Source organism: Tachypleus tridentatus, chromosome 8 (genome assembly GCF_004210375.1).
Source record: "Tachypleus tridentatus isolate NWPU-2018 chromosome 8, ASM421037v1, whole genome shotgun sequence".
Taxonomy (NCBI): domain Eukaryota; kingdom Metazoa; phylum Arthropoda; class Merostomata; order Xiphosura; family Limulidae; genus Tachypleus; species Tachypleus tridentatus.
Genome location: NC_134832.1, coordinates 11724895 through 11957567, shown reverse-complemented (window position 1 = coordinate 11957567; position 232673 = coordinate 11724895). Strand labels below are relative to the sequence as shown.

Here is a 232673-nt window from a genome sequence, read left to right as displayed (position 1 = left end):
GCCTCAAACTAGACCTGCCACTTGCATAAAAATGAACACAACTTTCAACAAACCATACTGAAGAAACAATTCAATTCATTACTGGTATGTGTGCAAAATATAGTATTATCTTCCCTATATAATTTTAGAAACCTGCCTAGAGATAAAACAGAATAAAATAATGCACATCATGATCCAGAATATTTATTCATGCTTGCTTTATAAAGTAAGATTAGATACTTTTTACTTTTGTCCTTTTGTTGACATGTTTTTTTTAAAAATCATCTGGTGAGATTGATTCAACGTCCATTCCACATAACAACAAATTAGTTTACTTTCTTCTTTAACATTTCTACAAGCTTAAATACTGTTGTACCTGTAGGTTATGTTTGTAAATGATGCTAAGTGCACTACACTGATTAAAAACTCAACTTACTAGTACAAAGTAACTCAATATGTTCCAATGTTAACACAGATCAAACACTTTAAGGAAAACACTGTCTAATTCATTTTATTGTCTAGAACAGTGGTTCTTAACCTGGGTTCAGTCAAACCCCAGGGGTTCGATAAGTCAGTTTCAGGAGTTCGACGAAGATCAAGACACACACTGTGTGTGTGTCCGTTTCGTTCACCCCACTCGTATGATTCGTGACGTCATGCTCCACTTGGTCATCATTGGTTGCGGCTAATCACGTCACATCACTTGGCCTTAATATCTGTGCTGAAGAGAACTTCGAGCGCTTAGCAGTCGACTTGTGACTGTAGTAATCGTGCGTTATTTGTGATTTTTTTCCTAATCTTTCAATCCCTTCATACTAACTATGTCGAGCAAAAACAGAAAGTGGTCGCACGAATACGTACAATATGGATTCACATGTATAACGGAACATGATGGGAGTCAGCGTCCTTAATGCGTGATTTGCAATGCCAATTTGAGCAATTCTACTCTAGCACCAGAAAAAACTAAAAGAACACTCCCTAAAGCTGCATGAAGATGGGATATACAAGGACACTATACTTGCTGAATTCAAAGTAAAGATGTTCCATCATGAAACAACAATTTATGTTGCTAAATACTTTGCACATACCGTAACTTTCCAGTTCTTGATAATAAATGTATTATCATTTCTCACAAACAGAGAGTCAATATGATTCCCACCTTACCACTGAATTCTGGCTAGCTTTAGCATGTTATGCTCTTCTGTGGCCTTATGATGATAACATCTCTCTATGTATTTGGTGAGTGATATAAATTAGTTTTAGCCTATGTGCCTGATCCAAAGGGATTAGAAAATAATATGCAAGCAAGACAAACAGAAAATTCTGTCCAGTGGTTTGTTGTATGGAAGCTATTTACACTGCGATTTTGATTTGTCTGGCATAGATTGATAGCACAGTTTCTAATTAAAGCATCTGCCATTAGTTTCAGGATAATCAAAATCATATTCAATTAGCAAACACAACTTTAAAAATACTATTAATTTTCTTAGATCCATGCATTTTTTCCATAGAACAATGTTGGATCATCATGATAAATAATTATCCTGTGATGAAAGTTAAGAATTATCTTGTTTCATTTCAACCAGACTGTGTCTCTAGTATTTTATCTCAACATTTCCAACAGTTTTGCGAGTTGATAATTTTCTTGATTAATTTGGGCAGGGCTATCATCGTGCTGTGCATCCAACATTTCATCCTGAAAATTTGCAACATTATTATTTAGACCTTTAACTTTGTTTTCACTAGAATCTGCTGAGTAATTGCTGCTAGAGTTATAATGTTCAGTGTGCAGGTCTCTGACTACAATGTTGCCACTTGCTATTATTCTCTTCATAAAAACTGTCTCCTTGGAATTTTCTTGACACCTTAGAATTTGTATATTGATATTTTAATATTGGCTTAACCTAGTTATTGTTATTGATCATATCACTCCCAAGTTTGAACTTGAAAACCACTATTGGCCCCTGTTATTAAAAAATCGTTAATTTAAAATGGCTCTTCAAAAATTGCAGAAACAATATAGTAGCTTAAAGTAAAAATGCAATCGCAAAAAAGTAAAGAAAAACAAAATTAAGATTTGAAACATAGTGTTGAAATTATTTCCAATAGCTACAAATCCTCATTTTGACTCCATGTCCAAAAGCTGTGATAAAGAACAAATGGGCAATCCTTATCATGAACCAATGCCGTAGTTCTTGATGGTAATTCTATATTTAAGAAAGTTAAAAGTTATAATACAGTCACAAAATTAACACATTATAAGATATGTGTTACGAGTATCAAAATACTGTAACAGAAAGTTGCATTTTAAAAGTAGTGCCATTGAAAAATTAGATACATTTATAAAGTATTAAATAGATTTAGTAAAAACATATGGAATTGACAAAAAATGAAATTGATGTGTGAAAAAAAGCAGAAGAGCTTGAGAATTTATAATTTCTGAAAGTGAAAAAGCAAATATTTAGAAAAAAAATTGTATAAAACACCAAAAGTTTATAACGATATTCAAAATAAAATAATATTAATATATATTGGTAATTATATATTAACTTGCCATTGTAGAAATTGATAACTAATACTGATAAGTCTGAAAACCTGTTTATAGTGTACGATCGAACTTAAAATATTATGAGATTTTATTTTTAAATATCCCGAATGATTAAAATATAAACTACTAGGTAGTAAATATTCTTAATGCGTAGTTGAAATTTTCTGAAATGAATATTATTATTCATTTATTATTTATTTATTTATCATATTGTTATGGGCTATATTTTTACTGTTCTAATTTATATGTCAGCTAGAGAAAGCTCCGGGTTGGTTGTTTGGTTTGAATTTTGCGTAAAGCTACTTGAAGTCTGTGCTAGAGATCCCTGATTTATAGAGGTAGCAACTACAACCTTAGGACTACACTTCTACCCAGGAGCAGTGGGAATAGGGGTTCGACTCGCAATTTATGAGTCGAATGCCTTAACTTCCAAGCCATGTCAGGCTGTTCTGAGGGTTATGGGTTCGAATCCCCGTCACACCAAACATGCTCGTTCTTTCAGTCATGGGGGAGTTAAAATGTTACGATGAATCCCATTATTCGTTGTTAAAAGAGTTGGCGATGGGTGGTAATGACTAGCTGCCTTCTCTCTAGTCTTACACTGCATATAATTATCGTATAGCTCTGCGCGAAATTCAAAAACAAACAAAATTATATATACGATTATATATGTATATATAAGGCGTTCAACTCGTAATCCGAGGGTCGCGAGTTCGAATCTCGGTCGCAGCAAACATGCTCGCCCTCCCAGCCGTGAGGGCGTTATGATGTAATGGTCAATCCCACTATTCGTTGATAAAAGAGTAGCCCAAGAGTTGGCGGTGAGTGGTGATGACTAGCTGCCTTCCCTCTAGTCTTACACTACTAAATTACGGACGGCTAGCGCAGATAGCCCTCGAGTAGCTTTGCGCGAAATTCAAAAAAAAAAAAAAACAAACAAACAGGATTTAATGAACTATAGAAATAAAGTTAAAAAAAAATGTGGTTTTTGAATGTTATAGTGCATCAGTTAATGTGTTTTCTTAATATATTAGGACTTGTGTACAGTTTTGTGCATTTTGAATTACTTTATACAAGTAAGTTGATTATTTATACATTAGTGTAATGTAGTTAGCGTCATTTATAAATGTGGTCAATATTTATCTCAGTTTAAGCTTTTAGAAACGTTAAAGGAGGAAATACAGCAGTTTATCACTTCAAGGAGTGGATTTTGATTTTTTGCCAAATAATTTGAAAAAGCTTATCAATGAAATAATAATCCGTGATGACAAGAAAACCCACTTGTAGAGAAATTATATATTTAAGAAGAAGGTCGAATCGTTGTTCGCTCCTCTACTAGTGTGTTCTCTATCCATACCAGCCGTTTTTAAATATATAATCTTATCAGTGAAAGAACAATGTTAAAATAGTTGTGTCAGAAGTGGGATTATTTTGGTGAAAATAAACCAGAACTTTGTGTATATTCGAAGTTGAACTTAATTGTTTAAGATGACAGTTACACATACAAAAAAGTGAAATTTAAGTGTTACTACACTTGATGAAATATTAAAAGAAAATGAAGAAAAAAAGAGGCTGAATATTATGACAAGACAGAAATCTGAAAGACTAGTAAGAAAGAGACAAAAAGTAAGAAGAACGAGAAAATAAATTAAGAAGTATGTTAAAAGGACGAAATTTTTAAAGAACTAAAATCGAAAATAAATATAATTGCAAATAAGATTATTAAAACTATTGAAGATGTACAGAGAAGTTACAAAAGATTATTGATGGAGATGAAAGTGAACTACAAAAGTACATTACAAATTCCAGAAAAATATAGAAATATAAATGAAGTAGAAAAGATCAACAGTAATAGAGCAAAGCATATGGAAAACAAATAGTAAATAAAAAGATTACAACAGCAATGCCTCTTTCTGCATCAGTTCAAGAGTTTCAAAGTTTCAACTTCAAACACCATTTACTAGAAAATATAGAACAGTAGTATCTGATTCTTATGTACTTATTACTAATATTATTGTGCCATCCGTGAACGCTGTCCATTTCAACATCAGCCAATCAAAAACTAATTGACTGATGAGAATGTATCATGGTAGACATACTTGGCTCAGTTCAAAATAATTTCAAAAGCAAACAGATGGAATAACAAACAATAAGCTATTCATATTGCTGTCCATTAGAAACGATTTTCTTTGGAAACATTTAGTAACCTTCCATCTGACAGCTATAACAACTATTAAGCACTACTGGTTGCCTTATTCAACAGGCTTATAGTTCAACATGCAGAAGATTTTAAAATGCTTGTTCATTTATTTTTACCTGGATGCTTCTCATAAAATAGTGAATTCATTGGCATAAGACTAATTTATAAATGCCTTAGCGTAAAAGGATATAAGACTCAGGCTGAAGTAAAGTAAATGTACATCTTTAAAAGAAGCTTTACCATTGGAACTGGAAATAAACAACTAAAGATACTATCTCAAAGTTATGAAATCATTTAACAGATAGCATAGAACCACCAACTTCCTTATGGATAGTCTAAAACTGAAAGAATTAACCAGACAGATAATTACACAGAATTGGGGAAGTAGATCACAAAAAGAAGTTTCAAGTACAACTTGAAAGAACATATTATAGGAAATTGAGATTAAAGACAGTATAAAATAAAAAATGTTTTTGGGATGATAGCAACATGAAACTGACATAATTCTGAGAAATATGGCCATTACATCATGTCTGTAAAAAATCAACAGTTGTTATTTAGTCAAGGGGATATTACTCTGCAGATGTATCTTTTATTCCAACCTGATAAAAGGAATAACAAAGAGCTAACCTGACAGCAAAAAGACAAAAGTCATCTGCAGTTAATAGAAAAAAATTCAGCTGTGAATATTCCATCTACTCCAAATGAGAAAATAAGTTATTTTCTGAAAGAAATTGTTTACAAGTGCATTGATGAAAATATTGTAGTATGCTGATTGACACTACTTCTACAGCAATGACTGTCTCACATTGTTTATTAATAAAATACAGTAACTCACCAAAAGCGATGAAGAAAGAAAAGAAATTAATGTAAACAGTAGGTGAACATAAAGTTCTCGTAAAATAGAAGTTCAAACTTACTTTTATTGTGACAAATGATTCTTTAATAATGTTTGAGTGATTGGCATTAAGGAAGAGTGCGTATTGGAAAAATAGTTCATGCAAATAGATGCTTGCAAGGTTAGGCTAGCTTCAAATAGTTTCAGAGTGTATGATCAGGAAACCCTTATGTACTACATGCCAATTATTACATCAAGGTGAAATTTTCATGGACAAGAAGTTGGCTGAAGTGAACTAGGAACAGAAAACCTTTGCTAGTTCTGAGGGATTAGTGGTTGGTGAAGTTTTCATAGATATGAATGACAAACATGTAATCCTTACTTTTACCCAAGAATGACTTAAATCAAAATGTGATAAAATGAAAATCCATATTGATTTTTAATGGTGACATGGGATGGCTGTATAACTGCCATCACAACAAAAGATGAGAAGTGGCAATATGCTATACTGAAAATAAACAATAATGTGGTTTACTGAATCCAGAAAGAAAGGCTGCCTAAGGTACAGGCCATACACTGTGATCATTTTTGAAAGTACACTAGTGAGAAAACGACAATCTTGGTAACTTAAGAGGAGAACTTGTCAATGGAAACTCAACCTGCAGAAGACTCTAGAGATCAGCAGGGGTTGGAGCCTTTTGCCTTTATACTATAGACCTGAGAAGAGAGAACCACTAAAAGACTTTGTGAATGACCAATTTAGTCTAATATTTTATTTTTGTATTAGAATTGCTCAAGGTTTATTAAAGTAGACCTAGAAAGTTCTAAAAGATTGGATACCAGATTTGCTAACCAATTTGAGGGTATATTACAGGATTCAGTAAAGTGTGAAGAAAGAGAGTTACTTCTAAACCAGTGGTTCTTAACCTTGTTGGAGGTACTGAACCCCGGAAGTTTCGTACTTGCATTCACTGAACCCTTCGTAATTGGAAAAAAATAATAATTTTTTCAAATTCAAAACATAAGTAGATATTTTATTAGTGAGCAAAATGAACCATGCATCAGTTGTTCAAAGAAAAATCCAACAAAACATGAATTTCACACAAGAACAAATACATAACTCAATGAATATTTACTGCAAATCAATGTGACCTTTGTTGTTGCCTTTCAGAGACAAGTACAGAAATGCGCGGCTTTACCTTAGCAAGTGCCACTCTCATATCATTTTCGCAACAAAGTCTGTTCCTTTTCTTCGTTTTTATATCTACCATCCTCGAAAAGGATTGCTCGCAAAGATACGTTGTAACAAACGGTATGAGTATCTCAAGGGCTCTCTTAGCAATAAGAGGGTATGCTACGATTTGGTGACACCAAAACGTTGAGAGCGTTGTTGTTCTGAAAAGTTGCTGTTGAACCTGGCTCTGCTGAAGTTCAATTATTTCGTCGAGGTATTCATCATTGACATCTGTTGTCGGAACACTAAACGTAAACGGCTGTCTCACCCATGCTGGACATGACTCTCTGGTGGGGAAGTATCCGTCGAGAGACTGCGAGCTCATCTAAGTGCATGGAAATTGCTTGCTTCAGTTCCCCGGGTACATTAATGTCTCCGATTTCAGACACATATTCGATCTTACTTACACAGTCGTCCAGCAGGGGAAAGTTTGCGAAGTTATCATTCTCTGTTTGTCGTTTCCATAATGGTAGCTTTTTTTGAAAAGCCTTCAGGTTTTCTTCCGTTTCGATGATGTTGACTCCACCGCCCTGCATCTGTTGATTGAGATGATTAAGAGCATTGAAGATATCAGCCATGTACGCCAAAATGAGAATGAACTCAGATTTTTTGAAGCAATCTGCATGACAATGTTGGTGCTCTCGCAAAAACAGGGCTAATTCCACACGCAAGGCAACAACACAATTCAGCACCTTTCCCCGGGATAACCACCGAACGTTAGAATGGTACAGAAGTACCTCGAATTCAGAGCCCATTTCATTACACAGCTTTTTGAAGATGTGGTGCTTCAGGGCACTATTTCGCACAAAGTTCACACATTCCACTACAATTTTTAATACTTCTGCCAGTTTTGAAGGCAAGGTTTTTGTTGCCAATACATGCCTGTGCAGAACATAGTGCTTTACAATGATGTGTGGTGCATCGGCTTTCGCCAGCGCACCAAAACCAGAGTTTCGTCCCAGCATGACTGGAGCTCCGTCCGAACAAACTGCAGAAACCATATTCAACGAAAGATCGTTGTCTCTGAAGAAGTCATCCACAAGTTTTTTCACGTCGGCTGTCTTAGTTGTTGTTGTAAGAGGCTTACAAAATAAAAAAAATACTCTTTTATCTTGTTGTTTTTCACATAGCACACGAATACAACAAGCTGGCTTAGACTGAAAACGTCGGTGGCTAAATTTTGCTGGGCTTGAAATCAGATATGCAACTACTTGAGCCAGGATGTCATCGCTCATGTCATCTATTCTGCTGCTGACATTTGAAAAGACATTTGAAAGAGGAATTTGGGATAACTTATTTTCAGCAGCTTTTCCCAGCATGATATTCGCCATCTTCAACGCAGCTGGTTTTACGAGTGCTTCACCAATGGTGTGAGGTTTGCCCTGCTTTGCAATCAAGTGCACAACTTTGTATGATGCTGTAAGGATTGGTTTGTCGATCATTAAAGTTTCTGAATATATTTAGGCTGTTAGCCAAATGTGACCAAATTACTGCAGCATACTTGAAAAAAAAACAAAAAAAACTTGATAAATTCAGGGCTAGTAAGACAACCAAAATATCAGTAAACTTGATCAGCCCAGGGAATTTGGAAACCATTATTGTACCATGAAATAAAAGATAGTCCAGCAAATAATTAAAGGCATAAAGGAAACGAGAAAGTCCCATATCCTATTTGATGACATTGTCGACTACAACAAAAAAGGTATTGGCATATCTGGAAAAAGATGAATAGGGTTACCCTAAGCCTGTGGAAAGACTTGAAGTTTCCACCAGTGGTGCTGTGTTGAATAAAATGTTTTTGAAATATCTTGGATTGTAGACTAATGCTGTGATGGAAGTGGAAACATACATGGCAAATATAGAGGTCTAATGACATTTATTCAGCAAGAATGTAGCCAAGCAATGTACATTAGGTATGCCTACAGGCTAAATATTGTGCTTAATTCTATAGTAAGCTACTGCTTAGATGTGCAAAATATGTTTGAAAGAAGAAGTTGTATGTCTTTGTGAATAGTCATAAGCAAGACAATGTTTTCCAAAGGTCACAATAAAAGGTGAAACACAAACAACTGAAACGTGCGTCCACAACGCATTGGAACAGCTACGAAGCATCAGTGGAGAGGATGCTTTCAAAATGCGAGAATATGATGAATAACTTACAAGAACTGAAAACTGTAAATAATAGTGATACAATACTGGTGTAGTTGAACTTTTCTTCAGGATGAGGTACTACAGAATAGTTTTGTTAATGTTTATACTGATGGCAGTATATGAAATGATAGGATCAGGATACCACATTCTGAAAAACAAATGAAACAGCATTTCTGATAAAAGATTGCAAGTTCAAGTTCACCGAGGTGCATGCAGATATAGAAAACACATGGTACACTGTTGTCAATGCTGCAAAACAGTTTGCAGTCCTTCACAATATTCCAAGATATATTACTGATCAGCAGCTCAGGAAAAAGAAGTCATTATGGTGAAATAGCTAGGGATGAACTATTAATGTAGAAATGATTCAAAACAAAAGGTTTCATAAAGGTACTTAAGTAATTCAGCAGCTCCAAAGCAAATTCGATAATTTGTGATAGCAAAGCATATTCAAGGAATATGTCAGCACAATGGTGTGGATACAATGGAAGTGGCAAAGGACTGCAAGATTTCTTAAAAGCATACAAAGCCTGCCAAGAAGTTGTCAGAAAAACTTGGTGTGTTGATTTTTGCGAAGTTCCTAGGGTATACAGTGAAGATGAGTTTCAAAACTTTGAAGATTCAGCATAACAAGAAAGGCAATGGTACAACAAAAGCAGTTATCCAACTTTCTTCTAATTCTACAACACTCTTGCATGCTTAGCAGTATCAAATGCATTCGCACAGACAGCACTGAACAGACTTGGAATTGTAAAAGACTACAATCAACCATGACTGATGATCTGTTGTCATCACTGCTTGTTTTGGTAGCAGGAAAAAAAAAAGATATTTTGTTAAAACTTAGAACAGTTGAGATAACACTATGTAACACAAATTTTATTCCTGGAGAGCATGTGTTATTTCTTAAGTGCTTAAGTAAAAGTACAGAAAATGGCCATTATTCCCTTCAAACTTTGCTTTTGTGACCTGAATAATGAAATTTAAAAATTAACCTATTTTCTATGTAAAAACGGGCAAATTTGCACATTTTCATTTACATAAGATCTGAATAAAACAACGTATGAAACAAGATTTACATATATTTATACTAAAGTTATACAAAAAGTTTAGAAGTAAGTAGTTTTTCAAGATTTGCGATTGTGATGTAAATTAATTTCACGTATCAGCCCCCAAATATAGTCTCCCATCATGTTTTTGTTATACGCTCCCAGGTCACAAAAGCAAAGTCTGAAGAGAAAAATAGGTCTTTTCCATTTATTTTAGGCATAAGCAATTGGGAAATAACGCTTTCTACTCAGGAACGAGAAAAAGTAGAAATTTTGTTATATAGTGTAATCAACAAGTTATCTAATGCATCACCACCTCCATGAACATGTTAATTTATATTTGATCCAAAAGAGTTAATACAAATTGTACCACTAATTCTAGGCCTATTAGTTTTACAACAAAGTTATTTTGTAAATTTACTTTAAAAACATTTAGAATTTTATTGGATAGTCAAGATGGTTTTACTAAGGAAAAACTTGACCTTACAAATCTTTTCATATTCTTTGTAAATGCTAGTGCTTATGTAAATAAGACTAAAGATGTTGATTTAGTGTACCTGGATTTTCAGAAGGCATTTGACAAGGTTCCATATGAAAGGCTTATATAAAAAATTATATCCATAGGTGTGGGGTTTAAGTCTCAAAATCTTTTCTCTTCTTGATTTCCATCAATAACATAGATGAAGGAATGTTTAATAAATTACCTAATTTTAATGTAACTTTCAAGTGTATGGAATAGGGAGAACTATTTTTTAAGTGACTAAAGGTTATTTCAGTTTGCCCATACTTCCTAATTTTTTTTTTTATGTTTTAAATATTTGTTTGTTTGTTTTGGAATTTCGCACAAAGCTACTCGAGGGCTATCTGTGCTAGCCGTCCCTAATTTAGCAGTGTAAGACTAGAGGGAAGGCAGCTAGTCATCACCACCCACCGCCAACTCTTGGGCTACTCTTTTACCAACGAATAGTGGGATGTTTTAAATAAGCTACATTACACCCTTTCTTATCTTTTCACACTAAAGGAAGAAACATTAGGTAATAATGACCTTAGTTTTTAATATCTTTCTTCAGAATGTAAGCAAATAATGTTACATTTTTGTAGTTTGTGGCAACAAAATAGCTTATTTTCCTACAATTAATACAAAACTATTTTCTAAATTCGCCAAAGTTTTATTTCTTCTACTTGTTTTTAACTTGCACTTTGAAAGCTGGTCTTGATTTGTAGCCTTAGCAAGAGTTTCATGCCCACACGAACGTACGTTGCTTATTCCATGTCTTTATAATTTGACCAGTGCCAAACTTCCTCAATATTAAGGTTAGGTGTTGCTAGCTGCAAGGATACTGCTGTCTTATACAAGGATTTAGATCATTTAATGAGTTGGACAAATAAATGGCAGATGGGTTTTAATTATAATAATTACAAGACAATACATGTGAATTATTATAATTTGTAAATGAATACCTATAACAGTGTAACTGAGGTAATGGTTGACCAGTATCTTAAGCTATCCAAGTAGTTTGCTGTTGCTAGTGATAGAGCAAATATAATTTTATCTTGTATCTAGGGGTATACTGAATACAAGTCTACAGAGTTTATAGTTTCCTTATATAGGCCACATTTAAAGTATTATGTTGTCTTGAGCTTTTTACCGTGAGGACATTGAATTGTTGAAAAGCTATTAGAATGATGTCTGGGATGAAAAGGTTGTCATATTATGAGAGGTTAAGATCTCTGTAATTTTCTATTGAATAAATAAGAATTAGAGGGTATCTGACTGAGGTGTTTAAGATTGTTAAGGGAATTGATTGTGTTGATCCAACACATCTTTTCATATTTAAAGGCAAGAATAGCAAGACTAGGGAATACAAATATAAATTTTGGTAAAGTAGGAGTAATTTGCAGCTATGACAGTTTTATTTTTCTAATAGAGTTGCTGGTCTATGGAATGGGTTGCCTTTAGATGTTGTGGAGGTAGCAAATTTAAGAGAAAGCTTGATAACTATATGAATGATAATGGCTGACTAACATTTTTATTTCAGTTAATTTGTTTCATTGCAGTTTAGAGAATGAGATAGCCTAAATTGACAGTAATAGGTCTCTTGTTTTCCTTATAACAAAACATGATTATTAAAGTGATAAACTGTTAAACTACACCTATTGATTTATGCCAGGATATGTACACACCTTTAAATCTTGATTGTAAAATATACTAAGCCACTTGAAAGCAATGCACAATATTGTATACTGTTGAGTGCAAGTTACAACTTATAACAAAGACGTTTCACCAAATTGTAAAAACAAAAACATTAAAAGAATAATACAAAAAAAACAACAAACTGCACTTATATTTTTCCCAAGTCATGAAACTTAGGCCTACAATTACACTGACGGGTTACGGTGGCCTTCAGCTTTTATTATAAGGTAGTGCAAATAAAGTTACACTATTGTTAGTCTGTGATGTGGGGGGAGTTACACCCACACCTTGAGAAGTGGTTAGACACCCCTCAAGCTAATCTTTAATATTTCTCTACAGTGAAAAAAATTTATGAATTCTTTAAGTTTGGAAATATTATTCCTGATGCAAGTTCTGCAATCATTTGCAACACCTATGTGTGTGAGGAATGTCCACCAGTTCAAAAGTTAGGAACAATATATTTAGTTTTTATTTTAAACTGTGCTTTTGTCTACAGCAGGTAAGACAGGCAAAAGTTGACCACCCAAATTATTTTCAATGGTCATAAATAACTGAAACCATATGTGTATTTTGTTTGTTCTTAAGCACAAAGTTTCAACAATGGGCTATTTCTGCTGTGCCTATCATGGATACTGATGCCAAGTTTTCAGTGCTATAAGCCATTTGACTTACCAACAAGCCACTGGGGAGCATGTCCATGTATCGAGCACTTTTTATTTTACTTTTTGTGTGGTGCTACCACTTGAAGACTTAGAATGCAATTTTTATATCTTTAATCATGATTTTAAAAGCAGCTTTTATTTAAGTTTCTCTGATGGTATATGGAGTTTCTGTACAACTCTTAACTGATAATTTGGGTTACTTTACAACCCTTTGGAACTGTTTAATTAATTTGTCAGTAACGTGGAAAATAAACTCACAACAAGAGTTATGTGGTATTTCAAATTTTCTGTTTCCCCATCTGAATGTATGTTCTAACTTAAGAATATTTTCCTTTCATTCTTTACATACATGGTTTTTTATAGGTGGGTGGCAATTATTTACCAGTATTGCAAGTTTAGTTGCTTTTATCTTTTCTATGCCTTTTAGTATTCCCACTGAATTCTAATTAACCCATTGCAACTTCTCTTTAAAACAGAAGGATGGTGTAACCTATAATGTACAATTTAGTTTCTTGATTTGTGTGTACATAAAATTTTATATTTCTGACCTTCAGGTTAGTAAAATGTATGAAAAAAAAATGCTGTGGATAACTTCCAAAATTCCTTGAATGACTTTTGTTATTGAATGTAGAGAGTTGTGACATTTAAGTAAGTTATCACTAGTGTAATTAAAAGTACCAAATAAACATACACCAGGACCAAAATTAGTCATGTTGTACCAAATGAATAGAATCTTTCTTTCCAGAAGGCACAAACTGTTTGGAATCAGTGAACCTGAGAATACTACATTTTTTCAGGGAGTACTGAAAAATATAGCAATATTAAATCAAAGATGAACACCATGATGTCAAGGTTGTGTGAAAAGATATCAGGATTAAGTAGTTGTGGAAAAGTTTTTTTCCATTAATCAAGGCATGTTGTCTGTGAATGACCACAAGAAACTAATGGGGAGTGAAGACAGATTAAACTTATGCATCTTAAAGTAAGCAATAAAATTTCCATGTTTAAATGTTGTATATAAAAAAAAAAAGAAAAAAAAGTCATGTTTAACTATTCCAAATGTTTACATGAAGTCTTACTCAAGCATGAAATAGTCAGTAGTAATCAGTGTTTTCCTACCAATTAATGCTGAAGACACACTGCTTTTAACAGAAAATTTGGCACATCTCCAACATCTTAAGAAACCCCACCCAATACACAACTCCTATTGCCACATGAAGTACACAGTCATTAAAGCATATTGTTATGTAATGTCTTACACCTGCACACCAAAAAAACAAGATGAAATATACTCTAGTTTCATCCATAAAACTAATTTATATGAACAATACTCTTCACTTGTTTATTTGTCACATGTGACTTTCTCCAAATTTCACAATGCATACCCGACAACAGACCAGTGTCACAATACACCAGTTGAGAAAGACTACTCTAGATGTTTTTTTATTTTTTCTTTCTTGGTAAGAAGGCTCTCTTTTTATAATTGGAAAGCCAAGTGAACAAAAACTTCTCCATGACTTGTTGACTCTGATGTCGGTTACATAGCATTAATGATTTTTTACATAAATTACAACATACTCTCAAAACATAACCTGATAATTCCTATTCAACTTCTATTTATTTTCACTTTATTCTTCAATACCATAGAAGAAAGTACCAAGACAATGGCTGAGCTTTTGATGTACAACCTCCTCCTCCTTTCTTGGAGTATCCAAAGACTGGGTGAAGTAGGAGAGTTATTTCACATTCAAAAATAATTTTTACTGACAAATCCAAGGTATTTCAATGGTCAGTACAACTGCAGCATTGATTTAAGTAATTTCTATGCACATTCTGGACTTAAAGGATTTTTGCACTCATTTGATACCTTATGATTATTCTAGATATAGGATCATGTTTTAGATCCTAATTTAGATCATGTCTTAGAATCATGTTTTTGAAAACTTTAAGCTTCATAAGTATTTCAACTTAAAGACATCCAGCAATAAACATAACTCTTAAAAAATCCACAATATTACTTTTCAGGATGTAATGTTAACTTGGACAGACAGATATACAATTATTTACACACTAAAGAAAATACATAAAAAAATCAATAATTTTACATTACAAATCACACTACCCTTTGTAATAAGAGAAAGTACTGGTCAACTGTACAGAATTCAGTGTTTGTTCTCTTATAAAATTATGGTAAACACAATAAAAAAACTGAACTCAGGTAGTTTCTGGTAAACAAAAGTTATCTAAACACATACAAGTATTTATGAAGAATGTGAGAAACATTAAAATAAATAACTTAAAATGCATTCACCATATCACAAAAACAAAAAAATTTGGAATGCAACATCACTCTCATAACATTGAATATGGATTATTCTGTTTGTTAGTCATAAACAGTTATAAAAGATTGTGAAACAATACAATCTATCAAAAAGAACTACAGAGAAACCAAGCATAAGATTTAAATAAAGCTCTTATTATTAGTTATACGTTTAAAATCAAAAACCACTGCCAAATAAAACTTATCTTACTAATTATTCTGATATGCAAAGAGGGTGTTTTATCAATAATGTTATCTATCAGCTTCAATCATTGAAAATATTAGAAAATCTGGTCAACTATTTCATGAACAACTTTGAAATACATTTGGGACAAAATTATATAGAGCATGAGCATTTAGATAAAATCTAATTACTTAAATTGTGAGTAAAAATTTAGTAGTATTTTGATGATTGCTTTGTTTTAGTTACTTTTAAAGAATTAAATCTACATCCATGGTGTTTTCTCATGTTTACATTAACTGGTAAACATGAAAAACAAGAGTCTTTTTCACTCTTAACACAGTTTTCTGCTTAAAAGTTTGACAACTGAATTACATTTGATATCTTCAAAGGCTGATAGAAAGGGATGCAGTTGAAAATCACTGTGCATTAAATGTGGGATATCAAACTCGGATTATCCTCTAATTCTTATTCCTGCTTGTAACTGCAAAATCTTAAGTTCATAATTTTATACTAACAAGTAAACTTATTTAACTTTGTTATGCTCTGTTTTTCAGTAGTACTTAATTATATTGACACTTGTTATAGACCTGTTTGATATATTTTTTCACAACAATGTATTTTTCATTTGTAGAAGTTTACGAATAAACATTTTGTTATGTATATTGTCACAATTGTGTTGTACAGTTTCCCGGTAAAATTTTGTTTACAGACAGACAATTTTAAGAAGCAGACACATATCCCTCTGTAATGTTCTCTGGTTACAGACTGTCTGAAATAACTTGGAGATTAAATTTTGTAACTGACACTATACAAACATGTTTATAAGTAACTTGAAGTTTCATCTTATTGATACTATACAACTTTAACTTTATATAATATGTACAATGAGAAAACAGACAATATAATAACACATCGAATTAAAATAATTAAACCATTTATTATTCTTATTTCGTACAAACAACAAAAATAGGGTTTGTAACAAGTAGTTTTCTTAAAATTTTAACTAACAACAATGGGTATAACAGCTTTCTAGCAATAGCTCAAACAATCTGCATGAAAAAGAACTAAGTAACTATATGAGGATCTGAAAAAATAAATTTTTAAGACCCTTCTTCCTTGTGAAGTGGTTTTATGAATATGAAACAGTACCTTCAAAAAATGTGTACAAGAAAATGAACAAATAATCTACATATTGATGTCAGTAAACAGCTAATACTTTCATTTCTTTTTCATAGGATGAGTCTGTGCAGATGACTTCTTTTGGTGATTAACAATTGCTCTCCAAACTCGCAACTCCATTCCACCTCTGTTATAATGACGAGAGAATAGATGTTTCTTAATGTTATAAAAATAAAACAACTTAAATTATAAAGACTAAAGTTTTTTGTATTTTTATGTAGGTAATTCTTTGCTTTCATATAATGTGAACAGAAGCTTTTACTATTTTATAATGAGAAGTTTCAAACCTGAGTCCAAGTCGTCTTAAATCCTCTCTGGTGAGAAACGTTAGCACATCATCCAAAGTATAAGCTTCTGCAACAAACTATTGAGAAAAAAAAAGTAACATTGATTTAGTGTGGAATTGGCAAAATAAAAAATACACACTTTTTCACATTTAACAAAACACATAATAACTCACTGAAAACTAGTTTAAAGTATTACACAACTCTTCACACTTCAGCTAAACCACTGTGATGAAACATTCTTGAAATAAACAAAATAACAGTTCCATAAAAGAACTACGCTGGAATCCTTTTTTAGTATAGTTGTTAAACAAGACAGAAAACTACTATGCATTCATTTCCTAAATCAACAACTTTCACATAATTTAAAGATATATGCCATATAACAAACTTTTACCAGGAAATGCTGTCTAGCTTATAGTCTTGAAGTGCAGTTAAAATGATCATTATTATATGTTATATAGATGTTACTAAATAAGACTAGAAACTTGTAGCCTTTCCATATACTTTCTTACACATAAACACAAAATTTGTAATATTTTCATTGACTGTACTATCAGAAGTAAAGTACAAGCTCTCAGATACTTGGATGTTTCAAGTTGATACAACTGTCACATATCTTGTATTATTGCAGTAAATATATCAGTTGCCTAATGAAATTGTTTGAAACTTGAGATGAATTAGTGTAGATTATGTACCTTCTCCAAAATAAAATATCTATATATCTAATATCTGTACAAATCCACATATTTGAAAAATGAAAGATTTCATAGAATAATGTAATACATATTCAAGAAACAATTAAGAATGCATAATTTTATTACAGATTATTACATCAGCATATAGTATGTTGTAAAACTTTCCATTAATTTTATTCTACAAATCCACAATACACAAAAGTACATTTAAAGAAATATAAAAAAGTATTATATAACTAATTATTTAATCCTTTTTCCCCTGTCTTACACTAACCACATGATCCCAAAGTGACCATAAGTTTCCACACTATATCTATTAAAGAAAATGGTGACTGCTTCCAACACAAAGTAATTTTCATGTTACAATTAAAAATACTTTTCTTCATCTATAAAAATCTCAGATTTGATTTGTATATACTCTAAAACCATCTAAATAAATGTCAATTTTTTTACTAAAATTTATATTTTATCTTTTTTTTACCAACTCTATACACATTCAGTCAATTTAAAAAAAAAACTCAATCACCATAAAAAAAAGAAAAATGAACAATACTGTTCCATCCTTTTTAATACTGACAACAGAGTTTCAAAGTACATCTCAAAGTTTGTACTTCTAACATTTTCACATTCATTTCCTATGTTTATTTAGCTATTAGCAATCAGAATAGAAATTTGCCAAAGATAAAGTAATGAATTACCATTCCTGCTTTTTGTGTTTATGTGACACTGCCAATTGCAAACAAGCACATGTAGAAGAATAATCCAAATTTTCCACAGAGTTTATCTTACTCAAAAGACACAATGGAAGAGAATTGATCAACTTATTTACAGTAGAGTGGTTACATGGAGAATTGTCTAAAGTGATAAAAGTGTAAGGAAATATTTATGATATGCTCTGCAAAAAGTTTGATTCAATGTAATAAACTTGGTAGACATTTGGGTATTAGTTATTATGGTGGCCAGAATTTAGTGATATAGGTGTACAAAATATGTAAGTGCTTATGAACATGTTTATACATTATTACTATTTACTCATAAATGCTTAATTTTTAACTTATTTTCTTAAACACAGAACAATAAATAAAAAAACCATTGACAAATAATGATCTCTGGTAGTTATAATTTTATGAAATTGATTCGTACTCACACAATGTACTTGCTAAGCCTTACAATAAACTACATTTATTCTCTAAAGTGAAGACAGAATACAAATTAATTTTTATAAGTTTCAAAATTGCACTGGGGGGGAAGGGGAGAAGGAGAAGAGAAAAATCAAATTGCTATATCTGTACACAAAAACACCAATATATGTGAATTACTGGATTATGTGCAGTTAAAAATATTTCTGTTTAGAGCATTGATTTAGTCAACAGATTTCAACATTCCTAGTGAAAGTATGGTTTTTCCTTTAAATCAAATATAAATGACTGTCAGATATTTGTATTCTTCAATGTGCTCTTTCTATTAAATGTAACAGAAATAGATATGAGTAGACAAAAGGTTTGCTGAATATATTGGTGCCTCTGCAAATCAAAAAGGTGGAAAATTCTTATTTTATATTCCAGCTTGTAAATACCTGAAATTTGAGTTTCTAATTCATTAACCACTACAGACATTGTATGGTAGACATAATACAACATAAACTGACCAATAAAACAAGAGAAAATGTCATGTGACACACACACACACACACACATATATATATATATATAAATAAAAGGTTAATTAGCATATTGCTTTTAATATTTACTTTTAAACTATAAAAGTAAAATACATATTAAAACTTAAATTGTAAACTACATTTTGATGTCAATTTTTTTTTTACCTACGTTGATGATAAAGTTGTATAATTAAATTTTAAAAATAACCAAAAGATGGTGGCATGTGCTTTTTGAACTGTTCACAATGAGAGAGTTAATATAGAATATGTAGAAATTAGACAAAATATTTTAAGATAACCTTTTTTTTTTTTTTAATAAAGTTACATAAAAATATATAAAATTGATATACTAATGTATCAGTCTGATATACTTTACAGTTATTGTTTTGGGGTATCCAGAGAATGTGTAGTTTTGTGTGTTTTAAAATAATACAAAAAAATTCCTTCAGAAAAAGAATAATGCACTGTTACATTTTTCAGTATTCAGTCTAGCTTTAAAATGTGTATTTCTATACTATAATTAAGAATATTTTAACATATTAGAAAAACAGTACTCTTTAGTGATTTTGTTCTACATTAAAACTTAAACAAAAGAGAGCAGAAACTATGTTTGTTACCTTTCCAATACTCTCTTTATCAAGTCCCAAATTCTGTAACCACTCAATCAATTCTGGATCTTCATGAGGGCCATACACAGATACTGCAACTAAAAATAAAGCAACATTACTTGCCAACACTCCACAAACTCATTGCAAACAAATACATTATCATCTGTTAACAAACAAGTTACTGGTGTGAGGGTTTCCTAACTTAACTGGCTTTGTTATAAATCTTCATTAACAAGAAAACATCACTGCAAAATGTATTACTGCAAAAGAAAACACAATAAGTGGCACTGAAGTTACAATTACTTATTGCAGTAACAATACATAAAAATGTATCTCACTGATACAGAACAGTGAAAATATATATTGTAGATACAGTATGCTAAAACACATCTTAATATTATAAAACAGTACACCAATGTTACAGTTACCATACACAAAAATTTAATCTCACTAATTTTAACAGTGAATAAGATGCACATTACAGTTTACAAATACTGAAACACACATCACTCGCGTTGTAAAAGAAAAACAATGTATTTATTATATGTTAAAACATATCTTTATGATGTTGTAAAAGTACTGCATTGTAATTCATATAAGTTTTTATTGGTTGTACATAGTAAAAACTTATTTTGTTCACAATGTTTCACTAAGTATACCTGACATCATCAGGTGAAATACAATAACAGAGGCTAACAAATAAACAAAAAAAATTATGTAAGTTTTAAATAACATAGTTTTCTATTATCTAAAACATTATAATTATTGTAAATTAAAACCTTTTTCAGATGAGTAACAAACTAAGTGGTAACAATGCTCAAGCTGTAATTTGTGCCAATTTTAAAACTTTAAATGACTGCCGCATATCATGAAACAAAGAAAAACAAAGTAACCTGCATGTTTACAGGTATTGCCAAAGGTGTAATACATACTACTTTTATAACCACAACTTAAAGATACACAAATACAAGTAAGCACATAATGAATGCCTGACACTGCAATACAGTGTGTTCAAATGTAATACTTCAGTAAGTACTACACACGTACAACCTTGTGCATGTAGGTTGTGATATGTGTCATTATTATAAATATGTGGTACTTAAAAGAGGCAATCTTGATTAATATTCCTGTGAATAGCATTAGCATGTTTGGTATTCGAATATGAAACAAAAGGACATCTTGATTTAAACATGACAAAAGTGTCATCAAAATGCTTCCTCCAAATGAAATATATTAAATGTGAGGGCATTAATTCAATTAATGATTTATATCAAAACAAGAATACATTGGCTACTGTTAGTGCTAACTTTGAAGCCACACTAACACCTGATAAAAGATTTCATCAATGAAAGTAAAATGTTTCTTTTATAACAAAATAAGTAAATTTATAAGAAAAGTACATTTTGTTAAGCTCTTAAAAACACCAGAACCAAAAACTAACATACTAAAAAAATCTATTTTTTGTAAATTTAAGTTAATATGTAATGTTTCAATATTACAATTAGCTACAGAGATGTACTGATAAAATCTAAAATATTTAAATCCTTTGACTATTTAAGCTATCTTTCACTGTATAATCAATTTTTATAAATGGTTTAAGAAACTGTACTTGAATAATTACATACCCTATGACCATAAATTACCAATGGTGGCAAAGCAAGCAAACTACTCTGTAGATTTATAATTAATAACAAACAAGGTACCTAGATTAGGCTGTTGGTCTTACTGGACAACCTTCTGTGTGTGTTTTTGATTATTCATATAAAATTCCTGCAGGTAATCAAAGAGATCTAATCCATTTATATTTGCTATCACCCCATATTTGCTTTTAAGTAAATACCCCTGTAATTTAATCTCTCTTGTACTAGTTGGGGAATTTATTTAGCTTAATGAATGTGATATTATCTTCTAAAACTCTATAAAGTTAATATTTTCCTGAACTGACAATGTACTTCCATACAGAAATCTACTTCTTCTCACAAAAAACTAGAATCCTACACTGAACTGGTGAAAACCCAGTGAGAAAATGATCCTCCTTTAGAAAGCACCAAAGAAAGAAGTTGTAGCATAAAAAAGGGATTAGAAACACCACACTAGTGGGAGTCCTGAGCCAGGTATACTCTTTGCTGTTGAGTAAAGTGCCGCTAAAACTAAAGGGCAGAAATATGGCTAGACAAAAATGAATATTCATCATTAACTAGACCATGAGGTGGCAGGTGGTTAACACTCAACAAATCATAACAGGAGTTTGACTTCAACCAATACTTGGCAGCATCTGGAATTGGACATCAAGTCTGCAGTAGGAAGAGAGCCCTTTACTTTTCATCTCAAGAATGGGTACTGGGAAGGAAAATGAGCTTCTGTACCAAAAACCCATTTCCAGCAGGTGGTAGGAAGTAAAGAAAGCTCAGAAAGTATTAATATCTGGTCACAAATCTAGCATCACTGGGAATATATAATTTAGTCTGTGGTAGGAACAGGGAACCAAGTTTTATGCATGCATGAATTCATGTTTTGCCCAGTTTAAACTAATACCAGATAAACTGGATGGCAGAAAGATGAAAAGAGACCTGAATATGGGGTTGCATCTCTGGTCCAAAATGAGGTGGCATTAGGAATTTATCATCCAGTCTTTGGTACAAGAATGGTACTAGTCAAACACCTGCAAAGACTTACATGGCTGGATAATTTCAAACCAACACCTGATCCAACTGGAAACTGATATCTGGATGATGGCAGGAATGTCTTAGCTGATGGGACAAACTGCAATATGCAGAAATATGGCAGAGAGCTACAAGCAACATAGTAAAAAGGACATCACACCATCAACATCAGCAGAATGTCACCACCCTATTCTGAACTGAATGGACTTGTGTTTTACACAGGAAGATTGGTCCAAGAAAGTCCACCACCTCAGTGGTTAGGAACTTATAAGTTACAAGAGCCTCAATACCTCACTAGACAAAATGGCAGACAAAATGCATTTGAGAGTCTGGAGGCCAGCAGCTCCAGAGAGGCATAACAGGCAACCATTATACCCAATTTTGAAAAACAGATGTGTGAACAGAGTTGATCAACCAACTCCTGGTAGCATTTGGATTTGTACATCAGGTCTGTGGTAGAAACACACTCAATGCTATGAAGCATCACAGATGTGCAGTAATCCCTTTCTACTTTACCCATTAACATGGGTGTAAGATCCAGGATGAACATACTTAAAAAACAAAACACCACACGAAATATCTACAACTGGTCTAGTGGAGCACCCCATTTCAGCAGTGTACATAATATGATTCTGTGACATGTTATACTGTTTCAAGCATAATATGTCATACAGATGTATAGTTGATAATCAAAGTTATCCAATACCTGACAGCATCTGGAATTGTTCATCAGGTCTGCTGTACAAAATGCCTCAACATTACAGTCATCTAGCAGGGTCACAGAAATTACAGTGCAGATTTGGTTGGTTGGTTGATTTAGTGTTTTATGGCACAAAGCAGCTACACTATCTACACCAAACATCTGATAAAAAGGTAAGAGCAAATGTAGTAAAATTCGTAAAAAAAATGAAGGTAACACAAAATAGAGTTTAAAAACATAAATAGCATAAAACCAATGTTGACATCTAGTCTACAATGTTAAGAGCGAAATTACAGTAAGAGAAGTTGTAAAGGACTTTCTGTAGCATAATGGTAATTATCATAACCCGCCAGGAAAACTAACAGGTATCTACAAGAACCACCGTCAGTCACCTGAAGTTGGCATTTCCATTCCCGGTTCCGATTTATTTGTCATTATGGCCATTTTCAAAAAGTAAAGTAATAAAAGTTTTAAGACATGAAGCAAAATTTAATTATAACACACCAGGATGACTAATGGGTAGTTCAAACAGCAGTGTGAGTCACCTAAAGTTGGCCTTTCCAGTCATGGTTTTCAGTTATTTGACGTTATGGCCATTTTTTAATTTCAAATCGAACTAGAGATACTGTGATTCTTAAAAGAGAACCACATTAAAAAAAATTAATGGCCATTAAAAAACTGAAAACTTTAACAAGGTGGACAGTATCACCATCATCAATAACACTGTTTAACGTTACGAACAAACCTTGGGACAGAACATGTTTAAAATGGTGCCATCATTGAGAGAGTCGTAACGATGGCAACAAAGTAAAATGTGGCTTATTATGATCTGAGTGTTACACAGACTACACACCATTGCATCAGTTCCAGATAAAAGAAAACAATGAGTTAAAAACTGTGACTAATGCACAGTCTAGTTAGAACAGCTTCCTCCTTCCAATCCTTATGGAAACAAGACAGCCAAAGTCCAATATAATGTTTTATTTGGAAAAGCTTGTTTTCACATTGCTAACTCCAAGTTGACTGCCAGCTGGCACAGAGCTGAGCCTTGAATACAGGACCACAGTCAATATGTGGAACAAGCACAGCAGTGATCGTGCCAGAGCAGATAGATTTAGCTGCCATGTGTGCGAGCTCATTCCCTCAAATACTAACGTGGCCCGGTATCCAGAAAAACTGGATAGAAGTAGATGTTGAAGAGAAATGGGCCAGTCGGTTTTGAATATCAGCGAGAACATGGTGTGAACCAACGTAAAGCGATTCCAGGGCCAGTAGAGAACTAAGAGAGTCAGAATAAATAGTGCACTTTGAGTACTGCTTAGCTTCCATGTCATCCAGGGCAAGAGAAATGACGTACAGTTCAGCAGTGAACACAGAAGTTGTAGAGGGGATTCTGCACGCAACCACAGAACCACAACAAATCATGGCACAGCCCACAGAGTCATCTGATTTTGAACCATCTGTATTAATAGGAATGGAAAAATTGTTCAAAAGATGTTCAGCAAATAAAAAACGGTACTTCCAATCGAAGTATCTGCTTTTCTCAGATGACTTAAAAAAAGGTCACATTTGGGGACTGTAATAAGCCATGGTGGGATGCAGTGGATACTGCAATGTTATCCAAGGACAGACCCTATTCATCCAACTGTGCCTGAATACAAAGGCCAAAAAAAGCAATGGCAGATCATCTATTCTGAAAAAGTATGGCCCACTGAGGAAGGAAAACACAATTTCAGGTGGGATGCTTTGGTAAGAAATTGAGTTTTAAAGCATATGGAAAAGACAGTTGCAAACTGCAAAGGTGGAAAGAAGGTTCATGAGACTATTTATTAGCTCTGAACTGGGGAGATGCGGAAAGCCCCAGTGCAGAGCCGAAGTCCTTTGATGATGAACACAGTCTAGCATCTTTATGGCCGAGGGTTTGGCAGAGTCATAGACCAGGATCCATAGTCGAGTTTCAATTGAATAAGAGCATGATATATCTTCAGCATAGAACATTGATCCACTCCCAAAGTGGGGTAGAGAGGACACAGAGGATGTTCAGTGCTCTTGTACATTTGACCCATAGCTGCTTAGTGTGTGGTATAAAGGTCAGCTTATGGTCAAAGTTGAGCCCCAAGAGCTTAGTCTCAGGGACCACAGGCAGTACCAACTTCATCGATACAGAGTTCAGGATCAAAGTAAATACCCCGCTGGTGGCAAAAGTGCATGCAAACAGTTTTAGAGGAGAGATATTAAAGCTGTTTGCTGTGGTCCACTTAAGTACACGATTGAGGGCAGTTTGTAGCTGCCGCTCAATATATCTCATGTTTGACGACTGACATGAGATGTGAAAGTCGTCGACATACAGCCCATTCGCAACAGTGAGAGGGAGTTGTTCAGTGATGGCATTTATCTTTATACTGAAGAGTGTAACATTCAATACACAGCCTTGAGGGACTCCAAGTTCCTGAAGAAAAGAACGGGAAAGTGTCGAACCCACACAAACTTGGAATCGTCTGTCCATTAAAAAATTCTTAATAAAAATGGGCAAATGGCCACGTAACCCATATATGAGGTCCCACAAAATGCCATACCTCTATGTTGTATTATAAGCCTTCTCAATGTCAAAGAATATTGATTGAAGATGTTGTCTGAGAGAATATTCTCTGATTTCAAATCGAATCAGGTGGCATATGTTGGAGCGCTGTCATCGGAACCCACACTGGCTGGGCAAGAGGAAGTTAATTTGAGAAACCAAACAAGATGAGCATTTGCCATCCTCTTCAAGGTTTTACAGAGACAGCTCAAAGAAACCAAACAGTAATTTGAAGGAAGACTGGGATCCTTCCAAGGCTTAGAGAAAGGTGGGACAATGCCTGGTGAAATGCATCAGGAAAAATATTTTCCTGCCAGATAACAGTTAAAAACAACCACAAGAATATCAAGAGAGCAGGAGAGAAATGGCACAGCATCTCATATCATTAGGTTTGACCAATGTACTGTCAGACCGATGAAGAGCCGGCTTGAGCTCCAACAGCGTAAAGGGATGATTATAGTCATATAAATGATCAGCCTGAAAAGAAAGAGGCAATCGCTTTGCCCAAGTCTTGATAGCTAAGAAGGTGAAGAGTGAAGAATGAAGCAGAAGTACTAGATACCAAGCAAAAGCTTCCACTGAGAGTATTGGAGAGTATTTGGGCATCAACAACTTCCTGGCCAGAGAGCAAATTTGAAAAGGGACAGAATTACACTGACCACTTACCTTCCAAATCTTTTTCCATATCACTTTGAAACTGGTGGTAGAAGAGATGCCAGTTGTGAATTTAATTCCAAATTCCTTCTGGCTTTGATGTCCTACCTGAAAAGTAATGTAGTTCAAAAGTGTAGGATACTTACAAAAGGTATCCCAGGCCTGTTTTTCAGCTTTTCATGCCATGTGAAAGACAGGACTCCATCACAGATGAAAATACTGTGGAAAATGTGTTAAGATTTTAGGATACACCGAGCATCTGCTTAGATGATACAGTCAATTACTGTTGCCACGAAGCCATGTATCAATGACTTACAGACGGCAGTAGGATCAACTTCTGCAAGAGCAGAGAAAGAGGGCCAGTTGGCTTGGTCCAGCTTCCACCAGACCATGCAGTTTGGATTGCATAAACCATGGCCAGTCTCTCACAAAATGATAGAAAAATAATCACTGCCCTGTGGGTTATTGTCAACTGTCCATGAAAAGTGGGAGAATAGTGAATGGGAGCAAAATGAGAGATCAATAGCAGTAAAAGGCTGACTAGGTGCATGAAAATAAGTATAAGAACTTGTATTGAAGAATGAAACATTGTGATCTGAGAGTATACACTCTAACAAACAACTCCTCTCATCAGTATCAGTACCTCCCCAGAGGGAATTATATCCATTAAATACCCCAGGATTAAAAAGGAGACTGCAACTGTTCAAAGACAATATTAAGGTCTGATTGATCATAGGTCTCTCCAGGAAGTAGATAGAGAGAACAAACAGTAATAGTACAACCCAATGAAATACAGATGGCTACAGTCTGGGTGTGTCAAGTGGTAAAAACACAGTGGGTGCATGTTGATTGACCACCAGTGCCACCCCTCCATTACACAACCTGTCACTTCTGTACTGCCAAAAGATTACTGTATCAGCAGGTCTCAGAAACGTTTCCTATATGGTAAGAATCAATCAATACTTTTGTGCCATCCAGATTAGAACATAAATCTCGACAGTTCCACTCTAGCAAAGTAACCACTTTCACTTATGTACAGGCGAATTGGGTAAAGAGCCCTTCTGTTTTTGACCATGTCTATTTTCTTTATTTGAAGAAGGTCTATTGACATCCATGGATCCTGCCCTGGGTCGATTGGGCAGGTCTTTGTCATTAAAAAAAGATCCCAGCAAGTGAGGGCATGAATGAATGATGATTCTACATCTTGATGCTGGACTCAAGGAAATGCCTGAGCCTGGAACGAAAGGAAGTGAATCTGGGGATCTGCTGCAAGGAATGGTTGGGACAGAGATAGGTGTTGATGTAGATTCATTAACTTTCTTAACCATGGAGGGTAAAACACTTTTCACATGGTTTGAGAATGATTCTTTTGGAGGCATAGAGAGATCTGTCTGCACTCCCACTGTAGCAGTGGAACGAAGTGCAGCAGCATATGTCTGAGGTGGAGTGTTGGATAGTAACTTTATAGCATCAGGGTAAAAAATTTTGAGAACTGTTTTTAAATGCTGTATCTCTTTTTTTCTTCCACCAACCTGGGACATGAATGAAAGTAGATGGGTGAGAGCCACTACAATTAACACAATGAGGGTCTATTCATACTCATAGGCATTGTGGTCCTTGCCAAAGCAATGAATACACGTCATGGAACCACGACATGACGTATTTGAGTGACCGAACTGCTGGTATTGGAAACATCTGAGAGGATTTAATATATGGCTATACCTTGCAATTCAGATAATCTGCCTTGATGGTGGCAGGTGGATGTGGTAATATAAACATCAAAATTAGGACACTGGTCAGCATCATAATTCCATCTTTGGGAGTAGAGATACACCTCACTGCAAAAAATCCTTGGGCAGAGAAACCAACAAGGATCTCTGACTCGAGGATGTTCTTCAAATCCCTCTCAACAACAACTCTTCATGAGGAATTCAAATTTGCATGGGGAGTAACCTCAATGGGTATATCCCCAATGGCCTTTGAATGTAAGGAGAGTTCACTGTGTTTAAGAGTAGATGTCTCCATCAATATTTCACAGGAATAAAGCTTTCTGACTGACTTAGGAAAGTCAGCAAGCACTTTTAGTCCCTTCTAAATAAAAAAAAAAAGAAAAAAAAAAGAAGACATTTGCCCTAAAGATTTGTCTGAGAGAGAATGTAATATAAGAAAATGAGGTACAGGTGTCACAGATGTTGAAGATTGCTGCTCAAAATCAAGTCGTGGTCGTCTACCTATGAACTGTTTTTTTTTTTTTTTCACTATTTTATTTAAGTTTTAATTTGGGGGATCCACAATAAAGAAAGAATATTTCAGTGCCCACTGACCCCATCCACCATGGAGCCCTAGTAGGGTATGCACTACAATGCCATTGCATCAATGCCAGGGTTTCATGAGCATTATACCCAAGCACCAGAATCAGACACAATGTCCACAACACCCATTGAGAACAAGTGGACCAGCCAACTGACCCTAGGGGGAGCACCCAAAGGCCACCCATCTATAGGAATTCAAGACCAAAGTGGTGTGTTATGGTTGGACCCCTCAACCACCAGGATCCTCTCCTCCCCTTCATGGGTCACCACAAATGGCAAACATGTGGTGGATGTTTAAATCCCACATGAAGTAAACTGAAAGAACAGAACCTTCTCTGGGAGGTCCCCTCACCATATACAAGAATCCATACCAAAGTGCCAAAAGGGTCTGAGCAAAACTCTCATTCTTTAGACATCAATTGTATTATTCCATTTGTTTAACCCAGTAATGGTCAATGTTCCAATTTTAGGAAGCAAAACTAGTATAAATTAAAAGTTTGAGTGAAATGTTTTAAACTTTTCAGCTTATGCTTGTATCACATTGTTCCATGTGTAAATGTAGGCAAACTAAGATTTAAAATATTGTGAACTGTACATTTCGATTTTGTTGATACCTGCAAAAATGACGTGGCATCATTGTTTGATGCTAAGTTCCCTATTTTAGATGCATTACAGAAAAATAAGTTCGTTTATTATATACTGCTTTCGTGTTTATATGACATTATAAAGTTAAACACAACAGAATTTTTTTTTTTAATTTTCAAAAAATATTCTGGCCCTTAATGTAACCGGTTAATTAAAGCTGCATCTAATTTATCTTTGTTTTGTTTCATACCATGGATTTTTTTTAGCTTTAAGTAGTATTTAGTGAAGATTACCAAGACAATTTTATCATTTTCTAGTTACAACTTTAGCAACAGAAACATTTCTCAAAAATCTGTGACACATTAGAACTTTAAAATTCCACAAGATAATGGTAAACATCAAATACATTAAACAAAAAATTCACACTGAAATATTAATGTGTGTGTGTAAATTTAATTGTTTATTTATTGTTAAGTACAAAACTACATAGTAAATAATCTGCTCTGTACCCACATGTACTGAAACCCAGTTTTAAGCACTGTGAGCCCTCAAACTTGCAGCTGAGCCACTGGGGAGGGGATGTAATAGCAGAAGAACAGAGTGCAACAGCCAAGGGAATGGGCTTTGTGAAGAGGTTACAGTTTTGTCTTAAATTTTAGATTTAAGAAATTTCAATCTTAGTGCAAGAAAAGTACAGAAGTGACACCTCTGTTATACATTTGTGTGTGTGTGTGTGTGGGGGTAATGTCAATTTCTTTTATGAGTCCCCAAAATTAGTAAGTTATAAGTTAAATCAAACAAGAAACTAGAAATAAACACCACTGAAATTACTGATGCATCATAAGAATTTTATCAAAATCAAATTATAATTGCATAACTCTTTCAGCATGGGCTCAGTCCCTGGGACTGGCCTTGTAATCATTTTGTACTTTTTATAGTGTTCATGCTATAAACTTTCAATTAGTAAGTGCAAGTTCATAAAATCTGGCAGATTATAAGTAAACATTACAATGCTTTCAAACAAAAAATATTGAATTTTTTGTTAAGGCTTAAAGTTTGTTAAGCAATGATTTTTTATGCCTTTTTTCTTTTTGCACATTGCCTATCCAATATGCAAAGTAATTATCACTTTAAGATTACAAATGCTTTTATGCATCAGAAAATGAAAGCAAACAATTATCTCTTCTTATTATGACCTTTGTACTTAGCTGCTTGTCATAGGTTGCTAAGCCTTAAGAAATTTTTTCATGTTGAAGATATTAAACAATGTAAAATTTTATGCATACAGTTGAATAACCAAAAAATCATAAATTATTATACTGATAACACAACATTCCACTATCATTTATCAAGCTTAATAACAAAGCTGTACTTCAATCTAAAAAAACTTTGTTTGGAAAGATAGCATCATAATATTGCAAAATGACTGAGAAAGCCACTAGGGGGACATTCTGTGCTTTTCACTGGTTATTTACATGCCAAATACAGAAGTGTATATAAGAGACCATCTCCAAAATTGTAAATAGATGAGTGGGGCCACTGTGTTTAACACTCCTACGAAAAGTGGGACATAATAGGCCCCAGAGCAACTTGAAAGGTTATTAATATTAGGCTAATAATTTTGTATTTAAATAAAATTGCCATTTAAATCCATTACTGAATGGATTAACGAGATTCCCACTGTCCCTATCTACTATCTAGCGAAACCACAGACAGGGGAACGGGCTTGGAGAAATCAGGACTAGAAACATCTTTTCGTAGGAGTGTTAATTCATTACACAAGCAATATATCAGCAAACAGAAAAGATAGGAGGTTGTTATTTTATATTCTAACTTGTGATTTAATATTGGTAATTTGAGTTCCTAATTTATACAAAATTTCAGACTCTGTATTTTCACATTACAAACATCCAATTTGAACCAGTGCTACATTCAATATACCACGCCACATAAAAAAAAAATTGACGTTTAAGTTTTTGATGTTTAATTTTAAGTTAAAAACTGAATAATTTATAAGTCAAAAATTTTAATTATCATCTCCAGTTAAGTACCAAACTCATCAACATAAATTCATAAAATAGCAGTTCAATAAAATCTTGATTGCAACTTCACAAGTGCAATGTCATGGCCTTTGCCCTGTGATTTGTCTGGAAAGTTTTAAACCTACAATCAACCTCAGAACCTTCTTAAAATTAACCACAGGATGAATCTCCTCCTAAATTATGCAATAGTTCAAGCCTATAATAAACCATTTCCAGGTAATGAGGAAAAAAAGAAAAGAAAAAGGACTAGTAGGTGCATACTGCTACTTGGTTATGGTATGTGATCACAGCCATAATAATAGCTACCATTAGGCTGAGAGCTCATGCTCATGAGGGAAAGTTTTCTTGCATACTAAACTAAAATGACAAATACAACTGGTTGAAAATACAAGTAGTTGAAAGTTCTCAGAACCTATGAGGTTAAAGCAAACCATTCAAATGATATCTCTTACAGAACAGGCCCATTGTAGTGGATTTTCCAAGATCACCTGGCTCCGTTAATCACTGATCAAATTTCATACAACTTTTAGTAAGGAAGATAATGTTGTACACAAGTTATTTCTTATAACTACATATGAATAAATTAAATAAATTATGTCTCTATAGTTCAAAAACTTGAGAAGATCAAATATAAAGCATATACTTATTTTTCACTCCCAGTCTTTTTTTTTCAGGTATTTATTACTTTTTAGCTATAATAACTAGAAACAAGAAAACAGAATAACATCACAAAGCAGTATCATAATTAATGGCAAATAACTTTCCTTCTTTTATTCAACACGTTTTGTTTACTGACAGAAATTATCTAAACTTAGAAGTTCTTATTCTGTGTAAAAGTCTTATTTAGAGGTAGGACTTTATAAATTATCAGTTTTTCTGATCACTTGCAATAGGTTTTTAGTGTAAATTTGAAATTTACACATTTTTATTATGATTATGGCTTAAGGGAAGAAAATGTAGATATTTTAAAAATATAATGTCAAGTCTGTCCTCAAACAGCTTAGAAAACCATTAGACAGGAAATGTTTAATAACAAAAAACAAAAATAGCTTCATATATATTAACTTCATTAGAACAAGCAAATCTGTACAGAATGTTTGGAATTTCAATTCCCCTAGGTGACAGGCAGATTCAAAAATATTTCTGTCATCTTAGTATGTATCCATGTTGGAATATGTGGAGTCCATTATATATATTAAACTATACTATTAAAATTTTGAGAATATATCCAAGTACTACACATTACATTACAACACTCACTCAATCACGCAATCACTCAAGATTTTAGATACATTTTTGATAACTCACTTAAATCCCAATGCGATAAGAAATTATCAGTTATTTTCCAAGTTATTATTACAGTGGTAATACATAGAATATGTACTGCACAGAGAAATACAACCTACATAGTTAGAGTTGTAAGTAAACAGGTGATTTGTAGTTAATTAATTTGGTAATGCAAAATAAGATACATACCTTGCACTGGTGCATTCGAACTGTCCCCACTAGCTGGGTTAAGGCCGATAGAGCTGCCACTTGCTGTGAATTCACTTTCACTTCCAGATGCAATATGCACACTGACAGAAAAAAAATATAAAAATTCCATGCATCTTTAAAATCAAATTTTAATTCAGTCTCTCCACACTTTGATACCCTTAAGTGATAGGATTTATGCTCATAATAAAATGTACATTACTTTATTTCAATACCCACATTTCAAGTTTGTGCTTAATGAACTTGCACATAAAACAGTTTTAATGAGAAAGTAATCCAATGGCAAACTAACAAAGTTAGAACTATAAACAAGCCTATATACAATGTTAATTTAAAGATTCTGATTATTTCACTTGAATTTGTTGTAAAGTTAATATGTTAGTACCATGTTGAAACAAAACATCAACAGCAGTTTCAACCACAGTAAAAAGCTTTTAAAACAATGAGACAGATTTTTTGAGAGAAGAAGCATTCAACATACCTTTTGTTTTGAGCTTGTGAATTGCTTCTATCAGGTACATTATTTTCTTTCCATGAGTGTAAAAACTGCTGCATTAAATTAATCATCTCTTCTAGCAATCTAAGCCAAAATGCAATATTCTATTGATATATCTGTAACTATTACTAGTTCAACAAAACATTTACAGGTATCTAACTTTCATCCATATTATACATATGAATTCATTAAACTACAGTGTATACACAACAACAATTTATAAACACAGCTAAAATTGTTTTGAATTTTGTAAACTTTACAGTTATCTAAACATCCTGTTTGAGAATTTAGAATGACACTTGTCAGTTGAACTCTAGATGTAAATAACTGTCTTACAAAAAAGTATCAATATAGTGTGAATACATGTATGTACATAATTTTGAAGATTAAAAACATCTCCATAAGTAAAGACATTATTGTATATACTATAAAAAATCTTAATTAAATGACCAAGCCAATAATGGCCAGCTTTTTCTGGACCTAGGGGATATGTCACTGATATACTTAGTTTTAACTAATCAAATCCCATGAAACTTTATATAAACATAGTAAATAGTGACTACTTCATGTTTAAAAGTATAATGTTTAATATGTGTATTATTTTTTTTAGAAAATGTGAAATTTCCCAACATGTTTTGGTGAAGCACTGACGTGAAAAAAATTAAAAATACTTCATTTTAGTATTTCAAAACATTTTACTACTGGTCTGAACATTCCAGCTTATTGATATTCATTAATACATCTTTAATATTTAAGTTTGCCAATTTATGCAGGAATCATTTCTGCCTCTAAACCTTATAAAAATCATAAAGCAATCAACGTTTATCATTGATTCAGTACCCTACTTTTGAAAATTGCATCACAATTACCTTTACCATTTATTGTGCTGTGATGTTTGCCAACAATATTTATGGTTCAGAACAACTTACATCTAACAAATAAAGGTTGTTTTCAATCAATATGTTATTTTTTGAAAGTGCTATTTGAATGCAATAAACTTTACAAGAATATTTACTAATAAAGAATTCTGTCATCTCAACAGTTTGCTATTACTTACAGTATTTACTAAACTTAAATACCTAATATCCTGACCTAAATATTTCTGTAACTTTCAAACGGGAATAATTTAACACACACACGCACAAAACAACATCAAGAGAAACAATAAAACTTCTAGCTCTCTTGTATATTCCTAAGTATTGTAAGCTCTTCATTATGATCCTTTGTTTATCCGTGGAGTTGCTCCAGGTGTTTTACACATTGAAAAACCACAAACAACTGCTACAATCAATTTACTTATTCTACAATGTCATAAATAAATTATAAAATTTCTTGTATCAATTTTAACCATTGGTTTCTAGCTAGTTTCAAAGCTGAGCTTGCTTTTAAAAATAATTGGTAAGACCATCTGTAATAGCATCATAAAAGGGGGGTAAATAAAGAGCTATACCAATAAAATCATTGACAGAGAAGAAAAATGATTTCAAAATAAAAAATGTATTACTATATTTGTAAGGAAATGCGTCTTTCAGCAAATATAAACCTAACCTTTCAGATAAACAGGAAACTGCTATAAAAAATACTGATAAATAAATTGTTTAATAGTTAGACCAAATTAGTGTTATAAAATGTGACAATATCAATTCTAAAACACTTTCAAGTTAAAAGTTTTTATTTATGATACTCAAATAAATTAACATAATTTAATTCATATTCCAAAATTGCAAAATGATTTCTCTTCATAAAATATGCAAGAAAAAAACATATCTGAGCATTTAATTAATACGTAATCCTTGTAAATCCTTAAGTTTAATAAATACTTTATGATGTCAAACATTTACACACAATACAGAACCTATATGAGGAAGCAAGTGATTTTAACCTGATTCCTTTTTCCTGTAACTTCTGACCATGATATTTTTTAAAACTGTTTGACTGCTTCATAGAATTGATGGTTGAGACACCAGATGTTGATCCTTCCTCCAAGTCATCATCTCCATCCTCACGGTGATTCTGAGCTGCTAGATTGGCTCCAAGTTCTGGGATTAGGAATAATGAACAAAAATAAATCATTTCATGTTCAATTTTTTAAAGTATATATATTCAATTACAAAATTTCGTTTAACAATATTACTGTAAAATTACTAATAGCAAAAACCACAATTACTAGTGTTTAGTATTTCCTTACAAATAGTGGGAATACATATATTTCTTCTACTTATGCTACCTTTCACACATTAATTTTCAAATACTGTAAACATGTACTGTACTTCTAAGATGGAATGGCATTTTAATTTTTTTCCATGCCTGAACAATAATTATAATTTGAAGTAAACAAGGGTAACTAATAATGTTTCTACAAATGAAATTGAAGTTATGTCAAATATAGCAGGCTTATCTACTCACCTGGTGAAAGCACCGTTAAGGCTGCTTGAACAGAACTTCTAACTAAATTGTCTAATGCAAACATCCAATGAGGTTTTATATTGTGGCTTCTAAGAATTGACTGGACCTACATTTAATCAAAACAAAAATTTCACAAGAAAAATATCAGACTTCTATTAAAGTTAGAAGTTCAAACATTTTTATTGACAATGCTGTACCTTAAATTAAATATTATCCACAAAACCCCATTATCAGAACATGTTCCTTTATTCTAAAAGTTTAGAAAGAAGTAAGATATTTCTAAACATTAAATTTTGAGTTAACCAGGCCGAGATGGGCGACATATCTACACTATGTAATAAATTTACTACAGCTGTGGATTAAAATATTCATTCTCTATGATTACATTCAATTAGTATCACTTTACTTGTTTGTGTGCTTCTTATTGCAGCATTTATTTTGAATACTTCTCATAGCAATTCTATGAATAACTAACGTGCCTTACATTTTATATTTTTTTCTCTCTCCCTATTCATTATTTCAGTTTTTATATGTCCATGGAATGGACACAACATCTACAAGCTTTCAGTATGGCTACATTCTTGATACATATAATTCTTACAAAAATTACACCACAATCTCAAATTTATAAAATCTAATCTTTACTTTGGCCTTCAGATAAATGTATAAAACTGCCAGGGATTAAATTTTATAAATCTGTGATTGCAGTTTTAATTACTTTTTTGTAGCAGGATTACTATGTCATTTTAAAATTAATAATCTTTTACTCTCTTATTTAATTTTTGTGTTACACCTTTATAAAGCATACATTTCACCTTTAGAACCTGTTGCATATCAATACATTAATATATAGTACTATCCCTTGGGTTGAAAAGATTTTATGTTTGATATATTTACTATTTATATTATACCTATATATATATTTAGATTTCTATCAGAATATCAAGAGCAGATACCCACAAACCAGTGAAGTGAACTAGAGAAATCGTGTAGTAACAGTCCGAGCTATCTAGGCACTAGCCCCACTGAAGTGATCAGACAGGTTGAATATACAAACACATTCATAGTTTGACAAACCATAGTAACAAGCTATTGTAGCATCTTAACTCATTACTGTGTGACAATCAAAGAGCAGAATTCAAATCATTGAGGTACAACACAAATCTGAAAAAGCTGGTTTTTGTTGAAGATAAGGGAATGGTAATAAGGAGAAGAAAATGTGAATTTTATGATTTTTAAGTGGTGAGAGACAAAATCGAAAAGTTATACTATTCATTACAGTTGTAATAATTGCATAGTTACAACATTCAGGATTTTAAGCAACAGATCATAAACAATAGCAGCAAGATTATACAATGCTTGTAGTTTTAAAAAGTTGAATAGTGCCATTAGGGGAAAAAAATATAACTTAGTCTTGGCAGCTATTTTGTAAGATCAACTTGTGATGAAGTACTTAGGTAGATATAAATTATCATGGCGGGTTTGAAATCTGATAAAAAAAAGTAGCATAACTGTTGAATCTATAATAGGGAAAGAACCTAAAAACTCAAACCACTATGAAGAGAAGGAAAAAAACTGATTTCTAAATTCAAGCAAGTAGATTTTAGTATACTTGATAACATCTTCACAGATGATTGATTCATTAAATGAGGCTTTAGGCACTTAATTAACAAAGTTTCAGTTATATGAAAATTGCTTTGTAAATATGCATATGCTCTTCTACTCTTGATTTGTTATTACTGAGCAGGTTTGTAAATTCTTGCACTCTAATTTATAGCTATGTAATGGTACATCACACATACCAAGGATCGCAATTAGGACAAGTGAATTTCTGAACAATGTTAGATGTTCTATACAGAAATTTTAAATTCAAAATCTAAAACACACACACACACACACACACACAAAAACACTATTCTGAGGACAGACTCTACAAAAAAAAAATTGTTTTCTTACTGAAAAAAAATACCAGTGAAAGGTAGTACCATTGATAATGTTCAGTATGATGCATTTATGATTTCTTGCTTCAATATTTGAACTCATTTTAAATACATTTTTATGGTCTTCCGTATCTTACAAACAAGAAAATCATTCTTTAACAAGAAACATTTTATACTTTTCACTTCTTTATGACAATATTAGAAATTACTTGTGATTTTGTTATACACTCAACTAACTTACATTTTCACAAGATTACACTATGTAACACAAATTTTGTTCCTGGATAGTATGCATTATTTCTCAATTGCTTATGTTGTATAAGTACAGAAAACAGCCATTATTCCCTTCAAACTTTGCTTTTGTGACCTGGATAATGAAATTTAGAAATTAATCTATTTTCTATGTAAAAATGGGCAAATTTGCACATTTTCCTTTACATAAATTCTGAATAAAACAACATATAAATCAAGATTTACATGTATTTATACTAAAGTTATAAAAAATGTTAAGAAGTGAGTAGTTTTTCTATATTTGCAACTGTAATGTAAATCACTTTCACGTATCAGCCCCCCAAAATACTTTCCCATCATGCTTTCGTTATACACTCCTTGGTAGCGGCATACATAGTCCAGTATATCTTGGTGGAAGTGCTTGTCTTGCTCCTCTGAGTGTGCTCCCATATTCTCCTTGAATTTATCAACATAAGCATCAAGGATATGGACTTTCAGGGACATCCTGCCATAGTTTTTCTCCAGAGCCTCAACCAGTTCCACAAAATTTTCAGCCTTGTAATTGTCCAAGAAGTCCCAAACCACTGTGACAAAGCTGTCTCAAGCTTTTTTATCTTCCTACTGAGCTTCTTGGGGAATTCTGTGTACTTCAGGATCTTCTTTGCTTGTGGTCCAACAACGACACCAGCTTTGACCTTTGCCTCAGACAGCTTAGGGAAGAAGTCTCAAAGGTACTTGAAGGCTGCAGACTCCTTATCAAGAGCTGTGACAAATTGTTTCATAAGACCCAATTTTATGTGCAATGGTGGGAACAACACCTTCTGGAGGTCCACTAGTGGTTCACACTAGACATTGTGCCTCCCCATACAGAACTCTTTTTGTTGTGGCCAGTGCTTCCTGTTGTAGTGCGTTGCAGTGTCCCTGCTATCTCAAAGGCAGAGACAACAGGGAAACTTAGTAAAGCCTCCTTTGAGGCCCATCATTTTGAAGTCTACGATAACCTCCCAGTCATACTCATCATACTTCAAGGTTTCTAGCAAGGTCTTGATGCTGTTGTATTCCTCTTTAAGGTGCACCGAATAAGCCAGGGGAAGAGATGGATACTTATTCCTGTTATGGAGCAGCACAGCTTTGAGGCTTCTGGATAAGCTATCAATCATTTGTTTGGGTTACAGGCAATTCCAATTGCCTTGCACAGACTGGATACATTGTAGCAGAAGCAGAGCCCATCTTGACAAGTGAATAAGCTTGAAAAATGTCAGTGATGCTTCCTCTGACTTGCAACTTGTACACTTTCATCTAACAAATCCTACTCCTTGAGCCTAGATGTCAAAAGCTCGGCATTCGACTTTGTTAGACCAAGATCTCTGATCAAGTCATTGAAGTCTCTTTGGATGGGGAATATGAGTCTCTCAGCAGCTGCACCTCTGAAATTGTAATCTGAATCTTCAATGTCTAATCTCCTCTTCTGATTTGCTGCTCTCTTCTGAGAATGGCTGCTTTCTGTATGGCAGAGTGGGTATAGGGAGTGCAGGGCAGTGTGATACTCGGGCATTGGATGATGGAAGGTTCGGGTACATGATACTGCTATCATGTCAGCCCAACATTTGGAAGGGTCCACTATGCAGAAGTAGCAATTGCTTGAGTTGTTAGTGGGTTCACGCTAAATTCTTGAAATAGCGAGCTTCATGGCTCTCTTTTCCCCTCTGTACCATCCTGCAAAAGAGCAAAATAAAATTGTTATTATGAAGAAAACACTTATTTCATCCACAACTAATAAGGCTCATGGCAAAATATTTTATACACAATATTTTTTCTATACTATTGGAACTTAAAAAAAGATTTTTATATTTTAAAAGGTCTAAAATTTGTATAATATAAAACCTTACTATTCAAGCAAGCAAAAATTGTCTGTCTTACCTTCTAGAGTTGTTTTTGCAGTGCTTGCAGGTAAAATGAGATACCAAGGGTTTGTCTTGATCCCCAAAAGGCATGCCAAAATATACTTTGTAGGCTTCACATGTTTTAGATGTTGTCACAGAGTACTTTTTCGCTCGTCTTGATAAATTGTCCACATACATAGCAGAATGTGTGAGGAGATTGCTTGCAGCTTCTTGATGCCATCACTGATAAAATCAGATAGGTCTATTGGTCTATGTGTTCACTTAAGCAGCTAGAACTAAACTGAAGTGGTTAGTGGTGAGCCCTTATATATATACAAATTGCTATGGAAAGTTCTGAAAAGTTCTACAACATTCTAGAAAGTTCTTGAAAATTCTCTATCAGCTACTCAGCACTGAATCCACCTGGAATGTTCTGGAAAATGGGTAAATTTGAAAATTTCATTACCCAGGTCACAAAAGCAGAGTTTCAAGAGAAAAATAGGTTTTTTTCCATTGACTTTAGGCATAAACAATTGGGAAATAATACTTTCTGCCTAGGAACAAGAAAAATTAAAAATTCTGTTACATAGTGTTTTATGTAAAATATAGACTTGCATAACTCTTTCTTGAAAAACTTCACAGTCCAATGCTTCCTTGTTCTTATCAATTAAAACATCAAAGACATCAAGTCTGATATGTAATAGTATAAAGTTTACAGGAAAGCATCTATTCTTAAAAATTTCAGATAGTAGGCAGGTTGTAAACAGTTTGAATACTCTTGCAACCACTTTTTCCTCAATGTAGCACACACACACACACACACACACACACACAAATCAGCTGGAACCCACTGTACCTCTTTTGCTTTGGCCACAACTGATGCCATTAAAATGAAAATGTGATGCTTTGGCGGGAGGTTTCAATAACTGTTGAAAACCAGCCTTAGAAGACTTCAACATATTTTCATAAATTAAATCTGGCATAAGCTGTAATGCTGCATTTTGCAGGATAACATTAAATTAATGCTTATGGTATAGTGATTATGAGTAAACAAATCCAAAAACTGCACTAAAAAAAACTGCTAATTTATGATTACAAGTTCCTATGTTTGGCACAGTAAGTACAAGTAGACAACAAACCTTACAAATATTTGGACTGCAATATATCAGGATGACATCCAGAAGGTCTTAAGATATTTATTTCTTGTCAGTAGATTATTTTTTTTTTCATTTCAATACACACAAATTTCTAAGGTTTTTGTGAAAATTGACTTTTATCAAACAGAATACCATTATGTATCTATCACTAGACAGGTAGAAACTACAGTGCAGGAACATACAAGTCTATCTAATAATAACAACAAATAAAGTAAAAATGGAGCATACTAAGTGTAGAATCAACATGGAAGTAAAAATTTCACATTTCAAGAGTGTGGCTGAAGTAGTCTTCATATGAATGACACTTGCTTAGTTAAGTAGCTAAAACACTCCAAATTAACCTATGTAACTATAATGAACTTGTTGATAAGCATATTTCATAAGTGCATTTATTGGTGAACGAAAATTGCAACCTTGGTTAGTCTAACAGAAATTCAGAGAAAATTTCAATGACACAATAGTATGTTTGTTTGTTTGTTTGTTTTTTTAATTTCACGCAAAGCTACATGAGGGCTATCTGCACTAGTCGTCCCTAATTTAGCAGCGTAAGACTAGAAAGAAGGCAGCTAGTCATCACCATCCACCACCATCACAATATAACACTTCTGCAGCTGAAAGAGTGAGCATGTTTGGTTTGATGGGAATTCGAACCAGTGACCCTTGGATTACGAGTCGAATGCCATAAGATACAATAGTAATTGAATTGCCAACTAACTTGCAAATTGAAACTACAAAGTAATTTGAATACAACCAGAAAAAGGTTACATTTGATTTATAACTGTGCTTAAAATATAAGAGATAATCAATATCATTATAATTATTAATTCAATAAGTAGCTAAAACATTTTGTAAAAGTCATCTTGCAGTGAAATATCTAAATATTTGATTAAATTGTACAGAAAAATAACAATTAATTCTCAAAACTACAAGTCAACTTTGAGAACTAGTTTGAAGTTGTATCAAAATCACTTTCAGTTTTGGGTTATGAAAACCAAATGATATAAGTCAATACTAAAAAATCAATACAACTAGATCAGATGGTGCAAGCATTTATCACCACATTTTGAAAATTTTGGTCTGGTTAAATTACCAGTTGAAATAAAAAAAAAAACCCACTAAGAGCAGTGATGTAAAAGACAAAAAGGAATATTTTGTCATGCTAGATCTATGAAAAATACTACTTGACATAAATTTGTATTAAAATGCAAAGTAATAGCTGATAAACACTAAGAGCAATAAATCTTTACTCACTGCTTCTTGAAACAGACATAAGGACACCTGTATCTGGTGGATAGTATTACCATCAAAGTCAATTTCTTCTTTAATGAGAGCTGAATAGAAAAACAAGGAAAACTTAAGACAGCACAAAGACACCAGTATCTGATTGTTGAGTACTGCAGATCTTGTTACATGCAAAGTAGTCCAACGCTCAAACAAAAATACCAGCATGGGTGAAAAACATATCCAATAAAAATCTAAATATACTGTATGTAATGATTAAGGTAAATGAAATAATAATTCCAAGACAGCAAATAAAACTAATATGAACACCAATGCAAATAAAAATCAATTTCACTCACTTACAGTAAAATCTGTAATGTATGCAAAAATTAATGGTCAATAAAACATTTGAGTTGGTGAAGGCTAAGTTCACCAGCAAATATGAACATCAAGATGGATCAAGCTGAATGGGTAACATGAAACTTAAATGCCAGCACAGTCTACTCGCAAAGTATAGTGTAATAAAAATCAATTCAAATATTAAAAATAGGTAAATTTCAACACTTGATGACTTATTCATCTCACAAAAGTTTTGGTCAAAGTGAGTTTGTATATCCAAAGTAACTATATGTTTTCATACTAAAACTTTCAATATGGTATATGTATGTTCGAAAATTTGACACACTTTACAGTAAAATATAATCCCTTATACACACAAAAAATCATTCAGATTTTTAAATTACTTTAAAAATTTTTTACTTTAATATATGTAGTCAAAGTATTTATTGCACCAAGTTAAAAGTACATTTCTTTAACTAAAAACTCTGAAATTTCATTTTTGTAATCTGTAAAACTACTAAGCATATATCAGTTTCTTCAGTAAAATTTTATATTTTACCTGTTACTTTTCTCTACCCAACTCTAAACCCATTGGTCAATTTGACTGAATTTGTAACTACCATAAAAATATACAAAAGTTAATCAAAATTATCCTTTTTTTCCTTTCCAAAATGAGTGCAAAACATAAAACAAGATTACAATTAAGTTTGTAACAGTATAAACCTGTTTCTATTTCATTGTTTGATTGCCCTTTGAACTGTCTATAACTAATGATCTTAACATACAACTTGTAACTCATGATATTGCATCAAGTTATGTAATGCATGAATTGCTTGTGAATAATTTTCATTATTATTTTCCATTACTTTCTAATTTAATTCATGATGACAAGAAACCCATTTAAAGTAAAAATGGGTCCTAATGATGGTTGGTATGGTTATTAAAATTTTAGTTAAAATAAAGTACAGAACATTTCAACCTTTTTAGGTCATCTTCAAGTTAACAAAGAGTTAGCAACTGCCCATTGCTGGGCACATCTAAGGGAAAAAAGTGTAAGTGTATGAGACTGTAGTGGGTGTTGCAATTAGTTGTTAGGTTATTAATTAATATAGGTATAAAGGCATTCCTTGGATTTTGTGTTTGTTTCCCTACTTAGTATGTTTGTGTTTTCTATGGTTATATTGTGTTTAATTTTCTGTGTTCAAAAACATGCAAAGGCATTTTTTAAATCTGTTTTTCATTTTTCTGCTTGTTTCACCAATATAGAAGTTGTGGCAATTGTTGCATTGCATTTTATGAATAATGTTGGTGTTGTGTTGTCAGTGTAGGTTTTACATAGTATGGACTTAAATTTTGAATAAATTTAGTGTTTACTGGAATGTTGTGTTTTGTTAAAAGTTTTTCCAGAAATAAAGAACACACAAAAATACAAGATATAGTATTACCTGGGTCCTCTGGGTTTTTGTTGCCAACTGTAAATTAAACTTAAGTCAACTTTCTTATACTAATGGTAATACTACACTAAATTTTATTTAATTAAATAATGTACCTTAAAATACACATATGTACAATTCAAATAATGTCCTATAAGTATCAATTTTTCTGGTTTTCCAACTCTGTGATAAGAGCCTTTAAAAATTCAGTAAAGCTTATCAAATTGAAAACCATGAGAAAAAGTTTCAAACAGAAGACAAAAACAATTCTCTCTAGAGAAAACAACATAACATCATTTGATGGACTAAAACTTTGGCCTTTTAGTTGGTTATAAGTAATATAGTATATACTGTTAGAAGGTATTGGTTATTCATGAAAGACAAAATGTGACAAGTGGGCGTGGTTGGTCTGATTTTTTTGTTTATGGGACTATAAAAAAACAAGATAGAAGGCTATAAAAATTATACTTTACCAGAGTAATATCTATAATATGATGGTTAAGTTATGTTAAATTCTGTACTTCTTAGAACACTGGGAAATAAATTAGAGAAATGGGAATATCTAGAGAATAAATGTCACAATTCACATACTAGGGAGACTGACGGTTCTGTAGAACATTTCCTTATAAAATTAAAAGCTTAAAACTTACACAAAAATAAAATTTGATTCACTAACTATGTTTGATGCCAATTTTATTCACATACATTGATAATAAAATATTCCAATTACGTATTGAATGTAACTCTCTAAAAAGTCATGATGTATTAAACCACATTTAAGATTATGGGTTATTGTAAAAACTCTCAAATGTTTAAAATATTAACTAAAGAAGAGATTAAATTCAACAGCCAATATAAACTGTAATAAAAAATCCATCTCATAATATGTATTAAAATGGTTTGAAAGTCAAAATTAATGCAAATTTATGGAAAAATCATGCAGGTTATTGCAAATTGAATATTTTAATTCACTAAAAAGGCTAATACTGAAATATGCAAGTTATACTACCTAATAAAAAATAAAAAAAGGTTAAATTCAGTAGTCAATACAAATTTGGTACAGAAAAATCACAATGTACAGTGTGAACTGAAAAGGAAGTCCATGAGCAACTAACAACCTTAATTTTGTAATTGTAATAGCTAATGTGATTTGAATGAAAGTTTACAGAATATAAATTTTGATATAGGTAAATCCCTCAGGTTGATTTAAACAGAGGAAAAGTTGTTTTCACTAGCCATTACAAAATATAGAGTTCAAAACATTAAAATATTTTAGTGATACGATATGCCATTATAGTGCATGTCATATGTCTAGTCATGTTCTATTTAAATGGCTGTGCATCTCGAGAGTATTCCTGCAGCATTGAAAAAGTCTTCATCATTTTAACACTCCGATCTACAAATATTTATGATTTGAGTGTAAGAATATTTTATACTGGAAAAAACTGTAACATACACTTCCTAAAAAGAGATCAGTTTTCAGTGGCATCATATCCTACTACAAATTGTCAAAAATCTAAGTTAATTGTCCAATATCAACTCTTAAGTTAGATTCATCATACTGTCTAATGCAAATTTAATAAATGCTAAAAACTGAAGATAATCGACTATTGTCAACCTTATCTGGCTAATATGAATTAACTGGAAGTTTATTTCACCATGCAATGAAACTCTCACTTAGATAGATCACATTGATTAAGATGAATTGAAGAAATATTCTCTAGCCAATATGAACTTTCTTTATAGATTCATAATATTGGCAAAGATGAACTTTTGAAAAGTTACATATAATGGTTATTATAAAGTCTGATTTGGGTACATCATACTAGTTAATAAGAATTAAATAACAGTTAAGTTCACTTGTCAATATGAAATAAGATATAACTAAGTATTACTAAACAGTTAAGTTCATTTGTCAATAGAAATTTAAATAAACATAGAATTCACCTTTACAGTGAACATACCAAATGCATACATTCTGCTGATGTAAAAAAAGAAAATTGACTGGTTAAGATAAATGGTCGAGTATGAAATATGAAAAAAATTCTTAAGCCAACATTAATTTTAAGAGGTAAAATATCAAAGCAAATAGGTAATACTTACTATATGCTGATTCTAAGCTACTTTTGTTTTGTTCTTGAATATATTTACACAGACCTTGAAGTAGAATATGAAGATGTTTCTGTAATTTCAAAGAAAGTAATTAATTGAGAGAAAACTGACTTCAATGAATGTAGTTAAATATGTACCTTTGTCAAGTTCTCATTTTGCAGTATGGGGGGAAGCACATCCTTAGAGTGTAAATCTAATGAGCCAAATATAATAAACACTTATTTTAAAATGGACTATAGAGAAAAATGTTTTCAATTTTTTTCTTGTGCACACAAGTCTATTTGTTAAGTTCGACACATGGGCTGAGGCAAATACTTGCAACTTGGATTTTTTTTCCAAATAAAAAAATTGTACTGAAAATATTTGAGTTAAATTATACATATGTTCATTTTTAGTAAAACTTGATATTTTGCTTGTTATTTTCTCTATCCTAATAAATAAAACTATGGGTTTTTTAACTTCATAGATCAGTTTGGATGATTGAAACCATATCTGTAATAAAACAAAAACAGACAAACAATTACTTACACTCCAGAAACGTTTTATTAAAACTACATTTCAGCATGTTCCTTTCTAAAGAGTTAGGCATCATATATAAATACAAACTGATAACTCAACAGCACCCATAACAATTACAAATTAATGTAACAACAATAATGCCAAGTACTACTGACTACACATTGTCCCTTTTCAGACCAACCTTGTAACCATTTTGTGCTGGTTATAGTTTACATGCTATAACTTTTAAATTAGTAAGCATATTTTCATGAAATTTTGATGTTTTTGTCATGTCTTTTTCTTTTGGAACGTTGACAGTCCAATACGCAAAGTAATTTTGATTTTAAGATTAAAAATACTTTTATAAATCACAAAAGTTTCAAAATTCACATGCAAAATCTTTATCTTTCAGATAATTATCAAACATTTGTTAAGAAAAACTTATATTATATCTCTTATTTTTACCATTCCATCTGTATGCATTTGACTGACCACGCAACCACAATAAAAGATTAGGAAATATAAATTATGCATTTTTCACTCTAGAATGACTATAAATTATAATATGAACACAAATGTTAGTCTAAATAGCTTAAATATCATAAAATCATACATTTATATATATTTATTATACTGAACTTCCAGTCATGCATGGCTAACAGTATAGAAGTAACAATGGTGCAGTGCATGTGCATTCATGTTATCATATACAATAATGTAAAACTGATCTTCAGTCTTTACAAAGCCATCTGTCTTGGTTGTGTTTTAGTGAAGTAGTAATTTGCCACATTTCAATTATATATTAATGTGTGTGTGTGTAAACAAGTTCTTAAAAGTTATTTTTCTTAATGGATAGGGTTCCGAGGAAGATAACCAAAATAATACCCATGGTAGAAAGGTTATTGAACATTATACGAACAGTTAAGAACTCTGAGCTTATTTTCTCTTGATAAATGTAGAGTTACAGAAGACCTGATTGAGATGTTTAAGGATTTAACAGAACTGATGGATCATATTTTCTCACATTTATTGGAGAGAATGGTAAGATGTCTTCTCTTCTGCTTTTTTATCTCACACCTTCAGCTAAGACAGCTTTATTTCTCTAACAAGATGGTTGACTCACAGAACAGAATGTCTTCAAATAGTGAGTTTAAGGGAAAACTTTATAAATATTCAAGTGATAAGAACTGGTTTAGAGGCTTAGTTTTATTTAGAGGATAGGACAGCCTGGATGGACCAGAAAAGTTCCTTGCTATTATTTATTATTATTATATTATATAATAATTATTATCAAAATATTAGTATAACTGTAGACACTGTGACCAAACAGGATATACTGACAGTGGATGACTACATATAAACAAACAAACATCAATGAACAAGCTATATACCATTTACCATCAAATAAGTTCAAATTCATCACTCAGTACTTTGATGCATACACTGAAAATCACCGAGTACATATAAAAACAGGCAACCAACATTGTGATGGATATTATGCAAATCAATAATTACATAAAAATCAAGCAGTAAACATAATAAGTATATAGTCATACAATGAATTATGAATCAATGATCAAGCAATCATTGCTTGCTCTTTTTTTTTTTCTATCCAGAATGACTTGCAGTATAACCAAAAGAATATTAATACGAAGTACATGCTAGTAACAAAGACTGAGTTGAAGAAAACTTTTCTACTAAAGGTCTTGATGAATTATGACATCAAAATGTCTTTAAATAGATGGATGAAATGATTTATAATTTTTAATACAAACATGTATTTATTAAAATGATTTTTGATGTGCAGAACCAGCACACCATTGATACATTTATAGTATGGCAAAACTTACCGAGGTAATTAGTAGATTTTTGAGACGATCCTGTAGCTGTGTCATCCAAAATTCACAGATCTGTTATCATATATTAAGAAATATTCAAGTTTAAGTTAGCTTCCCCTCAATAAATAATATAAATGTTTTGACAAAATATCAGTAAAGTTAGGAACTACAGAATTTTAAATATTAAAATACATAGTCTTTACAATTTAATTTTTTTTTATATTAAGGACATGTAAAATAAATATAAGAATGTGAAAGATTAAAAAGCTATCATTTACTGTCATGCTTCCCATGCAAAATGACTAGGTAATAAATTACAAATATGAATCCATTAATTAGATAACTTCAGTAAAGCATATGGACCATATGATTAACTTTTAGCAATAGAAATTAAAGGAGTTAAAATTTAACACATCCCTCAGAAGCCAAGGAGTATTTTTACATTACAGTTTATTGAATATTAAAAATTCAATCTAGAAACTCACAAAGGGGTTGATTTTGGATGCATCTTTTCAAGACAAGTTTTCATTTGTTAGTGGATAAATGTTTAAGTCAAATACAGCATGCTCAAGTCTCCATACTAACTAGTATTAAGGTTTACTAGCTGAAAAAAATTCAGCATATTTACTAATAAAGCTACATTCTCAGCATCATTAATTAAGCAACTGCCAACCTTTTATGCTTCTTCTATCACTTTATGTTTATCTCTCAATTAAGATAAGAACAATTTCACATGCAATTCTGTAGGGAAGGTCAAAGCATCATGATAGTTCGCAGTAGAAGGATCAAATATGAACACTTTGAAAGAAGTTACAGACGTAATATTGTACTTGCTTTCTTCACAATATCTCACAAGGTAGTTCCATATGGTCCTTGAATACCTCCGAGTGTCATTTGGAGACTTCTATGTTAATTGTGTTTGGCTGTTAAACTGGTAAATATGTAGACAAATTTTAGTCACCCCACCATTTAAAATCAATTTTTGCTAAACAAGTGTGGAAAATGCATTATTTGTAGCCAATAAAAATGTCCAAAAATTGCAGTTCAAATTATGAAATTGGTTTGGGTAGTTTTTTTTTTTTTTGTTTCAACAAAAAATATCCCCTACTGGCTTGTGAGAGAATTGTTAAACTGTTTTTTTTTGTTCAATACAAACTATTATTATTAGTGTGTAAATTTGAACACAAACTTTATTATTCAAGACAGAAATAGAGAACACCACACTTCGGTGGTTATCATAGCAAGTTAGCATGGATAGTAATAATAAAAAATAGCATATGTTACTAAGTTACTTTTTCTTCATCTTCAGTTAACACATGAACGATTGTTGTTCTGCGCTGAGAATCTTTCTTAAGCATAAAGAATTCTCCCTCCTGAATAGTGTGAAATCCATCAACAGGTGGACTCAGCATTCCTGAACTAGATCTTCTTGTCATTACAGTACCATCAGCTGAGTCAGAGCTGTCAAGTAAACAAAACAGTTTATTTCAAACTTTGTTTAAGAAACAATAATGATAATCATCATGGTAAAATACAATGATACTAAAAACATCAAAAATTGTAGTATCCCAACAAGGTTATGTTAAAACATTTATCTTGTTTTTAGGTTTTAACAAACTTTACTTTTTCATTATCTAATCTACAACAATAACTTTTAATACTTTAGTAGTTTCCACATCCACAATTCCATATTTGTTATTAATGGCATAAAGCAGTGTATTATACATGGAAGTCCAGAAATATTATACACAAAATAGGGTAATTACAAATCTTAAGAGGAGTATTTCAGTAACTTACTGTTTGCACACATAGTATAAAAAATAAAACTGCAAAAATTTAATTTCCAATCTAATACCAGATAGTAGCTGTAGTCTCTTAGCAAAATCATTAAATTAAAATACATTTAAAATATCCTAAACTTTTAAAAATGTTGTTAACAATTACTTCATCTCAGAATCATATATACAATTCACTTTATGAATGTTTTTAGCACTTATCAATAATTTATATTTTTAAATTACTAACATACAAAATAACACTTCAAAACTACTAAAATGGAGCAATTATCCTTAATTTCATCTTATAAATATACTTTTCTTCAACAGACAACATATAATTTTAAATGCAATTTTTTTGCATAGTTATACTATAACTAAAGTAAAACTACATAGCGTAGGCAGGACAAGGACAACCACAGAAACTGAGCTTATAATTTTTATAATCAAATTACCAGGTGAAGTGTTATTTGCAGAGAGTCAAGTATGATTAAGTCAAGAATTTGGCATTTATACCTAACTTTTAATAACTTATGAATGAAAGTGGAGAAAAATGTAAACCAATACAACAGCCATAGTATATCTGCTATATTCAGTGCCAATAAGCATATTTCATTATGGTGCAACAATCAATACTCAATTTGTTCACCAAACCTTTCTGTATTTCACTGATGTTTAAAATAATGTCCCTTACTTTCTTTGATTTATTTTGTTGAATTTTAGATTACGTATCACTTCCAGGACTTAGGCTACTCTAAATGAAGACAACTCCACAATTCCAAAGTTTCAACTGTCACTTGCAGCAGAGACAGAGGACTCTTACAACTACAGTTCTTAAGTAATTTATAGAATATCAACACAGTTTGAAATACAAAAGGCGATTAATGCATTTAAAGCAATTTTTCTTAAAAAGTTTTATTGTTCCACAAATACAGATTCTTACAGAAGAGACAGAAGACACTTAAAAATGCTGGTCTTATAGTTTCTATGATACATAGTTTCACATAAAAGACAGAACTCACTTTTCAAATTTGTTCTCAGGGATTAAATAGTATTTCTTGGGTTTTTAACAGCTACTATTAAAAGAAATTTTGACAATATGTATGTTCTTACAACAAAGACAATGAACATATTTAAGGCTACTAATCCTATACAGGTTTTATTATTTACAGCAAAACAGTAAACCCTTATAAAGATATACTATTTCTTAGAATACATATTTCTATAGCAAAGACAATGAAAATTTTATAAGTTACTGTCTTTAGGTAACTACAGTTACTGTTTCTTTAACAAGTTTGTTACAACAGGAGAAGTGGACATTTAAAGAGATAGATTTACATTGTTTTTTAAATAAAAGCAGTGGCAGTGAACACTTCTGAAACTGTTGTTCTTAAGCAATTATTCTTTTTAATTCAAAATTTCTGATAAAAGAGATAAAGAAAAATAAAATTCTCAAGATATTTGATTTTATTCCATACACTACTTGTGGGGTCAATACTGCATCATATAAAATAATCTGATGTTAAAAACAAAATACAAAGTAAATCCCAGCAGCACTTAGTGGAATTAATTGTAACATTATAGTATTTTTATTAACATTTCTTATATGATGATTTACATTAGCAGACTCTGCAATCAATAGTCATTAACCCATAAGCATTATGGTATATATTTACTAAAAAAAGTTTACAAAGCTCACTGAATCTAACTGGTAAGTCTAGGGTCAAAATATAGAATTCTAAGGAAATTAATAATGTTCCTAAATGTAAATTCATAAAGTAGAAACAATGACTTTCAAATTGCCTCTCTTGTTTCTAGAACCTTTAAAAGCAAAAACGTGAACACTTTTAGAGCTACTTAGGTAATTTCAACTGCTAATAAAGTACAACTTTTTAGTTAAAAGACAATACTTTTAAAGTTGCTGGTGTTTCTAGAACAGAGACTGTTACAAAGGACATTTTAAAATTAATATTCCAAAACAGTTTCTAGTGTTTATAGGATATATCTTTTATAGAAGATAAAGCAGACACTTAAAGTACTTATGTTAAGCAGTTTACAGTATTTCTTGAACAAAGCCTCTTGTTGCTAAGACAGTGGACACTTTTCCATACCACTGTTCATAAACATTTCTTTATTTGATGTTAAACGTAACATCTAGAATTCCTGAATGAATAACAACCCTTTTTCTTTTAACTAAACTTTATTTTTTTCTGGAATAATTGTATATTCATGCATATGTGCAGGAATGGTTCAAGGGAGTTTGGCTAAACCCTCAATTTTTGCAATTCTAAAATATTGTGCTTATATAGTTCTAGTAGAGCTGCTTACATTAATTACTGTTTTGGACATTTGTGTGAACAGCCATACAATTGTTTGAGCTATATTTCATATAAAATTGCTTCCAAATTTAATCTCATAGCACCTTTTTTTTTTTTTTTATTATGCTGATTATGCTTTGAACAGTATGTGTTGGCTTTTATTTTGCAAATTAAAATTCCTCTTTTCAAACATTCTGCATACAGGCCTGCTGCTGCATCAGACAATTACATGCTAGTTATTTTTTACCTTTCAACAGATAATAGACTATTCAAATCTAGGTTCACTTAGTTTTACTGCTTTACAGCTTCAACTGGATAATCTCAGAGTATGCTAAAACCTATTTCTCCCAATTTGACAGCTTAGTGAAAATAAACACAGTCCACTTAACAAGCAAATGCATGTCATGGTTGAATTACAACTTGATTCTAACTTTAAGATTTTAATTGTTTTTACAACAATAAATAAACAAATGTGCATAAAAATGAGAAATTTAGCACTTACATCTAAAATCTTCTCTTCCATCAGACGTTAAAGAATTGTAGGCCTACTTTATTTTTTTTGTAATGATGCTGGTTGCTCAAGTTATTATAAATTTTACATATCCCATAAAAACACAAAACATTTTCATGCAAAAAGTACAGGATGCCCTAAAACAACTATCATTAACTGGTTTTCCAACTATGCTGTAAAAAGTTACAAAATTCTGTTACTATGAAAGTGCAACAGATACTAGATATTGCTAAACCTAGTGCTTGATTTTGTATAATAGAAGCTTCTCTTTCTATTGGTTATAAATAATCCAAAAACAAATGAAAGACAAATAAATAACCGGTAGTTTTTGAAAAACAATTTGGTGTGGGAGTGCCATAGCACATTGGTTTAACTTTCTTGCAAAAAGTGTGGAAGACATTTTAAATCACAGTATGACTTTGTAATATCTATAAGTGTGTAACAGGTGTCAAACTCAGAATATCATATAGGAGTGGAAAGAAATACGTAAAATGGGCAATTCTGAATGAAGAACTGAAAATGTATTTTCATATTTCCTTTTGAAATTAAACATTAAAATTATATAATATTGAAACTTGTTATCATACATGTCAATAAACTTCACATTAAAATGCTTCATAATTCAAAGTTCAATCAAATTTAGAATGTAGCCGTGTAACAAAGGTTGTGACATACATTTTGACACACCAGAATCTAGAGAGTTAATGTATTCATGTGTAAAAGTGTTAACTGCTGACATCCTACCTACACTCAAGAAGTGTATTCAGTTGTTTCAAATCTAATATTTAAGGTATTCATCTCATGAGACACCTTTCACCTTCAGAAAAAGTAATATTTCTGTTGAAGTTTCTCCTAAATGTAGTCAAAACCATACCAAATAGTGGGAAATTCTTGAATTTCAGCTGCAATCTCAAATACAAATGCTTTCATACTTAGATAAAAAGTAATTACCTAAATTCTGTCTGTTAAGCTAAAACAATTTTGTTAAAAATTCCAGTTAGGATATTTTAGCTCTTGTTAGTGCAACAACTGGTTAAATCTATTTCTAAAGTAATCTTTTATAAAACTAACAAGGAAACAATACAGGTTAAGTTAAAATTCTATGTTTCAAATTTGTGCGTCTTGGCATCACCATTTGCCAAATAAAAAAGTGTTGAAAAGAGTAATTTGATAATACTTAGTATTTTCTTTTTATTTACAGGAATGAAGTAATATGAACCATGACTAAAACAATTCTGACATTCTAAACTGTCTATCACGTTATGATATACAGTTTGTTCTTTTTCATACAAAGAACAAAGATGTGAGAAGATTACATTTTTCTGCTACTTGCTCCAGAAATAATAATTTTATAACAACTTTGAATTTATAGGCTAAAAACTTTAAACTACAGAAATAAAATTATTCAAAATTTATGATCACTGAAAAACTCTCTCTCTTCTAATCTTCATTAAATAAAGTGAAAACTTAAACTTCTATTTAGAAGTGACCGAGAGAAATAAACTCATGGGAAAAAAAAACAACAACAACAACAAAAACTTGAAATACGAGTTCCCAAAACTTAAAATGTTGGTTTGACCCAGACAAAATAAAACTTTTATAAAAACAAACTGATATTTAATCAAGAAAATTATTGGTTTTAAAATAAAACAACAAAAAGAAGAATAGCTGAACAGAATGAAATATAAATGTAGAACAGTTTCACGTGCGACATCTTTATTACAGAACTGTGTTTTACAGTATTTCTTTACTTGCAATATTTCATTTTATTCAATGTCCTTTGTTTTTCTCCTGTTTGAAGTTCTTAGTTATGTAGCCCTTTAATATTTCTTACTTCAAATTTATTAAATTCATTTAACTAATCCAATTACACAAACAAAACTTTACTGGTTGCCTCTTTTTTAGCATTCAACTTAAAAAAGAAAAAAAGATTGCTTTGTTTGGAAGACTTCTTCCCTACCTGTATGAATATGTTGGTGAGCGAGGGAGAAGAAATTCTGTGTTGCCTGTTTTACCACCAAAAGCTGCCAATGCGATGCTTCATGCCAAAGAAGGGAAAAAATAGCTGTTATACCTTTTTTTTTTTTAAAGTAATTCCTTACACTTTCAGCAGTTTTAAAATACTGTTAATGAAGTAAAGAAAGAAGTTATTATCATGCACACCAATGATGGATATGTAGGACACAGGACATTATTAAATATTAGTTTAGCACAACACATTATGCACATATAAACAAACAAAGATATTTCCAGGCTAAAATAAAATTACACAAAGGAAATGCACTAGGATAAGATTACAGTCATTCTTTATATTATAGCACATAGGTACCAAGAGATCAAAATCAATGTTGCCATAAGAAAAAATCCTTAATGTTCACTATATATGTTATTTTACTGACAAAAAGATACGTTAGGGAAAGACATGTTAAGCAAATAATCCAGACAATCATGAAAACTATGCAGTTAATGGATACATAGAACTGAAATATCATAGCTGTGCTATCAGAACATATATTTCTGTTTGGAAAAATAAAAATCTTCTAAGAATGGGAAGTATACAGTTTCAACTAGAATGTACATTAAAAAAATCTAAAGTTTTTTAAGACAAATATATTCTGAATATAAAAAATATATAAATTTATTGATTCTGCAAGTTCTCAGCTGAGCATACATCATTCACAAATGATGTTGGTGCAGAGGAGTAATTACAGAAAATTTATAATCTGTATAAAGATATAATAATGTTTTGTTGCAATCCTCTACAATGAAAAACTTTTCAAATTTGTATGGCAGTGGCAGTGAAGATGAAAAATAAGGAGTATTGTCATTGCTAGAACAATCTCCTTGAAATGATCAAATGTGTAGCACTAATAAATACAAAAAATAAAATATCTAATAACACTTCTGGATTAGAAATTTTAATGTCCACTAATATTCTCTTCATAAATTTGTACAATGAGATGACAATTATGAGAAATTAAATGGCTAATTAGCCACAAATTAACAGCAGAAATGGATGTCAGCAATAAGCTTTAACAATATTTTTGTTTTGTATATGTAAATAAATTACAGAATTTCAATTTGTATAAGACTTATGTTTTCTGACACTGTAAGAACATTAAGTTGGAGAATGTATAGAAACATCCAAGTATTGGACACACCAGGAGAATATTCATAAAAAAAGAAAACAACAAACTACAAGAGAGGAGTTCTTCCATATATGGATAAAAAGTGTGAAGTCAAAGGCATATATAACTTACAAAGTTACACTTAGAATTTATTGATTTTTTTTTAGCACAATGGTAAACATGGGCCAGCTGTGCTGAGCCAACTACCAGTATTGAAATCCACTTTCTAATAGTGTTAACCCTCAGATTTACCAGTGAGCTACTATGGGGAGGGGAGTAATAGCATTAAACAATTTCAAATAAATCACTTGATAATTCTTCAGAAATGAGATAAGAAATAAACAAAACAATTACCTCTTCATTACAAAGGATGAAAATGTTTTATGAGGAAAATGATAAACAACCAGTAAGCAGTATATAAGGAGTTATTTGTTGCAGATAGAGAAAACTATTATAAACAGGTTTAACAGATAGTTTTGTAACTTTCACTTGAGTTGAATCTTTATTTTTACAGTTATCTGCTGTTTTCCTACATATGACCTATCTAACACAGCCACTTTTATTCAAAATTACTGTCTTAGTTCCTTTGTATGATTGTATAATACTTAAGTCAGTGTTTTCCACATTCAAAAAACCACTTTAGTCTTTCACTCAAAAGTTAAGTTTTTTTTTAAATGTATAGTAATAAAGAGAAAATAATGAAAAAAAATGCTTAAATGAGTTCTTACTGTTCTGAAGTCTCATAACTGAAATGTGCAACAGACTGAAAGGAGGAAAACATTATCACACTTTTTTGTTTTTATAAAAAAAGGCCAAAAATAAAATGGTATATTATCTTTTTCTAAATATGGTTCAGTTCACAAAAGAAATTAGTAATAACATTATGTGGTTTGTTTAAAAAATAATTCCAATGTTTGAAACAAAAATGATACTTAATAATACCCACGTTTGGAGAATACATTACAATTTATCAATGACTATTTTTCTCGATAAACAAAAAAAAGTTTCCTAAAGCTGTTGAAGAATCATTTGCTTTCATTTTTAAAGATTTGGATAACTTGTATTCAAAATAAAAGTTATTTTTCAAAAACTTTTCTTTTTCTTTTCTTTACAAACCTAAATGACAAAATCTGCAATTACCCAAAAAAAACATGGAAAACCAATTAGTTTGGATTGTTTCAAAATTTCTTATTAGTACATAAATAGCATAATTCTTCAGCCATTTTGGAGATAATCTTCTCTAACTCTGAGCAAAATTTAATAAGAATGCAAACATTAAGTTAATTTTTTAATTTATTCTAGACTCAATATTAGACAAAATATCATGAGCATACTTTGTGAAAATTATTTTTCATTATCTTACCATATTTAACTAAACAAGTTTCTAAATTTTGCATTTTTATTATTTTTATAATAATAACTACAATACATATGGAATAATACGAAATATAGTACTTGTCTGTGTCTACATTTTTTGCTGTCAGCTGTTAAAATTTAAGTACTCTTTAAAAATATTAATGGATACTACTACCCTAAATAATTTTAGTTACTTAAGTAATGTATTTAAGAATACAGAATAACAGCATACACAAAGCAACTGATGTCCTATAGGTAACATGATTTATCTTTTGAACAACAGCATAATAGCCTTAAAATTTAATTAAACTTTTCTACCCAAAGAAATTTTCAAACTGAAGATGAAATAGACAAGCAGCTTTTCAGTAAATAATGTAATACATCATTTGATAGATTAAAACACTGGCTTTTTGCTGGTTGTAAATAATACAGTACAAGGTATCAGAAGAAACTACTGACAATTTGTGAAAAATAGGATGCGAAAGGTAGGCTGGTCAAATTTTCTATCTTAAGAATCTATGAATGAATGAGATTGAAGGCTGTAAAAATTATGCTTTGTCTTAGTGATATTTTTCATAATGATTAATTTATATTAAACTCTGTACTTCAGAGATGGATAATAAGTACATTAAAGAAGGGACAAGACCTAGAAAACAAATGTCAGTTCTTTGATGGATTGTTTAGGCAGAGTATTTATGATGAAACTGTCCATTCTACAAAGTTTCATGTCACAATTCTCATACAAGTGGAGAATTAACAAAAAATTTCCTCACAAAATTATGAATACAAAACCTAAAAACTTGATTTATGACAACTTCATCTGTAAACAAAGATAATAAAGTAATTAAATTTAAAATGTAATTATAAAAAATTGTGAAATGCACACTTTAACCAAGTGAGACGGTTAATTTTCTTCTCTATAGTAAAAGTGTGATGGTGTATTTATCTTTGCCTATGGTTAAAATGTCATTCCCTTTGTCTACTAGTAAAATCATTATGGTACTATCTTCAAGTTTCTCAGAGTGGTGTTATAGTAGGATATGCATTTCCGAATTTTCTGAAGTAAAAAATATGGACTATTTTTTATTTTGAATTTTCCCCTTCTTTTGATATGCTATAAATTGTCTTCTATGATTCTAACTAGAGGTGTGGTGATGCAATGACAAGCATGTTATTGTGAAACTAAAGCATGATTATTTAAAAACATTGTACAATACAAGGTACAATTTATGTATCCTCACAAAATTTGGCAAGCATTCAGTAAACATCAAAAGTCTTTTGTACAAATAAAATCAGAATTGCTAACAAAATATTTTTGCTAAAATTTAATGATTCAATTAAAAAAGATGTGTATGGAATACTACATGTTATCTTCACTTCTTTCAAAGGCATTACAAGCAAATTGACATAACAAAACAGACAGATAAAACTTATTTTACTTCTCTTGCAGTTGCCATTTAGTTGAGCAAACCTGAGAATTTGGAAAAGCACTATAAAGTGCAAAGTACTTAAATAATGTTAGTTTAAAACATGGGAGCTAAAGCATAATCAATAATTTGACAGCAAGAAGAATGAAAGCTGTGGAGGCAAGTTATTTCTTTTTTCATGTTTACTTTTACTTATTATAAAAGTAATTAAAATCTAAAAATTGGGAATCTTTTTAGGTTAGTTAAGATTAGATTAGATTGGTATTAATATAATAAAAATCCTTCATGAGACATGCATGTGATTACCATGCAGACATTGCAATTTGATACAGCAATGCAAGTTGCAGGTGCCCCAAGTGACTTACAACTTATAATGATGTGGATAGTAGTTATACAGTTCAAAGGGCAATAAAACAAAATTTAATTATAAATAGATGTATACTGTTACATGCTTAAAGCTACTTAAAATAAACTAATGTAGTTTCACATTACAAATTAAGTCATTCCTGAAAGAAAAGAGGGTAATAGATTTATTTTTTGTTGTTGTTGGTCATGACATCTATCAAACTGGCTGATACTCTTTCAAGTTAATTAAGGGAAAATAGCATAAAATATAAAGTTAAAATTTTGACAACTGGCTACAGATTTGTGTACACCATTCAGCACAAGACTCTTATCTATTGTTCTAAAACCAAAGAGATTTGTTTATCTTTGAATTTCGTGTAAAGCTATTCAAGGGCTATCTGCGCTAGCCATCTCTAATTTAGCAGTGAAGGCAGCTAGTCATTACCACCCACCACTAACTCTTGGGCTACTCTTTTACCAACAAATAGTGGAATTTACCATCACATTATAATGCCCCCCATGGCTGAAAGGGCAAGCACGTTTGGTGCGATGGGGATTTGAATCTGCAACCATTGGATTATGAGTCGAATGCCTTAACTCACCTGGCCATGCCGGGTGAACCCAAGAGAGACATATCACTAGTATATAAATATTTAACAGGATACATGACTTGCCATAGCTGGATAGTGTTTGTTTTTGAGTGCATTTTTATATTATTTTCTTTTTCTTTTCAATTTTATTCATTCATTGGTAACAAGAGGTAGCATAAATGATTCAAACATATTTTGTTATAGTTGCAATAAATCTGTTGTAAAGAAACAAATGTAAAACATTACAGAATTCATCAAAAAACGTATTAGGCATATTTTTTACCGTTTATGTCAAACAGTTATGACAAGGTACTAACAGTAAAAAGAAATATTTGCCTTTTGTAATTACAGTTTCCTCCGATTCTGAACCTGATGTGAATAAAAATTATGGTAAGAATTTTTTCCAATCTGAAACGTCTGGTGAACTACAACTTTTCACACAACATGAACATAATAACTTAGTGGGAATTTAGTCTTCCAAAGAATTCTTCAGAGACATTTGAGTTAAAACTTAGTTTCTTCAGGGGCATGATATACTGGTATGGAAATTATGAGAAAGAGTTTATACCATACTTTTCACATGAAAGTTCAATGGTTTATTGTGACAATATTGCTGAATCAGTACCAACATTAGGAGCTGTAGTTTATTAACCGAATGATTCCTCCAAAAGAAGCATAAAAGGTGTTCTCCTTCACAATGGTAACATATATGAATCTGTATCACTCATTTGGTTCATTTGAAGGAAATGTATAAAAATCTCAAACTTCTTAATATGGTCAAATAAACAAGCATGGTTGGCTACTTTGTGGAGACTTAAAAGTCCTTTGTATGTTGCTGGGTCCACAACCTGGTTAAACAAGGCTTCCATATTTTTTGTGCAAATGGGTCAGCAGAGCACGAAATAAGCACTGGATAAATAAGCAACGGCAACGCAGAGCCAGCCTGATACCAGCCCCAAAAAACTTTAATGGAAAAATTTGGTTAATAAAGCCATTATTTCCACTTCACATAAAACTGGGCTTGATAAACAGTTTGTAAAAGTGTTAGAGAAAATGTTTCAAGTATCTATGTAAGTAATTCCCAGCTCTTTAAGAACTAAAAATTAAAAAAGATTTTTGTTGGGCCTCAAATTAGGTAAGTTGATTGATTGATTGATTTAGTGTTTTATGGCACAAAGCAGCGAGGCTATCTGCGCCAGACATTTGGTAAAAATGTAAAAAATAAAATAAATGTAGTAATAGACATAAATGGAAATGAAGGTAAAACAAAAAAGTATAAAACCAATGTTGACACCTAGTCTATAATGTTAAGATAGAAGGCAGAGTATAAGAAGTTGTAAGGTATTTACTCTAGCAAAAAGGTAATGATCATAACCCGCCAGGAAAACTAACAGGTAAGTTCAAGAGCCACCGTCAATCACCTGAAGTTGGCCTTTCCAGTCCTGGTTCCAGGTTATGTGTCATAGCAGCTATTATCAAAATGTAAAAGAATAAAAGTTCTAAAAGACACTCCGCAAAATCGTAATAATGAGTAGCCAAATGTCCAGTAAAAAGATAAAAGTCAAGTAAATGGAGTAAAATTTGTAAAAGTAATTGAAGATAAAAGCAAAACGGCAATTTAAACAGAAAATGGCGTAAAAACCAATGTTGACATCCAGTCTGCAAAGTTGTAAAGGACTTCCTGTAGCAGAATGGTAATGATCATAACCCGCCAGGAAGACTAACAGGTATGTTCAAGAAATACCGTCAGTCACCTGAAGTTAGTCTTTCCAGTCCTGGTTCCGGGTTATGAGTCAATATGGCCAGTACTAAAAAGTTAAGTAGTAAAAGTGTGAAATGATATTCAGCAAAAGTATAATAACAACTCACCAGGACGACTAACGAGTAGTTCAAACGGATAGTTCAAACAGTAGCGTTAGTCACCTGAAGTTGGCCTTTCCAGTCCTGGTGTCGAGTTATTTAATGTTCTGGCCATTGTCCAATGTCAAATTGAAGGAGAGAGATTAAAACTGTAAAAGAGGAACCACAATTAAAAAGGTGTAATGAATAAATATGCAACACTTAAATGAGATTAAAAAGATTAATGGCCATTAAAAAATTAAAAACATTATCAAGGTGGACAGAGTCACCATCACCAATAACTCTGTCCAATGTTACAGACTGACCCTGGGAAAAAATATGTTAAAAATATTGCCGTCGTTGAGAATTGTAACGATGGCAAGAAAGTAAAACGTGGCTGATAGTGATTTGAGTGTTACACAAACTACACATTGGTGCATCAGTTTCAGATAAAAGAAAATGATGAGTTAAAAAACTGTGACCAATGCGTAGCCTAGTGAGAACAAATTCCTCCTTCCGAACTTTACGGAAGATAGATGGCCAAAGTCCAATTTTGGGTTTGATTTGAAAAAGTTTGTTGTCACGTTGCTCACTCCAAGTGGACTGCCAGCTGGCATGGAGCCGAGCCTTGAAGACAACACCATAGTCCATGTACGGAATAGGCATAGGAGTGATAGTGTTGAAGCAGACATATTTAGCTGCCATGTCTGCAAGCTCATTCCCTCGAATACCAACATGGCCTGGTATCCAGAAAAACTGGATTGAAGTAGCTGCTAATGAGAAATGGCCCAGTCGGTTTCGAATATCAGCGAGAATAGGATGTGAGCTAACGTGTAGCGATTCCAAGGCCTGTATAGAACTAAGTGAGTCAGTATAAATAGTGCAGTTGGAATACTTCTCAGCTGCAATATGATCCAGGGCAAGAGATATGGCATACAGTTCAGCAGTGAACACAGAACCTGTAGAGGGGTTTCTACATGCAACTACCAAACCGCAGCAAACCATAGCAGAGCCCACTGAATTACCTGATTTGGAACCATCTGTATAAATGCGAACGGAATGATTGTTTGAAAGATGTTCATTAAATAAAAGACGGTACTTGCAGTCTGGAGTATCTGCCTTTTTTCAGATGACTGAAAGAAAGGTCACATTTGAGGGCTGTAATAAGCCATGGTGGGATGGGCTGACCTGTGGAATCTACAATGTTATCCAAGGACAGACCCAATTCATCCAATTGTGCCCGGATGCGAAGGCCAAACGGAGCAATGGCAGATCGTCTGTTCTGAAAAAGTAAGGTCCACCGAGGAAGGAAAACACATCCTGAACATGCTTTGTTAAGGAACGAAGTTTCGAAGAATATAGTAAAGATAGTTGCAAACGGCAAAGGTGCAGAGAAGGTTCATGAGATTCAATGTATATACTTTGAACTGGAGAGGTACGGAAAGCCCCAGTACAGAGTCGAAGTCCTTAGTGATGAATGGGATCCAGCATCTTTAAGGCCGAGGGTCTGGCAGAGCCATAGACCATTGATCCATAATCGAGTTTCGATCTAATAAGAGCACGATATACCTTTAACATTGAACATCGATCTGTTCCCCCAACTGGTAGAAGAGAGAACACGGAGGATGTTCAGTGCTCTAGTGCATTTGACCCGAAGCTGCTTTAAGTGTGGTATAAAGGTCAGTTTACGATCAAAGATAAGCCCCAAGAACTTGGTCTCCGGGACCACTGGCAGCAAAACTTCACCGATATGAAGTTCAGGATCAGGGTGAATACCCTGTCGACGGCAAAAGTGCATGCATACAGTTTTGGAGAGAGAGAAATCAAAGCCGTTCGCCAGAGTCCACTTCCGTACACAATTGAGGGCAGTTTGTAGTTGCTGCTCAATATATCTCATGTTTGACGACTGACATGAGATGTGAAAGTCGTCGACATACAGCCCATTCGCAACAGTGAGAGGGAGTTGTTCAGTGATGGCATTTATCTTTATACTGAAGAGTGTAACACTCAATACACAGCCTTGAGGGACTCCAAGTTCCTGTACAAAAGAACGGGAAAGTGTCGAACCCACACGAACTTGGAATCTCTTGTCCATTAAAAATTTTTTAATAAACATGGGTAGATGGCCACGTAACCCATATGTATGGAGGTCTCGCAAAACACCATACTTCCATGTTGTGTCATAAGCCTTTTCAATGTCAGAGAATATTGATACAAGATGTTGGCGGTTGAGAAAGGCTTCTCTGATAGATGTTTCAAGACGAATTAGGTGGTCTGTGGTGGAGTGCTGTCGACGGAACCCACACTGGGTGGGCGATAGGAGGTTGTTTGATTCAAGGAACCAAACAAGATGAGCATTAACCATCCTTTCTAATGTCTTACAGAGACAGCTCGTCAAAGCAATTGGACGGTAGTTTGAAGAAATCTTGGGATCTTTCTCTGGCTTAGAGAAAGGTAAAATAATAGCCTGGTGCCAGGCATCAGGAAAAACATTCTCCTGCCAGATCCGGTTGAAAAAAATCAGAAGGACATCAAGAGAAGCAGGAGATAGATGGTGCAGCATGTCATAATGAATATCATCAAATCCAACAGACGTACTGGCAGACCGATGAAGGGCCATTTTTAGTTCCACCAGGGTAAAGGGACAATTATAGTCAAAGAAACAGTCAGTTCGAAAGGAAAGAGGTGATCGCTCTGCCCGAGTCTTGATGGCCAGGAAGGTGGAGGAACAAGCAGAAGTGCTAGATACCTGGCAAAAGCTTTCACCTAGAGTGTTAGCGATGTTCCAAACATCAGTCACCTCCTGACCATCAGAGAGTAAGATCGAGAGAGGGATAGAATTGTAGTGTCCATTAACCTTTCGAATCCTGTCCCATATGATCTTGGAACTGGTGGTAGAAGATATGCTGGTTGTGAACTTAATCCAAGATTGCTTCTGGCTTTGACGCCTTACCCACCATCATGTGCACGGGCCCTTTGGAAAGCAACCCGGTTTGAAAGTGTGGGATATCTACGACAAGTATCCCAGGCCCGCTTTTGAGCCTTCCGTGCTAAGTGGCAAGCAGGATTCCACCACGGACGAAAATATCGAGGTTTTAGGAATACACTGAGCAGCTGCATGTGTAATACAGTCAGTTACCGCTGCTACACAGTCGTCTATTGATGGCTGATTTACGATGGCAGGATCACGTTCTGCGAGAGCAGTGAAAGTGGACCAGTCTGCCTGATCCAGCTTCCACCGGGGCATGCGGGTAGGGTGGCATTGACCACGGCCAGTCTCTCTCAAAAGGATTGGAAAATGATCATTGCATAGTGGATTACTGTCAACCCTCCATGAAAAATGGGAGAATAATGAAGGGGAGCAAACTGAGAGATCAATAGCGGTAAAGGACTGACTAGGTGCATGAAAGTAAGTGGAAGAACCAGTATTGAAAAGAGAAAGATTGTGATCAGAGAGCATCTGCTCTACAGATTGGCCCCTCCCATCAATAATAGCACTTCCCCAGAGGGGATGATGTCCATTAAAATCCCCTAGGATTAGAAATGGAGACGGCAATTGTTCAACGAGAGCATCAAGATCTGATTGATCATATGTCTCTCCAGGGGACAGGTACAGAGAACAAAGAGTGATGGTATGACCCAAGGAAACACGGATGGCTACAACCTCCAAGGGTGTGTTGAGTGACAAAGACAGGGTGGGCACGTGTTGATCAACCAACAGTGCCACCCCCTCCAGGTACTCGACCATCACACAACCTGTCATTTCTGTACAGAGAAAACTGCTGAATGGAGACAGTATCAACAGTTTCGAGAAATGTTTCTTGTAAAGAAAGACAAACAGGATGGTAGGAAGCAATCAGCGTTTTGATATCATCCAGATTAGAATGTAAACCTCGACAGTTCCATTGTATCAAGGTGGCCATTTTTAAGAACGGGTAGGTGAAGTGGCTGGAGAACCCTTCGGTTTACGACCATGTCTTTTTTCTTTACTGTCTTTAGTCGGAGGAGGTCTATCAACCTCCATGAATCCTGCTCTGGGTCGGGTGGGCAGGTTTTTGTTATTGGAAGGGGAATCCAGTGACTGAGGACGTGAACGAATAATTGTTTTGTCTCTTGTGGTGGGAGAAAAAGATGTATCAGAAGAAATGCCTGTATTTGAAACTGAAGGACGTGGATCTTGAGGTTTGTTGGAAGATATGGGAGGAACAGAGATGGGTGTGGAAGTCAATTCATCAACCTTTTTAACCACGGAGGTCAAAAGGCTTTTCATTTGTTTTGAAAACGATTCTCTTGGAGGCACAGAGAGATCTGTCTGCACTCCCACTGCAGCAGCATATGTCCGAGATGGAGTTGTGGACAGCAATTTCCGAGCCTCAGGATAACTAATGTTATGTGTAATTTTCAAACGCTGCACCTCTTTTTCCTCCAACCATTTTGGGCAAGAATGAAAGTAAGAGGGGGTGAGAACCATTGCAGTTTACGCAATGTGGGTTCTTGTCACAGTCATAGGCATCGTGGTCCTTGCCTCCACAACGAGCACATGTCGGGGAACCACGACAAGATGTCTTTGAGTGGCCGAATCTCTGAGATTGGAAACATTGAAGAGGGTTTGGTATGTATGGCCAAACCCTGCAAATGAGATAACCTGCCTTGATGGTGGCAGGTGCATGTGGTGAAGTAAATGTTAAAACGAGGGTATTTGTTGGCAGTGTAACTCCATCTTTGCGAGTGGAGATGCCTCACTGCAGAAACTCCTTGAGTGGAGAGACCAGCGAGAATCTCTGACTGGGAGCGTTCTTCAAATCCCTTTCAACAATAACTCCTCGTGAAGAATTCAAGGTAGCATGGGGTGTAACCTCAATAGGTATATCCCCAATTGCCTTTGAATTCAAGAGGAGTTCACTGTGTTGGGATGTGGATGTTTCAACCAATATGTCACCAGATCGAAGTTTCTTTACTGACTTTGGAGAGCCAGCAAGACCCTCTAGTCCCTTTTGAATAAAAAAAGGGGACATTTGCCCTAAAGGTTTTCGAAGAGAATGTAATATAAGAAAATGAGGTGCGTGTGTTACTGATGTTGAAGATTGCTGTTCTGAGTATTCAAGATGTGGTCGCTACCCATTGACTGTTTTTTACAATTTTATTTAAATTTTTTAGAGGATCCATAGGAAAAGAAAAATTTTGGTACCCACTGACCCCACCCACCATGGAGCCCTACAAGGGGCCTTTACTACAAAGTCACGCAAGGACAATGCAGCAACGCCAGGGTTTCGTGAGCACTATACCCAAACACCAGCATCAGGCACAATGTCCACAACACCCGTTGAGAACTTCCAACACTGGTCCTTGGTTGACTCTAGCCCAAGTGGACCAGCCGATTGACCCAAGGGGGGCTACCCAAAGGCCGCCCGTCTACAGGAATTCGAGGCCAAAGTGGTGTGTTAGGGTTGGACCCCTCAACCACCAGGATCCTCTCCTCCCCTTCACGGGTCGCCACGCACGGCAAACATGTGGGTGGATGTTTAGATCCCAGAGAAGGTAACCAGATAGAACAGAACCTTCCCTGGGAGGTCCCCTCACCACATACAGGAATCCACACCGAGGGGCATTAGGAAAGTGACTCATATGTAGAGTTCAAAAAGAAGTGTGGATTGCCCATAAAGGTGTTATTGACAAGTTTCCAGGAAACAACAAGAATCCAAATTACAAAAATACTGTTGATAACATGCTCAATAAATTAAAAAAGCTAGGTTGTGTATGAGCTTCAAAGTTCATTTATTACACTGACAGATTGACCATTTCCCTGAATATCTCAGTGCCATAGTGTAGAACATGGGGAAAGGTTCAAGACATCATGGAAATGGAGAGGAGGTATCTGGGAAGGCTGAACATTGGCACAATGACCATCAGTGCTGGTTATTAAAAGATGCTCCAGACCCAGTACATATGAGAAAGAGCACGACTCATAGTTTTGAGACTAAGAGACAAATTTCACAAAACAAAAAAAGTTGAATGAGGATGCATGCTTGTTTGACTTAAATACTCTACCATTTTCTTCAACTTGTTCGTATATTTATTGACAGAAATGAAAAATGTTCATTTTGGTAAATGAAATAATACTTTGTTTCAATCAGTTAATAATATTTTTACATATAAGAAAGACAAAAACTCGTACTTAGATCAAAGGGACTATTTGTGTTCCACTCATCACGGGTACTGAAACTTGGCTTGTAGCATTGTAAGTTTGCACACATACTGCTGTGCTACTTTGGAAGGGAGGAGGGGCAGACAAAATATTATGTTCAAAATCTGCATAGTTGAATTATGGAAAAACTCATTATTAAGAATAATTTTCAGAAGTTAAAATTCAAGGGCTTAATGAATTAGAATAACCATAAATATACATCAACAAAACCTGCTTTTTGAGCTATAATGGAAATAATAGTTAGAAGGATGTCCCACTGAATTTAAACCACTTTATTACAAGGAAAAATTGGTAAGTTTATTGTTTTTCCAGTCACAAGGTCATACTAATTAATTCTTGAAATATCTAAACACTAAATAACTAAACAAAGTTTACAGTCAGGTTTACAACTTTTGGATACTTTGATATATTACCAGCAAGAAGATACTAAAGTGACTTTAGTCCCATACGAGCAAAATAGCTTGGATTAAGACAATAAGGATAAATTGACCTGCCTAAATGACACCAAAACTTTTAGATACATCTATTTATCCTGTAATACATTTTATCCAAAGTGGTTTTCATATTTGTGTGTATCATACCGTTTTTTCAGCATTTTATGCTATTCTGAATTTTGTTTCTACAGCATTTAAAGTTAACAAACTGTTCTCATGAATGTTGATCATAGGATTGTAAGTTTTTTTTCTACACATAAGGAAGTAACTAAACCAACAAATTTGTTGAAATATAATAAACTTTCCAACAGATAATAATATCAGTGAAATGCTAAACAAACTATCCACCACTACAGTTATTTGGTTTTATATGCCTAAAGCCAACAGAATAATTTTGAAGTTTTATTTTAAGGATGTTACATCTCAAGTGTGTGCAGTTATTTCCTTGTTCTGGCTGTGAGAATTAATATACAGGCTCCATTACTATTTTGTTGCTTTTTTTTTTTCATTCTTTTAATCAAATAATATACTTACGGCAAATCTAGGAACTTGTGAAATATGACATGTATATAACAAAATAAAATATTGCTGTTACAAACAACAACATTCTGGTTAAGTTAGCAGATAATATATAGTAGTTTCAAGAAAATCTGGCAACTGTCAAATTAATGCCCATCTTAAATTAACAATCAAAGATGGCTCAAGGTAGATTAAAAAAACCCACCATAAAATTTTATACAGAAAAAAACAAAAAACTCTTGTATGACTTCCCATACCTGGATACAAGTCAGAAAAAATGCTCCATATTAACTTTTGGAAAACTATTTCTGATTTTTCCAACACATTTCTTCAAAAAATAAACTTGAAAGGTTGGGATTTTTACTTTTGTAGGAAGTATTTTATTTATTTTAGATGAAATAAATAAGAAAATATAGAAATTTCACATTAACTGTTGGTTTTATATTGCTCATAGAAATTTACATAACTACTTTCGAGTTATAATAGTTTTAAAATTTTTGCATCAAGAACTGTAAACAGTAAACGTTGAAATGACATTTTTTTCCCAATTTCTTGTTCCTTAAAATGTCTAATATTTAAATATTTGAAACCTAGTTTTTTTTGAGCTAGATTATTTGACTTTTAAGTACTGTAGAAAAAAGAATTTAAGCTCTTTTTGAGATGATTCTCAGGCAAGCATCACCATGAAGCGAGTTGACTTTTTACTGTGTAATCATATTCTGTTATTTATAACACACAGAGTTAGTTTTGAAAATAGCTAACAATTACATTTATATCAGAAAGAACTGGAAACATTTCTTATTTAATGTGGGCAATAATTTTTCTTATTTATTCAAAACAACTTGTAAGCATATGCATTCAAATTTTATAATTTATGCAAGAAATTTGCTTAATTTTGTGTGTATATTTTCTCCTTCCTAAATTTCTCTTCCTACAAGCAAATTCTTTGATTCTATAAAATAACACTCAGAAGAGTTCACCCTCATAAAAGAAAAACCTATCAGAACACTATTTCATCTAAAAAAGATTTCAGAAACAAAAACCAATTTGGCATAATTTTTTATTCAACAAAAATACTGATTTTTTTTCAAAAAAATAAATGCAGAGATAGTTTTAGAAACAAAAGCAATGAATACAGCTAAATATGAGAAAAATGTAAAATTTATGTAACTCAATAGCCTATACTGGATCCTCCATTACCTGAAAATGATGATACAATGAAGAAAGTGATTCAAATAATTATATTAATTATGATGATTTACTGAGAAGGCCTCCTGTATTTAGTTGAACATTTATGGATATGACTGTTTTCAGAGGACCTAAGACACATATAATGAATGATTATTCAAAAAATCTCAGAAAGTGGAGAATTTATTATGATTATATTAACAAAAATTGGATAATGATGAAGTTATTGAAAGAAGTAGGTTAGTTTATTTTTATGACATTCAACAAAATATTTTTTGTTGCAAGTTAGTCAATAAAAAAATGTTTAAACTATAAATGGATTCACTGATCGGATTCATATTTGTTGTACATTGTAATGATGTGAAAATTTGCAAGATGATTTTTTTTATATTTTGAAAAATGGAAACAGCTTGCCACATAACCTTAATATGACAACATAATAGTTAAATTTTTCCAATTTCATTTCAAAAAGGAAACAAAACATTAAGATATTCTTCTCAAAATTTTTTTTCAATTATTTTGATGATGAAATCCAATAACATGCAATTTTTTGGATCTTCTGATAAACTTTATTTGAAAAATAAAGATAAATCCTTAAACACCGTTGAACTGCAAGCTGAACATGATGATTTGATGAAAAAACATTAGAGCAGATTCACAAAAACCTTTTTTTGTTGGAAACAATATTCAAAATTAAATAATGAACTTGATTGGAAAAGCAGTGAAAACCAAAAAAATGGTATGTACTTTGCCAGTATCACTGACTGCACTCCAGATAAAAGATCACTATATAAACCAGCGATGATTAAAACTGACAAAAAATTCATAGAATTAATTTATATAAATGATACTACTGCAGCTAAAATGAATAATAAAATTACTAAAAACTAGAAAAAGCACCCAGCACATGTGATGTGCATTGGCACAGTATAGTATATATAAAGTCCATAAACACAGATCCTTGGACTGGGTGCCACAATGATTGTCTCTGTGTGTCTGTCTCTGTGCGTGCGTGCGTCTGTCTGTGTGCGTGCGTGCGTCTGTCTGTGTGCGTGCGTGCGTCTGTCTGTCTGTCTGTCTGTCTGTCTGTCTGTCTGTCTGTCTGTCTGTCTCTGTGTGCGTGTGTGTGCATGTGCGTGTGTGCGTGCACGTCTGTCTGTGTGTCTGTCTGTCTGTCTGCGTGTGTGCGTGTTTGTTTCCAATGTAGAATTTTCAAAGAACCATCATCAGACAATGATGGGTGAGAAAATGGTGGTGATGCAACACCTGAAGTACAGCTAATGTTCAACAACATTGAAATGAGCCAAAAGGTGATGGAGGATGATTTACACGAAAGATTCTGGAATACAGTTATTCAAACTTGGAAGAGTGGTAAACTTGTGGCATGTGTAAAGAGAAAACCTGCACAAAAAGGGCAGAGCACTGAACAAGAATAGCCAGCTTTGCAAGAAGACAAAGTACTGTATTAGAATTTGACAGTTTTAGAATTCTGGTGGAAATTTCAAAATCTCTTTCAAGAAAAAAAAAAAAAAGCTTAAAAATGTATTAATGCTCATCAACATGTACATTTAAGTTAACCTATGCTTAGTAAGAACAACTTATAGGAGGAGATGCATTATATGCATAATTGCTTTCAAAATTCTATTATTAGAAAAGCATATTTAATAAATTTACTTGAATAATTTAAATTCAATATTCAATTTCCCAATAAATAAAGCAACAATAAATTTTATTTCCAAGTCAACAGTATACATACACTACAAGGTAAATACAAACAAATATTCACTATGTTCCCCAAATTATCAAACAAACAAGTCTTCACTTACGAGGTCTGTTCAAAAAATACGCGGACTGACGTTATAAAACAAAATGTACTTTATTTAGAAGTTACAGGTCTGGGACTCCTTCAAAGTACTCTCCTCCCCAACGCACACACTTATCCCAACGGTGTTTCCACTTGTTTAAACAGTCCTGGTATGCTTCTTTTGTAATGTCCTCCAGCTCCTTCATCACATTTGCCTTAATCTAGGGAATCGTCTCAAATCTTCTTCCTTTCAAGGGTCTTTTGAGTTTGGGGAACAAGAAAAAATCGCAAGGAGCAAGGTCAGGTGAGTAGGGTGTGGGGAAGAACAGTGATCGAGTGTTTGGCCAAAAACTCACGAGTTCTGAGGAACAAATTTCGCAGCAACGCGGTGCATCTTCAATTTTTCGGTCAAAATCTCGTAACAAGATCCAACTGGTATCCCACACTCTTTAGCAAGCTCCCTGACAGTCAGACGTCGATTTGCCCGCACCAGGGCGTTGATTTTGTCGACGTGTGGGTCGTCAGTTAACGTGGAAGGACGTCCAGGACGCTCATCATCTTCAATGGACTGTTGACCATTCTTAAAACGTTCATGCCACTTGAAACATGCCGTACACTTCATAGCAACATCATCGTAGGCCGTGTTAAGCATAGCAAAAGTTTCAGTTGCAGATTTTCCAAGTTTAACACAAAATTTCACAGCAAGTCGTTGCTCCTTCAGGTCATTCATTCTGAAATCCACCAAACGAAAAAATCGCACTTCACTTAAAATCGCGTAGCTAATACACAATTAAAGATATCTGCAATCGGGAAATGGCGTCGTAATCAGCTGATCTGTGCGAACCTAGCAACACCAAGCGGATTCCCATGGAATCAACTGGAGCCGCGCAATTCAAACAGTCCGCATATTTTTTTTGAACAGCCCTCGTATACTAAGAGAAATCAAAATTAACTAAAATACTTTTGTTACTTACCACAAGCAATCAAAGTTCGGTGTGGTACTAAGTTTATTGTTGTTCTACTCTAATCTCTCATTACTTAAAACAGTACCACTGAACAAACGATCCTTTAACTAATGATAATTCTTAAGTAAAATTATATTATGAACAATTTCAATACAGTGACAAATCCAATGAGCAGCAATTTAAAAAAAATATTTTGTTGTTGTTGTAAAACTCTGAAGATTCAACTCTTGCATAAACATATGGACACATTTTGACATTTAGACGATAACTTACCCATCTTCACCAGTACTGGCAAACCTGCTAACTCTCTCTGGTTTATCCAACTTGTTTGCTCTATCAGCAGGAACTTAAATATACAAAATAACAAATTGCAGACTATTCAAACAACAATGCTGACAGTAAGCAAAATACTGTAATATAGAAAAAAAAATCATAAAACAAATAGCATTAATTTTACAGAACAAAATAACAAACTCAAATTTCATTTTAATGGCACCGAATGTACGTCTTAAGCAATACAATACAGACAAACTCACACAAAAAATCCTAACATGATAAGGTAAAATAAAATACATCAAATGACAGTGAAATAATATGGACCAATCTAATAAAGGCATGTGTTTGTGTGTGTTTTCTTATAGCATAGCCACATGGGGCTATCTGCTGAGCCCACCGAGGGGAATCGAACCCCTGATTTTGGTGTTGTAAATCCTGAGACATGCCACTGTACTAGCAGGGTGCTCCAATCTAATAAAGAAAAGAACATATCTCATTGCTTACCAATTACTTTATATGTTGGGCCACTTCAGATAATAAGTTTGTTTATTTTTGAGTATTATAACAGTTGAGAGTGCAATCATAATGCAGGCCATAAATCAGACTACCAAAAGCCTAATGCAAATGGTGAATTGTCTATAAGGGACAACTGACATAAATCAATTAACACTGAAGTTATAAACAATGCGATACAGATGACAATAACACAGCACTAAAACTATATAAACAATGTAACAGAAACAGTATAGAAAAATGTAATAATAACATATGCATACAAGTAATACTAAAACAACAGAAAATAGTGAAATAAAAACAATGGGTATACATCAAGTAACAATGAAATAATACACCAACATAAAACAGACATAAGCACATACCAAGTAAGAAATTAAACAAGTTAAGCAAAACCTAATACAGAGAAAAATGTACAAATTGACACTCAAACAAGAAAAGACAATATAAAAAAAATAAAGATGAAAGTACATACTATCTGAAATTAAAAGGAATGTGGTAATACATTCACCAGCACAGACCAATCAAAAGTGAAATGATAAACAATGCAGACATTAACATTTGCCAAATTAATTACTATGGTGTGATAAAGAAAATATACAGAACACTGCTATAGCAAAATCAGTTTCTACTAAAACTGAAACTTTTTTTTTATAAATAACAATCAACTAAAAAACATTACTTATGCCATATTAGTGCTTTTTTAAATAAATATGTTCATAATGGATGTTATATTTCAGCCTTAGGGATGAAAGTAATAATAAACAATGGAATAAACACATATTTGAGAAAATGTCTCACATGTACATCAATAATCATTTAGCTTATATAACAAAATATTAGAAAGAAAATGTTTCATAAATACAACAGAAAAATAAGCTATAAACAATTATTTTAACCTTTTCATTACAGGTTAGGTGAATCCTTCCAGCTCATAACAACAAAAGTATCCATAAAAGTAATTATTCTATGATATTTGATAATGTATGTATATCTTTACAAAATTTTTCAGGTTATTGGTAAAGATTATAAGGTCTTCATACACAAAATATTAGGCTTTTAAATTATGTATTAAGATTTTTATCTAAAGATTTTCTTGTAAAGTTTTTTCTCGCAGAATGTTGACTATCCAACATGCAGAGTAATTTCATTTTAAGATCAAAAATACTTTTATGCATCAGAAAAATTTTAAATTTCACATGTGAAATCTTTATAACTACCCCATAATTATCAAATATTCTTTTAAGGAAAAAGTTTTATTTTTACTATAGAATTAGAATCTCAGTATGCATTTCGTAGATTTGACTAATCTCGTAAACACCTTACGTTATGGATTTACATATATTTATTATTTTTATTATAATGATCTTTCAGCCATTGCTGGATAATTTGATAGAAATTACAATGATATGCAGCACGTGCACTCATGTTACCATATCCAAGATTATAAGACTGACTTTTACAAAGTGGCCTGTCTTGGCTGTGCTTTAGTGGACTTTATTTTGTAAGATACAGTTACATCTCAGTTATAATACATTTTATATATGTATATTCATTATTACTATTTACAAAAAAGTTTTTAAAATTATTTTTCTTGAAACAAAAAACAGTAAATAAAGAAATAAAGCAAACAATTATCTCTTCTAGTTGTGATCTTTGTAATTGGTTGCTAAACCTTAGAATGTGAAATAAAATAATTCTTTATGTTTTATATATACATTAGAATAACCAAAAAAAATCACAAATTATACCAATATCACAGAACTCTATTATAATTTATCAAGTTTAATAACTAGGCAGTATTTGGGTCTAAAAAATATGAAACTTTGAACAGGCTAAAGACTCATCCTATCACCATGATGGTTCCTCTTGAAAGAGAGAGAGAAACTGTCATTATATTTGAAAGTGGCTAAGAAAACCACTTGTGGGACATTCTCCACCTTCAACTGGTTATTCACTTCGTATAAAGGATTAAGTGCATACAAAGAACTGTTTTCAAAAATCATAGGAAGTGACCAGGACCATCATGTCTGATTCAGTACTTAGCAATATTTCAGCATGTAGAAAAAATAGAAGGGTTTTATTATACATTTTAGTTTTGTACAAATTAAGAACTCAAGATACTGATATTTAAAAATTATCTATACTTTGGTATTTTGACATCTGATTTGAAAAAGTGCTGTATTCAAAATTCCACATGACACACACAAAAATCAATTATAAGGTACATTTTTGTATACTTACTTTTTAATTAAGAAATTAAATAATGCATATAAAAATTTGAATTGTAATATACAGTTTGACACCAAACTTGTCACAAATTAATAAAATTTTGAATACAAATAAAAAAACAGTGACACTGCCTTTAACTTGTTGCAATAGTGTTAAAAGATGTAGTTGCATAAGGATGATTAATCAATCTTTGTAAGCTCATTCTCTTTATATGCCGGTGAAGACGAAAGAAAGAAATTACATGGCAAAACTTTAGTAAAGTAACATTTATAAAAATTCTCAGAACAACCCTATTTACTTTAAACAGTTATAGAATACAATACAATGTACTATAGGTAGCAACATTCATTAACCATATAGTACTGAAAATAGTGATATTAATAATACAGACATTAGACATATACAAAAAATATTTTATCAGATATCACCACATTCTGAGACAAATGAAAAAATTGTGAAACAAAGGCAGAACCAGTTTGACAGTAAACATATGAACTTACATTGGAAATATGGATAACAATAATTACTGAATATATTAAAATAATCCAAATAATACTAAAAACATATACATGAATGCTATAAATAACTTATTGAAACCACCAAATTTATGTTGAAAGAACAATGTTACAGATGCTAAGGTTATATTGCTAAAACTGAATATCAATCTAACATAGAACAAAAACAAATGAAAAATGTAGTCAATGCATAAATGAACCATCTTATGCACTAAATAGAAATACACTACAATCATCTGACAATGAAAACATGGGAATTATGATTCACACAGTCTATTTAAAAAATTCCAGGACCAAGCATTTTTCTTTAACTAAATTGTTACACTTTCAAGAACATAATATAAAAACTTCAACAGAATGAACTATACCAAAATTAAGTGACTAATACGAGCTAAAACTTCTCTAGCATGTAAATAAAACCAAATATTTACTGAACACATTGCTTAAACTTGCCAACAGGACAAATCAACCTGTACCCAATTGTAAGATGAACACAAATAACATGCCACTACATCTATCAAACAAATATTCACACTTATATTACTGAGACCAATCTCATATCACTGCACGTATTATCAATGTTGTGTATCTCGTTTTCCCACAAAATTGTAATCCATTATTTTCAAACATTTTCTCAATTTATTTCTATAATTCCACAGTATCATGATTAGTATTGTCAGTTGTATTTGCATTTCTTTATATATATATATAGGCAATAACCATCAAAGGACTTGAGTAACAAATACTATTCATTATTTTTAAGTGTTTCTATTGAACATAAAATTAGGGGAATACCATAACATCCATATTCTTTATCCAAGGAATAACTTTGGTTTTTGCTTTCCACCATATGAATCTCCAACTTATTTTATTTAACAATATCATGCCAACAAATGCCATAGAACACTTGTTTGCTTGCAAATGGAGGTACATAATTCAAAGCCTGTTAATGACTACTGTTGCCAAGTAATGTATTTTTCATTTCACAAATCACATTTTCTAGAGATAGTTTTTTTACTAAACTGAGAAAAACACAATGATATACGATTTCTTAGTAATAAAAATGGATGATGAAAGACTAATAGAATTAAGATTTAAGGATTTTTCCAAGACAAAAGTAACTGAATTTACCAGAACCTTCCAATAAAAATATACATAAATATAATGTACCAGACATTAAGAACAACAAGAATTTGCTTGTGCTGTTCTGGCTAATCATATTAACAGTTAGTTTAATTCAGAAGGCTTATATTTTCCTTATCTATGATTCATAACCCATTATTTTTATTATTCTATTTGATTACATATATACATTTTTTATTATTATTATTATAATATAAATCAAACCTAAAGTGCTACAGTAGACAGATCAGGTATCAGGTCTTGCACTAGGGTCTACGCATTAAGTGATATTGAAAATTACATTTTTGATATTTTTCAAACTCCACAGTAATTATTATATAATATGAAAAAAATGAGTAATTAATTACTACTTAGAAATAAATGGTTGTATAGGATACTAACCATGATAACTGATATACAAACATCACAAACTTATTATAAGTATATAGATGATTTCAGCATTAATTGCCCTCTTTTTCATAAATGACAAATTAAATTGTAGGTTGAAGACAAAATTTTAATATAGTTATGGGTTAAATAAGGTATTTTCTCAACATTTTCAGGATCACCAGAATTCTTTGTAATTATATTAACAATATTTATTTGCAAGCACTTATAAAAAAAATTTTAATTCTGTTAGCAACATACAAAATCTTCACCCAAATATTTTTACTCCCCAATCGGATAATAAAATTAGCACTAAAAAGGATAAAAAGGAAGAGACATAATTTCAGTGTTCAATACATACTTATGAATTCCATTTTCCATTCACAGGTCTTGTGTTTTCAGACTATGCAGCAGTGATAAAAGTTTTACTCAACATACTGTAGGATTCAGTGATGATGAGAAAACCCACTTGTAGAGAAAAATATATGTAAAAACAACTGGTTTGGGTAGAGAAATTTTTTTATATAGAGGAGCAAACAACATTTCAACCTTCTTCAGTCATTGTCGAAATGTTGTTTGCTCCTCTGCATAAAAAATTTTCTCCACCCAAACCAGCTGTTTTTACATATATACTGTAGAATTATCTATTTTTTTCTCCAAAAATAGATAATATATATAAGAATGCAATCTATAGAGTTTTCAATTAAGTCAAATTAATCCCAAAAAGAATACAAGTTTAAGAATATTTTGTCTAAAGAAAGAATACAATTTTGTTGACATACCTAACTAAATTATTTATAAATAAAATGCTATAAAAATACACTATAGGGTCCCTTCAGTGCTTCTTTTTGTTTTCAGAGCAACGGCTTATAGGCTAGGTCAAATATTTAACCTTTTGTCTTTTCAAGAAATAATAATTATGTCAAAAAAGAATTAATTTAATCAAAGCAGTGTGAAACTGTAAACACCAGGGTAACCTTTAGTACTCTTTTTGATAGAGCATTTTGGTACTGCTCTTTTACATTACCTCAAACATAAATTACCATTACTTAATTTCTGTCACATATAGTACTTTCTGAATTTACTAATAATTAATATTTTTACTTACTTACATCCTTATTTTGAAATTATGTTTATTAATTATTCACTTTTCATTCTATTTTGTTCATTATTATTATTTGTTTCCCTTGTTCCATAAAACTCCATCATCACCCCCTGTCCCTTCTATCCTTGTACCTCTATAATTATTATATCGTTTCCCTACTAGCTTTCCCCTAATCAGTAAGTAGCATCTTATTTCTAAATATAAGAATGCATCATTTTACTTTTTCAACTTTTCAAAGAAAGTAGTTTCAATATTTTGTCCACTTTAATTACTTCATTTAGTTTTCCTTTTTATATTGCCTTTTAATTTTTGGATGTTTCATGTTGTAACTACAATTCTCATTATTTGTTACTAGATTAAACAAGCTAAGCTGACACTAAAAAATAAACATATTCTAAAGCAAACAATTTATACAATATTATTAACACAAATATTTAAATAAAATTACATTTAGAATTTTTGTAAAAATAATTTTTGTGATCTTACGCTATTAAAGAATAATTCAACACTACCTGATATACTTCGAGAAAAATCTTGTCCACCTGGTCTGTGAGACTTCTTTTTCCTACCCAAGCTGTGATAAAATCAAAATGATGTATTAGTATGTTTAATCACTTTTTCATTAATTTTTCTACATGTGTAATTATATCAAATAATAATGAATTCAGTTTTTGTCAAGACAAATAAATGATTCGATCATGGTTATGTAAAACCAAAAAATTGCAAACACTAAGGCTGTAAACAAGTTGCACCACCTACATTCCTTGCTAAAGCTTTTCATTAAAATATCTTTCAAATCATCCTTTTACTTTATAAAGAGTGCCTCAGAGTAGGTTCAACTTTCAAAGTTTTGAAAACTTTTTTCATTTAAAATCATTTTTAGGGTTTAAGCTTAATACCTATTTTATATTGTAAGAGTTGCAGATATAACAAGTGTTATCATAAGTGTAAAACAATATGAAAATATTAACATAAAAATACAAAAGTAACTATTTTCACTTTATTTTCTGGTGAGGTGTGAATTTTATGGAAAAGTATGTAACTTCAGTTTAAATATTAACATTTTTCTTCTCTTGTGATAAGGCACAGAAACAAAAGCATGTGTTAGCATTAAAACACATGCCAGAAAAAACAGGTTTATGAAAAATGCTCAGATATTTCATTGCTGACACATATTTAACGTTACTTCAGTGAGTAGAAGTGACCCAAACAGCTTTGTTTAAGTTGAATGTACAAATACAATAGTCACATAAAACAGAATAGATAATTAGATTTAGCAGTGACACAGAAAAAACAACCAACAGTCTGATTAGAATGCACAAGTATATTTCAGCAGAGCCAAAGACATAATAAAGCAATGTACAATACTAAAATCTGAATTATAATCTACAGTTTGATATCAAACAAGTTTATAAAATAGCAGTTCAATAAAATTTTGTAAGCAAGACAACAAATACAATGACATGGGTTTTGACCCATGACCCATAGTGATAGGGTTAAATGAATGACATTTTGTTATACTCCTTTTCACATCTAACAGTAGACTGTTAAAATTTTAAAGTAAACAGATATAATAATTAGAAGTTATACAAAAAACCAAGATGAGAAATGTCTTAAATAATGATATACAGAGCAATGAATTCAGTACAAGTGATTATTGGTAAATTTGTTACATATACACCCATCATTCTGTACACACATTTTAAGGAAGATCTAATAGTAGGATCTATTTTTTGAAGATAAATAAATTATTCAAATTTAATGCAGGAAAGGTGTTTTTGTTTTGCTTCCTTATGCATCTTAGAGATGTTCAGCTTTTTTCTATAATGGACATATTCTGTCTACAACGTTTGCTCGTTACAGTATACAAGACAGTGATTTGTTAAAAGTAATACAAGACTGTCTTATGTTACATGTGAATTTGAACTCAAGTACATATGATGTCTAAGGGTTATTCACAGCTTTAAGTATGAAGCTGGTTCTAAACATGGAAAAAGTAAGTAAGGTTAAACTCTATACAGGATTTTGTTTTGACCAGTCACCACGTACCCATAAAAGTATACAACAGCAAGCAACACTGGTCACAAGAAATAGAGGGCATATGTGCTGTTAGAATAAAGATTAGACAAGAAGTTTCTGTATTTGATATGATGATGCCATATCTTAAAATTTGTCCTGGCATGTACTTTTAAAGACTATAACGATCTTTCCTTGGTCCAGATAATGCATAGCAATTTGCAACTGATTCTATCAATCTGTGAAAGTCATGGACCACTCCAGTTATGAATTAGCAGCTGACTACAATGAAGTAGTAGAGACTATAGAGGGAGTTAAGAACAATATCATCAAATTTGATATAACTTCAAGTCAGTCACTCTGAAAATTATCATTATGAGCTTCTTGAAGTAGTTATAACGTTTGATGATGGCATTTTTCTGCATGAAGCGAGATTTATAGCACCAGGAGCACTGGATCACTTGCAACAGATAGATAAAACACTACATGCCCTATGATCTAGATATCTATGGGACAGATTAAAATCAATGGCTCAGAGGAAAGAACTCTAGATATCTATATCTTTGCTGAATCTATTTAGGACATTGTTCATTGCTTCTGATGTCATTTACTCAATGTAATGATCTTAACTTACTACAGTATCTTAAGTATAAAAAGGTAAGTTCAGCTCTTTCAAAAGCAGCATTTCAAACATTTGCTGGACATTTATGATGTCTTAATGAGAAACTCTTGGCTTGGCTTTATCTTGGTGTGATCCAGCTATACCCTCAAAAGACAAAACTGGTGATGGTGAATGCACTAAATGAGAAGAAATTCTTCAAAATTCATTCAGCTGAATATCAGGCAGTCTAAGAACATACTAGTTGAAGATTTCTCCACAAAGAACACAAACTTCTTGAGGTGACTAGAAATTCTATCTGAGGACTAAGGGGGGCACAACACAGTTCAGTACTTGAATGTAGTAGTAAATGATAATGCTGAAAAAGGTGTGGCCCTTATTGAAGAGTATAATACTATCATAAAGAAATAATAAAAAAATTCAACTTGTGAAGGATTACAATTTTCCTAGCCTAAAAAGTATTTCCAAGAGGAACTTACCCCTCTCACTAACCAACTTATTCTTCTTCAATGAAATCCTCTGTATGCAAGCTTTTTCTATAGACATGCAACAAGCCTTCCACTCCCTCCTGTCTCTCATCATGCTCTTAACCAATAGTAGCATGACATCCTCATGTGACTCCCTCTCCGAAACTATCATTTCAAAGTTTTGTAGGTTTTGGCACCAAAGATGGGAAGGGGGAGAGAGAAAGAAGAAAGAAGAGATGAAGTAGCTAGAACTAAGTAGAATCCTTCACTGAGGAGGAAGAAGGACCAGTGTGGAGAGGCAAAAGAAGCACCTGACAGTATCTGCAGGATATTACTGAAAATGAAAGATAGATCTGAACAGGAAACCCACACCACTGCTGAGTCATGTATACTCTTCATCCATGTGTAGAAAGTGCAAGAAATAATGGTGGAGATTGGGAGAAGTGAATCTGAGTGAACGAGAATCTGGCAGGATTGTGTTCTTAAGCAGAATAAGCAAAGGTAACTCAATCCCACAAGGAAAGGTGGGTAAACAAGGATGTGTCCTTACATGTAGTGGCTAGGGCATGACAGACGTTACTAGGCAAGTCAGTTAGATCCAAAACCTCCATGTAGAATTCCAACATACACACAAAAGTTGTATGAAATTTCTCAACAGAAGAAAAAGGTAAAAAATTTCCTAAAAGGAATAAAGTATAAATAAAAACTTACCAGTTAGAGTCGCACTAAAGTCTGAAGAATGGCCACAGCTGTTAGAAATGTATTGAATGCACTTGACACGTGACATGATATAAGGCAAATGTAATATGCATGGTCCCAATATAAAAAGATCCAACGTCCAAAAACACAGTTCTCTGGACCAGGTGCCCCTTTGGTAGTTGATATGTGCCATCACTGTAGAATTGTCCAAATGAACCATCCACAGACAAAGATGCATGTCAAGTGTAGTGATGCAACACTTGACATACATCTAGAAGTTCAAGAACACTGATATGCAAGATAGTTTCTTTTGAATGGATGCATTCATGAAAAGATGTAGACAGAAATGTGGAGAGAAAGCAGCATGCATGATGATGTATGGCCTTTGTTCCGTCACTATTACAGGTAATCTTATAGGGAAGGAGGAAGGGAAACAGGAGTGGAAATGAGATTCCAAGCATGATTCTCAGAGACCAATGCAGTCATTGAAGACCACATCCTCAAAAGCAATAGAACCTCATGAGCAGTATGCAACTGAGCTGACAGTGCACAGTGAATCAAAAGTTACGTTGAACAATGATGTAAAAGAGAAGGCAGTGCACAACTGATATTCATGTTAATAAAGACCTCCCAAATGGGATAAATAATAAGTGGGTTGAAGGAATGACTCAGTATGATCAACTAGACAACTCAAGCTGTCACTAAAAAGGAGTTGGTAAATATGATAGCTGATTCCTGCTGAGAATGTGTCAGAAAGAGCCAGTCATCCACATAATAATGAAATCATAGCCTCAGAAGATGGAAACAGTGTGCAAAAGCTCAGATTATTGGACAAAACACACAAGGGTCTGAAGGAGGAAGACCCAAAATTGGTAATCCACCCTGAGATGGACAAACTGAAGATAAGGGCAAAACCAATGTGCTAGTGGGACATGAAGGTAAGCCTTGCAAACATCCAGTTTCATCATCTACAATTCTGAGGAAAACAATAATTTCAGGGTGAAAAAAACCCCCCAAAAAACAACAACTCCATGGTGAACTTTGATTGTGCGATGAAGCAGTGAGGTGAAATAAATCAATTACCGGTCTACTGCAAATTAAATTCTTAAACTGCTTTTATTAGAAGTTGGCAGGTCTCTGAATCTTGAGGAGGGGGAAATGAAATGAGGCAAAAAATTACAGAAGGTGGAAAATAAAAATGGATAGCAAATCTTTCTGAATGAGTCTATATCATACATTGATGCCAGCAAGGAAGAAACTAACAGCCAAGCCCCTACCAGACCCAAACCCACAGGTAGTCACCTGGACTGGTGATAATTGGAGGTACATTACCGATGAAAGTGAAAAGAAGAAGTCCCTCCAATTAGAAAGAATTAAAAGACTAGGAGGTGGAAGAATGGAAATAGGAAGCATATGAGGTTCTGATGGAGAGAAATGGGCTAAGACAGTTTCAGGGATAATATCAAATATGTAAAGTCTCAAAAGGTGCTAGACATAAATCCCTGAGATACCTCAAGGGTAAATTGAGCCTACCCAAAATTGCAATCTGAACCATAAAGTTCCAATAACAAAAAAACAACATATGTCAGGCAAGAGCTGAAGAGGAAATGTGGGCTAAGGTGAGAAGAGTAAGGGTATCTGCAAAAAATCACTCAGAACATCTATGGAGAGTCTAAGATAACAGATGTATCGGAGAAAGATACCATATAAAAATTGTTAAGATAAGACATCAATTGACATGGATAAGACTAATATTTGGTTTCAGAGCTGCTTCCCAAATAGGTAACAAAAAACCTAACTGTTAATATAAAAACAGATAGTCTGCTTGATGGTAAGACAGGGAAGACTGATCAGAAGTCCTTGGGGGGTACACAACATTCTGATCCCCTCACTTATAATGTATCACAAGAAAGAGATACATTATCAGACATGTGAGACATGAAATGCAAAACGACTGATTTAGGACTAAGCAATTCTTCAGGCTGTGAATAGAAAGGTATAGCAAACTGTGGAGGCATGAAAAGTTGACCAAAGTCCTTGTTATTCTGTAGAAGTTCAGACAACTCAGAAGCATCCTGGGAATAAAGGTTGTCCCATGTGGCATTCAATGTCCTAATGCATAAAAAACCAATAAATCCACCAGTAGACCACCCTCACCTGAGAAGGAGGAGGAAAAAAAAAACAACACTGGTTGCTCATGTAACCAAAGTGGTAATGTGAACTTTGGAATTCTTTGTACAAGAAAAGGGTCAAGAAATTTGTATGCAAAAATAGTGGCAAGAATGAACTGATAAATATTAATATTTTTGTTTGTTTCTTTCTTTCTCATTAAACACAAAGCTACACAAAGTGCTATCTGTGCTTTTCCCACCACAGGTATCAAAACTCGCTTTCTAGTAGTACATACCACTGTTCCACTAAATAAAAAAAAAGTGAAAGTAAAAACTTTGTGCGAGAAAAAAAGAAAAAAGAGGTTTTACTGAAAACACCAGGAAAACAAACGAGTACATCTTAACTAATACAGACCCAAACAAAAACTTATCGCTCAGTAAAGGAGTATAAAAAGAGTAACATGTCACACGAACATATCTCACTACTATTGTTTTAAGAGGTTATGCATATTGATTTAAATAAGAAACATGTTAGAAGACAGTACTTTCAATGGGAAGGAGTGGAAGGCTAGTGGCACGGGTAAAGAAAAAGCTTAAAATAAACCACTGGTGGTGCTCAAAGCATTTCACTTTTACTCAAAAAAATACCATTTCTCCTAAAAGAGATATTGAATAAGAATATAAGAAGTATTTAGGGAAACCAAAGCATGAAATAAATTTGCACCAAAATTCCTGCAAAGAAACTAGTATTTTAAAATTTCCATTAATTCTAATCCTTCCCTCTTTAACAGGACAGAGCAACACTATAACCAATCAAGTTAAAAACCAATTAAGAACTTTACCCCAGTTTATTACTGTTTAAATATTAACTTTCAAGATTCACAAAATGTTCCATCACAAAAAAATACCTCCACTTTTCTATATTCATGGGTTGTTTATTAATGTTGACTGCAAGACTACCTATAATTACAAAACATGTGCCTGTGAACATATGAAAATATCCCATAGAAATTGTTTAAAAAATCTAATAAATTTGTCTTTTTTTCCTTTTGCAGTTGTACAGGAGAAGTAAAAATGTAATACTTCTATAATTAATTTTAGAAATTTTGTGTGAGGTTCTCATTAGAAACTGTTTACAAAAGAAATAGTTCATAAACACAAAATGCCCAAAACCTATCCATCAACCCACGCTTATAGCAACTACCATATTTTTCTTTTGAATTTTGTTTCTCGTGCCTGTTTGAATATGTAATGTTATGTTAAAATTGTGTTTTTAATTAAGACAGTGTACAGAAGACTACTGATTACACACTGGGTCTCTCAGTACTAAAAATCAGTTAGAATACAAAAGTACTTATTTTCAATGTGAATTACTTTAAATACTCCTGTATGTTAGCATATACTAAAATTATAGCCTTTATATCAAACCCAGAATTTACTCTGTCAAGAAGGGATCATCTAACAGATCAGCTGCAGAAGCTCGTTGATCAGGATTTGTCTCAAAACACCTGTTAAAAGAAAATTTATAATGGAACCATTTTTCACTACAAATATTTATTTTTTTTTCTTTTTGTGTACATATAATTTCAGAGATGCCAACCATTACGATTTTGGTGTATATGTTACGACTATACGTTCATACAGACAAATATTACAACTTGTTGCAACTCCCAAATTATTATATATTATATAGGCCTATACAATAAAATGATAAATTGTTCCCCCCAGGGCTTGAAAGAAGTGCAAAGAAAATTTCTAGCGAGATACAAATAAATTTTGATAATAAATAAAAGACATAGTCCAAATGGCTACTTCCAATAATTGTGTTTGTGCTTGAAATAAAAAATATTTGTATCTCCGACGTCTACCAATAGTTTGAGTGCGGTGCTTCTCCAAAATGGGTATGTGGGGGAATCCATAGTTACGTCATCAGTGCTTGTCAGCCAATCAGTGCTTGTGTAGATGGGTATTTCTCGTTTTCCGAGTGGCATAGAAACACCAATACAATCGTTCACAAGATGGGAAAAAAAAAAAAAGAGGCCTCGTTCACCAGACTGTCTTGTTTCTGGAAAATCTAAAATGACTAAAACTGTGAATCAAAAATTTGGGAAAGAGTATAGTGCAAAATATCTGGTCATTGCATAAAAAGTCATTGACAGTCATGCGTTTTGTACAGTTAGTCACATAGATTTTTCTGTGGCACATGGCGGGATAAATGATTGTTCCAGACATACAAAATCGGCATCTCACCAACAAAAGGCTGAGGCAAAGACAAAAACGATGCAGATAACAACATACATGCATGTTCAATGTTGTTTTACCAGTATGTTTGTTACTCTGAACTAAATAAAAGACAATTTCAAAATAATTTTTTAAAATTTATTTATTAAATACACAAGAGTCATAAATGAGCAATCTATAGCAGTAATAATTAATACTAGTTAAAATAATAATATAATAATAAACAGCTTAGAGACATTGGTCAGGCCTAGTAGCTGCAAATGATAAAGGGCTCTGTCTAATATAATTATGCTCAGTCATTTAAAATAGTTGGCATCTCTGTAATTTGCAAGTGTTAAGCATGTATGAATGTAATTTTTCTGAAAATAAGTTATGTAACAAAGACTACCTTTTAAGCTTCACATAATTGAATAAGTAGAACAAATTAAAAACAAATGTTGGTTATTAATTATAGCAATAAGCTGACAATTTGTTTAAATCCATTATATTATTTTAAATTTACCGTTCAATGAATTTTTTGGCCTTTTCAGACATGGTTGGTGGAACTTCTGGATGAACTTTGAAATAACCAACTTTAAACATAGCTGCTTGAGGGCAGCCCAGCTGTAATGAGATTAAAGAGTTTATTGTCAAACACAAGACAGTTGCAGATTTCAGTTTTACAAATATATTATGGTGCAGGCAAATTAAAAATTCATTTCTAATACAGTCTTCACATACCTGCTTCTCAGACAAAATCTATCGAAATATTAAGAACACTTTTACAACAGTCTTAAACTAACCAAAAAATAGTTAAATACTAAATACAAACTTCAGTAAAGGGAGGTTTTCCAGTAGCCATTTCAACTATTGTGCAACCCAAAGACCAGATATCTGCCTGTAATGAAAATAATTTTTTTTTATATCCTTCACACTTCAAAATTTTAATTATTTACTTATATCACTTCAAACATACACAGAAACAATTCATATAACATAACTTCAGATATTTGTCTTTTAAATACTCCTGATATGCAAAAAACTAGATATCTAAATGCCAAAATTATTGTAAAAGAAATATGTGCAGTTATATTTTTAACCATTCTTAAGCTGACATTATATACAACTTTTACATTGTGTGCACACACACAACAGTAAATATCCTACTTGCTGTATTTTGCATATCTGCCATAATGAATTTATCTGTTTGAAACAGTCGTTAGTTTCTTATATCATTCACACAACTATTATAGTTACCACAGACATAAATGATATCCTTAAATCTAGACAAGTGCCAGAAATGTGTTGTCCCACAAAAAACAAACTCACAGGTGCTCCATATCCACGCTGACCTTTATCTATTACTTCAGGAGCCATGTACTGTAATGTACCTGTGAAACAGAATTAACAATATATTAATTAGAACACTTTTTAAGGCTTCTGAAATTATGAAAAATTTGTCTAAATACACATTACATACAAATCATTCAAATGAAACTGCATCAAGCAATGAGAATAGATGAAGTAGCAAAATACTGTTTTAGACAATATGATAATCACTATTAACCTTGATTCAGTGAAAAAAAACAACAAAAACAAACAGTACCAGTAAAAGTATCTGTCACAGGGTTGATACCAGCCAATCTTTTTGAAGTTCCAAAATCAGATATTTTAACAACTCCAGTGTATGTGTTCACAAGGACATTGTCTCCCTTGATGTCACGGTGGACAATTTTTTGGTCATGCTGTTAATATATTCAAGAGTAAGATAAACATAAATACTTATTTATTCTGTTACTTTTCAAAGTGATTGCATTTTACACAAAAGGAGTTTTTTTTCTCATTTACAAAATGTTTAGGAACAACTAAATGATCTAGCTTTAAATACAGATATCCAACAGCATTTCCAAGAATTTTTAAAACTAAGTAAATAATATAACATGAAAAACATTTACCTGTTGTAACAGATAAAATTATACTAGTGCAACAGTCAGTCTCTTACACATTTAAGCTAGTAATACATAGTCTAATATGAAATTTTCTGATTATTATTACATGTTTCCTTAAAATCCTCTCTTTACTTCATTCAACAGTACTGAAGTCAAAAATTAACCTTTTAGCACTTATAAATATTTGAAGCTATTTAAGTTTTTTCTTTGAACTTAACAAAGAGCTGGCTTCAGTAGCAAAGTTACCTTTCTAGCTTTGCCTTCTCAGACATTTGTTTGCAGGTTTGGTTGGAGGTTAAGTGTCCGAGTCCATTTATTTTCTACCATAATTTGCTTGACTCACCAGTTTTATGTTTTTTGGGCTTTTATTTCGTATTTTCTTTTCAATGCTGCTACAGATACACATAATAGTTTTGTTGTAATTTAGCTATTAATACAAGTAGTTGCTTACCAACAGGCACATTTAAAATTTATCCAATGACATTCATAAGAGTACATATCAGAAGTTGAGTTGCAAGTACCAGTTTCTTCAAACTTTTCTTTTCATCCTCTTTAACAAAGATCCCTTTCAAGAGAGACTTAACCATGTGAGAGAACAAGACAGTTATAGAAACTGTTGTAGCAGTATTATGATCATATAGCTGTCTGGAATACTGTAGCTATCAAAATTGAGATAAGGTGACAAAAGTTATTATTTTCCTGCACTGAAAATATATTTCTAATAGGTACATACCTCCTGTCAATAAAATAAGCTATTATTAATATTTTGTGCTGCCCTCTATATGCAAAATGATTTCTTAATGCACGCCACAACCTTATGTTCCCCTTTCCTGTTGGAATTGGAAGATTCAACATGTTTCTCACAAAAATAATCAAGCGTCACTTATTAACCAACAAGAACATGACATGCTTGCATGATGCATGTGGCTCCTTCTATATTATTCTCTACTGAACCCTCACTTCAAAGTTTGCCACAAGGTGTGAGCACTGGAAAAGAGTGGGGAGGAAGGGTGAGAAGTAAGTACCTATTTGATATACTTTCAGTGTAGGAAGATTATAACTTTTGATACAGAATTTACCTCATCTCACAAAATTAGCTAAAATCCCACATTGAAATAAAGAAGGGAAGAATGCAAAGGAGGATTGTATCCAAGAAACACCACTGACAATGAAAGAAATAGTTCTAAATGTCTACAAAACTCTGGCTTGAAAACCAAACCATATATAGTTCTTCACTCAAGGCATAGCATGTCTACTTTACCCATGTCACCCATGGGTGGTATGGTTCAGAATGGACATGTTTATGAAACAAATATTGTGAAACACTAAGCCACTGAACAATCTTGTGAAACATACCATCTCTTTAATGACCATGTGGAGCCAGAATGAGGGAGTATTGACAACATGGCTTAGAGTGAGGTTATTGTGAAAGAACACCTGATCAGGCACCTCTTGGCACAGTGGGGGATTCCAAGAAACCAATACCAACCAAGGGTCACCTGTAAGAAAAGAAAGCATTAATAAAGACTTACACATTGTAGGTGCTGCATCAAAGTGAGAAGTTCAGCTACAGGCATTATGTGATACCCCAAGGATATAAAAACCACAAACCAATAAAGATAGTGGATAATGAACATCCACATGAAGATCAACATGCCTGATCATAGAATCTTCTTCAAAGGCTGACCTAAAGAAGAGTAATGGAGAAGGTGAAGAGGCAGACAGGAACGGAGGTAAAATAGAAACACAGAAGATAGGAAGGTAACAAAAAGAATGCTAATGGGAGGAAACAATGACCCAACTAAGGGTAAAGAATGAAAGATCCCTGGAGAAAAACAGTTGCCCAGGAATTAAGAGCCAGGAATGGGAACCCTCGTTGGAAACTGCACAGGCAACAGAACAACCTAGAGAATGTATCAGTCATAGAATTCAATCAAGATCTGGATGAGGGAAAATTAGGAAAAGCAAGAAGGAAAATGAGCAAAAAGGAGTTATCCACATGAGCAGTTACGGATGAATAAAGGAAGGAATGATCTGGAGAAAGAAGAAGGTATGTGCTATCATAGAGCATGTGAGAGACAGCCATACTAAATATATTAAACAGATGCCAATCATAGGCCAAGAAAAGGAGGAAATATCCTTTAAGGGAAAGGTGAAACAAAGAACATGGAACAACGAGTTCCAATGGAGGCAATGTAATAGAATGGATTACAGTGTGAACATTCAACATAAAAGCACCAGATTTAGACACACCTGACATATCCTGAAAGAACAAAATAAGGGTAAGAATAAAAAATGAAAAGATGTTATGGTAATGAAAAAAAAAAAAGAATGATAGAAAGAAAACAGCACCCTATGTGAGAACTGGACAGTAGTCAGGTGTGAAGAAGTAGGCTAGGAAGCATGAATTCAAGAACTGGTGACTGCAATCAAAGAAGGAAGGAAGCCATGAAAAAAAAGAAAGAGGAATAATCAAACTGGAGGAATAGAAGAAAATATGAATGAGTGGACCAGCAAAAAATAATCAGAAGGACCAAGAACAATGCAGTATGCAGGAGGGAGATAATTAGAAGTAACTAGAGAGACAGATAAAAAGAAACAAATGTTCAACCAAATGTGGGTGAAGGCAGCCATAGCCAAAACCCAATGATGAAGAACAGGAGATCAAACAAAGATAACTGGTAAAAGCAGGAGGTAATAAATGTACCACTGAGAGGGAATAACATCAAATTCCAATTTATTGAAAAATGAGGAACATAAACCCATTCTGGTTTAGAAAATGATCTGCCAGAAGTTAGAAGGCACTCTGCACATGACATCAAATGAATGTGATTATCGTGGGTTCAAAAGTGGTTCCAAATGGAAAAACATGAGGATCCTAACTGAGTATACCTTTGGAGATAGATAGGAGCCACAAGTTTTAATTTGTCTGAGTGGATTATGACCAACCAACTGCTGGAGACATGAAGAAAGGAAAAAAGTATGGAGTTTTAGGATGGTGATAAAAAAGTAACATGCTACTTCAGACAAACAGCCCAAAGCAAGACTGTGGTCAACACACACTCCAGCATTGAAAGGATGCATTTGAGAATAGATGGAAATATAGCCATTGATGAGGGAGCATGATTCCTGCGTAATTATGAATCTGCCCAACCACCATAAGAGAGAGCCAACATGCTACAAAAGAAGGTGGCTGGAAGAATCTATAGCATAGAGGAGAAGATTAGGCCAGACTTGAAGGGGTTACAAAGAATAAACCCATAAAATGAGGGAATAGGTGTGATGAAGGAAGGACTTCATGAAGCTGTAAAATGATCCACCGAAGTTGCATTAAAATGGAACTAATGAGCAAAACAGGCCAACACTTACTTGGAGTAGCATAAAGAAGCCAGTCACCTTAGAAAAAGGAACAGCATAACCTCAGGTCATGAAGATGCAGAGAAAAGATACACAACATCCAACAAAGATGGAAGTCACCAAAGTCTACCCAAAAGGTAAGGCTTGAAATCACTACACCACCCTCTAACGGACAAACCAAAAATAAGAATGAGAATGCTGCGAGATGGAAAAATGTAGATAAACATTGGAGATGACTTCCTCAGTTATTCCAAGACCAAAAGAAAAGCCCTTTGGAGGGGAAGTAGGATGCCCTGGTGAACTGTAGAGTATGAATGAATGCAGCAAGACTGGATAGGTCAATAATCAGCCCCCAGATCCTGGTCCATTTAGGAACCCCAAAAACCATATAGGGAGACCTGATAGCCTGTTGTGTATGCAGGGATCATCTGACTCAAAAATGCTGGCATGACCAGGGACCCCGAGGAGAAACATGGAAGAGTAAAAAATGGTTAAAGAAACCTTTTACAAGAGACCACGACCTCAATCAATGGAAATGAAAGGGCTCCACTAATAAACAAAGGTCAACAGATCAGTTCCCAATGGGTAGTCTCCAGAATTATTGTTGAAGTGCTGTGCATCACTGAAAAAAAATGATGAACTACAGCACAGCACAAAGAAAGAATCAAGGACAGAGAAGGAGAAATCCGATGACACAAGTGGTGCCAACATGAATAAATGTGTCACTGGAAAAGAAAAGGTGGAAAAGTCAGTGGTCTGAAGTAATCCTAGAAGCATAATAAAACATGTCACAATAAACAAGACCATGTATAGGACCCATAGAAAAAGGGATCAGAGAAAGGATTTGTGAAATAAGGCATTGTGGCCCAAAATGTCACATCAACAAAAAAACAGTTGTAGGGTCAGAACCACAGATGACAAAATGGGCAAGAATGAAAGTAATGAGAGAAGATTTACCCAAGAAAACACTCATGGAACACTAGCAAAAGCTTCAAACAGGAGAAAGACAAGAGAAAGGAAATGCAATAATCAGCATGAAAAGTTGAGGATGAGGAAACAGTGCACCTCCTGTGAGCCCAGCAGAATATTCAGGATCCATCCCACAAATAAGAAAAATGAACCCAATTAAATGTGCACCCATTAAGGACAGCCCACCCAACAATGAGAGAGAGCAGACTGATCTGAAGCCCATGATGGCTTATGGCACATGTTAAGAAAAACGTTTGCATATAGAGAGAAATACCTGAATTAGCTAATAGGTAATCTTGGGAAAAGATGGAAGTACTGTATTGGAAAGTGATATTCAGCAATCTGATTGACATTGATTTTCTGCATCAAAGTTATAATGAATGACATGTAAAATTTTTAAACACTATAGGTGAATGAAAACAACATTTAACAGTATATAATAAATAAAACTTTTTGAAAATAAACTTTTCCCTATATAAAAACACAATAAAGCATTTGCTTAGTATTATACAATATAAATTTCAGACTGGGCAGTCTCATATGCTCTATCTGTTTTGATATATTTTGCCACCATAAGGAGTGCAATATTTTACAAAAGCTACAACCTATATTTGCCTTACTACAGAATTACAGGATAAAACAAAATTTATAAAAAAAATTAACTCAAAGAATTTCACACCACCTAATGAAAACATATCCATATATTTTTATTCTTACTTATTTAATTAAAATATCATCATATTTAACTTTCAGTGGTTTAAATATATTTTTATCCCCCTTATTTTGTGAATTTCTTAACAACTTTGTAAATAATTCTAAGGTTAAATCCTCTTTTTCTTCATTAATAATAACTCATTGTTAATATCTGCCTGTTTACAAAGAACTTTTAAAATCCTGTCCCCATAGCAATGAAAAGCAGTTATTACAGAGATTAAATATGACAATTTTTGACGCGAGGACATGGTTACTGAGAATGGTTTATGATAAACAGGAGAATTCATCTTTATTTATAATTACTGTACTATGGCATTATAAAGGTTTTTTTTCTCAGTCTTATATAGATTTAATAGAAATGTCAATATTATAAAGACAATTACCAAAATCACCTTTTTCTCTCCATAACAAAATGAAATCAATATACTCTTAATTTTTATTCTTACGTGAAGAGAATATTAAAATTATGTTGCAAACAAATAGATATTAACAATGGCAGTAAAAAAAAAAGAGTTTAATCATGAAGTTACTGACAGAATTGTTAGCAACTTTTTAAAGAAATGGGGATAAAACAAATTACATTAAAAACACTCACCAAAAAGAATAACAAAGATTGTCTTGTGCTACCATTTATACCAGTTTGCTTTTTTTTTTTTTAATTAATTAATGCAATAATTTAGAAAACAAAATTTTTTGCCAAATAATTAAACTAAGATTGACCACACTCTAAATATAATCAGACAATTGATCTAATGGGAGAAATTGTTACCTATAAAAAAATTTGAATTTAGGAATAATGGCAAATCCAGAAGTTACAAATACAAATTGACAAAAGAGATTTGTTAAAAAGAATAAAATAAAGATGTCATCTTTACCTGGACATACCAATGAGACTGAACACAATTAAATTGGAAAAACTGTTTTTCAAGGACAATGTAAAGTGATTAAATATAATTAATAAAAGGTAACATTAAATCAGAATGAAAAAATTACAGAAACAAGTCATCAGTAAATGGTTTGAAATGCTTAGAGTTTAACCTGTTGACTGCCAAGTATTTCAGCTGTTACAAAACAACTAACGCTTCTTCATTTTGTAACTTTTTTTGTGATGCCATTTTGGATTGAAAGTGAAACAATTTGCAAGTCGGTAAAATGCATGTATGGTGCTGATATCTAGCATTTAAGTTAGGTATTATTGAGAACAAATTAACTGGTCCGTGGCATTGTGTTACTGATCGGCTTGGCTGTCTACGGCACTGAATAGGTCGGCACAGTATGAAAATTTGGTTTTCATCATGTAATCCTTTAGTAAGATATAAAGAGGTTTTAGCTTTTCTAAAATGTCAATTTAACATTATCAGGAACGCAATATGTCGAAATACAACGTACAAGACTACACCCAGTCTTAGGTTTTTATCTTTATAACATAGACTTTCGAAGTAATTTTTTTTAACAAGATTGAGTAAAATCACATTTTAAATTTATTTACTGTATACTGTTAAATATCAGTTTTCTTCAACTGTGGTGTTTATAACTTTCTATCTTTAAACTTGATGATCTTCAAATTTCTTTCTAAGAGGTAAATGCTTTAAGGAGTTTGCATTTAAATTATTTGTTGTTTAAATGTAAACAACTGACAGGATAAACAACAGGACTTTTAAAAGAACATTAAGAACAGGACCAATGCTGTTATTTGATGATTCTGGAGGTAAAAGGTCTGATGAAATAAATGATAACGATTTATTTTTGTTCATGTTACTGGTGTAAGCTACATCTTCAGTTTTAATTTAGAATTTTATATGACATCAAGACTGAGAACACTTATGAAAGTTAAAACAGAAGCTTTACTGAGTATACAGGAAAAACTTATTTAACACCAGCTGAAGTACCCATCCCCTGGACAGAAGTTGTGCAAATTCATTTTTAATAAAAGGTTATTGTAGAGTATGAAAGGTTACTTCCCTTATATGTAATTGTAAAAAATACCCATAAAAACTGTAAAACACAAAATGTGAAACTGCAATTTTGCATGCACCTAATAAGCCTTCAAACCAATTTGGATGAAAAATCTATCCATGCTCTATTAGGTTCTGTTACAAACAGAACCACTTTCTAGCCAATATTGACATATAAACTCAGAGCCATTGTGAAGATTTTAATTATTTTCCAGAACTATTTTTTGTTACACAAGTCAGACATTTTTGAATAGATAACATACACTACATATAATTGCACTAATCTTCCATTCCCTAACCAAGGCAGCTGATTTGAAGTTGCTGTAACAAAGAGAAGTCTACATAATCTAATATTTATCAACAGTGAATTACAACCACCAACCTTTTAAGAAATTTTATGGAATTATAAAAATTATTTCCATTGATCTCACATGTTCTGTTTTCTTCAAATACACATTTTAATATCATCCACTATCCATTTTATCATAAAATCTAATTTTCCATTATTGTTGCTACTCATCTACATTACTGGTTCAAAACATTAAAAACAAATGTTTTGAAGCTTTCCTAACATAATTTCATAAATTAACACTAAAATATTGTATAAACTGCACAACAGCACTGGAGTCCTTTCTACAATGTGTAAGACAAACTTGTAGCAAACAAAAATATTTTTCCGAGGTATTAACACACAAATAAATACACAGTTCCTCATGTTTCTGCCACAAATGTGACACTTCTGCCACAACAAATAATGCTTTGTCTTTTAAATATATTAGTTACTACTATTCATTAATACATGAAAGTAATAATTTTCTTAAACATTCAAACCATAATAATAAATTAGAGGCAATATCGCATGTATTTTATGCTATATAAATATAAAATAATGACACACTGCTATAGCATAGGGACAAAGAAAATTTTGTTTAGTTGATTCCCATACAAAAAACAGCAAGCACCAGAAAACTTGCTTGACATATAATAAAACATTATATTTAACAAGGATAAAACTTCGTGTTGTTTGCAAGTATTTGCACATTTGTTTCCGTAGCAATATAAAAATTAAGAATAACACATCCACATCTCAAACATTTGCACATTTAACAATTTTGCTGGCATAAAAATGATCACAGAATCTTTATCTTCAGCACTAGTATGTGCAAATACATCTTGAAATCTTCATAAATATTATTATGCTTGGTGACATATAAAAGCTTTTCTGTATCCAGTAATCCAAGTCTTTGTAGGATTGAAATAGCCTGTAGTGAATTAAGATGCAATTTAAAGGTTTATCTTGGTTTTGTAACAAAAAAAAATCCAGTTTATAACCAGGATATTTCAAAACTTGGAATTTACATTTCTTCAAACATTTTGGATTTATATGATTATTGTAATTACACAGTGAACTGAAAAACCACTTCACTTACATAATAAAATAAAATTAAACTGCAAATTTTCAGATAAGATTTTATTAGTCAGGAGTTACATTTATATTTCAAAAGATAATTTTTAATAGTTTAACTGTTTCAATTTCTTAATAGCAAAGTTTACTCCAAGTTATATCAGTAATGTGAAAATTCTATATGGAATTACAAGGTTAACCTTTAAAAAAGAGAAGAAGCATATTTAGTTTACCAACACTGTCATAAATAAATAAAAAAAACTCTTTCTTTATTAACCTACATTTCGATACAAAATTTCTGATGCAATACTTTCCAGAAAAATCCTTTTTAGTAAATGTTCATAATTTAAAATTTTTTTATCAATGGAGGTATGAACACTATAATTAATAATTATTAGTATAAACAGCTGCTCACAAGGTGGCATTTCTATTGGCAGTATTAAACACACAACTTAAGAATACAAGCTACGAAAATACTAAAATTCACCCAGAATAATATAGTTATCAGAAATAGTCATGGAAATGTATATAAAATGCAAAGGCTATAGAACTGCTCTCACTCAAGTGTACAAAAAGAAACTGCAGAGTATAGTTGTATGTTGATGGTTCACATGGAGATTAGCTGTCATTCAATCAATTAGACAGTGTTACATCAATAAAATACCTATAAACGTATAAGCAGTTATATTATGCCTAGCAGTAAGCATGCACTTCTGGCTTCCAGGACAGAGATGCCACATGTACAAATTAAAGTCTTTGCTGGTAAAGGACAAATAGGTCAGAGTATATTTTTTATGTTATAAACAGCAATCCAATAGATATTTTGTCAATGACTTGGATAAAAGTAACTGTAAATTTACCTCCACAACAGTAAGATAAATATTTAACCACTCAAAAACAAGAACTTGGAAATTAAACTCAAAAGCTGAAATGGGCATAAGGCTTCAGAAAAAAGCAAGAAAAAACAACAAGGATGATCAAAGCTAGATGAGGAATGTTTTTTTAACAAATGAATCCAAATTCAAATTATTTGGTAACAATACACATAAACTTGGTTTATGGCAGAGACATGAATAGTATAATAATTATACAGGGTCTATAATAAAGTAATGAAGGATGTTTGTCAACCTTTGATTTATTGAGAAGGATTTCATTTTTCCAGCAATGGTGCAACAAACACAAGCATGAATGACTTAACTTTTACACATACTGATATGAATGGTGTTAGAACTTTATAGGCTTGTATGGAAACTAAAAAAGTACAGACTACTATCAAACACTTAGTTGAATTGCTGTAACTAAGATAGGAACAACATTTCAAAATTATATGGTGAAAATTTGTGGTAACATACAAACAAGATGCAATGGTGTTTAAAAGAAATATAAAACTACTACACTGTGCAGCTTGTTTTTCTTTTGTATCTTCTATAATGATATACTGTACAAATGAAAAACTGACCATTTAGTTTTAACTACTTTTATAATGTAAAACTAGTAGCAAAACAGAATATTACCAAAATAAAATAGTATATAACTGGTAAAAATCTACATTTTTGTTGTCCTAAATTCTCAGAATGTATATCTGTAAAATTGCATGTGCTTTATTTCTGAGGTATATTCAATACAGTGGTTAAGGTTTATTCTGTTTACTAATTATAGATTCAACTGTGAACTTACCAAATACTTTAATCCTTCTAATATCTGTTTTGTATAGTACACAATAGTGTGCTCATTATCTTTCAGAGGACCCCATTTTGATCTTAGCAACTGAGACAAGCTTCCTGCAAAACAATTATTTCATTTTCATGACTTTTCTTTTTTAATAAATAAATGTATGAACTAAGTTCTTGCTGCCCTTTTTCAATATTGCTAAAACAATAATTACATTAAAAAGATAATGAATTATTATGCTCATGAAAGAAACAGTAAATATTTCTAATTCTCTTTCATTTAATATAATCAGAATGTTTTTCAGAGCACACATAAATCTGGTAGTAAACTAATAAGTGTGTTCTTTATTGGCTGAAGTTAGTGATGTCTAATAATCTCAATAAAAGACTAATGTTTTTCTCACTCGTAGCTTTTTCCACTGAACTTTTTGATATAAATGCATTTTTACACATACTGAAAAACTAATATGCAAGAAATTTCATAAAAGATTTGCCTTTCTAATAACATACTGAAAATATCTTTGCATAAAGATCAGAAAGAAAAGCTTACATTAGACACAAAAATACAACCATACCTGTGCTTTCATTACACTCAACATACATTTTCTGAATACCCTGCTAGGGTTTCATCAAAACTGAGAAACAAAGAACTTGCAGTTTCATGCAAATTATTTAACCAAAGTCATGTATAAAAAAACAAAAATTAAATGACTTCTATACTATGAAGGGTGACTGTTCTATCGCTTAATTTTGGTGCCCCTAGACTAATATTAAATATGAATTTATATGATGAGGGTTCCTACCTCCAGGCACCTGCTCCATGAAGATCTTGAAGAAACCATCTTCACTAACTGAACCCTGATATTTCACAATATTCCTGTGGCTAAGCTGAGAATGAAGCTTGATTTCTTCATGTAATGGTTGAACTTCTCTGCAAAAATAATTTTAGTTTGCATAAAACAAAGTTAAAAGCTACTTTATTTCTTACTGAGAGCAAGCTTGTGAGCAGCTTTCTAGTGTAAAATAATGATTCAATGTTCTTTTTTGTTTTTCAGATGTATTTTACAAGGATTTACATTTATTTAATGTAAAATGAAAAAAATTCAAAACACCTCAACTTTTAGTTTTGTTTCTTTAATTTATCTATCCTTCACAAACTACAGGCTCATATTTACTCAGATATTGTCATTCCTTGAAAATTTGTATCCATGTTTGTTTCTCGCACATCTTTTCTCTTTTGTCACTGATTTTATTTCTATCACCCTGTAAGCCAGCTTTTTTATGTCACAACAAGTGGGTTGAATAGTAACTGATAAATCTTATCTTTCAAAACTGGAATCAGTAGCTATGAACAATTAGATACAACAGATTATTTTCTATTTATGTTAATATGAAACAAAGTGGTGTTACCAGTAATGTACAATTTCTAATAGAGATACTAGTAGGTGTTCCCACAACATACAGATAGACCACAAACCTCGAAAAATTTGAAGGTTCCTTCGACATACTTATTGTTTGTGATAATCCTTTTCTGTAATACTATTTGTTTGTACATTAATGGAATATTCTTCTATGAGAGGGTGCCAGGCAGAGTTATTTAGGGGGCACGAGTGTGGTAAACTAGGAGTTTTGCAATGGCAAACTATTCAGATGACATCAAACCTGTTTTTTTATTGCATATATATGCAATAAATTTATTGTTATTCAAACATATACAAGATCTCCTGTGAAAACAAATTAACAGAAATTGAGTCTGCCAAAAATATAGTTGAAAAAACATTGCCATTATCACTGTACAACTAAGATGAAAGGTGAAGTTGCTTCTACCAGTCAATGTTTTACCATTCATAATTTTCAATGCTATTTTATTCAGCTAAATAACTACTTTAGTGGGTAAAGATAATTAACATATATAATTAATTTATGAATGTGAAACAAGTAAAAACTCATTGAATATATGTAATGAAAATTTCAGGTGAATAATAATAATAAAAATCCAATTACATTTAGTCAGTTCATATTTTTCAATTGTTACTTTCACTGTTTATCAGAAATTGTATCAACATATGAGAAACTGAGTACACTGTTACTACGGATGACAGATACATTTTTTGAAAAATAACATTATTGGGTACATTACAAATGTTAGACATACAACACATAACAGCATTTCCAATATGAAAAAAAGATTTTTCTCATCGATTTTAAAAACATGATTCATAATAAAATTTCTGAAAAAATATAAAACCTAAAAAAAAATCAAAATATCATTTCATTATTTTGAAATACATGAAATCTGGTTAAACACTAAGTGTGGAAAAACAAAAAAACAAAACCACGATGTCACTGTCATCTGCTGGCCTAGGGAGAGTTAATTTAATGTTTGCAAACAACTTGAAAATTTAAGCCCAAAACAAAGTTTCACATTTAATTATCACTCATGAACTCTCTCACTGTGGGCTTTGCCAATTTGACTGAGTTTGTAACCACGAAGTGGCCATCAATTTCCATACTATAACCTTTAGTATATGAGTATCTTTATGAAATTTTTTAAGTTTTTAGTTAAATAAATATTTGTCCACGAGTACCTGTAGTCAGAAAGCTTACTGCTCCAAGTTGAAAATGATTTTTCATGTTAATATTAAAAATATTTTTCATCTGAAAATTTTCAAGTTTCATTTCTACCACATCTAAAACAACCTACATAAATATCAGTTTTCTTCAGTAAAACTTTGTATTTTACCTGTTATTTTCTCTACACCAACTCTTATACTCATTCAGCAAGTTTGACTACCATGAAAATATGAAACAAATCCAAATTCTCATGTTTTTTCCTCCCTATAATCACTTCAAATTGTTACATGAAACTATACTTATTTATCTTAAATCTTTCATGATTTTTTTGGCCATCAGAATACATTTGTATATTTTCAGACAAATCAAGTAAAAGGTAGATTACAGTTGAACAAAATTTATTTCAAATTCTCAATTTCACATTGAGCCAAATTACATATAAGCTACTTTATCAAATAATAAATAATTTAATTTTTTTAAAATGCATGAAATCTGGTAAACATTTTAAGTGTGAAACCCTCCCCCACAAAACCATGATGTCACTGTCATACTGCTGGCCTATCAGTTTTACTGCTTTAAGTAGCTTTTCTTTGGCAGATCTTCTACAACTATTACTCTTTGTTACCAATATTCTCAATTCCATCATATTTTGTGTTATTTCTGCCTTGCCTTCTTAGTAAAAGTATCTGCTGAGTTTGTGAAATCATCAATAATAGTTTCAACCTTCTTTTCTTATTTTTAAATTCCATAATTTCATCCATTACACATTTCCTCCCCCCCCCCATTTGTTTTAAATGTTTTATTTTTAACATTCTGCTCATCAAAATACATCATGTACTTCTGTCTAGTTTCTGACACTGATACAATTAATTCTTTACTTATATTAACTTTCAGAGAATTCCAAGTGATCAAGTACAATTTTTAATGGAACAAAAATTCAGTCTCTCAAATTTAAGTGGCACACATCTTTGTTCACAGAAAAACTTCTCTATTGGCTTGGCTATGAGATAGGATTAACAACCCTTTCACTATATACCACAACTTTTCAAAGCCTTGTGTACTAGACAGAAGATCAAAATAAAATTGCTAATCTGTTTGTTTCAATACTATGATCAAAGGCAATGAATCTTGATTCATATCCATATCATCATCATCAATAAAATTTACATAATGGCATCATAATTTAGTTCACTTACTTTTTGTGCCTCAACCAATTGAAATTCAATATGCTTTATTATTTACAATTTATCTTGAAATCCAAACATGGCAAAAGCTACATTAAGTGAAACTTTATTAGACATCTTTCTTGAATACTCTTATCACACACTCTTACCACTGGATGACTGAATAGGCTTTATTAGCCTTTCACCTTACAAAATCAGTATTAATTTAATTTATGATACGTGTGTGATCCATGGTTTCCTAAAACCCCACTTTTGACGACTTCACTCGAAAGGCTTTTCAAACACATTAAACATACAAGTTGCTAAAAATGGATTCATTGGGCTGTCTGTCTAATAAGCAGCAGGAAATTGTATACAAGCCATATAAGAGATAAACACATTGAACATTTCCTGCAACAGTGCATCATTTAATATTTTAAACATTGTTTCGTACAAAAAATTTTTGATGTCCTTTACATCTTTTTTTTTTTTCCCCCCCATTGCTAATACATATTTTTCTGCAGATGCTACAATTATCTGAGCCATAGGAACATTTTAAAGCTTTCTGTGCTTATAAAACTAGAGTGGGAAGATACTAAAACCTGCAACTGATTTAATGTCTTCCCATCTAACTGGAATGTCACCAAATAATCAGTAACAGATCTGGAAGATTTTGTCCAAGCACTAAGTTGATTCTGACACCTCTATCTTGAATACACCATGAAGAATGTGCAGTCCACAACTGCACAAATTTAGAAGAAAGTTTTATTTGTGTCCATGCGGTGGTTCCACAACTGATTAAGGAACTTACAATTCACATTAGGATCATCCACGGAAAACTAAAATGGTATCATCAGATTGTAAATGATTCAAGTATACGAATTTGTCAATTGCATCCTGATTAAAAAATTACCAACCTGCAAAATATGCATACTCAGATTACTGGTGCCTTCTAGAAAATTATGCAATAGCTAAAACAGTAGCATGTCCCATAAACTGTAATTCTAAGTACCTCGTGACAACCTTATTTGTATTTAAATTCCACAGGCAAACTACAAATGTTAAAAATCCAATCAGTATTCATCCTTCAGCAAAATATTAAACTTTTTTTACTAAATTTTTTGAAACAGAAATGATTTTAAAAGATTGTATTACTATGGACCAAAATTAAGCTTTATATTTTAATATAATGAATTCACATCTCACAAAAAGAGAATAAAATTTGCTATTATCAGTATCATGCTGAGAACAGTTAAATATTATACAATTTACCATGAACATCACTTTGTTTATTCTCAGTCATCTTGTTATGGTTTTAATCAAATAACAGTACATACCACTCTTCTTCATTCACTTGTCTTTTCAACTGAGTGGAAAAGTAAGAAGCCAATACCAAAACAGCAAATATATGCTGTTTTTTTCATGACACATGAAAACTTTTTTTGCTAGATTAATATCTACAAAAACGTGTCCTGAAACACTTCTGCTACCCCGTCATTAGAGCAGTAACAGCTGTTCTAGACAACATTTAATGTCCACAATATTTCAGTTTTTAATGTGTCTGAACATGATACAAAATTGACAGTATCAGCCTTTGTCATGCATGTTTCTGGCAGTGCAGCTGTAGTATCTACCAATTAATCAATTGCATCATTATTAAAAAAAATATAATCTAATTTCACTTTTACTTTGCCTGTTTGTTGTGATTATTGCCTTTCATATCACTTTTAATTACTGCTTCTACAATGTTAGAGATGTCAAACAATCACTGGCAATATAAACATTTTACTTTGCTATTCTCACCTTTGTCCCATATAATCCAATTTGTAAGATGGGTGCACTCAGCTCTTTCTTTGACACTGCACATTCCAGGCAACTTTTCTTTGCAATACTTCAGTCATAATGTCACTCTTTAGAAATTGGAATGCAAATTGATTTAGCATCACCGATGTGTGCGTGCATGCAATCAATAAACAATATAGCTACCTGAACTCAGCATGTACTTGAGAAGTAGGTCCATTCACTACAGACAGCCAATCAAGTTGAAGTATATCTATGTTATGAACACATCATAAGATACAAGGCTGATGTAACATCAAGAGCAGTTAATAAAGAAATAATTTTATTTTTAATCATACTTAGTACTGTAGGATACCTTTTATTGGCTAAACAAAAATTCCATAATTTTCACATTAAAACCCCATTTTTTTCAAGGATTTTCAGGCACATGCATGTGTGTTTAGTTATAGCAAAGCCCCATCAGGCTATCTGATGAGTCCACCAAGGAGAATTGAACCTCTGATTTTAGAATTCTAGACCTGTAGACTTACCACTGTACCAACGGGGGACAATTTTCAGGCCTAGAAAAATGATTTTAAGATTTCATCACTTTTCCAGGACTTTAATGACTGGACCAATCCTGTTTATAGAGCAAAACCATACTGGGCTATCTTGTGAAGAATTAAAATCCTGGATTTCAACACTAAGTCCAAAAACTTACTAACATTTCACTGAGTAACTAGAAATGCTTGAGTGTATTAAACAGTAGGTTCTTCAATTCTATATAGTTATTCAAACTGACCTGAATAACAGGAGTCTGAATATGTAATGTGTATAAATACCCAATACTTGAAGCTCAAAAATTTTCACAATCAACAACAACAAAATACTACATTTCTATCAACCATAATCTTGTGAGAAATTTCAAGACTTCCAGAGTTCTAAGTGAATCCATTATCTTTGATGTGTGAATTTAAGAATATTAATATGTCAGTTACTAAATTCTAATGACAACAAGCCATGAAGTAAATATGAAAAAAGTAAACTTACCCAATGTTTTTTTCTGGTATTTCTTTGATGGCTAGACGAATCTGAGTGTTTAAATCCCTAGCTGCATAGACTATACCATAAGTACCTTTACCAAGAATGATACGATTTCCTTGTTCATCAAGTTCATATTCATACTGAAATACACAAACAATTAAAACATTTAAAAAGAAAACAAAACAAAACATTTATTAAAGCACAAAAACATAAAATAAAGAAACCCAATGTATGCAACTCTATTTTCTAACAATACCCTCCACTTATTAATTTGAAAAATTACTATAGAAAAGACAAAGGGCATTTTTCATGTTGTTCCATATATTGAAAGTGAACAGGAATTTTGCAAACATCTTCTACTGCTTTGCTGATTAAATATGATGCTTTGAAAAAAATCTACCAAAACACAAAGCCCGATTCCTTGTTACCAGATACAAAACATACAACTATAACTTAAAATTTGAATCTTTACCATTTGACTTTGAAATTATACATTACAGCCAATACAAAGCGAGATTTAACTATAACTCTTATAACATATGCATGGCCAGTAAAAATATTGAGTGTGCTCATTAGCATTACACCTGTATGGTAACAAAATATAAACAACATACCAACATTCCAACACACTATGCACAGAGTCATGTTTTGTTAAACAGAATGTGTTTAAACATTTACATCTCAGTCTCTATAGCTTCAAAGCTTTTAATGTATCAAGAGAATACACAAAAGTTTTTTTATTATTATTAATTTTTATTACAATGGGATTTCACTTTCACAATGAAATTTAAGATTAAGAACTGTACAAATTGTACTGAATAAATTTAAACAATCACTTCGATTATACTCTCCCACTAGTTTTGTGCATTGAATGAATGTGATCAAACTATGAATGGTGGCTGTAAACAGTTAATAACACAAGCCTGCAATGATTTTATTGTTTTAATTAATTCCTGTATGATGAGCTTGAATTTTTTTCTCCATCACTTTCAGTATTGTCATAAAATGTCATTTGCACTTTTATACATGTGAATTACTTTTTTCTTTTACTGAAATTTTTGTATAATCACTGGCTATAGCCTTTTGAAACCAACTGCAACATAAGTCTTATTTATTGTTCTAGAACCCAAAAGAAATACATTGCTGATATGTAAATGGTTAAAAAGCTGCATGATGTGTCATTTTTCGATGGTATTTGTTCATGCATGCAGTTAGATATTTTTTTTTCATTTCAATATCATTTATTCATCACTATGAAAACAAGAAACTGTGAAAAGGATCCAAATATATTCTGTTAGATATCAGGAAGGTGGAATATCAGCATGATGACTGATTACTGCTGGTCATTGAAACAAGATGCTCCAAACACAATACATAAAAGGAAAACAACAACTTGAAGTTTTGAGACTAAAAGACATATTTTACCAAGAAATCAGGATGAATGGAAATGCATGTTCATTTGATTTTTGTTCATCATGATAAACAAAATAATAATTTGATCCAAGTAAGTTTTTGTTTCTTCCCAAATTGTAAAGACAACTTACATGATGCGATAGGAAAAATTATTATTTTTGAAATCTGCATAGCTGAATTATGGAAAATCCATTATTAAAGTTTAAAAAAAAAAAAATACGCAGTTTAAATTCACAGAACTGTGTAATGCTCACATGCACAATCTCTGAATACTCTCATTCTTTACTGAATTGATAATTTTCTGCAATATACAGATCAACAAATACATACAAAATTTGTAAACATTTCAGTTATTGTACAGAAAGATATTATGTAAACACATTTCAGTAAAATTTACTATAACATTGAGATTACTTTTACCGTCTTTATACAAAACAATGTAATTGGACAGAAGTTAAAAAAAAAAAAAATCGATATACAAAGGTTAAAGGTAAACACTTAAAATTATAGCAGAGCAATTTCCATTCTTTGAATAGTACAAGTTTCTGAAAATTATTTAAATAATAATTCTAATGTGTAATTATTTTATCAGTATTTTCTTTATTTTAAATTGAATGTTAACCTGTGTAACATATATAATAATCATATTTTAAGTACAGATATTTATTTTTCAATACCCAGAAAAGAAAACAGTGGTACACATCTTGGGCTTTTCACATTTGTCACTGTTTTATATTTATATAAACCAGTTTCATACTGAATTCCTCCACAGCATAACACTATTCTTATCATACGTACTTCAAGATGGTTGTTTGCAACAATAACAACAGCTAGAACAAATTTATTTCTTGATCCAACTCCTCTGTGTGTGTATCCCCCCCCCTGAGATTTATGCAATCTTTTTCTTCCTTCAGGATTGTGTTTCAGATATTAATTTAATTTGCTGCACATTTTTCCAGATTTCATAATTAAAAACTATTGGGATATGTATGGGTTATACATTATTCTACAAGCACCTAATTTCATAAACCAAAAATATACTTTAGATTCTAAATCAATATACCAGAAAACTAATAACTACAATCATTATATTTTATTTGGCCCAATATGGCTAGGTCGTTAAGGCACTCGGCTCATAATCCAAGGGTCATAGGTTTGAAACATCGTCACACCACACATGCTCGCCCATTCAGCCGTGGGGTATTTAAAAGTGATAGTCAATCCCACTATTCATTGGTAAAAGAGTAGCTGCCTTCCCTCTAGTTTTCACTGCTAAATGAGAGACAGCTGGTGCAGATTGCCCTCGTGTAACTTTACATGAAATTCAAAAGAAACCAAAGCAATATTTTATTTATTCATCACTTGTTAGTACTGATTTCATTAAGTTCATGCTGCATTTGTGTATACTTTGTTATAGAAGATCTACCAGTGAGTGTTACGTACACTGCATCATCTCAGTGTTCAAATACAAAACATACAGTAAATTTCTTTAAAAAATGTAAATAAAACTAGAATTGATAATAGTTTTAATAGAACAAGAACCACTACAGACTTGGGCTTTAGTAATTACTACAGTCAAATTGACTTAACATTAGGACTGAGTTTCATAATTATTTTATAATATCAGTAAATACGAAATATAATTTTTGCTCAGTTGCTTTTGAAATATCTAAATGACTAGGAACACATGTTTTAGTACATTTAGGCCCATTTAAAAATTTCAGTTGTTAAAACTATCTTGTATCAAAACATAGATCCACTTTAAGTTTTATTTAAAAAAAAACATACAAAATCAGAATTAGTATTTATAGATTTAATACTTTTTTTTAAATGCTAACTCGTGAACAAAAACGGACCTGTCAAATATAAATTATGCAACACACCTCTTGGTAAGTACGAAGAATGTAGAAATTTTTTAATCCTAAGATGCATTTTTAGTGATTATTACAACAAATTAACTTAAACAGTAGCTTATAAAACTTGAATGCACAATGTGTGCACACGAGGCTCAAAACACCAGCCTATTATTACCTAAAAAAATTACAATTACTAGATTTATTGATATTTGACATTTCTTCTGTTCTATTAGAAATATATTCACTCACTAAAATTCTCAAATAAGGTTATCATAGACTTAGTTATCTTCTTGCACATTTTTGCAATAACAACAATTTTATGTGGTAGATTTTATTCTCATTTTAATATTATTAGTGGAAAAGAGGAGATGTTATAACAACCTGCCCTCTTTAGTCTACTTTGTACAAGTTGAAATAACATTTTAGACAGGTTTTAGCTGGAATCATAACTCATCCCAGATGAAAAGTTTCCTGTTGAAGAAAAAAACTAAGGTTGTGACTCCTATCAGACAACACATCTGAAATATTTATACATAAGCAAACTCATTTTCTGTGCTAGAATATGATGTAAACCAAAAGTCTACCTACAATTATGTGTGGTAGAAAAAGACAGGTCCGATATGTGTTTTATCATATATCACTCCATGTCGAACATTTTCTAGTGAACAATTTAAGATGTAAAAAAAATCTTCAGTAAGAATACTTTTCATCATAAGATATTACATTTATATTAGATTTAGAACAACAACACAAAAAGGAATATTATAGACACTCATGCAATGATAAAAATACTTTCAGAGTAATAAAATGCACAATTTGTTTGAGAGGAATAAATTAATATACACAGACTTGTATTTAGACTTTACCTTTATATTTTAGTTAGTTATGTATTTTGTGCTTTAAAATTCAAAACTGAAAAGTTTAATGACTTCAATATTATTCTAAGCTTCATTTTACTCAAATCTTTTCACACAAATCAAGTTAAAAATACTTTGCTGGAAGCTAAATCATCTTGCCAATGATAAAATTGTCACCTGGGAACTCCTGGCAGGTACTGACAAATAATCAAATAAAGAATAAAAAAGGAAAATACTAAAAAATAAACTACAAATCAAAAAGCAAAGATCTGAAATTATGATCATGATACAAAGAAGATATTTTCAAATTATTCAATAAAGATAAAAGGTGCATATACCTTTCTTAATTTAAAACAATTTACTTCACTGAACAATGTTATAATACCCAGTGATTTTAATAATATGGAAAAGATAAACACTTTTTGAAAAAAATTTTTGATGTCCATTTGGAAGGTTCTAGCCACAATAAACTAATTTGAAAATCACTGGGTGGACTATTCAGAGTTCAAGTGCAAATAAACTTTAAAATAGCAAATGCTGTGTAAAAATATTAGACAAATTCCATATTTACTTTTTCTGAAACTACATACTTCTAGGAAAGAAATTTCAAGAGTTATGTAACTAACCTACTTACAATGTACACACATCATTTATATAATGTCAAGTAATTTGTTATCTATATTATGGAAGCAGAAAGTAAACATGTCAGAAATATGAAATGCAATGCAATTTCCCCATCAAGACAGGCAGAAAAGTATAAAGTATTTAACACATATTTTAATGTTGTAAAAACACTGAATACCACCTTTCAAACCAGTTTGAATTAAAAACATCCTGTTGTTTGATCCACTTCTGGTTACTTAATAAAAAAAAGTTTATAACTTTCTACATTACTTCAATATTCACAATAAGCATATTTATGATTTATGTTTTGAAATGTTTTTTCCCCTCACACAGTGGTCTTATATTGAAATTTCAAGAACATGCAGCTGATGCCACTAACATATCACTGAATTATTCAGCCACACAAGTAATTTAAAATACTATAAAATAAATGTAAATAATTCACAAAAATAAATTAACTTTCTTGCTACAGGGCAAGTTTAAATGAGTTACATCCTGACCTTTTATTGAATTACATTCAAAATTTAAATAAACAATTACATTATTATTGCATACAAATAAATTTATCATTAAAATACAAATAATAAATTAAATTTTAATATCATAAAAGTTTTACATTTTCAGTTTTATAAGAAAATATTAAAAAAAAAAATGATTAATTTTTCCTATTATGAGTATTGTGACATTCATTCTCTAAATCTTCCTCTTTCAATCAATCTTCTTTATGGAGTTGTAAACCAGAAAATCAGACCCACATCCAACTTTTACATCCTCTATTTCATAAAATATCAATAATTATCTATGGCATTTGTACTAAATATAAAAGCCACTATCTGTTGTTACTGCTCAGTAATGTCCAAATTCCATCAGTGGCCAGAGTACCTGTACTTCAAGCAGAAGTCTAATGGTCAAATACCAACACAGTTTATTTTGTTAATTTTTTTTATTTTATTGTTAAGTGATCACGTTTCGAGCAAACTCTTAATATCTGGAGAATCACAGATGCAATGACAATTTAAATTGATATTTGTTAATACTTGATATCAAAAACTAGCATTAGTAGAAGGGCTCAACTTTCATGTGCAAGTATCACATTTAAATCCCAGTTGAATCTGCATTTTATGGTTCTTTTTTCCTTCCATAAACATTCATTTATAACAAGTTCCTTCAACACCATTAAAGTTTAAATCATGGATAAGATATTAACATTTGAATTAAAAACCACCTCAGTTTTTCATTTCAACTGAACACTTCTAACATCATTTATGAAATTAATTCTAAATAATAATTCTGATCAAACTGAAAAATAGTTCAGAAACAGTGCAAAAAAGAAAAAGTGCTTAGCACAAGAAAAAAGTTGATGGATTATATGGCAGAAAAATCAAGATAGCTTAACAAAAATTAGCATGATAGAATTATAAGGAAAACAAATGACATGGTCAAAGAAGCCCTTGATTGATTGGTTTGGTGTTTTATGGCATAAAGCAACTAGGTTACCTGCATTAAACATTCAGCAAAAAGTGAAAATTAAAGTAAACTCATTAAAATTACTAAAAGGAAATTAAAGTAAAACAAAATGAAATTTAAAAAACAAACAAAGACCAGAAAAACAAGTTCACACGTAGTCTACAATGTCAAGAGAAAAACTATAGTAATACAAGTTGTAAAAGGACTTTCTGTTGCATAACTATAATTATCATAACTCACCCGGAAGACTAACAGGTAAGTACAAAAACCACTGTCAGTCACCAGTCCTGGTTCCGAGTTATTTGCAGTTATGGCCATTTTCAAAAAGGAAAGTAACAAAAAGGTTGTAAAAGACGTGGAGCAATAATATAATAATAACTTGCCAGGATGACTAATGGGTAGTTTCAAGTATTTTGACTTTACGGTCATTTTCTAATTTCAAATCGAACTAGATGGACTGATTCTTAAAAGGGAATCACATTAAAAAAAGGTAATGTATAAATTAAAAAAGTTAAATGGCATTAAACAGATTAAAAACCTTTAAAAAACTAAAAACAGTACCAAGATGGACAGTGTCACCATCATCAATAACACTGTCTAACATTATGGACAAACTTTGGGACAGAATATGGTTAAAATGGCACTGTCGTTAAGAGTCGCAATGACAGCAAGAAAGTAAAATGTAGTTTACTGTGACCTGAGTATCACACAGACTACACAGTGGTGCATCAGTTCCAGATAAAAGAAAACAGTGAGTTAAAAAACTGTGTCCAATGCAAAGTCTAGTTAGAACAACTTTCTCTTTCAGATCCTAATGGAAGCAAGATGGCCAAAGTCCAATATAGGGTTATATTTGGAAAAACTGGATACAAGTAGATGTTAAAGAGAAATGGGCCAGTCGGTTTTGAATATCAGTAAGAACAGAGTGTGAAGTAACATGAAGCAATTCCAAGGCCAGTAGAGAACTAAGCGAGTGAGAACAAATAGTGCACTTTGTGTAATGCTTAGGTTCTATGTGATCCAGGGCAAGAGAAATGGCATACAGTTCAGCAGTGAACACAGAAGCTGTAGAGGGCATTCTGCACACAACCACCAAACCACAACAAACCATGGCAGAGCCCACACAGTCACCTTATTTCGAACCATCTATTTAAATAGGAATGGAAGGATGCAAATAAAAAGACTGTACTTCCAATAAAGAGTGCCTGCTTTTCTCAGATGACTTACAAAAAGGTCACACCTGGGGACTGTAAGAAGCCATGGTGGGATGGGCTGACCAGTGGATAGAGCAAAGTTATCCAAGAACAGACCCAATTCATCCAACTGCGCTTGGATACAAACATTAAAAGGAGCAATGGTAGGTCATCTATTCTGAAAAAGTATGGCCCACTGAGGATGGAAAACACAATCTCAGGTGGGATACTTTGGTAAGGAACGGAGTTTTGAAGCATATGGTAAAGACAGTTGCAAATGACAGAGGTGCAAAGAAGGTTCATGAGACTGTGTATAAGCTCTGAACAGGGGAAGTGCAAAAAGCCCCAATGCAGAGCCAAAGTCCTTTATGATGAAAGGGGTCTCGTATCTTTAAGGCTGGGGGTCTGGCAGAGCCAAAGACCAGTGATCCATAGTCAAGTTTCAATTGAATAAGAGCAGAATACATCTTTGGCATTGAATGTCAATTTGCTCCTGAAGTGATGGAAAAAAGAACATAGGAGATGTTCAGTACATTTGACCCATAGCTGCTTGATGTGTGGTATAAAGGTCAGCTTACGGTCAAAGATAAGCCCCTAGATATTTGTCTCAGGGACCACAGTCAGCACAACTTCCCCAATACTGGGTTCGGGGTCAGGGCGAATACCCTGTTGGAAGCAAAAGTGCATGCAAACAGTTTTAGAGAGATAGATGTTAAAGCCATTTGCTGTGGTCCACTTCAATAAATGATTGAGGGCAGTCTGTAGCTGCTGTTCAATATACCTCATGTTCCATGACTGTGTCAATGACTTTCACATCTTGTATCAGAGTCCATTTGCAACAGTGAGAGGGAGTTGTTCAGATATGGCATTAATCTTTATACTGAAAACTGTGAGACACAAAACACAGCCCTTAGGGACTCCAAGTTCCTGTAGAAAAGAACAGAAAAGTATTCAACCCACACAAAGTTGGAATCTCCTGTCCATTAAAAAATTAATAAAAATGGGCAAATGACCATGTAACCCACATATATGGAGATCTCACAAAATGCCATACCTCCATGTTGTATCATAAGCCTTGTCAATGTCAAAGAATCTTAATGCATGATGTTGCCATTTGAGAAAGGTTTCTCTGATTGATGTTTCAAGTTGAATCAGGTGTTCCACGGTGGAGTGCTGTCATCAGAACCCACACTGAATGGGCAAGAGGAGGTTGGTTGATTCAAGGAACCAAACAAGAGGAGAATTAACTATCCTCTCTAAGGTCTTAGAGAGAAAGCTCATCAAAGCAGATTGGACAGTAGTTTGAGGAATCTTGAGATCCTTCACAGGCTTAGAAAAAGGTAGGACAATAGCCTGGTGACAGGCATAAGGTAAAACATTCTCCTGCCAGATCCAGTTAAAACAATCAGAATAATAGCACGAGAAGCAGGAGATAGATGGTGCAGCACTTCAAAGTGTACATCATCAGGCCCAACAGATGTACTGCCAGACTCAATGGTCAGTTTGAGTTCCATCAGTGTAAAGGGATGATTACAGTCATAGAGACAATCAGCTCGAAAGGAAAGGTGATCGCTCTGTCTGAGTCAGGTGGAGGAAGAAGCAGAAGTGCTAGATACCCAACAAAAGATTTCGCCTAGAGTATCGACAATGATCCAGGTATCAGCTACTTCTTGGCCATCAGAGAGTAAGATCGAGAGGGGGACAGAATTATATTGCCCACTGACCATATGACTTTGGAACTGGTGGTAGAAGATATGCTGGTTGTGAACTTAAAGATACCTTCTGGCTTTGATGTCTTACCTACCAAACATGTGCATGGGGCTGCTGTAAAGCAATGCAGTGCAAGAGTGTGGGATACCTGCAAAATGTATCCCAGGCCTGTTTTTTGAGCCTTCCATGCCATGTGGTAGGCAGGTTTCCACTACAGACGAGGATATCATGGAAAACATAGAGGTTTTAGGAATACACTGAGCAGCTGTATGTATAATACAGTCAGTTATTGCTGCCACACAGTAATCTATTGATAGCTTGCAGATGATGGAAGGATCAAGTTCTGTGAGAGCAGTGAAAGAGGGCCAGTTTGCTTGATCCAGCTTCTACTGGGGCATGCTAGCCAGGTGGTATCAACCACAGCCATTTCTCTCAAAATTATAGGAAAATGATTACTGCCTCTTGGATTATTGCCAACCCTCCATAAAAAGTGGGAGAATAATGAAGTGGAGCATACTGAGAGATCAATAGCAGTAAAGGAATAAGTGCATGGAAATAAGTGGAAGAACTAGTATTGAAAAGAGAAAGATTGTGATCAGAGAGCATACGCTCTATAGAGTAACCCCTCTTATCAATGTCAGCACTTCCCCAGAGGAGGATGATGTCCATTAAAGTCTCCAAGGATTAAAAAGGGAGATGGCAATTGTTCAATGAGAGCATGAAGTTCTGATTTATCATAGGTCTCTCCAGGCAACAGGTAGAGAGAACAAACAGTGATGGTATGACCCAAGGAAACACAGATGGCCACGGCCTCCAAGGGTGTTTCGAGTGGCAAAGACAAGGTGAGCACATGATGAATGACTCCTCCATGCACTCAGTCCATCACTCAGCCTGTCATTTCTGTACAATGAGTGTATTGGCAGGTTTCAGAAATGTTTCCTGTAAGGAAAGACGTAAGAATGGTAAAAAAGCAATCAGTGTTTTGATGTCATCCAGATTAGAACATACACCTTGACAGTTCCATTGTATCAAGGTGGTAATTCTTATATGTGTAGGCAAATTGGGTGGAGAACCTTTTTATTTATGACCACATCTATTTACAAGGGAGGTCTATCCACCTCCATGGATTCTGCCCTGTGTCAACTGGGCAGCTCTTTGAGGCTAGCAGAGGGCTCCATTGACTGAGGACGTGAGCAAATGATTATTTTGCATCTTGGGGTGGGAGAAGAAGATGCTTTCTGTACCCAGAACCGAAGGAAGGGGATCTTGGGATTTGTTGGAATGCAAGTAAGGGACAGAGATAGGTGTTGAAGTTGATTCATCAACTTTTTTATCTATGGAGGTCAAAAGACTTTTCATTTGTTTTGAGAACGATTCGTTTGGAGGCACAGAGAGATCCATCTGAACTCCCACTGCAGTAGTGGAACAAAATGCAGCAGCATATGTCCAAGATGAAGTGATGGACAGCAAATTGCGAGCCTCAGGATAAATAATGTTATGAAACGTTTTCAAATGCTGCACCTCTTTCTTCCAACCATTTAGGGCAAGAATGAAAGTAGGACGGGCGAGAGAAATTGCAACTGACGCAATGAGGGTCCGTTTCACACTCATAATCATCATGGTCCTTGCCACCTTAACAAGCACATGTCAAGGAACCACGACATGACGTCCTCATGCGACTGAACCTCTGATACTGGAAACATCGGAAAGTGTTTGAAATATATGGCCGTACCCTGGAATTGAGATAACCTGCCTTGATGGTGGCAGATGGACGTGGTGATGTAAATTTCAGAATGAGGATATTAGTCGCCATCGTAATCCCATCTTTGCAGGTGGAAATATGCATTACTGCAGAAACTCCTTGGGTGAAAAAAACCAGCAAGAATCTCAGACTTCAGGACGTTCTTCAAATCCCTCTCAACAATAGCTTCTCATGATAAATTCAAAGTAGTATGAGGTGTAACCTCAATAGGTATATCCCCAATCACCTTTGAATGCAAGAGGAGTTCACTGTGTTGAGATGTGGATGCTTCCACCAATATGTCAAAGCAAAGTTTATTTATTGACTCTGGAGAGCCAGCAAGTCCCTCTAGTCCCTTCTGAATGAAAAAGGGAGACATCTGCCCTAAAGGTTTGTCTGAAAGAGAATGTAGTATACAAAATGAGGTACAACAAGTGTTACAGATGTTGAAGATTGCTGTTCAAAATCTTCAAGACGTGGTCGTTTACCTGCAACTTTTTTTTCAGTATTTAAGTTTTCATTTGGAGGATCCATAATAATAAAAAAAAATGAATATTTCAGTTGCTGGTGAGAACATCCAACACTGGTACTTGGTTGACCCTAGCCCAAGTGGACCAAACAATTGACCCAAGGGGAGCCCTACACATCTACAGGAATTCAAGACCAAAGTGGTGTGTTAGGGTTGAACCCCTCAAACACCAGGATCCTCTCATTCCCTTTATGGGTCACCATGCATGGAAAATACATAGGTGGATGTTTACATCCCAGAAGAGGTAAACTGAAAGAACAGAACCTTCCCTAGGAAGTCCCCTCATCACATATAGGAATCCACATCAAGGGGTGAAGTTCTTGAAGAAACAAAGTAAATAAGGCAAACTGGTGCTGAAAGTAATGAAAATAGATTCTAGATTTTAGAGATTACATGTACGAAATTTGAACATTTTAAGATGTAAAAAAGTATTTTTAATATTAACATGAAAAATCACTTTGCACTTGGAGCAGTCAACACTGACTCATATCAACAGACAAATCTTTTGTAATAACAATTAAAAATCACAATTTTTTTTGTACAAAAGGCTTTTAATATTTACAGAAACCTTGCCAAATTGTGAAAATACACAAAACAGATTAAAAGTTGTAGTATCAAAATTGATGGCCACTTTGTGGTTACAAATTTGGTCACTTCAACCATGCACATAATGAGACAGTTAATGGAATCATATTCTTGAAATTCCTGTATAAATAAAGAATTATTGTATAAATAGAAGACATTTTAAAATACCATACATGTAATATGTACTTCACCATTACATGAGGCCTAGTCTTGTTCATATAATTTGCTTCTGTCCAGGATTACTGATGAGAGGTAGAATTCCATAAAGCTGATACAATTCAATGATGGGTAGTAAAATCAAATAATGGATTAAGCTTCACATTTATTTTTAATTATTTTAAACATCTTGTCTATCAAAATGTTACTCTGATTTATTTTTAGTCAATGAATGTTTTTGCAATCAAGAAATCAAAAACTGTTTTGAGCTTTCACATGTATACCAGACTATAGAAATTTTAATCTGATTTGGGACTACTTATAGCATGCTTAACCAGTAATTTCCTATTTTAAACATGTTTTTAAAAATAAATTAGCATGCACTACACAAAAAAGTCAATAAATGATTTATATACCTTTATGGGACCTGTATGATTATCAGAGTTCAGATCTGTAATCACACTTTCCTGATCTACAGTCATCTCCAACAACAAGTCATAAAATCTAGTGCGCATACATGCTGAGGGGAAAAACATCTGGAAATCATCAGAGTTTTGAAGAACATACAAAAAGAGGCACCGTTCATCCCTTTTGTACAAACTGTAAAAAGTACAAAATTTTAAAACCAAAATGATATAAGTATCAAAAATAGCATAAACCATCATCTTTTCATTTTTTTTTTTTAACCTTGAGACCTCAAGAGCTTACAACATGAGAAAATGAAGAATGTAATTATCAGCTGGCATTAAACAAAGCAGAAAATAGAAAATAAAAAACAATGACATGACAATGCTGAAAATATCAGATTATGGAAGCATGTACATTGCAATAACATACAGAAGAAAACATGTTGAGCTTGTCTACCTTTACATTATTTTGAACTCAAAGTGCTACTGGTATCAGTGTTTCAATAATTGCTCAAAACATCCATTATTCTAGATAGTAATAAACAGAGGGGGTGGTTACATCCCAGAACTATTTCTCAGCTCCTCAAACTTTCAATGCTATTAATTCTTCCCTTAGAGTACTAAATTATTTGTCTAGTCTTGTTATGGCCATTCAGTTTTTTTTTTTTTTATCTTTGGTCTTTTCTGTTACTGCTTCTGTTACTATGCATTCATATACATTTCCTTATTCACCATTGTGATGCAAAGTCTTAGAAAATAACAACTCCAAATTCATTTGTAAAGACATGATTGAAGAAAGAGAAATTTTAGGAATAATCTAGGCAAGTATGCTTTATTTACAAGCTGTTTATGTAGATGAAACATTTTTTTCATGTTTTTATATAATTATTATAACAAGTGAGTACATTCCCATAGTTGGCTCCAACCAAAAAGAACATTTCAAAAACATTATTGATTTTATATCATTTTTATTGGTTGCAAGTTGACGATCTCTTACACTTTTATAAATGTCCAGATCCAATCGATATGCCCTTAAAAAAAAAAGAAGTTTAATACACATGTTTATAACTCACTGCAAACATTCCACTAACATTACACAAACACGTTTTCAAAGTTTAAGTACTCCAATTTTCAGTTTAAAAATTATATAATTTGAGTCAAGTTACATATACAATATGAAATACTTAAAGCAATAAGCCTTTAATAGAAGGGATCAAGAAGGATTCCTAATAATTCATACACCAAAAAACCATCCTGTTGAATTCCATAGCAAAACCCCAACCATTCAAAGTATTGATTATAATATATGTGCATATTTATTAATAATATGCTGACAAAGGTCACTAATATTTCTGATTTAACAATTCAAAATTTTTTAAAACAGCAACTTTTCACTCTAGAAAATTTAATCCTTACTTTAGCAGCTTTATACACTTCTTGGTAGGTCAAAATATTACGTTTTATAAATTTGTGATTGTGGTTTTAATTCTTGTTTCATTACTTTTTAAGGCAGGATCCATACTAATTTTGAAATTTTTTAATACTCTTTCACAATACTTGTCTAAACATTGTTTTAACTATAACAAGCTTCATATAAAGTTTGTCACATTACATATCAGTTCTAGAAACTAAGATCTTGTCAAATTCCTTTTATTTATATTTGTACACGTTTCTCTACAAATCATAAAAAAATGAGTCCACAGTTACATATTTTCATCTATTTCTGACACTCTGAAAGTTTTATTAATTCACTATGCTTTTAACATTACCTAACACTCTTGATAGAATTATCATGAAAAAGCCATTCATGAAGCTTATGACATTTCCCCTTTAAAGTGTCTAGACAAAGATTGGATATTTGAATAGATTTCTCTTCAGCATCCATGTTGACAGTCACATAGCTTGGCATATACACCTTAGTTGGTTCCAAAATCAATATCTGGTAGAAGAGAAAAGAAAACAGAATTTGAAAAAAAATTTTCCACTTTCAGAAATTTGTTATAATTCTGATTTTTAAATTGTGTACTGAGAAGAGATCAGAAAGAAAAATGCATACCATTTGGCAAAACTGATGACCCTGTTTTAATTTTTTTTTTTTTTTTTAAATGGAAAGTAATTTTTAATTCTAAGGATTTTCCATTTTTTCAAGCACTAATAAGGCTTGAAAATTAAAATTGTCAAAATTTTTAATGCTTTAGACAGGTTAACTTATTTTATTTGAAATAAACACTGAATTAAAATATAATTTTTAGCATATGTATGATTAACAAAAAACTGATTATAACTGAATGTACTTCATTATATAAAATTCTCTAAACTTTTAACTAAGATTATAAATTTCTGAGCTAATGGTATTTTCTAAAAAGTTACCACATTTTTATAAAAACAATGTAATTCTAAAGATTCTAAAGGATGGAAATTTTAACCACATTTCATATCTATTCATATATACCATATTCATCTTGTTCCACAAATTCTGAAAACAAAAATTATCTCATTAGCCCGTTTTGTTTTAGCAGCTGTTTTATAGCCCCTGGAACCACTTTACTGATTTATTCTACAACAGTTATACAAGACTAGTAAAAAAAAAAGTTGGTAATACTGAAATTACAAAAAGAGCATCTTGTATGATAAATGGCAAAAAGTATATTTACACAGGTAAGATAACCCACTTTCACAAAAGACCCTCATGCCATACAATATACCTTCAAATGTCCTTGTGTATATCTTTGTGCCAATTCAGCTCGTATACCCCCAATGTCATTGACCAAACACATTCTTTACACTCTGAAATTTGTTAATACACATTGTGTTGTATCAGCTGTTCAGGTATGGAGTGTGCAACAGCAATATAAACTTCCGTGTTTTGTATTTTTGCATTCCTAAAGTACCCACAAAAAGTGTTACAAATTCTCAAATGATTCTCTACAAACAGAACCTGTAGATTTGGAAATATCATGTCCAATACCACCATTAAAATTTAAATATACAATCATTTAATGTTTGCTACCACCCTATTTACTTTCTTAAACAAATCTTGAAAGACTGCACTCATCTGTAGAATGATGATTAAACTTCTGTAAAAAGAAAGGAATTTCACATCCATCTCATTAAACTCTTATACTGCAGTAAGACTTCTACTGGGAACAACAAGATTATAACAAATGTATATATGTTTTAAATTAAACAATATTTCATAAACAAGGTACAAGCACCTTCTGCATTATTAACTCTAAAACCTAAATAAATTCCAAACATTTTTTCAGTAAAACTAGATTTTCTGTTATTTTCTCTTCTTGTAAACTCATACAAGGTTGTTTAATATGACTGACCACATAACCACCACTGTGTGTGCATACTTAGCACTTTTATGAACATATATGCAATTTCAAACTAGACAGCACCATCACTGTTATGTTAAAATTACAAATTACAGTAAGATATCACTTCCTTGCAGTTCATATATTTAAATCCAAGATACATAGGACTACAATTTGTTACCAAAGTATAATATGAAAACATTTTTTCTTTTTATAGAAAGCACACTTCTATATTCTACAAAGTAAAGCTCTCAATCTTCACCCCTTTTAAGAAACTTTTTCCCAACTGGCTTTGTAAATACGTGTGTAAATGTGCACACACACACACACACACTAAATAACATAATCAAACTGTAGTTAAAATTTTTCTTTAATATAAGTGACTAAAATCTTGTGGCACGTGCAGTAAATGATGCCCATGCAGAGAGGATCAAATAAATTAACTGTACAATTGTGTCAAATGTAACAGAGGATAAAAATAATACTTGCTGTTGTACAAATGAAACTGAAGACACATGAATGAATGCACACCTTGAGTTACACTTAGCCAATGAACAGTGTATATTAGCCCCATATGTACAACACTGATAAGTTGGATCAATCATCATTTCTATGACACTATATCAAAGTTTACTCTTAATTCTACGTTTACTAAGAATAACTTAACAATATTTAACAAGTTTTTATTGAATATTACAAGTGCATTTTAATAAAATATTCAGATTTTTTTAAAAATTATTTTTCTAAAGATTTATGTATGCATTTGGAATCACTATGACTCATACTGTCCTAGTACAAAATAATTTGTTAAGAATAAAAATACTTGTAGTTTTTTTATTTCAGTAGCATAATATCTAGAACCTATTAAATGAATATCAAAAGTAATCAATTATTTTCTTTTTCTTTCTGACTGTCAGTTTTGAGCCCTTACTATAAATTTGAAGCAATTAAGAAAAATTCATTTGTGCAAACCCTATTTCTATAATACTTACAGGAAAACGAATACAATCAGATGCATCAGCAGTTGTTGCATCAATGAAAAATTCCAACCAAAAATGGAACACCTGCAAATAAAAATAAAACCTGTTTTTTTGTATTAAAGAATTTAAAACAATATGTTTACTTTCAACAAACACCTGTCCTCTAAGACATTTAGAACTTAGGGTTTTTTTATGAATATGTATAATATGTCATTTTCACTTTACGAACTGTTTATTAGCCACAGAAAAAATCTACTGTGCAGATGAAACCTTCAAAATGACCACATGATGCAAATTAAAAACTAATTTTCAATAACAAAAGAGAGAAGGGACTTGTAAACCATTAAAGAACTAGATCCAGTTTTTTAAGGTATTTTATCAATGATACTAGCAATCACTGGCTATTATACATACAATCACATAAAATTTAAAGATGTTTTATGTTTTGTTAACTCTACAAATAGAGGTTTATGTAATGTTCTTCCACTCTTAAAGTGACCTAACAACTTCAGTTTTGAACCAAATCTATTTTTCTGTTTATGGAGCTCATTAAAATCAATTTTGAAGTTATTTGAAATAGAACAGGTAGTAATATATGTAAAAACAACAACAAAACAGCAGTCCACAAACCAAGTTGATTTATGGTAATGCCTTAAAAAAGAAAAAAAAGTATTTAAGCAGAAAATAAGGGTAGATTATAATGTTTGTGTACTTCCATAAAGGAAACTTCATACAAATAACATTCTTTACCTAGAAAAGTAGTAAAAGAGTAAGTTTTTATTGTCTAAAACTACAGCTTACACTAAAACCTTTCAAAATAGTCACTTCAAAAATAAAATAACAGGGCTTTCCTCAAAACTAAAATTTGTACCTGTTCTTCTGCTGTAATTTCATACTCTTCGCTCTTTTTACGGAATCGATTTATCAGTCTTATGTTACCTATTGTGGACTTCAGATGCCTGCAGGAGAGGTTAATGAACACTGTTATCCATGTAACTATCACAACCTTTTATCCACATAGTTTCTAAATTGGATTAAAATTTATGCCAATTTCCAACTTAAAAATCATTTACAGAGTTGTAAAACAAACTTTTTTTTTTATTATTATAAAATTCTTATATGCATACCGTAAAGTTGGCATTTACTTAAGTGATAAAACAAAGTTATGTTTAATTCAATAAAAAAATATACTCATAAAGCTTTTTGGTTTTTTTTGAAGACCTTGTTAGATTTTATTCTTAAAAGTTTGGGAATTTATTCTTTCAGACTTTTGGTACATACACATAAGAAATCTTAAATATATGCCAGATAAATTAGTGTTTTAATACTTAATCTCTTATTTACATTTCCAAAAACTAGAACAAACATGACAAAAGAAAAAAAGCATATGTCAATTCAATCCTACCAGTCAGGAGGTTTTAACTTGAACATACATTCTGCTGCCTGAATTGCTTTTACATAATCTTCAGCCAAAACACTGATTTCAAAAAATGTTGCCACGTCCCAATAGTCCTCCAGAGAAGACAAGCTGCCTTTCCGGCCAATTAAGTTGTTTAGTATCATGCCAATGTGCTGCAATTCTGAAGACTTTGAAAATTCATTACCATCAATAACAAGTAAAGTTGCAAGATTGATCCCTGCATATTCATTAGGTTGAACTTCAAACCCTTTGCGATACCTGAATACACAGAACAAATGCAGATATAAAGAATAATGAATTATTAACAGGGTGATATATAAAAGTTGGTTACACAAATGTATTCTCACTTCACTCAAATAGATGGTTTTAACTTTATATGACCTAACTACTTTTCCCTGGAAGTGATATGTTGGGTATCTTACAATTTCAGGTGTTCACAAAATATTTTTACTATAACAGACGAATGGAATGTTTCTTTGCTTCTTTTATTCAATCAGCTATTGTACATTTTGGTATCATCTTTGTAAAGGCAAGTAAAAACCCAAGAATGAGCACAGACAAATCTATCATGAACTATGACAAAGTGAAACTGTAAAAAAACAAAAAAAACTTTAGTCGAGGATAATCTTTTCAATCTGTTGATTATAAATATGCCCATCAGAAACTCAGTTGATATACCTTATTATCTTGAAAGATACAACAGATGAGAGGGGCTTCTATGGTGGATTTAACAAATTTGTTATTATTTCAAGAAATGGAAAACCTAGGAGGCACATTTTATATTTTTGGTTTTCATTACTAACAGTGTGTATTTTAATTGACTGAACACACTCAAAGCTACATCACTGAAGACCAAATCTAAAGGAATGAATTCATAGTGCAGATTTATTGGAACACAGTAATAGAGGTTGATAATTTTTTTAACCTTTTTCTTCTAAAATATTGGTATTTAACACTGCTAATACCATACTAGTTTTATGTTCTCACTTTTATAAAGAATTATTGTTTTTTAAAGTATTGAACTTCCCCTTGTATGAGAATTCTGACATTCTTTCTTTACACACCTACTCTTCTCCATTTTATTTACCACTCCTTCAAGAAGCACAGAATGTAATGTAAATTACTCAATATAAATTTGTTGTCCCTCAGGAAAAGCATAATTTTTTATAGTATTCGATCTTATGTAATTAAGAGCTACCAAATGAAAAATAAGGCCCACTTGCCACACTCACCAGTCACATCCTTTGTTTTAGAAGTTACCAACAGTTCACTCCATTGTCAATACTATATTATTTATAACCAGTAGAAATCCAATGTTTTGATCTATCAAATGACTTACTATATTATGGAGTTTTCTACACAGAGAACTGACAATTTTGCTTTCAGTTCAAGGTTTATTCCTTTAAGAATTCATCTGAGCCAAATTGTATGTTTCCCAATGTCTCTATCAGTCATAACAATTTAAAGTTATAGAACAATGTGTTTTACACATTATTTTGTGTTCTCTGGTGAATTATTTAATTAAATAAATAATTAATGCAGTACTACCACGAGTATAAAAAATGTAATAATACTAATAACGACGTAAGTACTTTATGTCTTGTTTTTGATGTAATAATCTTTATTTATTGTTATAAATAAAAGCAACTAAAATGTAAAAATAGAAAACTTTTTAGGCTAGTTAAGGGTAGACTAGGTGAAACAAATAATCAAATTATTCATGAGGTGCATTTACTAATATCTTGTGCATAGTGTAGTTCAATAGTATAATGAGAGTTTCATGTCCACCAAATGTTTTGCAATTTACACTAATGGCATAAATAATAGTTAGACATTGCTAACACAAAAAACAATTAAAACATGACATTGAACTATAAATAGATGTAACAGTTTCCAATTTAAAGTTATTGCAATGTTTACTAAGTCTACAAACTTTTGTCAAGATACCTGTACTGTATTAAACACTATATTATGGAAACTGTAACAAGTGCAAAATAGTTATGGTCAGTTGATCTGATCAACATAGTAGTTAGAGTGATAAAGTTGTTTAATTAAATTAAATTTTGAATGTAAAAGGTCATGATATGTTTACTTTGACTCAGATGTGTGCACAAGGGTAAATAATTAACTACATCATTCCTTAGACATAAAATGATCTAATATCATAACTTATGATCTAAGTTAGTTTAAACAGCATTAATTCCCTAGTGCAAAAACACTATTTGTGATCTACATTCAGAGTTATTTTGTTAGTATTAATAAGGTCACTCATTAGTATACCGAAGTGACATGGGTTTATAGAATTAAATCAAAAGCATCATCACTGTGTTGTAATTTATGGTTAAGAGTATTAACCAGAGTAACAATTATTGCTGTTGTCTAAATTTGGAAAACATTTCTCACTAATGCATCTTATAACTTATATTTAGAGTGTTAACCACATTTCTTACCAATGTATTGCATTTTTCAATGCTTCTTTGTCACTGTGATCAGATTCTACAAATATGTCTTTGTAGATACGACCATGAAGACAAAACAAGTCAGGTACACGGTTTTCTTCTTTCTCTAGAGCTTTTTTAATTACTTGTAAAGCTTTCTCCCTGTCTTTTGGTTTATTTCTCCTTGGAATTAAAATAAAATAAACTATTATATTGATGAATAATAAATTTATCACACAAATTTCCCAAATGCACAACTGAACAGAACAGTAAGCAAACTAAGATTAAAATTAAAACAAAATATTAGCTACTTAGATCTGAAAGGAAATTGAGACATTATAAAGGTAGAAGAAAACTTTAAATTATTATATTCCCATACTTAATTTTTTTCATCTTAACAGTGGCTATGGCAACTTAATGAATACACACAAATACTACAATAAAGCTAAAAGCTTGAAAAACATTCTTCAAACAGCACTATTCATTACAAAATTTTCTGCTAATACCTCACTTTTATATGATTAAAATTGGTTATTTCTTGTCTGAAGGTACAAAATTCTACATACCTGTTTAAAGCAAATGCATAATGAAACTGTATAGCTGTTGTGTATGTAAACTTCACATTTGGAACAGTCTTCAAATCATCAATTAGGGTCACCATAGCATCATAATCCTAAAAAAGCATTATAACACTAATAGTAATTTCAAACAGATAGATCTGGTACTTCAAGTAATGAAATATAGATAGTTAAGTAATTTTAATGAAACAACAGTGCAGAAAAATATGTTCAAACTGAAAAACAACATGAAACCTATCTCTTACCATTTTTAAACTGATATATTATTTCTAGATGAAAGTCTATGAAAGTAATAAAAGCAATAAATATAGGGATTAGAATATTTTACTTCCTTAATTATCCTTTGTAATAACAGTTTACAAGAAATATTTTGTGCCAAAACTAAAAATTAACATCAATTACAGCATCATTTCCTTAAGTACTAAAATAATATATACATACTTAAATGTTAAACCTGCTTTAAATCTTTCACACAAAGAACTTGAAGACTAGATGAATAGCAGGCAATTAACCACACGTACAGTCAATTCTTGGGATACTCTTGTCTGACTGAATAACAAACTTGGTTGTCATCTTTTAGCATAGCCATGGTCCCAAAATGCTGATCAAAGTTTTGCACTAACAGAATGTCAACTATGGACCTTCCAATTCACAGTTTGAGCACATTTAAATATTAGACCTGATCCAACATAAAAAACATCCTACCCTTACAATGAATTTGTAATACAAACTTAAACATTATTCAATAAAACAAAAGTACATGACTTCACAATTATACAGTCAACACCATTCACCACCAACTTTTTACTAATGAATAGTGGGATACATCATAAAACTATATAACTAAGTGATAAAAAGTTGTTAGAAATTCTGCACAGTTAGTCAATGTTGCTCCCATTAGAACAAAACTGGATTTGTTCATTTGTTTTCAATTTTTGTGCAAAGATACACAAGGGCCACTTATGCTAACTGTCCCTAATACAGTAATGTAAGACAAGAAGGAAGATGACTAGTCATCACCACCCACTGCCAACTCTTGGGCTACTCTTTTACGAATGAATAGTGAGACATTATAATGCTCTCATGATTGAAAAGGTGAACATGTTTGGTGTGATAAGGATTCGAATCTGTGACCCTCAGATTACGAGTATAGGGCCCCAACAAAACTGGAATTGAAAGAGAAACTACCAAAGGGGTGGTAATTAAATTATGAAAAAAGGAATGCCTGCAGAAAAAAAACAAAAAAAAAATACAACACCCAAACAACCAAAAATTAAGAATTTCTTTACAACACTGTGTGGCAGTGATATAGGTTATACTGAGTGCCCCCCATGATATAATCATTAATTTCACTATTTACCATATACAAGTGATTGTAATAATGATGCAAAAACATTAAAGCATTTTACGTTTATTTTAAAATTACTAAATTTTTAACTTCAGGTATATACGTTAATATGAAATTTTGTTGAACACACTTCTAATAACAATTATACCATTTTGTCTTTTGTGTAGTTATATTTACTAAAATTTACAGGAATAAATGGTCATAGTTATAAAAAAATATTCCAAAAATAAGGGTGTTTAAATATTTCTGTAATAGCTGTAAGTGTATTGTTAGTAAAAGAAAATAACACAAGAGGTATATTCTATCTGTATTTATCTATCTTTATAACTCAATAAAAAGAAAAAAAATATTATTAGTAATAAAATTACAATTATTTTTATTCATATTATTGTTGTTGTTGTGGTTAATTATAGATGAAATCTGATACATAGAACAAAATAGATGGATGTCCATGCAGAGATTTGGGAAATTGACAAACTATTTTTGTAATTTTGGCTTTTGACAAAGAGCAAAAAACAAACATTCATTTTGGTCACCGATTATCTTAGCAAGAACAAGTTTCAGATATTGTGCAATTCCAAACTTACACAATTACATGCATCTCCCCTTGCCACATGAAAACTGTTTTGTAAATATGGTGTCAAGTAACTACTGTATACAGAAGATTTCTACACAAAAGTAACAGGATATGATAGGAGTTAGGAAAACTTTAAATAAATATATGTTGTAAAATGAATGAAATTTCTAGATATGCTGCTGGCCAAAATCTTAAGGCCAATGAACATAAAAAAAAAAAAATGCATTTTGCATTGTTAGACTCAACCACTTATTTGAGTAGAGCTTCAAAAGAAAAAATAAGAAAAGGGAAAATAAAAATAAACTTTTTTAGCATTTAATAGGGAAAATGTGAACACTATGAAATTAGCCTAAATACTAGCTGGTCAAAAGTTTAAGACCATACTGAAACGAAGCGTTAATCGGTAAACACGTAATGAAATTTAGTCATTTGTGTTCAAGCATTAGCATTGTCAACATCTCCCACTGACATTTCCTGTTACATGGGGTAAAAACATAGCAGAATTGTTGAGCTGCAGAAGTAAGGTCTCTCTCAATGTGCCATCGCTGGTAAGATTGGGTGTAATAAAACTGCTGTTGCAAACTTTTTAAAAGACCCTGAGGGATACGGAACGAGAATTTCAAATGGTTGGCCCAAAAAAATTTTGCTAGCATTGAGCAGGAGGATTCAACGGGTTGTCCAGCATGACACCAGCCGATCGTTGAACCAGATTAAGGTCCTTACAGACGCAGAATGCAGTTAAAGAACAATAAGGCGGCATCTACGAGAGGAAGGCTTTAAAAACCGTAAACGTCTCTAAAGGCTACACCTCCTTCCAAACCACAAAACAGCTCTGTTAAACTTTGCTAAGAAACACCAAACATGGGATGTAGAAAAGTGGAAGAAAATTTTGTTCTCTGATGAGAAAAAAAATTTAACCTGATGGTCCAGATGGCTTCCAACGTTACTGGCACGATAAAGATATCCCAACGGAGACATTTTCTACACGACACAGTGGAGGAGGTTTTATCATGATCTGGGGTGCTTTCTCCTTCCATGGAACAATGGAGCTTCAGGTTATACAAGGGCATCAAACAACAGCTGGCTACATTGGCATGTTGCAGAGAGCATCCTTATAGACTGAAAGCCATTGCTTATGTGGAAATGACTGGATTTTTCAACAGGAAAACGCTGCAATCCACAATACCCACAGAACAAAGGACTTTTTCGTGGCAAATAACGGAATTCTTTTGGACCATCCAGCATGTTTGCCCAAACTAAACCCCATTGAAATTGTTTGGGTGTGGATGGCAAGGATAGTCTATAGAAATGGACGTCATTCCAAACAGTGCATGATCTTCGTCAAGCCATCTTCACCACTTGAAATGTTATTCCAGTTAGCCTTCTGCAAATGCTTATACTGACCATGCCAAAGCAAATGTTTGCAGTTATTTGCAATGACAGCCATGCAACTCATTACTGAGATCTCTTGTTGGACATTTCCTACCCTGTTTAGGACTTCTTTTGGGTATGGTCTTAAACATTTGACCAGCTAGTATTTAGGCTAATTTCATTGTGTTCACATTTTCTCTATTAAATGCTAAAAACGTTTTTTTATTTTTACTTTCCCTTTTCTTATGTTCATCTTTCGAAGCTCTACTTAAATAAGTGCTCGAGTCTAACAATGCAAAATGCATATTCTTTCTTTATGTTCATTGGCCTTAAGATTTTGGCCAGCAGTGTATATATGGCTAACTGGCAACCTAGAAGCTAGTTACTTTGCTGGTTCCCTGTATATTTTTTGAAAAAAACATAAGAGCAAGAGAAAGAGACAAAGAGAAAAAAGTGAACTGTCCCAAAAAAGCAAGAACGTCACTCTTCAGGAGGTGTCATGAAAAAAAGAAGATGATCCACTTTTAAGTGGACTAACTCCATTACTAAGTCCAATTCTTTTTTGAAAGATTCACTTTAAAGCAAATACACAAAGTCCAGAGTCTTCTGTATGTGTTTCATTGAGCACAACTTTTAATTTGAACCCAAAAACTGATTCACAGAAAAGGAATTAGTTGTAACGTTCCTCACATTACATAAAATGTTTACTTTTAGAAATGGTTGATTTTAGGTTGCAACAGAATCTGGAAGTCATCAAACCTCAATATATAGAAGAAATGATGGTTCTATCAAACAAACAAACAAAAAAAGACAAAACAGCTTTAAACATTTTTTGTACAGAATCTGTTTTCAAAATAATTTTACATTTTAATTTCGTTTTACACAAATAATACTGTCCTGTAATGTTTTACAGTATAATTTCAATCAAAATAACTTTGATAGTACACGATTGTTTTGAAACTTGTTTCACTTTTTTTCCCACTGCATTAAAATAACCATTTTTACCACATTTGCTGATGTACAATATGATCCCATGTTTAATATGACCCCAGACTTTCTGAACAAATTAAGATTTTTTAGGTTCTGAGGTAACCAACAAAAACACATGCTCTCCTCAAATTCTAGACAGCTAAATGCAGCATAACTTAAGTCACAATCATGTAATGCATAACTTTTATAAAGTTTTCATTACAGTTGAACTTCTTTTCTGTTAAAAAACATGTTTACAAATAGTGACTTTGATATAATATCACAGGTACTTCACTATGATTGAAGAGATCAATACATTTTAAATGAAAAGATGTCATGACTGATTCTGACATATGCGAGGTAACTTCTAGTTATGAATATTGGAGACAAATGATACAATTATAACTATGTTATGGTAATACACTAGGTAGCACAATGTCAATGCACTTACTAAAAACATTTAACAAAGTAAATGGAACAATATAGTCTTGGCTACATATTTTATTAATCAGAGAGTTCTTACTGTAACTTTATCTCTGAACCTGTGTATAAGCCAAGGTGTTAAATAAGGCATTGTTTTAAGAGTAAAAAGTATACCTTATACAGAGGGGCAATTAAATATTAAAGCTATATATTTATTTTCAGTTAATTCATTTGATCACTGATATTAGTAACTAGAAATTTTGAATTAATATAAGAATGAATCAGTGTATTTTGTTACACACATACAGTTTTCAGATACTACACACATCACTCTCTTACAGTGTGTAAATATTAAAACACATTAACAAGTTTCTTAATTCTACCAGTTTTCTGGTTTAGAACTTAATAAATCTTGTACGAGTCAAATATAAAATAGCCATAGTTAGTCTAAGGTGATAGCTACGATTTCATGAAATAGTTGTATTATACAGGGTAGAGTAAATTATAGTAAATTATTTTCAAAATAAAACTGCAAGTCATGAAAAGTACAGATGATGGAAGTGCCCTTACCAGAACATTTGACACTGTTTGGCATTCTGTACCTGGCATGATGGCACCAAAATTCGACTTATAGCTGTAAAGTAAAGTGCAGCATTTTCTAGCAACTCAGAATCTATGAACAATGGTAAATGCCCTTTACATGCCCTAAGCAACATAATTAAGATGAATCTCCATATGGAAAAAATGATACAAGTCGAATGTACACAAGCTGTTTCAAACATCACATACCTCAAAGCAGCTAAAGAACAGAAAAAAATATTCAATGCTACTTTACATGAAGACATAAGTGTCAAGTTGCTAAATGCAGTGGCCTATTGGTTTCTGCATGATCAGATTGTCAAAGCATGAACTATAAAAAAAATTATTCTTGTATAGCAAATAGAATAAAAATACAGGAACAGTGCGTTAGGGACACGGTAATCTTAGAAAAGAGACTTGTACAATAGAAAATATGCTTCAAGACTACTGTTAAAAAGCATAGCCATCAGACAGAGTGACCAATTACAATTCCAAGGACCAAAGTAAGGCTAAAAAGTCATCTCAAAGTAACATTCAGTCCAAAGTAATCATCTTGACTCTGAGTTTGAAGCTATTTTACAGTGGTCACATGAAGTGAATACTTTCATATTTCTACTTGCAAACTTATGTTCCCTTACTAACATTAGTTTTCTGTTAACTGTGTATTTTACCCTGCAAAGCAACATAGCTTTAGTTTAGAACCAAATTCTGTTTGAGACTGTGCAAGATACATTTTCGTTATCATTTTCTAAAATAATTAATTTATTTTGATAATATATTGAAAGTAGTAGAATATCTTTGTATTGATGTTCACTCAGTTCTTGTATACATTTCACAGATACAATTATAAATAATCTGGACAGAACAGATCAGCATTTCACACAAACGTTTTTATTTTTGTTTTTTTTTAAAGACAATATTGGTCATTTCTTCCTAAGAAATATGGTAGTATTTTCACAATACTATTGATATACTATTGGTAATGTTGTTTTACATGCACATTTTTAAACCAGTTAAATAGCATAAATTTCTGAAACAGTTAATTTTAACACTAAATGTTTACTTATGTATTTCTCTCACTAAAACACATGCATCATAAACAGGAAATGCACTTTATGACCAAATTTTTAGTCGCACAACAGCAGTAAATAGACAACCAATACATGATGAAAGAGACTTAGTGAATATTTCTATTAATTACTCAATGATGAACATCCAATGCAGCAACTTTCTCAGAAACACAAAAATTTGGAATTTACAGAACAAATCCTTGAACAAGAAGTAAAAAGAAGAACTAGAAAAATTAAAACAAGAGAGGTGGTTGTTCTATATGGAATCCAAATCAAGACATGAAAGGCATTGAGTCATGAAGAATTGAAATACCAGACATGTTTGTTTACCTCCTAATGAAAACAGAACAAATATCATGTGCATAGAGGAAGAGTAAAACAACACCTATTTACAACAGAAAAAGCATCATCTAAATATGTGGAATTATCAAATAAAATTGATTAGTCATAGGAAAAAAAATAGTGAATAAAAGAATCAGACACAAGCTCAATATCAAAGAATCAATTTGAATTTATACCACAATATTCAACAACAGATATTTGTCCTGAGGATTCTGATTAAGAAACACTGAGAAAAAGAGGAAGGTGATTCAACAAAGCATTTTTGGATTGGGAGTATCAAGCTATTTTATGTAGTTAGAAAAATAAAGGAATTTCAGAAAAATATATCACACTCATTATTGATATGAATAAATTTTGTCATGCGTATGCACTAACACTGGTAGGTGACTCCTAGGACTTTCCAATAGCAGTTGGAGTTCAAAGATACCCTGCAAATCCTTATTCACTGTTGTGCTCGTTACATTAATAAAGAAGATCTAAGAGATAAACATCATGTACCATAAAGCATAGAGGTGATGCAAATATTTATAATGAAAGCTGAAGAGAATTACAGGAAAAGATAATCCAGTGGAAGGACCATTTAAAAAAGAAGAGAAATGAAATATGGCAAAAACCAAATAACTGGAACATAGATTTTGTTGTGCTGTATAAAATAGTGAAACTATTAACATTTTTGTAATAAATACAGCATAATCACAAAAATTTAAATGTCTACTATTGGTAATTCAGAGATAGAAACATTGAGAAACAGATGAAAGCCAGAATAGCAAAAGTATGGATAAAATGGAGATATCTGAAATCATATGTAAACAAAATATGCATGTGAAAATGAAAGGAATGGTGTACAAAGTGATATTATGATCATCCATAATCTATGGAAGTGAATGTTGACCAATATGAAAAAAAATGTGCAAATATTACAATCTGACAGAGATGAGAATGTTGAAGTGAATGTGTGGAACAATTAGGGAAGACCATGTTTGCAACATATATTTGAGAATGCATAAGAGTGAAAGCTACATAATGGATTTTTTTGTGCTATGTTCCCCACTTGTGTTACAAATCAGTTTTTAGTATGATCAGCCTTAAGAATTAATATTTAGTCAGTTACATGATTTTATTGGTTATATGGTCTTATTGTTGCATCATCGAATAGTTTTTACTTTAATGTTTGAGAAGAAATAATATAAAATGTAAACATACTAGAAAATTATGGTTCATCAGTTCTCGTGAATGATAGAAGTTAATTCAAGAAATAATACTGTGTTGATAATTACTAATCTAAAAATCTCATTTGTAAATTATTTAAATAAATTTTATAATAATTATGGTTCACTTGCTTCAACTAATTCACTCTACAATGGTTGTTGTGAAACTGATGATACATAAAGCACCTAAATCACTACTGTATCTCTTATCTCAACCAGCTTGATGAGCCTTATGGTGAAAAGCTTTGTTGGCAGTTGATATGGTTTACATATCATAACATCCACCTCTGCTTTCACTTATTGGTTCTTAAAATTGTAAAATGTTTTGAAACAAAAAAAAAAAAAATAATCTGAAAAATTATAGATCTAATATGTAAAGTAAGATTCCTTAGGATTTTCTGGCTAATAAGCAAATTCTAAATTTTTTTTTATTTTTATATACATATATTACTGTAGTTTTAGGTTGGGTGTTAGCATTACTTACAAATTAGAGAAAAAGATTACATACTGTTAGAAAGACAAACTTTCTCTTTAAGACTTGTTAGATGTGGAACTATGTATTGTGTGTTTCATTACCATACCAGATTATCTGTATTCTACTAAACTGTAGCCCTGTACATATTTCTGTTATTTTTCATTTGTTCAGTTTTGAATCACTAGAAACCATATACCCACTTCAAACTGTCAAAGGTCTCACATTCCATTCCCAATGTTATTTAGGCTATTAGCCATAATCGTTAATTTGGAACTGTTGATTAGAAAAAAGGCACCTTGATTGGCAACAAATGCCTTTATTTTTCATGTGAATAACCATATTGACAGCTTAGAATACCCCCTAGTGGTTTTCTCAAAAAAAGCTACCACATTCTTTCAAATCAAAATTTCAAGGTAGGTAGGTTGAATCTTTAGTCTGCTCAAAGTTTCATACTTTTTTTTAAATTGTAAATACCAGGTCATTCATCCCCTAATTAATGTCATGTTTTGAGATAGGATAAGTTCAAATGCATATTTCTTGGCTAAATGAAGTAATTCTCACAGTCATACAAGTTATATCAGATAAACTTGATAACATTTTAGAAGCCCCAGTTATCATGGAGGTGTCAGAGGAGTATATAAGGCATATAATATTTTATGAGTTCAGAATAGGGAAAAGTGCTACTGAAACAAGGCAAAGCATTCAAGAGGTGTATGGCAATGACATTCTGAATGTGAGGAAAGTGTCAAAGATGGTTCAGTAAGTTTAGAACTAGTAACTGGAGTTTAACAGATGCATGTTGCACTAGGTGACGTGTTGAGTTTGATAATGACCTGCTTCTAACAACATTTGAGGAGGATTGTGCTGTAACTGTTGAAGAATTAGCCCAGAAACTCAATTCATCTCCCTCCACTGTCCATCAACATTTGCAACAACTTGATAGAGTTTCAAATTTTGGAAAATGGGCATCACGTGTTGTCAGCTTATAATCTGAGAGAATGAGTACACATCTACAAATCTCTTCACTCTCATGAACTTCAAAATTTGTTTTCGAACCACCTGGTGACTGGTGTTGAGAAATGAGTACTCTATCAAAATGTTATGTGTTACCAACAGTGGGTTAGTGCAGGAGAACCAGCTACACTGCAGCCAAAAGTGAACCTGCACACAAAAATTTTTTTTTTTTGTGAACCTGACGATGACCGAAGAAGGCCGAAACGTTGTTCGCTCTTCTATGTAAAAGTGGTTTCTCAGCCCAAACGAGCCGTTTTTGCATATACATTTCTCAACAAGTGGGTTTCTCGTCATCACTGAATTGGATAGGAGTCGTTTTACGCCATGACATGCAAGTCCTCACACCACTAGGATCACTTTCAGAAAGATTGAAGAGCTTGGCTGGGAAAAATTCCCATCCCCTTTATTTTTCTGATCTTGCTCCTTCAGATTACCCTCTTTTCAGAAGCTTGCAACATCATCTGAATGAAGAACAGTTTACTTCTACAGATGAGTTACAAAATAGCCTTTATACCTTGTCTCAAAACCACATTATTTTTATAAGCATGGTATCGAAAATTTTTTGAGATGTTGGCAGACTGTTATTAACCTGTTCAGTGCCATAGACGAGATAACTCGTCCAAGACAATCTGTAACACAGTGCCACGGACGAGTTAACTCGTTCTCAATAATACCTAACTTCAACTCTGATGTCAGCACCATACATACATTTAACCTACTTACAAATTGTTTCACTTTCGATCCAAAATGGTGTTACGAAAAAAGTTACAAAATGAAGGAGCATTAGATTTGTATTTTGAACTTTGTTTGGAGTTTGAAGATAGTAATGGCAATTCAGAAGATTCGGATTTTGAAGATTCTTTAAAAAATATGGAAATACAAGGCTCAGATGTTAGTAAAGATGATAACTGGCCATCAACCATCATTGGCAAACGGACGATAACACCAGGGAGTAAACGTAAAATTGCAAGTCGTGGTAAGAACAGTTCCAAGAGAAAGTGCCCTAATGACAATGATTGGAATGCTGAATCCCTCGCTGCTCCAGTTATAAACCCCTACTTGGAAAATCATGGTGTCCAGTACGACGATTTGAGCCAAGACTCAAAGCCCTTTCATTGTTTTCAGAGGTTCTTCCCTCCCACAATTATCAACCATATTGTAATAGAGACCAATAAATATGCAGAAACTATAATGGCCCGTGCTGATTTGAAGGAACATTCTAGAATAAAATCATGGAAGCCAAGTAATGAGAAGGAAATTTATGAATTTATGGGTCTGATAATGCTTATGGGCATAGAAAGAAAATCAACTATTTCCATGTACTTCAGTACTGACCCTTTGCTTGCCACACCCATTTTTAGTCAGTGCATGTCAAAAAACCGGTTTATTTTGTTGCTACACTTTGCTGACAATACCCAAAAAAATATTGTTGACCAATGACAGCACAAGATACAGCCCATTATTAACCATTTACGGGAAAAATTTAGAATCTCATATGTACCACACGAACATGTTTGTATTGATGAATCTTTAATACTATGGAAGGATCGACTGGGATTTCGACAGTACATTCCATCTAAAAGAGCTAGGTTTGGAGTCAAAAGTTATGAGCTATGTGAAAGTGTAACAGGCCATGTTTGGGAGTTTTTCATCTACAGTGGTGCTACTACACAGTACAGCACTAAAGACAGAGATCCCAACTATTTCAAATGACTGAGCGTAATGATTGTAGACAGAGCCCTTTCACAGTTTTAGTCCTTTTAGATTTTAATAATTACAAATTTAATGCAAATATTTTGGATTGACAATCATTAACACTGCATAAACACCAACACTCTCTTTAGGATATTAATTACTTTGATCAAACTACTTATAAAATTTTGTTATTCTTAATATTGTAATAATGCCTACATGCAATGACATATTTTTGAAAAACATTATATTGTTATATTTATTTTTATAAACAAAATATGAACAGATGGTCATCATGGAAGAAATAATAGAAAGAATATCCCACATAATTCAAGTTAATAATACACATGTATACATACTGATAACACTTTTTATATTTTTGTTTATATAAACAAGATTCTCAGTTTTTTTTTGGATGTGCAAGAAGTGTAGATGAAATTTATCATAAAAATGAGTTAAGGATGTTATGGTGACATTTAATCATTTACAAATAATTAAAGCCAGCAGTCTAATTTTTCTTCATAATATAAAGAATTTAGGTGGATTTTTAATACATGCTGCTGATACAACCTTTAGTGCAAATACTATTTAATCACTTGCATAAAACATTGCAGACTATTCTAATTATATAAAGCATTAACTAAAACTTGTAATTATCATAAAATTCTGATGTTGAAAAGCACGAGTTTAAAATTAAGTGAGATCAACAGGATGGAAAATATTTTATATACCAACCTGAATTTCTCGAAATGATATAAGCATATTCAACACAGCATCACCAGATATGATATTTGGGTCATCTAATCGTCTCTTCATGTTATGGAGAATCTACATAATATGTAAAAGTTATGTTTACAATGTTAAATACAGAAGTCTCAATACACTGATACTTGACATTAATCTTACTGGAAATAATATACTTTCATCATTTATTAATCACATAAATCCTTAAGTGTTGTAGTTCTTTATTTAAAAACTGCTAATAAAACATTAAGTAGCTAATTTTAACTCACTTTAGCAAGTTCTTCTCCTGAGTAACTCTCACGAGCTTTCCTCAGGTCAGCTAAGAATTTTTCTTTCATATGAGCCCTAAATATACAAGAGTGAAGTTACAGCTAAAGTGATTTAAATTAGTAAAATACTAATGGAAAAAGTAAGAGGCATTATAATAAGGAATTAATAAATAAACAGTCAAAGATTCCATATATTATATATAGACACACACACACACACACACACACCATATTACTTTGAATTTAAGATGCACTTTTTTCACATTTTTTCAAACTGAATATTAGATTGCATCTTAAATTCAAGGTATTTTTCACTTTTTGAAAGTATCAAAAACATTTTTTCTTAACAACAATTTTTGAAAAAATCCTGCACTACCAAACAGATTAGATTAGACTATATTTGAAAAAGAACTGAGCTTAGAAAGACTAAAAAATATGTACAAAACATCAAATTTACCAATGTCAGCACCTCTAACGATGTAGTTGGATATCGTTGTCTCCAGTCTTTGTCCGACTTTTCTGTTGTGCATGTGCTATTTTAGTGTTTTTTACCCATGGAAAAGAGTTTTACATATGATGCCGAATTTAAAAGTTATTTAGGGTGCCAAACAGATTGGGAATTGTGCAGCCAGTAAGAAGTACACAGTGAGAAAGACAAATGTAAGTCACTGGCATGGTATGAAAACAAAGTTGTTTTCTTGCAAGAAAAGTACAGTCATCTACCGACTCAAAAAAAGGAAGACATTCTAAAATTTATGCTGTTGTTTTAATAAATTTCAGAGTTATGAAATAAAAGACTGTCTGTAACAAGAGAAGCCTTAATGTTAAAAGCAAAAGAATGCATAGGAAATAGTGGCATTTCTTTTAAAGCTAGTTGTGGCTGGTGCGAGAAATTTATGAAAGGAGAAGGTTTATCATTACAGTGAAGGACTTGGAAGAAACATCAGAGTAGCATTCTGATTAAATAAAGAAACCAGGAAGAAAAATTACTGTAATAACAATTTTTAATTTCCTGTATATTTTTTATTATATTTCATTTTAAATACATTAATAAATTCTTAAAACATATTTACTCCTTTCCAATTATCCATTTTTTTCCCCTGAAAATCCCTTTTTAAAAGCTGAGTGCATCTTAAATTCGAAATAATAGAGCATTTATATTGCACAAAATGTCCATAATATTTTGCTCTTTAAACTGTGTAACAGTTAAAATTATATAAAAGTACTAGTTGTCCACATTTTAATCCACTGTTAAAAAAGTAGAAAATACAAACACATTCACTTCTAGTAATCTTTCAAATGTATTAAGCATGCTTTTAACGTATAATACTACTATGCATAACAAAACACTGTTTTAATTGTGAATTCAAAAATCAACATAGCTGATTAAATTTTAAACATCTGACATATTTACTAAACTAAAATCAAGAAAATATGTCTAAAAAATTAAAATACAACTGCCTGCTATTTTGACATCCAGCAGAAGTCTTTTTTTGCTGTGATGATTTGTGCAGGTTGATACCAGTTACTTGTTCTTAATATTATTAAAGAAATATATCTGCATAAAGTATGCTAAAACTTTATTAAATGTCAATGTGATATTTTGACATTTACTATAAATTTAAATTTAAGAAAATATCAGCTAAAAACGCAAACATAAAGGCTTGATGTTTCAATTACCAATGGAATTCGTAGGCCACTATTTTTAGATCTATGTTAAGTCATCTGTTGGTTTGTCTTTAACAGTTAGGAAATATCTTTACATCTCCGCAAGATGTGTCTACTGCAAAAAGCAGACTTAATACAGCAATATGTAATCCTCCTAAAATGCCCTTGCATATTAGATTTTGTTTAATATCATATATATTATACTTTTTTCCAGTCGTTGGAAAAACGTGGTCATCTGTAGTGAATTCTGTAATGTTTTAATCACATATTTATGTTCCCAGTTGTTTTTGTAATTTTCCACTATACCAAATTTCACAATCATTAAATTACTCTTGAAGGGAACTAATTTCGAATATCTCAGTTTCCCTTACTACAAAAATTGAGACAGCTATTTTCTTCATATTCACTCTTCTTTACTTTATTTACTACCTTTCTGAAAAGTATAAATTACTCAATACAATACAGTTTACCCCTGAGAAAGAAAATTCTACCTTTTAAAATAGCTCAGGTTTGTAGGGTTTTTATTTCATTTCTGCCAAGACTTCTCAAACCTGTGTTTCTCAACATCATCAATACAATAATTCTTTCTGCATCTTGTACTATATCATCTACAACCAATAGAAAGCCAAAGTTTTAATATTATATAGTGTATTATATTACATTGTTGTTAGTAAAGAATCCACTCTGTCTTCAATTTGGACATTCTTATGCAGTGTTCAGATCAACAAGCTTGAAGAAGTAATTAACTCTCAACACAGGCTCAGTCAATCTGACTGACTCCATAACCTCTTGGTATTTGTTTTTACATTCTTTATAAATTTAACACTTCTAACTTTCTACATAATGTGTACATACTCGCAAAATTTGATGGTTGACATTATAAGTCTTTCACATATAAAAAATCTTATTTTTAGTAAAGTATTCTTAATAAACTAAAATAAGGATCTGTTCATAAATACATTGGGTATTTGTTTTGAAAAGCTTGTGTGGAAAGCAATTTTCATCTTAAGGTTAAAATACTTTTCCTCATCTCAAAAAAATCTAATTTATTTTGTGTAATCCCTAAAACCTCCTAGATACATCTCGTATTTCTTTTTACCAGTAAAACTTTACATTTTCTGTTCTTTTTAGAAACATTATCTCAAAGAAATTTATCAATTTACATAACCTTTAAAAAGAAAGAAGAAATCTAAGTTACCCTTTTTCTCCTAGAACGATTTCAAATTGTAACATTAAACTACTTTCGTTTATCCTAAGTAGTTTTAAGTTTATAACAGTACACATCTAGTAAATACAATTTAATTTTTAATAGCTGTGCTATAATAAGTTGTAAATCACTTGCAGCACAGGCAGCTCATGATAATTTATTGAATTATGTTACCAATGAGCTTGCTCCTGTGTGCGCGCCTCGTGAAACATTTATTTTATCTAATCTAAAATAACATAAAATAAGGTCCCTATTTCTATATCTTAGTTACTTTTATAATAATAAAGAAAGATTAAAAACAATAAATGAGGTACTTTACTTATTCAGTCTTCATATTTTTCTTGTTGTTAATAGTCACTGACACCTACCCCTAAAATTTTTTCTGGCTTTCTAACTATGCGACGAGAGCAATTACAAATTCATCCAAGCTAACCATTAACTTTTTCATGGAAAAGTTGCTTTTACTTTGAGTGCAATTGACAGTTATCTGTTCAAAAGACATTACACACACATTGTTTGATAAAAAATGAAAACTGTGGTTTTCTATTGGTTATAGGCGATATATAATTAAACGTTAGAGAAACAAGCAATAAATCCTAAAAGAAAGGATGTGACAGGAGACATAATGGAAACTGTCTGTGGTGGAACCACACAAAAGTGTTGGGGATTTCCCATCTATCAGACAAAATTCAAATGCTTTTGAAAACAGGTCAGCAACCATGGAAATTCAATTAAAAGGTACATAGTTGAGTGCTTATACTCACTATGTCTCCATTCCAACTGCCTTTCACTATCTGCAGCCAGTTGTGTTTAGGCAGTTACCCTTAAAAGTTCTAATACTATCAAAAGTAGAAATAAAAATAAACTATCTTAAAAAAATTTCAACTAAGAATCCCAACATACACCCTAAAAGTTCTAATAGTAGAAGACATAATAAATGCATCCTAATACTACTAAGCTACTCCAAACTTCCACTCTTCTCTGAAAAGACAATGATTTGAATAAAATTCAAGTAATTTTCCTTAAAATGGTCTTAAAAGGAACTACAAACCCTAACTGGCTTGAACTTTTTTGTACTTCAAAATACTCACTTTTTCTTTTGTTAAATGATTCAAGTATAGCATGGGATAATTGAGAAAAGCCCAGTCCTGATTATACTGAACAAAGTTTAACTGTATAAAAGTACTTAGCTACCTCTACTGAGAAAAACTGCATTTTCTTTATGAAATATTTATTTTTAAAATATTTTCATATTTATTATAAAACAATGTAAAAATGTAATTCTCCCTATATAATTATAACCATCACTTCCTAATTTAATTATGAGCAATATGACATTATCCATAAAAGAATTTTTTTTTTAAATTGTTATATGATTATGCCCTTTAGTATCATATATGGAGTAACAATACTAGGGGGAGGGGTATTAATGTCCTTCATTATCAAAAACAGTCAATTGTGCTTTGCCATTTACTAAATTAATATGCAAATTATATAACTAATGAGTATGATTGTTATTACTTTTTCTATTACAAGTTCTTTTAGACACTATAAACTAAAAGTAAAGTTCTAGTTATTTATGGCAATTACATCATCTGTGTAACAAAGTGTGTGTGACTACATATAAAGACAAACACACACATCTTAGGATTTGAAACCTGTTTCATAAATGAGTGTTCACACAAAAAACAAATACAAATTGGCCATATTTTAAGAAGTTTCTTCTACTAGAATACAACAGTTTGTTTAAATATCTGTTCAATAAAAGTAATTGTTACAGACACAGAAATGACCAATATTTTTATACCAGACTTTAATAAATTAAAATTTTGGAATAGGTATTTCTTTATCTATGAAATATGAAATAGTTCATTAAATACCGTTATTACATCTTTCAGATCTATTTTAGTATATAATGTCATAAAAGCATACGTGAAAACAGAACTGACCATATCTGAAGACTTAACTTCTTAATACATTCCAAACAGAACATTCAGAATATTATTTAGAACAATGGACATAAATCATTTAAATAATTAGTTATACATCTGAACTTGAAACAAATTTTATGCAATTTTAGAATTGCATATAGAAATAGCAAGTGAAAACAAGAATCTATGTAAAATCCACTTTTTATGGCTTTCTTCATATTAATAATTATATTTGACTTTAAAAAGTACTTTTGCTAAATGTACTCATTATTAATTTCTTTAATTGCGACTTGTGCAAACAATTTTTTTTTACACAAAGTCAGTGTTGCAACATGTTTTATCAATAGAGATTATGACAAATTGTTCTTGCACTTTATTTTTGAAAAATATTAAAATGTTTTGTATTAGAATAAGTTCAACTTTCTTAGACTTGTTACAGAGTTGATGAAACAATTTCAATGGAAAAAAAGGACAATTTTTTGTTTACTTATTTTAATAATAAAATTAACAATATGTTTTTTTTACACATTATTTAGGACTTCACATTTTTAGGTTTGTTTTTTAAAATTCTAATTTTTTTGTTCTTTTTTTAATATTGATTGTAATTCTTTGTCTTTGATAATCTTTAAGGTACCTGCAATTATTTGATTATGAAAAGTATTCTTAAAGGCAATTTATCAATATCTAATTGATTAAATTCTAAAATGAATTTTTATAATTAAAAATAAGAGGTCCTATAAGTTTATTATATTTAAAACTAAATATAGGATGAACTGATTTAATAGGGAAAATATTTTCTTGAACACTTACAGATTTTAAATATGATACCTGATGATTTAGCTTTACCTTTCTTAATTCATAACTATATAAGATTTTACTTTACCTTTCATTAAAGGATTATTTTTAGGCAGTTGATTCCATTTTAATCTAAATTTAATTAAATCTTTAATATGTGCACGTTTACATTCACAATTTAACATATTTCTTGAGAAATATCAATACACAGTAATTTTCAATTCAAAAAATGAATTATCAAGTTTACGTCTGTCCACAACAAAACCTAGATAACTGCAAAAATTGTCAAAAATCAATCAATTTATTTATTTTTACATTTTCATCTACCCCTATTGTTTATTACTATACTATTTTGGTTAAAACAGGTTTCTAATAGAAATAGTTTTACTTAAAACTTCAGCATATGTATTTTGAAAATCTTAATTTAATTCATAAGAATATTTTTTTTTTATTTCAAAATAAAATATTTTTCTCTTTCTGTTAGCAGATTTGAAATGCAAACAAGTTTGTTTTTTTAACTTATTAAATGAATGTTTATTAAAATGATATACTTAAGGAAAACTCCTATTACAGTGAGGTGTATTCAGGTTAATTATTAGCTGTATGGAACTAAATGTTTGTCTTGCATAGCTCATCCTATGCATAATACCACAAGTCAGTAAATAAATTACATTATCCATTTTACCCACTGGTATACCTTCTAATACATGTTGAAAATCCATGGCTGACAGACAAGTTAAACATCTATAACTATTGCATATAATCTTTTCAAAAAATTATTAGCATATTTTAACAACTGTCAAATATCTAACTAGCTTATTAGTCAATATACAAGGTTAACAGAAAATTCATAAAATGAAAAAGTAAAGATAACGATATTATCATTTTTCTTCAAATAATGAATGAAACGTCTTCAAAACTATTATGTTATTTACATTAATTGTTCATAAGTAATTCAAATCAACACTATAAAACAATAATGAAGTTAATACAAGTCCTAAAATTATTTTATGAATACAATTATCATTTCCATTCATATCTTTGAAGTTATAACAGTAACTTTCTGTGATGATGGCATCCAAAACATTGGGGATGCCTCATCTATCACACAAAATGCAAATGCAAAACAATTTAGCAATCACAGAAATTCAATTCAGGGAACAGTGTCGAGTGCTTATACTCACACCATCTCAACTCCTACTGCCTTTCACTGTCTGTAGCCAGTTGTGGAAAGGCAGTTTCCTTAAAAATTCCAATACTAGCAAAAGTAGAAATAAAATGAAACCACCCTAACAATATTTCTAAATGAAATTATCAATTCTATTCTAACAATAACCAAAAAACAATAAGAACATCTACAGAACAATAATATGACTATTAATTTGTGTCTCATTTGACATAAAATATTCCAAGGTCTTAGCTTTTAAATGCCCTTTGACTTGCAGCAATCATGTTTGAGTCTCAGTTGTTTTCAAAATAGCATGTTTACTATAAATGCAATAACCAATTTAATTAAAAAGCTATCATCAATTATTGTTTTCTTTAGATATAGTAAGATTAAGAATCATACCATGAAAGTCCATTCAAATCTGCTACATTATAAATTTGTATAAAGGCTGTCTCGAAGATGGCACTTGCAAAACTATTCTGCTGAAAATTGTTTTTATGTATAATAAGCAGACAAACTTTCAGTGTACTGATACATACAGTTGATTTCTATAATGTACAATTCCTGTATTGTACATATTATATTCCTAACTTAAACAAGAATACTGCACTTTTTGTCCAACAATCAGATAGAATTACTTGTTTTGCACTTCCACTTCTTGTAGCAGCTTTCTCAGTCTCATACCAAAGTGTATCCACCCATCTACTGGTTCATCTCCTACAAGTCTCAGAGCCCCAGACTCAGTTACAACACATGTTCCCATATCATTTAGTTTATATGGGATCAAGTTGTAGTTTCCACAAGTTGGCTGATATATGAAAACAGAAAGCCAAAAGGTTATGATATTATAGGATAAACACTGACAGCCATTTTCCTCCTATTTAGCTCATAATAACTACAACTGCACATTTATTCACAGATATGGCTTTCCGTTTATTTTATAATATATTAGTATAATCCTTAACATATGTTTGTATGAATGTATGTTTAGAAGTGAGTAAAACTTTACACTACTACGACATGGTAGTGAAAACAATATTTCTCAGCAAAGTAAACCAGAGCTAGATAATTTCATAATCACTTCTGAAGTGACAAACGATAAAACTTAAGTGTACAATATCCATAAACTCTCCACATTTATGGAGTTATAACTGAAACACCATGTGCATGTGTGGCGATATTATATTATTAAACTAGTAATAATTTAAACAATTTTTTCCTGATCTAGGAAAGGTTTCCAATAAAGAGCATTATATAGTATTATATGGCACTGGCAATAACATACAATGAACAGGGTATAGCTGCAATGCATATTAAGATATCAACAAGCAAATACAAAAGTTATAATGGTTTTCAAAAGAGACCCAAAATTCTAGTGCTTTTGAATTGTTCACTATTCTTCTTGAAAACTATTGAAATGTATATATACATTTTTCTTACTAAAAATTCTTCTTGTTCTTATAAAGAATGATAATGAAATTACTATCTCCCTTATTACAATATTACACACACAGATACTAACTCATGTCATGTACTGTTTGTCAGACCATTCTAAGTCTTAAGACTTAGAAAGTATATAATGCTCTTGTATATTGAAATTGTGTTAAAAAATATGGATTTACTATTAACAATTTTGTAGTAAAATCCTTTAGAAGGACATAAAATGACCTAAAATACTTCAAAAAATATTTAGGGAAAAATAAAGGGAACAAATAACATGAAAAAGAACATTGTTTTGATGTTCACACGTTTCCAAATATTTTAATTTTCAACAGTATCTTTCCAAAATAAATATTCTTTGAAACGTTTTTAGGTACATATCCTGAGTTAATGCTGGGTTCAATATATTTATCAGATATTTTGGCCCATTAATTATTTTAAATCAGTAAGTAATACTTGAACCTGCTGTAATGAAAAAAAAAAAAAATCCTGCATTCTGATTCTATATTCTTTCAGTATACCTATTTTTTAAGCCATGATACTCTTTCTTAGAACTAACAGAAACTATCTGACAAATAATCCACCTTTTAATTTTATTTTTTTTCCCCAAAATGATTTTCAAGTTAATTACAAAAAAAAAGATACCTTCCTACATTTCTTTCACACAATAGAAAATAATACTAGTATTCATATTATTTACCTCAATCTTGAAAAGTTACAAATGTTTTGAATACTTTTTAGTACAATTTAAATCTTTATAAATTATAAATAGAATAAATTTTGTCAAATAAGCTTACTTACAGGAATTTTTAAAGGCAATGGAGCACGAATATCTGTAGTGAGGTCATTATGAATCAGGATGTTCTGTTTCATTCCAAAACTCTCACGAACACCAAGCTGGTAAAAGAGTGAGTTCTGCTGATCCTGAAAACAAAGCATCTTGAAGATTTTTGACATTTCAAATTATTCATTAAAACATAGGTATGATCATCACATTAAGAAAAAAAAAATTCTGACTAAAAAGTTAAGAAATTAAGGCCAACAGTTTGAAACACTCATTTTAAGCTCATATCTTTTAATGTTTGTAAAAAACAAAACAGGAATATAGTCTAGAAAAAGTCCAAATACAGTATCAGTTCATTGTTTGCTAAATGAGAAGTACAATTATTCACCGGATCAAATACATGTAGTTAAATTATGTAATACATATTAAGTTAAAAAACAACAACAAGAAAAACACCAGTAAACAAATGATAGAATATCTGCACCATCTGTTTCGTAACAACTTAGTAGTTGTACACAATAAACTAACTCCTATATTAAACCAGCTTGCTTTGAGTTATTACTATTCTAATACATGCACTGAATTTACCTTTCTTATTTTGTTGTTAACAAAACATACTACAATGAATGACTTAGCAACCTGTTCAAGAGACAAGATAAGTGAGATCCTACAAGTTTACTCTACTAAAACATACTGCAAAGTAACATTCCATTCTGGTAAGTCTGACATTTAATACATTTATGACAAAATAAGATATAAATGTTTTAAACAGTGTTTAATCTTATCATGATGGGTCACTGGTCAAAAGCCACATCAAGGGTTTGTTACCTCACATTAAAAATTTTATTCAACTACTATTTTATGAATTTATATCAAGTGTGGTATCAAACCATAGATTATGATTTAAATTTATGTATTATACACTAGTTAATTTCTTATTTCAAAAGTAAATATTTAAAAAAAATGCATCTAAATACTGATTTCTGTGTCACGTGATATTCTGAATGCAGCAGTTCAAATAGGGTGTTTGTGATGTCAAAATACAAAGTTTACAGTTTTGTAAAAATTACAAAATCAAATTACCAATATTTAAAAGATATATATAAAATAAACCTTCTATCTCTTCTATTTGATGAAATATCACTAACACACTGAATGAAACAAGTGGCCCCCATCAACCCTCCTCCAATTTTTGGAAATGGTCCCTTATTTACACTTGATGTTATATGTACATGTGAATAACCAATCAATATTCCAGAATGTCCCACATGGTTTTTCTAGCCATTTTCAAAAAGGATAGCATCCTTTCTCTTTCAAGACAAACTATTCTGCAATAGTAAATTATTTTTTTATTATTCAAAAGTATATATAAAAAACCTAAAAATATTTTGTTTCACATCTTCCGTGTGTGAAAATTTATCAAGGCTAGCAACCTATGACAAGTCGCAGCAAAGTACAAAAGTCATAAGTGCTCGTTTGCTTCTTTATTTTACTGTCCTATGTCTTAAAAAAAATATTAAAATCTTATTTGTAAATAGTAATGTATATAAATATAAAATGTATTATAACTAAAATGTGGTTGTATTTTACAAAATTCTACTACACTAAAAGTCAGGTCACTTTGTAAAGACTAAAAGTCAGTTTTACATTCTTGAATATGATAACGTAAATGCCACTTTATTATAACTTCTATCTTAGCCAGCAATAACTGAAATGTCAATATATTTTAAAATAATAGATATATATATATATATAAATGTATAATGTTATAACATTTAAGGTATTTAGACTAAACATCTATATTTTTGTGTTATAATCTGCAGTCATCCTAGAATTAAAAAATATAATTTTTTTTTTTTTTTTTTTTATTATGGTGGTTACAAGATTGGTCACATCTATTGAACATACAGAGAGATTCATATTTGAAAGTGAAAATAACAAGTTTTTCTTAGAAGCATTTGATAATTATTTGGAAGTTATAAAGACTTCACACTGGAAATGTAAATTTTCTAGAAAATCTTTAATTAGTATGTTTTACTACTTAATTAAAAACATGCAAAACTTTGTCAGCACAAGCATACATTAACAAAAAAAAGTAATATAATTACTCTCATGGATACCTCTTGAGAGGTATCCAACCCATAATGAAAGTGTTAAAATCGCACAAATGGTTAACAATAATATACAATTTGCACTTTTTAAAACAGTAAAGTAGATTTTGAATAAGATCAAGAAAACTTCCCTTTGCACCCTTAACAACAAAAAGCAAATACCAGAATAGAAAGGTCAACAACTGCAACATCAGCATTGTAAAACAAGTCCAGAACATTAGCTTCTCCAAAGTCCAATTTCTGGAATGGAATATGATGAATAGTTGCTCCTATATGATTACACGCTTTCTGAATTTCTTCATAAGCTCCACGACGATGGTAAAGCCCAACAGAGACAGTCTAGAAATACAAACACACAAAATTATTATATATCACAAATTAATCATGTTTAATTACAATATTTATATTACTATACGTCTTCAATGCAGGAATCTCTTCACTGATTTCAAAAATAAAATATACATTTAAGCCAGGAATGTTACATTGGTATTAAAAGAAATGTAGAACATGGCGTGCGTGTGCAAGTGTGTGTACTTTCATTTAAAAACAAACTGAAATTATACAATGTTACTATATATAAAAAATAATCAAATAATCATTTTCTTTCGAATAAAAGACGTACCTTATGCAACTGTTTAATCTAAGAAAAACAAAAACATCTAGCTTAATATTCTACAATGTGACACACTACTTACAAAATTTGCACAATTTAATATTTTTTGTCAAGACATATTTACTGTTAATAAAATGTCAACATTATTTCAAACAATATCAAACAGTTCAATTAAACCACAGCTTTAAAGACATGAAAGGGTTTGTCTGTACACCAATATAAATATCTCAGGTTGAATAATAACCATTAACACTTTTCTAAACATAATAATTACCACTGATATTTCATCGTTTCTTATTCAACAATCCAAGTATATCATAATCAAGTATAACCACATACATATAACAATTTCAATAACTATAAAATTCTACAACATAAAGCATTAAAATGTCCTTAACATATTGAAGAGAATGAAGTTTAACATTTCAATTCAAGCACACATACTTCGTCAGATTACTGGAAGCAGAAATATTTTTAAGCCTGGACTAATGGTCCAGTACTCAGGGCCAAAAAAGTAGATGTTCACTTTCACAGTGCTCAGAAGTGCATATGGAGACTGTTGCTGACACAGACTTATCTATCAGCATATACATCAAAGACAAAAGACCTGAATATGATGAGAAAAAGACTCTAGGGGTAGGAAGAGCTTTTTTCACACTCATGTTTTTAATTATTCATTGTCAGTTTGGTTGTTAGCAACTCAATCCTTTGTTTACACAAAGCTGCCCCACTGAGATAAATTAATTTTTTCCATACTCTAGTAATTCTTGATGATGAGAAACTAACTTGAAATAAAAATGTATCACTGAAAGGCTGGTATGGGTTTTAACACTTTTACTGATAATCATCTTCAGGTTGAAGTGACCTAGGAAGGTTGAAACGTTGTTCTCTGCTTATCGATAAAAGGTGTTAATACCTATACCAGCCATTCTGAAATACATTTCCATACTCAAGGTGCACATGTAAACAAATAAAAGTAAACAACCCCAAGATCTGAAAATCATCAGTTTTGGCTGTAAGTATAAATGGTGTGTAATTGTCTGCTATGCTATGAAATCACCACAGTTAATGTTGACGTAGAGAAATTAACTTTTCACTACAGGGTTGGTTAATCGGACAAACCTTATCATCCCAAATTAACTTTTAGAGGTTCAACATTACTAACTTTTAATAACTTTTGTATATTTTCATGAAACTAAAATCTCAGTTAACATTGTCTTTCATAATGTAATAAATTAGAGTACTTAAAGAAGTATTATTACTAAAAGTTTCACCATGAACATAAGGAGTCGAAGTGTTTATTGCTCAGAGTGCAAAGTGATTTTTATGTTAAGAATAAAAATGCTTTTCTTCATCTAAAAATTGCCAAATTTCATTTGCATAACTTCTAAAATATCTTGCATATCCACAATAAGAATAGAAAAAAAAAAATCAGTACTAAATGACCTGACACACCATGGATTCCTATTACATAAAACAAACAAAAAAAATTACTCTATTAAACTGGGAGAGTGTAGCACGTCTGGATTTCATGGCAACTATACCCAAATATCAGCACCAGACATAATGTTAACAACACCCAATGAATACATCTAATATTGGCACTAAGTTGATCCTAGTCATAAAGGAAAATGTGAACGACCCTGGGAAACTGATACTAACTGTATGTAATTTATGGTCACATGAGGTTGTACTCTTGACCTACTCTGCAAATAAATACCCTATACCAGAAGCTTCAATGAGAAAGACAGAGAGTCACAAGATAGTCTTTCTGCATTCCATAGTTATTGATTTATTTATGTTCATGATAAATTGTTTATTAACTGTGTTTTGGTAAGTGTTGAATTTAAATCTTAAGTGTTGTTATTGTAAATAAATTGCTTTTTGTTGTTGAACCCTGATTGTAATGGCATGTTCATTTAAGACTATTACTATTTAAAATGCATCACAACTGCAATAAGAAATAATTAAGTAGTCAATTCATTGATGGATGTTGTTTATACAATATAAATAAAAATAATGTTAAATACATGTTTTAGCCAAATATTTTGCTGTCACCTACCAACTCAGTAATCATTAATTTTAATGATTCCATGTCAATTTTCTGTCATTTTGTAGGCACAAAAGAAAAACCCTTAAGTTTACAAACACTGCAACATAGTACCAACCATAATACATCTATTAAAAACTAAAACACTAATTTTAAACCAAAAAAACAAATATCAACAAGATACCTTTACTAAATCTTAAGCAATCTTAAGTCATGATATTGTTTCTTTCTCTCTTGCTCTCCGATTCCGAATTATTTGACATTATGTCCGCTTTCAAAAAGGAAAGTAATAAAAAGGTTTTGAAAGGCATGTAGCAAAATTATAATAACTCTCCAGGATGACTAATGGGTAGTTCAAACAGCAGCATTAGTCACCTGAAGTTGGCCTTTTCAGTCCTGATTTTGAGTTATTTGACTTCACAGCCATTTTCTAATTTCAAATTGAACTAGATGGACTGAGATTCTTAAATGGGAATCTCATTAAAAAAGATTGGTGGCCTTTAAGAAACTAAAAACATTTATAACCTTGTTAATGTGGCTTTTTTTTATTTTTCAGTAGGATGCATTTTTTTCTATTATACAGTAACTTGTCTGTCTAATCTGTTTAGCTCAAGTGCATACTGCTACTCATATGAAATTCAAAAGTTTTATTTATTCATACTTGTTGGTCAGTCACCAATTTCTATAACCTATAATTTTACATTAGTGACACCCTGAAACAAAAAGCAGCAGCTATGTATCTCATCCAATTCATAATTCTACAAAAATTGAAAGATCTCTCCTACATCTACATAAAGATAACTCTTTATTTCAATACTAATAATGATAATAATTGGTTGGTTTGAGGTTTCATGGCACAAAGCAGCTAGGCTATCTGCATTAACATCGAGTAAAAAGTTAAAATTAAAGTTAATTTAGCAAAATTCATGAAAGGAAATCCAGGTAAAACAAAAAGTTTAAAGAAAAACATAAATAGCATTAAAACCAATGTTTACATCTAGTTTACAGCAGTAAGAGAAAAACTGCAGTAACACAAGCTGTAAGAGACTTTCTGTAGCATAACTGTAATTATCACAACTCACCAAGAAGACAAAATACTCACTTCTTGTATTTAAGGCACAAAATAAAAAGTGGTAAAACTCTCACCAGCTTACAGATGAACTGGTTTAATGTTTAATTAACTTACTAAATACAATATGCTTGTCTTTCTAAACATTAGTTCACCCAAAGTCTCTAAAATATTTGACACATCATGTAAATTTTACATAACATTTAAACACTACAGAACATTTCTAGGCATCATACATCATTATGATGATCCAATACTATTTTTGTTAAACAATAAAAGATGTTTGCATTATAATATTCAAAATATAGTCCACAACAAAGTTGATACGTAACACATGAACTAAATTCTGTACTTACAAGATCAATCACAACTGCTACATTAATACGAGGTCTCACAGAAAGAGGTCCACTGGAGACCGAATGAGAGTCCACATCACTCATGTTGGAGCTGCCAACAGAATTGTTTAATACTAGACAGAAGTCTAGCCTCTACCTATATTATCAGAAAAAATGTAAAACATTAGCATAAAAGCTCAATCAAAAATAAAAATTATCCTTTTCCTTTTCTTGCATAAAAACACACAAAATACAATCAATATACTCCATAAACTTTAATCCCAACTACACTATACTTACTGCTTTAACATCTCCTTTTCTCTAAGTATTATATTATAAGCATAAATCTTCTTACATTAGTTTACACATATTCATGGAAAGTTTATACTCCAATTGTAATTATGAGTGAAAAATTCAGAAAATCTAATTTTTGATTAGTTTATGTGACTAACTGATGTAATTACAGCTCATAAAGAATCAATTACATCACCCAGTTCCAATTTACACTTCAGATAAATCTAAACAGCATTTGTTTTAGCAACTCAAGACTATATCAATCTAAAATTATTAATGCTTCTATAGCATGAAATATTTTAATCAAAGCCTGACACTCATCCAAAGGTTTCAAAATAGCAAAATTGATGTCTTATAAATGCAGGTGTGAAACATTCCTTTTTTTAAACAAAAGAGCAGATTTATCAGAACTGCTGATGATTTATAACCTTGTTAATGTTTTGTTTTTTCAGTTGGATGCATGTTTTTCCATTATACAGTAACTTGTCTGTCTAATCTGTTCAGCTCAAGTGCATATTGCTACTCATATGATATTCAAAAGATTTATTCATATTTGTTGGTCAGTCACCAATTTCTACAACCTATAATTTTACATTAGTGACACCCTGAAACAGAAATCAGCAGCTATGTATCCCATCCAATTCATAATTCTACAAAAATTGAAAGATCTGCCCTACATCTACATAAAGATAACTCTTTATTTTAATACCAATAATGATAATAATTGGTTGGTTTGATGTTTCATGGCACAAAGCAGCTAGGCTATCTGCATTAACATCGGGTAAAAAGTTAAAATTAAAGTTAATTTAGCAAAATTCATGAAAGGAAATCCAGGTAAAACAAAAAGTTTAAAGAAAAACATAAATAGCATTAAAACCAATGTTTACATCTAGTTTACAGCAGTAAGAGAAAAACTGCAGTAACACAAGCTGTAAAAAACTTTCTGTAACATAACTGTAATTATCATAACTCACCAGGAAGACTAACAGGTAAGTTCAAAAACTGCCATCAGCCACCTGAAGTTGGCCATTCCAGTCCTGATTCCGAGTTATTTGACATTATGATCATTTTCAGAAAATAAAATTATAAAAGTTTTAAAAGACTAGTAACAATCTTTCAATAATAATAAGCCAGGATGACTAACAGCTAGTTCAAACAACAGCATTAGTCACCTCAAGTTGGTCTTTCCAGTCCTAGTTTTGAGTTACTTGACATTATGGCCATTTACTAATTTCAAATCAAACTAGATGTACTTTGATTCTTAATAGGAAATCACATTAGAAAAGGTCTAATGTATAAATTAAAAAACTTAAGTAGCATTAAAAAGAATAATGGCCTTTAAAAATCTAAAATCATTTCTAAGGTGGACAGCGTCACCATCACCAATAACACTATCTAACAGAGCCGAGCCTTAAATACAGGACTATAGTCCATGTACCAAACAGGCACAGCAGCGATAGTACTAGAGCAGATAGATTTAGCTGTGGTGTCGATGAGCTCGTTCCCATGAATACCAACATGGCCTGGTATCCAGAAAAACTGGATAATAGATGTTAAAGATAAATAGGCCAGTTGGTTCTAGATATCAGCAAGAACAGGGTGTGAACCAATGTGAAGCAATTCTAAGGCCAGTAGAGGACAAGCGAGTCAGAATGAATGGTGCAGTTTGAGCACTGCTTAGCTTCTATGTGATCCAAGGCAAGAGATATGGCATACAGTTCAGCAGTGAACACAGAAGCTGAAGAGGGGATTCTGTGCACAACCACAACAAGCCATCGTAGAACCCACACAGTCACCCGACTTCAAACCATCTGTATAAATATGAATGGAAAAATGGTTCAAAATGTGTTCAGCAAATAACACAGTATTTACAATTGGGAGTGCCTGCTTTTCTTAGATGACATAACAAATATCACATCTGGAGACTATTAGAAGCCATGGTGGAATGGGCTGACCAGCAGATACAGCAATATTATCCAAGGACAGACCCAATTCATCCAACTGCGCCTGGATACAAAGGCCAAAAAGAGCAATGGGAAACTGTCTGTTCTGATAAAATATGGCCCACCAAGGAAGGAAAACACAACTTCAAGCGAGATGCTTTGGTAAGGAACAAAGTTTTGAAGCATATAGTAAAGACAGTTGCAAACGGCAGAGGTGCAAAGAAGGTTCATGAGACTGTATATAAGCTCTAAACTGGGGAAGTGTGGAAAGCCCCAGAGCAGAGCCAAAGTCCCTGACGAAGAATGAGTCCAGCATCTTTAAGGCCGAGGTCCTGGCAGAGCCACAGACCAGTGATCCATAGTCAAGTTTCTATCAAATAAGAGCATGATATATCTTTAATATAGAACATCGATCCACACCCAAGTTGTGGAAGAGACAACACAGAGGATGTTCAGTGCTCTTGTACATTTGACCCATAGCTGCTTGATGTGTGGTATAAAGGTCAGCTTACAGTCAAAGATAAGCCCCAAGAACTTTGTCTCAGGGACCATGGGCAGCACAATTTCACTGATACTGAGTTCAGGATCAGGGCAAATACCCCATTGGCAGCAAAGGTGCATTCAAACAGTTTTAGAGAGAGAAATTAAAACTGTTTGCTGTGATCCACTTCAGTAAACAACTGAGGGCAGTCTGCAGCTGTTGCTCAATAAACCTCATGTTCAACAACTGACATATGATGTGAAAGTTATAGACACAAAGCCTGTTTGCAATAGTAAGAGGGAGTTGTTCATTGATGGCATTAATCTTTATACTGAAAAGTGTGACACTCAGAACACAGCCCTGATTGATTCCAAGTTCCTGCAGAAAAAGAATGGGACAAGTGTCGAACCAACATGAACTTGGAATTTCCTGTCAATTAAAAAATATTTAATAAAAATGGACAAATATATATATTTGTGACCCATATATATGGAGGTCTCACAAAATGTCATATCTGCACGTTGTATCATAAGCCTTCTCAATGTCAAAGAATATTGATACAACATATTGTAGTTTGAGAAAGGTTTCTCTGATTGATGTTTCAAGTTGAATCAGGTGGTCCATGGTGCAGTGCTGTCTTCAGAACCCACACTGGGTGGGCAAGAAAAAGTTGTTTCATTCCAAGAACCAAACAAGATGAGAATTAACTATCCTCTCTAAGGTCTTACAGAGAAAGCTCATCAAAGCAGATTGGACAGTAGTTTGAGGAATCTTGGGATCCTTCACAGGCTTAGAGAAAGGTAGGACAATAGCCTGGTGACAAGCATAAGGAAAAACATTCTCCTGCCAGATCCAGTTAAAACAATCAGAAGAATAGCACGAGAAGCAGGAGATAGATGGTGCAGCACTTCATAGTGTACATCATCAGGCCCAACAGATGTACTACCAGACTCAACAGCCAGTTTGAGTTCCATCACTGTAAAGGGACGATTACAGTCATAAAGACAATCAGCTCAATTGGAAAGGTGATCACTCTGCCTGAGTCAGGTGGAGAAAGAAGCAGAAGTGCTAGATACCCAACAAAAGATTTCACCTAGAGTATCGACAATGATCCAGGTATCAGCTACTTCTTGGCCATCAGAGAGTAAGATCGAGAGGGGGACAGAATTATATGACTTTGGAACTTGGATTAAGTTCAAAACTGGCATATCTTCTACCACAAGATTCTTTCTGGCTTTAATGCCTTACCCACCAAGCATATGCATGGGCCCACTGGAAAGCAATGCAGTTCACAATTGTGGGATATCTACGGAAAGTATCATTGGCCTGTTTTTAAGCCTTCCGTGCCATGTAGCAGGCAGGATTCCACCATGGACGAGGATATATTGGAAAAAATGTCAAGGTTTTAGGAATACATTGAGCAGCTACTTGTATAATACAGTCAGTTACTGCTACCACACAGTCGTCTATTGATGTCCTACAGACGAGGGCAGGATCAAGTTCTGCGAGAGCAGTGAAAGAGGGCCAGTTTGCTGAATCCAGCTTCCACCAGGGCACACTGGTTGGGTGGCATCGAACATGGCCAGTCTCTCAAATTTACAAAAAAATTGTCGCTGTCTCGTGGATTATTGTCAACCCTCCACAAAAAATGGGAGAATACTGAAAGGGACAAACAGAGATTAATAGCAGTAAAGGACTGAATAAGTGCATGGAAATAAGTAGAAGAACCATTATTGAAGAGAAATGCTGTTATCAGAGAGCATACACTCTACGGGGCGACCCCTCCTATCAGCATTTCCCCAGAGGGGATGATGTTCATTAAAGTCTCCCAGAATGACAAAAATGAGATAGCAACTGTTCAAGGAGAACATCAAGATCTGACTGATCATAGATCTCTCCAGATGATAGGAAGAGAGAACAAACAGTGACGGTACGAGCCAAGGAAACACGAATGGCTGTGGCCTCCAAGGGTGTGTCGAGTGGCAAAGACAGGGTGGGCATATGCTGATCAACCAACACAGCCTGTCATTTCTGTACAAAGAAAACTCCTGAAAGGTGACTGTATCAGCAGGTTTCAGAAATGTTTCCTTTAAGGAAAGACTTGCAGGATGGAAGGAAGCAATCAGTGTTTTGATGTCATCCAGATTAGAATGTAAACCTTGACAGTTCCATTGTATCAAGGTGATCATTTTTATTTATGTGAAGGTGATTTGAGTGGAGAACCCTTCTGTTTACAACCATGTCTTTACTGTCCTTAATTGAGGGAGGTCTGTTGATCTCCAGGGATCCTGTCCTGGGTCGATTGTGCGGGTCTTTGCTGTTGGAAGAATTCCAGTGACTGAGGATGTGAACAAATGATCGCTTTTCATCTTGGGATGGGAGGTACCTGAGAATTTGCTCGTATCCAGAAATAAAGGAAGTGGATCTTGGGATTTGCTGGGTTGTACATTAGACAGAGATGGATGTTGAAGTTGATCCATCAACTGTTTTAACCATGGAGGTCAAAAGGCTTTTCATTTGTTTTGAGCACAATTCTTTTGGAGGGATGGAGAGATCTGTCTGCACTCCCACTGTAGTAGTGGAATAACGTGCAGCAGCATACATCCAAAATGAAGTGGTGGACAACAATTTTCAAGCCTCAGGGTAAGTAATGTTTTGAATTGTTTTCAAATGCTGCACCTCTTTTTCTTTCAACCATTTAGAACAAGAACGAAAGTAGGACGGGTGAGAGCCATTGCAATTGATGCAACGAGTGTCCATTTCACACTTGTAGGCATCATGGTACTTGCCACCACAACGAGCACACGTCAAAAAACCACGACATGACGTCTTTGAGTGACCAAACCTTTGACACTAGAAACATTGGAGAGGGTTTGGAATGTGTGGCCATACCCTGCAATTAAGATAACCTGCCTTTATTGTGGCAGGTGCATGTGGCGATGTAAAGGTCAGAATGAGGATATTGGTTGGCAAAGTATCTCCATCTTTGCAAGTGGAGATACGCCTCATTATAGAAACTCCTTGAGTGGAGAAACCAGCGAGAATCTCCAACTCAGGGATGTTCTTCAAATCCCTCTCAACAATATCTTCTTGTGATGAATTCAAAGTAGCATGAGGTGTAATCTCAATAGGTATATCCCCAATCACCTTTGAATGCAAAAAGAGTTCACTGTGTTGAGATGTGGATGTTTTTTTCCACCAATATGCTACCAGATTGAAGCTTCTTTAAAGGTTTGTCTGAAAGTGAATGCAATATAAGAAAATGGGGTACAGGTGTTACAGATGTTGAAGATTGCTGCTCAGAATCTTCAAGACGTGGTTGTTTACCTATAGACTGTTTTTCACTATTTATTTAAGTTTTTAATTGGAGTATCCCTAATGAAAAAGTAAACTTTCGGTGCCCACTGACCCCACCCACCATGGAGCCCTACGAGGGGATGCACTACAATGTCAAACAAGGACACTGCAGCAACACCAGGGTTTCGTGAGCACTATATCAAAATGTCAGCATCAGACACAAAGTCCACAGTACCTGTTGAGAACATCTAACACTGGTACTTAGTTGACCCTATCTCAAGTTAACCAGCCAACTGACCCAAGGGGACCCACCCCTAGGTCACCCATCAACAGGAATTGAAGGTGAAAGTGGTGTGTTTGGGTTGGACCCCTCAACTACCAGGATCCTCTCCTCCCCCTTCATGGGTCACCATGCACAGCAAATACGTGGATGGATGATTAGATCCCAGGAGGTGAACTGAAAGAACAGAACCTTCCCTGGGAGGTCCCCTCACCACGTACAGGAATCCACACTGAGGGGAATGATAATAATAAAAAAGGGTAAATCAGTCTCTTCCACTGTAAATTATACAACTTAGATTGTTAATGGTACTTTACAAAATACAGGAAGATATTATAACAGGTATGAACATTTAAGTAGAAGATTGCAAAAACAAGCTTGCAGCAATCAACGTTCATCCTAACTCCAGAGAATATTTTTTATTCTGCAAAACTATCTTCTCCAAAATAATCCTCACATATGTCACAAACCACAAATCAGCATACAGCTCCTGGAAGTCAAAAGTTCAAGCCAGCAGAAATGATTATGGATACATTATTTCTATAAAGATGGATCCCTATTCTTTAGGTTGAGCTCTTTCCTTTATTACTGTACATCAGAAGCAAAAAAACAAACACTTGAACGAGTTAAACTTAAGTTTGAGGATTAAGAAACTTTTGTACAACTGATAACATATTTATTCTAAAAAAATTTTAGTTAATACTAAGAGAAAGTCTGTATATTAGCCGTCTTTAGAATACATTTATTTGAAGTGGGTTTCTTGCCATCATGAAGTAAATGCCTGATGTTAGTAGATTTGAAGATTATTTCATTTTCTTTATATGTTGGAGGAGGTTTTTAGTGGGTTTTTTTTTTTATACAAACAAGTATTAGATTTTGGTACTATTTTATATGGCTTAAATTATTGTAGTGAATATTTTTGGTGTAGAAACAGTTACTAGATAGGTTATATAGCTAAATTGTGCCAGGAAAGGCAAACTTTAGGAATCAATGTTTCCCATTTCAAAATCACAGGTTAATGATGAGTTACTCTCCTGTACTTCAGCAGGATTGTATCAGGATATTATATATCAAGAGTATATGATAACATCAGAATTATGCTGATCATTCCATTGCAAGACTACAATTAAAATAAAAACACCACTAGGAAAACTGTTGAAATTTGTTGCTTTCACAAGATATTCTATTGTCATGGTTACGAGGTTGTGAAATGTTTATACTACTGAATAAATATATTTCAGGAACTACAAAAGATATTGCCACAATCTAAGTATTCCTACACATATTTAACCCTTAAATGGTATGGTATCCATCATCAATTGATGCTGCTGCCTACAACATTCCTAATGTTTAAGGATTAAAGGCATGGACAACTAATTGGTAGGATGGCTTCAAGATTATAGGTCAAGATCAAAATTAAATTTCAGAATGTGAACAATTTTACAAAACATAAACTATTTTCTTTTTTATTACTATACCATTTTATGAAAAGTTTTATACACTTTATGAATGCCTAGAATCTGAGCTCTAAAATGGTATACAATGATATAGCAAATATATCATATACTATAAAAACAGGTCAATTTAGTAAAAACCTTTGAATAACAGCAAAATGATAGAAATATATGCATGACACATGAAAACACCATGTCTTTGAAACTAAAAATGATATAGTAAAAAGGAAAAAGAATGCTTACATGTTTTCTACAATATTTATTGACATAAGTTACAGTTTATTACTGCTTAGTATTAGATAAACTGTTCATTAAAAGTTTAATACAAGACTATTACTTTGTATATTGTATAAACATTAAAGAAAGTTATTTATAAAAGATAGTTATGACAAGTTTGCTTATGTAACTGTTTACAAATCATTTGTTGCATATTTAAATTGTTGTTAATTAATGTCAAATTAATCTTGTCTTCCAAGATTTGTCATTTTTAGTGAGTACCGTATCTTAGAGAAAGTTCTGGGCCTCAGTTCTCTTTCAGAGAAAATTAATACTGATAGAGTTAAGTAACTTAAATTAAAACAAACTCAAAAAGAAGAACTCCAACAAAAACAGCAAATCCAAACTGACTAATTATATCAGTTTGTTGGAACCAAAAACAAGTCAAAACTAAAAATAAAAATGCTGCACTAATTTAAAGAATCCCAGGGTACAAGCTATAATGTGGGATATACCCTGGATTTTGGAGGTGACTGTTGAAATAGGACCTGTTGACAGACAGTGGATCCCCACCACAATGCAAGGTGTGTGTGTGTGTGTGTGTGTGTGTGTGTGTGTGTGTGTGTGTGTGTGTGACCAAGTTAGTACACAGAGGTTAGTGAATGTCAAAGTAAGACAAAATTGGTAAGAGATTTTGTCAAATAGATCTAGACTATGTTTGTAAGTTTAGTCATAAAGTGTGTGTAGTGGTAACTTTTAAAATTTAGTAAACGAGTACAGAAGAATAATTCATCTTGTCAGTTTGGTTATAAAGTAACTGAATTGGTCTGTGTGGACTTTTGACATAAAATAATTAGTTAAAGCATTGAATTCAACAGTGGTGACTCATAAGGTATCTTAGACAAATTTATCGTTAGCTATATTGTGATTACAGAATTAAAATAATTCATTTTGTCAATCAGGTTCTAAGGTAATTCTTGATATAACTGTGGTGATTAACAATGCAACACATTTGTATATACATTTGACTCATTTTGAATATTTTAAAATAAGTGGATTGTATACTATTTATTGTTGAAATTTACTGCCAACAAGTTGTAGACACTATAAAAATCTGGCCCACATACACAAGCAAAAACATGACAACTAAAACTGATCTTTAAAATGTTCTAGGAAGCAGAATATTTTGCTTTTTGACAAGTTTTGATTTTCATTACACTTGGTATCAAAAGTGTCAACCAAACACCAAATACAAATTTGAACCTAGACCTACTCAGTGTATGAATAAATCATCACTGTCAACTTCACTAGCAATGTTCAATAGTCTTCTCTGACACAACTCTAATTAGTGTAATTTTTCAAACTACAGAGCTTGGTGCATTTGATTTCTTTTGTTAGGCATGTACAATTAGTATTTTGCATTTCCAAGATGACTTAAGAGCTGCAATACAGTACAGTATAGTGGAAGAATCATATTGTTGACTAAAATGAATCTACTGACTTTTCAACACAAGCTGTATACCTAGGTGATTGAGGTAAAATAAATAATAATATGATATAAAAGGTTTCACAACATTTGCGTTCAAGCAGATTTGACTCTAGGAAGCTCATAGGTAATGCTATTTGATAATGTAACATGAGCTGTACATTCCCCCGATTGATTTACAACTTATAAATGGCACAGGTAGTAATTAATTAGACATGATTCAAAGGGCAATAAAACAACAGAATTTATTTATAAATAGATGTATAAAGTTACAAGCTTAAAGCTATGAAAGATAAATCAAATGTAGTTTCACATTACAATTAGAAGTCATTTGAGAGAAAATAAAGTATTTCAGATTCATTTTAATTTTTTTTTGGCAGTTACATTGTCACTTAAATTGACTAATTCCGTTTTAAGATAAGGTAGAGAAAACAACAGAAAATATAAAATTCTATTGGAAAACAATATTTGAAATGTATTTCAGAGGTTTGGGGGGAATCACAGAGAGGAAATCTGAGATTACAAAACATTTTTTTAAAATCTTAAACATGAAAATTACTTTGCATATTAACTATTCAAAAATACTCTATGTTTACGAATAAACCTTTTACGTTTATTAAAAATACTTTACCATAAAAATGTGATGTCAAAGACTTGTAATGTTAACTGAAAGACTGCCACATTTTGAAGATATACACACCATATTCATAGTTAAACATATTAAAAGACTTTAAAGGAATACAAAAAGGTCACATGGTTAGTCAAATTGCCTCATTATCAAGCTGCCATGAAGTTCATCCATGTAAAATTGTGTTATTTCCCCACATACAGTTCAAATTCCATGGTCAACTTTTCATCTTCTAACTTCTATATAGATAAGCACATACATTAAATGAATGTTCATAAAGGATTCTAACAAAGCCAAGCAAATATTCCACTGGCTTGCTTACCAAAATAAATCATTTCAATACATTTGCTATTTGCTTGGGACCACTAACTTACTGGAAGATGAATCTTCATCTGATAACTCCTGTTTCTGAGAAAATCAGCTTGTGATTGTAAAGATACATAACAGTACTATTAATTTTGTGTAATTAATCACTGGAGTGAAATGATACACAGTTCTCAAATTTCTCTAACCTCCATCTATACTTTAATGGGGAAGTTTTACATCAACTGTAATACCATTTCCACTTCTCTTTCCAAACTAATTGTTCAGAACAAATTTAAACTTAGATTAATCTGTCAAGAGCACTACTTATTTAATTTTGTGAGCAAAGGCCCTTTTTAATCTTATTGTTTAGCTACCTCCTTTTAGCAGTAGTTTTTTTTTTTTTTTTTTATATCTACTCGAACCACTCTACACTACTTTGTATCTTACTGCTCTCAAAATAATGCTCTCTCCTGTGAAAAAAACACCAAAATATACTTAATAGCACTTTTACAGTTTCATTTTTCTATCTCAACCACATTTATTATTAAAAGCACCAGGTTCACATTCACTGTCCAGTCTTTCATGCAACTCCTTTAGAGTTCTGACACAAACTGTTTAAACAAATTATCCATCATCACCCAAACACTAATTTTTGCATGTATGTCAGTATTCTATTTGAAGACTTAACTGTGTATATATTAGATTATACACATAAAGCTTTATTATGGTGTGGCAATTTCTAATTTCAGTTAATTAAAAAAAATGTTTACATTTGTTGCAAATTTTAATTAATTGTTTTCATGCTTTCCTACTTTCTTTTATAACTTTACTATATCTCCCAAGTTTATGGGCTTATCTCATTGGGTATTTTGGTCACACTTCCAAAAATACATAAATTAAGGAAACCTAGTTATTGTATCTTCACGACAACTGGTAAAATTCTGTTAAAGTTACGGTATTTTGTACACAAAAAATTAGACTATTTGAATCAAGTATTTTAACTAAATATTTGTTATTGCTGTATTGTAGTTATTTGTACTCAAACTCTAAACACTGAGTATTATCATTAATGCTTAGCAATATTTCAAATTAAGAAGTAGAAGAACAAAATATATAAAAATATTTTTCATCAAATAATCTTAAATAATTTTTTGGTTGTATCGTCAATTGCAAATCTTCACAATTTTCATATCTAATTTATTTTTAATGTTTTATTCCTCTTTGTCATTTAGCATTATTATTTATCATGATACACACTAACACATTTCAGGCCACAAGTTCCTCATTTTATGACAGGGAAAAAAATCACTGGAGGACTCTAAGACCAAAGTACATATTAATATTAATGGAATAGAAATGTGCTTCCTAATTGGTTTAGTAGATGCAAGGGACTTGAGAAGTTGTCCTGTCTTTCCAGATTATGTTCATCAAGTAGGTAAGTATTAACTTTAACCAATGAGATATACAAACTTAGAGTACATCAGCTTTAACTGTTAAACAATCAGCTTTAACTCTTAAACAGGAGCCATCACCAGTTGATGCTGTTACCTACAACATTCCTACAGTTTAAGGGTTATGATTAAAAAGTGAGATATCATGCTGATCTAAAGTGCCCTTTGACCTCAATAAAATTCCTAGTTTTTACTCCCTCCTGACCCCAAATGACATTTAATCTTAAAACCATATACAGCTTTTAACCATTTCTCTCCACTTGTTAGTTTATCTAACTTTGAGAAGGCTCAAACAAAATCCCTTGAAAGAGAAGCATTTTAAAATTTTTTGGGGATTTGACCTTTGATGACCTTACAAATAAGGAATACATTTCAGGCATCTTAAGCAACTTACTAATTTATCCAACCCCAATTAAATCACACACACACACACATAAAGAAACAAGTTTTATAAGACTTCTAGCTTTTGTCTCCTCTTAATCTCAAATGACCTATGATCTGAGAATTCTATGCAACTTTTAAGCACCTATATCCAATTATTACTTCATCTAACTTTGAGAACAATTAGACAAAATCCTTGGAAGAAGTTTCCAGGCATAATTTCTGCTTACAAAATTCAATTCACTTGACCAAGATTGGAAATCATGTAACTATTTTTGTCAAACAGTAGCCATTTGAAAATCACGACAGACAGACAGAAATACATGTTGCCATAACATATGGTCAACATTCTATTTCCAAAAAATATTACTACCAATTTTTTTAAATTATAAAAATCTTTCTAACAAGCATTATAAAACATAACACATAATTAACTAAATACAAATGTAATTTAACTGTATCTAGTAGACATATTTCTATTTGACAAACAATGGTAAGTACTAACATGGGCATAAGAGCAGTTTTAAGTACTTGTAGGGAATTTTGCAAGCCAGTTTGAAAATAACCCACGAGAAATTACAATTTAAAATAAGCTGCTTCTATTGGTTATGAATACCCACAGAAATAAATAGAAATGAGCAAAAAATTGTATGACTGTAGAAAATGAGCATGGCTTCTACCAAGTGTTCCAGAGAGATTTATTTTTTCTTTTCTTGGAATTTGCCCTAAAGAATTTGAAAGAAGGGTTTGAACACAGAAAAATTAGCCTATTTTCTGTCAAGACATTGAGCTCTAGTGATTGAAAAGAATTAATTAAATTACAGATATTGATGCTTAAAACTTTAAATCAGGGGTGTGCAACAGGCGGCCCGCGGGCCACAACCCGGCCCGCCAAGCCATTTAGTGTGGCCCTAGTTGTTGTAATCTAACCATGTGGCCTGATCTGTAATCCAACGCAAATGGAATATTTTTAAAAGCATCGATCCTACGGGATTCCCAGGCTTCGACTTGACAAACTTCTAAAATTATCTTTGCTAGAGAGGAGCAGGCCGAATTCGATTGGTCGGCCTCCTTAGGGCATGAATAGGTGACGTGCACTAGCACTATTGTCTACGACTCAACGTCATGTCCTGAACCTCGCTTCGCCAGCTGGCGACAATTTTCCCTAACCTCTGCTGTCCGTCATTCATTATTGGTAAAAATTTTATTACCTTTTACAGTTACTACAAGAGATTGAAGGTAAATTGATTATTATTTAGCATATTGTTGTGACTTTACTGAATTTATTAAAATTTTTGCTTTCAGATGCATCTGATTCTATGTACAGTGTGACCTCGTTATTCGCAGGGGTTACGTTCTTTACCCTCCCGCGAATAGCGAAAAACCGCGAATATTGGATGCAGTTTTAAAATGTATATGTATGCGATTATATACTATATGAAATGCTTCCCAAACACTAATGATACTTATACTCATTGATGCAGTAATAATGTAGCAATATTGCATACTGTTATGTATTTCACTAAATTGTACCGTCGTTACGGGCTGTGCATTGCCGTTTATGCGTTGTTGGAGAAGCTGAGGCAGTCAGCCAATAGCAGTCCAATCTTGTTTGGTGAAGACGACAATTGATAAAAACGGCTTGATTGAGTAAATACAACAGAAATCTCCTCGAAAAGCCCTTTCAGTCTCTGTGACCTACAAAAACGCAGTTTGCGCATAACCCGCGAATGGCGAACCGCGAATAGGCGAGGTCACACTGTATTTTGCTATTCTCAATTAATTTAAGTACCGGAAGGCTATGATCGGGATGCCAATTTAGAAACATGTGTTTCTGTCCATAAGAGGTTCCATGTGTAAATAAATTCTATGTTTTTTTCTACTTTGCTATTTTCGTGAGAATAATTTTTGTTTTGATTTCAGGGCTAGTAAAATGTCAGCAGTTAAGAAACGAAAAATTGATGATGAGGGAAGGTTATTCAACAGTGAATGGTGCACAAAATATCTTGTTGTCCCACATAATCAAGGTGTTGTCTGCCTCGTCTGTCAAACTACAATTGCAGTCATGAAAGAGTACAATATTAGCGACATTACGCAACTAAGCACTCCTCCCAGTTTGATGAAATGTTGGTCAGGCACGAAAGGACAAAATTGAACATTTAAAACATCCATTGAAAAGCAACAAGGTGTTTTACCACTTTCAAGAAAAATTCAGAACTGGTGACAAAACTGAGTTTTAAGCTTTGTGAATGTATGGCAGAAAAGGGAAAGCCTTTCAGTGATGGAGAATTTATTAAAATTGTTTAACAATATTCACAGAATATGCATGTCCAGAGAAAAAATATTTGGTGGAGCAAACTAGCCTTTCCCGCTTAACTGTCTCACGCAGGACAAAAGATCTTTCAGAGGACATCAAAGAAACTTTGAAAGAGAGATTGAATTGTGTGAAGCTTTCAGTCTGGCTTTGGATGAAAGCACTGATATCAATGACACATCCCAACTTGTCATTTTCATCAGAGCTGTTACTGCAGGCTTTGATGTTTTCAAGAGTTTTAGATATGGCAAGCCTTTCCTCCACAACCACAGGACAGGATATTTGTGAACAAGTGCTTAAGGTTGTAGAAAAGTTTGAACTGAATCCTTATAAATTATGTGGTGTTACAACAGATGGTGCTCCTTCCATGACAGGTAGGACAAATGGATTCACCAAGAAATTTCTAACTGCAATTGGAGCACAAGACGTGGTTGTAAGCCATTGCATTATTCACCAAGAGAGCTTGTGCACCAAAGTTCTGGATTTTGCAGAAGTCATGAAAATGTCGTCCAATACGTAAATTATATTCGAACACGAGGATTAAATCATCGACAATTTAAAACTTTTTAGATGAGCTGGACAGTGAGTATTCAGATGTTTTGTACTTCTCTGCTGTACGTTGGCTTAGTAGAGCTGCTACTTTGAAGAGATTCTGGAATCTGCGAGAGGAGATTAAGTTCTTCATGGAGAGCAAACGCCAGAATGTGGACTTCTTGAGCAATGAGAACTGACTGAATGACTTAGCATTCCTCACAGACATTACACAGCATCTGTCTGATTTAAACTTAAAACTACAAGGGAAAAGTCAACTTGTGAATAAGTTGTTTGAGCATATTTGTGCTTTTGAGAAGAAATTGGAACTTTTCCAGGTTCAGTTGAGAAGAGCCATATTGACCCATTTTACATGTCTTGCAACCAGGAAACTGGAATTTCCTAATCTGGATTGCACCAAATATGGAACCAGTGTACAAAAGCTGCGTGATGAATTTGCAAACAGATTTCCAGATTTCAGACAAACTGAAATTAGATTGAAATTGTTCGCTCAACCTTTAATTTGGCAGTGGAAGACAGTCCTGATGATTGCCAAATGGAACTCATTGAACTGCAGGCTGACATGGACACTAAAAGGAAATTCTCTGAAAACAGTTTGCTAGACTTTACAAACTCTGTGTAATGAAAAGTTTCCCAATTTGTCCCGTCATGCACAAAGAATTGCCTCCCTTTTTGGTAGTACCTACTGCTGTGAGCAATTTTTCTCCAAAATGAAGCTCATCAAAACCAAATGTAGAAGTCAGCTGACTGATGAACATTTGACCAGTCAGTTAAGAGTGGCAACCACTTCTGTCAAAGCTGATATTGACAAGCTCTGCAAGGACTCTAAATTTCAAGTGTCGCACTAAAATGATCACTCATACAAAAATATAAAATATTATTGCTTGCATTTTGAGAATTTTTTTTTAATTTATTGTGCATGTACACGAATAAGCTTGTTTTTTAAGTGGCCCCGCTTGATTGATGAAGTTGGTTATATGGCCCACCGAAGAAAAATGTTGCACACCCCTGCTTTAAATGCTAGTGCATCATAGGACAATAAAACCAAAGAATAAGTTTTTTTTTCAAAGTTTCTTTGAAATAAAGGAATAAAAACAGATCATATGAACAGTGCCTATAAACTTAAATTTTTCTCTTTTTTAATTATGAAACTATAATTATTCTCTTTGTTTTGAATGAAAAACCAATGTATGAACAAATGTATTTTTTTTTAAACCATACCAAAATGTAACATTTAACACTAAAATTGTATTTTCTGACAGATACTTACCTCTTCTCATATACTGTTTTGCCAATTTAATGATGACCTCTATAGGCAAACTTTTTCACTTGGCACTAGCTTTGAAACATGGTATTTTAATTTCAAAAATATGAAACTTCAAAACAGACTAAAGACACCTATCTTCTTGAAATCATGGTTAAAAAAACGTGCAAGCCTTTTCACAGATTAAAATAGCTGAAAAAACTACTAGGGGGATATTCTAAACTATCAATTGGTTATTCCCATGCCATATACTGAAATATATAAGTGACCATTACCAAAAATGGAGACAGGTGCACAGGGCCACAGCATGTGGTTCAGTACATAAGTCACATCTCAACAAAATAAAAATATATTAAATTTATATTATAGCTTGTTCACATTAGTAATTTGAGTTCCTAATTTGTACTAAACTACAGACTTAGTATTTTGAGATCACAAACACCTAATTTTAAACAGTGTTGCATTCAACATACCATGTAACTCACTGAAATGTAGATTTAGGTATTCTTTTAATATTTACTTTTAAAAGAAATTAACTCAAAGTTTGAATTATAATCTACAATTTGATTCTAAATGCATTGACAAATTCATAAAACAGTCGTTCAATAAAATTTTGAATGCAAGTCAACAAACGTGATGACTTTGGCTTTGACCTGTGACTCGTCACAAAAGGATTAATGCCGAGAACTTAAAACTTGTACACTATTAAAATATGAATTATTAGCTGTGATTTTATGCTATAATAATTGGTATAACATCAAAAGAATTTAACTAAATTTTGAACTTAACTCATTAAAAATCTTGCGACAAGAACAAGATGCATGTGGGGAGAAAATAATTACTACTGTAAAGTCCCTAGCCATTTTCTCTTCTTCAAAAAGCCAACTAGACCCCAATGTGAAGAAAGTGATGAAGTATCAATAAAAAATAGAAATAAATAAATAAATAAACTATATTAATTTAGAAAAAACAAAACAAACATTTCAGGCAATCCTGATTATGGATATGATCCATTACTTAAGTAAGTTAAGTGAATATGTATATTCACATTTCATCCATTATAAGAAGCTTACCTTAAGTTATCCAATGTCTTCTCATTGAAGAAAATTTCTGTAGATTTAAAAAGAGAGGGAGAATTTAATACATAGTTTCACATCTCAAACAAAAGTAATATGTAAATAAAATATAAAGAACACTTGAACCAATACATTTACTCCACTGTGACATAGTATACTTATTGCATTGTCTAATCATAATTAAACTTTCTTTAATGCTACATTTTACTAGTAAATGATCAAACCAGTTGATGTGGCACCATAACAAGGTTTCATCCAAGGTCTGTATTAACCCTAACTAAGAAAAATGTTTCAAAAAAAAAAAAAAAAAAAAAAAAATAGATAACATATTAGGTTGAGGAATAATTCGCGAGCGTTTTTAAATAATTTCATTCAAGCATTACATGCAAGACTATACAATACTTCAATGCATGAACACATTACACCCAAAACATTTATTACGATACTTTATTTCATATAATACCTAGGTATATAGTATGCATTGTTTTAAACGAAATTGCAAGAAATTAAATGCGAAAAGCAGATGGTGTCGAAAATGCTTGATTTTGTCCATTTGACATTCCATTTAATGAGCTGAAAATGAAAGCAAAAATTAAAGACATATGAAAATCAAACACACCATCTATTAGAGCAAAAAATTATCTACCAAATGACATGAAATATTTTGCGAAAGTGTTTCATTTATGAATATATTTTTTTAACATGAAAAAACGCTCACGAATTATTCCTCAACCCAATACTTGCAAAAGTTAAGTTCTTAAAAAAGTAAGTTAATCTATGGTACAGACAAAAAATTCCAAAGAAAAAGAAAAATTTGACAAGTATGTTATTTTGTTTACAGACAAAACTCTGCTAACATGCAAAAATAAAAATAAAAACTGTTTTCATAAATTACACTGAACAAATATCAGAAAACTGGTGGTATTTCTGAAAAAACCACATATTTGTGGCAACTTACTTGAGGAAATAATCTTATGTATACAAACTGTACAGATGCTTAAAGGAATGCACTATGACAGAAATAACAAGTAAACATTTACTCTAACATTACAAATGTCTACTTTATACTGATGGATTTATCAATTTCATCAAAAATATAAAGAAATTACACAGTACTGCTACGTTGAAAAGATTAGCTTCAATTTTGATTATTATCCTTTCTTGCCTAAATCATCCAACATCCTCCTTTTATAGTTCTATATCCAATTATTATAACTTCCCACAACCTTGAAATATTCTGAATTTGATTCTATTATCTTTCACTACTACCTCCTTTGCTTCTTGAACCACCTCAACAAATTAATCTAATACTATATTGGCCAATGCATTTGATTCCACAATTCCACTTTTCTCAACAAATTATAATTAAAATTATAATATGACATGTGACTGAATACAGCCTTTAATTTGTGTAACAAAGAGTATGCATGATTAGATTTGCACATGTGTCTGCAATGCACGTGCAACTACAGGCTTCAAAAGAAAAGGAATGGAAATGACAAAATATAGACTAAAAATATTTTTACTTATAACTGTTGAAATTTAGTTAGAATTAACATATAAAGTTTACTTTAAAATATGAATGTGAAAAAATTTTATCAAGTGGCAAATACATATGAAATGCTAAGGGTAACACTGTCTTCAGACTTTTGACACAATAAGTTAGAAGTTACACATCTAATCCTAAACCTCACACAAGAAAATGTATTATACGCATAATATGTAGCATTAGTTAACACTCAGAATAAATAAAATATTTAACTGCTTATTAAATCTATTTGTAACAACAGTGCACACACTTTTCCAGATTTGTTATTCTGAAAATAACAATTCAAAATTTTAAATTTCTATATTTACAAAAATAATGGAACCTTTTGCATTACATCTATAAGCACACAGTTTCTCAAAGTTATAAGCTACCAAGGGAAATAAACAATCATGGCTCCCTTCATGTATTAGGAAAAATGTAGTTAAAATAAAAACCTAGTGTTCTATGTCATTTAAGTAAACTTAAAATTAACAAAAGTTAATATGACATTAAATTCTTATGAAAGAAGAAACTTCTGATAGCTACAACTTTATTTTACAAAGTTTTAAAACCACTAAAGAATAAAATCAATTCCCAAAAATATTCAATTTTTGTAAATTGTTGGGGAAGGGGGAGAATTCACCTTTTGGGCATACATACATACTTACAAAACAAAAAAGAAAAAAAGAATCAACCTATATTATGCCACTGCTGTTTCATCAAGTCTAATACTAAAACTTATTGATATTAAATTGTGACTTCTATGCAACGAAAACTCATTTCTGTGACAAATATGAGATTCAAGAGCCATAAATAACACTAACTGTGATGAAAAATCCTTAAACACACTAACAGCATCTTAAAAAATCCAAGACAGGAAAATTTACCATGGCAACATTTAAGTGACATTTATATTAGTGGCTTAGAAAACAGATATTGACTGAAGTTTTAAGTTGTTTAACCTGATCACTGAACTCTGGTGTTGATTTTGGAAAAAAACAACAACTTTTATGCTTATAGTTCAATCAAACTGAAATCCTTCCCTTCAATGTTTCTTTTTGATATATGGTAAAAACATCTGAATGTATTTTTACCAATTTCTAGAAGATGTACCTATATTTAAAACCTTAAATGATACATTTACTCATTCCTGAAAAAAAAAAAAGGGGGGGAAAGGAAGGAGTTTGGGTCCATTGGATCCCTTCTGTGACATCCATGCCTACTTGTTCAACATTAAGGAATAAATACAGTTAAACAATTAAAAGTCAGAAACTTAACACAATGTAAAATTTACACTAACACTTAAATAGCCAAAGAGCTGATTACATTATGTAACAAAATTTTTACTTTTTCTTGTTCCTGGACAGAAATGTTATTTCCCAATTGCTTATGCCTAAAGTAAAAAGACCTATTTTTCTCTTCAAACTTTGCTTTTGTGACCTGGGTAATGAAATTTTCAAATTTACCTATTTTCCAGAACATTCCAGGTAGATTCAGTGCTGAGTAGCTGATAGAGGATTTTTTCTAACTTTCAAGAATTTTCAAGAACTTCCTAGAATGTTGTAGAACTTTCCATAGTAATAATATATACATACACACACACACACACACACAGGGCTCACCACTTACCACTTCAGTTTAGCTCCAGCTACCTAAGTGAACACATTGACCTATCTAATTTTATCAGAGATAGCATCAAACTGCAAGCATTCTGCTATTTATGTGGCCAATTTATCATGACAATAGCAAAAAAGTACTATCTGACAGCATCTGCTAAAATGTGTGAAGCCTACAAGGCATACTGACTGATCATAATTTTGATCCACATGACTAGTTTAAAATACAACAATCAATGTAACTGATACTCAAAAGGTAATCACTTGCATCATTTGGTGTCCAATCCTACAATTCCACTACCTGTTACAACAGTATGTACACTTTTCCACCATTGATATTAAACATTTTTTTGCATTGGTCTCCATGTTCATACATACTTTTAAGACAGTTTTGGGACCTGAAGTGCTGTATCTAGAACTATGCAGTTACTAAGAAAGTTTATAACTAAATAAGAGTAATGGGTAATCATAACTCACTTTTACTATGTTAAAATGTGCTTATCCAAAGTAAAGTCATAATATTTTGGTTGATTTCTTCCACATGCAAAATTTTAAAAGACTTAGCAACCTACATCCAGCATCAACCAAGTACAAATATCACAGTGAGAAAAGAATGGTTTCCTTTACTTCTTGATTTATTGTTCTATATTTTAAGTAAAATAAGTTTAATAAATTATTTCTAAATAGCAATGTATATAATAATTGAAATGTCGCTCTATATCAAAAAATACTAGTTCACTTAAACACAGTCAAATCAGGAAAGACTTGATTGATTGATTGATGTAGCGTTTTATGGCACAAAGCAGCGAGGCTATCTGCGCCAGACATTCGGTAAAAATGTAAAAAAAATAAAAATAAATAAATGTAGTAATAGACATAAATGGAAATGAAGGCAAAACAAAAAAAAGTATAAAACCAATGTTGACACCTAGTCTACAATGTTAAGATAGAAGGCAGAGTATAAGAAGTTGTAAGGTATTTAGTCTAGCAAAAAGGTAATGATCATAACCTGCCAGAAAGACTAACAGGTAAGTTCAAGAACCACCGTCAGTCACCTGAAGTTGGTCTTTCCAGTCCTGGTTCCAGGTTATGTGTCATAGCAACCAGTATCAAAATGTAAAAGAATAGAAGTTTTAAAAGATACATAGCAAAATTGTAACAATGAGTAGCCAAATGTCCAGTAAAAAGAAAAAAGTCAAGTAAATGGAGTAAAATTTGTAAAAGTAAATGAAGGTAAAAACAAAACAGCAATTAAAACAGAAAATGGTGTAAAAACCAATGGTGACATCCAGTCTTCAAAGTTGTAAAGAACTACCTGTAGCAGAATGGTAATTATCATAACCCACCAGGAAGACTAACAGGTAAGTATAAAAACCACCGTCAGTCACCTGGTAGCATGGGGTGTAACCTCAATAAGTATATCCCCAATTGCCTTTGAATTCAAGAGGAGTTCACTGTGTTGGGATGTGGATGTTTCAACCAATATGTCACCAGATCGAAGTTTCTTTACTGACTTTGGAGAGCCAGCAAGACCCTCTAGTCCTTTTTGAATAAAAAAAGGGGACATTTGCCCTAAAGGTTTTTCCGAAAGAGAATGTAATATAAGAAAATGAGGTACGTGTGTTACTGATGTTGAAGATTGCTGTTCTGAGTATTCAAGACGTGGTCGCTTACCAATTGACTGTTTTTTTACAATTTTATTTAAAATTTTTTAGAGGATCCATAGGAAAAAGAAAAATTTCGATACCCACTAACCCCACCCACCATGGAGCCCTACAAGGGGACGCACTACAAAGTCACCCAAGGACAATGCAGCAACGCCAGGGTTTCGTGAGCACTATACCCAAACACCAGCATCAGGCACAATGTCCACAACACCCGTTGAGAACTTCCAACACTAGTACTTGGTTGACTCTAGCCCAAGTGGACCAGCCGATTGACCCAAGGGGGGCCACCCAAAGGCCGCCCGTCTACAGGAATTCGAGGCCAAAGTGGTGTGTTAGGGTTGGACCCCTCAACCACCAGGATCCTCTCCTCCCCTTCACGGGTCGCCACGCACGGCAAATACGTGGGTGGATGTTTAGATACAAGAGAAGGTAACCAGATAGAACAGAACCTTCCCTGGGAGGTCTCCTCACCATGTACAGGAATCCACACCGAGGGGGTGGGAAAGACTAAATGTCAGTTTTAGACTACTAGATATGTAACATAGCACACCCACACCATATCAATGCAAGTTATATAATTGTAGCTAGGCATGACTAAGGTCAGTATGATAACAAGAGAGTAAATATATAGCATTATGAGACAAACTATTTAGACCAAACATTTGAATTTTCATGTCATTCTAGTGTAAAAAAACAATTTATATTTATTTCCTAATTTGTTTTTTTATGATCGTTACAAGGTTGGTAAAGTGACAGACCTCATGTAGTTGGAGTACAGAAAATAGCAAAATATAGTCTTACTGAAAACAAATGTTTGAGACATATTTAGGAAGTTCTAGAGATTACACAAATAAAAGATTTTTAGAAAGAATATTTTTTTTAATCATAACATGAAATCACTTTGCACTCAGAATAGCAACAAAAAAAAGAAAAAAAAAAGACTACTTTCACAAATAACTCTTTAGTAAAAATATTTTATTACAAAATCTGATTTTTAAAATATTTTATTACAAAATCTGATTTTTTGTATACAAAATACTTGTAATCTTTACTAAAAGCCTACCAAATCTTGCAAAGGTACACATACTTCAAATACTTAATATATCTAAATGTGTAGATGGACTCGTGTACATTATACTGAGCCTGTAGCAAAAGGGTGATTATAACTGTATATACTATTGTAAGCACACACAGTATGCACCAGACTGACCAAATGGTTTATTCACCTTTGCAAAGCATAACACAGCCAGAATTCTGTTTGTTTGTTTTTTTAATTTGATGATAAGGGAGAGAAATGAAACTCCTGAGAGCTTATGCAACATGAGGCAGTCAAACTTAGCACTAACCTGTGTATTTTTTTGTTGTTTCAATTGTGACATTTTCAATTATTTCCTTCCAGTATGAAATTAACAGCTGAAGTAGATTTACGAGCTTCCAATGTAGATGTAAAAAAAATTTGATTGAGGTTGTTTGGAGAGAGATGCCTCAAGTGTAGAGGCTGAGCATGCAAGTACATCAAAATTTAACTTGATTGTCTTTAGATGATGACTAATGACTCGAAAATTGAATAGTTGTTTAACCCTTTCTTTACAGGTTCCATATAATGCACACAAGTTTGTCTACACATTTACACACATTAAGTATATGCACTATAAAACTTTTGATACAGCATATGTATCTTCACAAAATTTGGTAGACTTTTAGTAAAGATTACAAGTATATTGTACACAAAAATCAGTTTTTTAAGGAAATATTTTTACTGAAGATTTGTTTGTTAAAACAGTTTCTTTAATAGTCTGAGTACAAAGTGGTTTCATTTTTTATAATTATAAAAACTATTCTTTGTCTCAAAAATCCAAATATTCTTTGTGTAATCTCTAAAACCTAAATACATTTCAAATGTTTGTTTTCAGCAAGACTGTACTTTGTTATTTTCTGTACTCTAACTGTGTGGGCATCTGTCACTTGACCAATCTCATAAGCATCATAACAAAATTAAGATATAAACATAAATTATGCTTTTTTCATGTTACAATGAATACATAACATGAAAATAGAAATGTTTAGTCTAGGTAGTTTAAGTCTCATAACACTATATATTTACATATAAACTTTTTTTTTTTTTATTATTATTATTATATTGATCTATCAATCATGCCTAGCTAACATTATACGTTGCACTGACAAAATGCATGTGCAGTCATGTTACATACCTGGTAATAAAAAAACAACAACTTACTTTTAGTCTTCCCTATCTTTGCTGGGTTTTAATGGACTAGTATTTTGTGATAGATACATTTCAATAATTTTACATTACATACACATATACAGATTATTACTATTAAGAAAAATTATTAAAAACTTATTTTTCTTAAAATACAGAACAATGAATTAAGAAGTAATTATTATTTATTCTAAGTAATTATTTCTTCTGATTACAACCTATGTACTCAAGTTGTTGCTTGAAACAGATTGCTAAGCCTTTAAAAAAATTTTTTTAAATTTATACATAGAGTTGAACAATCAAAAAGTGATAAATAACTAAGATATCACAGAATTCCACTATAATGTGGTAAGCTTAGCAACTAATCTGTATTAAGGCCTAAAAAAAACATGAACCTACCAGCAGACTAAAGACACAACCTACCTCTGTGAAATCTTGGACTGAAAGAATTTAGTAGCCTTTTCAAAGATTAAAATGCCTGACAAAACCACAAGGGCAACATTATAAGCTGTGGATCCAATATTCATGCCATGCATTGTAGTAACAGTATATAAGGAACCATTTATAAAAATGGAAAAAGGTAAACAAGACCACTGTATTGGTTTCAGTACGTGCCATATCTCAATAAAATAAAAAATATGAAGTTCCTATTTTATATTACAGCATGTCAATATTGGTTGAGTTCCTAATTTCTGTGAAACTACAGACTCAGTATCCTGACATCAAAAACATCTAATATTAAAGTGTTGCATTCAACATACCATGCAACTTGCTAAAATCTATATTTAGGTGGGTTCTTTTCATTTTTACTTTTAAATTAAGAAATTAACTCATATATAATAAAGTTTGGATTGTAATCTACAATTTGATTCCAGATATATTGACAAATTCAAAAATAGTAGTTTAATAAAATTTTGAATACAAGTCAACAAATGCAATGACATGGCCTTTGATCCATGGCTCATTGCAAAAGGGTTAAGCCAACAATGGTTGTTTTGAAATTAATGTGCAGCTATCACTAATTGGTACATGTAATTAACAAAAGGAACTTAAGTCTTAGTCTTACATTTTAAAAATATATTTCATAATTTGTGTCAGTTCTCATGGCTTGAGATATAGTTCTAGGAGAAGATGATTTTGTACAAGGGTTGTGCATCTCTGCTAAACATGCTGCAATTGACTTGAGGGCACGACCGCTGACTGCTAAGATGAGTAACAAAAAGTAAAGGAGAGGAGAGGAAAATAAAACACTAAAAATCAAGTGCATGAGAAAAGGAACAAGACTGAATTACCAATGTAACCAAAACATCTTTCAAGATATTCTACAAAAAGTAAAGATGTATACATATCTATTTTTTAACTTAAACATTTCAATGCACTATATCTTAATTATTTCTACAGTTAGTATGGTAGAGAAAATGAAAAATAAAATATAAAAAATTACATTAACAACACTTCTGATATTCATTTATAGGTTCTCTACATTAGGCAAATAAAACAAAAGTATAATGGGAAGAAAAGAATTTTTATACTTAAAATGCAAATGCACTCAAGCAATAGTTTGAGTGAAAATTACAGTAATTAAACAACATTTGTATTAGAAACAATTACCTTCATTATTTATAAGCAAAATTCTTATCTTTAACAAAATATTATCACTTTCTTTTGGTGAGGATGCATTAATAAAATCTGTTACCCTTTTTCTGATGTATATGATAATTTTTACTTAAAACAGTGCCTTACACACAGGTTCAAAGATAATCCCAGTAATAACTTTTGGGTTAATAGCATATTTAATCAAAACTACACTATTCCCTTTACTTTTGTTTGCTTTTTTGAGTAAATGAATTGACAGAGTTCCTAATTGATATGAAGCTACAGACTTAGTATTTTGACATCATAAACATTTAATTTTAAACAGTGCTGCATTCAACATAGCATGTGATTCACTAAAATCTATATTTAGGTGGGTTATTTTAGTATTTACTTTTTAAATTTAAAAAAAAAAAATTAACTCGTACATAATACTAAAGTTTGGATTATATTTACAATTTCTATAACCATATCAATAGTCTAGATTCTACACACAGAAATTATTTCACATACTAGTTACACTTAATACATTTTTATTTGAAATGTACTATCTCATCCACCATTCTATTCTACTACTAACATTAGATCAAAAAAAGGTTTCTTTAATATACATATTACAGTTTAGTATTTGTTTAACAGGAGTTCAATTGTTTGTAGGTATTCATTAGGTTTCTAATTTATGTTATGCTGCATTAAGCTGTTTGTAGCATCTGAAGAGCTTGTAGTTGTATTGATTACCCTAAAGTATGTGTAGCATTGTTTAAAAAAATAACTTCTATGAATTTCTTTATAAAAGTAACATCCTAGATTTGCTTGACAATAAAGGTTGTTCTCTACTCTAAACCTCAAAGAAATAAACTTAATTTGCTAAAAATCCAAGATCATTTTATACATTGGCAAATACAGTAAGTATCATTAAACAAATGAAGTTTCTAAGCAGTCCCTTGCAAACTGCAGGAGCTCATTGCAAAAGGGTTAAATTTATATTATAGACCAATGCATTTCTAACATCAAAATTCTTATTACATTCCAAAATTAAATAAATACATTGTTATTAGCTGTACAATCTATTTTGGTTAACTGAACTGACTTTTAGTTTTTTAAAGTAAACTCTTAGTGGGAGTCCTACAAATTTATATTTTATAATTTTATTTGTTGTTGTTTAATAACTCTTGGATTAAATTTAGTAAATTCTTCCAGTGACACGGTTAAATTATTTGTTAGAAACCAATAACATCTAATCAAGGCAAACTAGCACTATACACTATAACAAAAATAAGCAAGTAATTTATACAGCTAATTTAATATTAGCCTAACTACAATTATAAAACATTATAAAATTAGGAATAAGTGACTTCATGATAACATATTATCTTTTATTTTTACCCTTATTATAGCAGCTCTTAGAATGGCTGAGTCTTTCAAATACAAGCCCTAATTCAGGATGTCTCACCCACAACACTAAGTTTTAAAAGTTAAATAAAATTAGATCAGTCAATCTTTTTCTTTTTAAGAAAGAACAATTAAGATATGACCAATTCTACAAAAGGTAGTGAGGAGGGAGTGGCATTTTTACTTTGTTAGTATAGGCCTCAATAAACATTTTCACATTTAGAAGCCAATGCCAAAACAATGCCAGGTTTGATATAGAAAAAATATGGAATATATTTTGAATTAGTTATGCTGTTATGGATTGAGATGTACAGTTTTACACTAAAAAACAAATTATTACTATATTTTATTATATGACATTAAACTGCAAGATGTGCAGTTATTAAAACAATAGACTAAATAACAATAACTTAAATAGATTAATAGAATGAATGAAAGTAAAATAAAAATCACTGGGATATTGATAAGAGAAGAAAGTTGTTTCAAAATAGGTCTAATCTACTCATTGCTACAAAAAATGTACAATGACAAGCAAAGGCCTTTTAGTGTGCCTAACTTAACTTTGGCTATATTTACTTACTTTCACAGCAAAAAGTGCATTATATCACTAAACACTTGATAGCATTGCCTGAGATAATTGCTCTTGGTCCCATTTGAGTCCAAACACGTGTACCAATGGGTTGAATTGAGAGAAAAAAAAAAAGGTACAAAATTAATTGTGTTGGACAATCACAGTAATTTGTTTTTGAAAAAATGTTAAGTACTGAATCTGTTATTAAAATCATAGACACAAAGTTTGATTCTGAACTCAAATAACATGATCTAATTCACGATTTCCAAAAGTTCAGAGCTGTTATAAAGTTCAGTTCTATTTAGCACATCCCTATGTACAAATAAAATGGGATAAGATATTAAGCACCATTATAAATTTTTAGTAACCATGGTGACCTGACATCCAGTCTGTGTTCATAAGCGGGATAAAACTTAAACATTATTAATAGGTGAAAATTACATGTTGCATTATAATATAAAATGATCCCAAAGCTTCCAATTGCTTCGATGTTATTTTCTAATTTATGCCTAACTTCCTTTAACTTGTAGAATTACTCTTCTATCACTACCATCCAAATTATTTACAAAACAGAAATAGTGTTTTATGCTTCTAATTTACGACTAACTTTCTACTTTTTCCTGCAAAAATTTCATGTAGATTTTGTGAAGTTATTTGCACGTGTCCAGTGGTGTAATGGTGGTACACTTTAAATATCGCAGCTGTCAGTTACACTAGCATCACTTGACATAGTCAACGTTTAATATTAAGGATGAAATGTTTCAAATCTTTCATTTCAAAAATGTAACCAATTTGGGCAAGTTTATATTACACATAGTTTTCAAGTACTAAAGGAAATTTTCTTAACAAAAAGTCAAAAGCCTTTGCATGCGTTGATTAACGCTAAATCAGTAACCAGCAGTATTCCTTAAGCTCATGGGCGCCCACAGAAATATTTTCAATGGAGGGAGGTCAAAACATTTCAGTAGGGGATCAACTTTTACACTTTAAATCAACAATTTTAAGCAATGTGTGTTATGTGTACTTAAACATTAAACTCGAACACAAATGTAGTTTTAATAAAAAATACTAAAAATACTTAGTCTTTATTAACTAATATAATTAAGTTTACACCATATGTGCAATTTTTGTTAGATGTAATGGGGGCAAATACCTCCTTTTTCAGATGCCCATGATGAAGCCTGTGATTTTACCTAAACAATAAATTTAAAACACAGTGATTCGGTGAATATTTCTTTCTACCTTGCAAATGAAACTTAGATTTATAATATTAGATTAAGCCTAATTTTACTACGTCTTTTCTGTTTTTCTTTTCTTCCAGTCCTTTAACAAGAACGGTCAATGTAATTTAAATTACATAACTTAAACATTGTAAAATGACATTTAATCAACAAAAATAACAATATTTACCCACATGCAACATCGACTTTTCTCCATTTCCCTGAACTTTTTTTTCAATCATGAACTCTTATCTTTGAAATTACCTACGTTTGTCATGTGATGAGACCTATACTTAATTTCTATTGGTCAAACTCAACAATGTTCCCAAGGGTAAACTACAGGTGACCTTAAAAAAAAAACAGTAAAGTCTAAATATAATACAATTATAAGTTAATATAAGACGAGAATTGTATATTTTCTTAATTTACTTTTCATCATTACGATTTTCAATATTATATCAGTTATAACCGCCATGATGAAAAATTAGCAGAAAGCATCATAAAAAATTAAGTAAATCTCAAATAACCAAGAAATTTAAGAACTATATTTGAATGTTCATAGTCAAATCATAATAACTATAAATTAATTTTACATATCATTATGGAGCCTATTATATTTTTAACACTACATACTTTCTTCAGTTAAGAAGAAGAATCTATATTTTCTAGTATTTCAAAGACACTACGTCCGCCATACCCGAAAGAGGAATGAATAGTCGAGTATTCAACAATGATGGGTCTTATTAAAGCTATTTCAAACATACGAGTTCTAAACAGTGTATGGAGATGAAATTGGTCCTATCAGTTAACACGTTCAACTTAAATATATACAAGAACTAGAATAAAAATTGTTTGTCAATAACCTAATAACATTGTAAATTTTAATTAAATAATTATCTTTAGCCTTTCAATTGAACAATAAGACACTCCTCTTTGGACTGTTTAGCCTTTCAATTGATTGGTTGATTCGGGAAAGGCAGGGCCCACGAAAAGGGTTTTGTTGCAATACTTCTGCTCGTGCATTAACAGAGGTTTGGTTTGGTTTTTGGAATTTCGCACAAAGCTACTCGAGAGCTATCTGTGCTAGCCGTCCCTAATTTAGCAGTGTAAGACTAGAGGGAAGGCAGCTAGTCATCACCACCCACCGCCAACACTTGGGCTACTCTTTTACCAACGAATAGTGGGATTGACCGTAACATTATAACGCCCCCACGGCTGGGAGGGCGAGCATGTTTAGCGCGACGGGGGCGCGAACCCGCGACCCTCGGATTACGAAGCGCACGCCTTAACGCGCTAGACCATGCCAGGCGCATTAACAGAGAATCAGTTAATGTTTCGTATTCCACACTAATTTATATTAGTTTAGAAACTTGTAACTAATCTATGAGTTTGTTTGTTTTTTTGGAATTTCGCACAAAGCTACTCGAGGGCTATCTGTGCTAGCCGTCCCTAATTTAGCAGTGTAAGACTAGAGGGAAGGCAGCTAGTCATCACCACCCACCGCCAACTCTTGGGCTACTCTTTTACCAACGAATAGTGGGATTGACCGTCACATTATACACCCCACGGCTGGGAGGGCGAGCATGTTTAGCGCGACGGGGGCGCGAACCCGCGACCCTCGGATTACGAGTCGCACGCCTTACGCGCTAGGCCATGCCGGAGACTATGTTTAAAGAGTAAACTTCATTGGTTAACTTACATTTACAACTAATATATGAAATGTCATAGATCTTATATTCAAGTTGTAGTTTAAATTTTCTAAAGTACTATTAAAGCTAAAACCTTAAAGATATGCAAAAGAGCGCAAAGATGATATTTTAGCTTTACTCGAGCTTTAAATATACTATTGTCTCCAGAATTAACCAGTGAAATTCCTGTTACTCCAAACCCTTTCATTTTATAATATCATGCATTTAAATTAAATATTAATAAGTCTATCAATTAGCCATGAATCAGTTAATAATATCGCGATAGCTTCTGGGGTATTTCTACAGTGTGGTATAAATATACACAGCTCTTGGGTAGTGTAGAATATTTCAGTGGTTTCTGCTTCAGTGAAATTATTGCTTTTATGTTTCAAGCTCAGTTTTTTAATTATTACTTTTTATGTTTTTATTTTTCAGCTTATATGCTTTATCGCTCCTAATATTTTCTTTATCTCTGTGCGTGTTTTGTTACGTATTTTAAAAGAGTTACGCTGTGGATACAAATTTTTAATATTTTGTACATAGTAAAACTTTTGTATATTTTGTTCAGAACGTTTCATTAGGTTTAGCTGGCACAATCGGATACTAAATAAGTCTGATTATATCAAGTAAACTGTGTGAAACGTTGTGGACAAAATACGTTTTACTTTGCATAACCGATAAACAAACTTGTGTGAATTAAAAAAAAAGAAAAAAAGGAGCTCTTTTGATTAATTTTTTTACATATTTGAAAAGTATCGTCGTTTGGAAGCAAATGAAATCCAATTTTTAAAGACTTTTCGAAAGTTGAAAATCGAAGAAGTGGTTTATTTTGTTATGAAATCTCGTAACCCTGTTTGGCAGTTAAACGCATTCCAACAACCTAACTTTGAGAGTTTTTGTTGAATTTTCTTAATGTGCGAATTTTTCTTGATTTCACCCCTCCCCAATCTATACAGATGTTAGGTTCACGTTTAAACATTTACCGTCCTTTCATTTTGTCTAAACCATTCTTATCCAGTTTTCTTAACATTCCGCTTATTTTCCTGAATATCAATTCAGAGGGCATATTCAAAACCTTAATGTTAATATTCAGAGTTGGCACGATCTTTTCCTAAAGTCAGCTTTTGTGGACGTTGATTGACGACATTTCGTCAAAATTCAACCGCCTATAGGAACACACCATGTCATCTTCTATAACAATTTTAACTTGCGAAAGGTAAATTACTGTAAATGTGTACAAAACAGTTTATTATTTTAAAGTAAAATTACTGCAAAAACACGACGTTTAAGTAAAAACAGTGATTTCATCTAGCAATGTTTCGATCAACCACTACCCCTCAGGCTTAGTTATCATGAAAATGAAATTAAACCTGAAGAAGAGCAGTTATTCGAACCGTGGTTAGTTAAAATAAAATTGTTTCTATTTTATTATAGTGTTCTTACAGCGATCTTATATTATTATATTTATCTTTTAACACTGTGCAAATTCCAGTTCTTTTGAACATTTTATTCTTTTGTCTGTCGTACGTTTTGAAAGTGCCAGAAACGTCGACAAAGAGTTCCAGATTTACAGATCGTGTTGATGTAATCGTGGTAACCTAGTAGTTGCAATGCTGATCGGTATCGTTGAATTTTTGAATTCGCCCAGAAAAACAACTATTGCGAAAGACCTAACCTTCATTCTCAGGAGGAAGCTACATGTTATGTAAAATAGCGCCGATCAAGGACACTAAAGCATTAGTTTGTATCTACAATGATAATTCGAAGTTTTAGCATTGGAGTGAATAAAAATACGTTTTAAGAAATAACAAATGGTAGGTCGAAATTTTTATAAAATTGCATGTCTAAAAATATTTTGGACTCAAAATACGATTTATAGTTCGTTAACCAAAGTTGCTGAATATATGACATCATACTGTTTTTTTGTTTTTAACAGTGATGTTGATTCCGTAGTTGTTTAGGTTTGGGACAAGAACACACAATTGTATATATTCAACTTCAGATTCCTTTAATTACACATTTGTCTTTGGTAAATAATATTTCTGGCAGATGATGTACTGTCCAAAATACAAATAAATCGTTTATATTAACTTGTTTCATAAACTTCTCGTGTTGTGCGTAACCTGGGAGCGCCAGATAGTATTTAAACCTCTTTCTCTCTCCTTTACGTTTTGGATGTTTACTGTCAAATGTTATATTAATATTAAGAGGTAAGTGCACATGTGGACCAGGCCTTCTTAAGTGTTCAATTTGATGTCGCCAGTGTTTTGAGGTAAATTTTTTTGAGTGCATACCTTAAACAATCATATAATAATTTTTAAATGATTGAAGATGGTTAGAGCTTTCCAAACATGTATAATACGTTGAGGTTGTATGAAGTGTTTTTTCAAGTCAAGGAAATAAACGTTGGTTAGATGTTAAAAGTAGCATGTCGCGAGCTACTGTGTAGATGTTATATTGTTACAATCAATCCGACGATTCGTTGGTAAAAGAGTTGGCAGTGGGTGGTGATGATCAGCTGCCTCCCATCTAGTCCAAGGGTGGGCAACTTATTTTTCATAGTGGCCACAACTATGGCGAATGAAAACAACGTTGGCCATACTATTAAAAACAACAAAAAAACCTGAAAGACGTTAGTTTAATCAAAATAATTGCATTTCAACTAACCTTCAATGTGAAAATTGATGGGAGTTTTCATTAACAAGTTTTATGAAATTTGGCTTAATATATACGCTCAATGAGAATCATAGCTCTGCCTCTAAATTGATGTCAGTAAGCCGAAACCTGTATCTAGATTTGAGAAAATCTAGCGTAGAAAATGTTTACTCACACACCTATGCGGATACAAACATGAAAAATAATTTTGAAATTACTATCTTTAAATTTGGAATACTTTCATTTATCAGAATAGTGAGCCACATCTCTCTGTTAGAACATTTTTGTTTATCTTTTATGTGTTCTACATTTTGCAGGGTAAGCATTTAATCTTCAAATCTACACTTATCCAAACACATATAAGATGTAATTTTCTAAGTCAAATTGAAATGGATCATGCAAAAATTCAAATATCAATATCATTTTTTTTTAAATTTGGAGAAACGTGATTCAAAGTTTTGAGATATATTTTTAATACAGTTCACATAGAGGTTATCTTTAGCAGCAAAGAAATCATAGTCCTTATTATTTTCTATAAAACTATTCAACTTTGGAAAATATGTCAATTCATTTTTTTTGTAATTGTTCCGCAAGGGGGTTTAGCTTTAATTTAAACTCATGAATAGCCTGTGATTGCTCGCTTATTATTTTACCTCTTACACGAAGCTTCATATTCAAATTATTCAAGTAAGCCATCATGTCGCACAGAAAATGCAATTCACACTGTCATGACAAAGTTTCAATTTCAGGGAAATTTTCAATTTTTACTTTTTATTGGAGGAAATAAGGAAGTAAATCGTTCCAAGACTTTTCCTCTACTTAAAGATGAATTTTACAGAAAAAAGAAAAATTTGCAGTAAAAAACTACTCATTCTAATTAATTTTGCAGGTTCACATGTTTTATAAAAAATATGTGCTAATAAATGAAACATAGAACTTGGTGCAAAAAGAGCCCTTTCCGAGCGGCAATCGGAAATATTTAGTTCTTACGTTTGCCGCTAGGAAAGGTACTGTGACGTAATAGTTGCCAAACAAACCGCCAACTCCAGCGCGTTGAATGTAAATAAACATGACCAGTGCATACGGAGAAACAAAGGCGGAGTCTGTTTTGACTTTGTGTTCTGAACAGTGTCGAGTAGCGCCATATCATTTCGAACCTAGAACAGTTACTTTTGACACAGATCTAACAAGTTCCAGTGACAAGAACAGTTCCACGAGCGATAGTAGCGGAACTGTGAGTGATACTGATAGCGCCCAGGCCGGTTGCGAGTCGGTCATACCTCCAGTGGAAGAATGGTAAGCCTAAGTCATGACAACAAATATGGTCTGTATTATTTCACGTGCAATTTGAAGCATCTCGAAACCTCTCTGGGTTTTATTTGTTTATACTTTGCCGACCTTGGTAATTAATACTCAGTCCTTCCACAATCATTATACCGAGTATTTATGACTCGTAACAAAATGAATTTCAATTATACGTCATAATTCTGTCTATAAAATCAAACTAGAGGTAGCAGTCTGAATAGTTAATTTATTTTGAAATGTTAAATTTGAAAAATGGAATTCTTCCAACTTTTCCATGTTTAAAAATGATACAAAAACATCTACAAAATGATCTACCAGCTTTTAAACTTGGAATATACTCTATTTGGGACAGATTTGTCCATTGTCTAGGCTAGGAAATCGAAGTTTCACTGACTTTCAGGTGCCACAAATGCAAAACACGCTCATGAATGTGAAATGTGTATGTCTAGTTATATTCTTCAAAAACTTGTACCCTTTAAATTATTATATTATACTAGTTATTGTTTATCGCTTTAGACTACACACATACCTTTAAGTTTGTTCTTTTCGTGATGGCTTCAGAGGGGTGGAAACTATACGATGCAGGCTGAGATCAGTCGTCAGCTTTACACGAGGAAAGATGGTGGAGACGATCTTGTCTACTGCCGATAGTTTTTTTTTCAATCTCAACCTACCTGGCTTGAAACCCACAGAATCCAAAACAGTGAGATCGGACACAAAACATGAGCATTCAAAGTGATCCTGACAAAGCTTTGCATGGTGTGAAGGAGTCCAGTTCTCCCTATTGACCATCCGCACCCACTTTCGCCACCTTGCCGGTTCCTTCTCCTTGCACGAAAACAAAAAGAAGCTTTTGCTTGATGCCGAACTGTTTTTACAACCATAAGCAATGCAGTAAACCATGTTATCCTAAAACAAACATAAAGTAGCAATATCAAGACAAAAATAGTCTCACAGAGTATGTAATCCGAAAAAAGTACCGATAGATTTTCATAAAACACCAGCATTGAAAGAAACAAAATAGTCGGCGCGCAACGAAGCGTGGTTGGCAACTATTACGTCATAGTTGTAAAACGTCACGGAAACAGCCGAACGATCGAAAGGAACTTGAGTTCGAGGATCCGCATATTTTGTTTCATTTTTTACTTAAAAACTAAAGCGTTTAAAAATATGGCAACCACACAGGAATTATACCTAACCAAAGTACAGTTTCTAAGGCAATTATTAAATTTGTTAAAAATTCACCTTTAACCATCTTATATTTGCAAAATCAGTAAGATAATCAAACGTGTAGTCACTGCTTTTCTTCAAAGACTCAACAAACTGTTGATGGATGAAAGAGTTTCCACTTCTAATATAATTCACAATTTTTACAATAATGTTCATTAAACTTTTCAATTCATCACTTTTAGACATCTGAGCATATAAATTTTCCTGATGTAAAATGCAATGAAAATACAGCAGCGTGGACTTCACATTATTTCCAATTAGATGCTGCTTCAAAAGAAAAACAAATCCTAATTTCGCTCCTGTCATGGCGGGAACACCGTCTGTTGTGATAGAAACCAGTTTCTAAAATCCAGCTTGAATTTTTTTTGACATTTCAAGATATTTTTCAAAGATGTTTTTTCCACATGTTCGATCTCGTAATCCACAAAGGCTAAACATTTCTTCCCTCACTTGAAGATCTGAAGTTACATATCGAACCCAAAATATTAACTGTGCAGTGTCACTAACATCTGTTGACTCATCTAGTGCTAAAGAAATATACAAACAGTTTTTTTGTTGTTCAAGCAACTGATTTTCTATGTCTTTCGCTAACTCTAGCATTCTGTGGACAATTGTTCTTCGACTTACTTGCAAATTATTTACCTTTTGAAAAATATAATCTTTTATTTTTGAATCGTAACTCTCCAACAGGGTTTCAATGACCCCAATCACTATTTCTTTTACTAGTTCAGCATCAGAAGATAATTTCATTTCTTGAGCTATAATCCAAGCTAATTTATAGTATCTATAGTATCTAACCTAACTAGTTCTATCGATGATAAAATCATTTTAGGCTTTACTTTTGTTTATGAAGTTGTGTTTTCAGATGGCTAATTTCATTCATACGATTTTTGCTATAAATTGGAAATTTTACTTCAAATTCGTTGTGAAAATTGTTAAAGTGGTGCTTAAGGTTGTACGTATTATTATTCCAAATTCTTTGTTACACAAAAAATTGACACATTGACTTGTTATTTGCTTCAATCACTGCAAATTTTAACTCCCAACTGTCATTAAATTCTCGTTTTACGTTTTTCCAGTCACGCGCCATTCTCTTTTCGGGGGCCTGGCATGGCCTAGCGCGTTAAGGCGTGCGCTTCGTAATCTGAGGGTCGCGGGTTCGCGCCCGAGGCGCGCCAAACATGCTCGCCCTCCAAGCCGTGGGGGCGTTATAATATTACGGTCAATCCCACTATTCGTTGGTAAAAGAGTAGCCCAAGAGTTGGCGGTGGGTGGTGATGACTAGCTGCCTTCCCTCTAGTCTTACACTGCTAAATTAGGGACGGCTAGCACAGATAGCCCTCGAGTAGCTTTGTGCGAAATTCCAAAAACATTCTCTTTTCGGCAGTAATGCCAGAAGCAGTTAAATTATCTTTATTTTCTGAGTGTTCACCCTTATCTGGATTCTTTCATTTTCGAGTTATCCACTTATCCATATTATGGGATTAAAAACAAAATATATTTAAACACTTGAAAGTTGCACAATAAAAATATGTTTGCAAGCACATACAAAACAACGCACACTCGGTAACAAACATCTAAACCAGACTGACGTTACAAAATGAGTCTATAACAGTGATGAAGCGCGCGACATCAGCGATGACGTGAGGCAGCGTAGTTGCTGACTACCAACTTGGCGATAGAAAATAAACGATGGAAAAAGTTGATTCCTAAACTCGACCTGGTCACAGTTGTGCTATCCACTGGCTACAATGGCTACATGTGGCCAGTGGACAAGGAATTGCTCACCCTTGATCTAGCCTTTCACTTCTAATTTAGGAATAGCTAGTGCAGATACCCTCGTGCAGCTTAACGCAAAATTAATAATAAACAAACAGAAAAAAAATTAATTTCAAATCAATAACACAAACACAAAAGTTGTAAATATGACTCTAACCTTTGTTGTGATTAATTAGTAAACATTTATTTTTTTTTGAAAATATGTTATTAGCTGATTATTCCATTAATTTTTCACGTATAAAAATATCCAAAGTAACATGTCACTGTAACCACGTATTCTCCTTTAAGGTTATTTATTTTTGAGATTATAATTACAAATTTTTGAGTAAATAAAAAGATCGAGCCTGAAATCAATACGGGAAATGTAAAATTTGATTTGATCATACCTCAAACATCGGGTTTCAAGAAATATTTTGGATATGTCCATTTGAGACTTCCAATAAAATTATATTTTTAAGCCCGTGATTTTTTTACGCATATCTAGTTTAAATACTTAAATTGTCATTTTACATGAACATTTTTTTTTGTTATCAATTCCTGAAAGGGTAAGAGTAAATTGCATTTCTCAATAAAATTCACTGAACGTGAAATTGCGTGAACTTCTTTAGTTCAGTTTTGCTTTTGCTTCAGGGAGGTTTGTTTGTTTTGGAATTTCGCACAAAGCTACTCGAGGGCTATCTGTGCTAGCCGTCCCTAATTTAGCAGTGTAAGACTAGAGGGAAGGCAGCTAGTCATCACCACCCACCGCCAACTCTTGGGCTACTCTTTTACCAACGAATAGTCGGATTGACCGTCACATTATACGCCCCCACGGCTGGGAGGGCGAGCATGTTCAGCGCGACGCGGGCGCGAACCCGCGACCCTCAGATTACGAGTCGCACGCCTTAACACGTTTGGCCATGCCGGGCTCGCTTCAGAGAGGAATATATGAAGTGCATAATGCTTTTCCTGATGTATTTAGTTTCGCTGTATGCTGATGATTATGGTAGGGTTAATAAAAAATATATTAGTCATAAACCAACTCAGTTTCCTACAAGAAAAGTCCTGCAATGTGTGATTCGCTAACAGGTGTGTATCTCTCTAACTGTATATAAATAGCACTCATATGGTGTGAGTTGGGGTAGTTTTAGGTTTAAATGACTGATAAATTATACAGATTGGGCAAACGATACCACCATTTTAATTCAACTCCTTCTATATGCTTCGCACTTATTATTTTCATGACAAATGATAATAAAAAACATACATTTGTGATTTGGGGAAGTAGTCTGATAACTACTGATGTAAAGGAGTCACATTAATTTCTACACCTGTTTTTGCTAACATACAGAGTTGCTATGTACTTCGATGATTGGTTTCATATTTGTATTTTGAAAGTGAATTGTAAATAAAGCCGGCAATTGAAATATTATTACAGATAAAAAGCAATAGAAGAGAAAATATCTTTACAATTTGTTTGCTTTTTGCTTTTTTGTAAATGTGAAAAACAATAGTCATCGTCATCAATGTGAAAAACATACGGCAGAATGTAGCCAAGTGTTAGATTCTTGGCACAAGGTGTTTTAGTGGTTATATTTTAAAGACCAGTGTAAATTATACTTACAGGAGAATAATTTTTTCAACATTTTCCAATTGAAAAATGGACACTTAAACTCTGGTCCATATATGCACACTAATTCTTCTTTTCAGAATGTTATACTATAGAATTTAGTGTTAATTATCAGTTATCTTTATTTGGTAGTTATACATTCGCAGACAGTTCCATTAACAGATCGTCACTTTTTTACCTGATCACATTATCGAACACATATTTGACAATAATCTGTTTAAAAACACTTTTGATACTTTAATCTAAGCGATATATTAATTGTTTAGAATAGTTGGACTTTTTCAAATAAAACACATACTGTTTGTTTGTTTTGTTTTTGAATTTCTCACAAAGCTACTCGAGGGCTATCTGTGCTAGCCGTCCCTAATTTAGCAGTGTAAGACTAGAGGGAAGGCAACTAGTCATCACCACCCACCGTCAACTCTTGGGCTACTCTTTTACCAACGAATAGTCGAATTGACCGTCACATTATAACGCCCCCACGGCTGAAAGGGCGAGCATGTTTGGCGCGATGGGGATGAGAACCCGCGACCCTCAGATTACGAGTCGCACGCCTTAACACGCTTGGCCATGTCGGGCCCAACACATACTGAGTGGTGAGAGAACTATCATCATGATGTCTAAGATACAATCTATGGTAATTAATAAATCATTTTTGTGTAGGGTTTTATTAAAATGCTTGAACGAGCATGTAGGAATCTGGAGTGGACTAAATGTATATTTGCATATTTATGCATGAATTTAGAATTTCTTGTTCTAAGCTCATTTTTAGGAGAATAGCTTGTATGCTATATTCACCCAGTGCTTTGTTTTTCACATGTTTTATGAAAGTAATTACTTTTTTTTAGTGATTATATTTGAAATTTGTTTGGCCAAAATGTTGTTATTTGTTTATTGGCTAATAGAACCCACTGGGAAAACTTGGGTATAAATAAGCTCATTTTGCTCAATATACTCATTTACCGTATTAAAATAATGGGTGTTTATATCAGGTTCATTTTGTTTTGAATGTTTCTCTTGATACTTCTTAAAAAGCTTCTGCTTTTAGTATGTTGGTGTATGCTGTTTTGTTTTCACAATTAAGTGTCATATAGGTTTTACAGGTGTTACGATTGTTATAAGTCTTTTCAGATGTGTCCAGAATTGTTTTGGGTATGTATGTTCATTTAGTCAAGAATAGAACGTATCCCGCTTGTCTTGTTGTAGTTGTTTTATTTCGTTTCATATTTTATTTCTTAGTGTGTTTATCCTTGTTTGATTTGTGAGTATCTGGTATTCATATACAACCTTATTAAATGTCGTCTTTCATTTATCATATTTATTATTCATTGTTTGGTTGCTGTGTTGCGATTTTGTTTCGGTATAATCTTATCGAGAGCTTCAGTAAAACGCTCATTAGTTGTTTGGCAGAATTATCTATAACTGGTGGTCTTTTATATGCAAAAACGGCTCGTTTTGGGTTGAGAAAATATTTTACATAGAAGAGCGAACAACGTTTCGACCTTCTTCGGTCATCGTCAGGTTCACAAAGAAAGAGGTAACTGACCGGAAGCTGACCACATGTTTGAAAGGGGTTGTGTAACTGTGTGTCGAAATGTAGAGGGTGGTATTAGATGTTTGAATATATAATTTTATTTATTTTATTATATTAATATAGGTATAAAGGCGTTCCTTTATATTGGTTTATTTTGGGTTTAAGTTGTTGTATAAGTAAGACTTCTTTAATATTGCGTTTGTTTATGTTTGTTTCTTTATTTAGTATTTGAGTGTTTTATATGGTTATGTTGTGTTTATTTGACTTGCAGTGTTCGAAAACGTGTGAAGGTGACTTTTTTATGTTCTTTGAATCTGGTTTCCATTTTCCTACTTGTTTCTCCAATATAGAAGTCGTGGCAGTTATCACATTGTATTCTATAAATAATGTTGGTGTTGTGTTTGTCAGTGTAGTTTTTACATAGTATAGACCTCAGTTTTGTGCCTGGTTTTTGAATAAATTTGGTATTAACTGGAATGTCATATTTTGTTACTAATTTTTGCCAAATGTTGGTTATTTGTTTGCTGATGTCAGGAATATATGGTATACAGCAGTATATGGTTTCGTGGTTTTTTGATTCGTGAGCTGTATTTACTTTAGTTGGTGGTTGATTTTGCTTTTTGTCTAGGTGTGTGCGTATAATGTTTTCTACGGTTTGTGGAGGAAACTTATTGATGTTGATGAAGTATTGTTTTATTTTGTCTAATTCATCGTTAATTTTATCTGGTGAGCATAGTTTTATGGCTGTGTTTATTTGGTTTCTTAGTATGTTGAGTTTTTGTTTTGTTTCATGTGCTGAGTCCCAAGGAATGTATAGTCCAGTATGGGTGATTTTTCGGTGGATTTCTGTTTTGAATTGTGTGTCAGTTCTTGTAATTTTGAGGTTAAGAAATGATATTTGATTGCTTTCTTCCTGTTCACATGTGAAGTTAATGTTGGGATGTATAGAGTTAATGTGATTGAAAAAATTAAGTATGTGTTCTGTAGATTTGAATCCCGCAACCGTGTCATCTACATATCTGTACCAGTATAGTGGTGGATGTAATGCTGTGTTAATTGCTTGTGTTTCAACTTGTGTCATAAAAAATATTGGCTAGAACTGGTGATACTGGGTTGCCCATGCTTAGGCCATTTGTTTGTATATAGTTTTGGTTGTTGAACATGAAGTTGGTCTTTATCGTGGTGAATTCTATGAGGGTTGCTAACTGGTTACTGGGAATTTCTATAGTTGGGTTAGGGTCTCGGATATAGAGTTCTAAGGCTATCTTGCAGGCTTCAGTGGTTCAGTGTTTGGTGGTCTTTGTCTTTAATGGGCTATTGGGTCTGATAATAATTTGTTAAGAATATCTTGTATATTTCTCCAATCAGCTTTTGTTTAGTTAAATTCTAATTTATTTATAGGTTTACACTAAAGTATATACATTTATTACTAATTTAAAGTGAAAATTATATATACTTGAATCTATAATATCACTGTTATTGTGCTGATAACGTGTGTTGGTGTTAAATTATTTAATAGCACATAATCACTGTGTTGTTCTGAAAATTCATATAGCCTTATTTCATTAGTCGCTGTACTATTACATCCACATTTCTCATTTTTACTATTCAATCTTTTATTATAATCAGTCCCTGGCTACGTTCATATAATTTATTTAATAGTTTTATGTCTAAAGTCTAAATTCTTGCTACTGTGATGTGTTTTATTGTTTGATAGGTTTATATCCATTTCTATACATTTATTTGTTGTTTCATTCACTATTTGTGCGATTGTGTGACCGAAAGAGGTGATTTATATATTAATGTTGTTCCTCAATTGAGGTAGTTTTTGTTTAATCTGTCTTTTCTTGTCATTGTATACCCAAAATCATTTGGTTGGCCATTTGGAATCAAGCACAAAGCTACACAATGGGCTATCTGTACTCTGCCCACCACAGATATAGAAACCCGGTTTCTTGGGCGTGAGTCCGCAGACGTACCGCTGTGCCGCTGTGAAGCCATACTGAAAGTACTAAAGACTATTTGAGTCATTAAACACAGTTTCAGTAATACCTAGGAGCTCTGTATTTCTGTGAAATGAAATGCCATCGAACTCGTGCATCTTGGAAGCAAGACCACTTTGGGTATTAGTGTTGAGCTGTAAATATGTAAGCTAAATATGAATCCATGAGTTGTTATATTATATAAAGAATGATTGATCTGAAATGTTTGTTTGTTGTTGTAATACAAATTGTGAGTCATCTGACACAATCTTTCTGGTTTTGTGGGTTTTGAAATTCACCGACGAACTGAAAGTGTTTTTTTTTTTGCTGCTTCTATAATTTTGTTATTTTCTGTTAGTATTGGCTGATGTCTCTGATATTTCAAGTTACGGTTTATTTTGTAGTTGTTTATTTATTTATTTGGTCGTGTTTCCGTGTTTGTCTTTACTAGAGATTACTTTGGTTGTTAGAGGATATAGTTTGTTCACCTGATTGCTTACGTACTACTGCAGCATAAGTGGGTGCTTATGTAGATGTATGTTTTGTAATAGGTGTCGACAGGAGTGGTGCTTTATTGATGTTTGGTTTTGTTCTTTTATGTAATTTGTGAGGTTATTTTTATAATGTTTTGATGTATATTGTAAATTCTTATTTTAATATTTTTATAATTACAGCAGTATGAATTTTTGTGTTCCTTTCCACAACTAGTACAGTGTGAGAGAGATTGACAGACTATGGTAACTTGTACGTAGCGCTAGCAATTCCCCCCCTCCTTCATTGACACAGAGATGCGTCTGTGGACTTGCAATGCTAGAAACCTTGTTTCGATACATATGGTGAACAGAGCACTGATAGCCCATTGTTTTACTTTGTGCTTAACTTCAAATGCTGGCAATTAAAACATTGAGTCACGATTACGACTCGTATTTTTTATTCCTTTACCTGAAATCTCTGACACTAGGGTACCATTTCACATTGTACTCAGAATATCTTGTGTCGTTTGCATGTACTATGATTATACTTGTTGGTTTATGTGTTATATTTGATAATATTCATTCAACTTTTGTGAAAGAAATGCGTTAGTTCTTTTTGTATCTCTTCGAATTCAATGTCAGTGTTTTCTTTTAACAAGTGACTGTAGTTGGTTTTCGTTCTTGAAGTATATGCTTATCTTACCAGGTTTAAAAGCATTCTTTGATTATTTTCAAGAAGACTGTTAAAGTCAGTTATTCTCGTTTCTTGCACTAAAACTCTGCCCTTGACTAAGCTTTTAATAGTCACGATTCTAGTGTTTGGATTGTATTGTTTAACTTCAGCAGCCAGTTGTTGCTCTTTCTAAGAGCCTGGAATGTCTTCTATTATTATTATTAAAATCTTTTTAGGTTATTTGTGTTTTATACTTTGTGAGTTTTTATTAGTGTTTACCGATAGTTTACGTTGCCTCCTAGAGGTAGCCGACGTAAGACCATCATTGACCGTGTTTGTCTCTTGTTTCTGTTTGTTGTGTTTTTGGAATATCCAAATTGGAGTTATGCATTTCATCTTCAGTAGTTACGTTAGTGTCCTGACATACTTGTGCTTCATTATGAAAATTATGACTATCTGTAGATCTTTGAGCTACTCTAATCTTTTTCTTGTAATTAAGAAACAGGGTAGATATTATAAACATTTCCAGTGGCGGATTTAAGGCTTTATGGGCCATACATCCCCTGGGCTCCCATTAAGACCTTGGGTCCTGGGGCTGAGCCCCCTCTAGTCCCTGCCTAAATACACCACTGTACACTTCACCACAATAAATGGCTTAATGTTACCTCTTTTGTTTAATCACCAAAGTTGCACCGATGAGCGTTAAATAGGTGAAACTGCAGTCCATAGTACAGGGTACAGAAAATAAAATACTGTATTAGGTCTTTACATCTCTGATTTTCTTTTGAACCTTGCATTTGGTGAAAAAGAAAAGAAATCTTACACACACACACACACACAATAGCTATTACTAAAGACAGGCACTGGCTTATATATATTTTAGGTTAACGTATTTGCTTTCTATTGTAAATGACAGAGAAATATTATATGCGTAAATATTAGGGGTGGGTACCAATCTGCGTTATTTGAATATATTTGTAGTTTGTGACCAATCATGTAAAACATAAGTCAAATAACACTACTCAACTGATTTAATGATGATTAACATTGAAGCTACCAAATAACTTTTCCCCGTGAATTAATGTATTTTGGTAATTTACTACATTTGAAGAATATTTAACAAATTTATTAGATTCTATTAGCCGTAATGTGTTTATCTCTGACAATACAATGAAAGGCATGTGGGTTGGACGATAAAATAGTTCAAATAAGGTAAAGTATTAAGTACTTCTTAAGAAAAAGGTAATCGAAGCAATTGTAATAACTATGTGTATCTCACACCTCACTATAATTGTCAAAGTCTTTGTTCAAGTTGTTTTTGAAAGGCTTCAAATTTTTATAATTTTTTCACTTCGGCAGATTCAGTAAAAATACTAAGAACAAAAAAGACCCTTTTCATAGCCTTGATAGAATTGACAATAGGCTTTTACATAGTGTTCCAGTTGCTTCAGTAAACTGACTTCCATTGAAACTTCTCAACATGTTCCGATTCCTCCATGAAGTTATGAAAAGCATCGTAAATTATGATAGAAGTACCTCCAAACCATTTGCAATTATGAGTAGCATCAATCAAATTTGTGTTATTGTTCCCACATTGTTCATTTTTTCTTCCCTCTTCTTCTTGAATACTCACATGGGTCATCAACAGAGAGAGTCTACCTCCACACAGGATCTGATGAAAAGTTGTACAGCCTAATTCATCTTAAACATAAAATAATAATTTGAACTGTCATCATATAGGACCTGCTGTTGTCTGCTGTCTTGACTACTCACTCAAAAAAGTAACCTTTAGGTCCTGATTAACAACTCTGCAACATACTGTCAAAAATTTGGCCTCATTATCAACATAAAAGAAATATCATGAGTCAAGAGGAGACACCTACCATTTTCACAGGTTAGAGCGTGCTGATGGTTGTGGACAACTTCACTTACCTGGATCTGTCACCAGCAGAAACCTGTTTCTTGATGCAACACATATTGGTAAGCCATCAAAACACAAATGAACACCAAAATGAAAATGTACAAGGCTTGTTTACTCAGCACTTTCCAATATGGTGGTGTGACATGGACGACCTACACAAAACAAGAAAAGAAGCTCAACAATTTCCACATGCACTGTCTCTGCAGGATCTTCGGGATAAAATGGTAGGACAAAATCAACAACAATTAAATGCTTGAGTGTTTTAGGCTCTGAGAAAATATCAGGCTCTGAAGGTTGTTTGAAATTTGATTTGATTTAGAACAAGATTTGAAGTGACACATCAAGTTAAATTGCCATAGAAACTCTCTGTTAGAAATTAGATGTACCTTAATCCTATATGGTGCTATTTGTGATCATTCAGTTGCCTGTCAATTAATCTGTTAATTATTACGCCATCAAAATATTCAAAAAATCCTTACCAACTGGTCTCGTTGAATCAGGCACATTAGTAACCATGTTTTATATATCTCTTCTCTTCGAGCTTTGAATTCTGCCTCATGGAACATTTTGTTCTTTACATTGTTTAATAAGTGTTGCAACTCTTTTAAAAGTGTGTTTCAGGTGTTTAGTTGTACATCATTTAAATGCTCTAGAGCATTAAGTACGAAATATCTAAACTGATCAAAACACATTGATATTGTACTCACTATCCCTGACTTTGTCCTTTCTGTAGTACTAACTGATTTGAATGTTTGAAGTAGTAGTTCAGGTTTTCCTTATCATTCGATTTAACAATGTTAACTGTGATGGTGCAAATAGGTTGTTACTACTGTCATCTCTATTAAATTCCAACCAAGACATTCCAAGAAGACTTTCATCTCATTTTACACATTAAGAGATATGAGATGAATATGACATCCTTGCGCTGCTTTTGAAGTACGATGAAGCGACACGTAAAAGCATGAACCATTGTTTTAATTGTAATTACATGGTTTTAAATTGTTATAGTATATCTTGCTAACCATGAAGGCTTCTACATTTTTCTTAATTTTGCTGAATCTCATCAGACCTCGTCTAGTGTACATATCTCGTCACTCTTCTTGATCACTGATACTCCACCCAGTGCTTTGTGACGCCTGAGCTCGTCAAGGGATGCCTTAAAGTCCGTTAGAGATCACTGCAGTAAGTTATAAAGATGCTCAAATCACCTTCTGCCACCATAACTCTTTTTTACTGCCCTACACTCCTGCATAAGTGAATAACCATGTGAGATAATGTCACTGAGGCCCAGAATTGCCCACCTAGGCATCCATAACTTCACGGTCTTGAAAATGGATCGTAAACGTTGACGTCGTTCTCAGTCATGACTATCAAAATCTCGCTCTAGGACCAGAAGAATACTTCTACTGGGCCTTACCGACCTCACTTCTACTCTAGCTTCATTGATTCTGTTTTGTGTTTTACGTAATCTCAGAAAATTTGATTTTATGATAGCAGATTTTAAAATTGTTAATGTTGTGCCAAATTCAATGACAACAAGAAAAAACAATTTAAAATAAACTTTACGATAAGAAATTCCTTGTTCTTGAACAAAGACATTATATTTTAACTAGTCCATGTATCTAGGAACACCAATGTCCAAAAAGTTACCGAAGATATTGATAAAATTCAAATTTAGGACTGTTAAACAAATAAATTAAAAACGGGGAGCAAAAGACAACAAATACAAATGAACAGAAAAACAAAATTATCTTCATCCGCAGTTCAAGTTGTGTTGTACTTAAAGCAGACCATCTTCTTGTTTGTTGGTTATCTGGCTGTTGGGGACAAAAAGCAAAAATCATTGAGACACAATTGTGCAAATATTCAAATTTGATATTCATACCAAGTCTTATATTATATCACAATTTTTTAGGCTACATACTTCAATCATAATTCTACATATAATTCTAACCATCTCAAGCCAGTTTGTACAGGTTTCTGCATCGCCTGTTTAAATAATAAAAGTTGCAACATTTAACCATTACGTTAGTAAAAGTACATCTATTACTTTTTAATATCCATTTAATAGGAGTGTGGTCAGCTATACGCAGAACAAAAACCTACAAGAAAGTTATGAAAGAATGAAAACCATTATAGTTCTACCTACCACAAAAACAAAAAAGCTTCATCACATAAATAAAAGAACAGTAAAAATGTATTCTCAAGACTGCTGGTATGGGTATTAAAACTTTAATTAAAATAAAGTACAGAACAATGTTGCGACCTTCTTAGGCCATCTTCATGTTAACAAAAAGGAACAGTAAGTATCTGGATACAAAGAGATGAATAGACTTTAATGCTGCAAAAGTTTTTGTTTTTTGTTAAGTTCAAAGCTACAGAATGGGTCTTGGATAGAAATCCAATACTGAAAACTGGGGGTCAGTTAAAAGAGAGAAACTAGATGATAATAGTAATAACTAATTATAAATAATTCAAAACACAAACTGTTTAACTTTTAATCTCCTGATACCCAAATAATAATAGTTTTGGCCTTGTCATTATCTTTAATGACAGATTTATCTTTAATGTGACGAAAAAAAACAGTTATGGAAATATAACCGAATATAAGCTGAAGACCAAGCCTATTATTTATAAAAGTATGTTTTAAACATGACTGAGTTTTACGAGAACAGACGTTACTTTGCAGATTTTTAGATGTACTGTCTATAGATCGTGATAAATTATTTTTTGTTATTACTATATCCAATTAGAGAATGTTATCAATAACTTGTTTTTCTGGTACACATTATTTTGATATTTTATATTTACATCATGACACAGAAGTGATCGTATAACTTGTTTTACTTTGTTTTAGTACTTAAGTGGATTCGGAAATGAGTTTCAGTCTGAAGATCCTAGATGCCGAAAAAGCAGGTAGTTGTGATTATCCTAAGAATTGTTTTTTTGCGTATACACCTTCCACAATGCAACAATGGAATATGCAAAGTAAAGAGGCACCTAAAAAGTACAACTTCCGTACCACAAAACTTTTGCATTTTTCAGTAACCAACCTAGAATATATACCAAACAATTCCTTACCTTCAATAACGTTGACGATTTAATCATTTTTCTGTCTCAATGTGTTCTGGAATTTTCACTGCTTTAAAAACAAAATTTTTACTGGCTAAAAACATGATGAATAGACTGAAGCAGTTTGGAGTAAATTACTCTTCTGATATGAATCAAAGTTCAACCTGTACATACCTGATGAAAAACATTGTGCAGCATCGATTTGAAGAACAGTTTCATCCAGCATGCTTAAACATAAATGTGAAGCATCTGAAAGGTCAGATTATACAAGTGTGTGGCCACAGTTTAGGATACCTGAGTAAAGTTATATATTGGGGATCAGATGGTTCTGTATCATAGCACAGTGCAACAAATGTTGATGATATTCATGTACTCGATGTGAAATAAAGATGAAATTTCACTTTACATGTATTGAAAACATATCTTAGGTTTTACTTCATTGTTTTTGGACAAGGACTATCTTCAAAGAGAGAGGATGAAGACAATATGCTGTCCATGCAATGATCCAACTCTCAACCTTATCAAAAACTGCTGGAAGGTAATGGGTAACAAAATGCAAGTGAAGAAATTGAGAAAAACTTGGAACTGCAAGGATGTCTAATCTGCACATGGGATCATTAATTCATCCCTGTATTTAATCCCTTCTACATTCTATATTATGGCAATGTAAAGCAGTTATCAAGGTCAAAGGAGACACAACCAAATATTAAAACAAGAAACAGATTCTGTGACTACTTTTCGTCAATTATATTAGTAGCATTATCTTTAAATCTACGTTTTTACCTGGAGAATATTTTTGTATTTGCCAAGTAGTTATTGATCGTTTACTGTAACTTGTTTGTCAAAGCTAATTTGTTAATAAAGATGTCTATGTGTGTTTGGATAATTTAACTACGAGTCAGCTTACACCAAACAATGTCTAAAGTTGTCACGCTATTTGTCTAGCCTTTTACATGAAGTTACGTTGTCCTATTAATGAGCTGTATGAGCATAACACCTTCTCTCTGCTAGTCAAATATTTTTTACAGTTACGAAAACGATACTTCATTTGTGGTTTTAAAATCCAAAATTTTGTTAATGACTTGTTAAATAAACAGGTTTTCATCCAAGAGAGCTACTTTCACCACTTGAATATTTTCTAAATGTACTTGATATGTCTTCCCCAAACTGTTCAGAACATGACACCGCTTCAATTGAACAATATACTTTAATAATTTATTCTACACAGGGATTCAATAGTACATTTGACATAACTAAGTAACCCCATGAATATTGTATTCCACGACTTTTCTTTTCTTAATTTGATATTTTCTGTCAAGTACTGGCCAATTTTCGCTATTAATCTCTTAACAAATACTTTACACACATCTTCCTTTCATAAGTTGTCTATCGTCTTAGCCATTAATGGCTGAAAAATTTTTTGGGGGGGCTTCTCATCAAGAGTGGGGGGTTCTTATGAGAGAGTCTGGAGGAGTGCTGTAAGCTACCAATGTTTTTTGTATTTTAGAGTAGTTTGGTGTCCTCTCATGAGCATCTATCCTGATTATAACGTAGGCTTTAAAAGCTCATAAAATACTGTGTTTAATACTAATAAAGGACTTTCTCAAAGTTGTTTGCATCACTTCTTGTAAGTGAGAAAACAAAATTTCGCTCATTTAGAAAAAATAAACTAAAGTCAATGTTTTACACCAATTACTATTTTGTTAAAATGACTTAAAATGCATATTTTTAACTATATTGTTGTTGAAGTAAACATAAAGCTACACAATAGGTTATCTGTGCTCTGCCCACCACGGGTATCAAAACCCGATTTTCAGCGTTGTAAGTTCGCAGACATACTTCTGTGCTACTGATGGGCTTAACTATATTGCTATTAATATTTCAAATTAAACTAAAGTTTCAACTTACTACGAGTTCTGTTAGCTATTTCTGAACCATTAAAAAGCGAGTTCGTCTGTCAATTTTAGCATGCTTTCAATTATAAAAATATTACCAGAAATGTAAATGTAAATGATTAAGTAACTATAAGAAAGTCAAAAATGTTGTCTTCTCAACTAATTCATATTTGCAGTATTGTTGTCTTTTCTTTTACGCTTAGTAGTAGAAATAAAATTACATTTTCAGACAGTAACAAAGATTTGGCATAGTTCTCAACACAACTATATAATACTTTTGACAAAAGTGTAATGAACACAAAACAGTTTTTGTTACTGTTGTACAGTGTATTTCAATATAGACTTTCTGAGGTCCAAAGAAAAACCTCCTCTGTTTCCCCTAAATCATGTCTAGACCATGTTTTAAGTGGCAGCTTTGGCAACGCATCAAACTAAAACAATTTGAATATCAAACAATTCACTTAGAGTAAGTTTAGATAATAACAACTGAAACTTTTCGTCTTATTCTGTTAAGTCACATAATACATGTGTCAAATTATTGCAAGTGTGGTATCACATACGTCTAAGCAAAACTAAGTCAAGTTTGACCTATATTACTAATTATTTTTAATGCTTTTGCAACTAGGTTTTTATAACATTCTGATGAGAATTTTTTCTGCAATTTCTTTTTGTACAAAAAGTATTGGCAATCCAGAGATCTTTTCTTACGACATGCTAGACCTCAAGCAGGTCTTTATAAGTTTTAATTTTGAGAAACTTTGCTCAACTGCAGAACTGTAAAAGATTAACTGAGAGCTCTCCATGTGTTTGGATATAGGGTTATTAGCTTGTTTTAAAAATGTGTGACTGTTTTCAAAATACCCAACTTATCTGATAAAATGTAACTAAGGTTCTTTGATTCAAACTAGTTCAACTCCATCAAGGTCAGAACTGTTACCACTTTTTTAGAATAATTTGTAACTCAGCACTGTGCTCTGGCCCATACTGGCAATTACTTTAACCTTGCTCAAAACGTAAAAATTTACAGAGTATTTAATTACTAGGTTGAAATAATCATTTTGGTTCACTGGTGCCATGTGTAAGACTACCAAAAAATTCTGTTTTGAAGTGCTCTTGGGCATCTATAATGGGTTCATCAATACCCTCATACCTAGTCATTCGCTCATTGATATCAACGCTCAGGTTTGAAAATTATGATTTGACATATAGTTCATCTACAAGCTTTTGTGCTGTAGCAAGAGACTGCTCAAAGCTCAGTTACCCTTATGATGCAAGTTTACAAGTGTTTTTGCAGGAAATGGATTAACAACCAGCATTTTGCATTTGTTTACTTTCATTATTAATGTAAAAGAATAAGTGACACCAGATGATAACATAGACCAAGAATTTAAAGGATTTCAATTCTTAAGCAAGACTTCCTGTTTTAGAATGCACTTTTGTATTCTTGCTTGGTTGTTTCTCTAAGACTGAATAAAGCTTCCATAAGTTGCTCTTTTCTCTGTATCACACAGCTTAAGTCTTTCAATTTTTACTTTTACAATGAGTATGTGACAGATTTCAGAGCACTATGTCCACACAAAACTTCAAAATTGTCCCTATGCTGGTAGAAACAACTAAAATAATAAACATTCTTTGAATAATTCAAATAAGCCCCCCTCCTAAGAAGACGAAATGTAAACATTACACAAGACAAAGGTTGAAGGAATGACTGTTACAAGTGAAAACAAAAAAAACTCTGCTATCCAACCTCAGGAGTTCAGCTTTGGCACCATTGTTCTGGCCTCACCATTATTATATTACTGATCTCTACAATCCGAAAAACGAAAGTTGTCCTCTTGTAGAACTGCAAAACAGTCTCCATTAAGTACTCTAAAATGAAATCAAAAATCTAATAAAGTGTTTATGTACAGGCGCGTAACTTCCACCCACACATAGAAATTTGATTACGACAGAAAGTTGCCCCTGATGACTGATTTCTGGCATACATTAAAGAATAATGGATTAGAACTTGTTTCATTTTATGTTTCCAAAAGTGCTCTCAGTTATGAGTGTAAACGTTGGTGAATTAGTCAATTTTGTACTTTGTGAGTGACATATTCATGATAATTATTTTTGGCTATGAATCTTTGCACATGATCATACAGAGCTGAATCAAACTTGGCTATGTGTCAAAAAGTTTCCATTCAAATGGGCATGCAACACATCTCATGGATGCCTATAGGCTTGAATTTGAGCATCAAAAAGAACGATTTCAACTAGGCACTCAAATGTTTTCTCTTTAGGCCAAGAAGGGTTGGTGTAGTTTTATTTACTGTTGAGTGACTTTTAAGATGTTGTAGTAGCTGAATCCAAAATGTCATACTTTATACACGTATTACATTACGTTTGTGTTCTTCAAAAGTTTTATGAACATATTGTCATGAACAGAATATATTTGTAACAAGCAGGCTTTTTATCGTTAGGATTAAACAGTTTATAAAAGAACCAGAAAGCTGCATCAGCACCTTGCGAGTACATGAGCCAAGAATATTATACCCGCTCTTGGTTCTTAAGTAGTTATATAACAGGAAACGACGTTTTCTCTCTTTAAAAGTTTTGAGATGGCATGACTTAGTAATGAAACACTTTATTATAACTGTACGACGTTTCCTCAGGAATAAAGACATCTATCTTTAACTTCAGAAATACATTAAACAAAATAAACCCCAAAGCCTTAATTGCCAGCTTTGACGTTATATCACTTTTCACCGAAGTTCTCATCAAAGAAGAGTGTAATGTTTCAATTAATCTCTACAGCAATAACCTCAATCTTCTAATTCACATCCTGTAATGCTGCACTTAATTCCTACAGTAATTATATCAACCCTTTAATTCACATTCCCAACAAACGTTTCGTCTCACAACAAAATCCAACTTCATTTTCAAGAACAAAATGTTTTCGACAAATAGATGGTTTAAACATGGACCACCCTGTTTCACCTATTCTAGACAAAATGTTTGTGATCTGCATCGAAACACAAGCCATACAATTCGTACTTTATCCTCCCCTATACTGGTACAATTACGTTGACGATACAGCTTTTATGGAACACATAAACACTTTTATGAACATATAAATTCCATCCACCATAACATTAAATTTATCACTGAACACGAAAATAAAAAAAAACAACAATCGTCTTTCGTTTTGACAGTGTCGGATCTGACACACATTTCAAAAGCAAAATTCATAGAAAATGCAATCCCACAGGCCTCCACATTTCCTGGGATTTCGCCAATGAATTCAAACAAAAATTAATGTATTAAATATCATGTACACAAAGTTTCAAGACTTTGTTCATATGAGTACCTAGACTAAGAAATCAACACTATAAAGCATCCCTCCATTCACACCAACAAATTTGGCACTAATGCAATAAACAACAACAGAACGTTACACTGCAATTTTCCATTTATCTCTGATGTAAACTCAAAAATAATTAAAATTAGAGAATAGTTACCACCAAATATCAATATTATGCTCACGTCAAATTCACCAAAAAATCTGGCAGTAAACTAAAATCAGTATTAAATAAGAACTACATATAATTTCATAATTCCAACGTCATTCATCAAATAACGTACAATAAGTGTCAAAATAAGAAAAAAACTTCCTTCTTTATTACATTTTCATCTCTGAAAACCGCAATACATCCATTTAAAACACTGTAATTTTAAACAAAGAATCTAACATCAATAGAAGTGACATAAAAGAAGCTATCCTATTTGAAAAAAAAAAAAAAATTCCCAATTTATATCAACAACCTACAATAGCAAGATACCTATAACAAAATGGGAAGCAACATATGGTCATACGATCTTTATTTTATACTCATGGAGGATAACGAAATCTTGCCGAAACATCGTACGTTTATAACTAAGTTCTGTCATTGCCTTGTCAAGCTGTCTCACAACTTTCATCTTCTTAAAAAGTGGATTCCTCGTTATCCTTTTTTTTTTGTTGTTCTCTGTATTGCACGGAAATTGTTCTTGGTGTTGTTTAGGTGGACCATATTAAACTAATAAAGTAGCATGTCATCCCGCTAGATCGTGAAGAGTAAATGAATTTTTTAGTTTTGTGAAAAAGCTTCTGTAGAATAGCTTAGCAACTTTGTGCCATCATATAAAGCTGGATCAGTTTACAAAGAACTGTGAGTATTAACGCTGTTTGATGTTGAGCTGTTGCTGTCTTCAGAATCATCCACAGAGCCAGAAGAAGGTTAGACTTAGAACCAAGTCATTTCTTCAGTTTAATCAAGAAGCAGTGCTGGCTGAGAAGTCTTACTAGAGTTTGAGTTGATAAAATAAAAGGAATTTATTTAGCGTCTGAAGGCTTTCATTTAATATCATGGAACTTTGTTCTATTTGCTTTTATACTTCTCTTTTCGCTGCCCCTGAATTACAAATTCATATTATACGTCTAAAATTAATCATGCTTATTATTTCGCTTAATTCACGGGTTGATTTGTTTGTTTGTTATGAATTTCGTACACGAGGGCCATCTGCGCTAGTTGTTCCTAATTTAGCGGTGTAAGACTTGTAGAAAGGTAGCTAGTCATCACTACCCACCGCCAATTCTTGGGCTACTCTTTTACCAACGAATAGTGGGATTGACCGTAACTTTATAATGCCTTCACGGCTGAAAGGACGAGCATGTTTGGTGTGAAGGGGATTCGAACCCGCGACCCTCAGATTACGACTCGAGTGCTTTAACCACCTGGCCATGCCGGGCCTATTTTGTTTTATAAGACTAGGTTTACACGTTATGTTACCAGTGTTATTTTAGGATGCTCTAATTGCAAATGATTTAGTATTGTTTTAATATCTATGTTTGTTTTAGTTTAATATATATTTAGAAAAAATGTTACTTATATTTCTAAATGTATATTGCACAAGTCCCGTCTGTTCTCTAAATTTGTAGGTCTCGAGTGTAAGAATCAACAATACATGTTTTACATTTTTCCCTCCTGAACTTTCGAGAATTTCGCAAGACGCGTGTAGATAGTAACCGAATGTTGTTGGTCAGCATTGGAAGCTATAATTGTGAAACTACATAAGCTGGCCAGGAACGTTTATAGATTTCCAACATTATAAACCGTTTAGCTTCAGAGAATTAACTTTGGACGTTAGTATTTCTTTCTACGAGGATATTAGAAAAAACAAACAAACAAAAAGCTTATAAAACTCGTATGGCCAACGAAGAATAGAGCTCGCTGGGTTTCCCGTCAAGAGAAGTGTAATAATATCAACTCGGACTTAATTCGCTCGTCGTGGACCTGGACCGTCAATAAAATGTTCAGTTTCAGACCGGATAAAGACTGAATATTGTTTGTGAGTTTGTAAAATGTTTGCATACACGATTATCATTAATTTTTTATAAATTGTGTTGTTGTTTGTATATTAAAATATATCTGTGTTAAGAAAGAAAATTGTGTATATCAATCTTGTTGGGAAATATCGTAATTCGACATTCAATTACCTTTTGAATTAAAATTTCCGGCTATTTGAAATCGTAATACATAATGCACATAACTTATTAAATCGAAAACTCGTCTGAAATAAATTATAATATGTAAATATTGTATCCAGATAAGATGCAAAAGTTTATTGAACGTTACCACCATTTGGTTAGATTCGTTGTGTGAACGGTATTATTAAGGTACAAACGCTTATTCAATGTTTTCATTTTGTTGGTTTAATTGTCGTTTATGTGCGCGGTGCGTAGATGGTCCAAATGTTCGTGAAAACGTTTTTTTTCGGTTCATACCACATAAATTTTAAGTAATATAAAAAATAGTCGTTGAAAATTCTGAAATGCGAATTACCGAATGAAAATATAATGTTAATTTATATATCTTTTTTTTTTTTGTCCAATAAGATTTCAAATAAAAGTATGGTATTGTATTAGTATTAGTGCGCATTTGTTCCGGCCCTGTGTTTGCGCACATCGGTCTCTCATATAATTCGAATATAAGTAAAATACTTTGTTTGTATGGTTATTTAACATTTCAAATTCCCCGTTGTAGTTATACCTCGTGAAACCGCGTTTCGATACTTGTGGTGGGCAGAGAACAAATAGTCCATTGTATAACTTTTTGCTTAACTACAAACAAACAAGTAACTTTTGTTACATAGCCTTCCATACCATGACACTATGTGCCGGATACAACATTTGCGTGATTTATAATATCATTTTAACACATCATATTGCAATTATAACTACTTATACAAGAGTCCCAGGTTTTACACATTCATTTCTTGCCGAAGGTCGTGCATCATCTAGCTGCACGAAAATAACAAAAACACCTAAACTAGATGTGGACTCTTCAGATGCTCTCACCTCCATCACCGATGCTGCAATGGCTTTCACATACATACAGTATCCAAGTTTTGAACATTTTGTAAGTGTAAACACTCTCACCGTATAAAGAGATCAATCTGTTTAAGTTACCATGCTTTTACTTTTGATGGCACTGTACAATGAAGTGATGTTCCTGCAGTGTGGTAAAACCTGTACAAGGGAATAGTACACTATTTTATGCCAATGACAGTTTATAAAATCAATAACTCCGAAGTTTAATGAGTGTTATTTGTTGTGATATAATAAGATTATGAATGTATGAAAAAGAAAAAAATCATTTTTTTCAATGGAAAAAGAAAGAAAAAAGATCACTAAGCGTCTTTTTGATAAATCAAAAAGGTTATAAATAAAATAATTTCATTTATGAATTACGTTCGAATATGACGATATTTAGTTTATTTAAACAAAGTTACAAGAAACTTTTTCCGTAGAAGCTGCAGAATGTAAGTTGAAAATGTGTAAGTTTGTAACCTAAATCAATCACAAGATATATCATTAGAATACATTTGTTTTGTTTTTTTTATTCCTTGCTGTTGCTTTTTTTCAGGTTTAGAGAAATCAGTGTCAGATTAAATAGAGGTGGAGATAAAAAACCAAGTAATTGTTACTAGAATAAAGTATTTATAATTAATAAGAATTAAAATAGATACAAATATTCGTAATTTGGTTCAGTTACTCATGCTTAAAGCTAATTTCGTTAAGAATAATAGCGATATCAGCATGCTTATTATTGATATGTTGTAAAAGTGACATTTCCATCTGTTTGTGCTGTAGCGATAAACGTAGAGAATTGTTTGTTTTGATTTCGCGCAAAGCTACACGAGGGCGATCTGCACTGGACATCCCTAATTTAGCAGTGTCTTCTCATCTGTATTTCATAGGAATTAAATTATATAAAAACGTATGACAATTATCATAAGAGAACAAATTCAATGTTCAAGTGAATAATTTTAATTGATTATTTCAGTAAACATTTTATACTTCTCTAGGTGCTAATGGACTTGCTAATCCCCGTGATTTCCTCACTTCAGTTGCTTATTATGAAGACAAGGAGGTAAAACACTACACAATAATTAATAAATTTCAAGGACATTTATTTAGTGCCTACCAGGAATAAGTATTTGGTTTGTTTGTTTGTTTTCGAATTTTGCGCAAAGCTACACGAGGGCCATCTTAGCTAGCTGTCTCTAATTTAGCAGTGTAAGGCTAAAGGGAAGGCAGATAGTCATCACCACCCACCGCCAACTCTTAGGCTACTCTTTTACCAACAAAGAGTGGGATTGACCGTAACATTATAATGCCCTAACGGCTGGAAGGGCGAACATGCTTGGTGTGATGGGGATTCGAACCCACGACCCTCGATTAGGAGCAGAGTGCCTTAACCACCTGGCCATGCCGGCCCTTAAATGTAGAGAATATAACATTGTTATATTTAAGTTGCTATTATTATTTTCACATTTTCCAGTATGCTGGCGAAAAGCGCATATGCATGGAAAAAAAGCTTGAAAGCTATACTTGGAAAGAAGCTTGCTTGTTTGTTTGTTTATGGCGATACTAACAACCTTGCTAAGGCTGTAGCTTGGAACAGCCAACTACAATACCCACTGCCAACTACTATATTTCTTTCTTCTAGCGCGTAGTGGGATTGAACGATTGTTGTAACGCCCTCGTGCCTGAAAGGGTGAACGTGTTCGATGCCTAAATTCGATCCTGTGACTTACAACTGTACGACAAGCGCTTTATTTCTCAGGCCCAGTTATAATCATATCAAACTGAAAAATCAATAATTCTTCTTGTACTTTCGTTAGAGTGAATATTTAAAAAATGTATACAACTTCACTATTAAGTTATACTTACTGTTGTAGTGGGATGAAACTATTCTAAAATAAATTGCCATATTGCCGTACGTGGAAAGGTAACATGTACATCTCACGGTTAAAACATATTATCTGTTACACTTGGTAAAAATGCAGTTTATCGGTAATTTTTTTACAATCGTACAGTTTTTTTAGGGTTATATTGAAAAGAAAAAGGTATAGTGTAAAGTCAACTGTAAATCCTTTTTATTTGCGGTTATGATAGAAAAGCGGGCACTGTGTAAGTTGCTTTCTTTACTTCTTTTTCTATACTGGCGACCTGTCTGGCATTAAATTAAACATAAAATGAATAAAGTAGGTTGATAATATAAATCAGTTTATATAAATATATATATTTTAATTGTAGTAAATGCAGTTAATCAAGTGAATACATGTGTGACTGAAATAATTTTCACACAGTATTTTCCTAAACAGTGTTAGAGTCTTACAAAAATAGTTTGTGGAATGAACAGGATAAGGGCACCCGTACGAGAGAGTTACGTGCACGTACCACGAATTTGGGGGCCGAGTGGCGGTGCCTTGTTAAAGTTCAAGAGCAAAGTCTGGGAAAGTTGTCAAATTTAACAGTACCAATCCACACTCGAATAGTAGGTAAACGCAGTTCCGGTACATTTAAACAATAAATAAAAATATTTTTACAGCAAACTATGCTCTAATTTGACCCCACGCATTTGAAAATGTATCGAAGAATATCGTTGTCGCGGCATCGCATCACCTCATTCTTGGATGTTGAAGAAGCAAACGCATGCCTCTTGAATATAAAACATTAGTTATTTTATTGAGTGTTACATTGTCCACAGATGTAGTTCACTTTACATTTCCCGTTAGAGTTGATAAACACCAGACATGACATGAAGGAATTAATCAATAAAAAATCCTATTCTTTTAAATGAGCTATTTTCGCTACTACCTAAGCAAACGGTAAATCTATACTGTATATACTTCTGTTTTGTTTTTTTTTGTTACGTTCCCGAAGTACATTGGGTGATAATTATTAACATCCTCGTGGCACAGACCAACAGCACAGTATGACCAACTGGTTAGTTTTGCGATAGTAATATTGGATAAAATATTCAAAAACATTTTCGAAATATAAACCAATTTACATTACCATTAGTTTTAAAACATTTCTTACTTGTAGTTTGTATTTCTTTAACTTCTTGTGTTAATTTTTCGTTTTCATTAAAAAAAAAAGGACATTCGTAGTTGATTTTCAAGTCTTGTTGAAAAGAGATATTGTGTTTCGAGAAAACTGGTATTGAACAACTTTTACTATTTTAATATGTTTTTAGTCAGTATTTGCAACAGACTGATATCGAGAAAGTTTCACCTCTCACACACGTGCATGAAAGAAACCAAAGAAAATGTAGCGTTCGAAACACTAAACCAGGAAATATTTGATAAACTTAATAAAATAACAGTGAAGATGTAGACCTTTGAAACACTGTTTTTCTCAAACATTTGACGATGAACGGCATCCACACTCGAAGCTAACTGCATGCTATTAATTCTATATGCTTTATTTACGTAAGAGTCAGAACACAGCACGCCGCAATTTATATGTAAACGTTGCCTTTTAAGTGAAAACTTGCATATACAAACATGACGTCATCCACTCAGTAATATGTATATACATGGAGCACATTCGTAATATGAATGGGAAACTGGTGGTATTCATGCAAATATATAACAATCAATATCATATAGAATGTTGCTGATTGTAATTAAGCACAAAGCTACACAATGGGCTAGCTATGTCTGCTCTGCTCATCACGAGTATCGAAACCAAGATTCTAGCATTGTAAATTCGCAGACGAACCTTTATGTCACTGGGGATATCATATAAAAATTAAAAAGTTTCGACATACTGTTACCAGCAAAGTTGTCCCCCTCTGGTACAGTGATAAGTCTACCGATTTATACTCAATGATCTGTCTTACTCTAATTTTGCTTTGGTTTCTAGAATAATAACATTTTCTGTTGTTGATGACCACCTGTTCTATTTTGTTTACATACTACATCTTAACATGTACATTCAGTATCATGTGACTTTATGTTATTCATATTACAAGTAAAGATCTATATTTGAAGTAACATCGTCTTTTCTTTTGTTCATATGCTGCATCTTCATATGTACATTTACTATCATGTAATAACATTATATGAAAAGCTCTGTGTTTATGATGTTCTCGATAGTTGTGTGCTCTCTTTTGTTTACATTCTGCTTTTATTACATGTACATTCATTATCGTTTGCGTAGAATGCTAATCTTATTATAAGTAAAGATCTGTACTTTTCGTGGTGATAACATTCATGTAGTACACTTATTTTCTATTTGTTTGTTTAGTCATGTGTCAACGAAAAGCTAAAAGATTAGCTGTCCATTGTAAGTATCAAACCTCGATTTCTGAGTTATGAACCATAAAACTTATCACTGAGCCACCGAGGTGCAAATATAACGCCTACCTTAGTTTTGAAACACATTTACACAAAGCTACTGTAGTGCTATCTGCGCTAGCCGCCCCTAAATAAGTCGTGATAGATTAGAGGGAAGGCAGCTAGTCAACATCATCTACAACTAACTCTTGGGATAGTCTTTTACCAATGATTAATGAGATTGACTCACATATTATAACGACTACAAGAGCAAGCATGTTCAGTGACTGGGTTTCCAACTCGTGACCCGCAGATTGTGAGTCGAGTACCCTAACCACCAACTTAAAAAGGAATCGGATCCTATTTATCTAATGACCAACTTGTGGCAAAAAAGTACATAAGCTCAACATTTACAAGTTTCTTGTAATGAACATAGACTGAAAAATCTAAATAGATGTGAAGAAGATTACTTGACGATCTGTAGTAGCTTCTTCTCATAAAAAACAAAACAACAACTGGTATGATTCTACATAAAAAAGCATGATATTTTAAAGTTTATTCACCTATTGGGTACCTGAGTGTCACGTGGTAACACACATGTAGCTACTTGGGGCTAATGATTTGATTAAAACCAACATTAAAATCATCACTCTTAACTGGCTCCAGGAAGAAGACTGATATTAAATTTCATTTAAAAATTACAACTAAAACTACACGTGCTTCGACTCTATGTTCTTGACAAAAAATTTAAAACCAAATACTAATTGAATGGTCCTATGTAATATCCAGAATTGTTTGTATGTGCATTATAAATGAGCAAAATCGAGTGTGGTCTCTTGATTAACATGTCAGGTTGTGAATCCAGGGGTATAAGGTATAGTACACATTGTAGCAAAGTCACATTCCACAATTTGGGGTTGTACATTACAAGAGTGACTGTCAAATTCTACTCTTTGATGAACGTAGCCCAAGATTCGGCGATGGATACTGTTGAGTAATTGCCTTCTCTTTAGTCCATTAGGTATATGAATATATCTGTAACAAATAACCAGTATATCCATCTTTTTTGTATTTATTACTTCAAATACAATGTCTACTATTAACATTCTAGAACTCTCTACAACAATGTCTTTATGGATTGTATCCCGAGCAGCTGTCTGGAACCTCCTTCATTTCCCCCAAAGAGACGAGCAGGCTCAGGTTGAAAAATATTCTATTAGCTTCTTTGGGAGTTGAACTCTCTTATCTTCTAAGTATATGTAGTATATACGTGATTATTTTATTTTCTATATGTGTTATTTCGTTGTTAAAGTTAACAAATTAATATTTAAAAACAGTAATGATTAAAATACAAAATGTTTAAATGAAAAAAACGTTTACCTCCTATAATTCACACAAGCTTTTGACCATTTTCACTGACTTTCCTCAGGTGTAGGTATCCAAATTGTATAGTAAAGGGTCAGAGTTAAATAAAATTTAGTTACCTAAATTGTGTGGTAAAATTCGTTAGCATTTTGCTGATTGTTTAATTTTAGCTTCTTTTTAAGAACCAGGATGATCTCTTTTTATCTTATCATCGCCGTGTTTCCAAATTAATTTTGACTATATAAGGAATGAGACCACATTACGTTCACTTGTTGCGTGTAAAATATGATATTTGAAAGTTGTATAGCAGCTTTAGTGTTTTGTTTCTGCTTAATAACGTTCTAATGGTGTTACTTTAATTGGTTATATACTTTGTATGTTCTACGGCTGTTAGACTACTAATTATATTGTTTTCCGTCTTGTAATTTAATTATATTATGTGCATTTCTATCATTTTGTTTTTCTTTCCTTTTGTAACTGTACGCTGTTTATATCATTACCTTGATACCGAGAGCAATATATTATGATGTTGCTTGTAACTTAACATGTAACATGTTTATTACTAATAGTTGTTATATAGCTCTGCGGATTTACAACGTTAAATCAGGGGTTCGATTCCCCTCGGTAGGCTCAGCAGATAGTCCAATGTGGCTTTGCTATAAGAAAACACAACACAAGATATATAGCTCTGTCAGTTGTGCATTCATTTATGCAGTGAATGTATAGGCTTTCAGTTCTATCAAAAAGTTTTTGTTCTGACATATTTTTACTAGAATGTTTATTTATATTAATAAGCAAAACTGTTTTATCATGTTTCAAAGTTTTTTTTACTGTATTTTTGGTTCTACGATGGCCTTTTTTAGCTGTTAAAGCAAAAACTAATAGATGTCTATTAAAGGAGACTTTAACCACTTAACTTATTATTCTGAACATTATGGAATGTTTGCATTAGGTGGAGGATCATACAACATGCTTACATTGAGTAAGACATCCTAGTTGAACAAGAGCATATTCATTAAATAGTGTGTTGATCTCTGTTCAAGTTCATGATGAACAAGCATAACATCGGATTGTTACAGTAAATGTGGCCATGCTTAATACATTTAGAAAGCTTATGCTCTACAGTCAGTAAATGATTATAGAATATCACATCTTTTTGGTAATTGATTTCTCGAACCTATATGTTTTTCTAATATCATTAATATTTCACTAAACTATGATACTGGAATGAAGTGTAATATATATATAAAGGTGATATATTTCTGTTTGCAGGAGTATTTTCTACAGAAGAGAACTAGCAATTCTTTGCTGGAATTAACTTGTTTAAGCCATTTTTTTTTCTTGTGTGGTAACTACACAACACAAAGTATTCACACCAATGCAGAATGTCTCACCTCGAATGTGACTACAAGAATCAATGTAGAACTTTAGCACAAGTATGGATAACATTTGTTGGTCTTCAGTTTTTTTGTCGTGCAAAGTCTGTGGAATCTCTGGCCTTAAAAATTTAGGAAGCAATTAGCTGAGAACTACTGCGTGGCAGTTGACAACGACAGTATAATACATATTACTACACTTTAAAGTGCTCGTTTCTGTTATTTGGATCAGTGGCTTACCTTGCTGCTTTGACAAGGAGTGACCATGTCTGAACTTTTTTAATGTTTTTTTATGGGAATGACCAGTTGTTATGTGAATAGCACATGTAACCTGGAAAGGACAAACTTTATAGTTTCGTAAATATAAAGCTATGTTTTATTGGTCTAAGTCAGACTAAGAACTTTTCCACACATATCATTCCGATAGCTTTCGATTCTCAGTGAAGGCACCCACACTTTTGTCACCTTGTACGCTGTGGAATAAGTAAAAATTGTTTTACTTTGCTTTACATTACGTATAAACTCTTTCTCCACAACTTAGTCAAAGTAAGAATATTTGGATTTTCTCTGTAATACATTTTCTGCTGACCTTTTCGTTATCTTTTGGGTCTCTTCCAGTTACTCAGACAAATCATTGCGTCAGAGAATATTACAACAATTGTAAAATGTAATATTTAATGGCATTTCCCATTGATAATGAAGACCATGTAACATTTAGCAGCATTGCTCTTTAATTGTGAAGATCCTTTGGGTACTGGTAGTAGCTTGTTACACGAAAACCACATTTGATAAAATATAATTATCTCTCTCTACATAGATATAGGACTGTTTGTTTGTTTTAAAGTTAAGCACAAAGTTACACAATGGGCTAGCTGTGCTCTGCCCATCATGGGTATGGAACCTAGTTGCTAGAGTTGTAAGCTTATAGAAATAACCACTGTGCCACTACACTGAAAGAGAAATAAATATAATTTCTAGAAATCTATGCATGAAACACAAGGTATGTGTAATATGAAATAATATTTCAAGTAGTAAATATTTCATTTTGAAATAAATTTAGAGACATTCTTTATTTTAAAATGAGTGTTATTAGTTTTTATGAAGTAGGTACACTTTTGTCATGACATTAAACGTTTATTTGAACATATAGTCAAATTACTTTTAATTTCAGTTGACTCTACCGAATCAGACCATCTGTTCTTCATTCACCTTTTGAAAAACTTCCATTGAGCAACTTTTCAGCAGACTGGAACAATTTTGAACCAAACCCAAGTCAGGTAGTAGTTTGACAATTTTCCTTGTTTTTTTTTATTGTGTGAATACTTTTTGTACACTTGTTAATGGAAAATTAATAAATTTATGTTACTATGTCTTAATGTTGCATGTAGACATAATATGTTTTCTGCTTCCTTATGTTTGTTATCGATTTTTACAGATTTTTTTTATATATAGGTTTATGTAGTTTTATACGGAACATACATGTAAGTCAAGAAAGTAGCTTAGACCCCTTTGCTTTAATAACCTGTTATTTGGATCAGCCACCTAAAGTGTCACAAGTGCTTCTTTGTGGGAAATGTTTCTGTAAGGCTAAAGAAACTGGGTAAAAGTAGACATGTATTATCCATTGACGGGTCATTTTTCCTCGAGAAAAAATCTACCATATTTTTCTATGGAAATGACTAGCAGTGTTTATTACTTCGCATATATTTTGGCTATGTTTTCTGAGCATGGAACAAATTCTTGAAATATTTTTAACAGGTTCGCAAGAGATACAAATATAGAAAAACATTTCGCGGAACGAACTTCATTACTGCACCTGAGAATATTACATTAGCTTACAAAAACTATTTTATCAGATTGTCAAACTCTTTTCTTTTTGTTAGTTTTAAATGCAATTTGCCATTTTTATTGCACTTTATTCGTTTTAGTACTGCGATAACCCATACCTAATATATAATACTTCACCGAAGTGAAATTATATGTTTTTGAGATCATACAATATACTGAAATTTCTCATCATTAATACACACTCTTGGGTTAAATGCTTATTTAAAATTATATTTCAATAATTGTAGACTAGACATAGAGATAATTTTATGGTTAAACTAATAAATATATGTCATGACAAATAAAAGTATAACAAAATAAATGAAGGAAACGTATCTCGTGAGAAAACATTGTAAACACCTAATTATATTTATTTATGTTAATTTTAATTTCAAAACATAAAGACATTCAAATAGCAATACATTAGAACAGTATTCGGAAGCTACGACACAATAAGTTCATAATTAGCATACATCAAACACCTAAAGACTCAAAAGAAAGGAAGAAAAAACATTGATGACTATCGTATTCTACCTATTTCAAAGTTCTGTTAAATAAAATTAACGATTTTTCGGGATTATTTCTTAAGAAGGTGATGAGTCATAATAACTTGACTACTTAAGTAAGCGCTAAACTTGAATATGTAATAAATATACAAAAGTAATGTTAAATGTTACCTTTAAATCCATATAAATGAAACTTTGTATGCATAATGAAAATAACAGAAGCACGAATTTCTCTTTTTCGTTTTTTAAGGTCAGCGGTAGGTCAGCGATAAGTTTACGGACTTGTGATGATAAAACACGGTATTCGATTCCTCGCAGTGTACACAGGTGATAACCTAATATGACTTTGCTATAAAACACAAATAAGCATACAATAGACATGTTGGCTCTTACTTTCATTGTTCATATATACTCTTCAAAACAAGAAACGCAAAAGTGATATTTTTGTTATTTTAAAGAGAAATATATGTAATAACGTTACAAGCTCAGAGTATGTGATGTTACACGTGTTAAGGCACTGATTGTCAGACCAAAATGACAATAAAAGTTGTGCACTTTGAAAACGCAGGAAAACATCGGATTTTTCGCCAAAACGCATGCGTGTCCAATAAATTTGTTTGAGAGATATGCATGTTCTGCAAGTGCAACATGTGCAAAATCCCTATAAAAGTGACGGATTCTCGGTTTCCATAGCTCAGTGTTCAGCCACCGACACGCAATACAGTTACGCCAAGACTGACTGAAGCACAACGCAACAACGCCATTGGTCGCTTGGAAGCAGGCGAATCTCGATCAGATGTTGCCAGAGCTGTGAATGTCCACCCAAGCACCATCACAAGGCTATGGAATCGTCACTAACAACATGGATCAACTCGTGACCATCCACGATCTGGCAGACCTCGTGTGACCATGCCCGCACAAGATCGCAACATCCGGTTACGTCACCTTCGGGATAGGACCACCACTGCGTCGTCTACTGCCTCAATCATACCAGGGCTGCGTAGGATTTTCGAACAGACCGTACGCAACCGTCTACGAGATTCTTAGGCCCCATGTGCAACCCATCATGGTGAACGTCAACGACGTTTTTCAACATGACAACGCCCGTTCTCACACAGCCCGACTCACCACTGTCTTCTTGAGACACCACAACATCAACGTTCTTCCCTGGCCCTCCAGATTACCAGATATAAACCCCATCGAACATATTTGGAACGAGTTGGACTGACGGCTGCGACGGCAACAACCTCAACCGCAGACTCTACCTCAGTTTGCAGCAGCTTTGCAGGCTGAGTGGACAGCCATTCCACAGGATGTGATTCGCCATCTCATCGCTTCCATGGGCAGGAGATGCCAAGCAGTTATTGATGCTTACGGGGGGCATACTCGTTATTGACGTTGAGTGACGTTAAACTTCACCTAGTGAGCATGGACTTCGTCTTTGCAGACTTTGGATGTTCGGCAGTGAATGTGCAACGTTTCACACATGTCATACAGAACTACTCGGAATAAACTTGTTAACAATATGTCTTATATTTTGCCTTTTGCGTTTCGTTTTTTGAAGAGTATATTTATCTTTATGGGTATAAGAAAAAACGATTTTATAGCACGTGCCAAAAGTTTAAACTAGGGTCTACAGGATATGTGGTCATTTTGTTTTCTTACAGCTGATAAGATGTAGACAGGAACTGCCCAAAATGTGAGGCTAGTCTAGTGAAAAGCGTAGCGAGACGCAGTGTTAACAAATATCGTTTCTTTCTTTCTTACTTTGACTTGGGAGGCCCAGCATGGCCAGATGGGTTAAGGCGTTCAACTCGTACCCCGAGGGTTCGAATCCCGGTCGTATCAAACATGCTCGCCCTTTCAGTCGTGGGGGCGTTATAATGTGACGATCAATCCCACTATTCGTTGATAAAAGAGTAGCCCAAGAGTTGGCGGTGGGTGGTGATGACTAGCTGCCTTCCCTCTAGTCTTACACTGCTAAATTAAGGGCGGCTAGCGAAGATAGCCCTCGAGAAGTTTTGCGAGAAATTCAAAAATAAACAAACAGCTTGAATGCGTAATAAAGAAAACTTAATTTGTAGGTTTAAAACAGTAACAAATGCAGCTATTGAATAACTGGCTGTGTCCAATAATTAACAGTTATGCGTATACAGTTGTAGATATATTGTGCATGTGTTTTCTATATTTTGATACATATACTTCCAATTGTGATATTCCGTAACTTGAAGTTACATGGTCTGTAATAAAATGTTAGCATATCTAATGACTAATTACAAATAATGGATAGAACTAAGAGGCCAGGTGGATTAAGGCGTTTCGGTCATGAGGGTATTATAATGTGACAGTCAATCCTACTCTTTGTTGGTTAAAAGAGTAGAATTGACTGTCACATTATAATACCCTCATGACCGAAACGCCTGTATTATAATGTGACAGTCAATCCTACTCTTTGTTGGTTAAAAGAGTAGCTCAAGAGTTGGCGGTGGTTGATGATGACTAGCTGCCTTCCCTCCAATCTTACACTGATAAAGTAGCGACGGCTAGCGCAGATATTCCTTGCGTAGCTTTACGTGAAATTCCAAAAAACAAATTAGAAATAAGAAAACACCACTCTCATTTTGTTCTTCGAATTGATTTTATGCTTTCGAGTTGCAGGTAACTGCATGAGCGAGTTTATGGGCTTAATTTATGGTCCTTACGAAGCAAAGGTTTGAATTTTGGTTTTGCTCAAGTTTTGAATATTTAATGTCTTGACCTAAAATGTGTCACTTATCGGTGTATAGCAAATACATACTAGATGAAGGTCGTTTGTTTAAAACAGTTAAAACAGTCTCAGTGTAATTATGTTAGTCGGAGCAAATATAAGGCTAAAATGTTTAACGTTAAGTAACCCAGATTTTGTAGTTTTGATTTTCTTGTTTTAATACTTTTGTAGCTTTAAACCTTGTTTATATTATATAGCTAGCTAGGTTACTCGTTTTTATCGCACTTAAATATTTTACTTATACTTGTTTATTTTCTTTTTAGTAGTTATATTTGTATACACCACAAATACTAAGCGTGGGGTGCACATATACCCCATTCAATGTAATTCCTCATCAAGATGTTTACCAATATACCTTCAAATGTATTCAAAGTAGCGCATCGTACGTTTTATATTTTTCGAAAAAGAAATGGAATAATTGAGACTCCAGACGGAAGAGTTGTGTGAAAAAATTAAAGCGATAAGGTTTGCCAGTTTTTCTCTACCCTTGTATGGAAAAGTCACTCCAGTGGCGTAGCTAGGGGTGGAAAAGGGGTACATTTGTCGCCGGGCGCAGCATGGGGGGTGGGAATTACCAACAGCATAAATTTTGAGGAACTAATCGATAAACTTACAGCAGCAAAGGCAAGAAGAATTTCTCTTTGAAGTTACACAATTACATCCAAAGCATTATATCAAACTATTTCTTTTACTTTATGTTAACTTTTCAGGTTACTATATCCAAAACAATGTTTTAAGTTTTCGCAATGTTATATTTGACTATTATTTTAGTATAAAATAATTCTGCATTACTTTTTTATATGCATTCTTATTTCTGATTCTGTCCTTTTGTAATTCAATTACATCTTCAAAGTACCATTGTTGCCTCAATTATTTCAATTTTTTCATCTTTCATACCCTAAAAATACGCCACGAAATGCAGGTTTTCATGTTCTAAAACTCATAAATTTCCAGGAAATCATGACGGACCCCCTTATGGCTTACATTTTGTCACGTTGGCTCGAAAACTGACTTTGTTCCCGGGCGCTGAAAACTCTAGCTACTCCTCTGAGTCACTGACATACCAAGATGAAAATCGGTTGAAATAATGAAATTTTGATTAATTCTTAAACATATATATAGCGTTATTAGGCAGCTATGTAAGTGCAATAAGCTTTAGTTTTGCTCAGTCAATACTGTGAAATAGTTATTGTTCATATTCAGAAATTTTAAAAGTGGTATTAAACAGGTGATTTTTATAGTCGCCATTTCGTTTCATCACGATCACTACTATTAAGAGCTATTATACTTGATACAGATCAAAATTATATGACTTGAATAATAAAGCATATGAAAAGAGATTTTAGTTACTTTGGCCAGATGATAAAAAACAAGTTTATAATTGTTGTTTTTTTCATTAATAGGCAATGACTTCTTATCTCCGTATCTGATTAAAATATTATAATTTGAATAATGAAAGTTTTCGGCTATTAGAGCGATCATAAACATCGTTGTGACTGCAGTTAGGGATCATAATTATTATCATAATGACCTGAAGTTCTGTAGACTCGTTATCAAGAATTCCAAATGTTTAAGTTATTGCAAAGGGAAGAATATTTACAGCATTAAAGTTATATATATGAAGTAAATTGCAAAACATTTTATGTTTCGTCCTTTCACTTTATTTCTTTAAATGAAATATTTTTATGTATAGTGTATGCCAGGAAAATGCTTTTTAGCTAAATCATACGGTAGGAAGTAGTATATCTAAACTACAGAAAATAACACCTTGTAAAACATTTTTATTCTTCAAAACATACCTTTAAGAGTTTATAAGAACAGAACTTTTTAGTCTTGTATGAAATGTTGGTGATATACCCTTAGTTTATAAAAAACTGTGTTATGGAACAAGATATGTAAACCCCATTCTGGATGTAAATTATCTTTAGAATTATAAAAAAAAAACATTTTAATGTATTTCATATTTAAATTTTTATTTAGAGATAAATAAATTATACTTTTTGTTATGAATATTTTACTGTATCACATATTTTAATCTTTAAATACGAGGACGAGTTTTCCCACCCAATAGTAATATTTAAATTCATTGACACCTTACAGTAAGTAATTGGAAAATTTTATATTAGAATAAGAACAATGTTTCGACCATTAGTACAGTTTTTGTAAGTGCAGACATAGAATAATTAAATTGAATATTGGTATAATACTAATAACAAAGTAGACAAGGGAAGTGTGAATGTGTGTGTGTGTGTGTCAGGGTTTTAGATATAAATGGGATGGAATTCTTCTATAGTAGGTATCTGTGTTTTGTTAGCGATAAATTTTAGCAATAAACGAACAGCACACAATCTACTTGTTGCTTTTTAATACATTTGAAACAAGTCAAAACGCATGTACAAAATTTCTTTACATTATTGGAAGCCACATTTTTATTTAAAACTGAAAATAATTCTCTTTTTCTTGTCAGAAGTTCACATAAGCTGATTCATCTACTTTAGAATCCAATTGGCAAAATGAATTATTCTTCTCTACTCTTATCACAGTAATATCAGTAAATAATTCGCTTACGTTACCCTTTGGGTTACTACAGTTGTGTCTTGAGCTTTAAATAACTGTCTCCTTTTCTTCAAAGTCTACACACATTAAATTATTTTAGTACACCTTTTGACAAGGCAGATTATTTTCTTTGTCTCTGTTAAACTGTGATACTCACTTTAAGATATCACCCATTTTATGTCACTAACAGACTTTTTTCTGACTGAACTTCACTTCCTGGCTTGCACTTGCTTGGCCATATATACCTTGCCCAACTGAAGCCTGAAACATTCCACAAACTAGAAGATGCTATGATGTAATAATACCTCACATAGAGATATGAACTTAAAGATTTCAAGAAAGATGAAGTCAACAATACTACAACAATTGAACTACAGACGCAACTTACGACTCTTATCAAGTTACCTAATGAAATTTCGTAAAATCATTACATTTAAAATAATTAACTTTTACACTTTGTCATGAAAACTAAATAATCATTAAATATTAGTTCAGTAAATTATCTAAATAGCAATACTTGCACCAAACAGTATGTAAAATTAAGAAAACAGTATGTAAAAACAAAGCTATCCTTAAATGATTCGTGAAAAATCATATACTATGGGGATAATAATACACTTAATACAAGGTATCTAGTTAGTACTTTACACAAATTATATCATAATTTAATTTTTAGAAGTCAAAAGAAAGTTAAAACGGTAATCCTGAATGTTTATCAACTTTAGAGTCATGTGGTTCCAAAACAATGTCCACAACGCTTCACAGAATTTAGGCCTGACATGACCATTGGTTACGGCACTCGACTCCTAATCCGAGGGTCGCGGGTTCAAATCCCCATCGCACCAAACATGCTCGCCCTTTCAGCTGTATGGGCGTTTATAATGTGACAGTCGATTCGCTTGTAAAAGAGTAGCCCAAGAGTTGGCGATGGGTGGTGATGACTAGCTACCTTCCCTTTAGTCTTACATAAGGGCTATCTGCGCTAGCCGTTCCTAATTTAGATGAAAGTTAGCTAAAGGCTAGTGAGGTGCAAATCTCTAAGGCAGGCGCACGGAAAATATAACTGAATTATGTGGTTTGCGCTACTCCATAATAACGTTACTACGCAGCAGAAGCCCTCCTCTAATAGGATAATCGTACAGCTTGTGCAATAGCTCTCTGTATGATTTTGCAGTCGTGAATCTTCATACTTTTCCTTAGCTCTGAACATTTTATAAGTGATTTTATTTTCCACTTTACAATGTTAAAGAACTTAATATCTTTCTTTTTTTCTAGAAACCATGAACTATCTCGTTAATGTAACATCTTCTACTTGTTTGAGTGAATAAATTTTCTCGCACAGTTTATGGGATGACATGATGGCCATTGTGCATAGAATAATGACTACCTTATGCAGTCAGAATCTTCAGCTCCAGTCACTTTTTAAGATGTTCCTTCTCCTCATTTAAAGGAGAAAATGAGTGGAATTAATTTGACTGTTTTTGCTTTCTGGTTATTCTTTGGGAACTTCTCTTCCTGTAGAAAAGAAACCTTAAACTTTCTTGCATTATCAGAATTTAATTTTACAAGTATGTACAATTTATCCTCTTTCATGTGTCATGTTACTATTCTAGTTCATAACTTCTTAATCCTAACCTTAACTAATTTTATTTACCGTTTTTTGATCTGTTATGTTTCTGCAGCCACAAGCCTTGCTCTTTTTGCTTGTCTGATTCTTATATCCTCGATTTTAGTCATATTTATAATGCATCAGAGAATTACTGTTTAATCAATGGAACTGCTACTTCCTTTGGGTTGCACACATTGCTTCTTTTGTTGGCCTTTGAGCGTCCAGAGGAACCTCTCAAAGAAAACTTTGACTTCAATGGTTCACCTGTCTCTTCCTCTGCCATTTAATATCATCTTTGGTGTTCCATTACTTCCACCCATACTGGATCTACCTCTTTTTACTGATGTTTTCCCTTCTAGTTTGGGAAGGTGTTCTATATATCAGCACACTCGAACTTCTAATAGTCCATAAGACATGCTCCCATTTCTTAACCCTTCATTATAATTCATTCCAACATTTCCTTGTTTTTTCCTAAATCAACTACCAAGTGGAGCCTTATCGAAGAAACCTTGCTTTAAAACTCTGGGCCTTACATACTGAGCCATCTCAATAGGTATGTATCAGTACCTTTATGAACCTGATTGTAGAATACATTTCTAATCTGGACTGTGATCTGTCCAAGAAATGGTCTCTTTACTCCCAGTTTTTTTCCATTGAGTATGTTCTGTTTTGAGAAATTCACTCATTGATACCTCACCACTCCATCATCACCAAGCTTCCTTTCTTCTGATTACCTATTACCCATCCATTTGTCCTGGCTTTTGATGCTTTCAGCCAGGACTTTTCGTTATGCTTACCCACTTCCACATCTGTCACCTTGAGTCTTAGCTTTTCTTCGATAGACTCCTAGTGGAGTCTTCTTGGTGGTATACTTCTGACTACCTCAACCTTGTTCTTTCTTTTAAGGCATCTTACAACCAAATTCCTTCTTTTTCTGCCCACTACCTATTGCTTTAACCTCACACGTCGCTCTTACATCACTGTATCTCGTCTCTCAATCTTCATGTTTTGGACTTTTCATATCCATTGCCTGTTGAACCTGACTTTTGAATCTGGTAGCCTTCTTTCTTTCCCATTTATGTTGCCCTTCTATTTTTTCCATTTACTTGTGTAACTGGCACGTTCTTTGATAATGGTCCCTTTGTCACTACATTCCTCTTGACCATCTTGCCATTGGATATTTCTCTCCTATTTACCTAACTGCTTAAATTGGATTAGCTGTCTCTACCATTACCAGCTATTAGGTAGCTTTGTCAATAACACTTTGCCTTTCTCAGTAGTACAAGATATCTTCCTTCCTAGTTCTCTCCATATTGTTCTGGTCAGTCCTTATATGTAGATCCACTGCCCTGTTTTTAAGTCAGCTAGGGCTTAATTGTCGTTTTGTACACTTTTATCCATGCCCCTTTCGAGCCATTGACAATTTGCAACTTATACCACAATTCTATTAAGACCTATTTTCTCTTACTTCTTATTTACGGTCACTATTGTTCAGATACGCTATCAACTTTTCCCATAATTCTTTAAATCATTCTTATATTCTTCTTTACTCTCTTCACTCCTATACTTCTAAGACTTCACCCTCTCAGGAAAGGACCACTCCTCTTCTTCTATCTCCTTTTTTCTACTTCACACCTTTATGATTATTCATACCTGAACAGTCTTTTGTGCAATGTTTGTGCTGTTAATTACTGCTTAGCTCGTATCTCACCTTTATGGCTTCTGTCAATTTCTATACTTTTTCTACACCTTATTGGAAGTTAATGCCTGTAGATTGTTCTACTTTTCATTCCATTAGATTCGTCATCTTACTCATTTTCTCACTACTTGTTTTTAATAACCACTGGACGAGGATCTTCGTGTTGGCATGTGGACTACTTCTTACACCTTCATTACCAACTTCACCATATAGCTGTCTCATCTTCTGAAAGTTACTATCTGCCTTCATTTGCCATCCCACAGTTTACCCACTTTCTTTTCTTATTACAGGGTTCATTTATAGTATCCCGCCAGAGGGGTAGTGGTGCCTCTTAGGATGCATTTATTTCCTAAAATTCCAGACTGAGCCAGAATAATGGAAAGTGCTCATACCATTCATCCTGCTCCATATATGCCCACTGTGTAGGTGAGGTGATCTACAAGATTTCTGTTTCCCTGGCCTTCACTTGCTGGTTTTTCAAAACATGGAGAAATGGTCACCCGTCACACTGTCTCTGGTAAAAACACCTTTCCAGCTGAAAGTTTACTCTGGCTCTTCCCACTGCAAATTAAATCTTTTTTTATTCGAGTAAAGAACGAAAGACCCCTGCCATTTGTTAGTTCCTAGCCTCTGTGGGGGGCAAACTATGGAGAATCCTCACTGACTGGAGCCTAACTGCTTGGACTAGAACAAAGGGTACCAATTAGTGGAAAGTGGTGCAGTGATTAAATGTAAGTGTAGCATCGACCACTCCTCATTTAACTATACTTATGTCATTTATGACCTCCTTTTGCAGTCTGAAACCGTATGCAGTTGAAGGAAGTAAAAGATAAGATTTTGCCTTCCTCCTACAGCATGTGAATGTTTGATAGAGTTGAGGTGAGCAAATTAAAATATCAGTGATCTCCTCCTGTTGTCTGCAACTGTCCAGTGTAATCGAGGTGACCATGAACTACTAAACCGTGCCCTCCTCTTACAGCTAATTTATGCTCAATTCAGTTGAAATAAGCATACACTAGCAGACTGTTTCCTCCTACAGTCGATGTCTGTTCAGTAGAGACAATCCCAGAGCACACGTGTCTCCCTGTAGTCATCTCCTATTGAGAAATAACTGAATTTTTGTAAAATCAAACTTGACCAATAAAGAGACAGAAAAATGCAGTCAAAGTAGTAGAACGTCTCTAAATTCCTTTGTGAGCCAAGCACGGACGAACAAACTCCCACAATTGATGTCTGCTCAGTTGGATTGAGTCATGCACATACACATTATTGCATGAATCTGAGCTTTCCCTCCATAACAAATATTTTTCTTATTATCTGATGGTAGAGTTTAGGTTAGCATAAAGTATGGGTTTAATGAACCCTAACCAAGCTACACATGCCGGCCCTCTGATCTATTGTGTTTAAGTACTTGGATTACCATGTTCTGATTCTGCCCACTCCTGTGATACATGGAGCTCATTTGCCTTTTCCTCAATTTTTTTCTTGGCAAAGAGGTGAGATGTAGTCTTCCATTGGGTTGATCTTATGGAGTTCAGCCATCGGGTGTCTCACTCCATATGTTTCTCTTAGGCACTTTCTGGAGGAAGCTCATCTAGGCCAATGTTTGTATTGGCACCTCCATCATTTCAACATAGGATTTTAGCTTAATTGTGTAAAGAGCTGTGTATTGCATCAGGAGTTAAAATTTTCCATAACCTTAAAATGTATTTTTGATAGATACTCATCTCCTCACACATTTTCACGCCATACTTCCCCACTTTTGGTGCAACGTATTATTCCTTGCCTCATCAAAGAATGAAGATTTATGAGCGAAAAAGCATAGAAGGATTTAGTGCAAAAGGAAGTATGTCACTCTTCTGTATAATAACATACAGTAGCTCAATTAATGAGAAATCTCGTGAGATTAGGTTTGAGTTGCCCAAAGGATGGTGGCCAGCATATCTCTAAGGCAGATAACACAAAGAAGACAGCTTAACTGTGTGAAAAATGATCTATCAGAAATAGATATTCAGTCAAGGAAAATGGTAACTTTAATTAGCAATGCTTCATCTATCTTCCTTTTGTTTATTCATTATTGTATTAAAGTAATGTCTGTTGTTAGAAGGTATAGCATGGCCAGGTGGTTAAGGCACTCGACTCGTAATCGGAGGGTTGCAGGTTCGAATCTCTGTTACACCAAACATGCTTGCTCTTTCAGCAGTTGGTAAAAGAATAGACCAAGAATTGGCGGTGGGTGGTGGTGACTAGCTGCCTTCCCTTTGTTTGTTTTGAATTAGAGGGAAGTCTTCCCTCTAGTCTTACACTGCTAAATTAGGGATGGCTAAAGGAGATAGCCCTGATGTAGCTTTGCACGAAATTCCAGACAAACTAAAAAAAATTGTTAGTTTTGTAGCTTCATCACTGGAAAATGGCGAAAACAGGTTGATGACATCAAAGTTATATGTTGATTTCATATTAGTTTTTAAATTGTTTGTTTGTTTTAGAGTAAAGCCATATTGAGCTATATGTTGTGCCCACCAAGGGGAATAAAATTCTGTATTTTAGTCTTTCAAGTCCATAAACTTATTTCTGTACCACCGAGGAACATGTTTAAAAAATGTGTTTTTAGTTGTGTTTATTTTTGAGTGTTTAATTTTCTACAATTCAGTTCAAATGTTTACTGAGGTTGTAGTTAAGCTAATTATCACTTAATAGCACTGGGTGGAGGGTCATGGATGTCTTTTTTCATAAAAGAAGGAATTTAGATCATAGAGCTGTGTTCTTTCGTATTGTAATCATAATTAATTAGGTTTATTTGGCTGAGATGTGGATGTCGTTGTGTCATGGATGTTGTTCGTTTGAGTTCCAAAAAGTGTGTATTATTATTCTTCATCTTGAAGATTGTTGTATTTGATAATAAATTTTCTATATAGGCCTCCAAATATGATTTTTATCTTGAAACTGGAGAGGACTATGGTGTTTGGGCAAAGTGTAGTCCTCTGTTTAGGACTGTGATTTGTTGTTGGCTGATATCGAAATTATTCAGATTGACAAAAGTATTCCTGTTGTGTTCGAAAGCTTTTCATCTTCAGTACAAAGTTGTTTTTGTTACTAAGCCTTTAAGA

At 32.5% G+C, this 232673-nt stretch overlaps 1 protein-coding gene and 1 long non-coding RNA gene across 9 annotated transcripts; both read right to left on the bottom strand.

Annotated features, from left to right (window-relative positions):
* Positions 1 to 16273: 16273 nt before the first annotated feature.
* Ask1 (apoptotic signal-regulating kinase 1) lies at positions 16274 to 184131 on the bottom strand. Of its 8 annotated transcripts, none has more exons than XM_076517625.1 (37): positions 184026 to 184130; positions 171579 to 171615; positions 154180 to 154315; positions 150254 to 150430; positions 147998 to 148120; positions 146395 to 146564; positions 138988 to 139063; positions 138710 to 138802; positions 126895 to 127001; positions 126341 to 126511; positions 123876 to 124148; positions 123342 to 123429; positions 122483 to 122554; positions 119940 to 120109; positions 118180 to 118363; positions 105639 to 105772; positions 99876 to 100003; positions 99080 to 99183; positions 88660 to 88798; positions 88383 to 88444; positions 87886 to 87951; positions 87577 to 87677; positions 86273 to 86341; positions 79434 to 79495; positions 73045 to 73117; positions 54932 to 55009; positions 49660 to 49828; positions 48380 to 48439; positions 46023 to 46101; positions 42178 to 42257; positions 35716 to 35821; positions 35192 to 35348; positions 33295 to 33393; positions 32796 to 32896; positions 19795 to 19883; positions 16823 to 16899; positions 16274 to 16662 (listed from the first exon to the last, which is right to left on the bottom strand). In XM_076517625.1, exons 3-37 carry the CDS (start codon positions 154261 to 154263, stop codon positions 16575 to 16577), a joined length of 3909 nt encoding a protein of 1302 aa, XP_076373740.1. In that variant the 5' UTR covers positions 154264 to 154315; positions 171579 to 171615; positions 184026 to 184130; the 3' UTR covers positions 16274 to 16574. The 8 variants fall into 8 exon arrangements, with proteins under 8 accessions (XP_076373740.1, XP_076373739.1, XP_076373741.1 ...); XM_076517624.1 differs by lacking the exon at positions 184026 to 184130 and adding an exon at positions 183587 to 183720; XM_076517626.1 differs by lacking the exon at positions 184026 to 184130 and adding an exon at positions 183583 to 183689.
* On the bottom strand, positions 39396 to 40101 carry LOC143258528 (uncharacterized). Its single transcript, XR_013032339.1, has 2 exons — positions 39807 to 40101; positions 39396 to 39602 (listed from the first exon to the last, which is right to left on the bottom strand). It is a non-coding gene; the product is annotated as an uncharacterized LOC143258528 (long non-coding RNA).
* Positions 184132 to 232673: the final 48542 nt, after the last annotated feature.

Excerpts from the sequence above, each read along its gene's own strand:
- Ask1 (XM_076517625.1), bottom strand. The coding sequence starts at position 154,263 with ATGAGTGATGTGGACTCTCATTCGGTCTCCAGTGGACCTCTTTCTGTG. Across the intron at positions 120,110-122,482 it reads CTGATTGTATTCGTTTTCCT|ATATTGATTTTGGAACCAAC; the intron begins GTAAGTATTATA and ends CTCTTCTACCAG. Across the intron at positions 100,004-105,638 it reads ATACCAGAAAAAAACATTGG|AGAAGTTCAACCATTACATG; the intron begins GTAAGTTTACTT and ends TTATTTTTGCAG.